Genomic DNA, 288,358 nt, shown 5'->3' with positions numbered 1-288,358 from the left:
TCTTCTTGACTCTAGGTCCAACACTCTATCCACTCATAGATCATTATAAACACAGCTCAATGAGACTTGGATAAGGGGATCTCTGAGGGCCCTTGCAACACTGAGATTCTGAGAGAGGGGTGAGGAAGGAAATCCGTGTGACTGTAGGTAGTAGCTGAATCCTTGGGCTCTATGATAAATAGCAAGATGATAATGCTTTGTTTGTTATAAAATATGAGAGAGACAGACAGAGAGAGACAGAGAGGCAGAGACAGACACAGAGAGAGAGAGAGAGAGAGAGAGAGAGAGAGAGAGAGAGAGAGAGAGAGAGAGAGAGAGAGAGAGAGAGAGAGAGAGAGAGAGTTCATACAGGATCTTTGTGTCTTGGCCTGCTTTGCTAGTCAGTATGATGAAGCCTCTGGACCACTTTTAAAAATCATGCTTTTAAATAATTGAAAGAAATATTACATTCCAGTTAGAGGTCAGTGAAAGTAAAGATGTTATTTTTTCCCCTTCTAAATTCATGGATCCCCTGAAATCTATCCACAGGGTAGAGGGTCCATGGACCCCAGGCTAAGAACCTTGATCTAGTACAGCCACTTGTCTATATAGTAAGACATGTGGGCCCAAGGAGACCAAGTGATTTGTTTGAGGTCACACAGGTAATGAGTGGTCAAAACAGGATTCAGGTCGTTGTCCCTTGACTCTGGATTGAGTTCTTTTCAGAGTGCCCTGATGCCTCTTCTTTCATAGGCTCACAGTCATTCAGGGAGGTGGTCAGGGGCTGGGATTCTTATACCCATTTGGCAGATAAGAATATGGAGACACAGCAAAGTCAAAGAATTGCTCCAAGGTCACACAGCCAAACCAGAAGTGAGGCCAGAATTCAGATCCCCTGACTCCTTCATGCCTTCCACTGAGGCAGAGTCTAAATTGGAGAGTTATTAATGGCTTAAGCACAGAGCCGGTGGCTTATTCATATTCCCAAGTGGACTTTCGTTCAAAACATCTTGTCTTTGCACCAGATAAGCTGCTGCCCAGGGAGCGGAGGAAGATGTCATTATGTAACTAGCCTATGGTTAAAAAGTAACCGAGGTTAGGACGAATGAAGGAACTTTCACTTTCTTTATTGCTTCCCCCCACCCCCACCCCTTCCAAATTAAGCTAATGGAGTCTCAGGGCACAGGGAGGCTCAGTTTTGTCCTATCGGAAGCCAGAGCTGGTGACGGAGGACTGGCATTGCTGTTGTAATTATGTTGATCCTGCCACTGTCTTAGGTAGATGTGTTCTCTGCTTCTCTGGAACAGTCCTCATTTGCTAACTGACATTTAAACATCACGCACCCACTCATTTTTAGCCTCACAACCAGGTTGGGATTCTATGAATAATCCTGGCCCCATTTTACAGATGAGGAAATTTACATGCAGAAAAGGAAACTGACTTTCCCAGGGTCACACAGCTAGAAAATAGTAAGGGTGGACGTGAACCCAGATTAACCATCATTCCAAGTCAAGTGCTCTAACCATTGTACACCACTGCCCCTAAGAGGAGGAAGTGCTCCCCTTTCTGTAGTTTTCTGTGGTTTACAAAGGACTTTTCTTGTAGTGGTAATCATGGAATGTAGAAGTAATCCAAAAATCATAGCTAGTATTTATAAAGCACTTTAAAGTTTGCAAGGGCTTCCCATGTGCTTGATTTGATCTTCATTGCCATCCTGGGAGGAAGGGGCTATAATTATCCTCATTTGACAGAGGAGGAAACTGAGGCTCAGGGCTGTTTAGTGACTTACCCAGGATCACTCGGTGAACAGCTAAGGGGTGACCCGATTCTCCCCATCCAATGCATAAAGGTTTTTAGTAGGATGCTGGCACAATTGGTGATTGTGGCCATGGATGACTGAACACAAAGAAATGGCCTTAATGCAGAAAAGGGGTTACGTTGGATCATGGATTTTGAGTTGGAAGAATCCTCAGTGGAATCTAGTCCAGTCCCCTCATTTGGCAGATGAGAAAAAAGAAGCTCATTTGCACCCAGGTCTTCCTGACTCCAAAGTCCAATGCTTCTAGTCACCAGTCTACAAAATGGCAGAACTAACTCCTCCAACCCACGTTTCCATCAGGCTGTTGTGGGAAAATTACCCGATTTAGAGTCGGAATGTCATAGGAATGTAGCTTCAGAGCCAGAGGGTACTTCAGAGGCCTCTCATTTTATAGATGATGAAAGTGAGGTATGGGTATCTTTGCTTAAGGTCACAAAGGTTAAAAGTGTCTGAGGTGGGATTTCATTTTAGAGCCAGTGCTTTCTTCTACAAGCTGTGTGACCTTGAAGAAAACATTTGACCTGAATCTCACTTCCCTTATCTGTATAATGAGAGGTTTGGACCAGGTGAACTTCCAGCTCTAAATGTAATCTGTGATTTCCAGCTTTGTGCAATCTCCTTATCAACAAAGAAACTGAGGCTGAGAGGAGAAGGGACTCGCACTAGGGTCTTCTAATGCCAAAAATAATGTATTATATTCTACTCATATAAATGCTTCAGCTTTTTGTGGGAAATAGTATAGAAAGGCGGCATAACGCTTCTGCCCATGAATCACAGCTCTGGACAAGTCACTGGGGCCTCAGTCTCCACATCCTTTATAAGATCAGGACGTGGGACTAGCTAGCCTGAGTGATCCTGGGATCTGGGGACTCAGATGAAGAGGTGAACTGAGAGAATGGGCACTTCCCCAACCTCTTACTCAAAGGCCCATCTGCTTTTAAGTGCCAAGCCCTCACTTTCAGCTAATCCGCCTGTCAGTGGTGTCTACATTTGTCAGATCTGCAAAGAGATTCACAGGAGGACACATAAAATTAGGCTCATTTCAGCTTCCTGAGGGACAGCGGAAGACAGTCTTGTGATCCTCCTCCTCCCCCCTCCTCCTCCTCCTCCTCCTCCCCTTCCTCCTCCCCCTCCTCCTCCTCCTTCCTGTCCTCTTCTTTGTCCTCTTCCTCCTTTCTCTCCTCCACCTCCTCCTCCACCACTTTCTCCTCCACCTCTTCCTCCTCCTTTTCCTTCTCCCCCTCCCACTCTCCCCTCCCCCTACTCCTCCTCTTCCTCCTCCTCCACCCTCCTCCTTCCTTCAGGGCCTTTATTGATTGAAAGGATGAGGGTTTGGGGAAGAGGTTCTAGGAAGGGAGAAGTCTCCAGGCCTTCTCCCACAACCAGAAAGAGCACAGACAATGGTTCTCGGGTTTATTCTAGGGGATGGCTAATTGCTTAGTCAATTTCCCTGAAGGAAGACTTGCCCGCAGCCTATAACAGTATAGACTGATCACCATATATAATACTGGTTCTGTGCATCTCGCCAGAGAGACAGCTAACGATGGTGAATTAAGCCAGTTTCAGAGTCAGGAAGACCTGGGTTCAAGTCTGCTAGTATGATCCTGGGCAAGTCACCTAACTTCTCATGCCTTCTGGCAATCCCCCAACACTTTTAGCTACAGAAAAGCTCACTTGCATTGGTCAAAGGGGTTTCCTCCACCAAAGAAATCACAGAGATCAGAAATCCCCCCCCCCAAAAAAAAAACCCCACCATAATATACTGGCACTGCATATTGCAATAAAACATTAAACAGCAGGATATTTGTATATCAGCAAATTACATTCTAATATTTTATGCAAAACATCAGTTTCATAAACATTTTCCCAGCTGGAGCCAGTAGACCTTGGTTGGAATGAGTCAGGACTCACACGTTACCTGTGTGATATGGGGGTATCCCCAAGCCTCCATTTTCTAGAAAATGAAAGGATTGTTCCCCATAACCATCCATCCATCCATCCACCCTACAACCTATGAGATGGATAGATTCCGACCTGTGACTTCAGCCACAGAAGGAACTCTCTCAGGAAGGAAGTTCCCTCCCGAGATGCAATTTGGTCATTCACCTGTGACACAGTGGCTTAGAGTATGGTCTGAGGCATGTTCCCCCTTTGTTTTATCCTTACAACAGCCCTGGGAAAGCGATGATGTTGTGATCCCCATTGATCAGGTGAAGTTAAGGTGAAGTGACTTGCTCAGGTATCCAAGAGAAGAAGTGAACCCAGGCCCTCCTCCCTCTGTTTAGGCTGCCTGGACTTCCTTGAGACTCAGAGGAATGGTCATTAGCTTAAACTCTGGCCTGGGCAAAGCACTTACACTTTCTGGACCTCCAGGAGTCACTTTCCCTTTCTGGGCTCAGTCACCTCGGTGCCTTCATCAAGATTCCTCAAAGAAGGGAGGCCTGAAAGTAAGAAGTGGGTCTATTACAGTCTTCATTTTACGGAACAAGAAGCTGAGGCTCAGAATTGAAGTGATTTGCGCAGGGCTACCAAGCTAATCCTGAAGTCAAATCTAGATCCCATTCAAAGGCCATTCTTTAACTTCCCACCAGTACCCAGCATGCATTTGGCTCTAGGGGCTTTCAGAAACTTATCCAGGTTAGTTTGCTTGGTCCTCCTACACCTCGGAGAGGTAGGGCCTACAGGCATTCCTATTCATCCCATTTGATAGATAAATCGACTGAGATTCCGAGGGATTTGACCTACAGGCATTCCTATTCATCCCATTTGATAGATAAGTCAACTGAGATTCGAGGGATTTGACCTACAGGCATTCCTATTCATCCCATTTGATAGATAAATCAACTGAGATTCAGAGGGATTTGACCAGAGTCACAACACTGGGCCTGAATGTTTTCTGAATCTAGTACTGAGCATCTTTCTATCAACCTATCAATCAATCAATAAGTGTTTAAAGCAATCAGGTCCTACTATATTATCAATGCTGAGCACACTTACTGGCACACAGTAGGTCCTTAATAAATGCTTACTCACTACTCTGGGCCAGGTACTTTGCTCGGCACTGGAAGATACAAGACAAAACAGAAACAGGTCCTTGCCTTAAGCAGCTTACAATCTATGGGGGAAGACAACACATACTCATAGAAGGAAAGGGAAGGGAATGAGCATTTACTAATATTTTCTCATTTGATCTCAGCTGGACGAGACCTTAGAGACCAACCACTTAATTTTCCAGATGAGAAAATCAAGTTAAGTGACTTGCCCAGCATCACACAGTAGGATCTGAAGCAAGATTTGAATTGGGGGCTTCCTGACCCCAAGCCCAGCACTTGTCCCATTATGGTTCTAGTTCTAGCCGCCTTGTATAAAACACATAGAAAGTAATTACAGAGGGGCAGCTAGGTGTCTCAGTGGATACAGCGCCAGCCCTTGGAGTCAGGAGGACCTGAGTTCAAATCTGGCCTCAGACACTTGACACTTACTAGCTGTGTGACCCTGGGCAAGTCACCAAAATTTAAAAAAATTAATTAAAAGAAAATAATTACAGAGATATTTGAGGGGACAAAAAGTATGTGAATGTTTTCATGGTGGAATGTGGTGGCTGAGCTGAATCTTGAAAGGAAGTAGGGGATCTAAGAGGCAGAAGGGAGAGCATTCTTCCAATGGGATATCCATGAGGCAGGCAATGGAGTATTGAATATGAGAAACCTCAGGAAGGACAGTTTGGCTGGATTGTAGAGTGTGTGAAGGGGAGTAACAGGCAATTGGCCTAGAAAGATAGGTTGAGGCTAGGTTGTGCAGAGGTCTAAATGCCAAACTGAGGAGCCTTATTTGATCCTATAGGCTATAGGGAGCTACTACTAACATTCATTGAATGCAGAAAAAGGCAAAACATTGTCAACCTCCCTATCAACTCCACTCAGATCCAGCTGACATCTACCAAGACCTTACTTTCCTTTGACATTAGCCTTGTCTGTGTATTCTGAATATTCTGCTCAACTGTAGCCCGGTTTCTTGAAAAGAGGATATTATCTAATGGCCAGCTACTCACTGTCTGTTTCTAGAGAGGAAGAATTCTTTGTCTGTTTCCTTAGACGAATCCATCAATTCCCCAAGAAAACCTACTTGCTTGTGCCTAGAGATTGGTGACTAATAGATTCTTGTTGACCTGAAGGGAGCTATCCACTGATGTGCCACAAGACTCTTGCCTTGGTCTTGTTCTATAGCACAAAGCTTGATGGGCTAGTTTATGTGTTGGAGGACACAATCAGAATCCAAAAGGATTTCGACAGCCTGGGATAATGGGATGAATATAAAACAATGAGATTTTAAAGGGATAAATGTAAAGTTGTGTGCTTAGGTAAAAAAAACCCCACAATTATATCAGTATAGAATGGGGGAAACATAGCTGTGTGAAAACAAAGTCGAATGAGTTGAGTGAAATAGAACTTCAGTGTAAGTCAGGAGTACAATATGGGAACCAAAAAGTATGGATTCTTTTTAAGGTTACATCAGCAGAAATTTTGCATTAGAAGTGGGGTTGTGGAGGGCAGCTAGGTGGCAAAGGGGATAAAGCACGAACCCTGGATTCAGGAGGACCTGAGTTCAAATCCGGCCTCAGATACTTGACACTCACTAGCTGTGTGACCTTGGGCAAGTCATTTAACCCTCACTGACCTGCCAAAAAAGAAGTAGGGGTGTGATAGTTCCCCTACTCCACCCCCCACCCCACCCTCAGCCCTGCTCTCTGCCCTGCCCAGGCTATGTCTAGAATACTGTGATCAGTTCAGGACACCACATTCTAGGACCAGCAATGAGAAATAAGAGTATGTCCAATAGAGTATGAGTGGGACAGCCTGTCTTGGACCTATAATTCATGTAAATTGGTTAAATGAACTGGGGAGTATTTATCCTGGAAAAGATTTGGGGAAGAAACGATCACTGTAACCATAATTTCCACCCACTCAATCTCATTCTGGCCTCTGGAGACTCCATGATGAGAAATCCCCAAGATAATGATTGTAAGCTTCTTGAAGGCAGGGACTATTCAATTCAAAGCAATTCAGTGCAATACTGGCTTATTAAGTTCATCTATATCTTTGCCAAGAAAATCCCAAATGGTGTCACAAGAGTCAGAAACAATATATGTGTGTGTGTGTACAGTTCTGAAGACAGTGCCTTGGACATAGTAGAAGCTTCAATTCAATTCAGCAAGGTCTCCCTCATGTAGCCCATTGTGCTAGGTCCTGACCCTCAGGGAAAGGGATTTGATTTGTATACCAAGGACAATCACACAAAACAATACACAAATGCATTCTAGAAGTCAATCCAATTTGAGTTATAGGATCATAAAATGTTGAGCTTCCAAAGATCTCTGAAGCTTATTTAGATCAAACCTCTTATTTTTCAGTTGAAGAAACTGTGATCCAGGGAAATCAAATGAGGTCATACAGATAGGAAGGATGAGATCTGTGATTGGAATCCAGGTCCTCAGACCTGAGAATCAGTAATAGTTCCACTCTACCACACTCAATAAGCATTTTTTTTTTGTGGGGCAATGAGGGTTAAGTGACTTGCCCAGGGTCACACAGCTAGTAAGTGCCAAGTGTTGAACTCAGGTCTTCCTGAATCCAGGGCCAGTGCTTTATCCACTGTACCACCTAGCTGCCCCTCAATAAGCATTTATTAAGCACCTACTATATGCTAGGCATTGTGCTAGGTATTAGGAAGATATATAAAGTAAAATTGCACCTGCCTTCAAATAGGTTATATTCTATTGGAGAAAAAATGTGGCTAAATGTCCCAGGATAGACAGTAACATAGCCTACATTTACATATGCTATAAAGGACATTGAGATACATTCCATCAGTTCCAAAGGGAATGCTAACCTGGCCTTCCAAATGAAATGTGATGGGAGGGATGAATGTATGTTGCCAATGCGCACAGCAGACAACAAAGGCTTCCTGGAGGAGGTGCCATTTGAGTAAGGTTTTCAAGCATAAGGGGCATGTCAGCAGATGGAGAGGAGGTGAGAAGATAAAGGGAAAAATGTGATCAAAGGTATGGAGGTAGGAAGTGGAAGTAGGGTGGATAAGGGAACGGTGATTGCTTCAGTTTGGCTAAGAGTTATGGACTGCATTGAGGAAAACATTAGGAGATGAGAGGGCTCGGACCTGGGAGGGACTCCGGAGACCCTCCAGAGACTAATCCAACCCTTTCATTCTACAGACAAGGAAAACTAAGGCTCAGAAAGGAATCATGCGGGGCAGCTAGGTGGCGCAGTAGATAAAGCACTGGCCCTAGATTCAGGAGGACTCGAGTTCAAAGCCAGCCTCAGACACTTAATACTTACTAGCTGTGTGACCCTGGACAAGTCACTTAACCCCCATTGCCCCACCAAAAAAAAAAAAAAAAGGAATCATGGAATCAAAGTTGAAAAGATCAGAGGCCCAGAGCTAGAAAGGACATCCCCTCATAGGCCATCTCGTCTGAGTTTTTCATTTTACACTTGAGGAAACTGAGGTCCAGAGAGAGAGAGAAAAGTGATTTGCCCACTATCATATATGATCACAGATGGAGATATGGAAAAGCCCTCAGGACCCAACTAGTTCAACCTCTTCACTTTACAGATGAGGAAATTTAGGCCAAGAGAAGTCCAACTTGCCCATACTAATGAGGTCACAATGGTTAGACCTGACATGCATACGGATGCACAAATGGGAGGGGATGACATTGCTGCGGGGGAGGAGCACGAAAGGGAAGAGACCGAAAAAGAGAAACTCACCTTAAGAGAGTGGGGAAGAGACTCAGAGCCATTTCAGGTCATAGAAGGAGGGATTAGAGAGAGGAGAGGACTATGAAGTATGATGTCTCTGAAACCAAGGGAGGGACCCAGAAAGGACGAAAGGGGGAAGGGAATCACCAATGGCAGATGCTGCAGAGGGCTTAAGAAGGATGAGCAGATTTTTAAGGCCAATGGATTTGGTGATTGGGAAGTCATTGGTGATCTTAGAGCAGACCTGGGAGAGAATGGGGACAGCGTCAGGGGAGTATGGTACAAAGTGTGTTGGCTCTAGGGATAGAGGACCCGGGTTTGAATCCTACCTATGCCTTTTACTCCCTGTGTGACCTTGCCTCTATAGATCCCAGTTACCTCATCTGAAATAAATGAAAAGGGAAACTCGATGCCCTCAAAGGTCCCCTCCAGCCCTCAGCCCTTAACTTCAGGCTCGGAATGACTGTGCAGTGTAGTGGACTTGAGTTAGGAAGAAAGAGAAGCTCAGGGGAAAACAGAGTTGGCAAGAGGGTTCCATTAATCAGTGCATTAATTGGATGCCAGTGGGTGCCCAGCCTGTGCCAGGCACTGGGAAGAAGGCAAAGAAATATAAGGCCTGGTCTTTGCCCTCAAGGAATGTGTAATCTGACTTGGGAGTCATGAAGTAAATGCAGGAAAAATCAAATAGCAAGTTAAGAGTTAAAAGGCCAGGCAACACGACAGTATCAGAGACGTCATGATGCAGCAGATGTCTGCTACGTGCCAAGTGAACGGGACAGGCGATCATTGCTATGCACCCAGAGGAGAGAGAGGGCACAAGGTACAGAATGGTCAAGGATGGCTTTCTGGAGGAGGGGGGCTGTGGAGTTGCAAAGGGGAGAAGAGAGCTCAGAGCTCACCAGGATCAAACTCCTCATGTTGCAAATGGGGAAACTGATTGAAAGATGTCAAACCATCTTCCCAAGGTCACACAGTAGTTAGTGGTTAAAAGCAAGGTCTCCTGGCCCATACCAGAATGCTTTCCATCATTCCAGACTAAACACTAGATACGCCCCCATAGACTACCTAGCACAACCCTTTCATTTTGTAGATGAGAAAATGGAGACCCACCCAGATTGGTGAACTAATTTGCCCACAGTTACACGGATTGTAAGCGGCAGAACTAAGATTTGTTAAAGAATCATGTTTGTTGTCCAGTCGTGTCTGACCCTTCAGGGCCCCATTTGAGGTTTTCTGGGCTGAGATACTGGAGTTGTTTGCCATTTCCTTCTCCAGCTCATTGTAGAGATGAGGAAACTGAGGCAAATAGGGTTGTGACTTGCCCACAATCACACAGCTAGTAAGTGTCTGAGGCCAGACTTGAGTCTTCAAACATGAGTCTTCCTGACTCAAGACCCACTGCTCTATCCATTGTACCATCTAGAGCTGGAAGAGATCAGTCCTGCTAGTCCAACCCCCTCATTTTGCAGGACCCACCTGAGGTCACAGGGGTCGTATGCAACAGAGCCCAGGTTTATCAGTGGATCATTAACAGCTCTAGCTCAAAAGGACCTCAGAGACCCTTCAGTCCAACCCCCTCAAAACAATCTCAGAGAGGTTAAGTTATTTGCCCAAGGTCACACAGGCACGAAGAAGTAGAATTGGTATCTGCACTCAGTTCTTCTGACTCCCAACCCAGTGCTGTTTCCCCATGTCACTAGAACAATTCCTGAGCTGGACCTGAAGGTTTGACATGATGCTTGGGAATGACCCCTTCCCCCCTCCCCAGTTTGGTTTTTTGGTTTTTTGGTTTAGTTTGTTTGGGTGTTGCTGTTGTTTTGAAGCAGACAGGAGCCTACCAGAGCTGTGGCCTCCAGGATGGAGCCAGGGGCAGCAGTATCCCAGTGCAGTTTGCTTCAGGGGGCTAGGACCTCACCGCCTGCCCTGCCCTGCCTCCTCCCGCCCCACCAAGGTTCCTCAGATTAATTTCCCCTCATCTCACCTCCGCCCGCTCCCCACTGTCTGTCCTTGTTGCTTCTTGCAGAATTCACAAGTATGGTGGCTGAATCATAAACGGCTCTGACCGCCCCAGGCCCTTCGACTGCCCCTGAACAACCGGATTCCAGTCGCCTCCTGCCGACCTCCTTGGTTTCTCTCCTTTTTATTTATGCTATTTTTTACTCCAACTGTTCCCTGCAGCCCTGTAACTCTATCACTACTCTGGAAAACGCTGGTAGAAACAATAAAGGTCAAATCCACCTGACTCCTGATACTCTGATGAGCCAGACCTCTCTTGCTTGACATAGGGTTTGGAGAGGGAAGGGTTTGGGGGGTGAGGGTGGATGGTGAGGGGTGGTCTGGGAAAGGCAAGACTCACCATCAAAACAACTCAGGCTTTGCAAGATCCTGTCTTATTTGGCCCTCACAACACCCCTGCAGGGTAAATAGTATAAATGGGCTATCCCAATTTTACAGGTGAGTAAACTGAGGCACAAAAAGGTGAAGTGATTTCTCAAGGTCACAGAGTTGTGAGTGGCAAATTGGGACCGTGAGCCTCATCTCCTCACTTAAGGATGTTCATCTGAAATAAATCTTAGATCTCATCCGAGCCCGTGGTAAAGTGGAAGGACCTCTAGATTTGGAATCAAAAGACATGGGTTCGAATTCTTATTGGACCTTCAGTCAGTTCCTTCACCTCCCTGTGTCTCAGTCTTCTCATCTGTCAAATAAAAGGGTTGGACTTACGGCCTCCAAGGACCTTCCAGCTCAAAATCTGACCCAAGAGAATGTTAGAGCTGGAGGTGACCTCAGAGCTCACCTGATCCGAACTGCCTTTACAAAATGGTAAACTGAGGCCCAGAAGGGGGAGGTGACCTCAGAGCTCACCTGATCCGAACTGCCTTTACAAAATGGTAAACTGAGGCCCAGAAGGGGGAGGTGACCTCAGAGCTCACCTGATCCAAACTGCCTTTACAAAATGGTAAACTGAGGCTCAGAAGGGGAGGTGACCTCAGAGCTCACCTGATCCGAACTGCCTTTACAAAATGGTAAACTGAGGCCCAGAAGGGTGAGGTGACCTCAGAGCTCACCTGATCCGAACTGCCTTTACAAAATGGTAAACTGAGGCTCAGAAGGGGGAGGTGACCTGTCCGTGCTCACATAAATGGTCATTGTGCACAATGACAATGAGTTTGCAAACTCAGCACTTTGCCCATTTCCCATTCTTGGGGTATTGCAGTATTATTATCATCCTCGTATTTCAGATGAAGAAGCCAAGACCCAGAGAGATTAAGTCACCTCCAGGGTCACAGAGCTAGTAAGAACAGAAGACACGGTTTTTGTTGCTATTTGATATTTTTTTGCAGGGCAATGAGGGCTAAGTGACTTGCCCAGGATCACACAGCTAGTAAGTATCAAGTGTCTGAGGCTGGATTTGAACTCAGGTCCTCCTGAATTCAAGGCCGGTGCTTTATCCACTATGCCACCTAGCTGCCCCTGTTGCTATTAGATTTTGACACAACCATCCACACTTCTTGGGACACATTCCAGAATTCCTTTGAGAATGTGCTTTTAGCTCTAAAGGATTATCTGTCTTGCCTCTTCTTTTTTTTTTCAGGAGAAATGATTTCTTTTATTATCTTGCGTATTTTATTCTATTCCTTTAAAAGCATTCTTTCAAGAAAAGGGCCAGTTGTATCAAAAAGGTTAAACACCTTTATCCTAGAGGTGATAAGCAGCCAACCAGTCACTTCCTCCTCCACAGGAAATACTGAAAAAGGAACAGCCGCCCCCAACATGCTGGGACAAAAACCAGACCCAACAACTAGGTGAGGGCATCACCATCTACAACCTGCCCACCCCAACTATCATGACCACATTAGCCTCCTAACCACAGGAGCAAAAGTTATAGGTCATAGGTTACCCCTAGTGCTTCTTCTGTTTCTCATTGTACTCTGTACTGATAAATCACAAGCACCTCAGGAGAAAACCATCTCCTATTGTTTCCTTCTTATTTTCATCACATCCTCCTAAACCTTAGCCCAGCTATGTTACAAAGCAATCCTGCCCGTGCCCTCCAGAATTATCCGTGTGATAATTCTCACATCTCCTCAACCTGGATTTTTTTCATTCTGCATTTTTACTACTTATTAGTTTTCATTGAGACTGGCTCCCTTCTGATGATGCTACAACCTCCACTACTATAGAAAACCTCACCTCTTCTTAATCAACCTATGGCTTTTGACTGGTCACCTGTCCTCAGTACCACAGAGGAGGCAAGAGAAGACAGTCCCTGTCCTCCAGGGGCCTACACTCAATGTAGGACACAGGTGCACACAAACCAGAAAGAGGCAGATGAGAAGTCTTAACACTTAGAAAGAACCCCATCATACCAATAGACATTGATGCTCCCTGTTGCTGTCACATTGACCAGGAAGGTCAAGATCCCTTGACTTCTGAAATAGGCACACACAAGCAAAGGTTTCCCCAAAACAATGTGATGAGTGGCCTACTGAGCTTACAACACAAATTCATCGTCCCCCAAAACATTAGGTATTTTCTGTTCCCAAGACCTCAGGTAGCTCATAACAGAGCCTGACACATATGACTTCCCCAGGGACATAAACAATTCAAACACCTGGGGAAGCAACCCAGGAAAACCAAATCTCTAGAACAGAACTTCACTGCTGAAATATAAGCATATAAAACCAAATTCCAGGAACTAAACTTCACCCACCTCACATTGAGACTATATCTGAAGCCACAATACAGGGACAGATGAATAAACACCAGCCCAGATATTTTGGGTTTCTGTTTTCATCTACTGCAGGCAGCCTCAGCACAGGCAAAACACTGGTGCCCTCATTAGAGGTATTGATTGCTACCATCTAGTTCCCACAGCTTAGCTGTCCTGATTCCAGGTTGGATTTGGGGTTTTTTGGTCACAGGAGATAATGACCTCTTTCTAGTTCAGCTCTTAAAGCCCAAGTCCCTCTCCACAGTAACCGGAGCCTAGCCCACATGTGATTGTTCATAAGTTCCTCCATCCTTTTCCTCTGCCTTTGTAGGATGGTGGCCAGTAAGAGGAATAGGGGGAGCCCCTATGGAGTAAGGGGACAATGTCATTTTTTCCTGTAATCTTCTGTCACAACTTGGAATCCATCTATCCCATCCTTGATGGGAGGTGAAGTCACCAAGCTTCCATGAGGAGTGTCAGACTCAAGGATAGAAAGAAGTGGGGGAGGGGCCTCTCAAGATGGTAACGGAGAGCCAGAAGCAAAGATCCATCACAGCCACAGGTTAAAACAGCCAGAGATCGACCAGTCTCTGGAACAGCCAGAGAGATCAATTTATCCATTAGGTGAAGTAGCCACAAAACAGAGAATTTCAGAGAAATTGGAAGAGATGTCCGAAAACTTGCAGTCCATTCCATCAGTGAAAAGGTCTGGGGGCAGCTAGGTGGCTTGGGGCAGCTAGGTGGCCCAGTGGATAGAGCACCGGCCCTGGAGTCAGGAGTACCTGAGTTCAAATCCGGCCTCAGACACTTAACACTTATTAGCTGTGTGACCCTGGGCAAGTCACTTAACCCCAATTGCCTCACTAAAAAAAAAAAAAAGAAAAAAAGAAAAGGTCTGTCTTCGGCCATATGCCCTCCAACTGGTCATGGAGCCTCCAAGCAAAGATTCCACAGTGATGGAGAGATCACCACTTTCCCCAAACATTCTTCCCCACTTTTGGATGGCCCTAATTGTTAGGAAGATCCCTTCCCCCCTGTGTTGAGCATAAAACTGCCTCTCTTTGTCTACAATTTAATGCAACAAACACTTAAGTACCTACTATGTGTTGGTACTGTGCTAGGTGCTGGAAAATATAAAGACAAAAATGAAATTGCTTCCCCCCCACAAGGAGATTATATTCTACTGGGGGGAGAGGGAGGGGCTAGACTGTGCACACAAAGAGGCAAATAGAAGATCACTGGAGTGGGGAGAGAGCACTAGTTACTGGAGCAATCAGGCTTCCTGTAGGAGGTGCTGCCAGGGCAGAGCCTTGAAGAAAGAGGAGGATTCTAAGAGGTAAGAGTGAAGAGGAAATGCATCCCAGGCTAAGAGAAGGCCCATTCAGAGGCACAGGAATGGGACACGGAATGCCAAGTTCAGAGAACAGTTTGGCTGAATCACAGAATAAGTGACAGTGAGTGACATGGAATGAAATCTAGAAAGGAAAGTTAGGGCTGGATTGTAGAGCACTTTCAAGGTCAGAGAAAGAAGTCTGTATGCCATCCAAGAGGAAACAGCAGCCATTAAGTGTTTGAGCCTGAGAGCACTGTGACTATTAGAAGAGTAGAGACAAGAGGATGAGGGTATTAAGAAGGGCAGGAGTCTTGTGAGTAGAAAGGAGGAGGGAGATGTTTGGCCCTGTAAGCTCAAAGTAAACACCTGATTAATTGAATTATGCAGAATAAATCTGAGAAGACTTGGAAATACATTGGAAACAGAGGATGAGGAGTAGTAAAGAATGCCATGACTGCAAAGATGGTAATGTATTCAATAGAAATAATGATCTTTAAAGGAGAGGTGAGCTTAGGATGGCAGAGCAAATCAGAGCTGGAATTAGGGTAGGGCAATTAGGGCTTAGTTCCCAGGGTGCTGAATTAAAAGGGCACTGAATTTAGGGGTTCTAATAGCACTTACTGATCTTCAGCAATGTAGAAATAATAGATCTTAGCACCGACTTAGCAAGAATTAGTTAAAACAAAAAGCTATCAGATGAGTGGATAAAGTACTGGCCCTGGATTCAGGAGGACCTGATTTCAAATCTAGCTTCAGACTCTTAACTCTTACTAGCTGTGTGACCCTGGGTAAGTCACTTAATCCTCATTGCCCCACAAAAAAGCTATCAGATGGTGAGCATTTCTCCCAACCACCCTTGCAGTGATCTCCTTTCAGTACCCTGAACTGTCCTGAGATGCCCACCAAGGTGTATAATCCCTGAAAATCATGTGCTTTAATATCACTTGACCCAGTCAGAGTTTGCACTGCTTACCTAGAGATGAAAGAGTCCTAGTTATGGCCCTGAAGAAAATGAGTTCACTTTATGAAATGTTTTGTTTGATATATCAATGCAACATCTAGGTGGAGAAGAGCTTGGACTCATCCTTGAAAAGAGATATTATCTACTGGCCAGCAGGTGACTGAGAAGCAGGAGAGTGTCATCAAGCCATTGGCAATAGGGGTTGGAATTCAGGAGAGAGATTTGTTGTTATTCAGTCATTTCAATTGTGTCTGACTCTTTGTGAACCCATTTGGGGTTTTCTTGTCAGAGATACTGGAATGGTTTACCATTTCCTTCTCCAACTCATTTTACAGATGAGGAAACTGATGCAAATAGGGTGAAGTGACTTGCACAGGGTCATGCAGCTAGTAAGTGTCTGAGGCTATATTTGAACTCAGGAAGATGAATATAATTGACTCCAGGCCCCTCACTCTATCCACTTCAACAGTTAGGACTGAATATATAGAGTTGGGGGAAATATGAATAGAGATCATAATTGAACTCCTGAGAGGTGAGATCACTAAGACAGAGGGGAAAGAGCTTAGGGAAGAAGGATCAGGATAAAACCTTTGGGCTATCCACTGTTAGGGGGTGGGAGATGGATGACGGTTTTAGGAAGTGTCAGAGAAGTAGAAAAAACAGGAAGTAATGGTGTCCTTGAAACCAAGGCAGGGGAGAGCATTCTATCGATTGAGTATTAACAGAATCAACAACTACAGAGATGTCAAGACTACTGAGAAAAAAATGAATTCACCAGATTGCTAAGGGTTACATAATGACTGGAAGGAGAAGCAAAAAGTGCATGTGTGTGTACATGTGTGTATGTATGTATAAACAAGTAGGTGTCATGTTGCATTGTTGCCACATGCTGACTTTGCAATTCTTTTTCACATGAGTCTCCCAGTAGCCATCCCCTTCACTTTCTCCTGTACTTAGAAGGCAGATTGATCGATCCTAAAAGTATGTAGTGGGCATGATCAAAGAGAAAAGTCCCTAGGACTTCATTTCCCACAATGCTTGGGGTCAAGAGAGCATTGGTCCTTGGGAGAAATCTCTATACTACATTTCCCGGAAAGCTGCACATCTGGCTATCCAGAAGAGATGTCACAAAGTAAAGACTGATTGGTGGAGAATGTTCTACAAGGTTTAAAAACTGGGAGTGCTAGTGCTATATGGGGAAAGGGTGAAAACTGGGAAAGGGAAGAAGAGAGGAAGAAGACACATGGAAAAAGAAAAGGAGGTAGCAGGGTGAAGAGATGGAAATGCAGCTGGGCTCAGCACAAGCAGACTCCCTAGCTTGGAGACAAAACAGCATCTACAAGAATCTAAGGAATAAATGGTGATGCTATAGCATCCCAGAGCCCTGGACCTCAGTACTAAGCCAAAAGGCTTCAGCAGACCAAGAGATGTTGGCAAATTTTTATGCTGCTCGATAAGCACCTGCCGAGAAGAGACAGGAACCATGTGATGTCTCCCTTTATCCTATTTGCCCTCATATGCTAAGGGAAAGTTGTTGCACCCTACCTCCCTTCTGCAGAAGCTTTCTATCCCATCCCCCACATCTGAGGAGGGATAAGAGAATTTTGTTTGTGAGGTGGAGAATAACTCTGCACCCTGATGTCTTTTCTGTTATTTGCATTGATTTCCTTTATTAATTAACTGTTTTTGCCATTGAATTTGTGTTTCCCTTGTAAGGTCCAGCAGTAAAGAATGGGCTGGACACAGACTCAGGCCATGAGTTGTAGAACTGATTTCCCAAAACAGACACACTGAACCTTGGACATGGAAGTGTTCTAGACTTATAAGGGACCTGTGCTACACATAGAATATTACATTTATTCTTGTTAAATTTCATCTTATTCTGGGGCAGTGAGGTGGCACAGTGGATAAAGTGGATAAAGCACAGGCCCTGGATTCAGGAGGTCCTGAGTTCAAATCCGGCCTCAGACACTTGACATTTACTAGCTGTGTGACTCTAGGCAAGTCACAACCCCAATTGCCTCACCAAAAGAAAAATTCATCTTATTCTATTTGTCCCAACACTCTAACTTGGAGGGAACTTTTTTTTATTGTGACTGTCACCTAGTATGTCAACTGTTTCTCCCAACCTCCAAACTTCTGAACCTTTAATAAGAATTGCTATCTGTGACTTCCTCCAAATCATCTTCTACCATGTTGGACAGCTTGGGACCAATGAGCAGCAGGACGTTCCACTAGGAAACTCCCCTCTCTGACTCACCATTGACCTAATTAGGACAATATTTTGGATCTGATTACACTTGATTAGTTATTCAACCAATTCCAAGCCCACTAACTGCACAATTGTCTAACCAAAATCTCTCCATCTTAGCCACAAGAATAGCATGGATGACTTGGCCAAATATTTGGCAGAAATCGATAATATTTTCTCTACTAAGTCTTTTGCCAGTCTGGTAATAATATAAGACAGTGAGATTTGTCTAGTATGGTCTCTTTTTTATGAAGGCATGCTTACCCCTTGTAATCATTGCTTCATTTGTTAGATGTCTACAGTTTCTTTAATAAAACTTCATAATCAAAGTCAAGAGCAAGAGCAAGTGGTCTACAGCTTGAAGAATCCACTCATTTCTCTTTGTTGGAAATTGGGACACCACCTGCCCTTCTCCAAGCCTGTGGCACCTCGCCCACTCTCCAAGATTTTTCCAAGATAATGGCCTCAGCAATCACACCTGCCAGCTCTTTTAGAACTCTGGGGTGCATTTTATCCAGGCCTGGTGACCTGAATTCATTGAGGTCAATGGGGTACTCTTTTACCATCTCCTCAACTTATCTTGAGTTTCAACTTCCTGTTAATCACTTTGTTCTATCTTTCCCAAACCAAAGATCATTCTCCTTGGAAGAGAAAACCTACAGGAGTAGGGCTGCAAGTATTCATTGAATGAAATGCATGAACTCATCCTGACACAGGCAGTCTGGTACAAAGTGGGAGGCAAAGCGGGTACCAGGCTCCCCTTAGTTCGTGTGAAGGGGGAAGTATCCACATGCTGCCTCTAATCTCTCCACCATTATCACCATCCTCATTAGCTCTCCCTTGGTCACATACCCTAACCCTAACCCTTCACCATCAACCCTATCTCCTTCTTCCTTTTTTTTTCCTTTTTTTCTGACCAAGACACTACTCCTTACCAAGGCTAAACTTCCTACTTGATTCCTTATTTGCAAAATCCTATGGCCTTTTCTCAGTCTTCATCTTTCTTGATCTCTCTACTGATTTTGACACTGATGGCCACTCCCTACCTTTTGTTTATTTTTTAAATAAAATTTTATTTTAGTTTTTAATTACATGTAAAGATAGTTTTCAGCATTCATTGTTGTAAAATTTTGAGTTCCAAATTTTCTTCCCTCCCTTCTGTCCCTCCCCCCTCCTGAAACTAGCAAGCAATATGATATAGTTTATACTACAATCATGTTAAACATATTTCCACATTAGTTATGTTGTGAGAGATGAATCCGAACAAAAGGAAAAAAAAACATAAGAAAGAAGAAACAAAAAAAACCCCAATAACAACAATAAAAGTGAAAATAGTATGCTTTAATCTGCATTCAGACTCCATAGTTCCTTTTCAGGATGTGGAGAGCATTTTCTATCATAAGTCTTTTGGCACTGTCTTGAATCATTGTATTTTTTTTCTTTTTTAAATTAATAAAGTATTTTATTTTTTTCCCCGTTACATGTAAAGATAGTTCTCAACTTTTGTTTATACAAGCTTTACAATTTCAGATTTTTCTCCCTCCCTCCCCTCCCTCCTCCCTCCCCTAGACAGCAGGGAAACTGATATAGGTTTTATATATATATATATATATATATATACACACACACACACACACACACACACACACACACACACACACACACACACATAATAACATTAATCCTATTTCTGCATTAGTCATGTTATAAGAGAAAAAATCAGAGCAATGATGAAAAACCTCAGAATAGAAAAAAACAACAGCACCAAAAACAAAAGAAATAGTATGGTTCATTCAGCATCTATACTCCACAGTTCTTTTTTTTTTTCTCGGATTTGGAGATCCTCTTCTATCATGAGTTCCCTGGAACTCTTCTGTACCATTGCATTGGTGAGAAGAATATAGTCCATCACAGTAGGTCAACACTCAATGTTGATGATACTGTGTACAACGTTCTTCTGGTTCTGCTCATCTCACTCATCATCAGCCCATGCAAGACCCTCCAGGTTTCTCTGAACTCCTCCTGCTCATCGTTTCTTACAGCACAATAGTATTCCATTGTTTGAATCGTATTGCTGAGAAGAGCTGATCATCACACACTGTTGCTGCTACTGTGTACAATGTTCTCCTGGTTCTGTTCACTTCAGTTGGCATCAGGTCATGTAAATCCTTCCAGGTTTTTCTGAAGTCTGCCTGTTCATCATTTCTTATCGCACAGTAGTATTCCAGTATATTCATATACCACAACTTGTTCAGCCATTCCCCAATTGATGGACATCCCCTCAATTTCCAATTCTTTGCCACCACAAAAAAGTTGCTATAAATATTTTTGTATATATGGATCCTTTCCCCTTTTTTATGATCTCTTTGGGATATAGACCTAATAGTTGATCACTCCCTTCTACCTGAATCCTCTCTCCTCCCTTGTTTTTTGGGATACTCCTTTCTCTTGGTACTTCTCTCATCTGTCTAATTCTTCTCAGTCTCTTCTATGGAATCATCGTCTTTCCCCTTTTCTTCTCTTCCCTCTATACTCTATTTACTTCATTTACCTCTTCATTTACTCTTTTGGTGATCTTTGCTTCAAGTATCATCTCTGTACAGATAGTGCCATAATCTACACCTCCAACTTCCAACTCTTTACTGAGCTCCATCTTCAGCTGCCTGCTGAACATCTCCACTTGAATGTTCCATATGTATCCCAAACCCAATATATCAAATTCAAACATCTTTCCTAGAACAATTCAAGTTCCTTTAGAGTGGGTAATGTCTCACTTTGGTGTCTGTATCCCTGGTTTGTGATATAGAGTAGTAACTTAATAAATGTTTGTTGATTCATTTACACTTTAACCTACCCCCTCCTTGAGCCTTCATTATTTCCGTGAAAACTACCACTGTCCTTACAATCATTTTGGTGCAGGGGTGTGCTGGAACCAGCTCTAACCAGCTGGAAGAAGCCAACTGTTGAATTTTCAGTGTGAGCATTTACACCTTAGAAATAGGGAAATGATACAGATTAGTGCTTGATTTATTGTTTTATTGATTGCCTTAAGAAAATAATGGAGAAAATTTTAATAATTTAGCTTAAACTTAAACATGTATAGCACTTACTTTTTTTCAGAGAACAAGTTGTTAAACATTTGCCAGCTTCCTCCTGCCCAGGTTTGTCAAGTCAGCCATACTCCACAACATTTCTTGGATCCATCTCCTTTTCTCCAATCATGCAGTCACCACCCTAATTCAGGGCAGCATCACCTCCTCACCTATATCACCTGTCTATTGCAACAGCCTTTTAATTGTTTTCCCTGACTCATCTCTCAGCACTCCAATTCATTCTCCACAAAACTGCCAAAAGAATCTTCCTAATGTCAGAGTACAACACTCCCCTGCTCAAGATGATTTAGTGGCTCCCCATTGCCTCTAGGATAAAATTCTAATTCTTCTTTAATATTTAAAGTCCTTCATAGTCTGGGATCAGGCTAATCTTATAGATATACTTCACATGTAGTATGTGTGCATTTCCTATGCAGGATATATGTGTGTGTGTGCGCACGCGCACATGGATTTATTTAAATGTGGCTCACAGGGATTCATTAATAGATATCTGGAATTTCACCCACCCCTTTCCAAGAGGGATTTTAATTCCTGCCTTTGGGGAAGCAGTATACTGGGCCACTCTGCTCTCCTCAGAGAGTAAATACAAGACTAGAGTTATAGCCTGGATAACCATAACTCTGAACCCCAAATATTTCTAGGCTAGGGGAAATTATTTTTAAGATCAAACCACTTTCTTGCTCACTCTCCCTTCACAATCAATCAATCGATAAAAATTTATTAAGCACCTACTATGTGCCAGACTCTGTGCTAAGTGCTGGAAATAAGGCAAAAAGACAGTCACTGCCTTTGAGAGGCTCACAAATTAATGAGGGAGATAATATGAAAATAAATATGTACAAAGCAAACTATGAAGGAAAAACAGAAAACAATGAGAATTAAGAGGAACTGGGAGAAACTTCCAAAAAAAGATGCCTGAGACACATGAATCAAGGTGATCTGAAAAGGCCGTTTGCCATAGACAGGTGAGGTAAGTTAGGAGGTGATATGGACCTGAATTGGGGGGGAGGGGGCTGGGTGAGTGGAGAAAAGGAGAGAGATGAAAGAAATTCCAGTAAATACATGTTATTTGGGGCTTTAAGGGAGTCTGGAAGGCCAGTTCTTGAAGCAGAGGAAGAACATTCCATGCAGGAGGACAGCCAGAGAAAATGGCCAGAACCAAGAGGTGGAGTGTCTTGCTCATGAAACAGCCAGGAGGCTAGTGTCACTGGACTAATGATGACTTGTGGGGGATTAAGGTGTAAGAAAACTGTAAAGGTAGGAAGGGGCTATGTTATGAAAGGTTTTAAATGTCAAACAAAGGATTCTGTATTTGCTCCTGGAGGCAACAGGGAGCCACTGGATTTGGGAGGGGTGGGTGTGGAAGGGAGAGGAGTGCTGGGATCATACCTGTGCTATAGGAAATCACATTAGTGACTAAACAGAGAATGGGTTGGAGTAGGGATAGGGTTGAGACAGGCAGACCTACCAGCAAGCTATTGTAATAATCCAGGTATGAGATGATGAAGGACTACCACTGGGTTGGTAGAACCAGAGGAGAGAAGGGAGCATCTTTGAGAGATGTTACAAAGGGGAAATTGACAGGCCTTGGTGACAGATTGCACATGAGGGGTGAGAGATAGTGAGGGGTCCAGGTTGACTTCTAACTTGTGATTCTGAAGGATGGAAGGGTAGTGTTGTCATACACAGTATTAGGGAAGGAAAATGTGCACCAAGTTATATCAAAGATTTAACTCCATTTTTTTCTTCCTTCTCTCCCTCTCTTCCCTTACCATAGAAGGGACACTTTTTAAAAGTTTTTAAAAATTAAATTAAATTTAAAAATAATTAAAAAAAAATTTTAAATAAAAAATTAGCATTTAAATTTTTTATTAATTTTAAACTTAAATACAAAATGAGAAAAAACTTTCCATATCCACAGCAGAACATAAGAGTGGATTCAATGTAAACAATAAATTTCCATTTTAAGGCAACCTATGTAATAAATACTACACATTGTTTTCAAAGCTACCTGGCTTTTCTGTGCTTCTTTCTAGATTTTCTTTTGTTCTCTGCTGTGTACTTTTTATTTTAGTTGCCCCACCCATCCCAGAGAAGGCTATAATTAAACACACACATATGTATGTATATACATATATACAAACTTACACACATATCTATAAACATACATATACATACACACATATACATGTATGTAAGATCCACCGTACGCATGTTTTTATTTGTCGATTCTTTTTCTGGAGGTGCATAACATCTTTCTTCATGGTCCATGTCTTTCCATGTTTTTCTAAATCAACCAGCTCATCATGTCTTATATCATAGTGGTATTCTCTTACAATCACATACACACAACATTCTCTGACTGAAGAGTATCTATCATTTTAGCCACTGACCCCATTTTCAACAAATGCTATTTACACAAAGATCATCACAAATAGTGATTAGCAGACGCTTTTATCCAAGCCAACAGCAAACAGAAATCAGAAAGGTCACACAGATCAGAATATACCAAACAAGACAGTACAGAAAGTCAATGAGTTCTCCCACTGGTAGCATGATAACTCAACCAAGAGAAGTATTCCTGATCTTACCCAAGAGGAAGATTCCCAAAGGCTCTAGTGAAATTGGGGATCTGTTTAGAGTGCTGGCTCTTCTCTGTTGGCTTGTCCTCAAAGTCTTTCTCCCCCGACCTCCACCTAAAGAGAACCAGGAACCACATTTGTCCTCTCAGAGTTAGAGGCTAGAAGATAGTTCTTTTCCAAACTCTCAAGCCTACTCTGCTCCTCATGCAAGAACACAGATTTGAGTAACCATTCTTTCCAACAATGGGGAGCAACTTGAGTGAATATGCCAGACTTGAACCCCAGTTTACCAACATTACACCTTTCAACATGCTCTATTTTCTAGTCAGAACATAGACTCTCCAGAAAAGTCTATGCGGTACAACTCATAATTAATTTTGACCATTAACATTCTTCCATCCTTCCAAACTCATGGTGATATAATTTGACAACCAAGCATTATTTTACAAAGTTCTCATAAGTCTTGAAAATCCTTTCCTTACCACCACCAGCCCACAAGAAAGAAATGAAGAAAAAAGAAAATCAAGCCTCCCTTTCCAGAGGCAAGCTTGGTTACCTTGTTCCCCAAATTCAGAATTCTATTTCCTCCCTCCATTCCTTTGCATAGGCTGTCCTCCATGCCTAATACACTTTCATTCCTCACCTCTGGCTCTTAAAATTCTGAGTTCCCTTCAAGACTCAGGTCAATGCCATCGCCAAGGTGCTTCTCCTGATAACTCTGGTTATCTGACTAGAGTATTTTCCCTCCCATGAAATGGCTTTGTTTTTTACTTGGTACAACTTTGTATTTATTTTCTAGGTATATACTGTGTCCAGTAGAGCATAAGTCCTTAGAGGGTAAGGATTAATTTGAGGGGTGGGAGGGCCTTCTTTTTATTGCCAGTGCCTAGCCTCCTGGCCATCATATTGTGGGTGCTTAGTGTTTGTTGAATTTAATGGATTAGAAACCTGTGGGATATGTTACCATTTTGCAGATGAGAAAACAGGCAGAGAGGGTAAGTAATTTGCCCAGCTAGTAAGAACCAGGGCTGGGATTCCTTCGAATCAGGTGTTCTCCAATTCTAAGACCAGGCATCTCTCTACTGTGCCCCACCATCCCCCACTATCCCCAAAGGATTTCTAGAATTTGAAGAGCAACCAGACTACCTCCAGACAGGAATAATTTTGACAATCAGAATGAGTATGACAGGCACATGCTTATGAAATCATAAGGACATTTATGAGATGAAATGCTTTTGAATGAAAAGGCATTTCTAACCGAGTTAAAGTAGCAATAATGGAAACCACAGAATGAAGCATCCTTGACATTTCCATGCTATTACTTAATCCATTCCTCCTTTAAACCTATAAAGATGTAAAGTTGGGCCACTTGGAATTGAAATAGACATCTGATTCAACAAAGCTACACTTGTTAGAAAGTAAAATCTCTTTTGGCTTTAAGTGACTATTTTCTCTTGGTCTGGTTTTTAACAAATATAAAACATGAGATCATGGCATCATAGACCTAAAGTTGGAAGGGGATTTAGAAGCTGTTGGGTCAAACATCTTCAACTGAGACATAAAGAAACTACAACAGGAAGAGATTAAGTGATTTGCCCAAGGTCATATAACCAGGAGTTATCAGAGGTGGGACTGGAATTCAGCTCTTCCTGATTCAAATTACAGTGTTGTAAATGGTGCTGCCCCCTACAGCTCATTTGGATCAATTCCACTATTTTCTATGTGAGGAGAGTAAGGCCCACAGAAGGGAAATTACTTGGTGCAGTGAACAATAAGAAGCATTTATTGAGTACCTACTGTATGTATGCCAGGCAGAGTACATAGCAATGGGGATGGTGAAAACACAGTCCCTGCCCTCAAGGAGTTCACATTCTAATGGGGGAGACAACATACACTTATGTACATGTAAGATATGTACAGCATCCATAGGAGATTATGTCAGAGGGGAAGTACTAGCAGTGAGGATAGAGGAAGGGGAGTAAACTGGGAAAGGCCTTCAAGATCTGGGATCAGAATGGAGCCTTGAAAAAAAGCCAAAAGTTGGGGGTGATGAGAGCATTCCAGTGATAGGGAACTTTTAAGGCAAAGTCATGGAATTGGAAAATGGAGTAACATGTTCAAGGAACATCAGAAAAGCAGATATTACCCTTGCAAAGCTTCTAATCTAATGCAGGGGGAAGAGGGGTAGAGGGAACCACATTTTTAGATAACCATGATATACAATAGCTATACAATAATATGATGACTGCGTTATAAAGGTACAAAATGCTATTTCAATCTTACGGGGGAAAGCTATATATAACTGAGGGAAAAAGATGAAGGATGGCTTCCTGGTAGAGGTGGTCATTGAGACTGGTTTTAATAGATAGAAATTCAAGTGTGAAGGGGAGGAAAGAAGAAGAAAAATAGCTCTAACATTTACTTCTGTTACGTATTGTTGTTGTTGAGTTGTTTTAGTCATATCTGACTTTCTGTGACCCCATTTGGGGTTCTATTAGCAAAGATACTGAAGTGGTTTTCTATTTCCTTCTCCAGCTCATTTTACAGCTGAGGAAAATGAGACAAATAGGGTTAAGTGACTTGCCCAGGGTCACACTGCTAGCAAGTATCTAAGATTAGATTTGAACTCCAGTCCTGACTCCAGGGCTGGCACACTATCTACTGCACCACCTAGCTATACATTTTAAAATGTAAATTTTTTCCAATTACATGTAAAGATAGTTTTTAACATTCATTTTTTATAAGATTTTGCATTCCAAAATTTTCTTCCTCCCTTTCTCTACTCTTCCCCTTCCTCCTCCCCAAGACAGCAAGCAATAAGATATAGGTTATTCATGTGCAATCATATTAAACATATTTCCACATTAATTTCACGTTGTGAAAGAAGAAACAGAACAAAAGGAAAAAACATGGGAAAAAAGAAAATGGAAATAATATACTTTGATCTGCATTCAGACTCCATTAGTTTTCTCCAGATGTAGAGTACATTTTCCATCATAAGTCTTTTGGAAATGTCATAGAATGTTGCTTTGCTGAGAAGAGCTAAGTCAGTCATAGTTGATCATCACACAATGTTGCTGTTACTTTGTACAACATTCTCCTGGTTCTACTCACTTCACTCAGCATCCGTTCATGTGAGTCTTTCCAGGTTTTTCTGAAATCTACCTGCTCATGATTTCTTATAGCAAGCATTCCATCACAATCATATACCACAACTTGTTCAGCCATTCCCCAATGGATGGGCATACCCTCAATTTCCAATTCTTTGCCACAACAAAAAGAACTACTAGAAATATTTTTGTACATGGGGTTCCTTTTCCCTTTTTTGTGATCTCTCAGACCTAGTAGTGATATTGCTGGATTAAATTGTATGCCTAGTTTGATTGCCCTTTGGGCATAATTCCAAATTCCAGCTGCCCTTTTCTATAAAATGTTAAGGTTTTATAAAAAGCACATCTTCATGGCTCCGTGGAAGAGAGAGTTATTTCAGATATTATCAGCCCCATTTTGCAGATAAGAAAACTAAGGCTCAGAGGGATGAAGCCAAATCAATCAATAAGCATTTACTAAGTACCAACTCTGTGTCAGTTACTGGACCAAAAATGAAAACAATCTCCAAGTCTCTATCATCAAGAAGTTAGCAGTCTAGTCAAGAAAGGAAATGTGCACAAGTATGCAAGAATCAGATAAGCTCTAAAGGTATATGTTGAAATATGGACAATAGACATTCTTCATCCATTTGGTCTCTCCTGGGTGGCTGGCCAGGCCAAACCCCTTTGAGTAAGTAGAGCACTCTTCCAGGTGACTCTGCAAAATCTTGGAGTTTGATGTAATTAACAATGCCATCTACAAACAAGAGCATCTACAGGACCACACCATACACATAGAATCTCCCCAACCCAGATTCTACTCCTCCATCACAGCAGTAAATAATTTCTGCAAGTATGCATCCCCTTATTTTATGCTTTGCTTGATAGTTATTATCAATAGGGTATTTAACAAAGTTAATTCTGTTATTCCATTAGTACAATAAGATCTTACATTTTCAAAATCTTTCAGTCTGTTTTAGGATGGTAAATATGTGGTCTGTTGTTGAATATCACTTGTGAAATCCTGTTGGTTCCCTACTAATACCCTCATGGAGGATGTCCTCAATTAATATATAGTTTTAAAATATTTTGGACAGATGGGAGAGTAGACATATGAGGCAGTAGCTGTTAATATTTTCTTATCTTGTTTGGGAGTCAACAAGGTCTGAGGTTTTTTTACATGCCTTTGGTACCTTACCATCCTTTAGAGATCTTGCAAATCAGCACTTTAATACTCTCACAATTTTATCACCTCCAGCCTAGCTCTCCTCTATATATAATTGATCCATTCTGGCTGGTTTTTCTATCTTTATTCTCTTTTTTGACATTTCTGCTCCCCCTGAAGCACTTCAGAGACTATGATGTTAGGGCCCAAGTTTAGTGCTTTCCCTATTTTTGATTGAGAAAACAATCTGCTACAAAATTTTTTGCAGATTTGAATGTTAAATATTTGACAACTAAAGCCTTTTCTGGTTTTTTTTTCTTTTGACTCTTTGCTATTGTATAATAATTAAGTGGGTATTAGTTCTAGATGAAATTGTTTTTGTTAGTATTGATGTCATTTCTGTTGTCCATTTCCCATTTTTTATTTCAAATAACTTGTTTAAATAATTTAGGGATAATTTTTAATATACTTTCCTCATTACTATTCTTGTTATACATACATACATACATATATATATATATATATATTCTGATCTTAGCTCTAATGAGTCAACAATCTGCAGAGACAGCTGACTCCAAGCTAATTCTCATGCCCATACTAAGTCTTTTTGTGTCTATTAAGAGAGTAAGTTTCATTCCTTGTGATGTAATTTGGTGCTTGCCACATCCAGTAACTATCAATTCCTTTTTGAAGAACATGTTCTTGACATTGCAGAGTGAGATTTCTCTTCTGAAAGTTTTTACCCTTTCTTGTTTCTTTCTCCTGAATTCCATAGGTCCAAATCTCCCTGCTAATTCTTATATTTTCCCACTCTTCCATCAATGTCACCAAGTATCAGAGTGTGGGTTGATTTGATATGGAAAGTCTTACTGAATTTTTCATAGAATTTCTTCATCCTAAGCAGCCAGTGTTGATGCCTAAGTTGCAATTATTTTCATCATACTCTTTTTGCAACTGCTTATCATTAGTATTAGTTTATAGCCCTAACCCTAATCTAACTCTGCCTCCAGCTCTGCCTCTAACCCTAACCCTAATTCAGACCAAACCTCTTTAATTGCCTTTTTTGGCTTCCATGTCACAAGGTTAACTCCCAATGATTTTGAAATAAGCTAGACTCCCCACCCACCCCAGCTTTTTTCATGAGTTATTTTCTTGGTCATGCCTGCTCTCATCTTCTACCTTGTTCCCAATTAATAACCACAAAAATTCCTGTGGTTGCTTTTTTTAATCCAAGTGTTCACATTTATCTCTATTCAATTCCATTATTCTAACCAATTACAATATTTTTGCATTCTGATTCTGTCAGTGAATGCATTCATCATCTGCAAATTTAAGTATGGTTGTCACTTAATGTCTCTGGGGCCCAGTTCCTCATTTATTAAATATGAGGGTTGTACTAGGTATCTACAATCCCTCACAGCGCTAAATCTATCATTTTATGATCCTTTTATGCCTTTATCCAAATCGCTGATAATATTCCAGTACCAGTAATGGAATATTATGGTGTTGTAAGAAACATTAAATATGAAAAGTAGAGGCATGCATTGGAAGACTTATATGAACTGATGCAAAGTGAATTAAGAACCAGGAAAACAATATGCATAATGATTTCAACAATGTAAATGAAGAGATTGACAATAACAACAACAAAATCGAAAAATAGGGAATTAGTCTGGCATGGTCTGTTTTTGATGAAGCCATGCTGGCTCTTTGTTATTTGTGAAGGAAGAGGAGCCATTAGTTTCTGGAAGTGAAGCAGAACAGAATGGTTCCATTCTGACTCTCAGGGTGAAACTTCTGAGGTTATTTTCATGGCCCAAGACAATAAGTAGGGGAATATAGTACCAAGAGGTAATTGAACAGCCTACAACTAAAAGAGCAAATAGAGTGGAAGGAGCAAGAGCTTGAAGTCAGAAACACAGGTCAAAGAAAAGCTAAAGCTAAGCCTTGGAATGGGCTAGCTGGGTGCAGCTGTGTGTTTGACTCACAAATAGAGGCCGCTGAAGCTATAGCTAAAAGAATGGAGGGGCGGCAAGGTGGCGCAGTGGATAGAGCACCGGCCCTGGAGTCAGGAGTACCTGAGTTCAAATCCGGCCTCAGACAATTAATACTTACTAGCTGCGTGACCCTGGGCAAGTCACTTAACCCCAATTGCCTCACTAAAACAAACAAACAAACAAAAAAACCAAAACAATAAAAGAATGGAGTCTTCTTTCTTTGAGGGGCAGATAACAGAAGCTGCCATTTAATAGGAGATGAACAGATGGCAGCAGAGAGCAGCATGTGACCAAAGAGAAACCCAGAAGAAATACCATAGATGACTGCACTGTGGAAGCCCAGGAGGCAGCAGGGTAACAGAATGGTTTGGCAGCTGTGTTGGAGGTGGGCAGGAAGCAACAGTTCTGGAGGTAGGAAGGGTACTTCAGCTGACACTAAGCCCGGGAAATATGAGTTGCTCTGCCTATGCATATTGCCGTGCATTCTCTTGCCATTGAGGATTAGTTCCCAAGTGTTCTTCCACCAGTGATCTATAGAAGAGAAGATATCTGTGGGGGAAGAAGGGTTAGGATTTTCCTTGTCATTTGTTTTGCTGCACTAGTAAGCAAATGTCTTTTCTACTCAAACCAATGTACTTTGGCCTGGTAAAAGAAAAATAGATGGCAGCTCGTAAGCTCTGCTTTTGAGTTGTTGTTCAGTCATTTTTTCAGTCACGTCAGACTCTCATTTGGGGTTTTCTTAGCCAAGATACTAGAGTGGCTTGCCATCTTCTCTAGCTCATTTACAGATGAAGAAAATGAGGCAAATAGGGTTAAGTGGCTTGCCCAGGGTCAAAAGTATCTGAGGCCAGATTTGAACTCAGGAAAATGAGTCTTCCTGACTCCAAACACAACACTCGATTCACTAAGCCACCTAGCTGCCCATCTTGAATGGAGGGTGACCCCCAAAATGCCTTGACCCTTGAGTAGCCTTCAGAGGTCCAGGACTGATGGGCCCTGAACAACACTTAATTATGGCTACGTGAACATGGGCTCAAAATCATTTTCAGATTAGATTGGCTGGTATGTGAGAGGAAGAAAGAACTCATTTAAGGTTTCCAGGGTTTCAGTTTTTACAGTCTCCCATCCTTGTAATTCTGTTTCATAATGAATTTACCACATAAATGTGTTAAGGGGATTGATTAAAGCTACCATTCACGCAACTGACTTTCAGCATTGCTCCCATAAATTTGAGTATAAGACTCTTACAATATTTGTGGATTGTGATTTTCAGGAAAGAGTTTCATTAAAAAGAGGTCCTTGAAATTACCCGAATGGGGGTCGAGCCCTGCCAATCAATACTCCTTGGTGCCAGTTAAAGCAGGCTCCTTCTTCCATTAAGTGATCCTAGTCACCATTGATCTCTGTCCTTTAATGAATTTGTCAACATTCATTGCTCTTCCCTGTCACGATTCCTTTCCCCTCAGCCAAGCAGGACCTGCTGTCTTAACCTTCCCCAATAGTCCTCCTTCATTATTATGCATTGAGAGGCTAGACTCATTATCTGAAGACCCTTTCTGTCTGGGAGAGGCAGGAAGCAGGCTGAAGGGTGAGACAGTCTTTGGAAAGATGAGATGGCAAATCTGTCCCTGAGTGGCTTTTGGTAAACAAGGTTGGCAGCTTAAAGGAGGCAATTAATGAGTCCACAATTGATAAATTGGCATAGTGCTTTTAGGATCAGCCAACAGACATACATTGAACACATACTGTGTAGGGGGTGGGGAAAGCTTCAAATGAGAAGAGAGTAGGAGATAGGGGCATTATAGACAGAATCATGGTGCCAGAGCATAGAACTATAGAATGTCACAACTAAGGGAGAGAAGAGAACATAGTCTCAGAGCTGGGAGGAGCAGCAAAATGTTAGAAGTGGGAGAGGCCTTGGAACATAGAATGTCAGACTAGGAAGAAACTTAAAGTGTTACAGCCAGAAAAGATCTCAGAACATAGGATTTTAAAGTTGGGGAGGACCTCAGAAATAATGTAACCCAACCTCCTCATCTTACAGATTGGGGAAATGAGGCCTACAATAGTATAGAAAAATTTCCTAAGGTTCACATAGCTATAGAGTCCATCTCTGAGCTACAGAGTACATGAAGGGAAGTGATGGGAGCTAGGGGTGAAAAAGTAGGTTAGGGCCAGGGCACTGGGTCCAGAACATTAAATGCCTGGCCAAAGTACTTAGCTTTTTTTATTAAGTAGGCAAATGGGAAGCATCAAAGGTTTACAAGCCCCAAACTGACATGATCTGACCTAGGAAGATTAATTTTAAAGTTTATGTGAAATCAATAAGAGCTAAGAGACTAGAAGCAAAGAAATGATGGTGGCAATTGAAATGGGGAAGGAGAGATTCAAAGTAGTTGGGTTACTTTGTGATAGCAAAGGAAAAGGAGTCAACAATAACAGAAAATTGTAGCAAGCATAACAGTACCATAAGAGAAATTTGTATCCATTAACATTCATTAATCATTAATACCATGTTCAAAGCACTGCACTAAATTCTGGGAGAAACAGAAAGCTGGGGTAAGACACAGAAATGGGGAAAATGAAGAGGCTCAGGTTGAGAAAGATGGTAAGTTCGGTTTTGGAGCTGTTGAGTTTGAATGCTCTATAGGACAGGTAAGGCAGGAAGTGGAGGCCAGAGATGTAGATTTAGAGGTGATAACAACCCATGAAAAATGGAAGAGATCCCCAAATTAAAAGCAAAAGAAGGTAAAAGGACTGACAGAGCCAGAAATATTAACTAGCTCTCCTAACTCCTAGCCCCACCCACCCACCCAAGAGTTACACTAGGTTCAAGGAATTCTTTTGGTTAACATCTCATCAAAACTGCAGCTTATGAGTTCCTTCCAATGTTCTTTAGCCAAACCAATCTGAGTATACACTAGTTCAAAGCTAAACACACACACACACACACACACACACATATGTCTAACCAGCATAAACAAAAGATGACAATGAATGTTACCCCACACATGTGGGAAGATACTTTCCTAAAGGTTACCACCCCAATAGTAAGAAAGGAAACACATGTATAAGAAACATGGCCAGGGAATATGCATAGGGTTGTTACATGTATGTCCATAATAACATAGAAGAAAGCACACATCCAAAGAACACACACAACCAAGGTAATTCATACTCCTAGACTGGCATCCCAACCTACTTGTCTCCAGTGCGGGAGCGCTGCTGATGTTATTGAACTAATCCCAGCAGGCTACTGGGATGTTGGGTTACCGGGCTTGGCTATTCATTCTCTCTACTTACTCCGCCATCACTAGTCTTTTATAACTTGGTTGCTCTCTGCTGCCACCTGCTGGTCTTCTCTAGCTGGACTAGTCTCTTCCTGTTTCTTGTTCCTCTCTGCTGCCATCTTCTGCTAAATTTCTACTTTGACTTTCTAAATAGTGAGTTTTCAGTGCTGTTACCATATAGTCTTGGGATTATCTTGCCCTTTTGTGATTCAAACTCCACAGCTACAGTGGGTCAATCAATCTGCAACTATCTTCAGGTTTATTATTATTTTAAAAAGTTTTTACCTCCTTAAAGTCTACCCAATGGAACACTCTGTGAGTTCAGTTCTTGTTCAACTTAGAATGGGAAAAATCTTTCCAATATTGGTCCATAAGGAGTTTCACTTGGAAAAACTGGAGGAGCAGGGAACAATGTCCTACACTTGCCTTGCATTACTGCCAGCAACAAAACCACTGCTCTACCTCCATGCATGTGTTTGAGGCTGCAGGGTGAAATGGATAAAATGATGCCTCAAATACTTACTATCTATGTGACCACGGGTAAGTCACTGAACCCATAAGAGACTCTGTTTCCCCAACTGGATACTAGAGATAATAATAATACTTAGAGTACTTATCTCATAGAGTGTGGGTGAGGGAACTGCTTCCAGCAAACTTTAAAGTACTACAGGCCGATGCTCAATTATTATTATTAATGTCTTAATCTCTCTAATTAGGTTAAGAGCTCCCCTGTGTTAGATACCCTGTCTCCATCTCTTGTCATTCCCATGACATCCAGGCATGTGCTAGAATCTCAATAAATACTTTTTAGTTCAACGTTGTGGTTTGACAAAGTGCAGACGATATAGTTTAATGGAAAAAACATGGGCTTTGGACTCAGAGCATGTGGAATCCTCTCTTGGCTCTGCTGCTTTCTCCCTGTGTGACCTTGAACAAGACCCTTCCCACCTCTGGGTTTCCTCATCCAATGGAAGGTTTCGCTCTCTATAAAATGCAAGAACTGAACTGGATTCTCTCTGAAGATCCCCCTAGCTCTCAAGTCTATGTGGCTGTGAGACACCAAAGGACTCTGGACGCAGATCATTTGATCATTTTAGAGCTGGAAGGAGCTTTCTTGATCTTCAAGTCCAACCCATTCATTATATGGGGGAGTGAGGGGAGGTTGGGACCTGAGGTCTGAAAAGGACATGTGACTAGACCAAGGTCATGGGGATTAGGAGAGTAATATGTTGAGCCCAAGATTTGAACTGACTCCAAATACAGCATCCTTTCTACTATCCCTCACTACCAGAGTGGTAGAGTGGGCAGAGTGCTGAAAGTGGAGTTTGGAAGACCTGAATTCTAATCCTGTCTCTGTCACTTGCTAGCTATATGACCATGAGCAAGCCACTTTACCTCTTAACCTTAAGCTTTCACCATTTGTAAAATGAAATTGATAAGGTCTCTAGTCTAAGGGTTCTAAACCACTTTTGTTTCATGGATCCCTTTGGCAGGTTGGTGAACCCTTTCTCAGAACAATGTCTTTAAATGCATTTAAAAATACATAGGATTACAAAGGAAATCAATTGTACTGACTTGATTTTCTTTTTAAAAATCTAGTTCCTTAGGCCCCAGGTTAAGAATGCCGGTTCAAGTACCTATGGGGGGGGGGAGGCGGGGTTTCAAGATAATGCTTGAAAAGCATTCTATACATTTTTAATTACTTGCTCTGGGCTGGGTGCTTGGGGACCATCTAACAATTAACAAAAGGTCAACCTCCTTGGCCATAGTATGGAAAGGACGTTCAGCAAGGACCCAACATTGATTTAGTTGGGTTTTGTTGTTGCTGCATTTTTTTACAAAGAATGTTTATTGCCAAGATTACATCATGCACTTGTGGTCTTTTGTTTTGTTTTAATTTCTGAAAACCATTTATTAAGCACTTCTTATCTGCCAGGCACTGAACTAAGGGCTAGAGGTAAATTAAAAAAAAAAAAAGATTTAAAAAGAGACAGTGGGGGCAGCTAGGTGGCACAGTGGATAGAGCACCAGCCCTGAAGTCAGGAGTACCTGAGTTCAAATCCGACCTCAGACACTTAGCACTTACTAGCTGTGTGACCCTGGGCAAGTCACTTAACCCCAATTGCCTCACTAAAAAAAAAAAAAAAGAGAGAGAGACAGTGCCTGCTCTCAGGAAGCATCCATTTATCAAGTCACTTGGAAGCAGCTTCCCTGCCTCAGTTTTTTTCCCATGGCAACTTGCCAGTCAAGCATCCGAGTCAAACCTGAGGAACCCTCAGCTCTTCCTGTGAAGGCTTTGGTACTCAAGCAACCATGAAGCTGCAACAGCAAATAGTTGGAGCCTTAGTCCCCTGGACCAATTAAGCCTTCAGGACACTTTAACTACCTTTTTTTTTTTTTTTGGTGGGGCAATGGGGGTTAAGTGACTTGCTCAGGGTCACACAGCTAGTAAGTGTCAAGTGTCTGAGGCCAGATTTGAACTCAGGTACTCCTGTATCCAGGGCCGGTGCTTTAACCACTGCGCCATCTAGCTGCCCCCGCTTTAACTATGTTTTAAGACAAAACTAACTTAGTTTTCATGGGGTAGGTGTTTTACCTACAGTAGCAGCATAGTGATGTCATTTATCACTAGGGGCAACTAGGTGGTGTAGTGGATAGAGCACCGGCCCTAGATTCAGGAGTACCTGAATTCAAATCTGACCTCAGACACTTAACACTTACTAGCTGTGTGACCTTGGGCAAGTCATTTAACCCCAATTGCCTCACCAAAAAAAAGTATACACTTTACCTCTTAAGAGACATCCAGGAGACGCAGTAGATGGAGCCCTGGATTTACAGTCAAGAAAACCTGAGTTCAAATCCTACCTAGGACACCATACAAAAAAACTTCACCTCAGTTTCTGCCTCAGTTTCCAATTCTGTAAAGTGGAGATAATAATAGCACCTACCAGAGGCAGCTAGGTGGTTCAGTGGATAAAGCACTGGCCCTGGATTTAGGAGGACCTGAGTTCAAATCCGGCCTCAGACACTTGACACTTACTAGCTGTATGACCCTGGGCAAGTCACTTAACCCTCATTGCCCTGCAAAAAATAATAAAATAAAATAATAATAGCACCTACCTCCTGAGGATATCATGAGGATAAAATGAAACAATACACATAAAGCATTTTACAAACCTTAAAGTTATATTATAATATTATAATAGGTCAGCTGTTATTATTATTATTGTTGTTGTTGTTGTTGTTACCTTTATTACTTAGAATAATATCAGGTACTCATTCATAGAGCACTTTATTAAAATTTGGATCCATGATTTTATTTGAGCCTCACATCAACAGTATTAAGAGCATCCTCATTTCAGAGAGAAGAATGATGTTCAGAGAGAGTGACCTTGTCCTGGCTGACTGATGCAATTAGCAAGTCAGGATTTGAATCCACGTTTTGGTCCTAGAAGTGAAGTCCTAGGCTTTTCCCACTAACCCACACTGAGTAGGCTGAATTTAGTTCTTTATTTTGTCACTCATCAATTTCCCAACCTATGTGAATCTTGGAGATGCTCATGTCACTGTGAATTCAGATGAGATTTATTTTCCTTTAACTTCCCTCCTGCTGCAGAACAGGCTTCTCTCTAGTCCCTGTGGCGTGATAAGCATCTCATCACTCTGGACTGACTCTTTCAGCAGCCACGAAGCCTGGCTCCCTGGCCTGTTGACAACACATTGGCTAATTCAAATTCAGGGCCTGTCAGCTCTCACTGAACTCACCTTAACTCCCAGACCGTTGCCAGCCCTGCTGTGTCACTCACACTAACCCTCAGTTAGGCCAGTACAATGGACAGAGCCTAGATGTAGCATCGGAGAACCTAGACTTGAGTCTCAGCTCTACTGTCCACTGGTGTGATGGTGAACAAGCATGTTCCTGGATAAAATGGAGCTGGTGGACTAGATGAATTCTCTGCACCCTCCCAGTTCTAAATGTTGTGCTCCCGATAACTAACATTTACATGGGGCTTTGCGATGAACTCTGTAGACATTATCTCATTTGATCCCCACAATAATTCTGAGAAATAGGTGCTGTAGTTGTCTTCTTTTCAGATAAGGAAACTAAGCTCCAAGGGGGCAAAGGATTTAGAGTGGTCGAACTAATAGTCAAAATCAAAACCCAGGTCTTTCTGATTCTAAGCTCTGCACTCAATTCACTGCCCCATCTGTATAACTAAATACAAATGCAAAGAGAGGGGGGAGGAGAGAAAGAGAGGGGTGGGAGAGACAGAGAGAGACTGAGAGACAAAGAGAGGGAGGAGGAGGATGGGGAGTCAAGCTGAAGGAGTCTTATTTGGGTATCTAGAATTATGATCCTTGCTGTGCTCATTTTACACAGAAGGAACAGAGATACAGAGAGAAGTAGGTTGCCCAATGTCACAAGCTGGCTGATAATAAAGAAAACACCAGAACCCTGCTTTCTGGCCTCCCAAGCCAGTGCTCTCTCCACTTTGAATTCAATACACACTTACAGTTACCCTTTTACAGGTGGAGATGAAGCCCTGCCCTGTGGACCTCCAACCTTCTCCAGCCCTCTTTGGAACTCATCAAGTTTCCAGTTCCTTCAGGGACTCCTGGTTTCCAGCTTTGAGATGGAAGCTGGAAGAGGCCAACCCCACTTCAGGCTGCTGAAGGTAAAAGATTCCAGAAAAACCTGAAAGAAACTACCCCCTCCTCTAGAGAATTTGGGTAGTTCCCTCTTGGGTGAGATCTATGTCTCTCTCTGTATCTCTGTCTCTGTCTCCTTCCCTCCCTCCTTCCCTCCCCACTCCCTTCATCCTGTATTGTCTAGTATATATTCTCCTATACCTTCTCTGATTTCTGTTTTGCTGTGATTTGAAGGAAAAGGGTTTTTGGCCATTCACTCCATGTGTTCATTGTAGTGAACACTACGTTATGTTCATTGTATTTGGTGGGAAGGGTCAAGACTTGGATATAACACTTGGGGTCCTCCTCCCTGAACACGGCAAAGTGATCAGAAGTTATGTTGAACCCAATCATATCCCCTAGACTAACAATATTTAAGGGGTCAAATAGAATACTAGTCTGCTACCCTCTCTTTCTGGGGAGCCCCAACTTGCAGATCTTCTTCCTGACAGGAATTAAAGTCTCCCTTGGAGTATGTGGGAAGGGGAGGGGAGAAGAGATTGGAGACGTCTATTCTGACTCTCTTTGAAGCACTTGATAGCCCTCTCCAGACATGGGACCTCTCTACATATGGAACTTTCATTATATAAGTTTTCTAGAGAATTCCATCTATGAGGATACTTGTATTTCTGCAATTCATTTGACAAAATCATTCATGATTTCCTTGTCAACAAGATGGGGAGATACAAGTTGGATAGTGGTACATAAGGTGAATTGGGAGCTGATTTGATGACGACTCAAAGAATAAGTAATGGATTGCAATTACTTTTGTTTTCTTGTTTGTATTCCCCAACAGAATGGAAGCTCTTTGAAGGCAAGGACCATTTTTAATCTCTGTTCTCTGTATTGCTTGGAACAAAGGAGACACTCAACAAATGCTTGTTAAATTAAACAGAATTAAACTGGAGTTAACTGAACCTAGACACTGGTTTCCAGTGGAGTGCCTCAAGGAGTTGTCCCTGGTTCTGTTCTCAGCTGCACTTTTATCAATGACTTGGATTCAAGCAGGAGTTCTTAAACTGGGGTGCATATATTTGTGGGTTTCTATATTGATAACCCATTACAATTTGGCTGGTTTCCTTTGTAACCCTGTGTGTTTTCTTTTATTCATTTAAAAATATCATCCTGAGAAAAAGTCCATAGGCCTCACCAGAGCAATAGGGATCTATGAGACACACCCGGGAGGTTAACCTGGATGAAAGCATAGAATGAGACAGTTTTCAATTTTGAGATGACATGAAGCTGGAAATCTGAACTGGCATTTTGGAAGAGAGAATCTAAAAACATCTTGACAAGCTGGTGCAGTGGGTTGAAGCTACCAAGATAAAATTTAAGTGGAAAGAATGTAAAGTCCTTCATCTGAGTTGACAAAATCAACCAGACAAATGTGAGGTAAAGGAAATGGGAGAAGAAGTTAAGCCTTAAGCTTAACAGGAAGTAGAAATGGGAACAAAGGAAATGAGCATTAATAGAGAGCCTACTATGTGCTGGGCACTGGGCTAAGTGCTTTCCAAATGTGATCACCTAGGATCCTTCCAACAACTCTAAGAGATAGGTGCTGTTACTCTCCCTATCTTTCAGTTGAGGAAGCTGAGACAAACAAAGGTTAAGTGACCTGCCCAGGGTTTATAGCAAGTATGTGTCTGAGGTTAGATTTTCCAGTTGCAGACCTAGCATTCTATTTCACCACCTAGCTGCCTAACATGAGTCAGCTGTAGGAGTAGGTGTCAGGTATAGAAACCAAATGAGCTAATAGAATCCTCTTTTGTTCTCTGTCCCAATCTGTGACTTTGTTGGTGGAGGGAGCTCCCCAGTCAGAAAACTCCCTGTGCCAATGGAGATCATAAGCATTTATAGCCTAGGAGGGGGACAGTCCCAAGCTTGATTGTGTCCAGAAGAAGGCGACAAGGGTGCTGGGGCTGCTGGAGATGGCTACATGAGGCTCAGATAGAGGAACTGAAGGTGTTTGCTTTGGAGAAGGGAGAGAAATGGACAAAGGAAGAGAACCTTGGCAGGACATAGAAGCTGTCCTCAAGTATTCGAATGGTTGTCCTGTGGAGGAGAAGGCAGAGCTAGTATTGCCATCAAGTTAACAAGCATTTACTAAATGCCTTCTATGTGCCAGGAAAGGAACAGATTTCAGCTTGATGGGGGGAATTCCTAAGAATTAGAGCTGTCCAAAAGTGGATGGGCTGCCTCTAGAGGGAGCAGTTGCCTCTCACTGGGGGATTTTTGGTCAGAGACTGAATGGAACACTCTTGAAAGGGTATGTTTGGACCAGATCACCCCCTAGGTCTTTTCTACCCCTGAAAGCCTAGATAGAGCTGGATAGAGCGCTGGCCCTGAAGTTGGGAGGACCTGAGTTCAAACCTCATCTCAGACACTAGCTATGCAACCCTGGGCAAGTCACTTAACCCCAACTACCTTAAACACCTGGGACCATCTTCAGTCATCCTGATATATATCTTGTCACTGGACCCAGATGGCTCTGGAGGAAACTGAGGTTGATGAACTTGCACAGCCCTCCCTCACTTCAATCCAATTCATGACAAGTCATGACAATACCCTGAAGTCATGGTCCTCTTCAATAATGAAGAACAAACATACAACAACAACAACCCCTGAAAGCCTGTGATTCAGTGCATCCATAATGCCTGCAATGGGGCTAATCCTTCCACCAGTGAAGATCAAAATCCATTCCTTGTGTTTGGATCCAACATGGCTTCTGTTTTTCTACACACCCTATGTAAAGGATTTGTTGTTGTTGTTGTTGTTTGTCCTTCGTTCTTGAAAAGGACCATGACATCAGGAGGTGATGTCATGACTTGCAGTGAATTGGATTCAAGTGAAGCAGGGCTGTGCAAAGTCACCAGCCTCACTCTCAATTCCAGAGTCATCTGGGTCCAGTGGCAAGATATACATCAGGATGGGGGCAGCTAGGTGGTGCAGTGGATAAAGCATTGGCCCTGGATTCAGGAGGATCTGAGTTCAAATCTGACCTCAAACACCTGACACTAGCTGTGTGACCCTGGGCAAGTCACTTATCTGTCAATGCCCCCCACATACACACACAGACAAATAAATAAATAAATACACACACACATACACACATATACATATGCTTATACATACATATATACATATATTTACAAAGACATACACACATCAGGATGCTGGAGATGGTCCCAGATGTTTGAGGCAATCTGGGTTGGGTGACTTGCCCAGGGTCAAGTGTCTGAGGCTAGATTTGAACTTGGGTCCTCCTGACTCTAGGGCCAGTGTTCTATCTGCTGTGCCATCTAGCTGCCTGGGAGGATTTGTAAGTACCTATGGAAGACCACAGCATGTCACAGTGGATCCAGCACTCATGTTTGGGGTGGGGGTGGGGGGAGTTGTCAGGAAGACCTGAGTTCCAATCCTGCATCAGACACTGACCAAGACATTTCACTTTTCTCAGCTTCAGTTTCATCATCTGTAAAATGGGAATAATGATAGCACCTACCCACCAGAATTGTGAGAATCCAATGAGATAACATATATATAGCACTTTGCAGACCGTAAAACTCTACATCACAGGTCAGCAACCTAGGGGCTGTCAGCCAAGTCCAACTCACCACCCATTTTTGTATGGCCCAAAAGCTAAGAATTGGGGGGGGGTGTACACACACACATACACACATGTACACATACACACACTTTAATGGATACAAACTTTATTTAAATGTTGATGTAACCTTGATGCCATTGCTGTTGGGATACAGAAAGAAAATAAATTCCCTTCCCTTATCCCTCCTAAGACGTTCAAGAAAGAGCTATCAGAGTTCCAAGTCACACATCCAAAAGACAGAAATACAGAAGTAAGAGCAGAAGTTGTCCCTCCCTTTAATGTCTCCTGAGTGGGCAGCTCTTCCTGATCCACAAGTCAATTCCCCTGATGCAGCTCCCTTCCCCTGCTGTTGTCACAGAGACCAAAGGGATTGCTGTGTCATCCCAAATTCCTTCAGTGCTCAACCCATTTAGCCCCAGAGGTAGCCAGGGGAAACTCAGCTCAGCTCCGCTCGTTCATGCTCCATGAGACATGCTTGACCCCTGTTACACAAGTATTATCAGTCCCATTTTACAGAGAGAGGAACTGAGGCTCAGAGAAATCAAATGACTTTTCCAGGGTCATAAAGCTAATACTCAGCAGGGTCATGACTCATGATTCCAAGCCTAATATCCTTTTCCTATTCCAGGAGGATGACTGGAGAAAGAACAATCTCCCAGACAGCACTGGGTAGGAAAATGGGGCTATGTGTCATCATATAAGGAAGCCCTGGGCTTCTAGCCAACTAGGTGCCAAAGCGGCTAAGAGCGCTGGATCTGGGAATCAAGAAGATCCAAGCTCAAATCATGCCTTACTCACTAGCTGTGCCATGCTGGCCTTTCTTTCAGCCTCAGTTGCCTAATCTGTAAAATGGAGATAATCATGGAACCCACCTACCAGGGATTGAGGATCAAATGAGATAACATATGTATAGCACTTTGCAATAAGTGCTAGCTATTATTAAAATACGTCCTGAAGGCAGTAAAGATAGTACCACAGTGGAAGTTCAAAGACCTGGGTTCAAGTCTTGGCTTGGACACTTACAGGTTATGTGACTTTGGGCAAATGATCACTTATCTGAACCTCAGTTTCCCCCTCTGCAAAGTAAAGATATCAATACTTGTCCTCCCTGGCTAATGGGCTTGTCCTGAGGGAAGTGCGTTAGAGACAGCAAAGTAGCATATAAATGTGAGTTGTTGAAGCTACCCCAGGGAAGGAGGCCACAAGGGAAGCCTTCCTGCGCATGTAGGGACCTAAGAGCCAGCTGGCATGGCACCCAAGGAGCCAGCTGGGAAGAGCCCAGACACAGTCTGTTCCAGATGAGCTGCCAACTGGTGATCCCCACTTAACAGATGGGGAGGCAGACCAGAAAAAAGAAGCAACCCGAACAGTTTCAAACTCAGGCCCTAGATTCACCCACCAAGACAAGGATGTCCTACCTTGGAGAAGAAAGCAGAGTATTTCGGATCTGTAGGTATTAAGCATTTGGGGTCTGCCTTGGGGGTGGAAATAGGGCACTGAAGTCCAAGATCCAAAGACAGTCTGGGCTTTGCTGCAATGAAGTTTCCCCTGATGTTCAAGGCCACCCAGCCAAGATCTCTATCATGGGTGAGGAGAGAGGACCACAGATTTAGAACTGGGAGGGACTTCAGAAGACATCTGGTCCAACCCTCTTACTTTACAGAAGAGGAAACTGGGATTCAGGAACGTTTTAAGTGGTTTGTCCAAGATAATTAAGATGTGGGATTTGAACCCAGGTAAAGTGGGCAGGGGAAGGACTGAACTATAGGATCTTCGATCTGGAGTTAGAAGCCATGAGAATTCTCAGCCCTTAACTGGAAGAGGCTTTAAAGGGAATTTAATCAAACCCCATCACTTTACAGATGAGAAAATTGAGGCCCAGAAAATATTCTATCCTCATAAGATACAGAGACAGAAAGGACCTCTGAGGCTGTCGAATGTACTCCCCCTCATTTGGCAGGGCCCACTTTGAAGAAAGATGCAGTCGTTTGGTAGACTGACTAAAGAGGAAGGGGAGGCGGCTGGGTCAAACATCAGCCTGCAGCTGCTGCTTTGATGAGAACCAAGCTGCTAAGAAAGCTGTGCCAGCCATTGACGGTCAGATGGGGAGGGGGCAGTTAGAATGGCGTTCCATATTGGTGTTCCGTGACAGAACAATTCTGCGCTCTGTCAATTTATGGTAGCATGGAAAGAGCATTGTCTTTGGAGTCAGAATTAATTAGCCAATCAATGAATGAGCATTTATTTGGCACTATGCTAGGTGCAGATACAAAAACAACAATGAAATAATCCCTGCCCTTGTTGGGTTTATAATCTACTGAAGACCTGAATCCAAAGTCCTAAATTTAAACCTCAGTTATTATGCACTTTCTCTGTGACCTCGGACAAGTCTCTTACTTTCTCTGAAAAACAATTTCCTCTTCTGAAAAATGACAACATTGGACTAGAGCAGGGATTCTTAAACTGGGGTCCATGAACTTTGAAAAAGTTTCTTGATAACTGTAATTCAAGAAAATTGGTTTCCCGTGTAATCCTCCATATTTTATTTGGTGCGTTCAACAATGTGGTTCTGGGATGGGGTCCTTGGGCTTCGCCAGACTGACTGCCAAGACACACCAAAAGGGCGAGATTATATTCAAGGTCTTTTCTAGATCTAACTCCTATGATCCCATCATAGATCTAACTCCTATGGTCTCCCTCACGTCCTATGAGATCCACCCAGACCAAATCCAAGCACACGCCAGAGCTCCCTTTAGACATTACTACTCCTGAGCTGTCACGGGGTTAACTGTTCCCTCAAGATGTCCGTCCAGGCTCTGGTATAAATGCTCAATCTGGCCTTGGGCAAGTCCATTCTCCTCTCTGGGCCTCAGCTTCCCAATGTAGAAAAGGAAGGAGTCGACCTAGATCGTATGTGTCAAGTACAAAGACTGCAGGTAACATGTGGCCCGCATTTCAGAGTACCACCCCAACTAGATGAAAATACGGTTGGAAAATATTTAGCAAAATGAATAAAATACAATAAAACCTAGATAACATAGGTTTTCTAAGCCAATTTGTGGCCTGCAGGTTTAGTGGTTCCCATTTCTACTTAAGTTTGACAACACTGGTCTAGATGACCGCTAAGGTCTCTTTTAGTTCTAGAACCTATGACTTTCACATAAATTCCAGTTTGGGGGGTATGGGATCAATAAAAATTTATAGAACAGTCAAAAACATTTATTAGGCACCTACTATGTGCCGAGCACTATGCTAAGGCCTGGAGATACACAGAGGCAATAGATTCTCCTTTTTCTCAGGGAACTCACAATCTAATTGGGGGAAGGGGGTCCATAGATAGGACTGAGGCTTTAAGATGTAACCTTCCCTTGGAGTAAAGAGACTTGTGTGTATGGGGGCGGGGTGAGTCTGGGAATCAAGGTTCCAAAATCTCTCTACCCCAAAGCTAGACTACAAAGAGCTGGTCCCTTTCTTGCTTATGTTCTGAATGAATGAGTGACTGGATGAAGGAGCAAATGAGAAAGCAGCTATTAAGCGCCTACTATGTGGCAGACACTATATTAGGTGTTGGGGATACAAATACCAAAAGTGAGACAGTCCCTGCTCTCAAGAACTTAAACCCTAATAGAGGAAGGAAGGAATGCATGGAGGAAGTGGTGACCGGGGAAGGGGGTTTCATGGTGAGCAGCCATGGTGATAACTCATGAGTGGAGCCAGAGGTCAGTTACTTGTCATGTTTTTCCAGGAGCAATGGCCATATTGATTTGTTTACTGTCTTCAGAGTAAGAGGAAAGAAGGAGGGGGTAGGAAAGATTGGGAGGCAAGGGAGGCTGAAAACAGTGGCAGGCAAGGTGTCTCAGGTTTCCTTGTGGACAGCAGGACAGGATGTGAAGCATGGTCTAGGGTGGGCTAGATAAAGTCCTTCCTCTCCCTAATGGTGCTCCCTCTTCTCCTTAGCTGACTTAGCAAAATGATAATCCTCTGAGAGACTGAGGGGTAGAGGGAAATGGGAGTGGGAGGGGGCAAGTGTCTTGTAGGGAATAGCAAGAGGAAAGGGAAAAAAACCCAAAGAACATAGTGGGGACCAGGCAGAGACTGTAGGGCACCGAGCAACTGAGAACTTTGAGGAACTGTGTTATCGTACAAAGGATTTTAGCTTTAGAGTCAGAGGATTTGGGCTCATATCCCAAGGCTGCCACTTACTTCCTCTATGACCTTGCTCAATGTCTCTTGGCCTAAGTCACCATAGCTGCAGAATGAGGGGGTTGGGCTGGATGAACTCTGAATTCCTTTTCAGTTCTTCCTCCTACCATCCCCCCAACTCCCCGCCCTGATCCCCCTTAAACCTTCAGGAGCACCCTCTAAGAGTCCTCTACATTGTCTCCAATGCAATGTCTTCAGGGAAGCCTTGCAAGGCAGAAGGGCAGGGAGCATGCTGCTATCCTGAGGTCAGGGCAGGCAAAGGACTGCAAGCAGAATGTGGTCCTGGAGGAGCCCCTGAATCCAAGATTTAGAGATACTGGGGAATCTTAGAGGGCGTCACATCCAACCGAGTCACAAGGGCCATAGGACCTCAGAATTCAGAGCTGGAAGGAACCTCGCTAGCCGTCCGGTCTAACTTCTTTACAGAGGAGGCTATGACCTACCCCAAGTCACATGGATGGCAGAGCTGAGATTTGAACCCAGGTCATCTGTCTACAAACACAGTGCTCTTTTGGCTAGACCAAATGCTAGATCGATGATATGCCCAAGGCAACCCAAGGAGGGAGCATTAGAACCAGTACTGGACCCCAGGTCCTCTGGCCCCTATTCCAGGATTTTTCATGATGTCACAATTCCCAGCTATATCTGTGCATAAAGAAAATGATTGGGGTGGGGGTGAGTAGAGATTAGAGGCAGGAAAGGAGTAGAGGCAGGACAACCTTTATGGATGCTGTTTAGCACCAGGTGGGTGTTGCCACATACCTGACTTCTCTACCAGTGGGACTAGGCAGATACAGGAGTTGTTTTGTTGGTGAACTTGTCAGGAGCTGGTCCTTGCTTGGGCCTGAGAGGGGAGAGAAAAGGAGGAGTCAAAGATCATGCCTGATTTTTCTAGGGTGATTTGTCTGCATGTTTCCTTTGCCCCATCATAGCCTACCTCAGTTGTATTTGTCTGATAACATGTATCCCACCCTAAGTAGACAATAACGCTATTTTAATGCTGCAACTATGGAAGTTTACACTGGTGGGTTGGGTACTGGTTTCTATACATGGTTAAAGGTCAAAGGATTATAGATTTAACATTGGAAAGCTCCTTCCCACCCTTTGCCAACCTCAAGTTCTGACATTTCATATTCTCAAATTCTTCCCAGCTCTTTACATCCCCTGTTCTAAGGGCCCTCCCAACTCTGACATTGCATATTCTAAGGATCTTTCTAGCTCTGACATTCTGATACTGTATTCAACCACGTTCTTTAAAGGTCAGTTTTTTTTTAAAAGCCCTGCATTGGGCCCCAAGAAGGTCTGTGTCCAGGAGCTGCTTTCCATTTCATGAGTCTGTAATGGCCTCTGCAGTGCTGACTTTGGCCGGCTCTCCCCAAACGCCTCCCTCCCTCCTCAATTTCAATTCCCATTCTCTCCGGTCTTGCACCAGTTGTCACACTTTCCATAACATCCAGGCCCGGGAAGTCCTGAGGAATGAGTCCAGGCAAATCAGTTCTGCAGAGCAGCTGAAAGGCTGCTCCCTCCAGGTCTTTCACAAAGAGTGTTGAGCCAGCCAAAGGCCAGCCTGGAAACCACCTCAACCCAGACAATTTGCAAAATATTCCCTGCTGAAGAAGGCAGGTATGTGTGTGACAGAGAGCTCAGGAGCCAATGACCTTGTTTCGTATCCTGCCTCTGGCACCATTTACCTGACATTGGACGAGTCTGCCCTCCCAGGAATCAGTTTCCTTCCCTGAGAAATGAGGGGGCTGGACTCAATGGCTTGCGAGGGCCTAACTCTCACACTCCTTTCCGAGAAGGTGACTCCCTAGAAAGGTTCTCACCTGAGCACCCCCAAACCAGGCCAGCCCTGGCTTATCAGGGTCATCTTAGGGATTCCCATGGCCCCCTTTTATCTGGAATGATAATGGATAATCCCAGAGAATGCAGCCGACAAAAGAGTTAGTGCTCAACTCATTCCTGTGCTTTAAGGTTTATCTTTGCCAATGAAATCCCAAGGATGGCATTGGATGCTGTCTCCCATGGGGTGGTGAAGGGTCAGACATGAGTGAAAGATGGAACAATGACAAGGTTTATAAAACACCCTCCCACAACAACATTGCTAGGGAGGGAAAAAACACCAAATCTCAGAGGATGAACATCAAGGTTCATCCAGTCCAGACTATGCTTGGAGAGGGGGCTTCTCTCCTCTATAACTCCTTAACAAGTAGTAAGCTTGACTTCTCTCGTTTTGTTCCAATTCAACAAATATTTATTGTAAAATAAAACAAAGATGTGAAAGTGCTTACAATCAAACAGTGGGAAATCAGCAGAGCTGTAACTAAGGTTTGGCCATCAAGCCAACGCCCTAGGGCTTCAAAAATTAGAGGGTGCAGATGGCATTTGCACTAGCTCAGCAGATAGAAACAACTGGCCGGTTTCTGCTTAAAGACTCCAATGACAGTAATTGGAGAGGTGAGGAGTCTTACTCAAATTCCCACAAGGAGTAAGAATCAAACATCTATGCGTGCAATGACTTCAAACCTCTGCTTTGGGGATGGGGGTGGGGAATCTAAGTTTGGCCTACTCTAGACCTTTGAAATCTGACTTGAAGAAGGATTTAGAGAATAAGGTCCAGATAGCTGGGATCAGCCGTACCTGCCAAAACTGCAGATACTCTCATTTTTACTGTAATACTTGGGGAGGGCTTCTCATAATGTGACAGAAAGAGAACTAGAGGATCTAGGTTTAAGTTCTTGGCTAAGTCATAAACTACCTGGGTCGACCTTGATCAAGTCCTTTCTCCTGCTGGGGCTCCCTGTTTCCACAATTGTAAAATTCAGGAGGCAGGGTGCTATGGCAGAAAGAACTCTGAACTCAAAGTCATGGGGCCTGAATTTGAATAACGGCTCGGACTCTTACTGCCTATATGACCTTGGTCAAGTCATTTCACCTCCATAGCCCTCAGTTTCCTAAAATGATGGGGTTAAGGGGCAGCTAGGAGGCACAGTAGATAGAGCACCAGCCCTGGATTCAGGAGGACCTGAGTTCAAATCCAGCCTCAAACCCTTGACACTTACTAACTGTGTGACCCTGGGTAAGTCACTTAACCCCAATTGCCTCACCAAAAAAAAAAAAATGAGGGGGTTAGATTATACCTCTGAGGTCCCTTCCATCACTCAATCATCAGTCCTAGGTGACTGGTTGATCCCTAAGGATCCCTTATGATCCTATGTTGGGGATTGTACTAATTGTCGGCCTGTTTCCCCATCTGAAAATGAGGTCATTGGCCAGGGTCCCCATATCCTTACTATCAGTCAGATTTAGAATTTCAAAGGACTAGGGGGCAGCTAGATGGCGCAGTGGTTAAAAGCACCGGTCCTGAATTCAGGAGTACCTGAGTTCAAATCCGGCCTCAGACACTTGACACTTACTAGCTGTGTGACCCTGGGCAAGTCACTTAACCCCCATTGCCTGCAAACAAAAAAACAAAAGCAAAAAAAAAAAAAAAAAAAAAAGGAATTTCAAAGGACTTCAGAGGCCATCTAGTATAATCCCTTCATTTTACATAGGAGGAAATAAGCCCAGAGAATTGGAGGGACTTGCCCATAGTCATATAGACTGCAAGAGACAGAATCAAGATTTGAACTTGGCACCTTTCCCTACCAATCCAACACATTTCTACTCACCATTCTGCCTCCCTACCAGACAGCCATGTGTTTTTTTTGTTGTTGTTGTTTTTTTTTTTTTAGTGAGGCAATTGGGGTTAAGTGACTTGCCCAGGGTCACACAGCGAGTAAGTGTTAAGTGTCTGAGGCCGGATTTGAACTCAGGTACTCCTGACTCCAGGGCCGGTGTTCTATCTACTGCGCCATCTAGCTGCCCCCAGACAGCCATGTTTTAATGGGTGATCTGAGGGAAGAAAGAGTTAAGTCTATGCCAAAGGACTCTTGCCCAGAGAGGGTATTGGGAATAGGGTAAAAAGAACTGAGAAGGGGTAAAGAAAAGGAGATGAGGAGGTCACCAAGCAAAATATACCTTTGTCGAGTTTGCTTGGTCCCGGGTGTGACCATCCCATATTGTTTGGATCTCTCTTATGGTCCATTTGTTCCATAGGGGAGGACAGAAATATGTAGACAGTTGGAAGAGCAAAGACTCATGAGGAGAAAACATGACCCTCTGTGTCTATGAAGCAGGAACCAGGGGCCCGAGGAGCGGTCAACTACATGATCAGTATGGCTTCCTATGGCCCACCTCATGTACACTGAATGTCCTCGAGATCTCCCTGAGAACCTGGAAGGCAGAACACAGTAAAAGTCAACATTTCTAAGAAAGAGGCTCTTGGAACTTTGCTGAAGAACTGAAGTGGGTTGTTAAAGTGGCTGACAGATGGCTCTAGAAAGATTATTTGTTCAACTGTAAATAATGGAAATTTTTTTTAAAAAGACAGATTTAGCAGAACTTGTCTGGAAGATGGATTTTCCTCAGCTGCTGCTGACCTCTTGTGGCAGCCCCAGGAATTGCGCATCAAATGAAATTCTGAAACTATCACCTAGGATTTTAGAGCTTGAAGGGAATTTGGATATCTTGTGGATTCTGGTCCTACTCCCTCCTTCTGGTGAGGAGAAAACTGAGGCTGAGAGTGGAAGACACCTGCCCGAGGTCACCCAGAACTGGGATTTAAACCTATGTCTTTGATTTGCAACTCCCATGCTTTTCTTGTTTGTTTGGGGGGGTTGGTTTGTTTTGTGGGTGTGGGTGTGAAACAGGATGTGTGCCACCAATTAAGGGATGGCTGGACAAATTGGGGCATATATGTGCAATGGAATATTATTGTACTGCAAAGAAATGACGACTATGGGAATCTGGAGAAAGATGAAGAGATTGTAGGAGCCAAGGCAAAGATAGTAGAACTGAGACTATAAACTTCATAGTGTAAAAGCTGCTCCCAACAGAGGTTGTCAAAGGGATGTGGGTTTTTTGTTTGTTTGTTTGTTTGTTTTGTTGTTGTTTTTTTTTTTTAGTGAGGCAATTGGGGTTAAGTGACTTGCCCAGGGTCACACAGCTAGTATATTTCAAGTGTCTGAGGCTGGATTTGAACTCAGGTCCTCTTGACCCCAGAGCTGGTGCTCTATCCACTGCAGCACCTAGCTGCCCCCATTTAATAATTTATTAAAGCATATTAGGGTTTAGTAAAGAGAACACGTTGAGTTCAGAAATTTTAAGAAAAAGCCTTATCTACCCTGGCCTGCTTCTTCTGCCACACCAAACTTGTCCCAGCAACCAAAAAAAGAAAGTTCCTATGCCTCCCCAGCAGAAGCTCCCTGTGGGACCAGAAGAGGGGCGCCCCCACACACATACACATACACACACAGCTCCAAGTTAATTTGGTTGGTAGCATTCAAGTCCATTGACTGACATGACTTGAAGGCGGTCCATGAATTGTGGGGTGGCTTCCAGATGCTGGCCTCATGCTTTCACACCTGAGCCTCCAGCAAAGCACAGGACCAGGAGCCCAGAAGAAGGAACTGCCTCCAAAGGCAGGATGGGGAAGTGGAAACAGCCCTGATTTGAAGTCAGGAGAACTGGGTTCAAATCTTCTACTTCACATGACCCAGGAGACAACTCATAGGATCTTAGATTGAAATCTAAAAGGACCTTTAGGGATCAGTCTGATTTTTTCCCATCTAATTTCAGGGACCCCTAAAATATTCACATGAGCAATGGATCCCAGGGTAAGAACCCCTGCCTTATAATAAATAAGAAAAGAAAAGGCCAGTTTGGCAAAACTAACCAGTATATCAAAAAGCTCTGGTAATGCAGTGTCCTGCACCCACAGGCCCTCCCACCAACCTACCCCTGCAAAGAAGTTAGGGAGGTGTCTTCTATCTCTTCTATCACATTAACCTTTTTTGTGGGGCAATGAGGGTTAAGTGACTTGCCCAGGGTCACACGGCTAGTAAGTGTCAAGTGTCTGAGGCCAGATTTGAACTCAGGTCCTCCTGAATCCAGCCCGGCGCTTTGTCCACTGAGCCACCTAGCTGCCCCCCACATTAACTTTTTTAAAAATGTCTCCATCATCTCTTACAAGCCATAAAGAAAAAGGAACAGCAACAGTGACCAGGCTAGTAAAAGCTGGTCAGGGTACTATCTTTGGCATAAAGGCAAAGAATGGTTACTTTGGGTTTGTGGGCATCCAACTGTTATCTGAGACTTTGTGCCCAACTATCGTATCCTGTGGCCCATGCTAAAAGGCCCGGTGTAGAGGAGGCAACACAAGACCAGGAATTAGGGGATTTGAGTTCTGCCCTTGGCTCTGCCGATGACCAGCAAGGTGACCTTGGACAAGGCATTTTTCCCCTCTCCAGGCACAGGCTTCCATATTGATAAAATGAGAGGTCAGATTAAATCATCTTCAAAGTTCCTTTCTAGCTTTGACTTTCTATGTCCTAAGCTTCCTTCCCAGGTCTAATATTCCATGTTCTAAGGACCCTCCCAGGTCTAATATTTTGTGTTCTAATGTCCCTTATATTCTGACATTCTATATTCTGAAGTCTTTCCAGGTCTGACATCCCCAGTTCTAAGGTCCCTCCCAGCTCTGACATTCCCTGTTCTAAGGCCCCTTCAGCTCTGACATCCCCTGTCCTAAGACCCCTTCAGCTCTGACATCCACTGTTCTAAGGTCCCTCCCAGCTCTGACATCCCCTGTTCTAAGGACCCTCCAGCTCTGACATCCCCTGTTCTAAGGACCCTCCAGCTCTGACATGCCCTGTTCTAAGGTCCCTCCCAGCTCTGACATTCCCTGTTCTAAGGCCCCTTCAGCTCTGACATCCCCTGTCCTAAGACCCCTTCAGCTCTGACATCCACTGTTCTAAGGTCCCTCCCAGCTCTGACATCCCCTGTTCTAAGGACCCTCCAGCTCTGACATCCCCTGTTCTAAGGACCCTCCAGCTCTGACATGCCCTGTTCTAAGGTCCCTCCCAGCTCTGACATTCCCTGTTCTAAGGCCCCTTCAGCTCTGACATCCCCTGTCCTAAGACCCCTTCAGCTCTGACATCCCCTGTTCTAAGGACCCTCCAGCTTTGCCATTTCCTCTTCCAAGGCCTATCTGTCTACATGCCCATGAGATAAGGGCCTATATTTATTCCCAAGTGCCAGGTTTGGCTACAGCCAATTCACAGAGACACTTTCAAACTTGTTTTTAGCTTTGACAACGCACCACCATCTGTCTTGACTCTGTGTGATGCAAAATGCTTCCTGGAGAGACTAAACTAAGGAGAATGGGAAAGTTTTACGGGCGGAATGAAAAATGGACCTCAGCTGGGCATGATTAAGACGAGCCCTGCATGTGAAATATTGGTGCTGTCACTAGGAGGAAGCTGCAGTGAATATGCAGGCAGTTTGTCGCTGGTGAGAAGTGATTCAGCGCCTCTCAAGGGCTCCACACTCAATGAAAACAACCAGTAACGACCACTTCAGCATCTCCCCCCTTTGACTGGCTAGTGTGCATCCTTGGGTGAGGCTATCTCCAGGACTCATTTTCTTTTTCTGTCAAAAAGAGGGGGTTGAATTAAATTATATCTAAAGTCCTTCTCTAGCTGACATTGTGGCTTCCTTCCCAGCTCTGACCTCCCCTGTTCTAAGCTGCCTCCCAGCTCTGACCTTCCCTGTTCTAAGATGCCTCCCATCCCTGACTTTTCCTGTTTTAAGGCCTCTCCTAGCTCTGACCTTCCCTGTGCTAAGGTCCTTTCCAGCTCTGCCATCCCCCGTTCTAAGGCCTTTCCCAGCTCTGACACTCCCTGTTCTAGGGCCCCTCCCAGCCCTGGTAATTTCTGTTCTAAGGCCCCTCTCAGATCTGACATTCTTTTCTTAATGGTCCCTTCTATCTGTAATATTCTATATATCTGTCAGACTTTGTCCTCAGTCTCCCCTCCTTCTTCAACCACTTCCCCCACCCACCCACCTCCCCACCACTGATTCTTTCTCTGCTTATACAAATCTGCTTAGCCTTGGCCTAGCTCCATGATTTTCCCAGGCCCACAGGGCTTTAACAATCTCCTCACCCAATAGGAACAGATTTACTATGCAATATTACTACAATTCACTCAATGGTTTTCTGGGACTTTTTTCAATTAGTCTAAAGCAGTGGTGATTCTTAACTTTTTTTGTGTCATGGATCCTTTGGGTAGTCAGTCTAGCAAAGCATGGATCCCTTCGTTGAATCATGCTTTTAATGACATAGCATAAAGGAAGGAAGGAAACCTCCAAAGGCATCAAGATCTGTGGAATACAGGGTGGTCAACCAGCTAAGTGACACCCAGAAACATTAAGCCTATTAACCAATACTTCTGGCTCATTAAGACCTACCTACGCTTCTGACCAAAGCCTCTATATGACTTAAGTTTAGAAATTTCTTATAACTTCCTACTTAATAGCCAATTGCTTAACTCTACCTATTCCACATAATTTTAGAGGATTCTCTACCACCAGTCTACTGTGGTTTTCATGGACATACAGTGATTTTTTAAAAGGCAGGATAAAGGACCAACTGCAGAATCAGGAAGAACTGGGTACAAGTCCTACCTCTGACAAATACCCACTACCTAAACTGTGAGACCAAAGAAAAATCACTTAGCCTCTCAGTGATGCTACTGCCCCGACTCCTTAAGACTAAAAACTAGAGATGAGCAGGCATGTTGGTGATGAGGGGAAGTCCACAACATGGAATTCCATACACTGATGAAATTACTAGTATTGACTAAAAACAAGGAATGATTTATGAAAAGTCACATTCTTGATTCTTTCTACCATCAAGCCCCTATTCTTTGCTCAGCAAGGCATTAAATCCTCTGAGGGACACAGAGGTAAAAGGAGACAGAGATCAATTAAGCATGATGTAGAGAGCAATGGGTTTAGAGTCAAAGTCCCTGGCTTTGTCCCAGCTCTGTAAAATTAAGGCATGGGGGGGGGCAGCTAGGTGGCACAGTGGATAAAGCACCGGCCCTGAATTTAGGAGGACCTGAGTTCAAATCCGGCCTCAGACACTTGACACATACTAGCTGTGTGACCCTGGACAAGTCACTTAACCCCCAATGCCCCACGAAAAAAAAAATTAAGGCATTGATTGGACTAAATGATCCCTAGAACTCTTTCCAGCTTGAAATCCTATAATAGAGCTTTAAGATTTACAAATCACTTACCCTGAATTACTCCAAGGGCCCTGGGTAGTACCAGTATCATCACCCCCTTTTTGTAGATGCAGAAACCGAAGCTGAGGCAAGTGAGATGATATGTCCAAGGACCCAGGGCTAGTTATGGAGGATGGCCCCTGCCAATTCAGATCCACTGACTCCATTCAAATGCCTCCTTCTTTCCTTTCCAATAGGGCCTCAACTATTTTTGTGTCCTGGACCCCTTGGGCAGTCTGGGGAATCCTGTGGATGGATCCCATCTAAGAATCATATTTTTAGATCTAGGAAAAAAAATAATAATAGCAAGTAGTTTGTATGGAGCTTTAAGGTTTTCAGAGCACTTTATACATTTAACTCATTTTGATCCCCATCCTCCTGATAGATCAATGTTATTATTAGCTCCATTTTCCAGATGACAAAACCAATGCAGAGAGATGTTAAGTGACTAAAAAGTGTCTTCAGCAGGTCCCAGAGCTGCCTACTGACAGATAGTGATAGGTAAATAGGTACCTAGGTGGGTAGGTGGATTGATGGATACATAGATACATACACATAGATATATAGACAAACACAGGTAACAGTTTTATATAGTTATAAATTATTCTCTATATATGCATACACACACGTTGTGGACCCTAGATTACAAAGCAGCCCAGCCTGGCACTGCCGGAGAATATAGACCTGCGTACAAATCCTGTCTCATATACTTGTTTGACCTAGAGCCAATCTCTTGGCCTATCTGAGCCTCAGTTTCCTCACCTGAGAGAAAGACCAGGTGCGGACCAGGTGAGTTTCTAAATCTATAATTTTATGTACTGTCTTCCAGAGATCTTAACAGATTCTCATTAACTGGTAGGATTTGGGAAGAAAGGAGGTGGAGTTTGTGTTTCTCTGCAGCAGGTAAACACACACACACACACACACACACACACACCCCTGTTCTCTCTATGGCCAGACCGGGGGGGGGGGGGGGGAGGGTTAGGAAGGGCAAAAAAAACCCCAACAAAATAACTTGTGGAAAAAGGGGGGGGGCGGTTCCCACCGTTGTTCCCTTCTTTTCAATGTGAGCTAGAGATGCTGCACCACTGGCATCAGTGGCCTCTAAAACGTGGTCAATTGGGGGCTGACATAGAGCGCAACACACCCATAGGCTACTTTCTCCACATCTGTCTAAGAAAGTAACATCAGGACCCGCGCAGCCGCCCGCTCTTTGCGCAGGCGCAGCTTTGGTGCTACATCACCTATAGGGTAAGCCAATTTCCAAAGGTAGGAAGGGATGACATACTATTCTTATTCTCCCCTGTTTTCTCGATTTGGTAGAGCCGAGACTCTAGCCAATCAGAAAAGATTTCGTCACCAATTGCTAGGGTGGCTCATAAAAGGTTGGCAATCCGGTGGGGGTGGGTTCCCGGTCCCGAAAGGGGTGGGAACTTGCAATGATTGATGTAAACTATTGACCATTCGGTTAATGGAATGACTTTGATGAGCAGGCTCATGGTCGAATCGAAATGAAGCAGAAAGGTTCCCGCCTCTCGTTGCGCACAGTTCCCTGCCCCATCACGCTTACCGGCCCACACGAAGGGCGGGCGATCTGGCCAATGGGGTGCGAGCATCACGCGACGGTGGGCGGCCGGGAGTTGTTGTTAGGAAGGCGTCGTTGCTAAGGAAGCAACCGTGGAGGAGGGGGAACGGCGATCGAGACGCGGCTCGGAGTCCTGCTGAAACTGACTGGACACAGGGTCCGGCCCGGCCTCCCGGGCTCCCGCCGCAAGTATGGTCAAGTTGGCGGCCAAGTGCATCTTGGCGGGTGAGCCTGAGATCACGAGGTCATGGCGAGGCCGAGGGGGAAACTGAGGCACAGAGAAGGTCTGGGATCTAGAGCGGGAGGGGCCTCAGAGACCAAGGCGCTCGGCCGCCTCCCTATAGAGGGGGGAAACTGAGGCACGGAGAGGGTCCTGGGTCTAAGCTGGAGGGGCTTTAGTGACCATGGCGCCAGGAACCGCCCCCCAGGACAGAAGGGAAAACTGAGTCACGGAAAAGGTCTGGGATCTAGAGCGGGAGGGGCCTCAGAAGCTAAGCTGCCCTTCCACAGCGAGTGGCAGGGAGGGTGTGACTCGCCCCTGGTCACTCAAGAAAGCGTCTTGGGTGTGACGTCAAAGGGCCCACCCTTTGGGGGTTTCGGATCCCAGCTCTGTTATTTCCTCACTGTGTGGCTCTGGGCCAGTCCCTTTGCCTCCCTGGGCCACGGTTTCCCCAAACGCGGGTGGGCTAGAGGAGCCCAGTGGTCCCTGGTCCCCCAGATGCAGCTGGGACCCCAGGATGCTGACTCGCTTCCCTCTGCTTCCCCAGTGTAGAATGAGGCGGTTCCCACGTCCTGGGAGGTCTCCCATGGGCTCAGCTCCTTCTAGGTCATTTTGCCCTCTGGGCCTCAACTTCCCCCTGTGTAAAAAAAACAAAAGGAGGGGGTTGGACTGGAAGGCACCAAAGTCCCTTCCAGCTCTAGAGCCATGATTCCAAGTGGCAGAGCCGGGATCAGAATCCCGTTCTTTGACTTTGGGAGGACCACACCACAGCTGCCCCTCTAGTCTGACCGAGAGGCCCCAGCCTGCTGCACCTTTTGTCCTTTGATTCTGGTCCTTGGTTAGATAAGGAAGAGAGAAAAGGTTGTCCAGGAAGGGGGGGAGAGGGGAGGAAGAGGCATGGAGAGGTAGAAGAAGAGACAGGGATCAGAGTGGACCTGGGATCAAATGCTGCCTTAGAGACTTAATAACTGTGTCCCCCTGGGCAAATCCCTTAACTTTGCTCAGCCTCAGTTTCCTCAACTGTAAGATGAGGAGGTTGGGCTAGACAATCCTTAAGTCCCTTCTATCTCTGAATCTGTGATCCTTTAGAAAGCAAAAGCAGAGGAGTGGGCAAGATGTCTTTGGAGGATGCTGAAAAGACTCCAGCAGGGGGTTTATGGAAAGAGGAAGAAGAGACAGGACTGGCCGAAGAGTTTATGGACACATCAGAGAGGGTCTCAGACGCCAGGGGAAGAAGTCATAGAGACGATTGGGAGGATTTTGAGCAGGAAGCTGAGTCTGGCGGAGGCGTGCGGGGCGGGTGGGAGGACCGATCCGGTAATGAGGCGCTAAGGCCCGAACCAGAGTGTTGGCGCTGCTAATAGGAAAGAAGGGATACATGTGAGATCTTGTGAAGACAGATTTGACAGGGACTGGGACCTAATGAGGTTTGGGGGAATGCGGGCAGGGAGAATCAAAGATGACTGGAGTTCTGAGCTGCGGTCATTAACACAAATGGGCAAGTCAGCAGAAAATGGCCTTTTGGGGGGAGGGACACAATGGCATTGGGTGATGGGGATGTAGATGTATGGCAGTGCAGAGGGGACGGGCAGACAGCTAAGTGGAAATGACCAGCAGGCTGTTGGAAATGGGGCTAAAGAGAAAGATTTGAGAGTCCTCCAGTAAGTGGGACCTGAGGGAGGAGACAAGAGCTCAGGACGGGGAGGCTGAGAGGGAAGAGTGTCAAGTCCAGGACCTAACCTTGGCCAATCCAGGTGGCAGGAAGGTGGCCCTCAAAGGAATGTAATGAGCTGCCTGTCACAGGCGCAGGGAAAGACTCTAGATCACAGGATCATGGGTGTCTAGCCTCAGAGGCCATGTGCCCCAGCCCCCTCCCTTCTTACAGATGAGGCCTGAAGAGGTCAGGCAGCTTGTTCAAGGTCACAAAGGCAAGTATCAGGTGAGATTCGAACTCAGGTCCTATGTCATCAAAACCAAGCAAAGAGTTTCAAGGAATGTCAAGTATTAGGAGGGTGAGGATTGAGAAAGGGTATTTGGCGACGAGGAGGCCGCCAGCGCCCTCTTGCTGTCCTGTCTCTGAACACTGTCACCAGAGCTGGTCACTGTGTGGGGTGGGGCGCGGTGATGGGGTTTGACCCTCTTCCCCAAGAACTACTGAGAAGGTCTGAGAGCAGCTCCTTAGCAAGAGTAATTTGTTAATATAGGAAGCTTTCTGATGGCGACTCCAGCCTCTGGGTCCCAGGGGGCTCTAGCCTTTCTCCAGCTACCCCCCTTTCCCCCATCCTGGCTTCTCAGGTCTGTAACCCCTTCCCCACCAACCGAATTTACCTTTAAAAGTGGATTTAAGGATGTAATTCATGCTTTGCCACAGACACCAACATTGCCCATCGTGGCGGATTGTCAGTCTCTCCTCCCTCGCCGTGTCATTCAGTGCCCCTCTCCTGCGTCATAACCTACCTCACAACTCCTGAGTCTCTGATGAGCCTGGAAGACTAGATTCTTACAGTTGGAGGGGACCTTACAAATCTAAGCCAGCTTCTGGGCACAATGATGAAATTCCACCTACAACGTATCTAATAAGAGCGTCTGCTCGCATACCTACAGTGATGGGGAACTCACTACCCCCCCCCCCCAGCAATCCATTCCACTTTTCCCCAACTCTTTTAGGACATTTCTCCTTTTGCTTCACCCGAGTCAGCCTTTCTTCTGCTCCTAATTATGCCCTCCAAGGCTTAGCCCCAGAGCATAATCCCTCTGCCACGTGAAGAACTACAGTCTTCAAAGGTTTGAAGGCTGAAATGTCCTCCCTTTTCTTGTTTCAACACGGAGCCATACAGTATTCATCTTAGATGGGGCCCAGATCATCTGTTCTGCTCCTCACTTTGCACATGGAGAAACAGAGGCCCAGAGGGAATGTGATCTGCCCAGTCACACGAGGAAGAAAGGGCAGAGCCTTGGGACCTCAAGCTGGGGCCCTTCCTGTCCTCTCTGCCACACTGCCCCCCAGGTCCTGCTGCTGATCCCGTGGCATCATTTACAGGCTCTCTCCTTCCTCTTCACCCTCCTCTACATGCACTCCAGCTTGCCAATGGGCCTTCTAAGGTGTGGGGCCCGCAGCTGGACCCAGTACTCGAGACGTGGTTTCACCAGAGCAGAAAACAGTGGGGCGGCTTTGCCTTCAACATAGGCATAACATCTCTAACCGACCTGGTGGGTGAGAATCCCAGGGCATTTTGCTAGAGAATTCCATCCATTCTCATAGGATCACAGATATAGAGATGAAAATGCCTTCAGAGGCTATCTAAATACACCTTCCTCATTTTACAAATGAGGAAACCGAGGCCCAGAGAAGCAGTTTGCCCAAGATCACCTAGGCAGGGGGCAGCTAGGAGGCACAGTGGATAAAAGCACCAGCCCTGGATTCAGGAGGACCTGAGTTCAAATCTGGCCTCAGACACTTACTTAATAGCTGTGTGACCCTGTGCAAGTCACTTAACCCTCATTGCCGCACCCAAAAGAAAAAAAAGATCACCTAGGCAGAGGAAGAGAGGCATCTCCCTAACTTTCTTGTCCAGATGACAGCCAATTCCTTTTACTATAAACTGGACGGCTCCTGATCACTGAGATGGGAACATCTCATCCAACCTGAACCTGAGCAAGAAGCCCTGATTCATGCAGTCACCAACCCTCGCTGCATCCCCATTTCACTTCCCATTAGCCCTCCCCGGAAGAAGCTTTATACTACACGTCTACCAACTGTTCTTAGTTCTGCCCCAGTAGGCAGTGAACTCCTTGAGGACATGAGTCTGCCTGCCACCTGATTGCTGGGCCTTCCTTAAGATGTTGGACTGGTTTTTCATGTGGAAGAAATACCCATCTTGAGTGCCTCCAAACGATTCCTTCTTTGCCATAGGAAGAATTGGAGGTGGAAGAAATCCTGCAATCTGCCCGGCCGGGTGGTTAGAAGCTTCTCTTGGTCAGCTAGCTCCAATCCCACCCATGTCTACTAGCATCTAATCTATACCCCCTCTTATAAATGGGAATGTCATGAAATATTTTATTAAATGTCTTGTTGAAATTAAAATATATTTGACTTAATATTCAAGGCTAGTAACTGTGATGATAAAGAAAACAAAGTTACACTGGCCTAACTTGATCTTAGTGAACCCATGCTGGCTCCTAGTGATCGCCCCTTCCTTTCAAAGTGCCCATAAACCATCCCTTCATAACCTGGTCTGGAATGTTATAAGGAAATTGTATTAGTCTTTCTCGACCATGGTTCTCTTTTTTCCAAATCGGGAAAATGTCTTCCTTCCCACAGCACCCCTTCTATCAGCAGTAATTCCTCAACGCTCATGATTGATTTTGTGTGTGTGTGAGGCAATTGGGTTAAGTGACTTGCCCAGGGTCACACAGCTAGTAAGTGTCAAGTGTTTGATGCTGGATTTGAACTCAGGTCCTCCTGAATCCAGGACTGGTGCTTTATCCACTGCACTGCCTAGCTGCCCCTCATGATTGATTTTTTAACCATTTGCAAGCTCTTTGGGTTATTGTGGAGCATAGTTGTACCAGACTGGGTAACTCAGCCTCCTCGAGGGGCAGTACAATGCTTTCTCCCCTCCTTACTTTTCCTGAATTTCAATTCTCTACTAACCACCTTGGTTCTGACTTTCTCTCCTTAGAGAAACCACAGAGAAAATAGGATTTGAGTTTTGTATGTCTCTGTCATTTGTCATCAACTTCCTGTTCCCACTGAATGGGGGATAAGGGGAATGGGAGGCCTAGTTCTTCCTTAAGCTTCTTCTTAGTCCAAAAATAGCCCTGTTTTGTTGTCTTTGGCATTTATTGTATTCATGTGCTTATGCCCGGCTTTAGCCTTCCCGACACTGTTCTTACAGGAGGGCCTTGCCGCTTTTTCAATATTTGTCCTCGGGTGCTAGCTCTCACTTCCCTCTGTTTTATGAGGCCTTTTAAAAATTCAAGTGTATTTAATGAGCTCCCTCTTTAGCGACATCCTTCTCTTTAGACACCTTCCCCTCCTGTTGATTGGAATGAAGACTGGCATCAGTGAGAAGTGTCTAGGCAGAACTTTATTCTCGTGAATCCCCATCCCTCTTGTATTGACTTCCTTTCATCGATTCTACCCACGGACCCCAGGGACCTGTCTTATCTCTGAATTTTCCAAAGAGTGCAACACTTGAGTTTGGGCCAGGGGCCAGAGCCCACTCTGCCCAGCATTCCCCACCTTCTTCATCCCAAGCTCACACATGCTCCTTCCCCAGGATCCATTGCTTTTCTTTCCCCAGATGAGCAGTGCCCATGTCACTCTCTCCGCCTTCTGAGCAAAGAAAGCGTTTTCACCAAGACCTTCACCGTGACCCTCAGGTCACCAAGCGCATCCGTCATCTTCTTCCTTCAGCTGGCATGGCGGTCTCCGCTATCCCCACCCACATCTGTGGGCTCCTCCTTTCATCTGCCCCCGACGCTCTGCCCTGGCCCCTGTGCTTGGTCGGCCTGACCACTCGCTTTCCCAAATAGCTTAGAGTCTCTGTCCCAGCTCAGTTTGCACGCGTCTTGTTCCTCCACAAATGTGCTTCCCAGTCGTTTTTGACTTTGGATTTGACTCCCTCCACTGGACTAAACAGTGTTACACACTCACACACACACTCACACACACACAGTCAGTTCTCTGTGAGCACTGGTGAACTCTTAGGGAGTGACTGAAAAAGCAGGATCCCTGCAGGAAGCCAGCTGGAACAGAAACACTGTAGGGGTCCTCACACCCAAGAAAAGCCCGGTTCTGGTTGGGAATAAGTTGGAAGTCACAAGGCACATGGGAAGGCACCGCGAGGCGTCACTGACTGTGATGAAAGGCGGCTGCTGGGTCTCAATCCCTGACTCTTTTAGAGCTGCTTTTGACCAAATGGACGCTTGAGAAGCGCCTGCACCCTCTAGGGCGGCCCACGGGACTCTTGCTATGACTCGTTCCACTTCGGCACAGTACCGAGTGAGCTCTGTCCAATCTACCCCAGAACCTCCCGTCTAAAAGGGATTGGAAAGTCATCTCACCCAATGTCCTTTCCTGGCACAGCCAACAAAGGGTCAGCTAGCCTCTACTTGAACACCCTCCGTGGAGGGCCGCTCACTACCTTACCAGGAAGGCCTTTCCTTTTGGACAGCTCTAATTGCTAGGATGTCGATGGTGGTGTTGTGGCTCTTTTTTCTTTTTTTTGTTTTTTTGGCAGGGCAGTGAGGGTGAAGTGACTTGCCCAGGGTCACACAGCTAGTAAGTGTCAAGTGTCTGAGGCCGGATTTGAACTCAGGTCCTCCTGAATCCAGGGCCAGTGCTTTATCCACTGTGCCATCTAGATGCCCCCAGCATTGTGGCTTTTGAGCCGGAACCTATGCTTCCTTACCATTGTCCTCCATCAGGCCTGATTCTAGACTCTGAAGTCATACAATAAATACATCCCTCTCCCCTTTGACAGCTCTTTAGATATGTGAAAACAAAAGTCACGTTCCTGACCCATGCCAAGTCACTTCTTGTCCAAGTGAAACATCCCCATTTCCTTAAAAGTTAATTCGCTTTATAAAGTGACCAAAGGCTTAGAAGCTGCTTTCTTCACAGTGGTGTCAGGTAGAGAGTCTAGCTATAACCGTTCCCATTTCATAGATGAGGAAATAGAGGCTCAGATGGGTTCAGTACAATCACTAAGCTTCAGTTAGGGCTCAGTCGAGGTGCTTTTTGCACCGGCAGAGACACAGAGTTTAAGGAAGACGTGATCCTCATGGAATTTACAGTCTAGTAGAGAAAACACACAGAAATACCACAATCCAAACCCTGTGAGGGAAGATCTTCGTTGACTGGGAACATCAGGGCAGGCTTCATGGAGGGGATGACAGTTGTGTTGGGCATTAAGTGGTGGCTAGAGATTCAGGAGACAGAGAGAGGAAGGGAGTCTGTGTGAGGCAGAGACGACAGTGTGAGCAGGGGCACCCAGATTGGGGAAGGAGATTACCAGAGGCTCCGCCTGGCTTCTCCAGACTCCAGAGCGGCCCAAGATTCTGGCTCAGGTTCCCTCGGGCTGACGGGGAGAGTGTCGGGTAGTACTTGTGTCCCAGGAAGTGGAGGCAAGGCCAGAACTGCACTAGTTCAGTCTGAAGCCCTGGGCCCCAGCACCTGTTTGCAAAGAGGAAGGAGGTCAGGAGTGAGCCCAGGCCGGAGAGTGGCTGGGGGATCTCAGAGTAACCAGGGTGAAGAGAGGGCCCCGATGTGGCGAGCCAGAGAGAAGCTGATTGGGTCACAGATCCAGGGGCTGAGGAAGCAGGGGGTTTGTCCGAGAGCCAGGTGTGGCCGGTGGGAATCGGTGAGCAGGCTCTCAGAGAGCAAGAGATTGCATGAGAGCAGCCGGGGCACCCCAGGAAGGCCAGCAGCCCATAGCACAGGTGGGGAGGGTAGAGGGAAATAAACGCTGGGCCCAGACACCAGCACCCTCCAGGCTGGCGGGCGGAGAGGAATGCCAGTCCTCCGAGGCTCGCCTGCATCGATCTGCCGCTCCCAGGGTGAACTTGCTGCCTTCTCGTTCTGAGGCACCAATTCATGGTGCTGTCGAGTAATAAGGAAAGCTGAGAAACTCAGTCTCAGCAGGTGTAAGATGAGTTTAGTGACACAAACTGAGCAGCTGCCAGGGAGCCAGAGGAATGAACCGTGGTGCTAATAGACCGGCAGCGAGCAGACCTGGAGACCACTGCAGGGCAGTCAGACGGATCCTGGTCACCCTCTCGCTTCCCATAACTGTGGGGCTGCTTTTTAATTTTGAAAGGCCACTCACCTCCCTCCCCAGGCCAAGTTAATTTAGAGGATCATTTCTATAGATGCTTTGAAGTTACACTGCACTTTCCCCAGTAGAACCCTGCAGGGTATTATTATCTCCGTGTGACAGATGGGGAAGCTGAGTCTGGAGAGATTGTGTGACTTGCCCTAGGTCACACGGACAGTAAATGGTAGAGCTGGAGTTTGAATCGGGTTCTGTCAGTGAATTCGGCGTTCCCTCTGCCATGGCACTAAGTCATCTCGTCCCGCCCTCTCGTCCTAGAGCTCCCGAAATGAGGCCCTCCAAAAAAGGTGAAGACACCCGAGGCCCCAGACACCTGAAATGGGATTTGAACTCCGTCATTGGGATGGAAACTCCTTGCCTGAAATATTCCAGTTAGTCACATGGGTCCGGTGTGGTAGGTGTCTCACCATAGCGGTGACATCTTTGTCACTGGATGGTCGCTGGCTTCCTTTTCAGTTAGCCGTTCCTGCCACCGGGTCTGCACGGTCAGCCCTGGCTGCCGCCTACTCTAAGCCCAGGCCCTGAGGGGCTGGAGAAAGACAAAAGTGGAAGTGCCTGCCCTTGGGGGACTTCCCTTCTGCGTGGTTTTCCCCGGCAACCCCTCTGTTGTGGGCGTGTCAAAAGAACTGGTGGTCTGCAAAACCGGGAGCGAAGGTGGGGAGAGGCCCTCCCCTGCACCCTGCCGAGAGCTCCTCGAGGGCAGGCCTGTCTTTCGCTTTTCTCTGCATCTTCAGGGCTTAGCACGGAGCCTGACACACAGTAGGTGCTCAGTAAAGGCTGGTTGTAGACCAGCAGGAAGTGAGCCCACGCAGACATTGTGAGTTTCGAGGCTGCTCTGGTCCTGTGAACATGGGCTGTCTTATGAACATGACCTTTTCCCTTTTAGGAAGCCGCCCTGGCCGTTGGCAGCGCCCCTCTGCTGAGCCACGGGGGGGGGGGGTGCTGGCTTCCCGGCTGAGGGCAGGGTCTGAGCAGGCCTTAAAGCTTTCTTGTGCTCCTTCCTAGGCGATGCCACGGTGGGCAAGAGCGCCCTGGCTCAGATGTTCCGGAGCGACGGGGCTCATTTCCAGAAGAACTACACCTTGGTGAGTGTCTGTTCCAGGGCAGCACATGACCTGTGATAGAAAGTGATGATTGGCTAAGCGTGATGTGAAGAAAGACGGGCAAGAAGCAGGCCTGTGGGAGAATGAGTAGCCATATACGTAAGCCCAGTGGAGATCATGTTCCCCAAAGGTCTCGAGGCCTTGGTCTTGGTGGACAGCTGCTCCCTCATATGAAGCGTCATGAAAGGAGGCCCATGCAGTCTGCCTTTGGCACGTGCCCACTGGGTGCCCAGCCCCTGCCCTCAAGGAGCTGACTGTCTCAGGAGGATAGGGAACATACTCAAATAACTCATAAAGTTAGAACATTTAGTGCCTGGAAGGGGCAAACAGTTACCAGTCAGCTGAAGGAATGACCTCAGACTAGACAGGAAATCAGGAGAGGCTAGACCCTGCCTGGGGAAGGGGCAGTGGGTCAGTTTGCCTGGAGCCAAGAAAAGAATGCGGGAGGCATGGATTGGAACTGGGAGGAAAGGTGGCGGGGGACCAGACTGTGGGGGCCCTTGCGCCCTGGGCCAAGGAGAGGGTGGTTCATCCCGAGGCAGTGGGGAGCCACCAGAAGCTTATGAGCAGGGCAGGGGCACGGCCACAAACAGCACAGACATGGAAGGGTTTGGTGACACATCAATTGTGGGAGAGAGGGAGGAATGATGGAGGACTCCAGAATTTCTCAGCTGGGTGGTCAGCAGGGATAGTGGTGTCCTCAGTGGAGTTAGCAAAGCCAGGGAGGGGAGAGCACGGAGAGACAGAGTCATAGAGAGTGGGGGGGGGGGGGCAGGCAGTAGAGAGACAAAAAATGAGAGAAAGAACATCACTGGAGCAAAGGTTTGGCGGAGCCTGGGCGGGGGGGGGGGGGGTCGTGGGCCACCTCATCCTCCAAGATGGGAGGGAAGGAGGAATGGTCTGAGGTGTGAAGGAAGGAAGAGAAAGCAGCTTTGCCCAGGTGACCTCGGCCTCAGGGAAATGAGAGAGCCTGGGGCTGGAAGTGATGCCAACAGCCTTTCTCTGCTGGGCTCTAGATGTCCTTCTGAAAGTGAGGTCCGCAAGGATAAATGTCTCTTTACGGTTTGCCATAAGATCTCCCTTGGTTGTCCTAAGAACCCTGGGAGGGAGGTGAGATTATCCCCATTCTACAGATGAGAAGCCCTGGGGGGGGAGGGGGGGGAGACACACAACTGGCAAATAACTGAGACCAGACTTGGCCCCAGGCCCTGCACTCTACCCACCGCATAGGCCTTCCCCTTTAATCTGAGGCACAGCCATCTCCTAGATTTAGCTTTGTCCCCTCATTATAATAATAAGCACTTGTATAGCTCTGTATAGTTTTCTTTTTTTTTTTTTGAGGCAATTGGGGTTAAGTGACTTGCCCAGGGTCACACAGCTAGTGTCAAGTGTCTGAGGCCGGATTTGAACTCAGGTCCTCCTGACTCCAGGGCCGGTGCTCTATCCACTGCGCCACCTAGCCACCCCATCTGTATAGTTTTTAAAGGAAAAACCCCGTGAGGTGGGGAGGGGCATTTCTGACCCCATTTTACAGATGAGGAAATGGATGGCCAGAGGTCACCTCTCCAAAGGACCTTGTAGGTGGCAGAGATCCTGTGTCTTCTAATCCCTTCTCTGGTTCTCTTGTCACCCCCTTCAAGTTAGTTGTGCTCCTTCCAAACTAAAAAACAAGGAGAGAGGCCTAAAAGGAGGGTCCCTAGGGAGCGGCTGAGGTCCCATGGCCAGTGGGCGTCCGCACTCTGTGTTACCCACCCACCGTTGTTGTCAGTCCCAGGGATCACGGCGGCGATGCTTTCCTTGAAGGTGTGAAAGTCTCCATGACCCCTTGTCTCCCAGAACTAGGGCAAGGTCCTTCTGAATCCCTTTCTGCAGGAGAACAGGACGCTTGGAGCTTTGGAGAGGAAGAGCATCCCCTCTCATTCACTCATTCGTTGGTTCATTCGTTGGTTCGTAGCCTCTCCTTCTCCCTCAGAGATCAGAGATTGAGAGATCGGTCCCCCTCCCAGTCCCCGCTGCATCGGGGCACCACAGATGGGCCTCGGAAGCCGTCCCCTGCTAATCCTTGGTTTTCATTGGCAGACGACGGGGGTGGATTTGCTGGTGAAGCACTTGGCAGTCCCTGACACGAACGACAGCGTGGTGAGTCCTCCCTGCTCGAGCTGCCCATGAACCTCGGTTGGTAGCTGACTTCCTCCTCCTTGGCCTGGATATTTGCCGGTTTTAGGAAATCAAATCAAAGTTGTAGGTCCAGCACACGGCCTGTCTGACCCGCAGCCTCCACCTGCCTGAGATCCGGACTAAAAACAATCTCCCTCATTAGTGAACATCGGCGCACTAGTAGGGCAGGAGGGCCTGACCCTCGCCGGCTGTACCAGGTGTGACGCTAGCAGGCTGGGGTTAATTAGTCACTGTAGTTGTCGAACATACACGCAGCCTGCACACGTCCACATTTCTGATCAGGCGCCTCGGTGCTGACCGGGCTGACCAGCCTCTGGGCTGAGCCTCGGTGCCCCAGAGACGGGCAGGCTCATTTGCGGGGTCACAGCAATCCTCCCTTTGAGAAGGAGCTGGGTCAGGCCACGGGGATTTCCTTGGGAACAAGGCACAAAATGACCTTTAAAGAAGTGCTTTGTTAATGATGCGTGTGAGCGTTTAGATACAGGGCCTCACTTCTTAACTCGAGACTTACAAGGGCCTTGATTTCCTCTGCACGTGTCCTCCCTCCACTCTGTGTTCTGGGGCCCAGCCTCCCCACCTCGCTGGGCTGCCCATCAGATGGGGGGCACAGGGCCCCCAAGGCCTCGCCGCTTTGGGGCTTGTCCTCCCAGAGCCACCCACCTCCTGATGAGGCAGCCTAGAATGGGGAGTGAAGAGGTCTTAGTGACCCCCCGGTCCAGCCCCCTGTCTTATAGACAAGAAGACCTGAGGCCCCGAGAGACGGCTCAGCGTGAGCAGGCCCAGCCTGGGATCCTGCCACTGCGATGTCACCTCGGGACAGTCACGTCCCTGCTCTTGGCCTCATCTGTCCCATGGGCTGGATCGGGCTTCCTCACCTCCCTGTGTGCCAGCCGCGCCCCGGCAGTCAGACTGGGGAAGCCCATGGATCCCTCCTCACAGTCCCGTTCTTAAACGCACAAAACAAAGTGAAGGAAGCCAGTGCTACTGAACTGCTGCGGTCTCTGGCTCCTCTCCTTTGCCCAGGGAGGAAGCATCAGCCTTTCCCGATGCCACCTGGGGGTCCATAGGCAGGACACGTTTTATTCCCGGGTTGGTGACTTCAGTGACTGACCCATGGTGGAGGAGGGGCTGGACCCAGGGTTTCTGACCCTAACACCATTTGGCTCCTTTTAGTGAGGGCGGTGCCTGCCCAGGGAGTGCTGATTCTGGCTCTTTGATATTTAGGGTCCAGCACCATGCCAGAGTCCTGAGCTCATCCCCCTCCATTCCTCCATCCAACCTCACGCCCCCAGACCCAGGGCAGCCCAGGTAGTGGGCGCTCCCCCTCCTCATGACCTTGGTTTCTCTTCCTAGGAGCTCTTCATCTTTGATTCTGCGGGCAAGGAGCTGTTTTCAGAAATGCTGGAGAAGCTGGTAAGCCCCAAGGCTCGCCCCAAGCAGCCCCCACTGACCGTGCAGAGCTCACGTTGTAGCAGCCCGGCCTAGAGCAGCCTTGTGGCCCGGTCCCTTCTCGGACTGGGCCGAGCAGTGTAGGAAGCAGGAGGCCTGGCCTCCCCTCCGCCCCCAGATGCCCTGGTGTAGCTGCTCTTGCACCATCGGCTGCCTCTCTCAGTAGCCAGTCATTCAACACTGACAGTCCCTGCCCTCAAGAAGCTTGTAAGCTAACAGGGAAATAGCCAGTGGGTCTCCACAGATGAGCTCTTCACAGGACAAATGGGAAACGGTCAGCTGAGAAGGTGGGGTTTTAGCTGGGAAGCCAGGAGGCTGCCGTCAGGGTCAGGGGAGGTCATCGCTGACCTCCCTGGGGCACTCTGCCCTGCCCACGGGGGTCATAGGCAAGGCCGCCCTCCATCCCTGGACTCTCCTTTGAAGTAGAGCTGCTCCCTTTCTCCCCTTGGTGTGTCGGCTTCTCTACAACAGGGTCTGTGTCCTTTCTGGCCCTGAATCCGCAGCATTTAGGACAAACTGAGCCGCTTGTTTGCAAGCCCCTTGTAAATGGGTGGGGGGAGGGTGGGGGCTTATGGTTTGTGAGTGTCCCGGGATAAGGGCTAGCCCTACTCCCCAGAAATGACCCTGGCTCCTCTGGTGCGGCCAGGCTTGCCCAGAACCTGTTGTGTTCCAGACTGTAGGGGGCCAGCCCAGCCTGGGAAGGGGGCAGGCAGCTGCCTGTGCAATAGAAGCTGGCATTGATACAGTGCTTTAGGGGCAAGGACAGCCTCGGTTGGGCTGATGTAGGGCCCTCCCTCCAGCTGAACAGGTTAGCCCCCTGGCCAGTATGGAGACACCCCCAGAGCTCTAAGACAGCTGCCGCCTGTAGGAGAAACCTCTGCTCCCACGACGTGTCCACTCTTAGCCATTGTTTCCTTCGATGTGGGCAGGGCCTTGGTCATGGTTATGCAGCTTAGCTGGGAGGACTCTGGCCGAGGCCATCAGAGCTGCGGTCACCCCAGGGACAGTGAGGGAGACCTTGTCCTCTGGCCCTAGCCCCCAGCTCCAAAGGCTTCTGCCTGTGGTCCTGCTCAGGGTCTCTCAGCAGGAAGCCCACAGGCCAGGGCTCTGTCACTGAAGGATCTCGTGTTTCAGACTGGGGTTCAGTGGCCTAATTATGGGGTCCTGGCGCATTTCATTATGGATCCCGTGGCTGCTTTCCTTTTGCCCTTGCTGCTCATGCAGCCTCCTCCCCCGGGGATGCCTAGTACTCAGCTGCACTGCTGCTGACTTTGTATTTGTCCAGGAGACACGATAAATGACCACCCTCTGCTGCTGCACCAAGGCCCCTGGGCCTTGCCCATTAGAATGTGAGTCCCGCCAGGAAAGGGGCTGCCACGGTTCTCCATGTGCCAGCAGAGCCCCTCACCGGAACCGTGCTTTACACATCACCAATGCTCAACCTTTCTCATTCCTTCCTTCCCAGTGGGAACATCCCAACCTCTTATGCCTTGTGTTTGACGTGACCAACGAACAGTCTTTCAGTAACTGTGCCAAGTGGCTGGAGAGGGTGCGGGCCCAGATTCAAGGCTCTTCTCTTCCAGGTAGGGAATGGTGTCCTGAGCAGCAGAGGAATGGGGACCCTGGCTGCCAGCAAAGAAAAAGGGGTCATGGGCTGTGTTCATGGGTGAGGGCATAGGCCGACCGTCTGCAGCCCTGGCGCCCCCTGTCTGCTCAAGGAGCACCCACTACGTGCCAGCACCTGGCACTCAAAGGCAAAGAATGAGGCCGCGCCCACCCTCCTGGTGCTTATATTCTGCCAGGGAAGTAGCAAGTCCCATGAGAAGTCTATGGAAAAGAAATGCAGGGACCCCAGCAGCTGCAGGGATTGGGTCAGGCCTCTGCTCTGGGCTTAGCTCATGGAGCTGAAAGAGAAAACAGGATAAAAGCAGAACAGGCTTGGCTCCAGCCCTTTGGGGCCAGCGAGAGAATCTGCTGGGTTTGCATTTTTGTATTCTCTGCCTCTTATAAAAGCAGCCTTGCTCAGAGTAGTCAGAGCCCACTTCTCTATTGCTTTCTGCTCCCTGAGGCAGTCGGATACCCATTGTAGAGATGAAGAGACTGAGGCTGAGTGCAGGGAGGGGACTTCTTCGGGCTGTGTAGCTAGCGGGTGGCCAGGCTGGGCGTCATAGGGAAGGTTTTCCCTTCCGTCTCTTGACCCGTGCTGCTCGGCCACCATGTTGAATTGGTTTTGTTCCTCTCTCCCGGGCAGGTGTTTTAGTCGGGAACAAGACTGACCTGGCTGGCCGGCGAGTGGTGGAGGCGAGTCGAGCCCGAGAATGGGCCGGGAGCCACGGCCTGGAGTATTTCGAAACGTCCGCTGTGAGTGTCTCTTGAAGCTGCTTGGCTGCAGGCCTCTGTTAGGAGCCCCTGCTTTCAGCAGTGTGGCTGAGGGAGCCTCGTGGTGGGGGCTTTTCACTTGAAAACACAGAAGGGACCCCGGGGAGCAGGAGCCCTTTCCCGTCCCACCCCACCCCCGGGGAGGCCTTCTGGGCCAGGAGCTCCCGGCCTCCAGAGGCCTCTGTCTCTGAAGACACGCTCTTCTCAGACTAAAGCCAACGTCTGCCTCCCTCCTGCTCCTCCTCGGCCCTCCTGGGGCTGCCCCATGGAGCACGCCGGCAGGGACAGGAGCAGAAATAAGAGCTACTCCCATTGTAAAACTGCTATTTTCATTGACAACCCACATCATGCATCTGCTGTGGCCCTCACCCCCTCTCCTTGATTGAGGCCAGGAGCCCCCATCGGCGGGGTCTTACTACAGTAGGGACGTAGGGGCAGGAGGCTCCCTGGGCCAGAATTGGGCTGGCACCTTTTATAAGCTTCGTGGAAACTTAGCTCATGCAACCCAGCAGCCTCGTTTTATAGATGAGGAAACAGACTCAGAGAGCTGAAATCGTTTATCCAATCAGACCAGAGAAGCCCATCAGAATGCATAGAAAGTATGAATGGTGATGAAAAATCCAGTGCCTGGTGACTCTCTGGGTCCAAGAGGCTGGCGTTTAGGAGACCGGTTCAAATCCTGCCTCTGACTCTTACTCCCTGTGTTAACAGAGGACATTCACTGCTCCTATGGAAGTTGAGACTAATAATGCTTGTCCGGGCTCCCTCCCTGGGAGTGTGTTCCCTATAATAAACACTCCCTTTGTAGTCTTATTTATACAGTGCCATCTCCTTAGGAAATCATTCTTTCCCCCCAGGGTGGCCCAATGACCAGCCCATAGCCCATTCATATCACAAGTCACACATCCCCAGAGTGAGTTACAAGTTGTGTGGCCTAGTGGTCAGGGCCCAGTGGATTCTGAGTCCACGAGATCTGGGTTCAGATCTAGCCTCAGACATTTCCTCACTGTGTGACCCAGTGCCTCAGTTTCCTCGTCTGTAAAATGACAGAGTTGGACTCTGGCCTCTCAGGTCCCATTCAGCCCTCGATCCAGGCTCACACGAATAAATGAAGGTGTCCTCCCCCTTCGTCTGGCCTGCCTTTATTTGCAGGACACTAGACTTCACTTCACCAGCCACGCATCCCTCTTCCTCAGGATCCTCAGCAGTTAAAATAGCCCTGGACCACACGTGGTCACGTTCTTCAGGGGTTGCCCCTCTTATTAAAATTGGTGCTAATGAAGATAGTTTGGGGGGGAGCATGATCTCTTAAGTGTACGGGAGTCACCTACATTGGTGAGGTCAGAAGCCTTTCAAAAAACCCTGATCCACAGGAAATAGAACCCAGGGCAGCTGGAGACAGGGCTGGATCTAGGCGTCAGAGCCATTCTCGGTCAGGCAGGCTATCTGTTATCCGATGCTCAGCCCCAGAGGAGAACCGGGAACACGGAGCGGGGCTTGATGGTTAAAAATGCCCAACAGGGGGGCGGCTAGGTGGCGCAGTGATAGAGCACCGGCCCTGGAGTCAGGAGTACCTGAGTTCAAATTCAGCCTCAGACACTTAACACTTACTAGCTGTGTGACCCTAGGCAAGTCACTTCACCCTAATTGCCTCACTAAAAAAAAAAAAATGCCCAACAGGGGGTGGGCTGGCCCATCCCTGGAGTATGGGAGAAGAGCAGGAGAGCGCCAGTTCTCCTTACAGATGGGGAAACTGAGGCCTAGCTCGTCCGCAGCAGCACCAGGCCCTCCAAGTCCTCAGCGTTCTTTCCTATAGACCCTGGAGGCCTCCTTGGCAGGACGAGGGAGCCTTCTTGTAAGGACCCTTCGGCTCCAGGCTTCCTCAACGCTCTAGGGCATGTGCTCACTAGGGTTTTAGTCAAAGGAGACTTGCAATTTGAAGCCAAATCAAAGGAACCATTTATTTGCAGGAAGGGGAATAATTGGGGGACTTCACCACCCAGAGAGCTTGTAAATGTCAACATGCCAGTAGATTCAAGAAAGAATTTGATAAGTTTAGGGACAAAGAATTCAAATCCTTCCTGTTAAAGGGAAGTTCTGAGTGTTTAAAGGGAATGAGTGACCTCTGAGACAGGTGTTCTGGAGGCTCTCACAAAGCACCTGACAGACATCTGAGCTACGAGATGCAATGATCGGCTCCCCTACCCCGGACTCATGGGATGGCAGAGTCAAGGGCGCCCGCAGCCGCCTCATCTTATCCGGCCTCAGCCTCACACACACATCCCTTGTGCCCTATGGGGCGCCACGTGTTGGCAGAGACACCGCTTCAGGGTCTCCCGGGATGGAGAGGATGTTCCCCACTGCACAAAGCCCAGTCATCACATAGTTCTTTGCTTTACCAGAGAGCTCACCCTAGACACCCTCTGAAGAGAAGCCCCCTTCCTCCTTCCCCAACATGGAAAACCCCATTCCGTTCACACGGCTTTCACGAGCCCCTCCGTGGGCTGTATCACGCGTGTGTGCACGTCCATTCCCCAAACAAGCATCTCCCCAGGGCTTCTGTGTCAGAGGGGAGACGGTCTGCGGTGGAGAGCGCTCTGCTCCAAGGTTGTCTTGGGCTTCAGATTCTTGGAGAAAGAGGGGACAGGGGAGGGGAGGAGGGGAGGGGAAAGGGAGGGAGGAAGGACAAGTGAGAAGGAGGGAGGATTGAGCTCAGATGATGTGCCCGGCTAAGGGCTGAGAATATAAACAGAAAAGGGAAAGTGCATGCCCTAGAGGAGCTTACACTGGGGGCGGGGTGGGGGGGGTGGGGGGGTGCCGGCTAGTTGGTTCATAGGGCTGCCCACTGAACTGCCCTGCCCTGCCCTGGTGGGGCTGCTTTGGCTTCTGTGGCCAGACCAGGAGGCTAAAGTGTGGAGAGGGGAGGGGGGTACAGTCCAAGGCAGACAGGTGACAGATCTTCTGCTCACTTACCCCTCAAAATAGCTCAGGACTGGAGGCCCAGGGTCACACTTTCTGGAGGTGCGGCCAAGGAGAGGCGGGGCTGCCGTGTGTGTCCGGCGGGGCGGGATGGGGCGGGCATTCCAGACTCCTGACACCTGGGTTACCCCACACTGGTGGCCAGGGCGGCGATTTGCTGAGTAATCACCTGCACCTCCGCCATGACTGGTAGACAAGCCTCTAATGCGAGTGGGCAGCGCAGTCCGTTCTCCGTGGGTTCCTGCAAACACTGCATTAGCACAGCTGTGACTTCAGCTCACAGGGAATTGTTTGCCTTTGTCCTACAAGTTCCCTTGCCAGTGTCCCGCACCAGTCCTTCCCTAAAGTCCATTTCCTTCTCTCTTCCTGAAATGGATCAGTAGAAAGACTTCTGGACGTGGACGCGAGACAGCTGCATTCTAGACCAGAGCTGGAGCTCAGCCACTTTTTGTGTGAACGTGGACAAGTCACTCAATTTGAATTTACTTACTTGTGTAAGCTCTCTGGGCCTCCATTTCCCATCTATAAAGTGAAAGGCTTGTTGTGTATAGTGGTTTCTAAGGTCTCTCCCAGTTCAGAGGCATGTAGGTGTGTGCACAGAGCACCGGGCCAAGAGTCAGAAAGACCCGAGTTCAAATCCAGCCTCAGCTATTTACAAGCCCTTAACTCTGTGCCTGGCATGTAGTAGGTGCTGTATAAACACTTCTTCTCTTCCCCTTCATCCCCTTTCCCCATCGCCTGGGCATTCTAAGGTCTAAATTACTTGCCCATTTGGGGATTTTTTTGGGGGGGGGAGTTATCTCTAAGGAAAGAACACTGAGTTAGGAGTCATGGCTTGAGAGGATTTAGAGCAGAAAGGGCTTTGGATCGTCTGCCCCAGGCCTGCCATCTTCCAGATGAGCCCCCTGGGGTTTGGCCTCCAATCCGAGGGCTTGCCTTCCAACTCTTAACATGGTGGTCCTGGGAGAGAGCCTCATGTTCGCAGAGCCCCCTGTTTCATTGGAAGCGTCTTGTCCCTCCCCGGGGCTCTGCAAACCCCCCCTATCCCCACCCCTGCCTGGGAGGTGGCTGCTCACAGGCTGCTCCAGCTGCTGCCCCCTGCCTGACTGACATCTCCACCTTCTTTCTGCAGAAGGAGATGGAGAACTTCGAAGCCCCGTTCCGCTGTTTGGCCAAACAGTTCCACCAGCTGTACCGGGAGAGGCTGGAGCTGTTTCACTCGCTGGTGTGAGCGTCCCCCACGCCGTGTATGTCGTGCCGTCGCGCTTCGGAGAAATAGTGTTAGGAAAATAAATTGCAGAGCTGTGCTTTCTTGCAATCGCAGCTCGTGGAGCCACAGTGTCTTCTAGTTAGTGATGAGGGCGACAGCTCGTTTGGGAAGGCTGTGACCATCCTTACAGCGCTCTGTAAGGTGGACCGTTGGAGGGTTGTTCCCATTTCACAGATGAGCCTCCGATGCTCGGCCTTGCCCATCCTCTTCTCCCCTCTGCCCTAGGCCGTGCTTGCTCCCAGTTTAGCGGTTTCCTGGCAGAGAATCACAGGGTCACAGAGTTAGAAGGGACCTCATTTTCCAGAAGAATTTGATGCTTAGAAAGTGAAGGACTTGCCCAAGGTCACTCTGCTGGGCAGTGTCAGAGCAGGACTTGGACCTTAGTCACTGAGAGACCTCAGGACTCTCCCCAAAGTCCCTGAGCCCGGGCTTCACCATTTGGGCATCACCATCTCCAAGGGCAGTAGTAATACGTACACCCATCTGTGTAGCTGCACACATTCCCCCAGTGCCACATTAATCTTCCTAAAACCCCACTTGAATCATGTCCCTCTTCCACTCCATGGTTCAGGGTTGTGGAGCCATTTGGGGGGATCTGGAGTCAGGCTCTGTGCTTGAACCCCAGTCCTGTCCCTACCTGTGTGACCTTGGGAGAGTCACTGGTCCTCTACAGAAAAGGCTGTTGGACTAGGCAGCCTCTGAGGTCTCTTCCAGCAACAGACTCAGGAACCTACAGAAAGTAGCCTGGCACAGTCAACAGAAGACCTCGGTTTGAGTCCTGACTCTGACACTCAGTGAGACCTTGGACGAGTCCCCCTCCATAAAATGCAGGAGCTGGACTAGGTGGCCTGCACCTGTGCTCCATGTTCCTGAGGCCAGCCTTGGCATCCTTCCATCACCCTTTGTTAGGCATTAATCACGGTCCCAGATCCAGAGGCCACCTAGCCCTACCCTCCTCATCGTGAAGGGGAGGTGACTTCCCCAAATTGGGGAATCCCAAAGTTGGGATTTGAACCCGGGTCCTCTTGAGTCCCGAGTGCACCACACTGCCTCCTGTTATGTTCTGTTCATCATGGCAGATTTAAGCTTCCAACTTGTGCCTTCACTTAAAACTGTACGAGGAGTTCTGGACCCCCCTGCATAAGTGCGTGCCATCCTCACCGTCATTATTAGGACCACTACTCTCTCATCTCCTGTCCATCGTCCTTGCTTAGCTCACCCGTTAAGGGAGAGGCCACACGAAGTTCAGAGCCAACCACATCTTGTGAGTGGGTCTATGAAGAGTCAGATCCCTCCCCCAGCTAAAGAGAAGAAGAAGAAAGAAGACATCTCTGCACGGCCGCCCCTTCCCTGCTGAGCCGTGCTGACCAGAGAAGGTGCACGAGGAGGCCCCCCCACCTCCCCCCAGGAGGCTGCATGGGGGAGAGGCGCCCCGCTCCTTTGGCTGCTGGCATCGCCCTGTAGTTTTCCATGGCTCCTAATGTACCCAGTGCGTGGGAGCTGTGGGGGCATGCACCCACCTGCCCCACCTGCTAGGAATAAAAGACATTTATTTTGAGTGTTGAAATGGTGTGGGTTGGGAAGGTTTTGTTTTTGGCAAACGGGAACCTGGAGACGGGGAGCCCACTTGCACGGGCTGTGGGTTTCCAGCTCCGCTGGCTGGCTCTTGAGGGCCGATTGCAGCTGAGATGGGCGTTGAGTGGCTTGCCAGCCCAGGCCTGCTAGGAGGCCTTCCACTCCTGGCAGGGACGCCTCTCTGGAGTCAGCCACTTGTATATAAAAACCCTTCCTCCTTTAATGGGGGTTCCCTCTCCATCCAGATCTATCCACAGCTTTGCCAGAGAGACTGGAAAACATTTTTTCCCCTCTCTCAGCATTACTTAGCACCTTTCCTCTGCAGAGCATCAATTGCTTTCAAAATGCATTATCCTCAATTTGCCTTAGAGAGAGAGGGAGAGAGGGAGAGGGAGAGGGGGAGGGGGAGGGGGAGAGGGAGAGGGGGAGAGGGGGAGAGGGGGAGAGGGAGAGGAAGAGGGAGGGGGGGAGAGGGAGAGGGGGAGGGAGGGAGCGCAGTATCTTCAGGTTCCACAGGTAGAACCAGCATCTGAACCCAGGTTTGCTGATGCCCCAAAAAGTGGATGCTATTTATTTGTGTAGGGTAAACACTGGGGATGCCCACATTTCACAAATACAGGGGCTGGGAAGAGGATGCTTCCCTCTTAAAAAGCAATTAAATTGAACCACTCCGAGGAAAAGATCGATGGGCTCTTTCCCAGTTTCACCTCTAATATGGAAATGAAATCATAATGGTTCACAGGGAGATGGTGCTTCCCGGTTCTATAAAGTGGTGCAGTGGACAGAGCCTTGGCCTGGAGTCAGAAAGAACTGGGTTCAAATCCTACCTCAGAGGCTACCTGTACAAGTCATGTACCTTCTGTCTGCCTCAGTTTCCTCATCTATAAAATGAGGGGTTTGGCCTCTGTGGCTCCCTTCCATCTCTACATCAATGATCCTGCCCCTCCTGCCTGGAAAGCTCTTCATCCTTATTACACCTCTTAAAATCCCTCACCTTTTCTGAAGCTTCATCTGAATTTTGTTTTTGCCCAGGTCCTAATTTCTTCTGGAAAAGAGGATCCGCATCCTCCCCGGAGCTCCCTCGGGGTTGCCAAAAACACTTTGTAAAACCACAGGCCCCCAAGGATGGAAGGCACTTATTGGAATCAGTCTCCGTGTTTTCTAGTTAAGGAAACTGAGGCAGAAAGAATCGCCTTGCCCTGTCCTGGGTTGAGCGAATGGTGGGCAGCAGAGCCAAGATGAGATTCCAGATCTTAGGACTCTAAACCCAGCCCCCAAGAGCGGGGAATTGTCAACGGAGGCTTTGGGAAGCTGGCACCAAGAGAACCACAGTGACAATGTGGGTGGGGTAAGGGGAGAAAACGAATCAGAGCCGGCGGCCACCATCTTTATGGTTACAAAGCACGTTGCATGAGCAGCAGCCACCTTGACCTGTGGGACAAGAAGGCAGTCATCAAAATAACTAATGCATTCATTTATTCATCCTTTTGTTTGTTTGTCTATTGGGGTCTGGGCCCGTAATTTGGACAGTGTAGCAAACTCCACGTTTGGAAAATTTCTCTAACAACACAGATGAACAGTTGTATAATTCATAGTCAGCAAGCATTAAGCACCAACTGTTTGCCAGGCCCTGTGCTCAGTGGATACAAGGACAAAACAAAGGCAGGTCCTACCTTCAAGAAGCTTACATGCTATCCAAGGAGGTGATAAAAGAAGGACAAGGCGGTAACGTGTGGAGGGGAGGCCCTAGCGGCTGAGGGGGCCACCATAGATTTAGAGCTAGAAGGAACCTCACAGGCCATGCGTCTCAACCCCTTCTCGCTTCTGAGGCCCAGAAAGGTTAAAGACTTTCCCAGGATTACACATCTAGTGAGTGGCTGAGGCAGGATTTGAACCTACATCTTACTGACTCCCAAGTTCACTAGCCATAGTCCATACTGCCCCTCAAGTAACCCCATGAGAAGCACTAGAGCACTTTTAAGAGATAGATGAAAGGAAAGACTGTGCCTGGCATTGGGAATACAAAGACAAACAAACACATACAAGATAATAGGCCCTGCCTTCAAATAGCTTATAGTCTCATGGATGGCTGTTTATGAGAGGTAAAGTAATTTGCCCAGAGTCGCACAGCAAGTAAGTGCCAGGGGCAGAATTTGAACCCAGGTCCTCCTGACTTCAACTAGTCTGGTAGTTATGGTAGTCAAAAGCTGGCAAAATACCTTATATATGGGAGCAGCTAGGTGGTGCAGTGGATAAAAGCACTGGCCCTGAATTCAGGAGGACCTGAGTTCAAATGTGGCCTCAAACACTTGACACTTGCTAGCTGTGTGACCCTGGGCAAGTCACTTAACCCTCATTGCTCCACAAAAAAAAAACAAAAACAAAACCCATATGTGTGTGTGTGTGTGTGTGTGTGTGTATAGTATCTTCTTCTAGTCTTATAATAACCAGGCCCTAGAGGTCTTATTATCCCCCCATTTGACAGATACATCTAAGAAAGTTTACTGTAGCTTAGAAGGTCAGAGCAGGAAGGGACCTTAGGAATCACCTGGCTCAGTCTCCTCACTTTATACAGGAGGAATTGACCATGTTATGAACATGTGAACTTTAAAATGTCAGAAGGCCTCCCATCCAAATCAAGAGCTAAAAGATTCACTGAGGATAAGACGTTCCAGGGCTATATAAGGTACCGACCCTTGGAAGCCAAAGGAACCTTATTAGGACCCCACGAAGGGAGAAATCAGGAGGTTCCCTACACATTTGCCTCACTCTCATTTTACCCTAAGTTTGAAGCACTCTCCCTAGAGATTGTACACAAGGGGAGAAGGCACCCCCAGTTTGGAGTGGATTGTTTTTATAACAACTATCTTTGCTATACCTGCCTAGTAAATACTTTTCCTGAAAAACTAATTAAGTCTGGGTGATTATCCCTCCTTTTATTTTAAATGGGGCAGTGAGGGTTAAGTGACTTGCCCAGGGTCACACAGCTAGTAAGTGTCAAGTGTCTGAGGCTTGATTTGAACTCATGTCCTTCTGAATCCAGGGCCAGTGCCTTATCTACTACGCCACCTAGCTGCCCCAAGTCTGGGTGATTATCAATGTGAAACACATTGGAGGGGGCTCTTCAGCAACAATACTAGAAATTCATCCCTCTCAGAGCTGTCCCTAGACCCTTGAGGAGAGTGTCAGTTGACTTCTGGGGACCAGGGCTGCTAAGATGAGTAGGAGTTAAGAAAGATCCCAGTGAAGGTGCTAAGAAAGATGTCCATGGTATCCTGTAGTCAGTCTTTTTAGCAGTAAGAAGTACAAGGGGGGAACTTAATGTGTGTGTGGTGTTTCTCATTGACCCTGTAGACATAAAGCAAAGGGACAGGAAGGAGAGAGGAAACGTGATAGAGAAAGTTAAAGGCAAAAGCGGTTCTAATCCCATCTCTGCCACTCGCAATAATTACATTTCTGCATCTCTCTGAGATTGTCAAAGTGATGTGCTCACACCAACTTCGGGAAGTTTCTGGTACAAACATTAATCTCTTGAATAGAGAGATGAGGAAGATGAGATAACAGAAAGTGATTTGCCCAGAACTGCGCTATTAACAACTTCCAGAGCCAGTCGAGGAGCAGTGACCTTTCCACCAACCACCCCATCCCAGCTGATTGTGTAAGCTGAGGTAAGACCTGCCTCATTCTCAGCTTCTCATCTCTTTGGAGAGGTTAGACTCAATGACTGCTATAGCATCACAGTTAGGAATTTATAACCCAGTACTTCTGGCTCATCTGCTCATTAGCTGTGTGACTTGGACTGGATCTCTTTTCCTCTAGGGGCCTCAGTTCCCCTATCTGTAAAATTAAGGGGTTGGGGGGCAGCTAGGTGGTGCAGTGGATAGAGCACCAGCCCTGAAGTCAGGAGGACCTGAGTTCAAATCCAGCCTCAGATACTTAACATGTACTAGCTGTGTGACCCTAGGCAAGTCACTTAACCCAAATTGCTTCACACACACAAAAAAAAAAATTAAGGGGTTGGTCTACAATGAGGCTTGATGGCCAGTCAGAGCTGCTTGAGAGGGGAATCATTTCCACTTCTCAGTTGGATTAAACAGGCTCCAAGATCCCTTCCAAATGTGAGATTCTGTAGAACTATTAAATAAAAATTAGAGCTATTTTGATGTGTTGATCAGTTTAATGATTTTCCCTCTTGTTCTTTTTTTTTTTTTTAAAGTATTCATTTTAAAGGATGATTATCTGGAAGAGGAAGTGGGGGAGAAACAATGGGTGATGTTTAAAAACACTTAGTCCTAGATCAGCCATCAAATAGCTTTATGACCTTGGATAGGTCAGATGACTTCTCTGAACCTCAGTTTCCCACATAGTATGAGAGGGATGAACCAGCTCCAGCCTTCTCTTTTTTAACAATGTTCTCTGCCATTCTCTGTTCTAGGGCCCCTCTCATTTATAACATCCCCTGTTCTAAGATCCTTCCCAGTTCTGACTTTCCCTGTTCTAAGGCCCCTCCCAGCCCTGAGCTTCCCTGTTCTAAGGTTGTTCCCCAGCTCTGCCATTCTCTGTTCTAAGAACCCTCCCAGCTCTGACATTCCCAGTTCCAAGGTGCCTCCCAACTCTAACACTCCTTGTTCTAGGGTCCCCCAGCTCTGACTTTCTCTGTTCTAAGGCCCCTCCTATCTCTGATATTATACAACTCTATAAACCTCCCCATGTCAGTGCCTATAACAGGGATGACAAAGTGCCAGTCACCTCACATGCCATCCAGTAACGCCGGGTCTGTGGGCTGTGTGTGCAACCTGATTTAACCTGTAGTGAATGGGGGCGGGAAGGCAGGAGGCGACCGTGACTACAGTCGAAAGGTCAGGTCCTCTTGCAATCATGTGTTTGGCAAAGTTCCCTGTAAGACTCTTCTATCCTTCCCAATTAGGAGCTAGCCGCTTTTCAAAGGAAGAAGCCGGGAAGGGACTGGAGCACCAGAGGCATTAGCAGAGAAAACAGCTGCATCCTCATTGTTTGGGGAGAGCCCAGAGCGCGCTGGCTTCCCTCTCCTGCCGTCATCATCAGCGCTCTTCACACAGAGAGGAAGTAAATGGCAGCTTACGGCCAGGTTGCCTGGGTTTGGGGCCTGGCTCTGCCCCCTCCTCACTGGGGTAAAAGCCTCCGTTACTTCCCCAGTGGAACACGTCCTCTCCTTCTCCCAACGTCATTGCGAGACAAGTGCTTTGCAAACCAAAATCCGAATCATTCATTATTCCTGCCCATCAGCCACAGCTCGGTACCTTGGAAAGGCTCCTAACCTTGCCCACTGAACTTGGAACGATAGGACCTGGGTTCGAATCGAAGCTATGCTTTTCTCCATCTGTTTGACTTTGGACTAGTCATTGAATCTCTTTGGACCTCAGTTTCTTCATCTGTAGCATGAGGAGGTTAAAGTCCCTTCTTGCTCTCAATCTGTGATTCTGTGAACCTGTTGTCAGCTTCGTCAACTTTCCCCCTCCTCTGTGGACCCAGAAGAGAGATCCCTACCATTCACTAAGACAGATCCCTCTATGAGCCAAAATCTCATCCTCTGCCAGAGGCCTTCCCTCTGAGATCACCTCCGATTTGTCCCGTAGAGATGCTAGCTGTACATAGTTGATTGCTCCCTGATTAGATTGCAAGCTCCTTAAAGACAGGGATCTTGTTTTGGTCTTTCTTTATATCCCCCAGAGCTTAGCCCAGGACTTTGTATACAGCAGGTGCTTAATAAGAGCTTGTTGTTGATGGTGATAACTTCGCCCTTGATCCCATTCCCTCCTTCCCCCTCCAGCAGCCAAACAAATGTATCTTCAAGTTCTCCCTCACCCCCAACTCATTCCAATACAGCTTTCCTACGTGCTCAAGTGCCTCCAATCCTAAATAAGATAAAAATCTGCCCCTGACCTTCTTATCACATCCTGTTACTGTCTCATCTCTCACCTCTTTTTTCATTACTGAACCTCTGGAAAAAGTTAAATCTTTTTTTTTCACCCAGGGCTTCCATTCTCTCTTGCATCCTTCAAAGCGTGGCTTCTGCCCCACCACTTCTCTGAAATTATTCTCTCTACGGCTCTCAAGGACCTACCTCCCTGTCAAAGGCACGGGCTTTTTTCAAAATCCTATTTGATCTTTGTGCAGGTTCCCCTTCCTCTCACCCTACTACCAGACTTCTCTCCTGCCTTGGTTTCTGAGTCACCATAGCGGCTGAGTTGTCCTTCAGCTCACCAAAAGTCTCTTCCCTCAAGTGCCTTACATTTTCTCCAGGAAACCATGTCCATAGACAAGCCAATACAACATAGATACAGAATAATTTCTCGGGGGAAGGACTCTGGCCAGTGGGAGGATCAGAATAGGCTTTCTATAAGAGGGAGCATTCAAACTGAGCTTTGGAAAAAAACAGTCAACTAACCAAGAAATCAATCAACAAGCATTCAATTAGGCACTGGGGCTATGAAGAAGGATGAAGCCATCCCTGTCCTGAAAGAACCTCCATTCTATTGGGGAAAATTATGTATACAGGGGCAGCTAGGTGGCGCAGTGGGTAAAGCACCAGCCCTGGATTCAGGAGGACCTGAGTTCAAATCTAGCCTCAGACACTTGACACTTACTAGCTGTGTGACCCTGGGCAAGTCACTTAAACCCCATTGCCCTGCAAAAAAAAATAATAATAATGTATACATATAGAAATACATATAAAATATACGTGTGTGTGTGTGTGTGTGTGTGTTGTTGAGTTGTCTCAGTCATGTCCAACTCTTTGTGACCTCATCTGGGGTTTCCTTGGCAGAGATCTTGGTTTACCATTTCCTTCTCCAGCTCATTTTCCAGATGAGGAAACTGAGGCAAACAGGGATAAAGTGACTTGCTCAGGGTCACATAGCTAGTAAGCGTCTGAATCCAGATTTGAATTCGGGTCTTCTTGACTCTGAGCTTGGTGCTCTATCCACGGAGCCATCTAGCTGTCGTTTGGAAGAGGAAGACATCAGTAGCTGGGGAGATAGATGGAAAAAGACTTTATGCAGAAGGTGGCCCTGGAGCTGAGTTTTAAAAGGAAACCAGGGTTTGTAACTCAAGGAGGTAAGAGGGAGAGAGCCTTCCAATAAGGATGGCCCGCAGAGAGGCACAGAGATAGGAGAGGGAGGGCCGGGTGTGAGGAGCCGAGAGAAGATCAGTTTCTTTGACTTGATGAGAAGTAGCATTCAACAAGCCTGGGAAGACTGGCTGGAACCAGGTCGAGAAGGGCTTCAAATGACCCACAGAGGAATTTGTCGTTGCTCCTACGAGGCTCTCCGGGTCTGCCTCTGTGATTCCCTTGGCCTCCATGGGGATCCGGCAGAGTGTAAGCCCCCTGAAGGCAGGGGGCTGTGTCTCAGTCCACCTTTGTCTCACCCTGGGCTCCCAGCACAGGGCTCTGTACACACTGTTCAATGAATGAATAAATGAGTAGAGTGAGTGAATGAATCCAGGCCCGGTGCGGTCTGGAGACATGAAGCTGATGAGCCGGCCTGAGTATGTTCTGTTAGCGGGTCCCTGGGGGAGTCTCGCAAATCCACTCCTGACTCGGCCGAGGTCGCCGCTGTACCATCCACCTCAGATCCTCGGCTGCCTTGGAATTTTCATCCCCTCCTGGGACTTTCTCACACATCTCCTCCCCTCGAGCCAGATGTCAGAGCTTGACCTGAATGTGCTCCTTTCCGGGCCCCAAGATCACATCCAAGCGGCGAGCCAGGAACATGACGGCCCCTGCGTGACAACCCGGCTTTAGTGAGGGAGGCGGCTCAGTGACATTGTTCTCCCTCAAGCCAAGAAGCTTCGGTGAGAGCCTGTACTCCCTCAGACGGAGGCCTGGAAAACAGGCATTTGTCGGGAAATTCAGAGAGGCTTTTAGGGAAAGTAGGGAAGAAAGGAAGAGAGGATGCCACACTGGAGCACCAGAGACCAAGTCGGCCTCTCCCTGGGGACATTACACGAATCACTGGGCCTCAGTTTCCTCCTTTTTTAATATAAGGAGTTTAGACCAAGATTCAGTCTGACTCCAGGGTTCTAGATTACATAAACAAAGGACTCGGACGACCCTGCCTCTCAAATGCTAGAAAGTCAGACAGCCAAGAAATAGTTAATAAGCACCTTACTGTGTGCAGAGACAGGTGGGACTCTAGCAAGAAAGGTTTGTGCTGCTTAGATGGAGTTCTAATTCTTTCTGAGAAAGGGCACTGCACGAACAAAGAACCTAAATGTGCCTTTCTCTGGGTTATTTTTTTTTCCTTTTTCTTGGTCCAGATCTATCATTTTATTAAGTATAACAACTCCCAGTATGGAGACTTCCTCCATCCGTATACATCTGGTAGCTCATCTATAGTGAATGGTCTAAGACAGTTGCCTAAAGGCACTGAGAGGTTAAATGACTTCTCTAGGACCACCTAGCTCATAAATGTCTGAGGCAGGATTCGAACCCAGATCTTCCTGACTTCAAAGTCGGCACTCTATCCATTAAGCTGCACAGGTTTTTTTGGGGGGGTGGGGTGGGGCTCTTGGATAGGGAAGGGACCCTTGCGGCCATCGAATCCAACCCCCTCATTTTACAGTTCAGGAAACTGAGGTCCAGAGAAAGTAAGCAACTTGCCCAAGGTCCCAGGGCTAGTAAGCACCTGGGGTAGGATTTGAACCCAGATCATATGGCTCCAGAGCCTGCTCTTTCCACTATACAAAGCTGCTTCCCTTATTCCTATGTGTTGAGTAGATAGGAGCAGGTCTCAGACCGCATCTGGAAAAAAATACACAATGACTCTAACGAAAATGGAAATAATAAGGAGGTAATACAAAATCCTAGATGAATTAAAATTTAAACCTGAAAGAAGGAAAGAAAGAAATCCATGGGGTCTGAGAAATAAAACTCACTGGCTGGAGCAGTTTGGGCAAGACAGGGCTCCGAGAAGAGGGAGCATTCAGCAGGGAAAGCTGCCGACCCAGGAGAGAGACACTGAAAGCACAGTGGGCGGGTGCCCAGTTTGGCCAGGACGGGTATGGACAGTAGTGTGCATGGACAGGAGTAATATGAGAAGAGTCTCGATGAGTAGAGTGAGGCCGGGTTATGTCTGACCCATGTCTGGGCATTTCCCCTGACTTAGTAACTCTGTCAAAACAGAAAATGAGATCCATTTGGTATGACCTTTAACATAAGTGAACCTATGCTGGCTCTGTGATTGCTCATAAACCATCCCTTCATAATATACTCCAAAATGTCACCTGGATTCAAGTGGGAAAATCTCTCCCAGTAGAGTGGCTTACAAATAGCCATCCCTTAATATAGTGTGAACTGATCTGAATTGACCTGAACAGAGGTAGTCGATGTGGCAGGCTCAAGTTGGATTCATGAAGTGGGTGTAGTGAGGCCAGAGGTCAGGCAGGTGAAGAGATCGGTATGAAGATCTTTGGGGGAGACGGAGGGCCAATGGCCAGAGCCTTTTTCTTAGCACAAACTCTCCTCTGCCCTGAACTCTGTATTTTTATAGAGATACAGATCAAAGTACTCTGGAAACTTTAAACACAACATAAATGTCAGTTCTTGATGACTAAGACTGTGCTCTGAAGGGAAAATTCTTGGAATGTTTGATCTGTGCTAGACACTAGAGAGCAGCAAGTCCGACCCTAGTGTTTAATGCATGAGAAAACTCAATCCAGGAGAGCCAAAGTGACAGACCTAAGGTCACACAGCCATTCAGGGGCAGGACCTGAGTGGCCTGGCTCCTAGTTCAGTCCCCTCCCCTTAAAGGATTAAAGGATGCTTAAAGGATGGCAAGGTTTGAGGGAAGCCCAAGAGAGAAGACACTGGGAGAACTGGGACCAGCCAGAAAATATGGAGATCGTGGGGGATCACTAAGAGATGGGTAGGATAGAAAAATCCATGAAGGGAGTGCTTGCAGGCAAAGGGTGGGAGGGCAGCTTCTGATCCACCATCTGTCAGCCATTGAAACTTGGGGGAATTTGTTCACCCATCAGAGCCTGCATCCACCTCTATAAAATGAGAGATTTGTAACCAACTAGATGGTCTCTTAAGAGCCTTCACAGCTCTGACATCCCCTGTTCCAATGACCCTCCCAGCTCTGACATTTTCTGTTCTAGGGTCCTTCCAAGCTCTGACATCCCCTGTTGTAAGGCCCCTCCTATCTCTGACATTACCTGTTCTAAGGCCTCTCCAAGCTCTGACATTCCCTGGTTTTGTTTTTTTTGTTGTTGTTTTGCTGACTTTTTTTTTGAGGCAATTGGGGTTAAGTGACTTGCCTAGAGTCACACAGCTAGTAAGTGTAAAGTGTCTGAGGCCAGATTTGAACTCAGGTCCTCCTGAATCCAGGGCCAGTGCTCTATCCACTGATCCACATAGCTGCCCCGACATTCCCTGTTTTAACCCCATGCCAGCTTTGACATTCCCTGTTCTAAGACTCCTCCCAGCTCTGACATTCCTTTTCTAAACTCCCTCCCAGCTCTGACATTCTCTGATCTAAGGCCCCTCCCAGCTCTGGCATCCCCTGTGCTAAGGGCCCTCCCAACACTGACATTCCATGTTCTAAGGCCCTCTCATCTCTGACATCCCCTGTGCTAAGGGCCCTCCCATGTGAGCAGGAATCCCAGCCCCAGAAATACTACCACTCCCTAAAGCAAAAACCCTTAGAAAGTTCCTTTATTGTCTCTATCCTCCAAGCCAGAGAAGATCCTTTAGAACACAGGGAAGGGATGCCCTAATCCCTGATCCTTCAGTTTATGTCATCCCCACAATCCACTGTGTGGCTTCACCTTGTACATCACAAAGACATCTAGAACCAAGGGTGTTTTTTTTTTGTTTTGGTGGGGCAGTGAGGGTTAAGTGACTTGCCCAAGGTCACACAGCTAGTGTCAAGTGTCTGCGGCTGGATTTGAACTCAGGTCCTCCTGAATCCAAGACCAATGCTTTATCCACTGTGCCACTTAGTTCCATCCCCCCCCCCAAACCAAGTTTTAAGAAGATTGTGAAGAATGGAGCTCCAGGACTCAGGCCTCACTGACTCTAAGCACATTCACTCCTCCTTTGGCCCTGGACACCTCTGCCTTGGACCTCAGGTGATTTCACCATCTGCCGTATTCTGTACCTTCTCCGATCACAGAAGAATGGGTCCCACCTACCCACCTCCTTAGTTCTGGGGCCTGTTGGGCTCTCTGACATCTGTCTGATAGCCCAGCAACTATGTGGTTATATATATATATATATATATATATATATATATCTCAGACTCCATAGTCATTCACTATTTAACCACCTCCTTTTCTCTGCTTAAAGTGGGAAGGTGGTAGAGATGATGATAATAATGAGTATTTCTCTAGAGAATTGTTGGGTTATTGGATTTCATTATTTTACCCCCAAAAGAGAGTTTAACAATATAGAACCACAGGTCTCAGAGCAGGAGACCAACCTTAAGAATCATCTCAATAATAAAAAAAAAAAAAGAATCATCTCAGGGGGCAGCTAGGTGGCACCGGCCCTGGATTCAGGAGGACCTGAGTTCAAATCCAGCCTCAGACACTTGACATTTACTAGCTGTGTGACCCTGGGTAAGTCACTTAACCCTCATTGCTCCACCAAAAAAAAAAAAACTTGAAAGAATCATCTCATCCAAAACCCTTCTTTTACTGAACAGGAAACTGAGGCACAGGGAGGTTCAAGTGATTTGCCCAAGGCCTCTGGGAGCACGCCCTGCCCACACTGCCCCAGTTTCTAATTCTGGATTCCAAACCAAATCAATACTGTGATTGTTACTAGAAAGGGTGGGTCAATCTACCCTCCGTGGCTCCCCTCACTATCCCTGTAACTTCCCAAACCAGTGTGGGAAAGGTGGGGCTAAAAGAATGACCCCACATAATTAAATTTTATGCATCATCTTAAAAATAGACTCTGATGCCCCTGGCAAAATACCCAAAGATGAGCCTTTGTACTCTAGGGATATGAGGAGATTGTATCTCCCCTTCCCCCACTCCTGGCAATGCCCAGACATTTAACAGACTCAGGCTCTCCTGCTGCCAGCCACCCACCTCCTAGGCACTGACTAAGCCCCTCAGTGCCCCTTCCCAGAGTCCTCCCCCATGCCATCCTTGGAGCCTTGTCAGGAGCTGCGCTGGGTCCCAGGAGATGGAGGCAGGAGGATTTAGCCCACCAATGGGTCTGGATCCCATGCAGATGGGGAAGAAGAGAGGAGGAGGGGGTAGGGAGCTAGGCGAGCCCCTTCCTGACCCCTTCAGACGGCACTCATTTATTAGACCATCTGCTCTGCCCTCGCCAGAGCTGATGCTGGGGCTATGTGAGTCAGGGCACTCAGGCGGAAGCCGGCCCGCACACGGCTGGCCATGTGTTTGCCTCCTAGCGATGCAATGGTCAGCTGGAGCAATACTCTGCTGTCCTCCCTGTGTGAGAGAGAGAAACAATGTGAGCTCTGGAGCATCAGGGAAACCCGGGAATAAGACGGGTTAGAGATGTGATCACCAACAACAGCAGCAGCAAAAGTCATAATCTCTCACGGTTTTGTCAACCTCCATTGTTGACAAAACTCTTTCCTAGAAAAAAATCCAAAGAGGAAGGGAGGAAGACAAGTCCAATTTCTCCCCTATTCCAGATCAGGAAATTGAGGCTCAGGAAAATTAAGTGACTTGCCCAAGGTCACGAAGTTCCTAAGTGAGAAATGTGGGACTTAAGCCAAGGCACTTCTGACTCAAGGTCCAAGACTATTTCCATTATACCAGGCATCTCAGAAATAAACATCAGAGCAAGAATGAGGATTACAAAGAAAAGGTGTTTGTTGAGGCAATGAATTAAATGTACATATTGTTCAGAGAGAAAGATGGGGTGTGGAAGGCAGCAGCATAGTAGCATATAAAAATGGCATTTGACCAAGGTCCCTGGGTTTTAGCCCAGTCTCAGTCACTGCCTAAATATGCAAGAGTAGTTCAATCTAAGTCTCAGTTTTCCCCTCCGTAAGATATAGGGGTTGGACTAAGTGATTTCTAAGATCCCTCCCAGCACTAAATTCTATGATTCTGTTATCTGTGAAACTCTTAAGTTAGAATGTCTCATGAAGTAGAAGAAAGGGGTAGTATCCTGGTATAAGCATACCAAAGTAGATAGAGTTTTGGACTTGGTAGGGGCAGTTAGGTGGCACAGTGGATAGAGCACAGGCCCTGGAGTCAGGAGGACCTGAGTTCAAATCTGGCCTCAGACACTTAACACTTATCAGCTGTGTGACCCTGGGCAAGTCACTTAACCCCAATTGCCTTAACAAACAAACAAACAAAAAAGAGTTTTGGACTTGGTGTTAGGAAACCCATATTCAAACCCCTGACCCTCTACTTGCTAGGTGTGTATCCTCAGGAAGTCCTTCTGATACTTTGAGCCTCAGTATCTTTATCCATATAATGGGGGCAATAATCTTTGCACTACTCATCTTGAAGAGCGGTTGTGGGAAAGTACTTTGTCAGTTTTAAAGCTCAGTAGAAATTTGTATTATTGAGAGACAGACAGAGAGACAGACAGAGAGAGAGACAGAGAAATTAAACTGTCAACAGATTGAAAGAGGTCTGTCCTGGGCAGAATAAAGTAGAATCATCACTCGATCCAAATCCTGTGCGTCTCTGAAGGTAGTGTGAGATCTCATTGGGAAGAATCCTGCAGCCTTGCATTAGGTCTTCTGGCTACCTTCATGTTACACTATTGACCCATTGTGCACTTAAAGTCTACTCAAAACACCAGATAGTTTTTCACATCAACTCTTGTCCCATAGAGTCCCCATCCTATCCCTTTGCAATTGATTTTTTGAACCCAAATGCAGGGCTTTACATTTGTCCTCACCAAATGTCACCTTTTTGTTACATCTATTCCATTGTTCTGGTCCGTTGATATATTCTTTCTTTAATTCCAATTCTGCCATTCAAAATGTTCACTATTCCTCCCAGCTTTATGTCATCAGAACATTTGATAAGCATGCTTTCTAAATTTAGCCAGTAGGTGGCATGAATTGATAACGACTCACTGGGTCATCAGAAGCTTACTCTACCGGTTTATCAGTCCTCAACTAGAGCTGAAGCACTGAGTGCCATGCTCCCTAGACTTACCAGAGAGTCAGGGACCTTCTGTCCCTTAGCTCCACCCCTTTTTCCAGGGAAGCCCCACTCATTGTCTAGGAGGAATATGGATTTGTGAATCTACCAATTAGAACTTAGCTGTGAACCCCCACCCACTGGCTAACTTGTCTCTTTTTGGACTCGATGTATTTAATGAGCACTCATCACATGGCCTTGGCATAATGGAATTAGTTTGCTGCAAAAGCAGACACGCGTGTTAGAATGCTGCCTACAGCATTTTTACTCAGCATAGAATCAATAAGTAAATAAACAGTACTTAATAAAAAGGAGACAATGCATAATACTAAACAATAAAGTACTAAGGCCATGTAAGCCCTCTGCTCTGCTGGATTCTGGAAATCCTCTCCCTACCCCACCACCCGAAACCGAGGATCGATCAAGACCTGAGAGTTATGGGTAAAAACTGTTTGTCTCCCTTGAACAGACCAAGAAGGATGACCACACATTTCCTCTAAGATGATCAACTCATGAACTGGTCGTAAAGTGTAGGTGCAAACAGTCAACAAAAGTATTTCTCTATTACACACTTACTGCCAGCACTGGTCTATGTACTCTTGAGAAACAAAGAAAGGCAAAAATGAGAAGGAAGATCCTGGAAAGGGGGACCCAAGAAAGCTTCCTGTAGAATGTGGGATATGAGCTGAGTCTTAAAGGGTGCTAAGAGGTAAACGAACAGAGCATTTCAGACAGGAGGGGCAGCCATTTCAAAGGGAAGTAAGGAACAGTTGAGTAGACCAATGTAACTAGATCTGAGAGACTGTGGAGGGAAATTAAAAGTTTGAGAAGACTGGAAAGATAGAAAGAGACCAAGTTATGAAGAGCTTTAAATACCAAGAAAAGATCTTTGTAATTTATCCCAGAGGTCATTGGGAGCCACTAGATTTTTTTTTTGAGCAAGGGGAATGATATGGTCAGACCAACACTTTGACAACCGAGTGATGGATTGGAATTTGAAGAGTCTTGAGACCAGGAGACCAACCAGAAGAAAAGTGATGAGAGCTTGGGTGAAGGTGGTCACTATGTGAGTGGAGAAAAGAAAACGTATAAGAAAGGTGTGGTGAAGGTAGAAATGACAAGATCTAGCAATGGATTTGATCCAGAGTAAGAGTGAAGAGTTAAAGACCACACTGAGGTTGGAAGCCTGAGTGACCAGGAAGATGATAAGGTTTTCAATGGTGATGGAGAAGTTTGGAAAAGGATCTGGGGGAAATGAGTTTGGCTTTGGATGTGTTCATTCTGAGATGCCCCAGGGTATCCAATGAAGATATCCAAACGAGAGTCAATAGGGGCACCTAGGTGGCACAGTGGATAAAGCACCGGCCCTGGATTCAGGAGGACCTGAATTCAAATCCAACCTCAGACACTTGACATTTACTAGCTGTGTGACCCTGGGCAACTCATTTAACCCTCATTGCCCTGCAAGAGAGACAGACAGACAGACAGACAGACAGACAGACAGACAGACAGACAGACAAGACAGGACTGAAGTTCAGGAGAGATGTTAGGGCTACATAGATAGCTCTGGGAGTCAGCTGCAAAGAGATGCTAGCTGTAGCTGTAGTCATAGGTGTTCATGAGATTGCCAAGAGAGGTCAAGAAACGGAAGAGAAGAGGGCCCTGGACAGAGCCACTGTTCTCAGCCAGGCCTGACTCAGGCCAGCATCCTGGTGGTGTAAGTCCAATATCGGAACTAAATGAGACCCTCACAGGTCAATCAGAAGTTAATAAAAGGAGGTTTAGTTAACCATAGCAAGAGAAGGCTAGTCAACAAGGATGCTGCTGAGCAAACTCCTCTGCCTCTGAGTTGCCCACTGTGGTCCACCAACCAAGCATCACAGCACATGGAATTCTTCCTAGCTGCTTTATACTTAAAACCCGATGTTGACAGCCTGAGTCTTTGGTCAATTGAGCCCATCACATCCTAAGGACCATTTCAATTCCATTTGAGGAAAAATGGCCATGAACAAACCTATGTCTATTGTCATATATCTCTGCAAGACCTTCACCCATATTCCAGGTGCTCCCATATCTTGAGTGAGTAAAATCTAATTCTCAGGAACTCGAGTCTCTGATCCATGCTCCAAAAAAGGAAGCAGGAGACGAAAGCAGCGAAGAACCTGAGGTCCGGGGACCTCAGGCTACCTGGCCAAGTACATACAGCTCCCTCCCTATTTCCGCCATTCCTTGGATCCTGTGTTTATTCCAGTGGCTGGCACACATTTAATAAATTTGTGTGGACTAACCGACCCATGGACTTCTCTTTTAATCCACTATTCTCTGCTCCTGCAGCTGGAGGCAGGTGAGGAGAAATTGCTGCATTCTGTTCCAGACATCCAAGGGAGAAAGAGCTTGCCCCCAAGGGGTCAAGCCATTTCACAGCTCAATTTCTTCCCACTCTTCCAAGGAGAGACGGCCCCTCTGCTCCTTGGTCCTGCATCAGGAAGCAGCCCTAGACTCTGACACCCCATAAGTGAGGCACCTTTAGGCATGCCTGATCAGTGCCCTCTTACAGGTCCATTAATCAACACTCTTTGGTTCTAGGCATTCAACCAGTTCTGAAACCATCCAACCATACTGCTGTCCAACCCACATCATTCCAGCCTGTCCCCAGGAATGTCCCGAGGCGCTTTGTCAGGTGCCTTGCTTTGTCTATGGCATTTCTAGATCCACCAGTCTGGTAACCCTGTCAAAAAAAAAAAAAAAAGGAAATGAGGTTAGTCCAATATGACTTTGGGCAAGATGAACCCATTTGCTGGCTCTTGCGATCATCACTGCCCTTTCTACATGCTCCAAAATCATCCCTTTAATAACATATTCTTAGAATTTTGCTGGGAACAATCAATGAATGGTTCAGCAAACACTCACTGAGTTCCTGCTGAATTCTGGGCACTGGGGGAGATGCAAAGTGTAGCTAATAAATGGTCTGGCCATAATGGGGCCCCCAGCCTAACAGAATCCAAGTCAGGCTCACCAGCCTCTAGTTGGAAAAACCAGATGCCTTCCTTCCCATTTTTGAAAATAGGAACATTTCCCCATCACTAGACTTGTGGCACCTCTCCCATTCCTTGGCATGTAGCTTGTCTGCAATTGCATCTCACCTCACACACTCTCCATGAGTGTTTTATTCAGAACTGAACAAATGCCAAGTTTAATAAGCATCTCCAGGTACTTAGTGTCTCAAAAGTCTTTGCTCAATTTTAGCCTTCAAAACCCAGTTCAAACTTCACTTCCCCCATGAAGCCTTCATCCCAGATGATGTAATGAACTTCTATGAATTCCTATCTTATTCATTTTCCATGCCATCCTTGTAACTGTTGACTTCCTTGTATTGTTAGCTGCCTTATTGGGAGCGTGAGAAGTGGTACTGGATATGAAGCAGGCATCTCAGTCAGGAAGACCTGGGTTCAAATCCTACCTTTGATACATACAGGCTGTGTGACCCTGGGCAGGTCACTTGACTTTCTAAGGCTACCAGTTGCAGAGCAGGTGCCATCCTGCATTGATGGAGGGGTGGTTCCTTGTCAGGACTTTACTCCATCCACTCAACCACAAATGTACACTTAAATGTAAACTTAAATCCAGGTCTAGGTCACTCTCTATTCCCTCTTCTATTCTGTCTCTTTCTATGGGTATATCGTCTAGAGAAGTAGTGAGCTTCCCATCCCTGCAGAAGAGACTCTTCAAGTAGAGGCTGAATGAGTACTTGTTGGGGACCCTATCGAGGAGATGCCATGTGTGGAGACTGGACTGACCTCCAGCTCCCAGATTCTGTGTTTCAAAAGCAGAAATGTTTTGTGCCGACAAGACCACAGACATGTGAGAGCTCGGAGAAATGGGAAACTCCTCCTTGGAACAAGGACGCCATGCTCCTGACAGTCTGCAGGGCATCATTCTCTGGAACATCAGATTACAGCCTTCAGAAGAGTGTACAGAATTGGGCACATTCTTCTGATTTGATTAAATGCTTGTTTTAGAGACTCGGTCCTTTGGTTTTCTTTCCATCCTATTCCCTTTTCAATCATTGTCAGGCCCTATGTGAATAACCTCTCAGAATCAGGAAATGTCAGAGCTTGGAGGGGCCTGAAAACAGGGAAGGTCAGAGCAGGGAGGAGCCTGAGAACAGGGGATATCAAAGCTGGGTGGGGCCTGAGAACAGGGGATGTGAGAGCTGGGAGGGGCCTTAGAACAGGGATGTCAGAGCTGGAAAGGGCCTGAGAACAGGGGATGTCAAAGCTGGGAGAGGGATTCCTGAGAACGGAGAAAGTCAGAGCTGGGGGAGACCTTAAAACATGGAATGTCAGAGCAGGAGAATTTAGAACATAAGATGTCAGACCTAAGGGTAACATTAGACACTCTTAGAGTTCAACTCCCCCATTTTCTAAATGGGGAAGCCAAGGTCCTACAAAGGAAAGTATGGGGCCTTCCTTTCATTCTTCTGTCTATTTAATCCCATGAGGTAGGTAGTCCTAGTATTCACAGAATCTCAAAGCTGGAGTAGATCTGAGAGGTCCCCTCAATCTCTGTCCTTCCAATGTGTTGTTAGATTGGCTAGATGCCAAAGTGGTTAGAAATCTGGCCTGGAGTTCAAATCTGACCTCAGACACTTACTGGCTGTTTAACCGTAGGTAAGTCACTTTTTTCTTCTTTTGCCTCAGTTTCCCCATCTGTAAAATGAGATAATAATAGCCCCTACCTTTCTGGGGTTGTGGCAAAGATCAAATGAGATATTTATAAAGCTCTTAGCACAATGCCTAGTGCAGAGTCAGTGCTCAATAAATGCTAGTGAATATTATTGGGGGAGGGGGGTTGGTTGTCAGTCTCTGTTTTCATCAAATCATCCAGCAACTGTAGTTTATCCTGCCAACATTTCGTCTGTTTTCTCCCATGTTTTCCCATTGCCACATTCTTCTCCTTCACCCATTTTGTCCTTTTCTTCTCGTCCCTACTCTGTTTCCATCTGTTTACCTTGACTAGTAAACGTCTCCATTCATTTCTGCTTTGGGGAATTAGAATCCTTTCTGTCTTGTCATGTACATACGCCCCTCTCCCCATCTCGGCTCTGCCATGAACTCCCTATGGAACCCAGGGTGAGTCAGTTAACCCCTCAGAGCCTCCCTTTCCTCAGCCAGAAAATGAGGGGTAGAATTGATTGTCTCTACGGTCCCTTCTAGCCATGGCGGACAGCCTAAGCTTCCAACACCAGCCACTCGTGCAGTGCCTCTCTGCTTCAGTCCTGGAAAGATCATAGGTGCATACATCTCTGGCCATCAAGACCAATCCCTCGATTCAAAATGAGGAAACTGAGGCCCAGAGAGCTTGAGTGAGCTGCCCAGGGTCATGAAGAGGCAGGATCTGAACCCAGGTCAAAGGCTCCTGGTTCTAGAGCTGTAAGGGGCCTCAGGAGTCATCTAATCCAACCCCTTTATTTTACAGATGAGGAAAGTAAAGTCCAAGTTGTTGCTTCACCTGCCTAAGCTCACATAGATAGTAAACCTCAGAGTTAAGATTTGAACCCTGGTTCTCTTACCCCATGGAGTCTTTCTTTTTTTTTTTTTCCTTTTTTTTTAAGGGAGTCTTTCAATCTATGTAATACTAATCTGGACCTCATATTACCTTCTATAAAATGGGGAAGGAAGGGGGCTAAAAGACTCCATTCAATTCAAATCCATAAACAATTTTTAACACACCTACTATGTGCCAGGTGCTATGCTAGGTGCTGGGAGTGCAAAGGCAAAATAAAGCAATCCCTACCCTCAAAAAACTTACATTGCATGAGATCTCTATGGTCCCTACCAATTAGGATATTCTGTGATTTCTCCTGTTTAATTCCTAGAAGATGGAGCTCAAAGGATGTTTGGGGTCATCCTTCCCTTAGCTCTCATTTTACAGATGCGGAAACTGGCACTCAGAAAGGAAAGGATTCATCCAAGGTCACCTAGGTAGTCAGTAGAAGAATTCAAACTCTAAGCCTAACTCTAGACTCCTATGCCTCACTCCAAAGCAACAAGCCCCACTGTCCCTCTGTCACTGTTACCTGGTTCCTTTTTCTTTCTTTCTTTTCTAATCCCCCGCCCCCCCCACACACACCAAGTTCCTTGCCCATATCTCTCCCTTCCTTGGGCTCCACCACCCGCTTCAGTTTTTCCTTCCCTTCTTCTCTTCCTCTTTCTGTCAATCTTCCTCAAACTGGGTTGTGCCTTCTTTCCTCCAGCCCAAAGCAGGATACACTGTCAAACTGCAGTTCCCAGAGGAGTGGGTTGTGATCATTTTATTTTTACAACGTCCTTGGATGTTACAAAGGTGTTTTGCAGGGGAAGGCTGGGGGCTGGGGGAGAGCGGGAGGGAGGAAAGGATGGAGGAAGGAGGGATGCAGGCCAGAATAAATGGAGCTTTCAACTAATATAGGTCAGGCGCCAGGAAGAGTCCCCAGTGGTCCCTATGTAAAACAGGAGCACGTTGTCATTTGGGGCTGGAGTTGGAGAAGATGTCAGCTGTGTCATTCTCTGGGACCCCTGGGCAGATGGGCTGGACACAGAACTACTAGAGAGGGGAAAGAAAGGGGATGCTTAGGAAGCTCCAGGCTAGCCCAAGGTGGTGGGGACCTTCATAATAACACTGATAAACAGTATTAACTCCCATTAAATACTTTACTCCCATAGTCAGGCTATGCCCCACATGTAGCAGGGGTGTGTCGTACAGCTCGAAGGGAGGCAAAATAGACCTCTAGTGTCTCCTCCTCTGATCCTTCTCCACGGGAAAATTATTTCCTATCACAAGGGGAAGCAGGAGGTTGGGGCCAAAATCTTGACCACTCTGCTCTTTTCAGAGCTAGAATTATATGTATCTGGTCCCTTAAATATTGCTACTCTAGGAGATGGGATTTTCAGGTTGAAATAGGCTCCTGATCATTGTCCATTCTTGTGTGTGTGTGTGTGTGTGTGTGTGTGTGTGTGTGTGTGTGTGTGTGGCAACTGGGGTTAAATGACTTGCCCAGGGTCACACAGCTAATAAGTGTCAAGTGTCTGAGGCCTGATTTGAACTCAGGTCCTCCTGACTCCAGAGATGGTGCCCTATCCACTGTGCCACCTACCTGCCCCGATCATTATCCATTAATGGGGAAAGGAGGAACCAAGTTTTCTATTGAAGGCTCAACTCTATTCCCACAGAATACCAGTTCCACAATGAACACACATAGCAATTAGGAAAGAATATCATTTATCCAAGTCGGTAGAAAAAAGGAAATCAGAGAAGGTATATATAGAATGATATATGCTGCACAGTAGAGTGAAAGAACTCTCCCATTAAAAGAGAGATAACTCAGCTCAAACCAACAGGGTCCCAGATCTCAACCAAGGGGAAATTCCTTGAAGCTTCTGGTGTGACAAGCTGGAGATCAGGACATGATGGGGACTGCTTGCTCCCCTCATCTTGGCTTCTTCCTAAAGGCTTATTTTCCCCGCACTATTCTGAAGTGGGGATGACATAATTTATCTTTTCTCTCAAGAACTCAGAGTGACCACAGAGCCCACAGAGGCTGAAGAAGCATGATAGAAAGTTGGAAGAGAGCGGAGCTGTCCTCTCTCCCACTCTGGACAGCTCTGCCCTGCCCCTCACACAGGTTTGGGGTATTGTTCTCCACATACCAATGGGCTTTGGGTCTTGGGACTATAGTCCTACTCCTAGATTCCTCAAATTTACAATCCTGAAAGGGAGGGAGTACAAGGAGTATTCTCTACATTTTACAGATGGGGAAACTGAGTCTCGGGGCTGCTGAAATTACTCTTAACAGACACTTTGATTCAATCCAGTTCCATCAGCATTGAGGTGAGGTGGTGTGGTTCAGTGGAAAGAATATTGACTCTAGAAGAGGGTTCTTAACCAGGGATCTGTGAACTTGAACCTTTTGATATTTTGATTTGTTAGGTAGTCGATTTCCAGCAAAATTCTAGAACATGTTATTAAAGAGAGGGCTATTGAACATCTGAAAAGGAAGCAGCCATCACAAAGAGCCAACCTGATTTTGTCAAGAAGAGGCAATCTTGCTGGTGTGAGCACTCCCTCTACCAATGCAGATAGCAACCCCTTCAGGCCTCCTCAGCCTGTGCCAAGCTTTTCCATGTCCCATAATAAGTCCTCCAGAGGGGAAACATACTTTCTAGAGCCCAGGATAATACAGCTAGTCAAAATAAGAACCAAGATCTGAACCCTGAGTTCCCAATTCAAAGGCAATGCTCACTTCACTACCTCAGTATCTCCAAAGTGGGGGCCATGCCCTAACTCCAGGTGGTCTGCAATCATCCAAATGGAGGGTGGGGATATGGGTCACATCCTACCTTTCCCCGACCCACCCACCTACAATCAGTCACAGGTCTTGTCTCTAGACTTGTCTCAGGCAAGAGCCGATTCAGTGATTGAAAAATATGAAAGGCCCACACCAATACTGCTTTGGAAAGATTTTGAGTAGCATCCTGTAATCCCTCCCCACTCTCCGATGAGACCCACCCTACTCGGAGACACAGACCACCCTCTAACTTACAGTGTTATCTATAGCTGAGATCCCCTACCTATAGGTTGGTAACAGTGAACTCTGGACACATGTAAAGAAATGCATGTGAGAGACAAACAAACAGACGCAGACCGAGAGACAGAAAGGAGAGAAGTGAAAGGCTTCATGTAACAACAGAAAGAATATTGGATTTGGACTCAGATGACCTGGGTTTGAATTCCAGCCCTGCTACTTGCTATATATGTGACTTTGAGCAAGTCTCTCCCATCTCCCTGGGACTCAGTTTCCTAATCTGTAAAATGAGGGAGTTGTTGACTAGTTGACTAGTTGACCCCTGAAGTTCCTTCCAGTTTTAAATCAATGGCCCTATAAAACTAAAATGGCCAAAACTAAGGGCAGCTAGGTGGTGCAGTGGATAGAGCACCAGCCCTGGATTCAGGAGGACCTGAGTTCAAATCCGGCCTCAGACACTTAACACTTACTAGCTGTGTGACCCTGGGCAAGTCACTTAACCCCAATGGCCTCACCAAAAAAAAAAATGGCCAAAACTATAGCTGGAGATGGCACTGGATCTGAGGAATACAGAAAGGACAGGTTCCTTTCTGTTCTGGGGTCTTGTTTCCTCCCTGACAAGCTTATAGCAACAAGTATTTCCTACTCATCTGGCTTCCAAGTGCTAGAAACATATACACATTGTCGTGCCATTGACTAGGGAAGATGGATGAGGCAAATAATTTATGCTACACCTCAGGAAGCCCATCCCAGAAGGCTGAGTCAGTTCCTTGTGAGTTCACTTGATAAATCCTTGGATTTATGGAGTTGGATCAGGTTACTGGTCCAGCACTCAGGCCAAAATGTCATGCTACTGTCTTCTATCAGCTGTGTGTTTGAGGGGGAAGGTGACAGGGAATGGATACCAATTCTTCCCATTGGACCCTAAGTTGCCATGTTACAAGAAAATCCCTCCCAATATGGATGAGAGGAGGTGGTCAACGAACCTAAAATTCTATGAAAGCCCATGGCAGAATTGAGGAAGAAGGGGCCCTGAAAATCATCAGGTCAAATTCCCACCTAAAGCATAGAGGTCCCCAACACAAGATCATCCAGCCTCTTCTTGAACATGTCCAAATGTAGGGACCATCAAATCATCCCATTTCTTGGGGTAAAGGGGAAATGGGACTGGGGACTAGAGTCTGTGGAGGCAAAGAGAGAGGAACCCTTGAATCTTCCCTTTTCTTGATGTCACTGACACCATCTTCAACCTAGCACCCATTTCAATGTATGATCAGCAAATAATGAAAAAGATGGTTTCCTTGAAAGCTGAGTCTTGTATGAACTGATGCAGAGTGAAGCAAGAAGAACCAGGAGAATAGTGTAGACGATGACAATCACATTGTAAAGACAAGATTTTGAAAGACTTGAGAACTCTGGTCAATGACATGATATACCAGAAAACAGATGATGAGGCGTTCTACCCACCCCCTGAGGGAGAGTATGGATTCAAGGACACAGAATGGGGCATACATTTTGGGCACATGGCCAATACCATATTTCTTTTTTAGCTTAACTTTGCAGCTTCTGACTTTGCAATGCTCTTTATTCCTTTGTGACATTATATTTCCCCTATGCACCAAATCCAAACAAAATGGTATAGTAAAAACAACAAAACCATGCTGAATGACAAGCCAGGACCCTGGGTTAGAACTTCAGTGCTGTCACTTCTAAGCTGGGGAAAGCTATTTCTCATGTCTTTGAACCTCAGCTTCTTCATCTGTGAAATGAGGACATAACAATTCACGAATGACCTCCCCCACAGGATTACTGGGAGAAAAATGCTCTGTTAACGTTAGGGGGGCAGCCAGATGTGAGCACTTGCTATTTGGGGGAGTAGAGAAAGCATAATTCTTCAATAGAGATAGAACACAAAAAGTTATCTCCATTTTACAGATAAGAAAACTGAGCATCAGAGGAATGAAATGAATTGCCCAAGGTCACACAGCCAACAATGAGGGACAACAATGGGAGTTTCTATAGCCCATTAAAGTTTACCAAGTCATCTGTGTACAACAATCTTGTTTGAGCTTCACAATAACCCTGTGGGGATAAGTCCTGCAGGGCTTATTATCTGTTTTTATAGATGGAGAAAATAAGGCTCAGAAGTGCTTCAGTGACTTGCTAATAGTCACATGGCTAACAATTGTCCAGGGGAGGATTTGAACCAAGGTCTCCTTTCCCCACTTCTTCCTCCTTCTTCCTTCCTTTCCTCTCTTTCTCTGTCTCTGTCTGTCTGTCTCTGTCTGTCTTTGTCTCTCTCTCTCTCTCTCTCTCTCTCTCTCTCTCTCTCTCTCTCTCACCACGTGGTCACTACAATCCATATAATAACATTTTAATTCTGATGGCTCTGACCCTAAAACACAATGATGAAGAGTTAGGATAGAGGACCAAAAAGAAAAAAAAAAGATCCAGGTGCTAAAGTCACTTAGGAGGTAGGCGATGAGGCATGCCAATGCACTACTGGTAAAGCAGTGAAGTAGATTTTTTTTGGACCTGGTCCCAATGTGTTCAGCTGATAAGAACAGGCAGGATTACCGCCATCCAGGGTGAGATTCCAGATTATGACCATGGATGGTGCAGGCATTGGTCCAGCAGCAAATATCCCCCTTACCCACTGGGGCCACTGCCCATGATATGGTCAATTAGTGTCAGCTGTGGGGATGAGTCTACAGGATGTAATGGAAACATCTGCCTGGCAGGAACTGGACCAAGACCTTTCAACCCACCACACAGGAGTCACCAAGTAATGGCAGATAGCAGAAGTCTTGGTGAGGCAGTAGAGGCTACAAGATGCCTTTCTGACCCTTGGTAAGCATCCAGATTCCTGAAAGAGAATGAAAGTGGAGGCTGGCTCAGGGAAGGAGCCAGATTCTCATCTGATATGGAGAACCAAAGCACAGGAGCAGAGGTCTATTTCTGAAAGGCATCATCACTCCCACCATCATTTTACAGATGAAGAAACTGAGACCTAAAAGAGGAAGGGACTTGCTATGGTCACACAGTGGGGATCAGAGGGAGGATTTCAACCCAGTCTTTCTTGACATCAACATCAGGACTCTGTCCACTACACATTCATCAGCCAGCAAAAATCGACTATTGGAATACCTGTACAATTTCTTAAAATGAGACACATTTTGTCAATGCTCAACCAACCATGGAGTTGATCAGGCATCTTCAAGGCTCATGAGGATCTGTCTTTATGGCCCCCAGCTCAGCTAGGCTCTCAAAGATGACAAGAGCTTGTAAATAAATTCAGTAGTCAGCTGCCAGATTCTCTTAGGAACTAATCTTGAATCTGGTCTCCATATATAATGGTATCTGGTCATACAAAGAGCTCACTTCTTACATGTGTTGGGTTCACATGCTCATTGGTCCTTGGGCACCCCAAAGGACCATCATGGGGCAGGAGAAAGAACACAAGACAGACTCCACATTAGATGTGTGGGATTGCATAAAAGTCATCTCACCTCTTTGGCTGTTCATTTCCCTGGCTATAAAATGGAGCTGAGATCCAGGGTAGAGATCGGGCCTTGGAGCCAGGAAGACCTGGTTTCAAGTTTGACCTCTGACACATACTGACTGTGTGACCCTGGACAACTCACTGAAACTCTCAGTGACCCTAGGAAACCTACTAAGACCATAAATTACCGGACAGTTTCATTGGTGGAAGGGGTTTCTCCCACAGCATTCTCTACCCCAGCATTCACTTGTCCCAGGTCACATAGACAGTAAATGACAGAGCTGGGATTAGAGAGACATCTTGTGTAGACTGCTGGATTGGAAAGTTAGGCATCTTATATTTTAACTCTGTCATGAGTTTTTGGCGCAACTTCCAGACTGGAAGCATGTGCTGCTATCGGACTTGGTGGAGAGAGGGGAGAACAAAAATCTCTTGGTGATTTCCATGGAACAAATGAGGCGATATTTCTCAATGTGCTTTTAAATTGCCATTATATTAGGTAAGGGATTCGTGGTTAGGAGGAGGTGGATTCTGAAGACCTCTGTGATGGTTAAAATCTAAATTGTGGTCGCCTTAAATTAGAAGCTTTAGCACCAGTCTTTGGGCATTAAACATTTATTAAAGCATACAGGTATTAACATGGAGTTCAGAAAGTTAAAAAAAAAGAAAGCCTACCTAGTCTAGAGTTCCAGCCTTGTCTGGTTCCTCCTCAAGTCCTCCATCACCAGCCTGCTTTAATCAGGAACTCACTAGCAAGCTGATTGTGGAAGCTTTTTATAGGTCTGGAACAGAGGTGGTCCTTACACACTGCTTCAAGCTGATTGGTTGGCTTCATCCAAATCCATTGGTTTTGAAGGTGCTCTCAAGTTGAGTTCACAGTCTAGCTTCTGAGAACAATACCTTCTTAAGGGATAGTCAGGTGTGATTACAATCCAATTAACTTGAAGTAGGCTAATCGGCAGTCAATCACTCTCACTTGATTCAATCAGTCTAGATTAATCTCCAGGTGGGTCTTTGAGTATCTGCGAAATCCCATTATTTCATCACACCTCCAAGGTGCTTTCCAACTCTGAGATTCCAGGATTCCTTAATATGCCGCGCGCGAGTGTGTGTGTGTGTGTGTGTGTGTGTGTGTGTGTCTCCCTCCCTCTCTCTCCCTCTCTCCCTCTCTCTCTCTCTCTCTCTCTCTCTCTCTCTCTCTCTCTCTCTCTCTCTCTCTCCCTCTCTCCCTCTCTCTCTCTCTCTCTCTCTCTCTCTCTCTCTCTCTCTCTCTCTCTCTCTCTCTCTCTCTCTCTCTCTCTCTCTCTCTCCCTCCTTCCCCCCCCATACATATCATGAGTGTGGAGTAACAGAAAGGGGGATGTCAGTGACAGGAAGGAGGATGTGAAAGTTAGAGGACTTTGGCTTTAATCCTAAGCAGGTGATTGACAAGTCCTGTGGGCTCTTGGATGAAACTTTGCCCTCTCAGAGCCTCAGTTTACTCCTCTATAAAATGAGGAGGAGGTTGAACTGGTAGGTGTCTAAGGTCCCTTACAGATCTCTATTCTATGATCCTGATAGGGTTGGATGAGATGCCAAAGGCCTCTTCCAGCTATAGAAATATATAACTCTAAGAGCTGAGTATACGTAGAGTCCTTTGGGACATGGGCTCTGTGTGTTTGTGTGTGTGTGTGTGTGTGTGTGTGTGTGTGTGCACGAGAGAGAGAGAGAGAGAGAGAGAGAGAGAGAGAGAGAGAGAGGGGGGGGAGGAGGGAGGGAGGAGAGAAGGGAGAGGAGAGGGGAAGAGAAAAAAGAGAAAAGAGGGGAGGGGCAGGGGGAGAAAGTAAGTGAAGGTAGAAAGTACAGAGGAAAGGAGAATAAATAGGGAGGAGTGAGGAAAGAGGGAGGAGAGGAATAAGGATAAAGAGAAGAAAAGAAAGAGAAATCAGAATAAAGAAGGAAAGACAGAATGAGAAGAAAATGAAGGCGAGATGAAGGGAAGAGAAAGGGAAGAGAAAGAAACAAACAAGAAAAGAAGGAAAGAGAGACAGGGAAGAGTGTGTGTGAAAAAGAAAGGGAGGGGGAGAGGAGAATAGGAAAGAGGGCTAAAAGGAAGTATCATTCATAATCCAGAGCAGGTGTCCACAGCCTTGTTCTGAACACATTCCTCTTTCATCCATGATCAGTTTTTTTGGTGCACCTCTCTCCCTCAATTCTGTGATCCAATCCATTGGAGAGTGGCAGTTGGTGGCTGCCCTCTATTAGAACTAATGGGTTGCATGCATTGATTTCTCCCCAACCCTCATTGATCACGCTGTTGCTATACATGTAAACACCACCACAACAGGGGCAGAGAGAGAAGTGAAGCAGTGAATGTGCTGAAAACCCATCACAGTGAAGGACCCCCACTACCATTATGGCCTGAGTTTCCTATGGGAAAAAACTCCACTTCCCAGGGATCTGGCCTTAATGACAATAGCTCACATTTCTATCGTGCTCTAAGATTTGCAAAACCCTTTTTCTCACATCAACCCTCTGAGGTAAGGAATGAACATCTTATTCTTTCTAATATACAGATGAGGAAACCTCCATGACAGAGTAGATTAAAGGGCTCTATTTGGAGTCGGAAAGGAATCCAGCCTCTAATACTGGCTATTTGATGTGAAAGATGTCCTTATTTCTGTGCATAGCACCACCATATTTTCAGGCAAGGTGGGGCAGCAGATAGAGCACAGGTCCTGGAGTCAGGAAGACCTGAATTCAAATCCAGCCTCAGACATGTACTAGCTATGATAATGTCACTAAGCCCTGTTTGCCTCAGTTTCCTCATCTGTAAAATAAGCAGGAAAAGGAAATGGCAAACCACTCCAGTATCTCTGACAAGAAAACCCCCAAATGGACTCATGAAGACTTGGGCATGACTGAAATGACCAAATGCACACATCTCCCAACCTCTAGGGCCACATTTCAAATGGGATGTCCCAAAGACATCTCAAGCTCAATGTGCCCAAAATGGAACCATTACCTTTCCCACTCCCCTCCCCTTTCCACCCCAAACTCTCCTCTCTCCTCAACTTCCCTATTTCTGCCAAAGATGCCACCATCTTTCTAGTCCCCTAAGTGGCCAACCTGGACGTCATCCTGACCTCCCCGCTCTCACTCACCGTGCATAGTCCAGCAGTTGCAAATCTTGTTCCGTCTAGCTCAGTGACATTTCTCACATTCAACTCTTTCTCTCCATCCACACAGCCACCACCTTTTGCCTAGACTGTTGTGTTGACCTTCTAATTGGTCTCCCTGCCTCAAGTCTCCCAAAGTCCAACTCATCCTCTGCACAACTGCCAAAGTGATATTACTGACATTGTCTTCTCTCTGTGTCTCTCTGTCTCTGTCTCTGTCTCACACACACATACACACACACACACACACACACACACACACACACACACATTCAATAATCTCCAGTGCTCTCTATTGCCTCCGTGGTCAAACACAACCTCCTGTATTTGCCATCTGCTTGCAAACTACCTTTCCAGCCTTATTGTACACGACTCTCTTCCATGCATACTATGTGAAGCCAGGCTGGTGTTACTCCACATCTCATGGATGATCCTCTACACCTGTACCTTTGCACAGGCTTTCCTCATGACTGGAATGCATTTCTTCCTCATCTCCATGTCTCAGAATTCCTTGTTGCCTTCAAGGCTTAGCTCATGCACCATCTTCTGCATGATACCTTTCCTTATCCCCTCCCCCAGCTGCTGGTGTCCTGCTCCCAAATCACCTTGTATCTATTTTTTATGTACAGTAGATACATATATATGGGAAAGGGGGAGAGAACAAGCTCCTACTGTGTGCTGGGTACTGCACTTGGTGCTTTTCATACATTATCGCATTTGATGTATGTATATATAGTCTCCCCTAGGGAGACTGTAAGCTCCTTGAAGGCAGGGACTACTGTACTTTTGTATCCTCAGCACCTAGCACAAAGGTCCTGTTGCATAGCAGATGTTTCATAAATACTTTTTTTGTTTGTTTGTTTTTGGGGGGGGGTTTGCTGGGTAATAAGGGTTAAGTGACTTGCCCAGGGTCACACACCTAGCTAATGTCAAGTGTCTGAGGTCGGATTTGAACTCAGGTCCTCCCGGATCCAGGGCCGGTGCTTTAGCCACTCACTGCACCACCTAGCTGTCCCCTCATGAATACTTTTTAAATGACTTATGTTGTCTTCCCCCAACTTGACAAAAGCTCTTTAAAAGGAGAGACTGTCTCATCCAGAGTTTTACACAATGCCTGGCGCATAGTAGGTGCTTAATAGATGTTTATTGACTGATTGATTTTTTACTTTGTATTTCCAGCACCCAGTACGGTGACCAAGTGCATAGTGGAGGCTTAATAAATGCTTGGTGGTTCATTAATTGATTCTTCCAGCCCAGAGCTGCAAAACCCTGGGGAAATAGCAAAGATTTAACCAATGTGTTTTACCTGGATGCAGTTGGATGTGATGGTGTGAAGATGAAGGGCCGAACGCCTCCCCATAGGAGCTTACATTGTACTTCAGTGACGCACTATGCAGACTGTTCTGTTTTAGACAGGTTAGGGAGTAACAGGGGCAAAGGAGAAATCCAGATGCTGCACACCAGGAAAATTTTAGAAAGGGGGGACACACATCTGGGAGATATCTTTGAAGGATGTGACCCCTGAGCTGAACATTGAGGGAAGACCAAGGCTTGGTCCAGTGAAAACAAGGGGGAAGTATATTCAAGGCATGGAGGAGAGGCTGCAAGAAAGGTAAATTGGATCTGGATTGTAGAAAGCCTTCACTGGGAAGGAAGGAAAAAGGGAGGGCAAGAGGGAGGAAGGAAGGGAGGGAGGGAGGAAGGAAGGAAGGAAGGAAGGAAGGAAGGAAGGAAGGAAGGAAGGAAGGAAGGAAGGAAGGAAGGAAGGAAGGAAGGAAGGAAGGAAGGGAGGGAGGGAGGAAGGAAGGAAGGGAGGGAGGAAGGAAGGAGAGAGGGAAGGAGGAAAGGAAAATGGGAGAAAAGGAAGGAGAAAAGGGAAGTAAATAAAGAGAAAAATGGAAGGAAGGAAGGAAGGAAAAGGGGAGGGAGAGGAAGGGAAGGAAGGAAGGAAGGAAAAAGGACAGAAAAGAAGGAAATAAGCATTGAGTGTCTAATGTATGCTAGGCACTGAGCTAAGTACTTTATAAATGTGTCTCATCCTATCCTCAAAACAATTCTGAGAGGTAGGTTCTGTTACTATTCCTATTTTACGGTTGAGGAAACTGAGACAAACAGGTTACATGTCTTGGTAAGGGTCACACAGCTTGTAAGTGTCTGAGATCAGATTTGAACTTGGTTTTTCTGACTCCAGGACCAGTGCTCTATCCCCTATTGTGCCACCTAAATGCCTCCAACAGGAAACAATGAAAGTGTCTGAGTAGGTCATATTGGCAGTTATATAATGGGTGGGTAAGAGATGGTATTGTGTATTGGTACAAAAGCCAAGGAGAAATCCCTCCAAAGGCGGGGTAGGACTTGCAGCAGAATCATTTAAAAGTAGTTTGAAATGTAAGAGCATCTTCCTGATTATTATTAATTAACGCTCATTGAACGCCCACTTCGCCCTGTGCTTGTCTCCCTGATGAAGAGGCGATGAGGGAAGAGTGAATGAGGAAGGAATGAGCAGGCTAGGGCATCAGAGAATATTTGTCTTCAGCTACATGAAGGACTGTAATGAGTAAGAGGGATTTGGCTCATTCTGCTTGGCCCCAAAGGCCAAAAGAAAGAACCAGTGGGTGGAAAGCAGGTTTCAACTGCAATTAATGAGGAAATTCCTAATAATCAGAACTGCCCCAAAGTGGAAAAGGCGACCTCAGCCATTGTGAATGATCTCACAAAATAAATACCTCACTGCAACAAAGAGTAGAATGGGGTGGGGTGGGGGGCATTCACAATCCTAAATATCTCTGGTTCTCTCTAGCGCTCATAAGGTTTTAAAGCATTTTCCTAGTGCGCTAAAGAATTACCCCCATTTTATAGATTCAGGAACTGAGGCTCAGAGAAATTAAGAGATTTGACCTGAGCTACATTGCTAGTGAAAAATTGGAATTTTAATCCATGTCTCGACTCCTCATGCAGAGTTCTGTCCATTCATCAAGCAATAAACATGCTTTTGTTAAGCAGCTGCAATATGCTAGGCTGGGGCAGCTAGGTGGCGCCATGGTGCACAGAGCACTGGACCTGGAGTCAGGAAGACTCATCTTCACGAGTTCAAATCTAGCCTCAGACCCTGACTAGTCATCTAACCCTGAGCAAGTCACTTAACCCTGTTTGCCTCAGTTTCCTCATCTGGAAAAATGAGCTAGAGAAGAAAATGGCAAACCAATCCACTATCTTTGCCAAGATAATCCCAAATGGGGTCACCAAGAGTCAGACATGACTGAAACTGAATAACAACAAATGTGGCACATGGGAAGACAGAATGGGATAGTGGGTGAAGAAGTGGCTTCAGAAGCAGGAACACCAGGGCTCAAGACCCACCTCTAACACACACTCACTGAGTGACCCTTGGCCAGTCACTTGAATTCCCAGTGTTCTAGGCAACTCTCTGAGACTCTAAGTTGAAGACAAGGTCCTGGCCCACATTGGTGGAAGGAGTTTAATCACATGGGAATTCCCTGTCCCAATGAAATCACAGGTCCCATCCCTATTCCTAGGTGCTCAGCCCTGGGGATCCAAAGACAATAATAGTCTTGCCCTCAAAGAGGTCCCCTTCTATTGGGGATGACTACACATGCACCTGTTAGTGTACACAAAAATAAATATTGGGTTGTTTTGGGAGGTGGAGGCACTGACAGCTCCAGGGATCAGGTGTGCTTCATGCTGCACTGGAGCTGAGTAATGAAGGCGATTAAGGATTTAATGAGGAAGTCGTTCAAAAGGGGTGGATTCCAGGCAAGGGAGTGAGCCTCAGACTCATGCCCGGATACAATGATGCCTCCTGTTTTCTATGAGAGTGAGAGATTCACAAAGAGGCTTCTTCTCCACCACCTCCCACTTCCCCTAGAAGGGGAGTTAAGCAGCTGTGATGTCCATTTTATATCCATTGAAGCTTCTGCCCAAAGCTAGTAAGTGACTGGCTTAAGGTCACACAGTCCATAATTGGCCACAGGCTGACCCTAAGCTTTTTCCTTTTCCTTTATGTCTTTATAGCCCTAGTAACCAAAAGAAAGACAGAGACAGAGACGGAAAGATGAAGAGACAAAGAGAGACAGAGGCAGAGGCAGAGACAGAGACAGAAAGAGACAGTCAGAAAAAGACAGTGAAAGGAAGAGAGAGAGAGAGAGAGAGAGAGAGAGAGAGAGAGAGAGAGAGAGAGAGAGAGAGAGAGAGAAAGAAAGAAAGAAACAGCAACCACTAACATTTCTGACAGTGTATGCAATATTCTATACCTAGTCCCCTACCTCGGCAAAGAAAAGGAGACATGTTTTCTCAATTCTAGGGACAAACTTGGTTAATACTATTTTAATTTGTTGTTTAGTCATTTTCAAATTGTGTCGGACTCTTCATGACCTCATTTGGGGTTTTTTTGGCAAGGATACTGGTTTGTCATTTCCTTCTCCAGCTCATGTGACAAATGAGGAAACTGAGGCAAGCAGGGTTAAGTAATGTAAGTGCCTGAGGCAATTTTAATGGTTAGCATTTAAGGATTACAAGTGCTTTGCATATGTTATCTCATTTGATACTCACAATGATCCCATAAAGTAGATACTGTTATTATCCCCATTTTACAGATAAGAAAGCTGAGGCTGAGAGAGGGTAAGTGATTTGCTCAGTCACCCAGCTAGTAAATGTGTAAGGTAGAATCTCCCTAATTCCAAGTCTCATGCTCCCTCAACTGTGTCAACTAGCTGCCTCTTACAAAGCCTAATTTGTTTCTAGTTTGCTTTTTCAGTTTACATCATTTTAGTCATTGTGTATGTTTTTCTGATTCTATTAGTCATGTTTTGCATTAATTCATATAAGTCTTCCCTTGCCTCTCTGAATTCTTTCTTTTTTAGATTTCTTAGATTATGGTAAATTTCCATAATTTTCAGGTAGCATAGTTTCATTCCGCAATCAATGAGCACCTACTTTGTTTCCAGATCTTTGCTATCACAAAAGCACTATTATCACTCACTCACTCAATCAAACATGACTAAATATCTGCCATACATCAGATATTGGTGATAAAAAGACAAAAGTGAGACAATCCCTGCCCTCAAAGGGCTTAGATTCTATCAGGGAGATTAATACATTCACATACAAAAATACACTGTGGATATTTTGGCACATATAGGACTTCTCTGTCAGTGACCTCAAGGCTTTTGCCTAGCAGTGGAAAATCAAGATCAAAGGGTATGAACATTTTAGGCACTTTCTTAGCATAATTATAAATTACTTCCAGAATGGTTGGACCAATCCACAGCTCCACCAACAATGTACCAGTACACCAGTCTTCCAGCAGCCCCTATGACATTGACTATTCCCATCTTTTGTCATCTTTGGGGCACTTGCCTTTGATCAAAGGATCATTAGCATTAAGTACCTGTTTTGTCCTTCTCTCCAAAGATTTGTTCTATTTCTATGTTTGTTTCTCTCTCTCTCTCTCTCTCTCTCTCTCTCACACACACACACACACACACACCCCTACAAAGGAACTAAAAGATTCAAACTTGTACCTGAAACATAAATCCATTCTACAACTTCCCCAACCATTGACCATCCAGTCAGTGCTTAAAGATCTCTAATAAAGGAAGCCTCTTTAAACAGCCAAATCCCCATTTCTACAACCAATTGGCAGAAAGGTCTTCCAACTATTGGGCTGAAATCTACCTCCATGTGATTTCCACTAACTGAATTTGGAGTCAGAGGACCTGAGTTTGAATCTAACTCTGCCACTAGCTTCCCTCCTGTGACTTTGGCCAAGTCACTTAACCCCTGTGGGCCTCGGATTCTTCACCTGTAAAATGAGACCTTTGGACTAGATGACCTCGAAGGAACATCATAGATTTAAAACTTGAAGGGATCTCAGAGACCAATCCAGTTCAATTCACTCATTCTACAGATGAAACGAAGACCCATAGGGGTTAAGTGACTCCCCAGCAGAGCAAAGCCATTATTCAAACTCAGATCATCAAGGTTCAAGGATTAGATACATGTTTCCCATTGTACCACTCTGCCTTTAATCCCCATTTTTCATATGAGAAAACTGAGATGAAGTGGATTAGCTTAGCTTCATGCAACTGACAGCTGTCAGAGCTGGATGTTAACAGGACTTAAGAGGCCACTCTCATATTTCCCCTATCGTCCTTTCTCTAAAAAAAAAACTTAAATCTATATAGACCTTTAAGCATTTTTCCTTCCTTTTATTTATTGGGGTGGGGCTAAAGAATGGGTAGGGTTTGGTTCCTTTTTCAGTTATAAATTCTTTCCTACTCCCTCCCCCATCAAATGAGGAGGCAAGAAAAATAAAAACTATTACAAATGTGTGTAATCATGAAAAAAAATTTCCACATTAGCCATGTCCCCCTGCCCCCCCAAAAAAGGTACAAAAAAGAAAGAGGGGGGAAATGTTTCTGTCTACATTGAGTCTATTGGCTCTCTGTTTCAAGGTGGAGAGTATGTCTAATCATGAGTCCTTTAGGATTGTGGTATATTATTGTGCTGAACAAAGTTGCTAAGTCTTTTATTTTCATTACAATATTTGGGGAGTGGGGCAATGAGGGTTAACTGACTTCCCCAGGGTCACACAGCTAGTAAGTGTCAAGTGTCTGAGGCCAGATTTGAACTCAGGTCCTCTTGAATCCAGGGCCAGTGCTTTATCCACTGTGCCACCTAACTGCACCCCTATCATGACAATATTGCAGCTACTTTGTAGGTTCTGTTCACTTCACTTTGTATCTGTTCCTGCAAATCTTCCCAAATTTTTCTGAAACCATCCCCTTGATCACTTTTTACAGCACAATAGCATTCCATCACATTCATAGACCATATCTTATTTAGCCATTTCCCTTTACAAAGTACTTTTCTCACAACTGTGAGTCATTTACAGATGAGGAATCTAAGGTTGTCATAGGAAAATGACAATGATTCAATGTCGCATAGCGAGTACATTGTAGATATGATTCAAACCCAGCTCTCCGGACATCATGCTCAGCCATTTTAATGTCTGAATAAATATCTCTAGTTCTTCAACCAGTTCTTGTATGATGTGAATATCATTATCTCTTTATTATGCATGGAAAGAGCCCAAGTAAGAAGACCTGTGCTAGAGTCTTGTGTGATGTTTAAAATCTAAATTGTGGTCACCTTAAATTAGAAGCTTCAGCACCAGTCTTTGGGCATTAAACATTTATTAAAGCATAGAGGTATTCACAAGGAGTTCAGAAAGTTAAGAAAAAGAAGTCCTACCTAGCCTAGAGTTCCAGCCTGGTTGGGTTCTTCCTGAAGTCCTCCTCCACGAGCCTGCTTTAATCAGGAACTCTCCAGTAAGCATATTGTGGAAGCTTTTTATAGGTCTGGAACAGAGGCGGTCCTTACACACTGCTTCAAGCTGATTGGTTGGCGTCATCCAAATCCATTGGCTTTGAAGGTGTTCTCAAGGTGTGATTACAATCCAGTTAACTTGAAGTAGGCTAATCAGCAGTTAATCACTCTCACTTGATTCAATCAGTCTAGATTAATCTTCAGGTGGGTCTTTGAGTATCTGCTAAATCTCATTATTTCATCACACTTGGCTCTTGGGGAATTAGTAATAAATGCCCACTGATTGGGGAATAGGCACACTATTGCATCATTGGTGGAACTATAAATTAAATCAATCATTCTGTAAAACAATTTGTAACTATACCCCAAAAGTCACTTAATTTTGCAGACCATTTGCCCAGAGACATTCATCTCAATATGTCCAAGGACATAGGGAAAGGACTCACATGTAGAGGAATATTTGTAGCTGTACTTTTCGTTGTAGCAAAGAACTAGAAGAAATTAGGTACCCATCAAAGGCTAGTCAAATAGTGGCATATAAACGTAATGGAATATTATTGTCCCATAAAAATATAAGATGGGTTCAGAGAAATCTAAGAATACCTGTGTGAACTGATGCAGTGACATGAACAGATCCACAATAACAATTCAAAGGAAAACTTTGAAAAACCTCAGAACTCTAAATAAAATAGATATTGGTCTTGACTAGAGAAGATGCCATGATGCTGAGACATAACTTCTACTTCTTGGCAGATAGTGGAAAGACTAGAGGCACAGAAGGAGCTGTGCATTCTCAAGCATGGCAAATGTGTGGATTTGCTTTGCTGGAGTATATATATTTGCCTTCTATGGTGGGGGAAGGAAGCTGGTAATAGATATGTCCAAAAAGTGGCATCAATAAAACATTTTATAATTCACGGAGAAAAACTGAAAAATAGGGGAAAGATAAAGCAATTTGTTATATATATATAGTTTTATCTATACATTTTATATTATACATTATATATTTATACATTTCTTCTATAAAAACAAAGTGCATGTAACAAGTTCATGGTTTTGTCTACAATCCTCTTGCTTGGCTCTTGTATATTCCATTGTTTAGGTTTGTTGATAGCCATTAAGTTCACCATAAGAATGGTGAAAAACCAACCTTGGCTCTGTTGTTTGTTCCCTGCGTGACCTTGGGCAAAACATGTCTCTCTCTGGGCTTCATTTTCCTCCTCTGTAAAATGAGGAGTTTGGATTCGATAAGGTCCCTTCCAGCTCCATGGCCAAGATCTTGGTGCCTCTTAAGAATAACACACCTCATCCACTGACTCCTTGTTTACTTTCAGAAACAAATGGGAAAAAAATTTTAAAATCTGGTTTTCGGGGGGCCCATTCTACTTTAAACATCCTGATTCTCTGCCTTCCTTTCTCTGCTTATCTTGTCTGTCTGTTCCTTCTCTCTCACTCAGCAATTTTGCCTTTTGGGAGAAAAAGCCTTTTCACTTCCCATCTCTTGTTCTTGAAAATAGGCTACCTGTGTCTACCTTTCCATCAAAAATCGAATGATATCGATTCCCCAAAGTCAGGCAAAACCATTGCTGTCCTCAGTTACTCAGTGGTCCCTACCCATATTCTGCCCCTCTCCCTCTCTCTCTCTCTCTCTCTCTCTCTCTCTCTCTCTCTCTCTCTCTCTCTCTCTCTCTCTCTCTTTCTCTCTCTCTCCCTCCCTCCCTCCCTCCCTCCTTCTCCCCTTCTCTCTGTCTCCGTTTCTCTGTATGTCTCTCTCTCATCTCTGTCTCTTTGTGTATCACTCTCTCCCTTTTTCTCTCACTTTCTCTATGTCTATCTCTATCATCTCTGTCTCTTTGTATATAACTCTCTCCATTTTTCTGTGTGTCTCTCTCTGTCTTTTGTCTCTTTGTGTGTCACTCTCTTTCTCCCTTTTTTCTCTCTGTCTCTCTCCCTCTGTGTGTCTCTGTCTCTCTTGCTCTCTCTCAAACTATAAAATACACATTACTTGTGTGAGTTGCACTGGAAACAACATGAGATGCAGAGCCAGAGGACCTGAGTTCAGATTACCTTGGGCAGTCACTTAACCTCTCTGGCTCACCTGGAAAATGATCAAGAAGAGTGAGGTAATCTGAAGTCCCTTACAACTCTAAATCCAACAATATCTTAAACTTCTTTAGGTCAGAAAAAATAGTAGGAGTCATTTGGGGCTTTTTTTACACATGCCTCCACTCCTTACTCCCTGAGTGACTTTGAGTCAGTCACTTTCCCCAGTCTTAGTTTCCTCATCCCTAAAATGAGGGATTGGACTAGATCACCTCTAAAGTCCCTTATTGCTTCTAATATTTTATGATTCATATGCCTTTGATAATGAGAATGCCTCACAATAAAGTCCTCTCCTCTCTAGAAGGCCATGTGACATAGTGGGCAAAGTTCTGGTCTGAGATTTAAGAAGGCCCAGGTTTGGATCCTACATGAAATACTTCCTGACTTTGTCATCCTGAACAAGTCACTTTGAGCCTCCATTTCTTTGTCTGTAAAATGTAAATATTAAGAGCACCTACCTCATGGCGATGTCAGGAAGATCAAATGAAAGAATGCATTGGCAAATGTGAGCCATGCCTCTACTCTGAAGCATTTTAAAGAGGATGAGGCTGAGGCTGAGTAAGGGTTAGAGACTTGGCCGTGGTCACACATGCCCAGTTAGTTATGGACAGAGCAGGGACATGAGTGCAAATCATCTGACTCCCAGTGCAATGCTTTTTTGCATCACACTAGAGATGGCTGCCCATCATAACTCCATTCCTTTGATGGAGACAGAGAAAGACAGGAGAGAGAGACAGACAGACAGAGAGACAGAGAGAGACAGAGATGGAGGGAGAAAGAGAGAGAAGGAGAAATAGAGACACAAAAAGAGACAGAGGGAGACAGACAGAAAGACACAGAGACAGAGACAGAGGGAGACAGAAAGAAAGACAGAGAGAGGAGACAGAGGGAGACAGAGACAGGGAAACAGAGAGAAAGATGACAGAGACAGAGAGAGAAGGAGAAAGACAGAGACAGAGGGAGACAGAGAGAGAGACAGAGAAAGACACCCATTCATTCAACAAGCCTTCAGTAAGCTCTTGCTACAGGGGCAATCACTACATTAATCAATGAGGGAAAAGAAAAAGATTCATTTCCTCAAAGAACTGATAGTCTATAGGGAGGATGGGACACAAATAGTTTTTAGACACATAACACTTGATAAAGTCATTAGTGATTTGTGAGGTCCAAGCAGTGAAAGTGTCAATGAGGATTGTAAGGTGCTAAAATTCTAGCTGTACTATCTAATGAGTGGTCGCCAATAAATTACAAGCTTTAGCAAGAGTTAGACTTTTAAGCATTTATTAAAGAGAATAAAAATTTGGTGAAGAGAAAAGAAAGGCCTAGATTCATCTATCTATTAAAGGGAGAATGCATTTCTAGCTCCATTCTCCACCAGAGTCCTCATGAAAGAGGGCGAGAGTGCCAGTCTCACGCCCTCTTCCTCCCACAAGCCAACGTCACATCCTGACACAAAAGAAAAGCCACATGTCTTGCCCTCACACACCTTCTCCTCATGTCAGAGCTTTCCTACAGTGAGTCTCCAGCAGGTGCTATCATTCCAACAATTACAGTCCCTCCTTTGTTTCTTCAAGAAACATGGGGTGTTTCATTGATGAAACAGTCAAAAATAACAGAATATAATACCCTATGCTAACAAACAATATGTTAATAACAATATAGAAAAAAGAGAAAGAGGAAATTTTGTCCAGCGGGGCGGTCCCTCATGAACCAGCGCTTTGACACAGGCCTGCAGTGGGAAGGCCTCTGCAGAGAATACATGTTACAAATGGTGTATATAACAACAGAAGGGAAAAAGAAAAATAACAAAACAAAACTGTTAATTTAAAGTCTTTGAAAGTCTTTGAAAGTCTTTTCTCAGATGATTCTTGGGATGTCCTCTGGGTGTAGTCATGGAATGGAAATCTTTTCAGGGGTTGATGTGTGGATGCTGGTAATCAGCCAAGAAAATTTCCTACAAAATTGAGCTTAACGCAACTTTAAAATAGCTTTGTCAATAATCAAATCAAACAATGAGAATTCTCAAAAATATGTCTAAAGGAATTCATAATCTTAGTTGTTATAATATTACTGCAGTCCCCCCTTGTGGAGGGTAAATTGAGAAGACAATTGCTTCGATATTAATTCAAAAAAATTTTTATCTTTGTTTTATCACTTTTTGCATCATCTGCCTAATTATCCTCATGCCATTATGAGAAATTAAAGAATCTACTACTCCCTTGGCCAAGCCCCTTAATCCTTCTGCCAGGGAAGTCCAGAGATCTAAGCATCTTCAGCTTTCTCTACCTGCATTTGCAGCTTCTACTCAGTTACCAGAGCAGTCAGGCTCATCCCTTCCCCAGCCTGGCTAGGATTCTGACTTGACCTGCTGTGGTTCTCTGAAACCAACTTTGGAAAACACTTTAAATCCCAGATATGCTCGTTTTGTTCATAATTTTGTTAACCTGATTTTGTCTTTAATTAGTAACTTTATAAAGCATTTATATTATGAGAGGACTGACAGAGAAAATAGAGGGGTTAAAGAAGACAAACTTAAGCTGAATAAAAATGACAATCATCATATTTCAAGAAGACATATTTTGCAAAAATGTAGAAGTAAGCAGCAAGCTATTGATATGAGTATTGGGGATTTTAGATATCAGAATCAAAAGTGTTCTAAATTCACTCAGAGAAATAATGTCAGTTTAGAGGTTACATAGGATTTCTATACTATTACATCTATATTTTGAAATTAACAGTATGGGTTTATTTTCATAGAGATTTTCATGCTTTTAAGATTGTGTTTTATACTTAGCTTAAAAAGGGGGGGGAGAATATTTGTAAAAGCTTTTTATAGTCATGTGATCAAATTTATATTTTATAATACTCTTATTAATATTAAATTCATATTCATTTAGATTTCCCTAGTTTGAATTTCATTGTCTTTTATTCTTCCATGTGTATTTTCTTCTATTCATTCATCTATCTAATTTTGAAACAATGCAAGATGGTTTTGATTTCATAACACAATGTTAATTCTGGGAGTATTGCAACCACACTGATTTGTATAATCTTGGGCAAGTTACTTTGACCAAGAGAGAGCTAGGCCATGTTCCCAAGACCTCAACTTGCCAGGAACATGAGTTTGAATCCTGTTTCAGTCAGACACTGTGTGACCCTTGACATGTCATATAACCTCTTTCACCCTCAGTTTCTTCATCTGTAAAATGTGGGTGATGTATCACTTACCTTATAAGGATGTTGTGAAGATCAAATTAAATAATATGTAGAATGCTTTGCAAACATCCAACTATCAAAATATTAGCTATTATTATTGTAACTCAAGCAACTCTCAAAAAATTTGAAATTAAAAACAATTCACTGTCATGCAAAGGTAAGTAAAAGAAGTTTCTACACCAGGAGGTACCTCACACTTATGAAATTACAAATTGGGACCACACATGCACATGAATGAATGAATGAATGAATGAATGAATGAATGAATGAATGAATGCAAATAAGTAAATACATAAAAAGAAAAGTCTTTTAACAGATTAAGCTGGAGAGGAAGGATGTTCTAGCTTTGGGCATAGGAAACAGCATGGCATAGGAAGGGAGATGGAAAAGTTCAGTGTGTGTTTGGGAGACAGACCCTAGTCTGACTTAAGGCAAGGGTGAGACATCTTTAAATCTCCTCCAATCTGCTTCCAGTTCAAACCTCATCCACCCTTTGACCTCCCCATTTGCTAACTCTCAATTCCAGACCCCTCTTCCCCCAACCACGTCAAAGTGCTATCATGGGGATATCCCAGCCCAAAAGTTTTTTTAGCTTTTCCTGTTTGAATTCCTGTTCTCTCCCATCCTGACTTCTTTATGGGAGCCTTTTTATCCTCTGGCTTCTCCATCCTGCCTCATAGTATCTTTGGAGAATGCTTAGCATTCCAGAAATAGTGGATGCTAGGACAGACTGGAAATCCCCTAGTCAACAAATGGGAATTTGGGTGGATATAGGGTTAGCTTACCCAAAAGCAGAGATATCACCTTACTAACAAAGGTTCATATAGTCAAAGCTATGGTTTTTCCAATAACGATGTATGCCTGTGACTATAAGGACCATAAGGAAAGCTAAGCTCTGCAGAATTGACCCTTTCAAATTGTGGGGCTGGAGAAGACTTTGGAAAGTCCCTTGGAGAGCAAGGAGATCAAATCAGTCAGTACCTAAAGAAATTAATTCAGGCTATTCACTGGGAGGTCAAACACTGAAGCTGGAGCTTAAATACTTTGTCCACATGAGAAGATGGGACTCAATGGAAAAGACCCTGATGTTAGAAATGATCGAAGGCAAAAGGAAAAGGGGTCATCAGAGGGTGAGATGGAGAGATGGTGTCAGGGAAGCAATGAACATGAGCTTGGACAGACCTCAGGATAGAGTAGAGGACAGAATGGCCTGGCATGTTGTGGTCCATGGGGTCACAAAGAGTCAAACAACGACAACAACAACAATAACAATGATGGTTGGGCCAGAGCACTTTCCACCCTTCTCTAGCCATACCAAGGCTAGGGGTCAGGGGAAGGTCTTGAAGGACTGGTGATAACTTCTGCTTCTTGCGGCATCTCCAGAGAATCCCATTCAATATCTTTGCCTACTTCTACCCTTTCTTCTGGGTCCTAGAATCCTAGAACCATAGGATCTGGAAGAGACCTTAGCCTCAAAGACTCATAGAACTTTGTGGCTAGTAAAGAACCATAGAGATAGTCTTGTTTAAAGAAACTAAATCCCATGGATGGAATCATAGAATCATAAATATGGAGCTAGAAGTTGGCCCCAAGGTCAACTTGTCCAAACTCCTCATTTCTCAGATGAGGAAACTGAGGCCCAGAAATGTGAAGTAACTTACCCAAGTTCACACACTACTAGGAAGTGGCAGAAGTGGGATTTTAACCCAAGTCCCCTGACTCCAAATGGATTTCTCTTTCCATTATACCAGGATACATGCATGAATCGGGACTAAAACCCTAGACTTCAGAACTTGTGGCTTCTCTAGTTCTCCTTCAACAACCTTTGGTGGGTTACCTGTCATATAATTTGCCTTTTGAGTTTGTCATCCTGGTCCCTGTCTGACCTAGGTACAAGGATCATGAATTCAGAGCTGAAAGGGACCATCCAAGGAGTTCATCTAGTCCAACCACCTCATCTTACAACTAAGGAAACTAAGGCCCAGAAAGAAGTAACTTGGCCAATATTGGCCATAGATATTAAGCCAGGATTTGAACCTCTCCATACAAATCCAAAGTTCTCTCTGTCCACTGTAGAACCCTTTCTTCTGGCTCTGTGGCCAGTGGTCAGTCTCTCTAGCCCTCAGGCCACAACAATGGATTCTCTTGCCTGTGACCATACCCAGGACCTTTTGTCCTCGACTTCAGTGACATTCTTCTCAAAGAGATTGGCAAGGTACAGTAATCTGGGAAGAATTCTGTATTAGACATGAGAGGACCTGGGTTTGAATCCCTGGACCACTCTTGCTATCCATGTGTCTGTGTATGACACCTCAACTCTGAGCATCAGTTTCCTCATATACAAAATAAGAATACTGGACCAGAAGATCTAAAATTTCTTCCAGGCTTAAATCTATACTTCTATGACCCACCTGCTCCTTTTTCCTTCAGTGGTTAGGGGTGAGAAATACAACTGTCTGAAGGCTAGATACTTTGTTGTGTAAGGATGACCTTGCCTTGAAACTTGCAAGATCTTCCTTAAGATAAACATGGCAGGTTAGGTCAACAAGGATGCCCTCCTGGTTGGAAAGACATTAATCTATGGTTAGTACTGTTAGAGACCCTTTGGTCATAGCAGACAGAAAAATAGTCTTTCCAATCCCCTGGATGCCAGTCAGTGACTGCTACAGGACCAAGAGCAAGTCATTCCAACTCTTCAAACCTGTTTCCTCTTCCCTATAATGAAGAGCATAGGGTTCTAGATCTATAGCTGAAAGGAACCTCAGCATGTGAGATGACTGAGGCCCTGAAAAGCTAAGTTATTTGACTAAGATTACAGAGGTAATAAATATAATAATCCTTGCACTCTTAGGATTGTGGTGAGGAAGGCACCGTTTATACCCACAGTGCTTCATATGTGTCATCTGTTCTCATTGTTACTTAAAGATGCTGAAGTCTAGAACCTTAAAGCCCACACATCTAGAGCTGGAAAGAACCCCAGCAGTCATCTAATCCAACCTCCTCCCTCCCCCCCCTACCCCCGCCCACCCTCATCATCTCTGATTTACCACATAAAGAAAGCATGGTCTGTGAAAGGAAGGGGATTTACCCAATATCATGCAACTAATAAGTAGCAGACACAATATTTGAATACAAGCCCTCTGACTATATATCCAGGACTCTTTCCAACAGTATATTTGGAGAACCCCTATTTGTGAACCTCTGAAAAAGACTGAGGAAGTCTCTCGTTTCTATTGGTGTTGAGCTTCAGAGAATGGGGAAACAAGTGTGGCTGAGAATATATTAGGTAGAGTGTAGAAACAAGTAGTCAGTTAAGAAGGAGCTAGAGAGGCAGTTAAAACTCCATGCAAAACCATCCAAGAACCTTTGCAGATTAACACAAAACTAGACTGGAGATAGGCAAAATCTCATAGGGAAAAAATATTATACCTCAGAAAGATTGCCTTGTACACATGACCTCAAGAGATAGCAAAGGTGGGGTGGGGGGTGAGGAGAAGGAAATGAGAGAAGCAAGATTTGAAAGAGTTATGAAATTGCAATTGTCCTAAACCCTCCAACTGTTCTAGTACATTCACAACCTTCTCTAGTCAAAACAACCACAACAGTGACCCTTCTGCTTGTTTGTCCTCTTAGCTGTGGAACTGATCAAAGAAATATTAATTGAGCAGCAGCAGGAACTAAGTGCTCTCTCAATGTCTCTCTCTGTGTGTCTGTGTCTGTCTCTCTGCCTCTCTCTGTCTGTCTCTCTGTGTCTCTGTCTCTCTGTGTGTCTCTGTCTCTGTCTCTCTTCCCTTCCCTTCCTTTCCCTTCCCTTCCCTTCTCTTCTCTTCTCTTCTTTTTTCTTCTCTTCTCTCCTCTCCTCTTCTCTTCCTCCTCCCTCCCCTGGGGTTACATTAATGAAAAGTTGCACATAGAGGAAGAACAGGGGACTTTTGTAATTAGCCCAGCCTAATGATCCTGCTGAGGAGAGAAAGTACTGTGACATGCCTGGGGGTTTGGACTGCAAAGATTTTCTCTACTCTTGAATCTGGATTATGAATGACATGGGAAACTTAGAATACTCTTAATGACTGTGGAGTCAGATTCCCAACCAACTTCCTACGAGCATATTTGTGCTTAAAATAAAAATACATTTTCTTTTAAAGAGCCTTTCTCCCCCAACCCTCTTCATGAATAATCTTTCCAAAATGTCTGCTTTTGGGAGCAAGATTTGGGATTTCACAGAAAGCTACAAAGACAGACACACAGCCAGAGATGAACACACCATGGCCAGAAAGAGACAAAGAAACAAGAGAGGAGCCAGGCGGGGGGTGGGGGGGGGCGACTAAATTGCAATTTTTTTTGAAAACTGAAAATAGTGATGTGGAATATTCACTATGTTTAAGTCATGTTTGTAATTACCCGTCCGTGTTATGTTTTCAACACCTACTGGGCAGAGAAGCAACTGATTGAAGTTTGTTGTGGGTTTGTTTTGGTTTTTTTTAGTGCCGTTCTGACTCTGATGTGAGGGTAGTTATCTGGAGCTCAGGGCACGTATGGTTGGGATAAGAAGAAGGCTGGGCTGAAGAAAGACTGGGGTGGGGGAGGGGATAGAGAAATTGTGTGTGTGTGTGTGTGTGTGAGAGAGAGAGAGAGAGAGAGAGAGAGAGAGAGAGAGAGAGAGAGAGCCATCTCTAGCTACGCCTTTCTCTAAGCCTCTGGAGCCTAAGGGCGCAATCATTCCAGGATTTGGAAAGGGGGTAAAAACTGGAAAGGATAAGGAGGAAGGCTTAATCGCCCTCTCCCCCTCCCTTCCTCCTCCTTGGAGCAGAGGAGGGTTACTATCGTACTGGAGGTACTGGAAGGAAGGGATCTAAGCAGGAAAGCTCTTGTCCCCCCCCCCTCCCTTCCCGTCCCCCCTCCCCCTCCCCTCCCCCTCCCCACCCCCCCCCCCCCCCAGCCCGGTTTCCCAGCAGCATCCCGGGCAAGAGGCAAAGGAGCTGTTCTCCAGCACCGCGGAGTAATCGGCGCAGGGGAGCTGTCCAGTTCAGCACCACCACGTTAATGCAGTAGGTGGGAGAACCACGAAGAAGGGGAGCCAGAGAGCCAGAGTAGGGGGGTGGGGAGGGGGAGCCCAGAGAAAGAAAAAAAGCCGGGTAGCAAATCCTGCAGCAGCGAGACAGTCGTCCCCTTATTTCCAGGAGGTTCGTGGATCTGGGGAGGGAAATCCGTCTCGATTCTCCAGGAGACCCCCCCCCCTCTTTTCCCTCCCCCACTTTAAACAAGATTTACCGACCGCTACGAAGAAAAATCGCTCTCGGGGCTGCCCCCGCTGCCGCGGCTGCTGCTGCTTCCGTCCGCTGCTGCTGCTACTGCTGCTGCCGCCACCATCGCCGCCGCTGCCGCCGCCGCCGCCGCTGCCGCCCGGGGGACAGCCATGGAAGGCGAGAGCTCCGCACCTGTTCAGCTGAAATCAAGGGCTTACCGTATACTAGGCAGTCTGGTTTGAAAAAGCGAGAGCCAAGCGACCCCCAAGAAAGATAACTGGATTTTCATGGCGCAGGCGGCAGAGCTTAGCACGAAGACGGAAGGTTGCATCCCAGCTCTAACCATCTCTAACTGTCTAGGTCCTGGTCATGAGAGATTGTGTTAAGGATGAACCTGTGGAAGCCATCTCCAAATTAGCTATCACATATGGAAACTGGAGACCAGAATTTTAGGAAAAGGGATTAAGGCATCTCTTTTTGGGGGGGTGGGGGGTGTCTTTTTTATTTTTCCTTTTCTTTCTTTTTTTCTTTTTCTTTTCTTTTTCTTTTTGATACTGCAACTGGAACAGTCTCTGATCTCAAAAGGCAAGCCTCTCCTCCCGTGTGGTCTTTATAATTTACAGTTTTCCCTTGGGCTTTCTTACCTCCTTTTTTTTATATTCTATATAATACATATATATACACATGTACCCATTATATTCTTAGTGGAGTTATTATTCTTTGATTTGATACACACACTCTCTCTCACACACACACACTCACTCCCAAGAATCCGAAGTCAGTTTGGGGTATTTATATAATGAAGAATTATGGGGCTGTTTGACAGAGGTGTTCAGATGCTTTTAACCACCGTTGGTGCTTTCGCTGCCTTCAGCCTGATGACCATAGCTGTGGGGACCGACTACTGGCTGTACTCCAGAGGGGTTTGCAAGACTAAAAGCGTCAGTGAGAATGAAACCAGCAAAAAGAACGAAGAAGTCATGACCCATTCTGGATTATGGAGAACCTGCTGCCTGGAAGGTATTGGAATCCGGATCTCCTCCCACCCTCCTCCTCCCCACCCTTCACCCCACCCCCGGTTTTTTTTTTCCTCTCTCTCATTCCCACCCCTCCCTACCCTCCAAATAAATCCCTCCACATTCCACCATTTTCTTACTTCATTCCTTCCGCCTGCCTTGGATCAAGGTTGGCTGGGTTAGTTAGAAGGAAAGCGCTCAGAGAAAGCCATACTCTACTCTCTTTCCTCCGCTCCCTACCCCCCCCCCCACCTCCTCATTGGAATAATCTATGTATAGTGAAAACAACAAGAGAGCCGCTAAAAAGCGTCTGGGAGAGCCGCCGCTCTGGGTTCTGGGTTTTTACTGTCTAGGGAAGCAAGAAAAGGAAAAAATCCCTTTGGTTTTTAGCTTCCTATAATATAGAAACAATTCCTTCTCTCCTCGTTGGTCCTGTTTCCATGAAAAGAGGTCCAAAAGCAGTCTGCTTCCCCTTTCTTTACCTCTGTCCTCTCCTTCCCCCCCCCCATAAAATAATAAAGTCCCGAGCACGTCTTCACTCGCAAACCTTCCCTCTTTCTTCTTTCATTCTGTCGTTTCTAAGAAGCCTTGCTCGGCAGACCCTCAAGATTCCCCTCATCTTAGAGTTCGAGAGAATTTCGTAATGTCTATGAACGGGCCCGTTTGTTGGAGGTGGCTGAGTGTGTGTGTGTATGTGTGTGTGTGTGTGTGTGTGTGTGTGTGTGTGTGTGTGTGTGTGGCCGCGCTAACGCTGACAAAAACCTAAAAATAAATAAGTCTCTCGCAGAAAATAAGCCCAAGTTCTGTTGAGCAGTAATTCACCTCCGGCTCGGTTCGAGAGAGCAGAGATTCACTTCCACCGATAGTGACATGTCTGATAGCTAGAAACAAGGCGAGATTCAGCACTGCAGCCACATCCTGAAATCAGACATTGTGGAAGGGGGCGGGGGCAAAGGGAGGTGGGGGGAGGTGAAGGACTGGGGGCGGGAGTGTCAGCAGTTTGCCTTTCAATGTGTTATTTTGTAGTGCCATTGGAGTGCGTGCGTGTGTGTGTGTGTGTGTGTGTGTGTGTGTGTGTTGTGAAGTCTGGTGGTCTGTGGCCATCAGGACTGCAAGTACAGGACATGGATGCAAGCCTGTGCACTGTGGTAGGCACACACTTGCACACGGAAAACACTCCTGCAGGTCATACAGTCTGCATTGAGAAATAGACGGGGAAGGGGGGGGGAAGGGGGGGGGGGTCTGAGCATCTGTGTGTGTGCAAGCTACAGCTATGTGCCCAGAGAGATCCACACCTCTGTATGTGTGCTCAAAAACCTAAGCACTGTTTTGCTGATCTGAGGACAGGATGGAGGGGAGGGAGAGAAGGGGGCTGCTTGAAGAGAGAAGTGTTGAGTGGTCACTGCTGCAGAATAGCTTTTTCCAAATCAGCCCTGGGCTGGTGATGCGGGGAGCTGAGAGGCAGCGGGTGTGGGGGTGCGGGTGCGGGGTCCGCAAGCAGGCAATGGGGTGTAAAAGACGAGAGAAGTGGGAGGATAAAGGCCGCTCTGGACCTATCGTCTCAAAACTGCTGTTTGGAAATGGTCTTGTCCGGGAAGCAGCGCGAATCCACCCCCACCCCCTTCTCGGTGCCCCTCCCCCGCCCCCACCCCCTTCCCCTTCTTGGTGCAAACGGTTGAGTGATGGCTGAACATGTTTGAATAGCTAAGTGACTTCATTGAGCGATGGTCTGTTTGACGCATACTGCATTCGGCGCCCTTTCTCAGTCCAAGCCACTGCCTGTTCCCGTTTTCTGCAGCGGAGTTCTCTCCTGCATACTATATGCCAGCCCCAAGCCAGAAAATCAATATCAGGAAATTAATCGGGGAGCTTTGAAAGCCGCATGCACACACACCCCTTGGGGGGGGGAAGCTTTTCATGCAGCTAGTCATTAACAGGGGACAGACTTCTCCTTAATTAAGCATCCATGGCACCCTTAGCTACCAAAAGAGAAGGCTAGCAGAAGGAATTTGGGTCGCTTTAGGGAAAGTAGTATATCTGTAGTTTGTTTGCCTTGGATTGAAGTTAGATGGATGGAGACAGGTAGGCTAGGTTGGGGGGAGGGAAGAAATGACATAATCTGAGGGGGGCGATGCTCTAAAATGAGTCTGTCTGCACAAATTGATGATACTCTAAGGGTTCCAGTTGCCAAAGCTAAGTACTGCATCTTTAAAGTATTTTATAGTTCCCCAAAGACCCAGGGACCTGAGGGTAACTTAGGCTTATTATTTGTTTATTAAAAAGAGAAAATGATATTTTAATTAAACATTTTCCCTTCTTGTTGCCCCCATCCCAAAATGTATTGGCTTAAACTCTCTCCCAAGTCATCCACACTCCCTCTGAATCATCCGCAAAGAGGTTCTGACTTGCAACACTGCAAAAGGGGCGTGAGATGCAGACAGAAGCAATGGGCTTGGCCCCTGCAAGACCCCCCTCTTCCTAGCACTGGGAGGGGGGAGACTCAAGCACCACTGCCTTAGGGAAGCTGTGCTCCGCCTTGCATCCAGTCACAGTGCCTTGGAGCAGCCATCATCCTCATCCCACTTGTGGCCAAATGCAGAGGCAGGAAGGGTGGGGTGCACAGGGCCAAGGCCGTGCTAGTAATTGCCCAGGCCTCTGATCCAACAGGGCTTCTCGGGGTGGTAGGCCACACTCTGAACATTGGAGAGGTGGCTGAGGAACAAGAAGGTAGCATTGGAACCAAGGAATTACCTTGATCACAGAGGCTGGAGTGAAGGGTGAATATGGCATTTTTCTTGGTTGGTTGGTAGTTGTTTATTTTGGACCATTTTAAATAGAGCCACTCTTTGCCAAAAATCAGTGTTACTCCCTTCCCAGTACTGAACATTCCTGAACCAAATTGCACATCCAAAAATCCCATTTTCTTCTCCCCTCCCCAAGGAATTATGAATATATTTCAAAATCCTCTCCACCATTTCACAAAAGGCTCTAAGAGAAAGACAACTTTATGCTATTTCTAATGTCTTCCACCCTCTGTTTTTTTTTTTAGTCCAGCTAGTGGGTTCCAGAGATTTTTCTTCTTTCCTTTCTGATGCAGAAGCTCAGGAGAACCTCCTTGTCTCTGTTACTACCTCTGAAATTAATGGGTCGGCTGATGAATTGTAAGGGATGAAGCCACCTGTTCAGGTCTGCTATCAAAGGGAAACAAGAGATAGAGGGAGCCAAGAACTTCAGACTTTAACACAAAAAGCATACCTCACAGTGACTTCAGTTGGAGAGTCTCCTTTGGGGTCCCCAAGTCAGTGTGTGTGTGTGTGTGTGTGTGTGTGTGTGTGTGTGTGTGTGTGTGTGTGTGTGTGTGTACTGCATTACATGAGTCTGATCGGAGGGAAGAGGATGGCTTGGGTCAGGAATATGGGCCATAGGTGGCATACATACATCAGACAAGAGGACTCTTGAACTTTTCAAGAAACCTTCGTGAGGGGCCTTAGGATAAAGAGATGATCTTAGAATACTTTCAGGGAAGAAGGCAATGAAAGGGATCGCATTCCCGATCCAAGCCAGGATGCCTTTCTCTTCCCCCACCCCAGCCTCTTTTCTGCTCAGTGTAGTAACCTGGTGATCACCTAAGAAAATGTCCTCTCCAGTCCAGGAAAAAGCTCTTTGTTGGTTCTTTTCTGAGATTTACCTTCTCTCTTTGTGGATTGCAGTATTCTTCCCAGAGATACTCTTTACCAGTAAAGAGAAAGGGTTACTCTTTAAATGAGATAAGTATGACATGGAATTTTCAGTCATTTCCTTTCTGTCTCTTCCTTTCTCTCCCTCTCCCTTTCTGTCTCCCTCTGCTCTCTGTATCCTCTGTCCCATTTATCTCTTTCTCTCTTCATCTCTGTGCCCAAAGCCCTGTCTCTATCTCTATTTATCTTTCTCAATCTCTCTGTCACTCTCTTCTCACAGCCTCACTCTGGGGCAAAAGAAGGCATTTTCTCTCTATCAGTGCTGTTAAATTCCACTCTGTTGAAGATTGTGAGCATTTAGTGCAACAGCTGCTTCTCTTTCCATGCCCCCCTCACATAAACATACACTTGTCCCTCTGTCGAAGCATCCCTGCCAACCTTTCAAAGGCTTTGCTCCCTTTGAAGTGGAACATGGCTATCTTCACGGTTTTTACTGAATTTCTTTCCCTGAGTTCCTTTGGGCCCATGCTCTGCTCTACCTGCTCTGAAGACCAATGAACTCAGTTCACTCTCACCTCTGGAGGAGGAAGCCATGGAGCTAATTCCATTTCAGTGAAACTGATAGCTTTCCCCAACCATTTTCCTCTGTAGGTAGAGATAATAACAATCATTATTATGAAGCACAGCTACTGAGATTACTCACTGGCTTCAAAGCATATTAGGTATTTTCATCACAATTAGAGGGTAATTTAACTCTCCTTTCAGTGCCTCAAACATAGTAGGACCTCAATAAATATTTGTTGACTGATTGATTCAGAAGTTCAGAAGGGTAATGAATGCTGGCTGGCCCACCATGATATAGAAAAATGAACAGGGCCAGTGAGAGGTAAAGTTATAGGGAATGGAGGGATAGAAATGTCATGGTCTTAAATCTGCTTTTTTTCTCCCTTTAAACAAAATTAAAACTGGTTAAGAAACAGCACATCAAGGTAGCAAGAGGTGGTTTTAGATTCAGAAAGGCCTAGGTACATATACTTTCTCTAACACACCTTAGCTGTGTAACCCTGGGCAAATCATGGTGGTTCAGTGGATAGAGCAATGGGCCTGGAGTCAGGAATACCTGAGCTCCAATTAGGTCTTGCACATTTAGGGGCTAGATGAGCCTGAGAAAGTCACTTCACCTTTGTTCACCTCAGTTTCCTCAATGGTAAAATGAGGATAATAATAGTACCTACAATACTATTTGTAAAGCATTGACTATGATGCATGACTAAGGCACATAGTAAGTGCCTTATAAATGCTAGTTATCATCATCGTCATTGTTTGTTATTATTCTCAATGACCCAACTGACTAGCTAAGACTAAAAATTGAGTTGATCTATATTAGTGAAATCACAAGTCAAAGCCAAAATGAAAAAAAAGGAAAGAAAGAAAATTTGGTGGTTGTGAATACATTCTTACACCATGCAAGAACCATGTAGCATAAGGAGATAGAAGGCTCAGAACTGGATGGTGTGAAGAGACGTAACCCAAGGAAAAATAGCACAGAAAAATACCCATATTCACTGCCCCTGAGAAGAAGTGTCCATCTCATCTGCTTCCCTTTACATCGGCCTGAGGAATTCCATAGGATCTCAGTTTTCAAAAAGACAAACAATAATAACTTAAACTCAGCATTTTCTAGAATGTTTTCTGGTTTACAAAGAACTGACCTTAGAGCAATCTACAGGAAGGAAGCTTCAAGTATCATGACTTCTCCTTTCCAGAAGAAGAAACTGAGGTCCAGAGAAATTTAGTCACTTGCCCAAGGTCACTTAATGAGAAATTATTGGAGCGAAGACTTAGATCCAGGTCTTTTGGCTTCGAGTTCAGTTCTCTCTCCAACATGACTTGTTCTCTCTCCCAATAAAGAACAGAAAGTTCAGGATAGGATGGCAATGTTGTGAACAGTGAAATCTTCCTTCATATAAGTCTTGAATTTAAAGTTGAAAGGAGATGAGAAATCATCTAGTCCAATCCTAGATTTTTTTATTGTATTTTTATTTTCAGTTCCAGATTCTTCCTCTTCCTCCACCCCATCTCCATCCATTGAGAAGGCAAGAAATATGATACCCATTATACATATGAAAATATGCAAAACATATTTCCTTATTAGCCATGTCCCAAAAAAGGCAAGAAAAGAGTCCATCAGTTCTCTATCTGTAGGTGGCTAGCATTTTACATCCTTTGGAGTTATGGTGAATCATTGTATTAATTGACATTACTAAGTCTTGCACGATTGATTATCTTTACAATATTGCTATTATTGTGTAAAGTGTTCTCCTGGTTCTTCTCACTTCACTCAGCATCAGTTCATATATCTTCCCAGATTTTTCTGAAACCATTCCCTTCATTTCTTATACACAATAGTATTGCATCACATTCATATACTATAACTTGTTCAGTCATTTCCTAGTTGATGGGCATCCCCCCAATTTCCAATTCTTTGTTTCTACAAAGAGAGCTGCTATAAATATTTTTCTACATATGGGTCCTTTTCCTTTTTAATTGATCTCCTTGGAGTATAGACCTAGTAGTGGTATTTCTGGGTCATATGGTATTCACAGTTTTATAGCCCTTTAGGCATAGTTCTGCATTATTCTCTGGACTAGTTCATAGCTCCACCAACAGTGCATTAATGTACTTATTTTCCCACATCCCCTCCCTGTAACATTTGTCATTTTCTTTTTCTGTCATGTTAGCCAAACTAATGAGTATGAAGTAACACTTCAGAGTTCTTTTAATTTGCATTTCTCTAATTATTATTGATTTAAAGCATGTTTTCATATTATTATTGATAGCTTTAACTTCTGCCAAAAACTACCTATTCAGATCCTTTGAACATTTATCAATTGAGGAATGGCTATTTTTATAAATTTGGCTCAGTTCTCCATACATTTGAAAAATGAGATATTTATTGGAGAAACTTGCTATAAATTTTTCCCAGTTTCTTGCTTTTCTTCTAATGTTGGCTGTATTGATTTTGTTTGTGCAAAAAGTTTAATTTTATATAATCAAAATTATCCATTTTACCTATAAATCTTTATATCTCTTGTTTAATCATGAACTTTTCCCCTGCGCATAGATCTGACAGATAATTTCCATATGAGGAAACTGAGGCCCAGGGAGTTTATGATTTGTCTAATATCACTTGCCGGAAATAGTAGAGTCTGACCCCAATCTAATATTCCCCCATGCTACCATTCAATACAACTAAAATCTCAAACTCCCTTTTTTTTCCTTCCAACCCATCAAGAAACTTTTCCCAAGAGTTTTGGAGCTGACCTATCTATAGCTTATCCTTCACTCAAGTCCTAGTGGCCCCGACCAGTCATTCCAGGCAGAGCTTACTTGTAACAATGAAGACCAAAGCCTGTGCCAACAGGGGTCTTTACTAATGCCTTCTTTTAGGATCCTATACTCACCACTGAGCTTCACCAAGGTCTCTCTGGTCTGCAGAGCTCTGCTGCTGTAGTTTTGACTCTTCCTCTCTTGAGATGGGCCAGTGAACGAACATCAGTCTCAACCTGACACAGGTCATCCTGTTTCATGGTTCTATCTAAGTGAGCATCCTTCCAGCTAATATCACCAGCTGCTCCATTCCATGCTTTAGAGTCAAATGGATAGAAGGGATCATCTCATCCAATCCTGAACTGATAATTTGTGAAAATGGGAGCAGGCATGCCTGGTTCTTTGCATACTTACTGGGGAAAGACCATAACTGGCAATGGGAAATGGGGAGACAATCACATTTGGATTAAACACAGAGGGTATGGAAGCAAAAAGTCCTTACAGTCAGAAATGTGGCCAAAGAGGTACAGAGACAGATGGCATGTGAAAAGGGGATGGGGTGGTGGAGGAAGGCAGGTAGCATAGGGGAAAGAATGGAGAGGGGGGAAAGGCAGAGAGTTTCACATGACCATTAATTATAGTTGGGAGCACTAGGCAGCATGGGCCTGATGGAGATGGAAGAGGGCTGGGGTAGGGAGAGGGGGACAGGAGTTTGAAGTTTCAATCTTATATGAGGGTTTGGGAAAACAAACTAACTCTTATCTGTGCCACCTTGGGATATTAATAGATCCAAATCATCTCAAAGTTATTGATAAAACTTTTAGGGTACCAGCACCTTTTTGATATTCTGCTCTGGAGGTCTGAAATTTGTTTGACATTTACACATCATAGGACCAGGAGGTCCTGACAGCAGTGCCTAGGGGGTTTCTCCTGATTCAGCACATATGACCAGGATGTGAATTTTGGTTAATATATGATACCGTTTGTGAATGTGGCTCCTTTGATCTTTGGAATGGTTTGTACGTGACTTTCAAGTTCCCCTTTGCAATCTTATTTCCTGCTATTCCCCCCTTTATACTGGCTACTGATAAACTTACTATAAACATATATACTTAAAATAAGTTTATATGCTTATAAACTTACTCTACTGGTTAGAAGGGGAAGGTGTCAGGTGGACCCAAACAAGATACAATTTTAACACAAATCCCTTCATTTGACATAAGCTCAGAGGGGAGAAGAGACTTGTTCTAAGTCACACAGTTAGTAAATGGCAGGGCTGAGAAATGACTTTAAATCCTTTGACCCCAGAGCCTGTCCCAAACACCATGCCACACATGCAGTCACAGTTCTTCTAGTGCCCCACTTTATTCCCTGTCAGCAATAGAACCAAAACCTTCTAGCTGGGTTTGTACTCACAGTTCTTCACAATGAACCTCAAACCTTGCTTGTAACTGTCATCCTTCATAGTTCTCTGATCAACCACATGGAAAACTTTGTCAATCTAAGATAACTCCATGAAAATCAGCCTTGATCTGTCCCAGACACTTATGGTTCATAGATTCAAAGCAAGAAGGGGGTTTGGAGATCACCCAATTCCCTGAAATTACTTTGCCTTCATTTTGTATGTCTCTTGTATGACAGGAGAGGCAAGGAGGCATAGTGAATAGAGAACTGGCTGAAAAGTAGGAAGATATGGGATCCTAGCACTGTCTCTGACACAGGCGGTGTGACCCTGAGGAGCAAAGTACTTGACCTCTCAGTGCTTGACAACTCTAAAATATTAAGGAGCTGAGAAGGTGCCAGCTTGCTTTGGTACAAGGAGGTTTTTTTTTATTGAGAGCTCCCCATACCAATGAAATCACAGTTCCTGTCCCTATCTCTATATTTGTTATATACTTGTCTCCCCTAATAGAATGTAAACTCCTTGACAACAAGGAGTGTTTCCTTTTGTCCAGTGCCTAGCCCAGCACCTGGTACATAGTAAGTCTTTATTAAGTGCTTGATGATTGATTGAATTTTCTTCAAATGCCATCTCTCTCTGGAAATCCATCCTGATCAGTTGCTAGAGCCTTTCTCCCCACAACTAACTTTGTATTCACTTACTTGTAAACATCCCTTCCCCACCCCCAAGAATGGAAGCTTTTTGAGGGTAGGCATTGCTTCACATCTATGCCTAACCTATAATCTTCTTGTTGTTCATTTGTTTTCAGTCATGCCCAACTCTTTCATGAGCCATGTTTGAGGGTTTTTTTGGCGAAAGATATTACATTTGCCATTTCCTTATCCAGCTCATTTTTACATAAGAGGAACCAAAACAAAAAAGGGTTAAGAGACTTGTCCAGGGCCACACAGCTAGTAAATGTCTGAGGCTAGATTTGAACCCATGAAGATGAGTCTTTCTGATTTCCAGCCCAGTGCAACACCTAGCTGATCCTGGTCTATATGTGCTTGTTGATTGATCTAGCACAGGATATAGAAAGGGTACTATTGGCCTTAGAGTCAAAAGATGCAAGTTTTTACTGTGTGACCTTGGGGAGGTCACTTGAAGCCTTGAGCCTTGAATGCTCTCTGTAAAATGGAAGTATAATTATTGCCTTAATATAATACAAAAATATGAGTGGTTGCCTGCTCCATGAGCCAGAAGGTACTATAGATATGGGACTTATCATGTGACACTATAATTTCATTTGTATAGGGAATACCCAGATGAAGAAAACTTCTTCCAAGTCAGGGTGGCACCTCTGCAGTTTAGAGTCTTAAACAGTGTCCCTGGTACACTGAGAGGTGAGGCCAATGTGTATTCCAGATGGAAACTCAGTCCTTCTGGCTCTGAGGCCACCTCCACACCAAGCTGCCTCCCAATTGGTATCCCTCCCTTTTCCTAAAGTCTGATGTCTCTGCTCCAACCCAGATTCTGAGGCAGCACTCATCCAATGCCCCACCTTACTCACAGGGCACTGTAAATCCCAAGTGCCACTTCTCTCTGATTTTCCCCTTCTGTTTTCCAACATCCGACATTACAGGGTGCAGCCCCTTTCTAATCCCTTAACCTTCCTCACACAAAGAACTCAGTCAGCTGCCTCTTCATTCCACCACAAAATATCACGTGTCTATCTGGAAATACCCCTAAATTCAAAGAGCACTGGACCAAGGTCAGGAAATCAAGGTTCTGCTTCCACCTAGCTGTGTGTCCTAGAGTAAATTACTTTCTCTCTCTGGGCCTGAATTTCTCAGGCATAAAATGAGAAGTTTGGGATTTGATTCATCCCAAGGTCTAATGTAAATCAAAAGAATCAGATTGACTTGGAGGGGTCGGGTGTTGGAGGGTAGAGTGAACATTGGTTTAAAGATCAGCCTATCCAGCTGAACTCCTAGCACTTCCTTTTGATACTGGGCAAATCATAGAACTTTTCTGGCCCACTTCCTTTGTAAAATGAGAAGACATTATATGATCTTTCAAGGTCCCTCCTGCTATAAATTCATCCTCTTGTGTTTTGGAACCTATCTATACTATTTGGTCATCAACAGGCAGCATGGTATAGTGGACAAGGGGCTGGATTTGAAGTCAGGAAGACCTTGGTCTGAAGCTTGTCTTTAGAGGTCTGACCCTGAGCAAAGTACTTAACCACTCTGAGCTTCAAGTGCCTTATCTGCAAAATAGGACTAATAAGGTCTGTAATACCTACCTCACAGGGCTGTTGAAGGGTTCAAATGAAAAAAAGGGCTTGTGAAGTGCTTCGTAAACCTTAACTTGCTATTTAAAGACTTTTAACACTATTACTTTTAATTTGTGAAACTTTAGGCACATCACTCATTTCCCTGGGTCTTAGTTTTCTCATCTGTCAAATGAGGGGATTGGATTGGGGCATCTCTGAGGTTCCCTCCAACTCTAAATCTGTGCTCCTCCATGACACTGGAAGTCATTATTGATCTCTGAGCCTCAGTTTCCCAATCTGTAAAAGAAGGGGGCTGGATTAGGTAGACTCTGTCTCTTCCATCTCTAAAGCTAGGATCATTGATATCACAACCTGGGTTTGAATCTGAGCACCACTGCTTAATGACTTGTTTAACCTGGGCAAAGTCACTTGCTCTCCTAGAGCCTCAGTTTCCTCCTCTGTAAAATGAGGGAGTTAGACTAGATGAACTCCAAGTCACATCTCTGATTCTAGATGCAAACCATCCAAAGTTATTGCATTTTTCAAGCAGAACATTGGATCGAGATAAGCAAAATGATTTCCCCTGTGCCACAAGACAGCTTTCAGTTTGTGTCATCAGAGAATTTGACACTGAATTAGACAAAGGAAGCAAGTGTGGTGAAAACATCATTTTTTAAACTTTCTAATAAAATAACAAAGACAGTGTGAGGAGGAGGGGCGGACTTACATTGTAATATGTTAGGGAATGAAAAGACTGAGAAAAATTCAGCCTCTAGCTGAATGTTCCATAGGCACAATCTAAACCAAAGATTATAGAGAAGGTGCATAGAATAAGGATGACAAAGCTTTGCAAATGCTTCTAAATAGATACCATATCAGTCATCTTGGTCTCAGTTTGCTGTAGTCTAATTGCAGAAATGTTCAGGGTGGTTCGTTGGTTTGAATTTAAGAAAAGGCAGGAAAGAAGGGGGAAGGAAGGAAGAAAGGCAGGAAGGAAGAATAAATGGAAAGGAGGATAGATGAAAAGAAGGAAGTATAGATGGAAGGAAGGGAAGAAGAAAGGGAAGGGGAAAGAGGGGTTGGGAGAGAAAGAGGAAGGAGATAACAGAAGAGGAAAAGGGGAAGGAAGTAGCAAAGACATGAAAGAAAGAGGAAGGGAGAGAGAGAAACTTGGAGGAAAGGAAAGGAAGGAGAGAAGAGAAGGGAGAAATAAAAAGAGGGAAGATGGAAGAGAAATAAATGGAAAGAAAAGGGGGAAAGAACAGATGAAGGAAGAGAAATAAGGATGAAAACATAAAAGGAAAGGTCAGAAAGGCAGATAAAACAGGAGTGAAACAAGAGAGGTATAAAAAAGAAAAAGATGAAAAAAGAGAAGCGAAGGAGGGAATAGCAATGGAGAGAGCAGAGGAAAAGAGAAAGGAAGAGAGAAAAGAAGGGAAAGGGGTAGAAAAATATAGGAAGGAAAGGAAAAATGTGTCCGAGTTGATATAAAGGAGAAAGCAGAGTTTGAGTTCAAGTTCTGGCATTACCACTTAATGACACTTTCGATTACACTTATTACTAGTGAGATATGTATGATAATGAGTAGTCACTTCCTATTTCTAGGCTTCAGTCTTCCCATCTGAGACAATGGGAGTGTTGGAGCTAGATGTCTCTGAAGTATCTTCCTTTCTAATATTTCATGTACTACTCCCCCTCAACTTTGACAGTCTATGTCAAAGGAGGGAGGTCCCTCCCTCCCCTGAAATTCCATGTTGTGAGGCCCCTCCCTTCTTTGACATTCTCTCTTCTAAGGTCTCTCCCAGCTTTGAGACCTTTTACTCCTCTGTGAATAATTAATCATCAGAGGTCCCTAATTTCTTTTTTAATTTTCTTTATTAATATGTCCCTCTCATTACTCTCCCATTGAGCAAATAAAACTTAAAAAAAATAAACAAAACCCTCAATACATACACAAAAACAAATCGCCACGTTGGCCATATCCGAAAAAGGATGTTTCATCTCCATTCTTTAGAAACTTTCTGATTTATCATTGTACACAGTGAAGTTCTAAATTTTTTCAAGTAATCTTTCTCTATAATGTTATCATTGTAAAAGTTGTTCTCATTTGAACTCACTTCATTCTTCATCAGGTTATCTAGGTCTTCTCAATTCCCCCTGAAATGATCTATTTCATATGGCAGGATAATATTCCATTATGTTCACACATCACAATTTGTTATAAAACATTCAATGACGAATGGTGATGTGGATGATTTATAGAATGCTTTAAGCCTTGCAAAGTACTTAAAGTTGAGCTCATTTGATCATCAAAACAACCCTTATCAGTCAGGTGCTACTCTTAGCCCCTATTTACAGTGAGGAAACTGAGGCAGATGGTGGTTAAGTGACTTGCCAAGGATCACACAGTATCTGAGCAGGATTTTGAACTCAGGTCTTCCTGACTCCAAGTCCACTATTCCACCTAGCTAGTACCACTTAGTTTCCACATATTTGGCTACCATGAAAAAGAGCTGCTATAAGTATTTTTGCATATGTGAATCCTTTTCCTCTTTCTTGATTTCTTTGGCAGTATAGAGAGACTTCTGTCTTCCTCATCCTACCGCAGCCCTCCTCCATACTAGCCTCTACTTTCATCCCCCTGTTAGTCTGAGCAGCCAAGTCCTCTTCCAACCCATATGCTGTGCTGGTTCTGACCTCCCAGTTCCACAAGCTGATAAGAAAAGACACCATATTATTGAGCACTTTATATACATTATTTCATTTGATCCAATGCCAAGAGGGGGAAGAAGGGGAACCTAAGTAACTCAGGAAGGAATTCAAAAGGAAAACCACCACCCCACCCCCATCACCACCTCAAGTCATTAAAAAGATCTGATCCAGGCACAACTATTTTAATCTCCTCACTGCTCCTACTCCCTAATCCCTGCCCTCTCATGAAATAACAGATACTTGCTAGAGCATCTATCAGGGCCACATCAACTTTCTTATCTGGCTTCTTGAGACATAAAGACATGGGTTTAATACGTGTGACACAACACATGAATGCATTTGTAGTGTGTGGTGCATTTTTTTATGATCATAACACCCACAAGAGCCAGACGTATCCTGAGAATTTGCTGACAAATTGGAGCTAAAATAAACAGATCTTAAGGCTCTTAGTCAATGTCTAGTGGCCAGAGAAAAAACAGTCTGTGGGTTTAATGATGGACTCAAAGGAGATGTCTCCATCTTTATCTTTGGGGCAGAAAAGACATGACTTTTTCCATGCATGGAGAGAAGAGAAGAGGAGTTAAATATGCAAGGGCTGCTTATGCATAGGACCACCACCAACCAAGCACTGGGAGACCCTGGGCAACTGTAAGGTCCTGAGTGACTTGGGAAGGTGGTGGGTTCTACTCCAATGATGGAGGTTTCCAACTGAAGGATAGTGAACAACTGATGAGGGGTGATATGTTGGGTGGAGCAGGAGGAGGTATGCATGTAAAGATTGGACTAGATGCCCTCTGAGTCCCTTCCATCTTAGAGATCCTTTAGTTCCACCCTCACCTTTTCTAGCCAGGATTTGGTGGTTCAGATTCTAAGCAAGGTGCACCCCCATTCTTCTGTAAGGTAATCAATTAGCAGCCAATTACAAAGCTGCCTCTATGTGCCAAACACTGTGCTAAGGACTGATGATACAAAGACAAAAAAAACCTGTGACAATCCTTCCCTTCAAGGAACTTATATCTATTGGTTGAGGATGGAGATGAGGAACAGGAAATGGCATGTACACAGATTCATTCATTTATTTAACCTGACAATATGAAATGCCTATGATATACCAGGTGTAATGAAGACAAAAAAAATTAAATATTCCTGATCTCAGGGACAGAGTTGGTCCTGAGATTTCATTGATATAAGTCAGCACCTTCTCTAAAAACATATTCTTAGAAGCTGATTGGAGGAGTAAAATGACTTGTCCAGAGTCACATAGCAAGCGTGAGTCAGAGACGAGATTTTACTCAGTCTTAGCTTCAAGACCCCCTCACCATTCCCACACCACAACCTGTTATCAGGAAGTTTACTATAAGATGAAGAGGTCACCACGTAATTAGAGAAGAGAAGGACACTAGAACCAGGAAGCCTGGGTCGCCACAGACTAGCAGGGAGAAAAGCTCTTAGCATCTGAGTCTCAGTTTCCTCACTGATAAAATGGGATAGCGGAATTGCAAGACCCCCAAGATGCATTTCGGCTACATCATTTTATAATGGTTGCAGAAACGTTATGGTCCCAGGTACTGGAGATGCCCAAGTGGAGGCTAGGTAACCACTTTGTCAGGGATGCCTGAGAAGGGTTTAATGTTTCCAAGCTGGGGAAGGGGGAGTTGGACTAGATAAATTCTGAAGTCCCTTCCACCTTTGAAATACCATCATGCCCATCAGGTTACCAAACCTGCCACTTAGCCCAAGAATCAAGGCAAATCAGTGGGGCTGCCTCTTCCCACAATGACCTCCTTTCAGGCTACTTGTTCTCATTTTTTATTCTCATTCCCCCTTTTGACTCTAACCTTAATGACCTTTGAACTTGATTCCTCTTGATGGTGACAGAGACAGAATAAGCATGAGATTGGTCGATCTCCATTCCCTTGGGGTGTTACTAATGTCATGGAATATCAGAACTTGAAGGATGAACCTTAGGGTTCATCTTGGGGCATCAAGGGTATCATAGGAGTGTTTACCTTTGGTCACTCACTACCTATGTGATTCTTGGGGGAAATTATTTAACCTTGGCTGGGATTCCGATTTTCTCATCTGTAAAATGAGAGAATAATGATTTTTAAATATAATAAATCACTGGGTTTTATACATAGCTTTAAAGTTCTCTTGCATTTGATCAGCACAGATGGGGAAATTGAGTCTAAGAGAAGTTAAATGACTTATCCAAAGTCCTCAGGCAGTAAGTGACAGATCTTAAAGGACCATACATCTAGAGATGAAAGGTGCCTTAGAAGTTATCTAGGCATTCCCATTTTACAGATGAGGAAACTGAGTCCAAGAGAAGTTAAGTGAGTAGCCCAATGTCACACTGGTGGTAAACATCAAAGGTGGGATTTGAAACCAGTTCTAACTGGCAGTGTTCTTTCCCCAGGGGTAGACTGCCTCGATGTCTAGCTGAATATATTGTAACATAATAAAGTTGTTGGGTTTTTTAAGCCACTGATAAGGGGTAAGTGGTAGTAGCACAACTCTACCCCTGTGTAATCTGAGGAAAGCCACTCAACCCCCCTGGATCTCAGTTTCCTTCTCTGTAAAATGAGAGAATTGGACTAGATGTTTTTGAGGTCCCTTTCAGATATATACCCAGGATTTTGAGCCTATAATTCTAGTCTTTACAAAGTACTTCTCAATCCCTGTTTCGAGGCATAATGCCAATAAACAGTCAAGGCCACACTCACACACAAACACATACATACACACACTCCCGCACACCACGTGTGAACTTGTCCCCGTTCCTGTTGCTATGCCCTTCAGGTACTTATGCATGATTCCAATTTCCCTCCACTCCCTCTCTGGAAGAAATCCCTTTGTACCTCCATTTCTATGCCTATTAATGATCATTTGGCTTAGATGGACAGACAGACAGGTTTAGTAACCCTATCTCTTCATCAGAGGCTCACGGGATCCTAGATATAGAGTTCAACCTTGTCATTTTACAGAGGAGGAAACTGAGGCACAGTGAGATCAAGCAACTGATTGCTCAAGGGTAGGAATGGGCAGCATCTGATTTAGACATGGGTCCTTTAACTCTTAATCCACTGCTCTTTTCACTGTACCATGCCCCCCTCCTCATAAAAAAGCCCTTATTGATGCTCCATTCACTAGTTTCTGAACTCCTTTGACCTTGTTTGCAGCCTGTCAGCTGCTAACCAGAGTGCCAAGAATTATGCCCAGAACCCAGGTGCACTGGCTGAGCCCTCAGTGTGGGGGGGAATTATCACCTCCCTTAGCCACGATGCAGTTTCTCTTTACAGGCTGGCTAAATAACCATTGACCCCTTTTCCTGTGTACAGCCACACCACGTGCCAAGCGCCTTTGTTCTCCTTCTCATATATCTCCAGAGTGGGATGTCTTCCCTCCAGAACTATAACGAGCCTGGGGTGAATAGGACTTTGCCCCAGGGTGCTCACATGATGTGTATTGGGGGAGGGAGGGGCGCTTTGCTACTATGCTTTCTCACTGCAGTCCAAGTCCCTATATCTAACCTTACAGTCCTCAGGAGGGCTGGGTACAACTTCCTTTGGCTGCCAGCTACAGTATCCTACTGCCGTGGCATCTTTCCCTTGGGTCTGGCTTTCCTCTGAAACCCCTTTCTGAGGGTCGGGTTGAGGGCAAAGACTCTCCAGGGAATGGGCCATCTCCTCTTGGAGAGACTTCATACACCTCAAGTGGCATTGTGTACTGAGATACATCCCTTGCCCCAACCCATCTTTGTCAGACAGTCTCTACCAACTGAATTTGCCCCAGATGAGGTTACAACTATCCATCAATCAACAAGCATCTATTAAATTCTCATTATGGACTAGACGCTATGCTAGTAATAGAAAGAAAAACAAATACACATATATACAAATATGCAAAAATAGTGAGGCTTCATTTTAATCTGATTCCGATGCATGTTCGCAGATCAGTAAAAACATGTTATAAACAAAATAAGTACACAATGATTGGGGAGGGTATTAACTATTTGGGAAATCAGACTAATTATGGCTCTGCTAATCTCTTCATTTTCTCAGCTTTATAACTATCCCCAAACTCCTCCTCTACCCCTTTTAAAGTTCTCCTAGTTTTGTTGTTGTTGCTGTTTGCTTTTCTTCTTCCCCCATCCCAAGTTTTCTACTAGTTCTTGACTAGATTTTTCATTGACTATTCAATGCCAGGTACATAGTCAGTCCATCAACAAGCATTTCTTAATCACCTACTATGTGCCTGGCACTAGAGATCCAAAGACAAAAATGAAATCGTCTCTTACCGTCAGTAGCTTCAGTCGGGGGTAGCTAGGTGGTGCAGTGGATAAGCACCAGCCCTGGATTCAGGAGGACCTGAGTTCAAATCTGCCTCAGACACTTGATACTACTAACTGTGTGACCCTGGGCAAGTCACTTAACCCTCATTGCCCGCAAAACAAACAAAAAAAATCAAGTACTCAGTCTATCAGCTTTATGACAAAATCAATACACAAGGCAATTGAAGGGTTGGGGAGGGAGAGGGCTTAACAGTTTTGGAGCTTGGGAAAGTCTCCATGTGGAAGGTAAGACTCAAGTTGAGCCTTCTGGGAAATTAGGGGTTCTAAGAGGTGAGGAGCAAAGGTGTGCTGGAGAGCTGATTGTTCAATTTTCATTGTGAGAGTTTAGACCTTGGAAATCAGCAAACACTGCAAATCAGGGCTTGCTTCATGTTGTTGTTGATTGTCTAGGCTTAAGAAAGTGATGTTGGGGCAGCTAGGTGGTGAAGCAGATAAAGTACTGGCCCTGGATTCAGGAGGATCTGAGTTCACATTCAGCCTCAGACACTTGACACTTACTAGCTGTGTGACCCTGGGCAAGTCACTTACTCCTCATTGCCCCGCAAAAAACAAACAACACACACACACACACACACACACATATACCCCAAAACAAACAAAAAAAAATAAAAAAAGAAAGTGATATTAATAATGCATTTTGAGAGTCTGTTAACACTGACCAGCACAAACCCCGGGAGGCAGGGAGGCATTTAGATGTTTTTTGGATTGAATTGAACTGAATTTCCCTCAAAGTTCAAGGTTCTATCTCTCCACTTTTAAAATAAAGTTGTATAAGGCAGGGCTTCTTAGACTTGTTTCACTTTAACCCCTTTCCCCCCCGAGAGAGTTTTACTCGACCCTGAGTATTTAGGTATATAAAATAGGGAGACATAACTTTTAACTGCCACCGAATTTTTCGTGACTCCCACATTCATTTACTCAACCCCATATGGGGTTGTGACCCACAGTTTAAGAAGCTTTGGTGTAAGGAATACAAGAGTGTGAAAACAGGCACTTTCTAACTCTTGTTTCAATAGTACTCTCAGAGTCAGGCAATATGGCAGAATAGAGAGGGGGCTGGATTTACAGTCAGAAGGCCTGGGTGTAAGTAACAAAACCACTGGGGGAGAAGGACTGGGTTCTAATCCAGCTCTACCAATGACTGACTAATGTAACCGTAACAAGCCTGATGGGCAGTTAGGAGGCAACAGTGGATACAGCACCAACCCTAGAGTCAGGAGTACCTGAGTTCAAATCTGGCCTCAGACACTTAATACTTACTAGCTGTGTGAGCCTGGGCAAGTCACTTAACCCCAATTGCTTCACACACACACAAAAAACAACAAACAAACAAACAAAAAAACCCAAGCCTGGTAACCTCCATCTGCCTGATGTGGAACTTTTTAAAAAATCTTTATAATGAATAAGAAACTAAGAGAAACATTTCTTGGGGGGGGGAGGGTTGATAGTAAAAATAACTATTATTTGAAAAAATGGAAAGAATTTCTTTCAGCCAAAATCCTAGTTTTAGTTCTTAGCAAACTTCTGCTTACTTGCTGTGTGACCTTGGGCAAGTCTTTTACTTCTTAGGTCTCAGATTCGCGCCTTTGTAAAATGGAAGGGGTTGTACTAGACAGTCTGTCAGGTCCCTTCCACTTCTAGAGTCTATGACTTTCCTTACCCCCAAATCTATAAATACATTTCTTTGAGAAGTCCCTGGAGTGGCTACATACAGCCAAGCTAGAGGCAATGAGTGTTTGTATTCACAGAGAAGATGCAGGAGCCTCGTGATTTGGGTGATGTGGGTGGAGTTAAATGATTTCAGCCCCAGCTCAGTCTCTACCAGAGACTGTGTGCCCTTGGGTAAGTCACTTTCCTGCTCTGAATCTTAGTTTCTTCATGTGTAAAAGGAGGGAATTGGACTCAGTGCTTTTAGGGTTTCTTTCTGCTCTAAATCCTAGAGAGTTTAAAGCCACAGACTACAATTTCATGCAAAATATCGTCAATAAAACCACCAGTGTTTGCATACATTACGTCATCTGAGGGGGCTATTGCAGGTATTCCCCATTTCAAAAAGGAGTAAAACTGAGGCTAGAAAAGGCTTCCTACATAGGTCCTTTCTGATCCCTCCAATTATCAGTGCTTTACCCCCAAATCATCTTGTACACATTCTGTATTTGTCAGAGGCAAGTTGACCCTACAGCTTCCTGACTATGAGGACAGGTCTCTCCACTGAGTCACACTGTTGTGTGACTGTGGGCAAGTCATTGTAGCTCCCTGACTATCAATTACAGGACAAGTGTCAGAACTACATTGGTAGAGAAAAACTTTTTACCCAGAGCTCCCTATAGTGATAAAAATAATAGGTGTAGCCAGACGAGATATACTGACTGATGATGGATGATAATAGATAATAGATAATAGAGACAGACAGAGATAGACTGACAGAGAGAAAGGAGAGACAGACAGATAGATGATTGACCAAGGCAGAGGTAGATAGATAGATAGATAGATAGATAGATAGATAGATAGATAGATAGATAGATAGATGGATGGATAGATAGATAGATAAATAGGTAGATAATAGATAGATAGATGATTAGCTAGCTACCTAGAGAGAGAGAGAAAGATGGAGGGAGAGATAGATAGATAGACAGATAGATAAATAGATGATTGATTGAATGAGGCAGAAGGCAGAGAGATACACAGAGAGACAGATGGATGGATGGGGTGGGTGGGTGGATGGATAGAAGCATGATTGACTGAGACAGACAGATGAAGGCAAGTATAAAGTCGATAGGGAGAAAATAGGAGAAATGAGAGAAGAGGGAGGGAAAGAAAGAGCCTAAAAGAGAGACATTGGCTATAGAACATACATAGACATACATATAGGCATAGTGTGTCACCAGATATTGACTCCCTGGGTATACATGCTATTTCCCCAGCAGCGGACAATTGCCATTTTGTGCTCATATCCTCAGTCCCTGGCACAGTACCTGATATACAGTAGGGTTTTTCATAAATACTTTGGGAATGGATGTGAACACAGGGCTCCCAGCACAGAAGGTAGCAAAGGGTGGTGAAAGGGCAAAGGTGATGGAGTCAAAGAAACTGGGTTCAAATCCTACCTCTGGCCCTTAACCACTGATATGGGGGAGAAACCGATAGGAGAAAGCACGTGGGTCCTTAGGATTCTCTGTAAAGAATTACACTCTTGCACAAGACCTAATTAGGAATAGAAAGAACAGGTTTATTGGGGTACAAGAGAAACCGCCGGAAGGAAGGTTTTGCCTGAAAAAAATGCTTTCCTCCCTGACTAGGCTCGAGGGAGCACAATTTTATAGGGTTTAAATGGGGTGGGTAAGAGTCTCTTATTGGGGAGGGGCTGGTGGTCTTCCTGCATTGTGCTGGGGTAGGAGGAATCCCTCGTGAGCGATCTGGTGGGTGGGTGTCAACTTTGTCCTGATGGGTCGAATCAGTCTGCTGATGGGTGGTTCCAAGTGGTCTTCTCCTGGATTACCTCATCCATATGCTTAGGAGGACTGGAATGGAGGGTGGTGGTCCTGGAGCATGCTTATTTCGATCTGGTGCCACTTATCTCCGTTGGGTGTGTGTGTGTGTCCTTGATTGAGTTCAAGGAGAGGCCTGCTTGATTTCAAGGAAAAACCCCTGAGGTTTCAAGGAAAAAGTTCCTTGAACTCCCCAGAGAACTGTTGGAGTAACCGGGGCCCATAATCCTCCCATGACACCACCTTGTGACCTTTGACAGACCTTCACCTTCCTGGAGTTTGAGTTCCTTCATGTGTAAAATGAAAGGAGTGACCTGGATGGCCAATTACTCTCTAGATCAAGGTTTTTAATCTGGGATCTGTGAACCTTTTTCAAAGAACTTTGATCATTGCATTTCAATATATTTTTGTTTCCTTTGAAATCTCCTTATTTTATTTTACGCATTTGAAAACATGATTCTGAAATAAGATCCTTGGGCTTCATCAGTCAGACTTGTCCAAAGGAGTCCAGGAGACACACACAAAAGGTTAAGGACCACTGCTCTAGAACTTTGAGCCTCTAAAGTGTCAGATTCAGGATTTAAAAACCCAGGCCTCCCAGATGTAGCTCTTTCTGGCATGCTACCTCTTAGACAAAAAAAAAAAAAAAAAGACAGTGTGACAAAACAATTTTTCAGTTACATTGAAAAAAGATGCCTCTTTTTTTCTGCAAGGACACCGTTCATGGAAGAGATTCAGCATGGGGCGTCTAGAGCTAAGTTTTGCACTTTTGACCAGGAAGCAGCTCTCAGCACATCAGATCATCATACAGTTCAATCTTCCCACCATCTGCTGTGAAACCCAAGGGCTGAAAAGGAAGAGTGCCGGCATCTAAGGATCAGGTCATAGTCCCTCAGGAAGCCTGCATTTTAACAGTTAGGCAAGAAGCATTTATTTATCACCCACTGCGTGTGTCAGGCATTTATTTATCACCCACTGTGTGCCCGAGGCACTTATTTATCACCCACTGTGTGCCAGGCATTTATTTAATCCCACTGTGTGCCAGGGCACTACCCTAAGTGCTAAGAAAACAAAGACAAAGACTAAAACAATCCCTATTCAAAAATAATTTACATTCTATCAGGAGCAAGTACGAAGATACGTATCTATACAAAATGACTATAAATGAATCATGAGGGAAAGGGAGAGAGATCCAAGCAGTTGATTGGAGCTTTCCAGGCATGGCGGGGTGACCATTGCAAAGGGCAACAAGTGGGAGATGTCATAAAATAGATGTGGACACAAATACAGATGAACTAAAAAGTGATTATGCCTAAGACTGCAGAGAACAATGAGGATTCAGGGGGGAGAGGGGAGGCAACAAGCATTTTAGAGCACCTACATGTGTGAAGTACTTTTTATTATTGTCTCAGTTGATCTTCATGATAACTGTGGGGAGTTATTTGATCATATGGATGCAGATTACAGAAGATGTCTGGGAGGGGGGTCACCTTTGACCTGAGCCTAAAGAATGAGTATGTGGCTATGTGACCCTGGGCAAGTCACTTAACCCTCATTGCCCCACAAAAAAAAAAAAAAAAAAAAGAATGAGTATGTTGGAATTCCAATAGGAGTTGTGGTGAGGGAAGGAAGGCATAAACAGCTTCTGGCAAAGGGATGGATAGAGGTGGAAAAGATTGGACCAACTCAGAGAACAAGTAAATTGGTTTGGCTTAAGTGTAGGGTACCAGTAAGGAGAATATTGGATAAGATAAAGCTTGAAGTTGGAGCCCAGTCATTGAGCCTTTAAATGAAGGAATTTGTCATTAAAGAATTTAAGAGCTCCTAGAGGGGAAGTTCCGGTCTCAATTTTGTGTCCCAAGTACCTAGCATGGTACATGTTTGTTGTTCATTAATTATACCCATCCTTATCATACATACATATAGGATAGATAGATAGAGTAAGATTACAGCCAAAGCTTGTCTGACATTGTGCTAGAGCTCTCAATTAGCAGGAAATGAGCAGACATACTGTTTGTTCTTAAGGCGACACTAGCAAAGGGCAGCACGTCACCCACTGAACAAACATCGAAGGATTCCTGAACACAAATTCAATCCACAAAAATATGTGTATTTAATTCAATAACTGACAAGAACATGCTATCACATACTGAGAATGTAGTTAATTCATAATGTGGGTCAGTGAATGGTAAGTCAATGTCATGTAATGTCAGAGCTGGGAGGAAGCTTAGAACAGGGAAGGTCAGAGGGCAGGAGGAAACTTAGAACATGGAATGTTCAGAGCTGGAGGAGCTTAGAATATGGAATGTCAGAGCTGGAGGGAGCTTAGAACATGAAATATCAGAGCTGGGGAAGGAGTTCAGATCATGGAATGTGAAAGCTTCATGAGACATTCCATGCGAGAGACCAAAGTTCTGACCCCTTCATTTTACAGATTAGAAAACTAGATCCAGATTTGGGATGTGATTTGCCAAGGGCTTATACAACTAGTTAGTGAAAGAGTCAGGTCTAGAATCCCAGACTCCTGACTCGCAAGTCACACTAGTCTTCCCCTAGGATCTGAAAGTTTGGATAGAGTGAAGATGATTTTTCTTGGGGAGGGAGAAGGAGGCAAAATGGGACTGCTATGGTGGAACTTAGAATGGAAAGGGCACTCATTCAACGAGCTTATTGTGCATTCCCTCCATTTTGGAGGGGAGAAAACTGGAGCCCAGAGTGTAAAATAACTTGTCCGTGGTCACAGAGCTAGACCCAGGGTGCAAACAAGGGTGTTCTGATCCAGATCACAGAGCATATATCTTACAGGAGGAAGGAACCTTGGATATTAGCCAGTCCATCTCCCTCACTTTGAAGATAAGAATACTGACTGTGTAGGGATGGAGGGGCATGGGTTGAACTGAGACCACCTTGTCAGTGGAGTTTCTTGGCTTGAATGTGCATGCCAAGAGGAGTGGTGTGTCCATAGGGACTCTTGGATTAAGAGTTAGGGAGTGTGGGGCTATAGTGGGCTGAGGAATCTGAGCAGGGGGGTGGCAGGAGGTGGTAGGAGGACTGCTGAGCAGCTCAGTCTTTGACATCGGAGTTCAAAGACAGCATCCATTTCAGCTGCTTTTGCTACTGTGCCCCATCTGCAAGGTGGCAAAGAGAAATCATGTTTTATCTGTTAGCCCCGGTGACACAAAAAACCCACTAGAGTAGCTGACACAAAGGATCAGAAAGGACTCAAGTTCTTCTGACCCCAGTATGGAAGTCCAGAAACTCCCTGTCAAACTGGAGAGAGCTTTATACAAGAGAATACCCCTCCCCAAAAAAAACTGCATTCAATCTATTGTAAGAATCCCTCATGGCGGGGGACAGGGTCCCTTTGACATGACTGCCGCACTTTCCGAGATATTGAAGAAGGGATTCGAGGTCAGGTTTAGGTTTGATTTGGGGTCTTCTGAGGCTCCTTCCAACTCTGTGGTTTGGTGAAGCTCAGTGCCAGGTGACCGATATAGTGCAGGGGGAAGGAATGTTGGCTTTAGGGTCAGAGAGCATAGGTTCAAATTCCAGCTTTTGCACTTACAACCAGAGGTCTGTGTGTCCTATAGCAAGCCAGAACCTCTCAGGGTCTTGGTTTCCCTCCTGGGATATAGATTCAGAGCTAGAAGGAAGTTCAGATGTCAGAGATCTATAGTCAGATTTCAGAGGTCACCCTTTACACATCAGGAGGCCCTGCGAAGGAGTTTGCCCAGTATCACCAGATAGGAAGGAAGGGAGAAACACTGTGCTAAGTAAGCACTTTGCAAATATTATCTCATTGGATCCTCACAAAGAACCTGGAAGGTGGGTGCTCTATTATCCCCATTTTATAGTTGAGGAAACTGAGACAGACAGAGGTGAAGTGACTTGCCCAGGGCTACACAGCTAGCAAGTGTCTGAAGTCAGGGTTTTTCTGACTCTAGGCCCAGAACTCTTTCCACTGAACCATCTAGAGGTCTCTAGAACAATCTTTGATCTAGAAACAAGGTTCTTAACCTGAGCTCTATGGTTAGATACAACACACACAGATAAAGATTTATATAGAGACCAAATGTGCATATACCTGACAGATATCAAATACAGGGCAGGTTTGATATGTGTGTATATATCATATCTATTTATATATCCACATATGATGCATATCATATATGATTTTAGGTATCATAGTTGATAACCACTTCAATATAACTGGTGTTCTTTAGAATCTTGTGTGTCTCATCTTATGCATTTAAAAATAGTATTCTAAAAAGGATACCATCGACTTAACCAGACTGACTGCCGAAGGGGTCCAAAACACACAAAAAAAGTCAGGAATTTCTGGTCCAGCAGTTCCTTAGTGGGCCGGGACTCCAACCGCCTCATTTTCAAGGAAAGAAACGTAAGCACAGTGCAGAGAAATAACTTAACCAAGATTACAAAACTAGTGTCTGAGGGAGGATTTGAACACAAACGTCCCTTGCTGCCAAATCCATCAACCCATCCCACAGTACCACACTTCTTGCTTCTGTAAATGATGTGGCTGGATTAGTGACATCTGTTGCCCCTTTTAGCTCAAAATTGGTGACCCATGACCAAGCCACCCAAAGGGCTCCTAGTCATAAAAGAAAGTGACCAGAAATAGAACAGGTGAAACCAACAAGGAGAAGGAAGGACAGATGCAAGCCAGGACTGGAGGTGGGGACAAGCCATGAGGAAACATCACAGCTTCTCAGTCTTTGAGAGGATGGGAGTCAGAGGTGGGCAGCGCTCGCTTGGAATAAGAATGAGGTAGAAAAGAGAGAAGTGGAAGAGAATATCCAAGGGATCCAGAGAAACAGGTGTACAGGGCGGCCCCTTCCCAAAGCAGATGGAGGACTGGAGCCCCGAGGCACTGTGACATTTGGGCTGAGAAAAGGAATGGAGTGGCAGAACGCAGGGAGGTGCCTGTCCCTTCCCTAGGCAGGAGAGATAGCACGCCCCCACACCCACGTCTCCCCAAATACCGAAAGATAAATCACGAAGAAAATAGAGCACAGCGCGGGAAGGCAGGGCTGGAGAAACAAGAAGCCCTGTGGCCAGCAAAGAAGGTGGGGGAGGAATTGCAGGGCTAGGGCCAAAGAGAAATAAATAGACCATGAAACCACAGTGGCCCTAGAGACCAATGGACTTTCCCTAGAATCTGCTACTTCTCCTAGCTACTAATGAGTTTAAACCACCATCCAATACTGGCCAGAGACAGGAGATTGGAACTTATTCACCCATCACATCTTGCCTTTTTCCTAGCTATCAGAGTTTGAGGGATGGAGAGGATATATTGTGGGAACAGGAGAGAAATGTTCATTCTGCAGAAAAGGATAAAAGGAAGCTAGAGAAACATTCTGAGACAGAGAATCATGTTCCCTATTGAGAAAGGAACAAAAGATTTGCCAGAGATCGATTTAATTCTTTATAAGAGATCCAGGATTTGAGCTGGAGGGACCTCTAAGACCATTCAGCCCAAACCCACCTAATTTACAAATGGGGAAACTAAGGCCCAGAGATACTCAGGGATGTATCACACAGGTAATAAACTATCAGAGAAGGATCTGAACCCAGTCTTTGCAATTCTAGAGATGTCTCTTCTTCCACTGGATCTATCACACAGCCTATTTCTTACCTATACACAATCAGTTTGAGCTAGAGAAATTCACCCTTTCTCTTCCTTAGGATTTTGGAGAGATATCCCATCTCCAATAGACCCCTAGAAGATCTGGTTGAAACCTAACTCTTCTACTTATCATATGGGTAAACTTAGCCCAATCGACTTCAAGTCCTCCATTGCCTCACCTGTGAAATAAGAGAATTAGATGGTCCTCTGAGGTCCTTTCCTCAATGATGATCACAGGTTAGGGGAGAACTGCTTCTTTCTTCTCCAGTCTCCTGGAGGTTCCTGCCCCAGCACACATACCCGGAGCCTTCAAATGGGGGAGGATAGGCCCCTCTCAGATGAAGAGACGCTTCCCAGGAGCAGCTCTCTGCTTTCCAAGTAAAGACCATTCTTTCGTCAAAGAACAAGTGATGGAGGGAAAATAAACACAATAATGACTGAGATGAGAAGGATCTGGAATATGGGATACTCAGGCCTGAGAGAGATTATCTCAGGCCTGAGTTATAGAGGTGGCCAGAGAGGGGCATAAGAGCTTTCATCTCTCTATTTGGTCTTCCCTCTACCACTCAGACAAGCCGCTTGCTAGTTCTTCACTCAGGCCATCACTGAAGGAAGGAGGCTACTTACTCTGAGGGTTGTTTATGCTCAAGATCCAGAGGTAAAGTCAGAAGAAGATAGAGGAGGAATTTGTTAGATGGAGAGACTCAGGAGATGACTAGTCTGTTGCTAAAATAGTAAAGAAACTCCAGGCCTTCTCAAGGAGGGATGCTAATTCTAGGTGTGAGTAGCTTTACAATGAAAATTATAGACTTTTCTCTTCACATGGGCCCAGTGAACGGGGACAACTGTTACTCATTCCCAGAGCAAGAAAGGGAAGGATGATCAATGGGAAGGAGAAGGTGAAGACTGTAATAAGGCATCTCTCAGAAGAGACCCTGAGCTTTCTGAAGTCAATGAGCCTAAAGCAGTCCCCCAAATCCCATGATAAGGCCAGTGGAATGCAGGAAGCCACCAGTGGATCCCAGAAGGGAAAAAACAAAATAAAACAGAAGAATGATGTTATGACCCCAAGACAGCCAGGCATAGCACCTCGAGCTCGGCCCCAACTCCAAGAAAAGGGAAATGACCTCCCAGAGCTGGAATATTTGTCGTCATTAGCATTATTGTCTTTGTTGTGTTTGAAATAACTGGGTTATTGAGTATCAATAATAAGCTAATGCACTCTCCCAACCCAATTAGCCCCTGGAACTGCCCACTGACTTATAATGCAATTACAGCAACATTATTATGGTCCTCCAATTTGATTTTATATATTTGGCAATTATTTGTCCAAAATAATCATGTTGTTATCATTAGCATCAGAGCGATCAATCAAGCATTTGTTATTTTATTGAATTCATCTAATGTTCTTCCTCCCAGCAAGGCTTAAGGCTCCACACCAGCAAAGAGCCCTCAAACAGCGGTGGAGTAAGGGCAGGAATTGGGCTTGGCATCAACAGGACCTGGCCCGCTGAAGTTCTTTTGATATATCTAGTTATCTCTATTCTAGTTGTCATCACCTCGTAGAATGCCCTCTCCTTAAGAGAAGCTGTAGTTTGAGAGGCAGCTAGGTGGCGCAGTGGATAGAGCACCAGGCCTGGAGTCAGGAGGACCTGAGTTCAAATCTGACCTCAGACGATTGATACTTACTAGCTGTGTGACCCTGGGCAAGTCACTTAACCCCAATTGCCTCACCAAAAGAGAGAGAGAGAGAGAGAGAGAGAGAGAGAGAGAGAGAGAGAGAGAGAGAGAGAGAGAAAGAGAAGCTGTAGTTTGGGTTTTATCTTTGATATACAGTAGACATTTAATAAATGCTTTGAATTGAATTGAAGCCCTAGGTCTTTTCTTAACTATTTAAAATTGAAGTCCCATCTCCTTTCTTTGTTCCTAGTGCCTTGGACAGTGCTTGCACATACTATTTGTTTGGGTTCAGTCATTTTTTCAGTCACATCTGACTCTTTCTGACACCATTTGGGCTTTCTGGCAAAGATACTGGAATGGTTTACCATTTCCTTCTCCAGCTCATTTAACAGATGAAGAAACTGAGGCAAATAGGGTTAAGTGACTTGTATAGGGTCACACAGCTAAGTTAATGTCTGAGGTGGGATTCAAACTAAGATCTTCCTGACTTTGGACCCAGGACTCTACCCCCTGGGCCACCTGGGTTCCCCTTTGCATAATATAGTAAATGCTTAATAAATGTTTGTTTAATTGTAGTCTCTGATTCAACACTTATAATCTGTGTGACCTTGGCTAAAACAGTTCATCTAAGTCTTACTTTCCCTCTCTGGAGAATGGAGATAATGCTACTTGGGCTGCCCACCCTACAAAGGTATGGTGAGGCAAGGTCTTTGTAAACCTTAGCATGTAATACCAAGCAAAGTTCTTATCACCAATATTTTCTGAACCCATAGAATGTTGATCTTTTGTATGAAGGATAGAAAGAGAAGGAGGGGAAAGTAATAAAGAAAGAGGAATTTCAGAAAGAATGGAGGGTTAGGAGGCAGGCAGAGGGCAAATGTCTTCTCAGTCAAACTAACCACCTTCCAGAAAGATCCACATCATGACATCTTAGATTTAGAGCTTGAAGGGACCTTGAAGGTCATCCCAAGCAAAACCCAAACTTGAAACCTCTTCTCCCAGGGACCCTGAAGAGAACAGAGGGAAGGTGAAGCAACAAGGGGTCTTGTTCTCTATTCCATCTGTCCTCAGTGGCTCTACTGCCTTTTCCTAACCCAGATCCTTTCCTGGTGTCTGATAATAGCCAAGAGACAGATGTAGGAAAGAGAGAGGTGATGGCACCCATGCAATCAAGGCACAGGGTGGTTACTCCAGGGATGGTCTCAGTGGATAAGAGTTGGAGGGAACCAACAATTCATAATTACCAAAACAATGCACTGGATAATATAAATTCTCATAACAGAGAAAGGGACAGATAAAGAGTCAATTACAGAGCCTTAGAATTTGGAATGGACCTCAGAGGTCAAGTCCCACCCCCCAGACTATGCAGGGATCAATATTCTACATCAATGGTGTCAACCTCAAATAGAAATTTTTTGTCAGTCATTTTTCAGTCATGTCTGACTCTTTGCGACCCCACTTGGGGTTTTCTTGACAAAGATACTGGAATGGTTTGCCATTTCCTTCTCCAGCTCATTTGATGGATGAGGAAACAGAAGCAAACAGGGTTAAATGACTTGCCCAAGGTCACACAGCTAGTCAGTGTCAGGCTGGATTTGAACTCAGGAATGGCTCTCTATCTACTTTGTTGCTTAACTGCCCTCAAATAAAAACAGGGACCACTAACCCATATATAAGTATCCATGTGGGCCATACTGACTTAGCTTTAAAAAGTAATATTATTGATGTTTTATTTTATTTTATTTTCACTCATTTTGTTACATATTTCCCTATTACAATTTAATCTGGCTCAAGCTGCAGTGGGGAGTGTCATGGGCCCATGGACCAAGTGGTTAATATGTGTTGTACAGCATCCCTAAATGGCTAGCCACCCTCTGCTTGAGTATCTCCCATGACTGAGCACTCCCAAGCTAGCCATGGCCATCATTAGTCAGCTGCATTATTAGGAAGCTTCCTGGATAGAATGGAAGCTCCCTATAGGCAGGGATTGTTTCACTGTGTTGTTTTTTTCTTTGTGCCTCCAAAGCTATGTATAGTGTAGAGCACAGAGTAAATGGTCAATAAATGCTTGTTTGGTGGATTTTTTGGTGTGCTGATGTCAAGTCAAACTCTACTTTGTGCAATTTTTCACCTATTGCTCCTCACCCTTCCTATGGCAAATCAACCAACCAATTAGTAAGCATTTATTAAGTACCTACCTAAAGTTAAAATAATTTAGCTGCTCTTCCTAACAGAGGTGCCAGATAAAAATAGGTGGTTTTGACCACTAGATTAAAGCAGTGGGCCTGGAGTCAGGAAGACCTGAATTCAAATCTAGCCTCAGACAAATGTCTGTGTGACCCTGAGCAAGTCACTTAACCCTGTTTGCCTCAGTTTCCTCATTTGTAAAAATGGGCTGGAGGAGGAAATGGCAAACCATTCCAGATACTCTAGTATCTTTGTCAAGAAAATCCCAAATGGGGTCACAAAGAGTCGAAAATAACTGAACGACAACAAAAATTTGACATCTCTCCATTATTCTGCAGCTATACATTACAATACTATATGAGATGGGTCTTTCAAAATTGTCTTTCAGGGAGGACTTTCTGAAACAGAGATATTGAGGTTACTGATAGGCCTTACCCAGAAAAACAAAGGCATGTGAATTGGGGAAATTGTGAGTTTATAGATTTCAAGGAGGAGGGGACATAAGAGATTTTTGACTCCAATCCCTTCATTTTACACTTGAGAGGCTAAGAGACTGGTCCAAGTTCACACATATAGTAATTAGCAGAGCTGAAAATAGCACCCAGGTCCTCTGCTTCCCATTGTTCCAAGCTGCAGATGGGCAAGAGGAAGCAATAAAAGTACCAGAGTCAGAAAAAAGATATACAAAAAAGAAAGAGTACAAAACAATTTTTAATCATAAGCATATCTTGCCACAAGCTTTTTTCTTGGAAATAGGTAAAGCACCAAGATAAAAATAGCTTATACTCACCTGGTACTTTATACACACCTCATTCACTCTCAGTGATACATTTCCAACAGAGATATTACTCTCCCAATTTTACAAATGAGAAAACGAAGTTTCAGAGAAGAGAAATGACTCATCCAGGGTCACACAGGTCAGTAGCTATCACAACCACCACACAGACACTGACTGCAAAGCCACTTTTGGGGGAGCTAAGAATTGGATTTTCTATTCTTTATCTTCTTTGTTTACAAAGGGAAAGTCTATAAATGAATGGGTGAGAGGGAGAAAAAAGAAATCGGGAATCAAAAGGTAAATGCTGTAACTAGCATTATTTAAGGAAGAGAGGGCCATTGGGCATAAAGGCATATTTGAGGGAGAAAAAAGGATTACTTAGAAAGCAAGGGAGGGAACTCTGAACTGTCACCTAATGGCCATCCAGGCACCTTCCTCAGGTTTATCTTTTAAGTGCTGGATGGATGGCAATCTCTATGAGTGAATGACCTCTCTACTACCAAAATCACAGCTTCCCTCTGCATTCCAATAACTTCCTAACCATGAGAGTGGTCCCCGAATAGAATGCATTTAGCCTCAGAAGGTGTGAGGCCCCCAGTACTTCAAAGAAAGACTGCATGGCCATCTGTTAGGGACATTTGAGGGGATTCTGGTTCATCTAGCATCGGCCTAGATGCCTGCTGAGGTCTCTTCCAGTTGTGAGGTTCCATGCTCCTATCATCCATTTGGTGATCATTTAGTGGAATAGATGAAATGAGTTGATGGCTGCAGTCTGCTTCCTCATGGACAAATAAAACCATTTGTGGTAATTGAAACTAATTCATCCTCTAAATAGGGAGAGACCAAGAACAAACAGTCCACAGAGCAGTCTCCTCTGACCTTCTAAGGAGTTGCATTGACCCAGGAAGGGAAATACTGTGTTCCCATGACTTGTATTTTTATTACTGATATCTTTTTTTTTTAATTCACCTTCATTTCTAAATATATCTGTCCCCCTCTCCTATGCAGAGAAATATGCCTTGCTACAAAAACTAAAAGAGAAAGTGGAAAAGGAGGAAGCAGTTCAGCAAAAACAGCCACTACATCACCTCAGTCTGGTAGCACATGCAATGCTCCACACCCATAGTTTCCCCACTCTGTGAAGAAGGCAAGGAAGTGAGCCTTCCAGCTTGGTCCTGACAATTACACGATACTCCTGTTTCCATAGTTTTTGTTTCCAGCTACACCATTGCAATTAAATACACAATTAAACTAAATACACAACACACAATTAAACACCCCCTGCTCCTGCCCATACATATGGACCTGATTTCAATTCTTTCTCTCTCTACCAATAATTCATACCAATTCCCCCTATTTTTTCATCATTGAAGAGCAGCATTCTCCTGTCACTGTTTCTGATGCTGCTTCCCTCACTTTGTATCCATTCACAGAAGTCTTCCCAAGCTTCTCTGTATTCATCATTCTCATATTTTTCTTATAACACAATGATACCCCATTCCATTCGTGCACCTAATTTGTTTAGCCATCCCCCTTCTCAGTGGATGTCCCCTTTATTTCCGGTTCTTTCCTCCTACAAAAAGTATTGATGTTTTGGGACATGAGACTTTTTTTCTGGCTTTGACCTCTGGAGTGTATGCCCAGAAGTAAGGTCCCTCCTTCTACCTTTTTCTCTGATAGAAAACTTCAGTGACACCACCACCACACCCAATTCTGAAGGTTTGCCCAGAGCTTCACATACATTATCCTATTGGAGTCTCACAGTAATCCTATGAGGTCTGATCTGTCCTCATCCCTACTTTAGAGATGAAGAAATTGTTTTGTTTTTGTTTTTGTTTTTGTTTTTGTTTTTTGCGGGGCAATGGGGGTTAAGTGACTTGCCCAGGGTCACACAGCTAGTAAGTGTTAAGTGTCTGAGGCTGGATTTGAACTCAGGTCTTCCTATCTCCCAGGCCGGAGATCCTTCTGCCATATCCCACTGTTGTGCCTCACATGAGTGAAAGAATCTGCCACCAGCAAAGTTATTTCCTAAGTAATAATTTTTAAAATGACCCTCTGATCAAGGCATGGACAGCTGGACAGTTTCCTTGGGCCATGCCAGGTGCCACAGCCAATTGCCCGATCTTGATGGCACCAATAATACTAATTGAGAATGTTGGCGCAGGTGGTGGAGGTGGGTGCTACAGTTATGACAGCTTCCTGTATCCTTGGGGAAGGTGGGGTTGGGGAGGGGGACCAACGATTGTGCTTGGCTTGTGAAGTAGGAGAAGCAGGTCAGGTCAACTCGTTGTACTTGGGAGGAAAAAGAAGCTGTGTCCAGGTTGATCTGGTTGTTCACACACACACACACACACACACACACACACACACACACACACACACACACACCCACACCCTGTATTTCTAAAGAGAGGGATTGCATCATCACAGTGATAGGAGAATGGAGGCTCACTGACTCCTCTGGTCTGTGGTGATGAAAAAAAGGAGGGGAAATCGGTGTGAATGATTGGGGGAGAGAGAATGAATTTAGGTCAGCCCCGTATGTGTGGGCAAGAGCAGGGGGAATTTTATTGTGAGTTCAGGGGGAAGGATGAAGGCAAATTGGGTCAAGCCTTTGTGGAAAGGATGAGAGAATTGGGTCAGAACTGTGGGGGAGAAGACAAGGGAATTGGGTCGAGCCTTGGGATAGGAGGGGAAATTGGGTCAAATGTGAATGTGTAAGGAAGGACAGAAGGCGAAGGGGAGGTGAAGACAGTTCCCTAAGAACAGAGGGGAAGGGTCAAGGGGGATGAAGACAAGTCAACATGTAGATTAAAAATTATTGGATGATTGCATCCTGATGATTCTCTTGGGATCGTCATTGGATTGTTGGATTCTCGTGCTGTATTTTAATAGGCTAGCATCAATAGCTATTAGCTTGCAAGTCAATTTTCCTACTTCTATCTAATGTTAATAATTAATAGGTGATCTTATATTCACATATGATGCATATACTTATCTATGCAAATGTACACTTTTATTTTATCGCCAATTGCTAGCATAGTACCTGGCAAATAGTAAGCACTTAATAAGTACTTGCGATCTATTGTTTCATCGTATTCATTCTGCATGTACTTGTATATGTACATGTTGTCTCTACTTATTCCCCTCCTGCAGAATGTAAGTTCCTTTCTTTCATAGTTGTATCTCCAGTGCGTGGTGCTTAATAAATGCTGATTGATCGATTGATGTTGTCTCCCTCAATAGAACATAAAACTACTTAATTTGAGTTTTTCTATCTCCAGCACCCCCATGGGGAATAGCACATAGTAGGTGCTTAATGAATCCTTATTGACAGAAGGATTAGGCAGAATGAGTTTATTCTCCATCCTCAGGCAATTTGAAAGTCAAGCCAAGCTGGCATTTGGAGAGGTGACAGTTCAATAGCTCTGTGGCCTAATGACATTTTCCATGAACACCTGCCTAGGTCAGTCCATTATGTAGGTTACCATATATTGACAAACCAAACCCCAGGTGGTCTCCTTTCAGATTGTTGAGACTGATAGACAGACAGACGGGTCACTGAAAACCTCAAAATCCACCTCCTAATGAAAAACGTGTAAGAGTTAGTCAATTTTAACAATGGCAGACAAATCTTGTTCAGTTTTGTGTAACTCCACCACAAATAGTGGACTGAAATTTTATTGGCCAGTTTCTTGACAATCCCTGTTCCCTAAGCTAAACGATATATAATTCCTTTCCCTATTTACTATGAAATTCTACTAATAGAATTATTAGGTCTATATAACTTTATCATAGTTAAATTGTGTCATAGGGTCAACATATAGTATTTCCCATTACTTGAATAAGGACTAATTGTGAATTTATTTGGGTTTACTATCTACTGAATTGGGTCATCCACACTCTTCTTTTGGGTCATGTAGAATTATGGTGGGTCATGACAGATAAGGATGCCCTTGTCATGCCCTTATATCTGTGCTGTGATTCTGTTTGAGAATTTCCTGGAAATTCAATTCAGTTAAAGCACTTATTATATGCTAGCCACTGTGCTGGGCAATGGGAGGGAACACAGAAAAAGAACATAGCTGCCCTCAAGGAGTTGTAATCTTTGGAGAAATTTTTCCTGATCCTTATCGTTAGTCTTCCTCCCTCCCCCAAACTATTAACTATTTAGTGTAATATCCCTATCTGTTCACATATTTTATCTCCCAGATAGAATGTCAATTTCTTGAGTACAGGGACTAGGGTGTTGGGGTTTGTTTGGGTTTGGGTTTTGGGTTTTGGTTTTGGTTTGTTTGTTTATTTGTTTGCTTCTTTTTGCCTTTGTTTTTGCTCTCCAAGGTGCCTACAGATCCTTTTGCAAGGTTCCTTGACAATCGTGTTGTTGTTGTTGTTGAGGTCATTCCTGTCTCATCCAATACTTAGTGATCTCTTTTGGGTTTCTTGGAAAAGATACTGAATGGTTGGCCATTTCCCTTCTCCAGCTCATTTTACAGATAGGAAACTGAAAGAAACATGCTGAAGTGACTTCCCCAAGATCACACAGCTGATAAGTTCCTGAGGCCAGATGTGGTTTTTTGGTTTGTTTTTTTTTTTTTTGTGAGGCATTGGGGTTAGCGACTTGCCTAGGGTCACACAGCTAGTAAGTGTCAAGTGTCTGAGGCTAACTTGAACTCAGACCTTCTGAATCCAGGGCCAGTGCTCTATCCACTGCGCCACCTAGCTGCCCCTCTGAGCCAGATTTGAACTCAGGAAGAGAGTCTTCCTGATTCCAGGCCTGACACTCTATCCACTGCCACCACCTCACTGCCCTACTTGCAAATAGTAGGCACTTAATTAATATACTTTGGATTGAATTGGACTGGACTGGACTGGATTGGACTGGATTGAAGTGGCTTGGACTGGACTGAACAGGCTTTGATTGTATCAGGCTCTGTCAAGCTGGCTTTCCTCTCTGTTCCTCCCACACAACACCACATTTCTTGTCTCCCAGCCTTTGCAAAGGCTGTATCTCAGGCCTGAAACACATTCCTTCCTTACTATATCTTCTTGGAATTCCTAGTTTCCCTCATAGCTGAGCTCACATACTGCTTTCTCCATAAAGCCTTCCTGATCCCCCTCCCTCAGTAGTGCCTTCTTCCACACAAAGAGGCTCATATTTTTTTATATCTGTAGATTTCTTTCTTTTTTTCTTTTCAGAACAATGAGGGTTAAGTGACTTGCCCAGGGTCACACAGCTAGTAAGTGTCTGAGGCCGGATTTGAACTCAGGTCCTCCTGAATCCAGGGCTGGTGTTTTATCACTGTGCCACCTAGCTGCCCCATGTAAATTTATTTCTAAACCAGTCCTATTAGCAAGCACTTATTAGGTATTTGTTATGTGCCCAAGAACTATATTAGGGTTTCTTGTAAGCTCTTCAAGGACAAAGATTATTTCATTTACAAGAATAATAAATTTAAAGCTGGAAGAGAAATCAGAGGCCACGTAGTCCACCCCATCATTTTACAAGTGAGGAAACCGGTGCCCAAGAAGGTTAAGTCACTTGCACAGGTTATGTCAGAGGGAGGATTTGAATTCAGATCCCTCAACCTGAGCAAGTGCTCTTTCTCCTGTAATATGCCACTTCCTCTTTTCTGTTGCTGTCTCCCCAATGCCCAACACAGCATCTGACATATGATAGATGTCCTATAACGTTTGTGGATTGATTGGATCAAATTCACAAGACCGCTGCTAGAGAGAACAATTGAAGTGGGCAATCTTTGTGGTGTTTGGGTCTACTCCAGTCCTCCTGGGAGGCTGATGCATTTCCATACAATAATCATTATAGGAAAAACCGATCTCATTGTCTGAGGTCTGTGGAAATGATGGAAAGGACAGTAGAAACAGGAAGCTCTGGGGATTACGATCCTCAAGGTGATTATTTTTCAGGTGCCCCGGAGTAGGATAATGAGAGGTGTCTGACACATCTACAGGTAGATAAATGATTTCACTTTAGTTATTCTAAATTCTTGCTGCTTTGAAACATTGACGGATTCAGCAGAGTTGATAGCCTTCTCCAGGAAATGAAGAAAGATCGGAAAAGAAGTCATTCCCTCTGCAATTCAAATCAAACCTTCATTTTCTCCAGCAGGGTTATTTTAAGTCATTCATTATTATTCTTCTCCGAAGCAAAGGCTGTTTGATGTGGTGAGATGTTAGAACCAAAGAGAGAAAGAGGACATTGAAGAATTATTCTCACTGCCATCGTCAGAAGTATTGGGTGCTGATGAAACATTTTAAAACACACACACACACACACACACACACACACACACACATCACTCCATGTTCAAGAGATGGAAGAGGGAGAAAAATCCTACTTCAGAAAGCTTGGTGAAACAAGGCCTCTGACATTATCCAGGGCAAGCAGAGAAATTGAGCTAACATTTATCCAAAGGGAGAATGGGTCTAAATTCTTAAGAATATCATGAGGCCAAATATAGACATTAGGTATTTCTATGTGCCTAAAGCCTGATGTTAACTCTGTGTGCATGTGTGTGTATTGAAGAAGTACAAATAGTCCAGGCTTATACCTATACATACATACATACGAGTATAATAGGCATAGATATTAACCTAGATCTCAGCCTAGCCAGTGACACAGACTTTGGGCAAATCACCTCACCTCTCTCCGTGGGTCTTAGTTCCTTATTTGCAAAATGAGTTGTATTGAACTACAATGTATAATCTTCTAAATCTATAATCTGAGGCAGCTAAACCGCACAATAGATAGAGCACTGGGCCTAGAGTCAAGAAGACCTGAGTTCAAGTCCAACCTCAGACACTCACTAGCTGTGTGACCCTGGGGCAAGTCACTTAACTTCTGCTTGCCTCAGTTTCCTCAATGTAAAACGGGGATAATAACAGCACTTAATATTTCCCAGGGTTGTTTATAAGGATTGAATGAAATAATATTTGTAAAGCACTTAGCACAATACCCAGCACATGGAAGGCCGTATTTTATTTTATTTTATTTTGTGAGGTAACAGGTTAAGTGACTTGCCCAGGGTCACACACCTAGTAAATGTCAAGTGTCTGAGACTGGATTTGAACTCAGGTCCTCCTGACTCCAGGGCTAGTGCTCTATCCACTGCACTACCAGGCTGCCCCCAGCAGGCCTTATTTTAAATGCTTATTCCCTTCCCCTTTTTTGACATAGGCATGGACAAAAACATAGGCAGAGATATAGATACAGAGTTATAAGTATGTGAATGAATGGTTATAGATATAAGTGAAATAGGTGTTGATATGACCATAGATAAAGATCTATATTTGAAGACTTCATAGTATAGTAAAGAGAGAGTCCATGTTGGAATCAGGAAGACATGGGTGCAAATCCCATCTCTGACACATACTGTCTGTGTGATCTTAGGCAAGTCACTTAATGTCTAATGCTGAGGGGCTGCGGGGAACTCATTAAGTAAATTAGGTTGAAGAGGAGGTAGAGATCTGCATTGGTAAAGGGAGTGTCTCATTAAAAGTTTCCTATATCAATGAAATCACAGGCCTGGTCCCTCCGAGAGAGAGAGAGAGAGAGAGAGAGAGAGAGAGAGAGAGAGAGAGAGAGAGAGATTGCATGGGGAGGGGAAGAAAGACAGAGAGAGGCAGAGAGACAGAAACAGACACAGAGAGACAGAGAAAGAGTATTCCAGGCATGGTAACCAGTTACTGCAAAGGCAGGGAGATGAGAGGTAGTGTCAAGAATAAGGAACAGTAAAGCATCCAGTTTCCACAGCAGCACTATGGCTTAGGAAGGACAGTATCATTGAAAGACTGAGTGAAACACTGTTTCCTGACAACCCGTCCATGCCTTCCCATCCCATGTGACTTCAGTCTACTTCCTCCTATAATGTGTAACCCAGTGGTCCCTCCAAAATGTTGGGAACTTTTCTTTCTTCTAATATCATAAAGGTATCAAAGGAGAACCCTACCTGTCTACTGATAATACTTCACCTTCCCCATGGGACCAACCCATCTTCTTTGGCTTCCTACTTTTTTTTTTTTTTGGTGGGGCAGTGAGGGTTAAGTGACTTGCCTAGGGTCACACAGCTAGAAAGTGTCAAGTGTTTGAGGCTGAATTTGAACTCAGGTCCTCCTGAATCCAAGACCAGTGCTTTATCCACTGCGCCCCCTAGCTGTCCCGGCTTCATACTTTTCCTGGATGAGACGTACTCTACTGCACTTCCTCTTGATGGTTCCTAGTTTATAACATACACCAATCTGTTCACTTCCACCATGAGTCTCTCCATTGCGCTTTGGGCGGAATTCATTTTCAGTTCTTTGGAGATTGGAAGCCATACATAATTGGGTGCACTTACAGCTCAAAGGGCTGGGGACCAAAAAGAAAAAAAAAAGAAACACTACTTGCCCACAGGAAGCTTATACTATATTCTCTGTCTTCCCTCTCACTTCTTATCATGAGTGTCCAGGAAACAGTGCCCACCTCAGAAATCAAAAGATGTTGGCAAGGCAGTGGATGCAGTGTTAGGACTTGGAGTTAGGAAGACCTGAGTTCAAATGCTGTCTCAGATATTTCCCAAGAAAAGAAAACATTTTTCAAATACACAGAAGAGAATAAAAGGAAGTTCAGAATGTGACACCGCTAAGCAGGGCAGTGTTGGTGCTATTTAACCTCTAATGTACTTTACAAACAACAAACTGTATGTAATAGAGATTCACAGTTTCTCGTTGCAGACGCCTTTTCTCTTCCTCTTTGCATATGGAAACATTCGTGTTTGTTGATGTTGGTCAAATTCAAAATAGAAAAAGAAACCATTTAAAAAATGATGCTCTCTGTTGTCATAGCGCTTTTAAGTTTGCAAAACACTTTGCATATACTGTCTGATCTGAGTCACATAGCAACCCTATGGTGAAAGTCCCATTGGAATCCTTGACTTCATTTTACACATAAAGAAACTGTGCTTCAGAAGGGGAAAATAACCTTCCCATGGACACACAGCTACTCACTGGCAGCAGCAGGCAGAGGTTGAGAACCTGTTGTTAGTCATTTCAGCCCTGCCTGACTCTTCATAACTTCATTTGGGGTTTTCTTGGCAAAGATACTGGAGTGGTTTGCCATTTCTCCTTCTCCAGCTCATTTTACAGATAAGGAAACTGAGGCAACACGGGGTCAGGTGACTAGTCCAGGGTTACACAGCTAGTAAGTGTCTGAGGCCAGATTTGAACTCAGGAAGATGAGTCGTCCCAACTCCAGGCCCAGCACTCTATCCACTGTGCCACCTGACTACCCCAGGAACCTTCAAACCACAAGATAAAAGATAGATAACAGGCAAAGGGACCTTCATGCTGTTCTTTTCAAGGTTTTGATGCAGCTCAGCCAGCTGCGTTGTGCTGGTAGGGTAGCCTTGGAAAGTATACCTCTTGGTTACCTGGATACCTCATTTGAAAAATAGGACTGCGTCATAAGTCAGCAGAATGTTATACAGGGAAAATTGATCACTGCCTTTGAAATGCTTGCAGCACTTTGCAAAGGGGAAAAATCAATATTCAAAAATATAGTTGTTGTTGGAGGGAATTCTTCTCGCTTGGCCTTAGAAATAGATTTAGCTTGGCTCTCATGCATCATACTGTAATGCTTCAGTAAATCCAAGAACTTGTCCTTGTGCGTACCCCATCCACTGGTGTGGGTCCCAACCCAGCCACACCTTCTCATCCTGTTCACATTAGTCTTCCCCAGATGACCTAACAGTCTTCCGTTAATAAGAATGTTGATGATAATAATAACAATTCTAATAATAACATTTCTATAATGCCTAGTATGTGCCAGACGTTGTGCTAAGTTCTTTACAAATATTATCTCATTTGATCCTCACAACAGCTCTAGGAGAAAGGTGCTATTATTATCTCATTTTACAGTTGAGGAAACTGAGGCAAACAGGTTAAGCAATTTGTCCATGGATATATAGCTAATAAGGGTCTGGGGCTGGACTTAAACTCGGGTCTTCCTGACTCCAGGTCCAGTGCTCTATCTCTTGCAACTACATTTTAGAGCCTTTCTATTACCTCTTATTCTTGGTCCATAACCTGCCTACCTCCCTTTCTGACCAATACGTCCCTAGATAATGTCTTTGTCTCTGGTTCTCAAACCCAAGCTGTCCTTAATGATGCATTTCAGGGCAGCTAGGTGGCACAGTGGATAGAGCACCGGCCCTAGAGTCAGGAGTACCTGAGTTCAAATCCAGCCTCAGACACTTAACACTAGCTGTGTGACCCTGGGCAAGTCACTTAACCCCAATTGCCTCACTTAAAAAAAAAAATGATGCATTTCAGCCTACTTGCACCTGTGAGTGCAAGTTTCCATGGACATACCCTCTCAGTCATCAGCAATTGGGATCCTTTGGAGACTGAGGTCTGTTGTGCCTTCCCAGCAGTACAGTGTCTCCAGGAAAATATTCGGGTTAACAAGATGGGGTTCAGGCTCTCTCAGGGAGCAGCCTGAAGTAGGTCCTCAGTTCTGCTGGCAATGGGCTAGAGCAGAGAGAGGCTCTCTCACAGCTGATGGAAATGTTACGGCAGCAAAGGGCCACCTTCACACCTCAGTTCTCACAGTCAAAGAGTATATCTGACAGCTAGCGACCCTGAGATCATAGACCTAGAAGTCATCGAGTCTAAACCCCTCATTTTACAGATGAGGAAATCAAGGCTGACAGTGGGTAAGCGACTCACCCAGGAAGCCACAGCTAACTAGTATCAGCAGTCAGGTTTGAAGTCAGTCTTCCTGATTCCCAGTCCAGCCGGCACTGCAGAAGCTTCCGTATTAGTGCACATGGGCTGGAGAGAAGGGCAGGGTTGCCAGCAGCCCAAAAGTGTAAAGATAGAAAAACAGAGAAAAAGAATCAGATGCTGGTCTGGTCCGTGGTCAAACTCTTCTTGAGTGGCTTTAGCTGCACTTTTGGGGGGCTCTTTGAGCAGCAGCCCGGATAGTCAAAGGGCGGTTGTCTTTGATTTCCTCTCTTCCTTGAACACATGGCCCAGTTTCCCCTTTGAAGTTCTCCAGCCTCATCTGCTGCACCATCTGTTACCGGGGATGCTCCAGGGGGCTTGCCACTAGTGCCTTCCATGAGAACAGCATCTTCATGGACAAGCCATTCCCATCTCATTGAGCCTGAGAGCACTGAAGGGTTCATAACAGATCGATGGGGCTGTTCTCCCAGAGCCATCCTGACCCTCTTTAGAGGCAATCAGCTGCACCCCCCCCCCCCAAAGCTTTACTCCTGGTTCCAGTGTTGTTGGAAGTTGTAGCTGGTCTTCTTTTCCTCTCGGTCATTTCCAGTCCACCCATAATGTATTACATTCTTTACATTCAGTGTGTCATGATGATGCTGCACTTGGAGTCAGGAAAAACAGGGTTCATATTCTACCCCAGACACGCACTAGCTCTGTGACCTTAGGCAAGTCACTTGCCTACAAGGGCCTTAATTTCTTCCTCTATAAAAGGAGGGATTTGTACCCCATGGTCTCTGAGGTCCCTTCATGCTCTAGATCTACAATTTCATGGCCTCCCCAAACACCTTTGGGTTTGTTGTCCCATCCATAACAGATACAGGGGAAGTGGGGACACGGAGAGAAACCTTAGAGAATATCTAGTCCCCACCTTCCTATTTAACAAAATGGGAAATTAAGGCCCTCCAGTGGGTAAGTGATTTACCCAAGAGCACACTACCACCAAAAAAAAAAATGTTGCTTATGACTATTTTGGTATGGATGGAGCCTTTCTTCCTGCCTTTGACCTCCTGAGAGATGGTGCCTAGCAGCAGGATACTGAATCAAAGGAAAAGAACAGTTTAGTCATTTGGGGCAAGACAGAACTTTGCAAGAAGCAACAAAGCTTATCCCTTTGCAGAGAACCTAGTGTCCTATGCTGACTGCAAGTGATAATGCTGGGCTTCTTTCTACGGTGAATTTCAAAGTACAGGTATATTCTAACCCTGTTAAAAAGGAACATGGAATAGGAGAGTGCTGCACTTGGAGTGAGGAAAATCTGGATTGGAATGCTGACAGATACCTACTCGCTGGGTTACCCTGGGCAAGGGTAACCTCTGCCAGCAGCAGTTTCTTCATCTATAACATGGGGCTGAAAATCCTTGCCCTGGCTCCCCCACAGGGCTATAATGGGGGAAAGGCTTAGCAAACCTTAAAAGTGTGTTTCTATTATTTTAAAAACATCGATGACTCAGCGCTCCAGAGTAGGGAGAGCAAATAGTCAAAAGGGAAATTTTCATGAGTCATCGGCAAAAATGCTGGTGAATTGGCATGAATGCTTGCCTGCCTGCTACAGCGGAACCCTCCGGGGAGCCAGTTATGGAGCTGCGGGGGGAAGGTCACGAGATCCTGTCAGTTACAAGCCTGGATTAAGCAGATGTCAATTTGCAGACTTTAAGGAAATATATGGATGGTTTCGACTCTTCTTGGAATTGCTGGCTCTGTTTAAAGCTTAGCTCATTCTGACAGGAGGTCTTTTCCTCCTGGAAGTCAGCGTTCTCTCCCTGCTCAAACAATCCCCTACATGCTGATCTGTGCATAGGCTAGATCTCCCCGACCCATCCCCAACCCCAGTAAAATGCTATTTTGAGGGGTTTGTTTTTGTATCCCCAGTGCCTTTGTATTTATCCCCAGAGAGGCAGCATGGCATTCGAACTATATCCCAGGGCTTCTGTGAGAATGAATTAGGTCATGATAACTTTAGAACCTTTAAAATTCCTAATTTTCCAACCAGTTTTGCCCACAGGGGAAAAGGTGCCAAATCTGAACTCATGAATACTCAGATACTTCCTAGCTACATGGGCAAGTCACTCAACCTAAACTTTTCTGTGCCTCAGTTTCTTCATCTGTACAATGAGGGGGTTGGACTCAGTGGTGCCTAAAGTCTCTCCCAGCTCTAAGTGTGTGATCCTATGCCAAAACTTGGGGTTAGGTCACTCTCAATTACACCGTAGTACCGTGTAATCGGGGGACCAGGTTTCAGATCCCACGACTCATTCTTGCTACCTGGGTAACTTCTGACAAGTCATTTACCCAACCTGGGCTTCACTTTCTGCCACCGTCAGATGAAAACTATATGATCTCTGAGGTCTCTCTGCCAAAGAAATCATGGATCCAAGTACAAAAATTCCCATAGGGATCATAGTAGCTCCTTCCTCCCAGGGTGGTTGGGAGGATCCAACTGCTTAGCACAGTGCCTGGCACATGGTAAGCATTTAAGAAACGTTTGTTCCTGCCCTGCTTTGCACGTGACATGTGCTTATGAAATGCTCATTGGGTTGGATTGGAGAGTTAAAAATCGGGGGTCACCTGATGAAAAAAATGCACAGTATTTTTTTCCTGATACAAGGCTAAACCAATCTGGGACAGAGCAGGGCTGGATTTTGAATGGAAAGATTGGGGTTTGCTTCCCATGTGGCCTTGGGTGAGTCACCTGAGGGACCTTAGTTTTCTCCTCTGCAAAATGAGGGGGTTGAACTCTAAAACGCCTTCTGGCCCTGTGAACATGTGAAATTAATGTTCATTTCCTTACAATTGGCCTTATTGGTGAATTCCATGATAGTCTTAGTCTGATAGGTCCCTAGCTCTGGAGGGGGAGGAGACCTCAGAGGCCACATGGTACCACCCCCTCATTTTAAAGAGGAGGAGACTGGGGCTCTCAGAAAGTAACACAACGTTTGATCCAGAGCAAGAAGGAATCTCAGGGCTTCTCTTGTCCAATCCCCTCATTTTACAGTTGAGAAAACTGAGGCCCAAGGAGGGCCATAGATTTTTAGATTGAGAGCTGGAGGCCATGTAGTCTCACCCTTTCATTTTCTAGCTAAAGAAACCAAAGACCACCCAGAGAATTAAGTCAACTCACCCCAGGTCATAAAGGCGGCCTCAGAGACAAGATTTGAACTCAGGTCCTCTGACCCCGAAGCCAGGGCTCTTTTCACTGGGGTCAAAATAGTTTGAGGGGGTGGCTAGGTGGCACAGGGGATAAAGAACCAGCCCTGGATTCAGGAGGACCTGAGTTCAAATCCGACCTAAGACACTTGACACTTATTAGCTGTGTGACCCTGGGCAAGTCACTTAACCCTCTTTTGCCCCACACCCCCAAAAAGAAAAAAAAATAGTTTGACAAATTTAGAATTTAAAAATCTCTAAAGTATAACTTTATTGAGTCTGACCCTTCCTTCTCCACAGCAGCCTTGGAGACAGCGAAGGATCCACATTACTAACCCTCATCATCAATCATTACACCCCTTACCCATGCAGCCACTCACCCCCAAAAAACCACCCATAGAAGAATTTGGTTAGTAAAGAGAAAATCTCTTCATGAAGCTTTAGTGATGATTCAGCATGACCAGACATTGTGGGACAGACCAACATTGGGACTGTGGATTTTAAATAAATCCTGGTGGTCCAATTAACTTTATTTCCCTCTCTCCCTAATTCTCTGGATGAGTCTATATAACCATCAGTCAGAGTCAGCTGAAGACTGCCTCCTCCAAGCAGTCTTCCCTGATTCCACCCACCCACCTAGCTGAAAGTATTCTCTCTCTCATTATATTTTACTAAATCACTTTATCTGAATCCTCCCTTTGATCCCAATCTCTCTACTTTGTATCATGTTTATCTGTATACATGGAATATCCCATGCCCCCCTCCCCTGTCCTAGCATAATAGTGTGGACAGTCTACAAAGCTATGACCTTGAGCAAGTCAACTTTCTTCCCCAGGACCTCAGTTTCCTCATCTGTAAAATAAACAGGTTGGACAAGCTGACTTCCAAGGCCCCTCCTGACTCTAGGTGATGATCCAACTTCCCAACCACCACCACCACCCCCCATGACTCAGGTAATATGGAAATCATTCTACCTGTTTTCAAATAAGGAAGCTAGGGTTTACAGAGGGACTTTGCCAGGAAATGTCTTGGCAGGATTCAAACCCAGGTCTCTCCAGATTCTCCAGTCTGGCATTCTTGTCATCCTGCCTCTAAAGTAATCACAGGTCTATTGTGAGATTTGAACTCTGTTCTCATAGAATCCCAGAGTCATAGGATCAAGATTTAGAAATGCATGAGAGCTTCTAGACCATCTAACCCAATTCCCTTACTTTGCAGTTGAGGAAAGTAAAGCCCAGAGAAGCTCCCCATAATGATGCTAGGCTGGCTACAAAAGAAGCATGGGGGGCAGGGTAGCTAGGTGGCGCAGTGGATAGAGCACCGGTCCTGGATTCAGGAAGACCTGAGTTCAAATTCAGCCTCAGACACTTAACACTTACTAGCTGTGTGACCCTGGGCAAGTCACTTAACCCCAATTGCCTCACCAAAAAAAAAAAAAAAAAAAAAAAAAAAAAGCATGGGAAAGATTTCCTTTGTTCCAGGAGCTATTATGGGGACAAAACCTGAGCCCATGAGACAGTCAGAGAAACAGAGAGCCCTACAACCCTGGAGGTTCTTTCTTCAAGAAATACAAGGAAAATGAGACTCAGAAGGGAAAGGACTTGTCCAGTGTCACACAGTGAGTGTCAGAAAAGAAAAAGGAGCTTTTGTGGAGGGAAAATGGAGATCAACCAATGAGAGAAGAAGCCATGAAGGTTCCGGGAGAGCTTGATTAAGGCTATAGAGTAAGGAATAAGCTGGGAGACTGGAGAGGAAATGAGGACCCTTCCTATCAATTGGAAAAGAGTGCGAGACAAAAGTGAGTAGTTAGCACAGGGCGCTGAAAACCAGGTACAGGGGTCTTGACTCAAGAGGTAATAGTGAACCATTGAAGGTTCTTGAGCAGAAAATAGCAAGATCCCCAAAAGGATAGTGACAGTGTGATGGTAGAAGGAAAACTGTTTTGAGAGTCAGGGATTTTAGGTTCAGATTCCTACAAATGAACTGTGCCCAATGACCTTGGGCAAGTCATTTGCTCTCTTTGAGCCTCAGTTTCTTCCTCTGTAAAAATAAATTATAAGGGTTGGATCAAATGCCTCTGAGGCCTATTCCCACTCTGACAATTCTGATCCTAGTATTTCAGGAAATCTGAGGAAGTGGGAAATTATCTAGATAATGTGTATGCGAGGCAGCTAGGTGGTACAGTGGATAGAGCACTGGCCCTGGAGTCAAGAGGACCTGAGTTCAAATCTGACCTCAGACCCTTGACACTTACTAGCTTTGTGACCTTGGGAAAGTCACTTATTGCCCAAACAAAAAACAATGTGGACCCAGAAAAAACTGAGGATCTCTGTACTAAAAGTATGATTCAGAATTATGGATTATTAGAACTGTACTAGGTCTTAGAAATCAGATGGTCTATTTCCCTCTTTCTACAAAGGAGGAAACTGAGGGCCAGAGAAGTTACACAAAGCAAATAAAGAGAACTTAGATTGTTGACAAGTAGAATATAGAAGATCAAAGCCAGGAGGAATCTTAGATCAGAGGATGTCAGAACTGGGAGGGACCTTAGAACAGAGCTTCTGAGCTGTAAAGAGAGAGAGAGAGAGAGAGAGAGAGAGAGAGAGAGAGAGAGAGAGAGAGAGAGAGAGGATGAAGGAAGAAGGGAGGAAGGCAAGGAAGGAGGGAGGAAGGAAGGAAGGAAGGAAGGAAGGAAGGAAGGAAGGAAGGAAGGAAGGAAGGAAGGAAGGAAGGAAGGAAGGAAGGAAGGAAGGAAGGAAGGAAGGAAGGAAGGAAAGGAGAAATTAAGAACAAAAAAGAACAAAAAACATCTGAGTTGGAAGGGGCCTTAGAACAAGGACTATCTGAGCTAGGAGGGAGCTTAGAACATGGAATATCAGAGCTGTGAGGGACCTACAAAATGGGATATTTGAGCTAGAAGAGCCTCTTGAAATTATCTCATCCAATTCATTAATTATCCAGAATTCAAAACTGAGGCCCAGAAAGATAAGTTTCTTGATCGAGGTCACATTAGGCATGTTAGAAGAACTTAAAATGTTAACACAGAGAACATGAAATGTCAGAGCTGGGAAGGACCTTAGACACCATTTAGTCCAATCTCTGCATTATGCAGAAGAAGAAACTGGGGTCCAGAGAGACCCTTATTTAATACATACTAACATCATTTCTCTGAGGAGAAATTTCAGCTTTAGCTTTCTACCTGCCCATTCTGGAGCAACTGTAAAAGAAAACTCCCTCCCTTGGAGGCTTTTTAAATGAAGTTAGACAACTATCCATCTTACTCAGCTTTTAGAGGGGGAGATAGACTAAATGACCTTCCCAGATCCCTCACAGACTTATTATTCCGCCATTGGTTCCCCGTTTGCTTAGCTTATAATAATAACAGGGCACTTGGGGTCCTTCACTGCTGAGCTGGGTCTTTTTGTTATTGTTGTTTATTATGCCTCAGGTTTGTAAATAATGGCAGCTACAATGTCTGGAATGTTTCACAGTTTACAAAGCACTTTTCTCCCTACTACCCCATAAAGGCGGAAAAGCAACTATAATTCTACCCATTACCAAGATAAAGCAACCAAGGCTCAGAGAGGGTAAATTTAAAGCTAGTAAGTTACCTGAGTCAGAATTGGAGCCCAGGGTCTTCATCCTTCAAGCCTCTGGAAAAGAGTCAGGAAGAGGAGCATTTCCTGACTGGAGAGGATGGTGTGTTTAAGGGAGCAGAAGGAAGTTGGGTTGGATGGTGAGTGTGGGATCTTTCAAGCCAGGCAGAGGAGTTTGGGTTTGGTTCATCATCAATAGGAAACCAGCTGAACAGAAGGGTGATGTGTATGGTAGTATAGAATGAGCACTGGCTTTGGGATCAGGGACACTGGATTCTAATGTCCTCAGAGAAAAAGCTTCATTAGGAAAAACCATCCATTTTTTCCATCTACCTTAAAAATATTTTCAAAATTGCCTTTCTTCCGACATGCCACCAGGAATGTGCTGTAGCTGGCCCACAGGAAGCCATCAGATATGCAGCTGGGGCTCCTCTCCCCGATGGAACTGTAGCTTCCTGAGAACTGAGACTATTTCCTTGTCTTCTTTACATGTTCAGCACCTGACCCCCCTCTGCTCTCTGTGATGCATCCAAATTGGTCCCTTCTCTCTGCTTCTCACCCATGACATTCCATCACCCAACCTGGAGCCTGAACAGTGGCCATTCCCCACACCTGGAAGGCTCAGCTGCTTCACCTCCGCCTCAGAGTTCCTCCTTTCCTCCAAGATTCACTGCAAGCAACACCTTCTGTCTGAAGCCTTTCTTGATCTGCCCCAACTGCTTGTGCTCTCTGTGCTAAACACCTTATATATTCTACATATATACATATATGTACTTGTATTTATCAACTTTCTGTTTAAGAGATATATTAGATAGATAGATAGATAGATAGATAGATAGATAGATAGATAGATAGAGATAGATAGATAGATAGATAGATAGATAGAAAGATATAGATATCTATATATAGATATGTAGGCATCTAGAGAGAAGTATCTTGATGGATACTTTTATGTATATAAATACATATATAGTTATTATAGCTAGATATAAATAGGGATCTATAGGTATAAATAGATTGCTAAATATAACTATATAGGTATCTATAGATAAAGATTTATCTATATCTTATCTATAGAAATGTAGGTATCATATAGAGAGGTATGATAGATAAGATATATCTATAGATACATTTATATCTATATAAGTATCTATAGATAGGTATAGATAAATGTATTGATTGATATATAGACATATCTGTAGTTATATCCATCTATAGATACATAGGTATCTACAGATAGAGATATATAGGTGTCTCTATAGAGATTGATGGATACTAGGTATGTGTAGATATAGATATAGATATATCTATCTATAGATATATAGGTTATCTACAGATATATAGGTGTCTATAGATGGATGGATAGATGGATGGATGGATGGATGGATGGATGGATGGATGGATGGATGGATGGATGGATGGCGAGAGAGATGATGGATGGAGGGAGATGGATGGATGGATGACGATAGAGATAGATGACACTTTCATATGTACGTGTTGTCTCCCCCATTAGTAAGTAAACTCCTTGTTAGTAAGAACTGTTTTCTTTGTGCTTGTATCTCCAACACCCCAGCCTGCACACTGCACACGGGTACTGTTTAATAAATGCCTTTTGATCGGTTAATCTGCCTCCTCAGACCCGGCTTTCTCCCCGTCTTTTCATAGAACCTCCGCCGATGGTCGATGAGCCCAGCCCTAGCCCTGGGCAAAGCTGTAAACTAAGAATTGTTAAGTCCCAGGGCAGGCAGCAGATAAAGAGGTCGTATTTGAGAGGGAGAAAAGGATGGAGAACGACTCCTTCAGTAGCGAGCACTTACTTACGTGCTTATTTTGTGTGGGGACTGCGCTAAGACCAAGTATGCCAAGAAAAAATGAAAACACGTGCCCCAAAGGAGCTGACCATCCTACAGACCTCCTAAGTGCCAGGCTCCGTACTGGGCACCATCCCGGTGGTCAGGCAGCTCTTGAAAGGGAAACATCCTATTAAACTAATTATCCCCCCTAACTAGGCGCTAAACCCCGTTGGTTCTAAATAGCTAAAGGACTCATAAACGCCATTAAAATGTACGTTAAAATGTAGTGCCTCTAAATCCAGTGGCCCAGGGCGGAGCTCTAAGGACTCCGCCCTGGTTATTTCTCTAGCCTGCATCCTTCCGCCTGAAATTCCTGTTTTCTGTGTCTAGCCACTGTTTATTTTTCAATTTCAACTGAGCACATGTGCTCCTTCCCTTGGGGACATTGTTTGTGAGGACTGCCTTTATTACATTACATTGTCCCGAGTATAGATGGATTAAGTGATGTCTTATTCCATCTCTTATTCAAGCTAATTTCTCTCCCGATGCTCTTATTTTCATCACAATGGCTCACATTTCTATAGCTATAGTGCTAAGTCTCCAAAGCACACCCCTCCCTGAGACCCCCAGCGGCAGATGGTAACTAGGATTATTATCAGTACTTGATGGATTCTAATTTGATTCAACCTGACAAGCTTTTATTGAGTGCCTGTTGTATGCAGGGTACTATGTTTTAGCACTGGAAGACAGATGAATGTGGGACAGCCAAATGAACAGTGGATTGAGAGTTACTGGATATTGTTTATTCAGTTGTTTTTTCAGTCATGTCTCTGACTCTTCATGACCCCATTTGGGATTTCTTGGCAAAGATACTGGGACTGGTTTGCCATTTCTTTTCTCCAGCTCATTTTACAGATGAAGGAAATTGTGGCAAATACGTTAAAAGTGACTTCCAGGGTCACACAGCTAGTAAGTGTCTGAGGCTGAATTTGGACTCAGATCTTCCAGACTTCAGGCCTGGCCATCTTGCTGGAGTCACAGGACCTGGGTTCTAATCCCTCCTCAGCCACTCACCCATGAAAACTTAAACAATCAATCAACAAACATTGATTAAAGGTCTCTTCTGTACCAAACACCTTGCATAAGTCTTGTCACCTCTCTGGGCCTCAGTTTCCCCTTCAGTAAAATGAGTAGTGGGGAGTTTGTCCTTTGTTCTTGAAGAGGGACCATGACATTGGGGTGATGTCATGACTTGTACTGAATTGGATTTAAGTGAGGGAAGGCTGTGCAAAATCACCAGCTTCATTCTCTTCTACAGAGTTATCTGGGTCCAGTGGCAAAAATATACATCAGTATGACTGGAGATGGACTCCAAATGTCTAAGGCAAATTAGAGTTAAATGACTTGCCAGGGTCACACAGCTCGTAAGTGTCTGAGGTAAGATTTGAACTCAGTCCTCTCCCAACTTCAGAACCAGTGCTCTATCACTGTTCCACCTAAGTTGCCCCAATAGGGTGGAGTAAATAGCCCCTGTAGCCCTTTCAGATCTAGAGATAATGGTTGCCTGCACTAATTCCTGATTCCTCTTCTACAAAAACAAAAAACAAACAAACAAGCAAACAAAAAATAAAAACAACAGTAGAGTCCCTACCTTCCAGGAGCCTGACTCTTCCTAAAAAATTCAGAGGGATCAAGGAATTTGCTCAAGGTCAAACAGCTAGGAAAGGAAGAGCTGGGATCAAACCCAGATGCCACTGATGAGAAGTCCGAGACTCTTCCTCCTGTGCCTGTGTCCTGGTGAGCCTCTTAAGGACAGGGTTGTTTCAGTTTTATCCTTCTTTTTCCTTGTATTTGTATGCCAGCAGCTAGTACAGAGACAGCTTACTACAATGTCTGTTAGCACAGTGCCTGGCTCATCGTAGGCACTATATAAATGCTTATTCATGTTTCTTCCCCTCCCCCCAGGGGAACAGCAAGAATGTATAAGGGTGAAAGGAGCTTGACAACTACAGAGGTCCCCAGCTCTCTGATGTGGTTTCTTAGCAGCAACATGGTGTGATGAACAGAAAGGTAGACATAAGAATTTGGAGAGATCTGAATCTGAACCCTGACTGACATTGGACAAATAAATCACTTCAACCTTCTGACCCTCAGTTTCCTCATCTGAAAAATGAAGATAAAATGATATCTGCTTAACCGGGTTGTCATGGGCATTAAATTACACTAGGTATTGGGGGGCAGCTAGGTGGCACAGTGGATAAGGCACTGGCCCTGGATTCAGGAGGACCTGAGTTCAAATTCGGTTTCAGACACTTTGAAACTTACCAGTTCGTGTGACCCTGGACAAGTCACTTAACCCTCATTACCCTACCAAAAACAAAACAAACAAAAAATTACATAGGTATATGAAGCACTCTGTTAACCCTTTAAGGCAGGGAGTCTGAGCCTCGATAGTGTCCTGGACCCTTTTGTCAGACAATCTGGTGAAGCCCTAGGCACCCCCTTCTCAGAATCATATTTTTAAACGCATTAAGTAACATACAGGGGATTGCAAAGGAAATCGATATACTGAAACGTAATCGTCAAAAATATTTTTAAAAAAATATCCATGGACCAATGGTTAAGAAGGTTTGTCACAATCATTGCCTCTCATTATGGTTAGCATCATCATCTTAGGTGGGCCCTCCTCATCACTCTTTGTGCCTGTCACTGCAGTTGGGGCTTCATGTCCCCCAGGCCCTCTGGGTTAGACACGGGCACATGTGACCGAGGCCAGTGTCCTGGATTTCCCTCTCCCTCTTCCAGCCCCCCACCAACGGGAGCTGTGTCACTGCCACAGTGTACTTGTCCAGGAAACAGCAGGCCCCGTGACGTGGTCTGCTAGACTCCAAACAGGATCAGACAGGAATCTGAGGAGCCCCCAGGGAAGCTGAGCCGAAGAGCTGATCGAACCTTTGCATGTTCAGCTTCCCGCAGCTAGCCAGGAGAGACCCCCTGAAGGAACACATTAATAAAGATTAACGATCTCGCCAATCCCTGTGATCCTCCTCATGTCAAAGGGAAGGAAGTTGTTGTTGTTTTTTCCTCCTGCTCAGCTCTGTCATTTATTAATATTATAGGTTTCCACTCAGATTTGGAAGATTTGGGGTGGCTGCAGAAATAAGTAGCCTGAGGGGCTGACTTCCGTATGCTTGGAGTGAGGGAGGGGGCAGAAGAGAGGGGCAGAAAGGGGAGGGAGACCTTGGCCATGTACAGACTAGATGACAAAGCAGAAATTTCATGGAATTGGAGAATGAGATTGTCCCCTCACCCCCACACACATATATACACACATACATAAAACTCCTCCCCTTTGGAATAAAACCTTTGAGATTTGGGTGTCATGAGAATATGAATTATAACCATAAAATGCTTTACGATCCACAAAGCACTTAACACATTATTTCTTTTGCTCCTTCCAACACCTGGGATGTAGGAGTTTTTGCTGTCTCTGTTTGATTATTGGAAACTGAGGCAAATAGACTTGCCAGGGTCACATAGCTAGTCAGTGTCAAGTCAGGCCTGGATTCTAGGCCTAAGGCGACCATATGCCTCTCAACTGCTCAGCCCCATAGTGCACTTCCTTCATTTGGAAGTATTCAAGCCAAAGGTGGAATGGTCACTTGTCAGGAATGGATTCCTATGGTATGGATTCCTGCTTTGGGTCAGGATTGGACTACTTGATTCTATTGTATGTTAATAATGATAATCATAGCTCACAATTATATAGCCCTTCAGCTAGGTGTGCACAGTAGATAAAGCACCAGTCCTGATTCAGGAGGACTGAGTTCAAATCCACTTTCAGACACTTGACATTTACTAGCTATGCAACCCTTGGGCAAGTCACTTAACCCCCCATTGCCCCGCAAAAAATAAAGTAAAATATACTATATATAGCTTAGCTGATCATTTACATTCATCAGTTCCTTTGAACCTCCTAATAGAAAGATTAAAAGAAAGAAAAAAAAAAGGCATTTATTAAGCACCCTTATGTGCAAGGCATTGTTTTAAGTGCTTCACAAATACCTCGTTTTACTCTCCAACAACTCTGAGAGGTAGGCATGATCTATTAGTATCCTCAGACAGAAGTTAGTGACTTACCAGGGACACACAACTATTAAGCATCTGAATCCAGATTTGAACTCAGGTCTTCCTGACTCCAGGAACCCCAACTGCATTAGCCCTTGTGAAAGGAGGTATGTACCAGTATTATGATCCCATTTCCAGATAAGAGTCAGGTAGATGAAAGGAAACTTTAAAATTGTATAAATTAGGTTTAAATTAGGGTCCTCATGGACCCTTTAATAATTACTCCTCTTATTTATTCCTAGAGCTGAGGTATTCAAGGCATCTCTAGTTCATGAGCCCCCATTCCATGGGATTTGCCACAACCCAACCAAAAGAAGTCATGTAACATCATAGTAAAGCAAAAGACATTTACTTAAACCTAAATGCAAAGTAAACAGTGAATTAAACAGGGAGCATTCTCACCCACCAGTTCCATAAAGCTACTCTACACAATCTCCCAGAAAGCACCAATCTTCACTTCTGTTTTAACCACTCAGGGATCCATCTTCTTCCTCCACAGCCCAGGGGTAGCAACATATATTGTCGCTCAAGTCAAGGTGCTAAATATCGTGTACCAACAGTAGGACTGGGTATACTATACTTCTCTTTTAGAGCTATAGGCTGAGAGTAATTATCATAGGGTATCTGCCAGTGCAGAAAACTATGGAGTACTATATAGAGAGCATTGTTACTTCCCAGTGCAACCACTGAAGGGGCCAGCTAGATGGTGCTGCAGCAGATAGGGCGCCGGGGTCTGGAGTCAGGAAGACCTGAGTTCAAATCTGACCTCAGACACTTACTAGCTGTGTGACCCTAGGCAAGTCATTTCATCCTGTTTGCCTCAGTTGTTCATCTGTAAAATGAGCTGGAAAATATAATAGGGAACCCACTCCAGTATCTTTGCCAAGAAAATCCCAAATGGGGTCACAAAGTGTCTGGAATGACTGAACAACAGCAACTGAGCATTAGGATTTCAAAGCCAGGGTCCCAGTTTCCACTTCTTTTCCCTCTCTTCCCATTTTGTCACTTAGACTTGAGATCACCTCTCACTGTGAGATTCCCATCCTTCTTTCCCACTATGTATACCAAAAGTTGGAGAGCTCTCCAAAGGCTTCTAGGAGATGTAGTCCCCAAAGAAAACAGGAGGCAGAGATCCCTACCCTTAATACTAGTTGGTTGTATTCTAGCAAGAAATCCTATAAACACAGAACAGTGAGTTTAGGTCACTGAGGCCTGTTTTCCCTTTCTGAGAGTTGGACTGATGTTCTGGATAAATAATGCCTTTACCAAATGCAGAGAAGCTGGCATCTCAGGTAACCATGTTCTATGCAAAGAGTTGTTCTAGCCCCAGTGTCTGAGAATAGGGCTGAGACCCCCAGTGTGTCCATGGACACAGGATGGCAGACTGAGGGGCCCAGAAAGCTGATACACCAAAGAAAATAACCAAAAGGTTGACTGCAAATTTCCAATAAACAGAGCATTTAGCAACCTACTCTGCATTTGATTTATCCCACTCTTTCATTTATCAGTGTTATCTCTGGCCTGCAGCAAATCCGCTCTGTCTTAATCTCTTCAGAAGAGTCCTAAGAATTTCTGTGATAGTGATGACAGTGGGAATGGCAGTTCCAGAAGAATAGACATCTCTGTGCCCCTCTGGTATCAGCGGAAGGGGAACCCTCCTGAGCTATCTGACTATTTCCGTGCCCCAGAGTGGTATGAGCAATTGTAATGACTCCTCAACCACCTCACTGGGAATCTCAGGCTGGACTTCCAGATTTATGGGGGAATCTAAGTAGCCTGGGGAAGCAAAGAACCCCGCCCCCAGCATGGTCTTGGAGTTCAGAGAGACAGGGGTTCAAGTGCAGACTTGGCCACTCACCAGGCAAGTGACCTTGAGCAAGTCACTCCCATCTATTTAAGCCTCATCTATAAATGGAATAATAACACTTACCTATACCTACCTTATAGGGGTGTCTTCATGAGGTTTAAATGAGATAAAGGATGTAAAGTGCTTTTTTATAAAGCTGAAATCATGGCATAAATGTCAGCTTGTGCTATTGTTTTCTGAATCACGTAAGTCTGTGCTCAACGCCACCCTCATTGTATCAACATAGTTACATGGCTGCTACTGATGCTCAAATCAATTCAAATCTACAAGCATTTATTAAGCTCATTTTGTATGTTGGGTCACATGTCCTAGGTGCTGGGTATATAAAGACCTTATACTGTCACTGCAGTGACAGGCCCCATATAAAGACAAATAGTCCCTGCCCTCAGGGAGCTTAAAACTCTACAGAGAGAATGGTGCCTAGCACAGCAGCTGGTGCATAGCAGGTACTTTTAAAATGCTTATTGATTGAATGGTCGTGAATACAATGTGTACAGATATATGCAAGATCCTTTGGAAAGGGAGAAAACACAAAAGCTAGAAATATAAGGAGATGATCTCCATCGGAAATATTACCTGATTTGAGTCTTTAAAAAAAGCCAAGGAATCAAAAAAGGAAAGGAGAGATAAGAACTGCATTCCAGACTATAGTGCAGCACAAAGGGGAATTGGAAATTTGCAGTGGACCTCACTGACATGTGGTGTGACTTCAGCAGAATGGGAATAGGAGATGATAGGATCTTGGTTTTAAATTTGGAAGGGACCTCAGAAGCCACCATCCTTTTACACATGAGGAAACTGAAAACCCCTGGGACATTCAGCAAGTCAACCCAAGGTCACAGAGGTATTAAGTGTCAGAGGTAAGATTTGAACCCAGATCTTTGGACTCTAGACTCAGGGCTTTTTCCACTATACCACGAAAGGAAGATAATAAGGGTCACTCAGAACTGAGGTTTGTTAAGATCTGAGAAATGATAAGGTGCAGGGGTAAGGGAGTCAAGAGTAGTGCAGGAATATTGCACTGGAAAGGGCACTGGGTTTAGAGTCAAGGAACAGAGTTCAAATTCTGACTCGGCCACTTCCCTAGTGATGTGGCCTTGGAAAATAATTTCATTATCTATAAAATGAAGGGGTTGGACTAGCTGATGTCTGAGGGCCATCAGTTCTAAATTTCTGATTCTATGATGCTAAGAGACCAGAGCATTGTTCAAGAGTAGAGGTAGCAATGGGAAGAAAGTGAGGCCAGGCAGAGATGATGGACTGGGAGATCAGGGAAGGGAGAAGGAACTGGGAAGTAGTGAGAAAGACACAGGTGGGGGTATAGAAGTAAGGGAGAAGGAAGAAATGAAAGGACAGGAGGCTGGGGTCAGGGAGGAAGTTCAGAGTTCTGGATCATGAAGAGAGAAGAGTAATGAGTAAGGTGAAGTCAAGAGTATGATCTCTGTCTGAGCTGAGTTGGAGCAGAAACTGGAAGAGTTTGGAGATACTGAGAGATGGGGGTGAACAGGCTAAAGCTGGAAGTCAGTATGTTTGGAGGGATATCCCCAAGGTGTAGAAAGAATGGGAGCCAAGGATGAACTTCTCTAAGAAAGAGGGAGAATTACCCAGAGTCCAATAGATGGCCAGCAATAAGAATGGGCAAGGTGATAATCATTAATCAACAAGTGTCTATTAACTTGCCTCCTTTGTGCCAGACATTGTACTAAGAATGGGGGATACAAAGGAAGGCAGAAAACACAGTGCTTACTTCAAGAAGTTCACCATATAGATGGGAAAGACAATGTACAAACAAGTTTATATGCAGAATAAATCAGAGTTACCTCAACAGATGGAAGGTGCTGGCACTAAGAAATTGGGAAAGCTTCTTGTAGAAGATGGGGTTTTAGGTGACACATGAGGAAGTCACGAGATGGATTTGAGTAAGGAGAACCTTCTAGCCATGAAAGGGACAGACACTGGAAATGCCCAGAATAAGGAGATAAGAATTTTGAGCTCCCAAACAGAGGGTCTTATGTTTGAGGTTGGAGGGTCATAGGGAACCACTGAGTTGACTGAATAGTGAGGAGGTGATAGAATCAGACTTGTGCTTTAGGAAGATCAGTTTGGCCCCTGAGTGGAGACGGATGAGGCAGGACGACCAACCAGTGGGCTATTGCAGTAGTCTAGGCATGAGATTATGAGGGTATGAGATGATACTGACTAGAGTAAACTTCTTAAAGAAGGGGAAGCGTCTAAGCAAGAGTGGTAACAGACCTGGAGATGACAGGACTGAATATAGGAGGGAGGAAGGAAAGGTGAGTACAAGAGACTGGGTGGTGAGAGAAGGCACACATAGTACCGGCTGGGGGTGGAGAGAAAAAAGAGACAGTTCACACAAGTCCAGGGCAGAGGGCTGATGGTGCCTGAGCAGGGACGCGCTGGCATTAGGTGGCTGATGTTTTCAGTGATGGAACATATGGCTGAATGCTCCAGTCTCGTCTCCAAAAAGAGACAGCAGCCAGTGGTCATGACCTAGCAGGATGCCCATGTGTGTAGGGGGAGGGATGGGGGCGGGGTGTGATCTGAAGCAGCAGGGGGCTTTGGAAAGCACTAGAAATGCAGGGTCTGTTCCCATGGGAGCAGATCTGCTTGTGTTCTTTTTCTCTCTGTATTTCCCAACCTCAGAGCATCCCCACCTCCTTCTCACTCCTACCACGAGGCATGTAAAAGGCTTAAACCCAGATCTTCCTGACTCCAGGTCTAGCTCCCTATTCACTGTTTTTCATTATTGGAATCATCGACCACACTGGGCCCAGAGCCCTGTGTTCAAGTCCTGACTCTTCTGAGATACTGTCTGTATGATCTTGGCCAAGTCACCTCTCCTCTCTCAGTCACAATTTGGAGGAGCATTTTTTGGACCTGACCTGTGATTATGATTTCATTCTCATAGGGAGCATCCTTCTACCAAGGAAGATCTATCTGCAGCTGAGCTGAGACTTACTCTTTCTTAAATCTAAACATCCACCGATTTGAAGCTGGAGAGGACCTTAAAGGCGATCAAATTTCATTTCTCAGATGGCTGGCACCTCACCTAAAATATAGGTCAACATCACAGGAGTCTGTTTCAACCAGCTACAATTTTATAGATGAGGGAACTGAGGCACAGAGAGATCTGGTGATTGCCCAGGGTCACATAGCCAGTTAATAATAGAAGTGAGATCTGAAGTAATAATAATAACTAGTATTTATATAGCACTTTAAGGTTTACACAGCACTTTACAATCATTATCTCACTGGATCCTCACAGCAACCCTGGGAGATAGGTGCTATTGTGATATTTTATAGATAAGGAAACTAAAGCAAACAGAGGTTAAATGACTTAACCAGGGTCACACAGCTAGTAAGGGTTGAATGGAGGATTTGCACTCAGGTCTTCATGTTCCAAGTCTAGCATTCTATTCACCTATACCCTTAGCTGCCTAAGAACTTATGTCTTTCTAACACCAAATTCCTTTCTATACCCACTATGCCAGGTGATTTCTCAAGAGAATTTCCCAGTGGGGGGCAGCTAAGTGGCACAGTGGATAGAGCACTGGCCCTGGATTCAGGAGGACCTGAGTTCAAATCCGGCCTCAGACACTTGACACTGACCTAGCTGTGTGACCCTGGGCAAGTCACTTAACTCTCATTGCCCCACAAAAAAATAAAAGAAAAATTAAAAAATAAAAGAAATTTTAAAAAAGAGAATTTCCAGGCAGCACGGGAGAGGGGTAAGGTGAATGAAAGGTTAATTGACTTGCCCAGGGTCCCACCACCAGCAAGTCAGAGGGGAGACTTGAAAGCAAGCCATCTCTCTATACATTGTATAACACTGCCTCAGTTTACACATTTGTAAAATTGGATAATATTTGTACTACCGATCTTTCAAATACGGTGTCCGTATAAGCTCAAATAAGATAACTTGTGTAAAGCACTATGGAAATAACAACCATATTTCATGTGTGTGATGATCCCCAAATAGAAGGAATGCTCCTTGAGAATAGAGTCTATTTTATTTTTAGCTTTGTCCCCTAGCACAGGGGGAGGCATGAAAGTGAGCACTTAAACAGGCATTTTTGGAATGGAATATTCTCATTTTTTAAGTTAGACGACCTCTGAGGTCTTTAAGCTCTAAATGGCTATAGGGCCATAAAGCTAGATTGGAAGAGAGCTCAGAGGCCATCGAACTACCCCACCCCATTTTGTTTTTGTTTTGTTTTTGGGGGGGCAATGGGGGTTAAGTGACTTGCCTAGGGTCACACAGCTAGTATGTGTCCAAGTGTCTGAGGCCGGATTTGAACTCAGGTACTCCTAAATCCAGGGCCGGTGCTTTATCCACTGCGCCACCTGGCTGCCCCCCTCCACCCTATTTTACAGATGAGGAAACAGACGCTTAAGAGGGTTAAGCAACTCTCCATAGCCCTCACAGGTAGCACGGAAGAGAACTGAGCCCTTACATATGGCAGAAATGTTTATCCATGTTGAAAAAGGTCCGCGATGAGTAGAACTCCCTCGGGCTACAGTGACAACACACGAGGATGAGATAACGATATCTTTGTTTGAGTAGAACTCACCGGCACTCTCTCCATTCAGCTCGACTCCCACCAGCTTGGATTACAGGAGGGGAAGTGGCGCAACTTAGAGGTTTCTCAGACAAGAAGAGGGAGATGTTTCCTAGAATAAGAGGGGGGACCGACCACAGAGAGTGGAAGGAGAAAAACAAAGGTCGACTGTGACTCATTCTTGTCATTAGCCGGAGGTTGCACCTGTGTGAGCACAACGGACCTCGCCAAAATATAGGTCACTATATGGGAGGCTGTCTCAATCACCGGGCAGAGCCACAGTTAGTGAGGTTGGTCCTAGCAGGGAACTCACCGAGATTCATGTGCCATCATTCATCAGCAGGCATTTATTAAGCCCCTGCTGTGGGCCAGGAAACGGTGCTAGTCATTGGCAAAAACAAAGAGTTAGCCAAAACCATCCTTTCCCTCGAGAAGCATACATTTGATAGGGGAAAATGACGTATACAAAAAGGGAGAGGGATGAGACCTGGGATTTTACTGCTCTAGGAAATTCCCAGGTGAAGAAGTTCCCTCTACCAATGCAGGCTCACACCTTCCCTGATGAGTCACCCCAGGGCACTGAGAGGTTAGGTTACTTCCCCTGGGTCACTCAGACAATAAGGGTCAGGTGCAAGACTTGACCCAGGTCTTCCTAACCTTGAGGCTAGTTCTCTATATCATCACTATGCTATGCCACCTCTATATAAGATGCAAATATATATAAAATAAATATAAGATACTATCAGGATGTGGGGGGATGCACTAAGATCTGGGAATATCAGAAAGGCATCATTTAGGAGATGACACTCAGTCTGAGCTTTGGAGGATGGTAGGGATGCTAAAAGGGCAGGCATGAGGGATTATGTTCTAAGCATAAGGTACAGCCTGGGCAAAGGTGTGGAGATGGGAGATGAAATGCTTTGAGGAATAGCAAGTAAAGTTCTAAAGTTCTTTCAGGTTCTAAACTTATGATCCTAGAAGTCCTCAAGAGAGGTTCTACCACTGACCTCAAGGGCTTCCTCTAGATCCCATCACATTTTGTAGGGACTGGTAGAAACCATAGCAGCAGTGTGGCTTAATGGATGGAGAGCCAGCTTTGGAGTGAAGAAGATCTATATTCACATCTCATCTCAGGTACATATAAATGCTTGTTGATTGATTGATTGATTGATTGATTGATTGATTGATTGATTGATTGATTAATAATAAGTGGATAAATTGAGATAAGGATGAATCAAGAACAGTGCCAGATTCTGGTAGGCATTGAATGACAGGCTGAGGAGACTGCATTTTATGTGTAGGTAACTGGGAGCCATTGAAGGGTTTGAGCAAAGGAGCATCCTGATCAGATCTGTGCATGAGGAAGATCAATCTGTCAATGGTGTAATGGACAGATGAGAGAAAGAGAGAGAGAGAGAGAGAGAGAGAGAGAGAGAGAGAGAGAGAGAGAGAGAGAGAGAGAGATGGGAGGCACTATTCATACAATTGGAAACCAAGTGAGATGATGAACCAGTGAGTCCTTCCAGCCCAGAGCCCAGCCAGGCTTGGACAGCTAGTTCTTTTTCTAGAGAAGGTCTGGAATCTCTGGCTGAGCCCCAGGTCAGTGTGGTCATCTCTGTGTTAGAGTTGGTCTGGGTGTTCCGGTCTGCGGCAGTATAGACTGTGAATTCAAGTTGATCCAGTTCCCCAGGATGCTTCCAGAACAAACCTCTCCTTGGGGCTTGGCCCTGGTGTGACCCAGGCTGGACCAAAGTCTGACAAGCCCCTACAGAGAAGCCCAAGGTGCACATTCCCCTTGTGTGTTTGTGGCTATAACTTCAGGGAAAGCCCCAACCAGAGAATAGTGACAAATCTTAGTGCATCTCCCTACATCCTGACATTATCTCACTCTCCTGAGCTACTCCTCAGCCAGATGCTTAAAGGGATTATCATCACCTGTATCCCTTCCACCTTGGCTCACTTGACATTGGGTCTGGCCAGTGTGGGAAGGAAGGAAAGACAGGTGAGGGTAGAAGAGCAAGCTTTCTCAAGCTCCTCTCTTCCTCTCTTTGAGAGGCATTGATTCTCACGGCTGGTTCGCCCCCTCCATCCGCCTTTCCTGCAGAACTCTCATAGGCTGTGTTCCTGGGTCTTTGACTGATCACCTTGCAGAATCCTGCAGTTCAGTTCCTTTAGCTCTACAATTTGGGACAGGAAGTACTTTTGCCATCATTATTTTGGACTTCTTACATTCCTTGGTCTATATTCTCTTGATTGTTGCTTGCTTATCTGGCCTCTGACCTCACTGCTCCCCTTGGACACTGAGACTTAGAGAGGGTTAGAAGGGACTAGGATGATAAATGGGGTATAGTTGGGAAAAAAGATCCTGGATTCAAATCTTGCTTCTCTTGTTTACTACCAGTGTGATTTTGTATAAGTTATTGAACTTGCCTGAGCCTCAGTTTCCTCATCTTTGGAAAATGGAGGGGTTAGACTAGGCTTCTGGGGTCCTTTCTAGCTCTAAGCCTGTGGTCTTATGGTTGAAGCAGGAGATAAGGCATATAATAGTTCCCCATTAATGCAAACTAAAAATGCCCACAAATAGTCTAATTATTCAAATTCACACAGCATATTTCCATTGGATTGGAACCAATTTCCACATTTTATAGAATTATAACTTTGAATAATGATAATTTTGAATACTTCAGGGGATTTCATTGAGTGCTGGGCTTTGAATCAGGAAGACTTGAGTTCAAATCTGGCCTCAGACACTTACTAGCTATGTGACCCTGGGCAAGTCACAACCCCTGTTTGCCTCAGTTTCTTCATCTGTAAAATGGGGATAATAATAGCACCTGCCTCCCAGGGTTCTTGCAAGATAATAATTGTAAAACATTCAGCACAGTGTCTGGCACACTGTAAGTGCTATATATAAATGCTAGCTACTATTGTTATCGTGATGAAGATGATGATGATTGGTGATGGTGTGTATGTGTATGTGTGTTTATGTATATATGACTTTGGAGTCAAGAAGGTGTATATTCACAGACCATCTCTGGTACACATAAATGCTTGTTGACTGATCAATTTATTGATTGAATAAGTGAATAAATATAAGATAAGGATGAAATCAAAGGACAGTGCCGGATTTTGGTAGGCATTGAATGGCAGGCTGAGGAGACTTTATTTTATGTGTTAGATAATTGGGAGCCATTGAAGGGTTTTGAGCAGAGGAGCATCTTGATCAGATCTGTGCATGGACAAAGATCAATCTGTCAATGATGCAATGAGCAGATGAGATGTACACAGATGGACAGATACATGTGCACATATATAAATGTCAGTTCTTATTAAAATTAACCCCTGAAACATCCTAATAATTGATAATTCATTATATGGTGATCACCTAGAATTTCTCTCAACCTTCCAAAAGAAATCTGATTCTCTCTTTTCCAGCTCTGCCACCCCTTGGGTTAATAGACTGCATAAATTTCCTGTGTCCTTTGTGGAGAGGAGCATTTTCTCTATTTATTCCGAATTTGTCTCTTTCGAGCTCGGGGTTTAGTATTCTGGGATTTGGCTAACGTATCTCTTTGTCAGGCTCCAAAGCCCTAGCAATCATGCCCCGCAGCCAAGGCAGGGGTCTCTGAGGGTGCTACCAGGAACAAAGCTGCGGCTGATTCTGAGAAAGCAAATCATCACAGACCAAATCCCCAGTGGTGGGCTGCCTTTTTGGCCGTGAAGCAGCCTGACAACTTGGTCCTGGATACATGAGCTACCTTGGGGGCAGGAAGGGGGCAGTGTGGGGTGGGAATATACAAATATGTTCTCCCTGTGGCCATCTGGGGATTGTTGTTCATCCTTTGTTCTCAAAACATTTCGCATCAGGAAGACGCACTGACACACACCCAAGGGAAACCTTGGGAGACCAAGGGAAACCAATACAGCCACACGGTTAGTGCAACAAAAGTCTTAGCTGGGTTCCTTCTCTCTCTGCAGGATGCTAGGACATATGATGTCCTCAGGAAGGATCATATAATCTGGGGCTTATTAACCTCAGGCTCACAGACCCTCAAGGAGTCCATGGGTAGACTTGGATGGGTTAAAAAATTGTCCTTATTTCCACTAACCTCTAACTTAAATTTAGCTTCTTTTTCCATTAAGGATTTTTTAAAAGCATTATTCTGAGAAGGGGTCCCTAACCAGTCTGCCATAGAAGCCCATGACACAAAAAGAATAAGGAACCCTGGTGTAGTCCAACCACATCATTTTACAAAGGAGGGAAATAAAGCACAGCATGGAGGGTAATTCACTTTCTCAGAGTGTGGATCGTAGGTCATAGTCACAGAAGGGACTTCAAAGACTGTCTAGTCAAACTCAATCATTTTACAAATGAGGAAACTGAGGCCCAGACAAGTGATATGCCCAAGTAGTGAGTAACCAAGTCAAGATTCCACAGACCCTACATTCTTTCTTTTTTTTCTTTTCTTTTTTTTTTTTAGTGAGGCAATTGGGGTTAAGTGACTTGCCCAGGGTCACACAGCCAGTAAGTGTTAAGTATCTGAGGCCGGATTTGAACTCAGGTACTCCTGATTCCAGGGCCGGTGCTCTATCCACTGCACCATCTAGCTGCCCCCCTACATTCTTTCTAATGCACCAAACTGCGAACCACCTCTACTTTCTTCCCAACCTGTATCTTCTCCCTAGCTTGAGCTAACAGTGTTCACTCTATATTTACCATAATGTTATACACTTGAATTATATACCCATTTCTCTGCATATGGCAGCACCCTAATGTTTTAGGGTTTTTTAAGTATGGCCTCATATTAACAAATAAAGGCAGAAATAAATGGACAAAGAGAAGAAAGAGGTCACAGAGGAAGTGTATAGCTGAGTTCAAATCATTCTTCTAATGCTTACTACCTGTTTGTCCTTGAGAAAGTTAATCCTAAGTGGGGTAAGAGAGTTCTGGATGCTTACTAGCTTTATGACCCTGGACAAGTGACTTAGCCTCTCCAAGTCTGTTTCCTTACCTGTAAAATAGGAGTGATCATAACATCTACCTCCCAGGATTGTCGTGATGATTAAAAACTTAAAGTGCTATAGAAAAGTATATAAAACCATGTGCATAATTATATATAGTTATATAACTATATTATATAGACTATAAAAGCTGTTGTTATTATCATTAGTCAAACATGACTGGCTTTTCCTTCCTGAGGTAACCTTACCTTTGTCTAAACTGGAACTTATCTATCACTTTTCTGTCCATTTCCATTTTTCTCTGCTTGTAACCCATTCTCCTGACTCCTTGAAACAAAAAACAAAATACAAAAAAACACCACCAACAACAACAGCAACAAAACATTGACTGAATTCAACCAAGTAAACTATAGTGGGAATCATTTTTATTTTTAAAGTGGCCAGAGCTTACATTTAAAGACACACACACACACACACACACACACACACACACGTACAAGCTCCTTAAGAATAGGGATTCTGTCTTTGTTCTGTATCCCCAGACTCTATACAGTGTCTAGTACATAGTAGGTGCTTAATAAATACTTGTTGACTGATTAGGAGATGTCATTTGAAGAACTCTCATGGGGAAAAAAGGATTTGGAATTAGCTGCCCTGGCAGTCAGTGATGATCCCTATAGTCCCAACCTCCCAAGGATATTGTGAGAGTCAAATGAGACAATGTTTGTAAAGTACTCTGTAAACTTTTCAACACTATATAAATGTCAGCTATTATCATTGTGTCTGTAAACATATGGGGACCTTCTAGACAATGCCCTACAAATAATATTGTGTTAAGCATTAGAGAAAAGGATGGTTTAGACCAGTCATCTTTGTTACTGATGATTATGTCTAGCTCTGCCAGCAGCTCAGACAGTCATTCCAAGACTATAAAAATTTGGAGGTAGATGATTCTAGGTCTCAAAGCACCAGAATCATCATAGGCTTTAACACCCAACTGGATCCACTTCAAGACACACAGCCCTGCAGGACCTTCTCCCAGAAATTACATCCAAGAGTTTCCAACCCACTTGATCACACACAGAGGATACAAATCAACCCATCCACTTAAGGATATTACTCTACAACAATCTTCCTCTAAGACCCAATTTGGGGGTTCCCAAAGGTCATACCAGAAGAGGACAAGCTATGGAGAGTTTGCCCATGTTAGTAAGGATTCAAACCCAGCCACAGCAATGAACCAAGTCTTCTTCTTGAGTCTTCAGCCTGGAGAAGTACAGGGTGGCTCATCACCAATAGACTGGCCATTTGGCAATGGAATCTTTCATCATAGCAACCCATGATGAAAAGAAAAAAATTACAAAATGGCGCATCATCCTCTATGGCCCCCTTCCATTTTTCAATGGTGATTTTAGATTGGTGAAAAAGGGGCCAGCTTTTAGACCATCCATTAACATTACTTTAATTAGGGGTGCTCTAAATGTGAGATTTTTATCTAATGACCGATGAGTCAACATATAGCTAGAGAAACTGGATCCCATCCTTAATAGTGGCAGACAAGCTGGAAGAAGGCTTCCAAGCTGTTGGGGGAACCTACTGTGGGGGGTTATGAGAGTCCTAGGATCCCTAGCATGAAAGGGAATGGATTGGTTGTCACTCTCCTTTTTTGTATCACACTGGTGATCTCCCAAGGTAAATGGAGTATAAAAGTGTTACGAGCCCTCAGTTAACATCCTCCTCCAATGCCTCCCTGTGACGTGAGGCTGACACAGAGTTCTCAAAGAATATGCCAGCTGAGCTCAAGCTCTGGCAGGCCATCCTTAGATGGAAAGGTACAGAATGCTTGCAACAAATTATTCTGCATCTCCTGAATGATGAGAGTGAGTGGAAGCAAATGCCAGGGGTGGCTGCATCATTTCCCTCTGTCTGAATTTGACCTGGGGGAGCAGGGAGGTCAGGGTAGTGAATGCTCCCAAGCAAGGGCTGCCACTGTCTTCCTTCCTGCCTTCAGCAATGGACTTTACATTCAGCATCCAGGGGGGTATAGTGGATAGTGCACTGGGCTTGGAATGGGGAAGACCTGAATTCAAATGGTGTTTTGGATGTTTCATAACTGAACGACCCTGGGCAAGCCTTTTAACCTCAGCTTCTGTTTCCTCATATGTAAAAAGAGAACTGGATGAACCTTAAGATCTCTTCCAGCTCTTTATCGCTGGTCCTAGGATAAGTGTGGAGGGGCTCAGCAACAAAGACCTGGCTTCCCCAAACCCAATTTTTACTTTCAATCAATAGCATTCTGCATGGAGTCAGGAAGACCTGAGTTCAAATGTGGCTTCAGATACTTACCAGCTGTATGAACTTGGGCCAGTCACTTTACCTGCTTCAATTTCCTCAACTATAAAATGAGAATCACAGTAGCACTTATCTCTTAGGGTTATTGTGAAGATCAAACAAGATACTATCACTAAAGTGTTACCTTGGGCAGTTTTCTTTCATAACTTCTTGAAATACATTAAGGCTCATTTTCTGATAGATTTCAAGGACTACTGTAATTTTTAAATTATCTGTCCTTGTCTTTTTGCAATCTTTTGATTTTGTTTTAATATTTCTTTTTGTCTCATGAGGCCATTAACTTCTTTTTGGTATATTCTGACTTTTCAGAGTCTGTTATTTGAACACCATTTTGTACCTCCTGTGTTAACCTGATAATTCTCTTTCCAAGTCTCTTTTTCCTAATTCACATTTCTTTTCCAATTCTTTCCTCTGGTCTAATTTATAATGTTATTTTAAACTCATTTTGACTCTTACTTTATTTCTTCTAGGAGTTCTAATTAATCTTGTGCCCAAACTATATGTTTCTTTGGTATTTGATATTTGACTTCATGTTTTTGAGTTATTCTCTTTTTTTGTTTTTGTTTTTTTGTTTTGTTTTTGGTGAGGCAACTGGAGTTAAGTGACTTGCCCAGGGTCACACAGCTGGTAAGTGTCAAGTGTCAAGTGTCTGAGGCTGGATTTGAACTCGGGTCCTCCTGACTCCAGGGCCAGTGCTCTATCCACTGCACCACCTAGCCGCCCCTGAGTTATTCTCTTTTGGATGTATATCTTGATCATCCATGACCTCATAATAGGTTTTGTTTGTTTGTTTGTTTGTTTGTTTACTCATTCTTCCAGTGATCTGCTTTAGGCAGCCTGGCATATCTGGCCTATTTGGGAGCTCTGAGGGCTGAGTTTGTGACCCTAGACTCTCTGGAAAACCCTTCCTTTGAGCAAAACCATCCTCTGGGTAGAGTCCATGTGACAAGCCCCTCACTGCTTAACTGGAGTGGCATCAGGCAACGGCTGAGTTCAATATCAGTTCTCAGAATGTTCATGCCACTGGCCTGGATCAGAGCTCCAGAAGTTGAGTCCATGCTCTTGGCCACTCAAGGAAAACTTTTGTTTTTAGCTCATATATGAAGCTGAGTCCATGATCTACTCCAGGTATATACTGCTGGTCTAGCTTGGAGCCCATCCCTGTTCTACAGTTACTAGCATGGTCACTTATTTGTAGGTCAAATTTGTGATCTTCTACTGGAAATAGGATCCACTGTAATTTCTCCTTCAATTTCCTAATCCTTAATTGATCTGGAATTCTTATATTATTGTTGGAGCAGGTATGGGGGGAACTGGACTGTATTGCTTCCACCTACTCTACCATATTGGCTGCTATCCCTCAGGATTCTTATTTTGCAGCTATGTGGAGGATGGGCTGAACAGTGGAGAGACTGGGAGCAGTCTAATGAGGAACCTGTTATAATAGTCCATGTGACCAGAACTAAGGGCTGGGGAAAGAAGAGATGGATCTAAAGGATGTTGTGGAGGAAGCAATGGCAATTGGAAGGATTGGCAATGACTTGAATGGATGGGGTGAATGAGAGTGAGGAGTTCTGAATGACACCAAGCTTCCTGGGTAACTGGAAGATGGTGATGTACTTGATAGTAATATAAATATATTGAAGATGGGTGGGTTTGGGGGGAAAACCATGATGAGTTCTGCTTTAGATATGTTGAGTGTGAGTTGGAGTGTAAGTGGGACATGCCATTGGAAATGTCCAGTAAGCAGTTTATGACATAAGACTGGACCTCAGGAGACAGGCTAAAGTGGGGATGTATGGATCTGGGAGTCATCAACATAGAGATTTTAATTGAAAATCCTAATCCAGCTAGGTGGTACAGTAGATAGAGTGTTGGTCATGGAGTCAGGAAGACCTAAGTTCAAATATGGCCTCAAACCCTTACTAGCTGTGTGACTCTGGGTAAGTCACTTAACCCTATTTGCCTCAGTTCTTCCTTTGGAAAATAAGCTGGAGAAGGAAACGGCAAATCACTCCAGTATATTTGCCAAGAAAACTTCAAATAGGGTCAAGAAGAGTTTGACATGACTGAAAAATGATGGAACAAAAATCCAATTCCACATATAAATTACACCAATACATTTTCCCTTTTAGTTTATATGTTTGGAGTTAGGAGAGAGAAAAAAACTAACAGTATCCAACAGGAAAAGAAATAGGAAAAGGCCATAGAGAAGCAACATGGTGGTAAGGATAAAGGATTGGATTGGGAGTCGGGAAAACTTGGGTTTAAATCCTGCTTCACACACTCATTAGCTGTGCAACTTTGGACAAGTCACTTATCTTCTCTCAGCCTCAGTTTCCTCATCTGTAAAATGAGGAGTTTGGACTCAATGTCCCCTAAGCACCCTTTTGGCTCTAAGTCTGTGATCCTATGTTCCCATGGCTTAGGAATAGAAATAGAGGAAAAGAACCCATTCTAGCACAAACAGGCAAAAATTTCAAGATTCAGAAGAAAGCTGATTTTAGCTTAGTATGAGGAAGAATTTCTTAATAATGGAACTTGTCTAAAAGTGGAAAAGGCTGCTACAGTAGCAAGTGACCTGCCTTTCATTAGACGTATTCCTGCTGGCCTGAATGCCTACTTGTTGTTGATAGAACTGGTGCTTCCAGTAGGGGTGAGTCTAAATGACCATTGAGGTCCTTTCTGAGCCTCCATTTCCATTATCCCAAAGGCCACATTTCCCAGTGGAAAGCACATGAGCTGTGGGTAGGTGATTGAACTCCTCTCTGGGGCTTTTCTGAGACCCAGTGACCTCACCTGTAAAAGAAAGATAATGAGAATCATTGTATTCTCCTCACCTCACAAGATGATTGTGAGAAAGGTGCTCTGTGAGCCTTAAAATGGGAGTAGTCATTATGTGGCTTTCAATGGAATGAGGGCAGGGATTTCTTCTCCTGCATATCCCTTGGTTTCTGAGCCCAGTTCTTTGCACAACGCAGGTGCTTAATAAGTGTTGATGGATTGAATCATAGAACCTACAGATCTAAACCTCTCATTTGTTCAGTGATAATGAAGACAATATGTTTGTTTCTCTATTCAAATAGAGGTAATTCTTGATTATCCCAGTAATGGAGAAGAGCAGTGGGCTTGAAAGTCCAACATGGCAGCCAATCAAAAAATCCTCCCAATGTTGACTTGGAAGCAATTTTGATGCTCGTATTTAAATATGGATCTATCAGACACCCATATGCAATCAGACTCTGTCACCGTCTCTATCAGTTTTGTTTTTCTAGTTTTCTAGTTTAAAAAGGACTGAACTGGGAAAGGAGAAAGGGGTCCTGTAGATCAGGCAATGACTCTAAGCACTCATTGATAAATCTCATTTTTGAAGAAAAATGCAGGAGTTGGAGTAAGTGATCTCTCCAGTTTCTTCCAGCTGCCAATTCTATGCTCCTATTTTTTTTAAGGCTAGGGTCCTTCTATAAACTTGCCAAGTCACATCTTCCCCAGGGTTTGAAAAGTCTTTATGTTGGCTTAAAAGTCTTTCCCTACTAGGTCCTCCTAGGCTAGAGTAAATACAAATCTTGCTTGTGTCAACAGAGGACTTAGTCAAGCAAGGTGAGTGACAGCTCTCAATAGGAATGTGAAATCCAGACCTGCCAAGGGATAATCCGACAAGGGAATAATCTGCTTTATGGAGATATATAGTAGCTGAAATTTGCATAGGGTTTCAGATTTGCAAGGAATTTGACTTACTCTGTCTCAATTGATCCCTGAAAGAACCCAGTGAGGTAAGTGGCCGTGGGTGTCTATGGCTATCCCCATTTTACAGATGAGGAAACTGAAGATGAGAAAGGTAAAGTGATTTATCTGTGGTCACAGGACTAAACATCAGAGGCCAGACTCGGAGAATCACTGAATCTCATATTTTAAGAGGCAGTGAAGAATAGATAGTGGATAGAGAGCCCATAACCAACACATGTCATTTCCGTGACCCTGGGCAAGTCACACCTGGCCAGTACCGCTTCCTTTTTGTATTTGTATTCCAATTGCTTAATACAGCATTTGGCACATTTACCTGTGCTACCTTGGACAAGTCACTTCCCACCCCCCATCCCAGGCCTTTATTTCTTTCTCTATAAAATAAGAGCAGCTATAGAAATGCTCTAGTCCAATCACTTCTTTTTACAAATGAAACCTGAGGCACAGAGAGGTTGTGACTTGCCCAAGGTCACACAAGTAATAAATGAAAAAAAGGGGAATGATAATTGCACCTTCCTCACTGGGTTGTTTTAGAGCTTAAATGATAGAACATTAGCCAGTGTGAAAGGGCTCTAAAATGCTATCATCGTCATTTCCAACTGCCTCTCATCATGAATGAGTGCTCATTAATTGACTAAGGTATCTGAAATTCAGGTAGAGAGGGAGGAAGGGACATGCACTGGATGCACCTCCAGGGACAAGCAGGATGCCTTGGGTATCTTTAAGACTTGGAGGAAGGGGGAAGAGAGATGATAGTCATCTTTAAGTATCTGATGGCCTGTCTTATGGAAGACGGGTTAGGCTTTTTCTCCAGCCCCCCAGAAGAGATCAGTGGGGCTGGAACGAGGGGATGGGGGTGGAGAAAGGTAGATTTCAATTTGATATAAGCAGAGCTTCAAAATGATTGGAGCTGTCCAAAAAAGGAATGTGCTGTCTCCGGAATCAGTGGGTTTCCACTTATTATAAACTGTCAAGTAAAGATTTAGCTCATCCACATGATGGGAGTTGAGGCAAAGTTTCATTGTCAAAAGAATGCTGAACCTGAAGCTTGGAGGTCCTAGGTCCAAGTGCTTGGACCAGACACTTCTTGTGTGACCCTTTTGTTATTGTGGGTAGTGGTGGTGGTTCTTTTTCTGGAAGAGGATTGTGACATTGGGGTGATATCATGGCTTGCAGTGAATTGAATTTAAGTGAGGGAGGGCTGTGCAAGGTCACCAACCTCACTCTCTCCTCCAGAGCCATCTGGGTCCAGGGGCAAAGATATATATCAGGACCACTGAAGATGGCCCTGGATGTTTTAAGTCAATTGGGGTTAAGTGACTTGCCCAGGGTCACATAGCTGCCGAGTGTCTGAGGTAAGATTTTAACTCAGGTCCTCCCAACTTCAGGGCCATTGTTCTGTGCCACTAGCTACCCCTAAGTGACCCTGAATAGGTCCATTAATCAACAAGCATTTATTAAGGTCCCACTCTGTGCCAAACACTGGTGCTACACTCCAGACACACAAAGATCAGTGAGACAGACCCTGTACTCACAGAGCTTATAGGCCAAAGACTGTAGATACGAAATACACACCAAAGTGATGTGGGTAATGGCAGAGGAAATCTGGAAAGGTAATCCTTGAAACTTCTCTGAATCTCAGTTAAACCCTGTATTAAATGGAGATAATTAACATCTGTAGGTTAAGAGAATCAAATTAAATGATGAATATAAAGTGCTCTTTAAATGTCAGTTTGATCACAGATCTGGAACTGGAAGAAACTTTAGAGCCATGAAATCTCAGCCTTCTCATTTTACAGATGAGGAAACTGAGGCACAGAAAGGTACTTCAGAGGCCATCCAGTCTGGACCTTTTATTTTACAGAGGAGAAAACTGAGGCACTTTGTTGTTGTTCAGTCATTTCAGTCACATACAACTTCGTTTGGGGTTTTCTTGGCAGAGATGCTGGAGTGCTTGGCCATTTCCTTCTCCAGCTCGTTTTGCACATGAGGAAACTGAGGCAAATAAGGTGAAGTGACTCAGTTAGTGTCTGAGGCCACTGCAAGTGAGGAAACTGAAAACCACAATAAATTACCTAGAACCACAGATCTAGAGATGAAAGGGACTTCAAAGGCCATCAAGTCCAGACTTTTTATTTTACAGGTGAGGAAACAGAGGCACAGAGGGCAGTTGACTGTCTTGTTCAAGGTCACACAGTTTGTGAGAGTCAGAAGTAGGATTTGAACCCAGCTCTTCCTCACCCACAATGCCATACTGATTCCCAGTCATTGATGCTATGGAGTGAGTGCCTAGTCAGTTACAGATTGCAATAAAAGGCTTTAACAGTCAGTAAACATGCATATATTAAATGCTATGTGTCATGCACTGCGCTAAGTGCTGGGAATACACGCAAATAAAAAACAGTCCCTGTCTTCAAAGAGCTTACATTCCAAGAAGGGAGCAGATACCACAGAAAAGGAAGCTGAAAGGGGGGGGGCGGGGTGCAGATACTTGGGATGAGGACATGGCAGAGAAAGCCAAAGCACATGCAGCCTGGTGAGAAATGAAGACTTGGCTGGCCTCAGCATCCTCCTCAAATGTGGAGGCTCTGGGAGGAGCCATGCAATCAGAGGCAACAGCCACCAGACAAAGGACACTTCCCAGGTGAGAACTGTCCAGGGCTACAGTCCTCTTCCAGGAGGAAGAGGTTTCTGGGGCAAGGCAGAGAAATCTGGAGTACATCCAGCCTGTTCAGAAACGAAGGCTTCAGGGGTCTTTTTCAAGTCAGACCCCCTGTGAACAAAAGCTTATTTAATAGCTCGGTTTGTAGGCACTACACTCAGTGCTAGGGCTACAAGGGTGGAAATGGCAGCTCCTCAGGGAGCTTCTAATCTAATAGAGAAGTTTGAGCATGTGCACCTATATTGGTGATGTAAGTGAGAATATGTTACACACAGCAGAGAGATCCAGGCCAAAGGCTGCTTCTCAGAAAGCTCAGAATTAGTATCGGTGTCTAGAACTGGAAAACTAATAGGATCAGCACAGGCTTAACTGCTTCCATCTAAGGAAGGGCTGAGACTGGGTTGTTTCTCAGCCTGGGAGCATCAGCCAAGCACTGACTGAGGTCCATACAGAGCAGGAACTCTTTCTGTTCACATTTGAGACAAAAGGAAAGAAAGGGAAGGGAAGGGAAGACAAGAGAAAGCAAGGCAAGGGAAAGGAAAGGGAAAGATAGCGAATGAAAGAGAAGGAAGAGAAGACAGATCAGGGTATGAAACTAGACTTTCAGAACAACAAACCATGGATGTGGACAGGCTGAGGGCACTGCTGCAAGAAGTAACTATCTTATGCCGATTCTGTCTATCCTCTCCTTCCCCCCATCAAATCTGGTCAACCATTTTCATGTCTGTACTTTTGGTGAAAGAAACAAAAGAGTTAGTTTGGTATTTTGGTTCCCTGAGTTGTAACCCTTCTGTCTTAACATCCCTTAGACACTGCTCCAAGCGAGACGATGAGCTCATGCTACTCTATCCTGTTTCATTTTTGTCTTCATAAACCCAGTGTCTAGCACAGTGCCTGGCAAATAGTAGGTGCTTCCTAAATGCTCAGTGATTACCTGATACCACTTTCTTTGATATAACCCTCCAGACTAGGAAGCATAAGCATTAATATTCCCATTTGGCAGATGATGAAACTAAGACTCAGGGAGCTTCAGTGATTTATTTCAGTCAATGGCATGATGTGGCAGGAAAAAAAAAAAACAACATCTCCCAGCCAGGATGTGAGTTAGGTGGTTAGAGAACACTTTGTCTAAAAAAGATCCAGGGGTTAAGAGGAGACATCAAGCTTCATTCACTGTTGGACTGATGAGCCAGCAGTCTATGACATGCCAGCCCAAAAAGCTAAATTTGAGCTTGAGTTCCATTAAGAGAGAATGGGCATTCAGGAAACAGTGAGGTAATAACCCTGCAATCCTCTGCCCCGTGAGTCTCTATCTGGAGTATTGGCTTCAGTTTCCAAACCACAGTTTAGAAAAAGCATTGATAAGGTGGAGAGTATCCAGAGGGGGTGACCTATATGATGAAAGACCTTGAGTTCATGCCATAGGAGGCTTACAGCTTTTAACCTGAGGAAGAGAAGGCTCGTCATAGCTGCTCTATAAGTATCAGACCTGTCTTAGGGAAGAATAAAACAGTCCATTTGTCCCCAAAGGGCACAATTCTGATCAATGGGTGGAAGTTACCAAGTAGCCATGGAATTGGACCCAGGTTTTACCCTAATTTTAGATCAGAAGCCACTACGTGGCTTAGTAGATAGAATTCTGGGCTTGGATTCAGGAAGATCTGAGTTCAAATCAAGCTTCAGACACTTATTCACTATGTGACCTTAGGCAAAGCACTTGCACTGTCAGCCTCATCTATAAAATGGGAACAACATTATTATCTGGAATCCACTAAAGAGGGAATTGATTCTAATTCTCTCATTTTACAGATGAGGAAATTAAGACCCTCTAAATCTCCCTTTCCACTGCTCCATGCTGCCTAATTTCTCTGGCAGCCAAGCTCTTTCTTATACCATGATGCCTCAGACATTTTACCTGAGGTTGGTAGAACTTCAAATGAACCATATGGGAAGACTCCCTTATTTAAAAAAAAAATAGAATCTGTGCTGGAAATTCTAAGCAGAAATATGTATTTTGGTTTTTACCCATCATTGATTTAAATATTTACCACTTCTCTTTTCATGCAGCAGATATAAGTCTAATGTTCATTTAGCCTGAGTAGGTGGGATCCTATTTTGGGGTGGGGGGGAGGGGTCCATCGAGTACCAGTTTCCCCATTCAGCTTGAACATAAGTCTGTGGTAGCATCCCAGCAATTTCTAAATGCCAAATCACAAAGGCTTCTCCCATACTGTCACACAAAAGTATTCCCCTGTCACAGGAGTCTTTGGAAACAAACTCCATACATCCGTAACAATAACACAGCAGTTGGCGTTTCTATGGGGCCTTTCACTTAAGGATTTCTAAGTGCTTTGCAAACAGTCATTAATTAGGCCGCCCACAGTCCTTTAAGGGAGTTAAGGGACAAGGAAATGCAGGGAACAGCACCAGCCTCTGACTTGCTGTCACCTCTGTGGTGGCAGCAACAGCCGTTGTTTAATTCCTGTGTAGCAAATAGTACTCAGCACAGGGGCTGGGGAGCCATGAATGGGGGATGGACAAGTAGATGGGCGACTGCCTTTGGCACTGCCTATCCAAGGGTCACACCATGGGGCAGTCGGTCAATCAAGCATTTATTAAGCATGTGCTGAGTGCCCAGCACTGGGCTGTGTTATTTCATGGTTCTCCCATGGGGCACATCTCCCTAAGACTGGATTTATTTAACCCAGGGTAAGTGCCCCCAATCTGGCCAACCATCCCAAAGATGTACACTCCTTCTTTCATGCTGCCAAAAATCATCTTGAAATTGTACGAGTCTAAAGTAAATACTCATCTCCTTCTGACGCTTACTAGCTATGTGGTGCTTGTCGCTTCACTAGCCTTTTCCTCATTTGTGAAACAAGGGGCTTGGATGAGCTGGCCCCAGCCTTTCTGCCTCAGTGGATTTGAGACTACCTTCAGACAATGGAACTTTGTGGTTTTCTGCCTTCTAGAACCCCAGTTGCCCTCAAAGCACAGCTCAGGATGTGCCTCCTACTCAAGTCCTTTCCCTATATTCTCTCGATCTTGAAATGACTTGGCATTATTGAGCAGTTACTCATCTGTGCACAGTGATATCTCTCCTCCCACCCCCACACCTCACCCACCCAGCCGAATGTAAGCTCTTTGAGGTCAGGGACTCTTGGTTTTGTCTTTGTACCAATCCCCAGTGACTGACCCATAAAAGGCACTTGATAACCATTTGTCGTTGAATTGCCCTAAACTGGAGCTGGAGTGCGGTGATGCTTAAGGAGTGAGTCAGGGACCCGAGTCCCATTTAACCAGCTGCCTCGGAGCAGCGGTCCAAGCACTTAGCCCCGCAATGCAGCAGCCTTCTGAGAAATCCAGTGAGGCGCTGGTCTAAACCGGAAGCCGAGGGACACCTGTGACTCACACTCATCCTCCCTCTGCCCAAGCTAACGCAGATAGAGCTGTTCGCTGCCTTTCCCTTGCCCTGCTCTTCTTCTGTGGCCTCCTCGAGGCATGGAGATGGCTCCGGCAGATCCTTCCTGGCTCAAGAGACATCCAGCATGGCCCAGTGATGGACGCAGTGTCCCTCCCCCAGAGCCAGCTTCGCTAGGGTCTGAGAGCCACATCAGGACAGGCTGGCCAGCCAGCATCCATGTCCCTTCTGCTGCCCACATCTAACCATAAAAAAGAAACATTTGGGTTAGTTTTAGTACAAGCACTCCTAGCCTGAGTGCTCGTAGTAAACTCAACAACTGGGATGCCCCAGCGCATAAAAATAACAGTGACAGGCTGCTTTGGCCACACTTGGCAGACAGGGTGATGGCAAAAGGGTTAGTTGTTTCTTGGTTTTAAAAGAAAACTGATGTTCCTGGAGTACTTTGAACTTTTCTGGACACATCCCATCCACTGCCTCACTTAAGCCCATAGAACAACCCTACAAGTCAGGTGTTACATGTATTATTCTCATTTAGGGATGAAGTGACTGGCCCATGGTCACACATTATTATCCTTGCCTTACAGATGAGGAAACCGAGGATAAAAGTGAATGAAGTGTGGGGGCAGCGAGGTGGTACAATGGATAAAGCACTGGCCCTGGATTCAGGAGGACCTGAGTTCAAATCTGACCTCAGATACTTGACACTTACTAGCTGTGTGACCCTGGGCAAGTCACTTAACCTTCATTGCCCTGCAAAAAAAAAAATTAAAAAATAAAATAAAATAAATAAAAAGTGAATGAAGTGACCTTCCCATGGACAAATATACAATCACCATTTTACAGATAGGAAAACTGAGGCTCAGAGGACATGCCCTGAGTCACACAACCAGTAATTGTCAGAGGTTGAGATTTAAATCCAGAGCTTTTGGAGTCCGACACATTGTCTCTTCCACTCTCCCTCTAGGCAAGTATGGATGGAGTCACTGAGATAGCTGGGTGGCTCATATAGGCACCTCTCATGTGCTTTGCAATCCAGTGACACTGGTCTCCTTGCTGCTTCTCACACTAGAACCTCCATCTTCCAACTCTAGGCTGTCCCCCATGCCTGGAATGCTCTCTCTCCTCATCTTCATGCTAGTGCCTGCCCTATGATGATCATCTGCTGTTTACCCCATACATAGTTTATCCATAGTTTTTTCCATGTTTTCTTCCCCCATTAGATTGTAGGCTCCTTGAGGGCAGGGAATATATTTTTGCCTTTCTTCATATCCCAGTTGCTTAATAAATGCTTATTGAGTGACTGACTGACTGACTGGCCCATGCCTTTAGAGAATCAGGAGTGATAACACCAGCGGCAGAAGCCTCCTCCCGTCTGACCCAACACCCTCCAGCATGTGGGTCAGGCTGGGGAGATTCCCCTGAGATAGACTTGGCTCTCCAGCTCCACACAAGTGACAGCGCTAACCCCGGCTGTTGGTGACAGATTATTAGCTAATCAGAGGGCACCAGGGAGATGAGGCTGTACCAGTCCAGAGATGGAACCCAGAAGCAGCCCATGCCTTTGGCACCAAGGAATCCCAGGCTTTCCCCAAGCAGGGGAAGCGGGAGCTAGGAAAGGCCCTCCTGGCTCTCCTTCCCTGGCTGCCCCCTCCTCTCCCCTCTCCCCTCCTCTCCCTCTGGCTGCTTCATTCTCAAAGACTTTAACACCCTCCACGGCTGGACTGGGGTTTTGCCTCCACACTTTGGAAAGGATCCAGTCTCTTCTCTCCATCCCTGTGGGCAATCCGTGTGCCCTCGCTCACTCTCTGTCTGCCTCAGCAGGGCTTAGACACAGCCATTCCAAGCAAGCAGCAGTTGTCCCATCCTTGCCTCCTCCCTTCCCCCTCCCCCACACCCTCCCCAGCCCCATCTCAGGAAATCTTCCAGGACTGAGATTGTTACTAGACTCTGGGAGCTGGACTCCTCCTGGGCAAGACTCACAGTTTTCTGATAACTCTAAGGAAGAAACCAACGAAGTCGCATTTCATTTTGGAGACATAAACTCTAAATGACTCAGATTTCCTGTCCGGATACTGGCACTTGGGTGACCTCTAAGGAGCCCTAGGGCTAAAAATGATTGGGCCCTGTGTGCCAGACAGTCTTGAGTTGGGTCGGCACAAGGGATAGCTGTTGCACCAGAGCCCAGTCTGGATCGGATCGTTAGACTAAAACGGGGAAGTGCAACCCAGTAGTTAGAGATAAGTCTGCGTCCTTCATCAGCATCTTGATGTTTAGAGCTAGAAAGGGCTTTATATTCCATCATGTCTAAGCCCTTTCATTTTACAGATGAAGAACCAGAGAGGTTAACACGACCCAGGTCACGCTGCTACAAAGCAGGAGAGGCAATTTTGAGGCTGGGTCGTCTTCGCCCAGGCCCAGGCTTCTCACGAAATGCCATACAGTCGATCGGCGCCAAAGGCATGCAGGCCTCTCATTCTTGACAGGTGGCCCTTCAAGAATTCCACTCACATCCCTTGACAATAACGTGCCCTTCAAACTACAAAGCAAGCGTTTAGGTCAGATCACTCACCCTGAGCCTTGGTCGATGATGCCCTTTCTAGACTATTGGCTCAGGGTATGGGAAGATTGACAGCTGGCTCCCTAAGCTGGCTTCTTAAGGGGGAAGGGAGGGGAGAACTGCTACACACACACACACACACACACACACACACACACACACACACACACCATTTTGTATTTCCAGGCAGCCCTCTTTCTTGCAAAGCCAATGGTTTCTTTCAATGCAAAGCCAGCGGTTCTTTTCAGCCTCAGCCTGGAGTATGATCGGGCGACCACCCCACCATAAGCTGAAGCTGAACCGGTTTCCTTGGGGTGGTGTTACAGCTTCCTCAGTTAGGAAGCAGAGGAACGCCATTACCTAGGAAGTCCCCACATGATTGGGGGCCAGGAATATCTATCAATCAATCAATCAGCATCTATTAAGCATCTACTATATGGCAGACACAGTGGAATACAGAAAGAGGCAAAAGACACTCCTTGCTCTCAAGGAGCATACAGTCTAATGGGAGGGACAACATGCAAACAAACACAAAGCAAGCTACACGCAAGATCAATAGGAAATGACTAAGAGAGGGAAGGCACTAGAATTAGGAGAGGTCTGAAAAGGCTTCCTGTAGAAGGTGGGATTTTATCTGGAACTTAAAGGAAGTCAAGAGGTGGAGATGAGGAGGGGTAGTGTTCGGAGCGTGGGGCACAGTCAGTGGAAACGCCCAGAGCTGAGAGATGAGGGGTCTTTGGGAAGAAGCAGTCAGGAGATCAGTGTCAATAGACACTGTGGGGAATGTAAAGAGTAAGAAGACTGGAAATATAGGAAGGGGCCAGGTTATGGAAAGTTTTGAATGTCAAACAGAATGTTAGATTTGATCCTGTAAGTGATTGGGAACCCCTGGAGTTTTATTGAATAGGAGGTGCACGATTAGCCTTTAGGAAGATCACTTTGCTTGGAGCTTGGATCAGAGTGGAAAGAAACTTAAGGCAGAGATCAGCCAGCAGGCTACCACATTTGTCCAGGTGTGACCAGGGCAGTGAGAGAGAAAGGAAGGGCACATACACAGAGATGTGATCGAGGTAGAAATCAGCAGTTCTTGGCAACAGACTGAATATGGTGAGGAGTGAAAGAGGGTGAGGAGTCTAGAAAGACACCCAAGTTTCAAGCCTGGGTGACTGGGAGGGTGGTGTCGCCCTCAACAATAATAGGGAGGTTTGGAAGGAAGGACGATTTGAAGAGAAAAGAATAAATATTATACTGATCTCTGTATGTACACGGTGCCTTCTCCATTAAAATGGAGGTTCCTTAAAGGGTCACAACTATTTCTTCTTTATCCCAGGACTTATCACAGGGTCTCATACACTAAGCACTTAACAAATACTTGTTGATTAATCATATTATTGACTGAGATGGTAACTATCAAGATTTGCTTCAAAAAGAAAAAAAAATTAAGCCAAAAGATTTGCTTCAAGGTCAGGCATCAGAGCTTTGTGCACGAGTTAGACAAAGAGGGTCAGGATTTGAAGGAACGGCTTTCTCCATTTGCTTTGCTCATCTTCCTTTGGGCACAGGCATGTCTTTGTGCCTAGCGGTGTGTGACCCGCCCCATCCTCTGGCTCTTTCTAAATTGGATGCAGCTGGCCGGCTCAAAGTGCTCTCCATGGCAACAGCCATCGCTAAGCAGGACGCCCGGTGGCTGTGATCTTGCTTCACACACCCTTGAGACCACACTGGGGAGTGTGACAGCTGGGTATCACTGACCAGGGCCTTGCTGGATTCCCTCCTGGGGACCCTAAAAATTAAACCATGAAGCCCTGCCCACATAGCCCCGACATGGTGAATAATTCCATCTATTTTCCAATTAGAAAAATATGCGTGTGTGTGTGTGTATATGATTGTCCCACTGCCCTCTACCTCAGTCAGACCACTTCTGCAATACTGTGGTTAGTTTGGGGGTGTCACATTTTAGTTAGGACATTAATTAGAGATCGGCCAAGGGAGGGCAATGGGGGTGGCAAAGGACCTCAATTTCATGCCATATGAGAGTCGAGCAAAGGACATTGGGCTTGGAGAGAAAAGAATACTTGGGGAAGAGGGGCAGAATTCAATGCATGCCTGAAATATTTGAATGACTGTCACACAAGAAAAAGAATTAGACTTCAGGTCAAAGCTATAAACCAGAGCTGGGAGATAAAAGTGGCAGATTTAGCCTTGACCTCAAGAAAAACTCCCTCAGTCTGTTCCCCAGTGGAGTAAGCTGCCCGGGAAGTAATGGGTCCCCCCCCTTCACTGTGGGTCTGCTGACCACTTGTCAAGCATGCTCTAGAACAAACCTTTGCACAGGCACAGATTGGAGTCAGGGACCTCTCAAATTTCTTGGCTTGACAAGATTCTATGAAAGTCACCAAGTAGGGCCATGCTGAAGCTCTTGCTTGGGGGACCCAGAATTTAAACCAAAAAAAAAAAAATGATTGTAAGACAATCCTTTCAAAGACTCCTGGGTTTATCTTCAACCCTAGGTATGAGTCATGTACCGGCTTTTTTCGTAAACCATCATATCATTTCCCAGGCTGGGAATATCATAGGACTGAGCACCCAGAGCTGGACAGCCCCTCAGGGTCCAGAAACTGAGACCCAAAGAGCCTTAGAATCACTTGTTCGGTGTTATACAAGTAGTATCATAGGAGAGATTTGAACCCAGCTCTCCTGGACAGGGCTCTTTCCATTGCTCAAGATCTGAAGAAGAGTGGTGGAGTCTCAAAGACCAGAGTCATAGGACTCCTCAAAGTTGGTTCATCCGGGGCTTCAGTTTCCTCAACTATAAAATGATTTCGTGCTCAGTGATCTCTCAAGCGTTTCCCAGAAATTCCAAAGGCCAGAGCTTCAGGCTTCCGTGAGGATGTTTGGCCAGCCTGGCCTCCACACTCTCCCCCACACGAACCCCTGCTTTCTTCCTCCCATCCCCATGAATTTATTCAGACTATTCCTTGAGGCTGAAATGCCTATCTTCCCACAATTCCCATCCCTGCCTATGGAATTCCTCTTCCTCCTTTAAAGGTCAACTCAAATGCCAAACCCTTCAGGAAGCCTTCCCTGATCCCCCTGTGGGTAATGACCTTTCTCTCCCTTAGACTTCTCCTAATGCTTTGTTTGCACATTTCTAACGTGCTTAATCTTATATTTCATACTGAATTTTTATTCCTCTCTGGGCCTCAGTTTCCATATAAATAAAATTAAGGGGTTGAATTAGATGCTCTCTTGAGGACCTAGCTGGGATGTTCCACATTCTAAGCTCCTTCCCAGCTCCCAATACTAGAAGCTTGAATATGGGGGTGTTAATACTTAACAGATTAGAGAGAATGACACAAGCATAACTTATTCATGTCAACAAATACCCACATGACTAGCAAAGGTTTGCTCTGGACACCTCCTCTATCACTAACTGGGCTAGCTCTAGGGTCACGCCTGTGAGCAATTATCAGCAATGGGGTCCTGGAGCGAGGGCTTGAGTGTCCTCCTGTCTCCCATTAACACTCCTTACAAGTCAGATGTGCAACCAGGCTCAAGACAGATTTGAGGAACGCTTCAGCCACACCATGTTGCCTTTGCCAGTGTGGTTTCTGCCAGAATGGTGTTAGTACATTAGAACTTCACTCCACCATAAAATCGGAAAACCCTGGGGTAACTGATGCTCCAGCCCAGCCCAAGGCTCTCAGCCCCGGCCATCCCCCCTAAGCTTCCAAGCCTGCCTTCCATCCATGTATTAGACCCTATGCTCTTTGTCCAGCCCAGCCCAGCCCTCAGCCCCTGGATTCCTCACCTGCTTCAAGGTTCAGCTCTAGTGTCACCATCTGCATGAGCTTTTTTCTCATCTTCCCATATGAGTTGCTAGCTCTAGTGCTCCTCCGGAATCTTTTTACTCATTTTCTGAGCATTTTCTTTAAAAATATATAAGAATGGGGACAGCTAGGTGGCAAACTGGATAAAGCACCAGCCCTGGATTCAGGAGGGCCCTCCCCTTCTCCTCCAGCTTAGGGCAAGAAATGTTTCATTTTGGTCCATGTATTCCCAGCCCCAAGGCCGCCACTTTTAGTACATGCTTAATAAGTGTCTGCTGAAGGACTGTTTCAGCCCTGAGCATAAAAGGACCTCTATCATCTCAGGGGCAAGTAAAGAGGCTCTTGGAAAGAGCCTTGGGATGTAGAGTCAGAGGACATCGGTCAAAACTGCCATTGGCTCGCTGTGTTGGTAACCTTAGGGGTGGGTCCCATCCCTCAGCTGTAAAGTGCAGACATTGGACTATGTCATCTCCGAGGGCTTTCCTGCTCCAAATCCTATGATCCTGTGAACTGTGGCCACCCGGGAGCATCTCTCTCTCATGTTTAACATTGTCTCAGAAGCAACTGCCCCCATGTAATGTTTTGAGAAGAAAGGAAAGGAAAGGAAAGGAAAGGAAAGGAAAGGAAAGGAAAGGAAAGGAAAGGAAAGGAAAGGAAAGGAAAGGAAAGGAAAGGAAAGGAAAGGAAAGGAAAGGAAAGGAAAGGAAAGGAAAGGAAAGGAAAGGAAAGGAAAGGAAAGGAAAGGAAAGGAAAGGAAAGGAAAGGAAAGGAAAGGAAAGGAAAGGAAAGGAAAGGAAAGGAAGGAAAAATGAGAAGAGGGAAAGAGACAAAGGAAGAGAAAAAGGAAGGAATAAAGGAAGGAAAGGGAAGGAAGGAAAGAAGGAAGGAAAAGATAGAGGGAGAGGAAAAAATGACTGGAGTGACTATTGAATGCAAAACTTGAATTATTGAGACAAGGAAGTTCTATATCCTACTTTAAAGTATGAATGAAAGATACCCCTTAGAGCAAAAACTCTCAAATTGGGGTCCATGAACTTGTTGAGGTTTTTTTTTAATAACTATTTCAGTAGAAATGGTTTTCTTTGCAATTCATATTCCATTTTATCCATTTGTAAACACTATTCTCAGAAGAGATCTGCCCATAGGCTTCACCAGACTGACTGCCCAAGGGGTCCAGGTCACAACAAAGATGAAAGGACACTCTCCTTCTGAGAGGAAGCCACAAAGTTGACCTGTCACTATTTAATTCAGTTCAGCAAATGTTTATTAAGCACTCCTACTGTTGGCTAGTTATGTGACCTTCTTCAGTCAGCCTTGCAGAGCCTCGGTGCCCTCACTTGTATGACAAGAATGTTGCAAATACCCTCAAAGGCTGGCCCTAGAGTTCTGATCCTAAGTCACTTTCCCTCCCCGGGCCTCAGTTTCTTGCTCTGTAAAATGAGGAGGTTGGACTAGATGATCTCTGACCCATTTCCCACTTCAGCGCTAGGATCCCTGGACTTAGCAAAATGAAGGGGTGGGGCTAGAAGGGATGGCAGCCTGGAGCCATGGATACCAGCTCTTAATTTAGAAGATCTGGGTTCAGATCCTGACTCTTCCACTTCCTATCTGTGCATTCTTGGGGCAGGTCACGGTGCAGGGGACAGAACATGGAATTTGGAGTCAGAGCACTTTTCTCTGTCACTTATTGTCTGTGTGACTGAGCCAAGTCACTTCCCCACCCTCTGGGTCTCCATTTCCTGTAAAATGAAGGAGGTGAATGAAACAGCCTTTGTTGTTTTTCCCCTAGATCTTACGCTTTGGTAAATTGGTGTCTTTAGGGACAGTGACCGCAAAAGGGATTCATCCCTTTGGCCAGCAGAGCCTGTTCACAAGGCAGCACCTAACTCTGAGAAGAAATAGAGAGGGTCTAGATATTACAGTTCAACCACAGGAAGGTCTGCAGAACAAGATGAAAGGGCAGGGTTACGGAATTCATCGGCCTCTGCCTCTCTGACTCTCTCATCTCCTGCCTGGCTGCCCAGGTCACCCCTTTGAGCAGCCAAGAGTGGCGATGGCTATGCCTCAGTGCCCAGCTTGATGAGTCCCAGCTGCTGCTGCTGCTGCTGCTGCTGCTGGCGACTGAGGAGGGGAGGGGAGGGAGAGGAACGAGTCAGAGACTACTCCAAGGTTTGAACCTGGGCAGTTGGGAAACTGAGGAGAGGGAAGGCAGGGAGAACGTGACCGGTTTAGTTTGGGACATGCTGTTCATCCCCTTGTATTTGTGACTGATCATCCGGGACCCTTCCTCATTTCAACTCTATTCATTCTCTTCACACTGACCAAGGCTTCACCCAACATTCAATCCCTATAGCCAAAGCAGGCTGATTGGGTCAGGCACCTGTTCATGGAGGAAAGAGAAAGAGAAAGGAGAAAGAGCCAGATGAGCTGTCTCCTGATTCCAAAGTTCTACCAGCCCCTGGAGAGTCTTCTCCCATACCCTGAGCACTGGAGCATTTTTAAGAGGACCCAGCCCCTTTGTCCATCTCTTCATCAAAACTAACAGTCTCTGACACCTGGGACCAATAAGAGGTGGATCTACTGCCCACTTAGAGCCAGTTTCATAGGATCATATATTTAGAGCAGAAGGGCACTTCAAATGCCATCTAGCCCAACCTCTGCATCTAAATGAATAGGAAGCTGAAGTACAGGGGGCTTCTAGTCACACTGCTAGTGTCAAGGGCAGGATTTGAACCTGGATCTTAGCATTAAAAGGGTTAGGGAAAAGCTTCCTGTGGAGGATGTGATGAGCCCAGTTTGGCTAAAGTATAGAATGTGTGGCAAAAAAATAGCAAGGTTGGAAAGAAGGTTGGCTCCAATCGGAGGTCTACGACTTCTTAAAAAGAAGCTGATACATTAAAGGGAATCCAGGTTATGCCCTGATGCCGAGGATGCATAAAAAAACAGAACTGCAGTGTGAGTGTGTTTGTAAGTGTGAGTTGTGTGAGTGTGAGTGTATATAAGTATGTGTGTGATTGTGAATGTGTGATTGTATGTATGTATTAGTATGTGTGAATGTGAGTGTGCGAGTGTGTTGGAGTATGTGTATGTGTGAGTGTAAGTGTGTGTATGTAAGTGTGTGAGTATGTTGAGAGTGTGTGAGAGTATGTCTGTAAGTATGAGATTGTATTCGTGAGTGAGTGTACATGAGTGTATGTATGTGTGTGAATGTGTGAGTGTGTGTAAGTGTGTGGGTGATCGTGAGTGTGTGTGTGTGTAAGTATGTGAATATGTATAAGCCTGTGAGTGTGTAAGTGTGAATGTGTGTGAGAGTGTGTCTGTGAGTATGAGAGTGTATGTGGCATCAATGTCTACCTCAAGGATGCTACTGCCTTTAATCCAAGGAGGAATTTTGATGTTCAGACCCTTATTCTCCACCAGTAGCAGACCTGCTGCACCCACTGGCGGCAGGGTGCTGATCTCCTGGGTGGGAACCAAGGAAGGAACATTCTTGAGTCTATAACTGATCACATACAAAACCATATTCATTTTCTGAATGAATCAGAATGAAGGACTGGGAAACTGACGGAGTAACAAACCCTTTCAGATGTCTCATAAGAAGAGGACCCAGGATTCTGTGGAACGTCTCAGAATTTCCCATTCATGTCATTCATTCAAAAAAAACTTTTTATTAAGCCTCTACTAGGTACAAGGTTTTGAGTTGGTCTCTGTGAGAGGTTCGAATATCTCTTTCAAGTGCCTGAAGGGCTGTGATGTGGAAAAGGCATGAGCTTTGTTCTCTTTGACCCCAGAAAGCAGAACTAGAAACACCGGGGTTAAATTTCACAAAGAGGCAGAGTTAGGTTCTATGAAAAAAAAATTTAAGAACCATCTTCCTTAAAGGTTTTGGGAAATGGGATGAACTCTCAAAAGATAGTGGTTTCTTCCTCCTCTTCAGAAGTCTTCAAGTAAAGATTGGATGGTTGCTTGTCATGCATAATGTAAAAGGGATTCTCAGTCATGTATGGGTTGAACAAGGGCAGCTAGGTTGTAAGGTGAACTATGAGAATTTAGGTCTTTCTACCTGCCCTCCGGGCAGCTATGTGGCACAGTGGAGAGAGTGCCTGGCCTGGAGTCAGGAAGACCTGAGTTCAAATCCAACCTCAGACACTAGCTGTGTAACCCTGGAAAGTCACTTAACCCTGCTTGCCTCAGTTTCCTCATCTGTAAAGTGAACTGGAGAAAGAAATGGCAAACCCCTCCAGGATCTTTGCCAAGAAAACCCCAAATGAGGATCATAAAGAATCTGACACAGCTAAAATGACCAAGCAGCAACATGGGTTGAACTAGATAGACTTTGAGATCCTTTTCAGCTCTAAGATTCCATAATTATTTGAAAATTTCTTGAGTTGCTACACACATGATCCTGGACTAGATACAATCTCTTTATGAGGGCACAGAGCTAAACAAGACATGCTTTTCGAATGTAGTTACTGAGATCATCATGAGAAGCAGGTGATATGATTGACAGAAAGTGACCTCCAAACAGGAGGACCTGGGTTCAAATCCTGCCTCTGACATACACTGGCTCTGTGACCCCAGGACAAATCATTTCATCTTTCCTTGCCTTGGGCTACTCTCTAGATGATGAGTTGCAGAGAGGGTGGCAACACACACACACACACACACACACACCAAATTTTCTCACCTGAGAGTGCCCTTTAGCACTGAAATCACAGGTACAGGGCCTCTGCTATTTAGAAATGGAGTAGAAGATGTAAGTTTGAGGCCCCAGTCTCAATGGTGAGTCCCCACTGCTGACCAACTCATGTTCTAGCAGCAGGAGGGAAGAAGTTGGACATCAAAAAGATACAAGGCAGCAGGCAGACCCTTGGGGGGGGGGGGAGTTGCAGTCTAGCGTTGGACACCAGACAAATGCAAATGAAAAAAACACCTGGTGGCACGATGCAAATGAGATCAAGTTACCATAATAGGGTTATTAATTACCATAGAGTAGATTACTTAGCTAGCTGAGTCTGGGATGCAGAATGCCAGGAAAACTGGCTAACAGCAGCTCTCTCCCTAGAGAAGCTGCTGGCTGAAATCATTGCTCCCAGCAGCTCCAGCCAGCCGGGGCCAGAATCGGAGGTTGGGAGCAGAGCAGCGGCCGTTGCTTCTGTAATATAGGAATGTTTGCAAAGTGCTTTCTCCCAATAACCCTCAGAGAGACGGTTTGAGGATTACTAACTCTCCCCCAATTTTCCAAAGGAACCCATGAGCCACAGTGGGAAAGACTATTGGAGTCAAAGGGAGAGGAGAAAGAAAAACAGCATTTAAGCGACTACTATGTGCCAGGCAGTATGTGTCTTTAGGGATATCATCTCATTTGGGCAGATAGGTGGCACAGTTAGAGCACTGGCCCTGAAGTTGGGAGGATCTGAGTTCAAATCTCACCTCAGCACTTACTAGCTGTGTGACCTCAGGTAAGTCACTTAATCCCAATTGCTTTAAACATCCAAGGCCATCTCTAGTTGTTCTGATTTATATCTTGCTACTGGACCCCTGTGGCTATGGAGGAGAGAGTGAGGTTGGTGATCTTGCACAGTCCTCCCTCACTCAAATCCAATTCACTGCAAGTCATGACATCACCCTTGAGAATGAAGGACAAACAACATTTGATCTTCACAACAACCCTTGGAAGTAGGTCCTATTATTATCCCCATTTAACAGTTGAGGAACTGAGGCAAGTAGAGGTTACATGACTTGCCCAGGGTTACACAGCTAGTGATTGATTTGAGCTCAGGTCTTCCTGACTCCAGGCAGATAGATGCTCTATCCATTTTGCCACCTGGCTGCCTCAAATCAAAGGACCTAATACTTGCATGACCCTGGACAATCCACTTCCCTGAGAAAGGAGAGGAGTTGTTCTAGATAGCGTCTATGAGCTCTTCCAGCTTTAAATCTGTCTATTATAAGTCTTTCACGGGGCAGCTAGGTGGTGCAGTGGATAGAGCACCGGCCCTGGATTCAGGAGAACCTGAGTTCAAATCCAGCCTCAGACACTGGACACTTACTAGCTGTGTGACCCTGGGCAAGTCACTTAACCCTCATTGTCCCACAGAAAAAAGTCTTCAATTAGTGCCCCACTAATGAAGATGGCGCTGGGTTCTAGAAGAAGGTGATCCTTTATAGGCTCATAGATTTAGAAATCACGTAGGGAAGCAACCCAATACCCCGCCCTTTTTTTTCCTAGATGAAAGTGAGGCTCTTCCCACTACACTTCCCTAGGAAGACTATTAGCTAAATGACACGGTGAGAATTGTGGAGACAAAAAGAAAAAGAAAAAAAACACCATCAACCCTAGCTAATCCAACCTCCTCTCCCACTGGCAAAGCCTTTGTTTGTATCTTAAGTGGGAGGAATTTTTCTCGAGTTACCTGGATAATGATTTCAATTGTCCACCGTCAAGAAGAGGAGTAAATAGAGCTGTTCCGGGACAGGCAGAGACCCAAGTGCACACAAAAGCATCGATTCTATCAGTCTAGTACGGGAGTCCATAAAGGGGGAGGGAAACGTTGGCCAGAAGTGGAGAGGGGGAGGGGCGTCAGCTTCCTTCTAATAGAGCCAGCTCAGTGACACCGCGGCAAAGAGAGCCGGGCGGGCGGCATCATTAAAGGCTTATAGCTAGCTGCATTTAGACTTCATCCCCTCCGACTCCCCTGGTTTACAAAGGAAGGGAAAAGGCATTTATTAAGCGCCCGCTGCATATCAGAGACCGTGTGGAGGGTATTAGCTCACTTCATCCTTGTGACAGCTTGATGTATTGTGATCCCCATTTCATAGTTGAGGAAATTGAGGCGAACAGATAGTAGGCGACTTTTCCAGGGTCACAACAGTAAGTGTTTTTGAGCAGATTTCGACTCAGTCTTCTTGACTCCAGCAGACAAGCCTCAGATTCCCCGGAGAGTAAGTTACTTGTCTACGATCCCACAGTGATGAAGCAGTCCCCTAATCCAGGACTTCTTAAACTTTTCCCACTTGCGACCCCTCTTCGCCTGAGAAACTTTTAGGCGACCCCGGAGTATACACGTATGTAAAATAAGAATACATAACCTTTTACTGTTGCCAAATTTTTCAAGACCCCCACATTTAGTTACATAGTCTCATATGGAGTCGAAACCCACAGTTTAAGAAGCTAGGATCTAGGACGTGAATCTAAGGGGTATCTAGGTGGCACAGTGCATAGAGCACCAGCCCTAGAGTCAAATCCAGCCTCTGGCACTTACTAAGTGTATGACCCTGAGCAAGGCGCTTAACCCCAAATGCAAAAAGCAAGCAAGAAACGAAAGGAAAAACAAAACAAACACACAAACAACAACAACAAAAAAAAGGACGTGAATCCAAGTCAAAGGATCAGAGATTTTGAGCTGGATCTCAGAGGTATCTAGTCCAATTTCATTGGAACCTAGAGAAATGGAGTTACTTGCTACTTATAAAAGCAAATACTGTAACGCTTTTTTTCCTTTATATTCCTACTGTCTAGGCCAGCATCTTACATACCATAGTTGCTTAATAACTGTTTAACACTTTAAAAATGTTAAACACTGGATCTGCACAATGTTGGGAGGACTGAAAGAAGGCTGCCAGCATATTGGCTGGAGTCTCTGCAGTTGATTTCTAGGAGGACATGGTCAGGATTCACATAGGACAAGCAGGCATAAATGCATCCAGATTTGCATCTTTTTGGAGGAGGAGGGGGCATTGAGGGTTAAGTGATTTGCCCAGGGTCACACAGATAATAACTGTCAAGTGTCTGGATTCTGGATTTGAACTCAGGTCCTCCTGAATCCAGAGTTAATGCTTTGTCCACTGCACCACCTAGCTGCCCCCAGATTTGTATCTTCAAGAGAGTAGCCACACCTCTACCTGGCAGTGTTGGGAAACCGAACTGACTCGTATTGATTAGCAAAGCTAGGATTTGAACACAGGTCATCTGTCTCCAAATTCAGTGTTATTTCCACTACATCTCACATAAAGATAGACTGTCCACATTTCACCGATGCTGATGATTTTGCAGACTGGCCCCACAGCTCTGAGAGTGCCAGGCCACATATGACATATATATTTAGAAATGATGAATTAAGACAGAGCTGAGAGCTCAAAGCAGCTTCCACATCCATGGTGGTGTTAGGTTACTTTCCTTCCTCTCAGAAATTCAAACCATTGTGGAGTAAAGAGTAATGAACTGAGATTGTTATCTCACTCTAACACTTCATCTAAGGCTCAGTTTCTTCCTCTATAAAATGGGAATAACACCTTCCTGGCTGCCTCTCATTACTGAGAAGAAAGCACTTTGTAAACGTGTTAAGTGTTCTAGAATCTTAACTCTTTTTATCGTTGTGTGAGTTTGAATGGCTCGATGTGGATTCTTTCTAAAGAAATCAAAATACAGAGGAAGAGCCCTCTATATGCAAGATGAATGGAACTCTCTGGGGGAGGGGTCCACTGGTCTCCATCAATGAGTTGTAACATGAGCTAGGAACACAACCTTAGTTGGTGATGATCACTGTAAGAATTGCCCAAGATAATATCCAACCCTAACCTTTGCTGACTAGCATATACTTGAAGTGTCTTTCTGATGCGCCTCTTCCCTCAAGTCTAGAATGCAATAACAGGAAAAGGTACCCCTAGCCAAACACCATGTTCCAGGGGAGAAGCAGAGGACCCCAGCTCTAGAGGGATTCCAGAAGTCATTGAGTTCAACCCTGTCATTTTAACAAAGGAGGAAAGTGGGGGCTCCTTAATGAGGTTAAGTGACTTGCCAAAGGTCACACAGAAAGCAAGCATCAGAGGTGGGATTTGAACCCAGTTCCTCTGAATCCAGAGGCAGTAGGGCTCTTTCTACTCTACTGCTGGAAGGGACCTCAGTGCCCATCCAGTCCAGGTGTTCTTAACCCGAGATAGATTTAGAGAGGTCCGTGGACATGGATGAGGAAAAACTGACATCTTTATTTTCATTAACCTTTAACAAAAATTGAGCATTTCCTTCCATTTTTATTTGTTAAGAACTATGTGATTCTAAGAAGGGTTTAATGGGCTTCATTGACCTCAAAAGGGAATGCCATTAAAAAGTGAAAGAAGCCATGATAAAACCCAACCCTCTAGTTTTATAGATAATGAAAATGAGGTCCACCAAAACTGAGACTAGTCAGTCAGTCAGCAAGCATTTATTAAATGCCTACTCTGTGTGCCAGGCTCTGTGTGACAAGCCCTGGGATACTAAGAAAGGCCAAAGAGTGCCCCTGCCCTCAAAGAACTTAATTCTAATAATGGTGGAGACAACATGAAAATCACTACGTACATGTATGATACAGACAGGCTAAATTGGACATGATCTCAGAGGGAGATGGGAAAAAGCATCTTGCAGAAGGTAAGATTTTAGCTGGAACTTGAAGGAAGCCAGGGATGTCAGGAGAAGGTGATGAGGATTCCAAGTGTGAGGGACAACAGCCAGTGAAACTACCTGGAGTCAGGTGGTGAGGCCAGTGTCTCTAGACCACCGAGTACACTGGGGGCCAGGCTATGGGGGCTTTAAAAGCCAAACAGAGGGGCAGCTAGGTGGCGCAGTGGATAGAGCACCGGCACCCTGGAGTCAGGAGTACCTGAGTTCAAATCCGGCCTCAAACACTTAACACTTACTAGCTGTGTGACCCTGGGCAAGTCACTTAACCCCACTTGCCTCACTAAAAAAAAAAAAAGCCAAACAGAGGATTTTATATTTGATCCCAGAGGCAATACAAGCCCATGGAATTGATTGAGAAAGATGATATAATCAGATTTGGACATTTAGAAGATCACTTTAACAGCTGAGTAGAGGATTGTCTGACGTGGGGAGAGCTTGAGGCAAGGAAACCACCAAGAAGATGACTGCAACAGCCCAGGCAAAAGGTGATGGAGACCTGCATCAGGGTGCTGGCATCTCACACATTCCAAAAGCAAATAGAAATTACTGGGCACCGAGGAAAGAGGAGTTGTAACATACCTGGAGAACTTGATTTAAGGCAATATCTGTGTTTTCAAAGCAGTGGGTTTGGTAGTAATACCACAAAGCCTGGAAAGGACACGGCTCTGCCAACTTGTTACCAATGTGACCACAGATCACCTCCGCCCTGTTCCTCAGTTTCCTCCTCTGTAAAATGAGGAGGTTGAACCATAGGACCACATGGGTTGCTTTAGACTCTCAATCTATGATTTAATTTTTTCAGTGTCCACTATTCTAGCATTTCTATACTAGGGCCCCACCCCATTGGTGAGGTTTCTATGGAGTACATGGCCTTGCACATTTTGGGGATCAGTCCAATGATTTCTTTGGTGTAGGAAAACTCCCAGTGAGGAATTTTCCTTTCCCAACGAATCTGCTCAGCAACTCAGAATGACAAAGGAGACGGAGCAAGCCAAGTTCCCAGGTGGCCTACAACATCTCTTTCCTTGGTACTGAATAATTTCGACTTGTCAGTGCCTGGGGCACTGAAGAAATTAGGTGAATTGCCCAGTGTCAGTTAATCAATCAATAAGCATTTATCAAGAACCTACTGTGTGCCAGGGATTGTGTGCTAAGAGAAGGAGATGTTACAGAGGTAGAAATGATAGGACTTTGGGGGCGGCTAGGTGGCGCAGTGGATAAAGCACCGGCCCTGGATTCAGGAGTACCTCAGTTCAAATCTGGCCTCAGACACTTGACACTTATTAGCTGTGTGACCCTGGGCAAGTCACTTAACCCCCATTGCCCCACAAAAAAAAAAAAAAAGATAGGACTTGGTAACAGATTGGATATGGAGATTGAGAGAGATTGAGGAGCCTAGGATGGCACCTGGGTAACTGGGAGGATGGCAAGAGCATAACTAGAGAAGTTGGGAAGAGGGGAGAGCTTATGAGGAAAGAGGATGAGTTAAGTTTTGGACTGTCTATGGGACTTTTAGTTCAAGAGGTTTAATAGACAGTTGGAGGTGTAAGGTAAGGACTGGATAAAGAGACCTGAGGATTGGCTGCATAGAGATAACTGAATCAATAAGAGCTGATGAGATCACTGAGAGAGATAGTATAGAAGGAGAGAGGAGAGAAAAGGACAGACCCTTGAGGAACAGATCCTTGATGGGTAGCGGGTGTGATCTGGAAGAAAATTCAGCAAAGGAGCAGCCAGTTAAGATGGGAACCGCGAGAAAGCAGGAAAGGAAAGATTATTCCAAAGACGAGAGTGATTCACAGGATCACAGGCTGCAGAGACATCAAGAACAATGGGAAAAGGCCATTGGATTGAACAACGGGGAAAGCATAAAGAAATGTAGAGAGCTGTTTTGGTTGAATGATGAGGTCTAAAATCAGACTACAGAGGGTTAAAGGAGAAAAGGACGTTGAGGCACCAATTATAGGCAGCCCTCCGAAGGATTCTGGCTCCAAAAGGAAAGAGATAGAGGGTGATAGTCACTGGAGCTGGTCAGATCAAGTGAGGGTGCTTGGGAGATAGGGGAGACATGGTCATGTTTGCAGATAGCAGGGAAGCAGCCAGTAGCCAAGCAGAGATTGATGACAAGAGAGAGGAGTGGGGATGACTTCAAGAACAACCTGCTGGAGAAGACAGAATCAAATGGAATCGTTGGTTTATGTAGAGAGGGGTGAGCCCAGGGAAAGAGCAGGACCACCTCAGCATCCCAACCCGTAATCTCATGGCCCTGGTGAAAGCCTGCTGGGGCCTGATCACTTCACTGAGGGGGACAAAGCTCTTTGCTCTAGCTCAGCTCCTTTGATCTGTTTGACACCTGCCTGTTGCAGACCCTCCTAGGGCTCGAGGCTGCTGCTTCCTTCGGTTCCCACGGACTCCGCTTCTCTCACCGATGCCTCCCACCTCACTCTCCCTGACTCCACACTCACTTCAGAGAATTAAGCATTCCTTGTTCTTGCCTCCCACTGAGCCCTCGGATTTGGTGACCCCCTGAACTCTGGCTCGACTCAGCGGGGCATCCTGCCTTTTCTCTCAGATCCCAATGGCTGCCTGGCATCTTTCTCTGGGAGGGCTCTTTCCCTCAGGTCCTATTGATTGAACTTCTCATCACTAGCATGCACTGCTCACCCCCTCCTCTTTCCCCAGCAAGGCAAGGACTGGAAAGCAGAGGCAGACAGTCTCATAGAATTCTTCTGGAGCCCATAGAGAGTCAGAGGAAAGGGTGGGGTGTACAAGCAAGCGGATCTGGAGTCTAGAGAGGAAGCCAGAAATAAGAGTCTGCACATCAGGAGGGCCTAGGTAGCATGGCATAACTGGGGAGGCTACATGACACAGGGACAAGCACTGGGTTCAAGTTCTGCCTCTAATGCTTACTACCTGGAAGACCTTGGGCAAGTCACGTAAACCTCCTGGGCCTCAGTTTCCTCATTTGTAAAATGAGAAGCTTTGCCTAGATGGTCTCTGAGGTCTCTTCCATCTCTGGGTCTCTGATCCCATGATCTTGGGATGCTATTTAAGCAGGTCTAAATGAGATGGTGTGCACAAAGTGCTTTGCAATGCTAGCTAATCATTTAGTGTGGCACAGCTAGGTGGCACAGTGAATAGAGCTCCTGGCCTGGCGTCAGGAAGCTTCATCTTCCTGAGTTCAAATCTGACCTCAGACCATTGCTAGCTGTGTGACCCAGGGCAAGTCACTTCACCCTGTTTGATTCAGTTTCCTCAACCGCAAAATGCTCTGGAGAAGGAAATGGCAGACCACTCCGGTATCTCTGCCAAGAAAACCCCAAATGGGGTCATGAAGAGTCAGACACAACTGAAAATCAACAACAAAGTTATTTAGTCACATCCCCCTCAAAATGGGCCTCCAATCACCACCACCCCATTGCCATCTGCAAAATGAAGGGGCAGGATCTGTTGAGCATTGCTGAAGTCGCTTCTAGCCCCAAATCCCACGAATAACTCTATGAATATTTTTCATCACAATCCAGATAGCTCACATTTTGCCTGGGGCTTCAGTTTACAAAGCACTTTCAACACACCCACCCTGAAAAGTGAAAGTATTAACATCCCCATTAGGCAAGTAAGGAAACTGAGGCTCAGGGTGGTTAGGAACTCGGTCAGGGCCACCAAGTAATGAATAGCAGGACCCAAGACCATAGCCCTGGCTTCAAAGGTTCACAGATCACCCATTTTACAGAAGGAGAAATTGAGGCCAAGAAAGAGGAGGCAACAGCCTCAAGGTAATAAGCGAGAAAATCAGATAAATTCTCCAATTCCAGAGTTCTTTTGACTGTCCTATAAGAGCCTAAATCAAAGGATTATATATCATATATTTAGACCTGAAAAGGAGTTCTGGGTTCATCTAGCCCAACCCCATCATTTTTTTTTGCGGGGCAATGGGGGTTAAGTGACTTGCCCAGGGTCACACAGCAGGTAAGTGCCAAGTGTCTGAGGCCGGATTTGAACTCAGGTACTCCTGAATCCAGGGCTGGTGCTTTATCCACTGCACCACCTAGCCGCCCCCCCAACCCCATCATTTTTAAATTGAGGAAACTGGGGTACAGAGAGAGCTAAAGGGGGGTTCACCCAAGGTCACACAGCATGTGGCATGATTTGAACACAGATCCTTTGACTAGAAATCCAGCCATTTTACCACGGCATCCTAAACCAGCTTCCCCAGGTATGTTACAACTCCTGCCAACATCTCCCTCAAGCATGCAAGCGAAGCCCGCTTTACCGAGGCAGCCACCTCGGCAATGTTCTCCCCACACTGTGCGCAGATGCTAGATCCAAAGGCTTTACTTTTTATACTTGACATATTCAGATTCAGTGGCTTTATCAGAGTAAATGAAGGCTCTTAAAATGTCAGAATGTTTTTGTTTCTTTTGACATTCTCTCCATAGGTCAAACTGCTTCTAAAGCAGACATGTTTAAAGAGCTGTCCAAACCCACGTCTCATTAAGGCTTTTTAGGAAGGCTCGAGCATCCAGGGCTGTGTCAATGCCAATATCATCTAGGTCCTTCAGCGTGGGGAGGCATGCTTGGAGTCATTCCCATTATTTACAGAGCCAACCCTCGAACCCCAACATCTACGACCAGGAGGGGTGCAAGGGGACCTTGAGGGGTCATCTGGTCCATCCCCTTAGATGCTGTGGCTTCTAAAGAATCCTTAAAGGCTCCGACTACTCGTAAGCCCTTCTGCCAAGAAGGTTGTCCTTCTATCTGCCCTTCCCGCCCCCCATCCTCATTTTTAGTTTTGTTCTTTTGTTTGGAATGTAGCTTTCTTAGGTATGTAACCTTGGTTGTGATAGTCTTGAAGGTCACAGATGACTAGAACAGGAGATGGTCTGGTCCTGTAGATGGAGTGAGGAATGGGAGGGGGGGTGGTTACAATGCTATGGACAAAAGTACAAGGGGAAGGCTTCCTAGGTGTTGGGTAGATGCATGATGGAGAATTTTAAAGAAAGGTGAAATGGAGTTGGGCTGCTATTTGCCCTTGTGGTAGGAACTAGAAAAGACATCAAAAGCCATATAGTCAACCTTTTGGTTTTACAGATGAGTAAACTGAGTCCCAGAATGGGGAAGTGACTTTCTCAAATTCACTAAGGTAGGAAGAGGACTCCAGGGGACATTTAGTCCCAAACCTCCCTCATTTTACAGAGGAGTAAACTGAGGCACAGAGAGGGGAAATGACTTCTCCAAGGTCAAATACTTGATCTAGAACTGAAAGGGATGTCAAAGACCAGTTAATCCAACCCCTCCCTACCTTTTTTTCTTTTTTTGGACAGACGAGGAAGCTGTGTCCCAAAGAATGCCCGTATCAATTAGATCAAATGTAGCGTTCTGGACTTGGAGTCAGGAAGGCTTCGGTTCCAAACCTACCTCTGAACTTTCTAGTTGTATGACCATGAGCGAGACACTCAGTGTATGCCTCTGCAAAAGGGGATTATAATACAACCTCACAGGATTACTTTGTAGTTCATATGAGTTCATGTCTATGAAGCACTTACCTTGTAAACCATTGGGTGCTACAGAAATGCAAACATTTATTATGTAAGTACCCACAGACTTCTGGCTATCTGATGCCCCTGAAGAGCCTATCAGAAACTTCCATGCTACCAGCTTCTACTCACGCTTTCCTTATCTATGAAATGAAGAGGTTGGATTAACTGACTAAGGCCCCTTCCAACTCTAAATCCTGGAATTCTATAACCTCAGCTGCTCTCCTCAGGAGTGGCGAGAAACCTCTCCCCTGCCTGCCTTTCATAAGTATAGCTGTGTTTGACCTCATATTTAGGTATGGTGGAAAGACCATGGGTTTTGGAATCAGAAAAGCCTGGTTCAAATCCTGCCTTTGTCACTAACTAGGCATGTAAATACATTTATTTATTCATTTATTCATCTATTCATTCATTCATTTATTTGCTTGTTTGTTTGTCGAGGCAATTGGGATTGAGTTACCCAGAGTCAAATAGCTAGTAACTGACTGAGGTTAGATTTGAAGTCAGGTCCTCCTGACTCCAGAGCCAGTACTCTATCCACTAACACCTAGGGACCCATAGAAATACATTTATTAAGCATTTAATATGTGCCAAGCACTCAAGTGCTAGGGATACAAAAGCAAAGAACTCACATTCTAATGAGGGGACAAAACACACTGAGGGATGTGGTGGCTGGAGGGGAGGAGGGGAATCCTTTGGGTGGATAGGAAAGTTACTTTGATACGGAGCGGGAATAATGAGAGTTGTTTTGGATCCTGGTTCCAGAACAGGAGGGAGAAGTCAATTGTACAGAAAATCATTGGTCAGGCTGTGGAAGAGAAGGGAGTATGGAAGAAAAAGGAGGAAGTGAAGCATAATCTTGGGTTTGTGATCTCACCTTTCTGCCAGCATCATTTTTCTCACCTGTAACAATTAGGCGTCTCTAAAGAACCTTCTACTTCTACATTCATGACTCTAATCATGAAGTTCTAAATGGCATGTTTTCCTTCACTAATTCCCAGTGTTACATTTCACAAACTGCTGTAATAATCTCTAGGTCATTCCCCATTTTGCCTTTTGTCTGGAAAATGGTCGATTGATGTAAGATACATGTCTATGTCTAAATTTCTGCCAGATTGTCTTTCAGATTCCCAAACATTTTCCAAAATAATGAATTCTTATCCCAAAACTTAAGTCTTTGCACTTGTCTCAATGCAAGGTTACTATAGTCGTTTGCTGCTGCTTGTTCCATGATAAAACTACTTCACTAACTTCTTATAGACTTTGTCCAAAGTCAAAATTCTGAGTTGGAGCATCCATTTGACTCAATTGGATTCTAAGTTTGAAGATCTTTTGTACTCTTAGATTTTCCTTCCCCACTACCTTTATCATCCCCCGTACCTTTAATTTTTGTTTTTGCCAGATGGGATCCCAGAGGCTTAGAATTGGAAGAGACCTCAGGGGTTATATAGTCTTAACGCCTCCCATCTTACAGAGGATGAGACTGAGGGTCAGAGAGAAACCGTGATTTAGGGTCATAGGAACATGGGTTTGTAACTCTAAGGGACTTTATAAGTCATCCAGTCCAATTTCTTATTTTATATACGAGCAAACTGAAATGTAGAGAGGTTAAGATCAGGATTTGAACCCAGAGCCTCAGATACTTAACCCTGGGCAAGTCACTTCCCTGTTTGCCTCAGTTTCCTCATCTGTGCAGTGAACTGGAGAAGAAAATGATAAAGCGCTCCAGTATCTTTTCCAAGAAGACCCCAAATGGGGTCGCAGAGAGTCAAACAAGACTCTGCCTCCAAAGCCAATGGTCTATCCATCATACAGGTTTCTCTTTCATGTTCCCTGAAAACTAAAACTGTCTCAACAACCTATTTTTCTGAACATTGGCTACTTATTTTTCAGGATGGGGATTTTTTTTTTTTTTGGAGAAACCAAGATCCCTCTGGAGTAGTTTAGTGGCAAAGACCCGTTTTATGCAGCACCTAGAAGAGCCCGTGACTTACCTCTCGTTATTCTTCACGGGAGCGACGCCCTTTGGCTCACTGCTCTCCTCGGAGAATTGGGGATTCCTGCTTTTTCCTGCCCCCTTTATCCACCTTTCATTTCCCAGGGAAAACACAGCTAGAGGTGGCCAAGGCTCATTAGTGTGGCCCAGCCAGGGCATTGTTAGATTGCACAATCTCCAGGGGGAGAGCGTTCCTGGGTGTTCTCACCTGCTGGATGGCAGGAGCGCCCGCTAACGGGTGGGAATCTATTACCCTCCACTCATGCATCCCCAGAGCCCAAATTGCAGGTCATTTTCTCCTACCTGTCCCATCTGTTTTATTTCTGGGCAGATTTTCATGGGCCAAACAACCAGTTATAGCTGAGAAAGAATAGGCCTAAATAAAAATGAGATAGAAATTCTGAGCTTCCCACAGAGAGCAACTTTCCCATTACCCAGAGCAATGCATGAACGCTGAGCGATTTCATTAAGGTCAGCCAGGCAAGGGACTGGAGCAGCTTGATGGCTTAGCCTCCTGACTGGCTGAACAGGGATGGATTTCAGGATGAGGTTGCATGAAAAGGCACGGAGTCCACAATGAAGAGGGGGAGAGTGTGCTACCCACTCTCCATGCCCTCGCCCTCCCCCTCCCCTCTCCTCTTCTTCCTCTTCCCCCTCCCCTCCTCATCCACCTCTCCTCTTCTTCCTCCTCCCCTTCACCTCCCCCTCCCCTCAAGTCACAGCTGGAGGCTTTGTGCTCAGAAAAACAGTTCTGCTGCATTTTGGAGTCAGAAAACTCTGGGTACAAATCCAGCAAAAGCACCAAAGTATAGTAGAAAGAGCACCTTGGTTCTGGAGTCAGAGGATATGGATTCAAATCCTTTCTCTGTCACTTTCTACATATGTAGCCTTGGGCAAGTCATTTTACCTCCCTCGGGCTTTGTTTCCTCATCTGTCAAATGAAGGGGCCTGAACTAGACTGTCTCTGAAATCCCTTCAAGTTCTAGAACCATCCAAGGATGGCCCAGAGTCAGCTGCAATCAACAAGTGAGAGCTGATTGTTAAATCTTAAGGGTGGGCATTTATACCTCGAAGGCTGCAACTCAGAAATTGATTTGTTCTGTTGGTTGTCTAGATTTTAAATGATGGAGAAAATGTTGATATTGCAGATTAAAATTAAAAGAACATCCTTCCATTCAGAGAGCCAGTTGTTAAAAATTAACCAGCATGTGGCAGCTAGGTGGCGCAGTGGATAGAGCACCGGCCCTGGAGTCAGGAGGACCTGAGTTCAAATCCGACCTCAGACACTTGACACTTACCAGCTGTGTGACCCTGGGCAAGTCACTTAACTCTAGTTGCCCCCCCCACAAAAAAATTAACCAGCACCCCCCCTGCTTACCATCCCTCCTCAGCTCTTTATTGGATTTGTGACCATGCCCAAACTCAGTCGCCCCTCTTGACCCTCAGTTTCCTCACTATAAATTGGGGATAATATTACTTTCTAGTTCTACTTGGAGGAAAGCAATTTGTAAATCTTAAAGCAATGTAGAAACATGATAGTATCCCTCTCCTCAGGAGAGACAAGCTTGAGAAGAAATAGTGAACGAAGACCAGGCTTGTATAAGGAGAAGAGAAGGGAAGGGAATAAACATGTCTGTAGTACCTGCTATGTGCCAGGCACTGTGCCAAGCAATTTAAGGATCATCTGAAAGAATTGAAGATGTTGAGCCTGGATGGGTGGGGCGGGAGGTAGAGGCAGAAGGGATATGCTAGTTCTCCTCAAATGTCTGGAGAACTGCCCTGTGGAAGAGAAATTAGACTTGGGGCTCTCTTTCTCAGGATACTGCTTCTGTCTAGGTTGCTCTCATCCTCCACTCACACAACTTCTCAACCTCAGAGTTATCCTCCATTGTTCAATTCCTCTTCCTCCTCCAGTCCTTTGCCAAGTCTTGTCTATTCTTCCTCCGCGATTTCTCTTGAATCTATCCCTTTACCTCTACTCACACCATCACCACCCTCTCACCTGGACTATTAGAACAGCCTCCCAGTTTGTTTCCATTCCTCCAGGTTCTCTTCTCTTCCATCCATCTGCATGGACCAAAGTTTCTTTTTTTTTTTTTTTTTTTGGACCAAAGTTTCTTAAACTGTGGGTCTAGACCCGACATGGTATCGGATAACTGAATTTGGAAACAGTAAAAGATTACATATACCTATTTTATATGCCTATATACCCAGTGTAGAAATTTCTTGGGTGAAATGTAGTCCATGAGCAGAAAAAGCTGAAGAAACCCTGGTATAGATGACAAATTGATTCAGGTACTCAAGAACCTGCCATGGTTCCCTCTTGCTGTCAGATAAAATTCAGATTCTTCTGTCATTGGAAGCCCTTCACAGTCTTACTCCCACTTATGTTTACACACTCCTTCTCACACTCTCAATTTCAGATTAAGTAACTTACTTGCTGTTCCCGATAAATGACCTTCTATCTCCCACAATCCATTTCTGTGCCTTTGCACAAATAGTCCCCCATGCCAAGAATGCTATCCCTCCTCAAACCTTCATTCCTTAGATCCTCCTCTTCATCTAAGCTACAGTTCATATGCCAAGTCCTTCAGAGGCCCTTCTGATCCCAGGAGATGTGAAAGCTCTCACCTCTCCTTCAAATCTATTTTGTGCAAGTATACATATATACAAATATTATATATAAATGTATAAATCAATATATTTACTTATCTGTATGAACATTACTTCCCCCCCAAAGAATATAAGCAGCTCATAGGCAAAGACTACTTCATTTTTGTCTTTAGTAACAAAGTGGATTGAGCATGTAATCAAGTCCTGAATGCAAATCCCTTCTCAGAAACTTAGTATCTGTGTGACCCTAGGTAAGTCACTTAGCCTCTCTGAGCCTCAGTTTCCCCATTTATATGGAGAGAGAACAATAGCACCAATCCTGTAGGAGGTTGTTGTAGTGATCAAATGAGGTGATTTTTATGCAGCTCTTTGAAAACCTTAAAGCACTATAGAAATGAGACCTATTAAGGGGCAGCTAGGTGGCGCAGTAAATAAAGCACCGGCCCTGGATTCAGGAGTACCTGAGTTCAAATCCGGCCTCAGACACTTGATACTTAACTAGCTGTGTGACCCTGGGCAAGTCACTTAACCTCCATTGCCCCGCAAAAAAAAAAGAAAAAAGAAAAAGAAATGAGACCTATTATTATCATTATGAATATCTCTAGCACCTAGCACAATGCCAGGCGTTGTGGACATGTAAGCATTCACTGAACTGAATTGAGTTGCTACACTGAAGAAAGCATAAGCTACAGAAGAAGCAGATTGAAATAATATAAGGCAATACTTCCCAATAGTTAGAGTGCATGGGTACTGCACTCCCCATGACCAACTAGAGATCTTTACTTGTGAGGGATGCTAGAGAAGGGATCGCTGTTGAGAGAGAGAGAGATCTTCTATCCAAGGATTTGGTGACTGCATGATTTTCTGGGCAGATTTTCAGGGGCAAAATAGTTGCAGCTGAAGTCAAAAGGGCAAATACTCCAAAGATATAAATAATGGTGATGATTATGAGAGAATTTATGTAGTGCTTTACATATGCTGTCTCAGTTGAACCTCACAACGACTTTGGAAGGTAGGTGCCATCATTATAATGCCCATTCTACAGATAAGGAGACTGAGGTTGAATGAGGTTAAGTGACTCTCCCAGGATTAGAGAGCTAATAAGTGCCTGAGGCAGGATTTGAACTCTGGTCTTCCTAATGCCAAGTATTTCATTCTACATACTACATCGCTGAGCAACCTCAGAAGGGTCCCTTGCATGTCAAAATGTTCATAGCAGTACTTTTTTTGTGGTAGCAAAGAATGGGAAGTACAGTGGAACCCTTGGTTGGGGAATAGCTGAGCATATTGTATGTAGCTACAATGGAATATTATTGCTCTATAAGAAGTGATAACTATAAGTAATTCCCAGCCTCAGAGAGGTGGAAAAACTGTTGGTATTTAGATCCCAAGGGCCCTGCTTAAAATGTCACTACCTGTTGACCTCTGTCAAGTCATTTAACCTCTCTCAGCCTCAGTTTCCTCATCTGTAAAATGAGAGAGTTGTACTTTGTCATAGGTATAAGAGATGTAAAAATGGAAGGAATCTTATTGGCTATTGAAAACAAGCCCCTCATCTTATAAACGAGCAAACTAAAGCCCAGAGAGGTTGGGACTTTGCCAGGGACACACAGCTAGTAAGTATCTGCTGCTGGATTTGAACTCAAGACTTCCTGACTCCAAGTTTTTTGCCCTGTGTCCTATATTGTACTCCAAAGTGCCTTCCAGCTCCAGATTCATGATCCTATAAACTGATGTGCAGTGAAGCAGTACCAGGAAGAAAAATATGTGTGTGTATGCGTGTGTGTGCATGTATGTGCATAATGATTAAAACAATGTAAATGAAAAAAACAATAAAATGAAGCTCAATGCTATGTAATTATAACTAATCTTGGCCTTAGGAAAGAGATGGAGAAAATAAACTTTCCTTTTTTATTGGAAAGATGGGGATTCTGGGTGGGGACTCGGGCAGACATGGTTGGTTTTGTCAGTTGGTTTTGCGTAGTCTTTACCTTAAGAAAGAGTTCATGGGATCAGATAGGAGAGTATTGATCTAGGAATGATTATGATGTAAAAAAAAAAAAAGCAACAATAAAACCCTTAATAAAAAGAGAGAGAAAGAAGAAAGCCTACAAGAAGTTTGGAATTCTATGCTTCTGAAGGAGTCACTGTGCCCCATTCCCTTTGCTGGTGCCCATAGAAACTGAGAGGGGATGTTGTAGAACTGAAGCATTTATGGGATCTAGATTTTTTCATGTTTTTTTTCTTTCTGTCCTGACATCTGAGGAGGTGAGTACATAGATTAAACTTGTGGGAGATTACTTCATTCTGCATTCATTTGGTAAATTTCACCAGTCACAGGCCATCTTTCAAAACCAAATTCCATCTTGAAAGAAGTTCACATAATACTAAGAGAAACTTGGTAAGAGCAATCAGTAGAAACTGGAGGATGACAAGAGGGTCTAGGGAGGTCTCTGTATGAGGGTCTCAACATCTTACAGTCAGTTCAAGCAAGATATTTTCTGATGAAATTGAAAAAAACCCACAAATGGAAAATCTGGTGTTTCCCATTTCATGTTATCATCTGATTTCTCGAAGAAAAATTGGGGAAAGAATGATAAGGGTCAACTCCTCCTCAAGGATAATAATTTAGAAAAAGAAACAACAGACCAGAAACTTTTCTACTTATAGGACAATCTTCCCAGTGAAGTAGGTCAATACTATTATCTTTTAAGAAGGAAAGAAAGTGAGCACCAGGGAAATAAAATGACTTGGTCCAAGAACAAAGCAAATCCATAGCAAACTTGGGGCACTCCAGAGTGTGAGTAAATCTGTCATTGTCACGGTATGGATATGCATTTGACAACAGAGCTAGTACAGACAAGCTAACTTGTTTTTGTTTATGCCTTTTAAGTTCTCCAACTACATTTCTCTGTGGTAATATCAATTCTCTCAAGTTCTTCTTTCCTTCCTTAAAGGATCATAGAAGTGGGGGCAGCTAGGTGGCCCAGTGGATAAAACACTGGTCCTGGATTCAGGAGGACCTGAGTTCAAATCTGTCCTCAGACACTTGTCACTTGCTAGCTGTATAATCCTGGGAAAGTCACTGAACCCTCATTGCCGCACACAAATAAAGAAAAGAAAAGAGAAAAAAAGGATAATAGAAGCATCAGATGTGGAAGGGACCTGGAGATGTAGTCCAAAAGCCTCATTTACAGTGGAGGAAAGTAAGGTCCAGAGATAGGGTGACACAAGTCCAAGGTCACACAGGCAGGGAGAGCTGGAGTCAGGATTCCAGCCCAGGTCTTCTGGATTCAGATTCAATGCTTTTCCCTTTATACTATAAAACCTTCTTCCTTATTTCCTTTCCTCCTTTCTTTCCTTCTTTCCTTTTGTCTTTTCTGTCTTTCTTCCTGTTTACCTGTCTCTCTCTCCTCTCTTTCCTTCTCTGTCTCCCTCTCCCTTTCTTTTTCCTTCTCTGCTCTCCCTTCTTTTTCTCTCTTCCCTCTTCTTTCCTCTCTCCCTCTCATTCTCCCCCTTTGCCCTTCCCCTCTCTTCTCCTCCCTCTTTCTCTCTCTCCCTCTTTCCCTCTCTCTCTACCTCTCTTCTGCCTTTCTCTCTCCCTCTCTCCTTCCATCTATGTTCCCTCTCTACCTCTCTGCCTTTTTCTCTCTCTTCCTCTGTGTGTGTGTGTGTGTGTGTGTCCCTCTCCTTCTCTTTCTTCCTTTCTCTTTCTCCCTCTTTCCTTGGCTCCATTAATTAAAAAACATTGGGGGAAAATACACAACTACATGGACTGAAGTGACTTGAGAAAAGTGTACCCAGACTTTACACTGCAGCAAAAGATAAAATAATATTTCCTAGAGAAATCCACAAGAGCTAAGCTATCTCATTAACCAACTTAGAAAGTCTCAGAAGCCATCCTGCTCTCCAGGTTGGCTAGAAATCTAACCTGCACTTGTGAGATGCAGATATTTAATCAATCATCCTGTGAGATGAAATTCATAGCAATTAAGACACTTGCCTGCAGTCCTATAGCTAGTAAATGTCAGAAGCTGGATGTGAACCCAGGTTTCTCCAGAGTTGGAGCCCAACCCACTATCCATTATGTAGCACCACCTTTCATAATAATCTTCTGTAGTAACAGCACCAACCAATGTCTTTTCCAGTGACAGTCCCTTGAATCCCGACCCCAGCCTGACTTCAGAATGTCCTCATGCCAAACTCTCTCTCAAAATGCAGATTGAATACTTTCCTCAATTCAATTCAACTCACAGTTATTGAACACCTACTATGTTCTAGGCATTGTTCTTGGTTCTAGGGATATACAGACATGTACAATGTATCACAAAACTAGCTAGCATTTCTTTCTTTCTTTTGCAGGGCAATTGGGGTTAAGTGACTTGCCCAGGGTCACACAGCTAGTAAGTGTCTGAGGCTGGATTTGCACTCACCTCCTCCTGAATCCAGGACTAGTGCTCTATCCACTGTGCCACCTAGCTGTCCCCTAGCTAGCATTTCTATGGCACTTAGAAATTTGTAGAGCTCTTTGCATAACTCATTTCATCTCCACATCAACCCTGAGACATAAATGCTATTATTATTCCAATTTTACAGATGAGAAAACTGGGATATAATGAATGACTTGCCCAAAATCACTTAGTGTCTGAAGCAGGATTCTAACTCAGGTCTTCCTGTCTTCAAGTCCACTGCTCTATGAGACTGAGAGACAGCTTGGTCCCAATATGTGATCTCATTGGTGTAGGGAACACCCAGTGAAGAAATTCCTCCCACCGATGCAGTTCAACACTGAAACTACAACACAATCTTAAGGAATTGCCCAGGGTCACATAGACAGTATGAGTCAAAGGTAGGACTTAAATCCAGATCTGTAATTTATAGCCTCAGAGACTCCCTGTGAAACTCAACTCAGATCTCATATTTCGGAGGCAGCACTGAAGTCAACTAATCCAACCCATATCCATACATTTTAACATCCAATCTATGATGGAAGGCCTCCAGTGATGGGGAATTCTCTCCTGCTGGCCTTTGGATAGCTCCATTTTTAGGAAGTTTTCCTTTACGAGTCTCAAGTTGCTTCTCTGCTGTTGTTCCTCCTAGTCCTGCCCTCTGGGACCATGCAGAATAGGGCCATGTTCTCTTCCATATAAATTCAAATTTACGAAGTTCCCATTGTGTGCAGAGCCCTGGAGAGAGGAGAAGGGAGAAGAAGAAAGAGAGGACCTGGTGCCTCCCTTGGAGTAGGAATAACCTGGATTTGATTCCCGCCCATTATACTCTATGACTAAGGGGAAGTCACTTCATCTCTTCTCTACAATGGAGACCCACTTCACAGGTCTCTGTAAGGCTCTGAGATAACAGACATAAAGAGCTTTGCAAACTTCAAAATGTTTGGTCATTTTGTTAGTGAGAAAGTTACCCAGTTCTGTTTATTCAGACACATTTCCTGCCCTTGTTAAGTTTACAATCTAATAGTGAAGGATAGCACACCAAGAGAAGGCTGTATTAAACATTCTACAGTAAGTAAGGATGCTAGAGAGGAGTGTGTCCTTGGAATCCCACCTCCCTGAGCATCAGGCTGTTTACCTTTGATATGACAGTCAAAGCATCATTCCTCATGGAACTCACTGTCTCCATTATCTCTAATGTCCTGTTTTCATGGAAACCATTGAGAACACCAGGCAGTTTATATCCACAGGTGATGGGTGACAGAAGTGCCTCAAGTGGTCATTTCCTGAGCGATCAAAACACTTCTGGCTCCATTGTTTCAACAGTATTTTGCAGACCTATTTAAGTAACTTTCTATACTCAGACAAATATGCATCTGAGTTGCATCTGACCTACATGGGACATATTTTTGAATCACTGAAATTCTGAACTAGAAGGACTCTAGGGATTAGCTAGTCTAGCTTCCCTCCTTTTACAACTGAGCCTTAAAAAAGTCAGGTGACTTGCCCAGGGTCACACTGAAAGTCAGTGGCAGAAGGAAGCTTCCTAATTCCCAATGTGCTACACTACATCTCATACCCAATGAGATACAATGGAAGAACTAGTTTTAGAGACAGAGGATCTAGATTCAAATCTTGCCTCTGTTGTTGGTGACCCATGTGAACTTGGGCAATTCATTTAACCTCTCTGAGACTCAGTTTCCTCAACTGTAAAATGAAAAAGTTGCTCTTGATGACTTCTAAGTTTCCCTTTTAGGTTTAAATCTATGGCCCCATGAATAATAGCTAATAGTTAACATTTACATAGTGTCTGCTCTGTGCCAGGCACAGTTTGCTTTGCAAACATTGTCTCATTTGATCTCACAACAACCCTGGGAGGTAGATGCTCTTATTATCCCATTTTACAGTTAAGGAAACTGAGGCAAACAGAGGTCAAGTGACTTGTCTGGGGTCACTCAACTAGTAAGTGTCTAAGACTAAATTTAAACTTAGATCTCCCTGACTCCAGATCCAGCACTCTATCCATTGTTTGCTGTTCCATCATTTCATGGAATGTGTAAGGATCTTCATGACCCCATTTGGGGTTTTCTTGGCAAAGATACAGGAATGGTTTGCCATTTCCTTTTCCAGCTCTCTTGTGTGTGTGTGTGTGTGTGTGTGTGTGTGTGTGTGTGTGTTTGGTGAGGCAATTGAGGTTAAGTGACTTGCCCAGGGTCACACAACTAGTAAGTGTTAAGTGTCTGAGTCCAGATTTGAACTCAGGTCCTCCTGACTCCAGGGCCGGTGCTCTATCTACTGCGCCACCTAACTGCCCTTCCAGCTCTTTTTACAGATGAGGAAACTGAGGCAAACAGGGTGACACACAACTAGTTAGTGTCTGCAGTCAGATTTAAACTCAGGAAGATGAGTCTTTCTGACTCCAGGCCTAGCACATCTACACAGCAAAACCTAGCTGGACCCAAAGATAACATAGGGAAGAAAAGAAAAAAATCACATTATGATTGAAAGCAATTGCTTTTATGGCATAGCACTCTGGTCCAAAAAAGGAATGTTAAAACATTTTCTGGAGAATGCTTAAGATGTTCTATAATCCAGACATTAAAGTACACTAGTTTGCATATAATAGGCATTTAATAAACTTTTTATTTCAATTTATTTTATTAAAAGAGCATACATTAATGCTTAGAGGGCAGTGATGACAGTTGCAATATACTTAGATCATAAAAACATCAGGCCTGGCAGAGACTTCAGGGCAGAGACCATCAGAAGACATCAGAGCTAGGAGGGACCTTTCATCATGAGATGCTAGAGATAGGAGGGGACTTTGAACAGAGCCTGTCTGATCTAAGAGAAGCCCTAGAAAGGGGGTTGTCAGAGCTGAGAGGGGTATTGCAAGGAAATGTTTGTAAGCATTTGTGAGCAGTCATCATCTTCCTCATGGTTGTCATTCCTTTGGGTTAAGTCATTGCCCCATTGGTTTCTGGGATAAATAACCCCAGAGTCACAAAAGCCCAGAGCTGAAAGGTAGTCCAGAGGTCATATACTCCAACCCATACCTAAACAAAACTCACCACTGCAGCCTTCCCAAGCAGTGATCCTTTGCTCAGAAACCATTAAACCAGGAGCTGTTTGAGGGCAGGGATTGTCTTTTGTCTTTATTTGTATCCCCCATAACCTGAAAGGTAGTAGACACATAACAAATCGCTTATTGATTAACTGATAGAAAACTTACTATAACCACTCATTCTACTTTGGGACAGTACTGATTGGGGGAGGGGTTAAGTTTATTATTTTTATTTTTCAAATAACAGTTTTTATATTAAATCCCCCTCTTTGAGCAATTTTTTTAAAAGAAAAGGAAAAGAAAAACAAATCCCTCAATCCATAGTTATATAATCTAACAAAACAAATTCCTACATTAGTCATTTCTGAAAATGTGTGTTTCTTTCTGCAATTTAAGTTCATCCCCTCTCTGCCAGAAAGGGAGTATAATGTTTCATCTTCATTCTTTTGGACTTGTGGTTTGTCAAAACATTTGATCATGGCTCTAAATAGACTTAGAGTTGCTCTTTCATGGTATAAATTGTTCTCCTGCTTCTGCTTACTTCTTTCTGCGTTGGTTCATAGACGTCTTACCAGTTTTCTCTGAAATGATCCACTTTTTCATTTCTTACAGCACAATAATATTCCATTACATTCTTAAATGCCAACTGGCTTAGCCATTACCCAATAAAAGGACACCTTAGTTTCCAGATTTGGGGCCACCAGAAAATAACAGCTCTGATTTGAAAGTTTTTCTTTATGGTAAACACAAATCTTCAGTTCTGTAATTTCTATCCCTTGGTCCTGGTTTTGCCCACCCCCAGGCCAAGCTTAGCAAGTCAACTTAACAGCCCTCCCAACACCTGAAGACACCACATCCGCCCCAAGTCTTGGCTAAGTATCCCAATTTCCTTCAACCTATCCTTATTTGGCCTACTTTCTACATCCTCACCATCCTAGCCTCTTTCCTTTGAATGCTCTCCAGCCTGTCAATGTCCTCCCTAAAATATGGCATCCCAAACTGAACACAGTCCTCCTGATGTAGTTTGAAGGCAAGGCAGTAAGACTACTGCTTCCTTATTCTACAGGAACTGTCCATTACCTACTGCTGGACATTCTGCCTCTTTCCAAGCAGCCATTTTGGCTGCCATCTCACATTATTGACTTATACTGAGCCCCCAGTCCTGTAAAACCCCCAGGTCTTTTAAGATAACATTTATCCTTATCAGCTATTAACACATTAGCATGAGAGAGTGTATTAGATCTTTCCCCTGAGACATCTAGCCAGTTCTGATAAGAAGAAAGTCCTGGTGCTTGAGAGGAAGGACATCAAAAGTGTGAAGAGGAAGGTGAAAGGGGACAATTTTGCCTTGAACCAAGCCTGACCTTCTCCCCTACTATCATCCTCTATCTGAGACCTCCACAGGCGGAGTCCCAGGTTAACAGATATTATTCCTAAATCCTCTGGAATTCTGAACAAAAATCTGAGAAAGCCTGAGAAGAGAAACCTCACCTCTGGGAAACATTAAAGGGTCAGAAAAAATGACTCACCTTCATAAATTGTCAATAAGTAGAATAGGAGAATAGGGAACACGAAAGAACCTTAAGAACACCAGGCTAGAGCATCTAACTCTTCAATAATGATCCACATAATCAGAAAACATGGGAGTCAGCCTTGATAAAGATAGTGTTCACTATTCAAAAATAGCAGCTGGGTGACGAAGTGGATAAAGTACCAGGTCTGGAGTCAGAAAGACCTGCGTTCAAATTTGGCCTTGGACACTAGCTGTGTAACTCTGAGCAAGTCACTTAACCCTATTTGCCTCAGTTTCCTCATCTGTAAAGTAAGCTGCAGAAGGAAATGGCAAACCATTCCAGTATCCAGCCAAGAAAATCCCACGTGGGGTCACAAAGAGTCGAACATGACTGAAAACAACTGAACAACAAAATCAAAAATATGGATTTTTTTTAGCAATTGTACAAAAGCAATCCAAAAAAACAATTTAATCATCTCTGTTCATACAAAAAGGAAGTTATCCATTTACAGCTAGTCATTGACTGATTTTGATCAAGTTTATGAGAAAGCTGGTATCTAATGAATTAAACTGTTCCTGAGCACAAGGTATTTGTGGGGCGGAGAAATTGACTAGAAATCTCAGCTGGGCAATAAATGGAGGCCATTTTTTGTTGGCCTTTGGATCACATATTGAATTCAAAACCCCATCAATTCCATCACTTTCCAGATGAAGGGCCCAGAGAGGTTAAGTAATTATGTGCCAGTAGCTCAGCAAATGAGTAAATAAGAATAGGTGATATGATCTTGGAAATAAATTTTATATTTATGTGTGTGTATGTATATATGCATACATATATAAATGCATGTATGTATATGCATATATGTGTATATACTTGTGTGTATAACCTTTTCTATATGTCTGTATGTGTATGTGTGTGTACATATGCATATACATATATAAATGTATGTATTGTATACATGTGTATATACTTGTGTATATATGTGTGTGAATAAACTTTTTATATATGTAATATACAGATACATACACACATCTATAAAATGTATAGATATGTATGTATATACTTGTATGTGTGAATATATGTATATATGTATAAGTATATGTATTGTGTATATTTGTGTACAGGTACATATACATATACATACATATATACATATAGTTTCCCAGCAGCTCTCTAACCCAATCCCATCTCTGTAGCTTAGTGGAGAGTGCTGACTTTGGAGTCCTAGGGCTTTTGTTCTACTTCTAGCATTCCCACTCATCTACATGACCTTGAGGGAGTCGTTTAACTATCTTGAGTCTCAGTTTCCTCATCTGTGAAATGGAGTTAGACACAATGACCTCAGAGGCCCCTTCCAGGTTTAAATCCCTTGATCTCCTGATTCTTTTGTGCCACATATCCCGCCCTGTCTCTTAACCTTTCCACTTTAAAGTGCCCTCTCCAGACCCCTTCTAGTGCCTTGCCAAGGTGTGGGCCTATACTTTCTCCTATGAGCCAATCCCTTCTGCCACAGATGCACTTAGGTACTTGCCTCCCCAGCTGCCCATTCTTTTTTTTGGGGGGGGGGGCAATTGGGGTTAAGTGACTTGCCCAGGGTCACACAACTAGTAAGTGTCAAGTGTCTGAGGCCGGATTTGAACTCAGGTCCTCCTGAATCCAGGGTCGGTGCTTTATCCACTGCGCCCCCCAGCTGCCCCCCAGCTGTCTATTCTTAATAAGTGTTGAGGTCACTCAAATTGAATTGAATTGGACTTCGGGTATTGATTTCCAATTTCTCTAACCTTTCTCTGAAGCAAGTCACCCTATCACCCCAGGACTCCATTTCCTCATCTGTAACAGCAAAATGGGGATATATGACCTCAACGATCCCTTGTGTCTCTAACTCTTCCAAGTCCTGTGATGGAGGGAAGAAGGAAGCTCTCCCTTTGTCTGAAGGTCATGGTGCTAAATCAGCCTATATTTATTAGGCACCAACTGTGCCAGATAGCAGGGCTATAAATGCATGATACAAAAACAAGGCAGGTGCAAGCCTCAGGAGCCTATTATTCATTCAGTCAATAAGCATTTACTAAGCACCCACTATGTGCCAGGATCTAAAAAGGACAAAAAAGAAAAAATACCTACCCTAGAGAAACTTACTTCATATTGGGGGAGAAGAAACAGCGTGTCCATATATAAGGGAAAGGAATTAGAACAGGACCCATGAATGCCCAGATGAGGAAATTCTCTTTACCATACCATCACCATCACCACCATTGCCATTGCCAGTGTTCTGTCCCTTCTCAAATTATCCTTGAGAGACTATGAGTCTCTCTTTCCCCTCCACTTTGCGCCATGTTTAGTGGCGTGTCAGTCTCAGCCCTCCTCCCCTCACCCCCAGAGACTGGAAGTTCCTTGTGGTCAAGGTTCATGTGGATTTTCATCTCTTTCTCCTCGATACCTCGATCTCCTACATTTGGTAATTGCTTAGAACAAGTGTTTATTGTTCCTTCCAAAAACAGACATGGAAAAGGTTGTCTTTGTAACATCAGGTCTTAGTTGGTAGGTCCAGAACTCCCCAGGTTTTGGTGATGGGTCTCTCTTAATCTGACTCCTCTCATCCCCTCTGAGCCTCCATCTTCTATTTTGTCTCAGTCCTGATCCTATCTTGCTTCCATGGCAAGCGCCTCCTTTGCAGCCACCAGGCAGGGGAAGAACAAAGAAGGGTGGGAACTTGAGTTCGTGGTTCTCTTTGTAGAAAGATAGCAGAATTCACCTGTCTTGTGTGGGGGTAGAAAAAGTGTCTGACATGGAGTGTGGGCAACCTTTGATGCCTGAGATGCTGCATTAGAGAGGGATGCCCACAGGTAGACTTGGCCAAATTCCCTGGAGTTTCACCTGGATTCCATTCCAGCTGAGATGTCACCATATGGTGACCGGAATCTTCTTGGAGGTCCTGTATTTTTAAGATATAAAAAACAAGGTCACATTTTAGTGCTTGGGAAATTTTTCTCAGTCCAAACTATGGGAAATCCCCTAAAACTGACCAAAGTTACCCCAAGAAAAGTTGGATTTCAGCAATGCTGCCTCCACCCTCTCCCCCTCCAACCCATCCATATCCTGTTCAGACTGATATTTGTATATAGATCTGGTCATTTCACTCTTCTCAAATGGCTCCCTATGACCTACTGAATAGAGTTCAAATTGCTTTGTCTGGAATTCAAGACTCTCCATGATCTGGCACTGTCATACCTTTTCAGCTTTTCTTTGCATTACTTCTCTCTAGGCACTCTACACTGCAGCTAACTATACTATTTATTTTCCCCTAAATTTAGTTTGAATTTTCCCACCTTCATGCCTTTGCTCATCTCTTTCCCTATGCTTGGCATGCCCTCCCTCCAGCTTTTGCCTTTTGAATTATGACCCTTTTTTAAAAGTCCAGATGAAACCCAACCTACAGAAAGCTTTTACTGATCCCCCAAGAAATAACAACCTTGCGCCTTAGACCTCACAAAACACTGTGCTCATCTCTCAGATACTTTTATATATTTTTCTATTATTACATATGATAGATTATTACATATTCTTGTTCTGGGTCTTATCCCTCCAGAGCTATAAGTAGGAGTATGTTTAATTGAGGCAAAAATAGTTTTGAGTAGATCAAGAACCCATTTTATCGTAGGATCTGGCTTTAGAGCCAGAAGAGACTTCAGAGGTCATCTACGCCAACTCCATTACATAGATGAGGAAACTGAGTACCAGGAAGTGAAGCAACTTACCCAAGGTCACATTAGTAGGAAGTAGCATAGCTAGGATTCGAGCATAGTGGATAGAGCACTAGTTGGAGTCAAGAAGATCTGGGTTCAAATTCTACCTCAAAAACTTAGCTGTGGGATCCCGTGAAAGTCACTTAACCTTTCCATGCCTCAATTTCCTCATGTGTAAAATGTGGTTTTGCTTCCAACTCTAGATTTACACTATCACTGTGTAACCTTGGGAAAGTCTCTTCTATTGTCTAATGTAACCTTAGTTTGCTCATCAATAAAATGGACATAATAATTCCTACCCCACATCCATCACAAGGACAAATAAGGTCTATTTCTTTTGGGGAAGTAGAATTATAGAATGGGAAGGGATATCAGGTGTCACCTAACCTGTACCTGACAACATCCCCAACAAACAATGATTTGCCTCTACTTGAAACATTCCATTGTCAGGGAGTTCACCATCCCCAGAAGCACCTGGTTCCACCATGGACAGCTCAAACTGTGAGCACATTTTTCTTCTCATTCTCCCAGTTCTACCTCTTTACTCCCTATGCCTTGGGGCTGCCAGAGGCTCCTGGCCCCAGTGGTCATTGCTGAGACCTAATGGTGGTCCTCAGGCTAAGAGAGCTGAAATCCCTTCTCTATGAAGATGAAGAAGAAAGGAAAAATTGTATTTCAGTTTTGTCTAAAAGCTCCCTTGAAAGCCCCTGAACAACCACTAGGGAGAATGACACACTTAAAATGGGACTGGGAGGGACTGTAGGAGAAAAGTTGTCAGAGCTGGGAAGGCCCTAAGAACAAGAAATGTCAGAACGTGGAATACCAAATCTGGAAAGAACCTTAGAACATAAAATAGCAAATCTGGAAGAGACCTCAAAACAGAGAATGTCTGCACTTGGAAGAACCTTAGACATCAACTAGCTCAGCCCCTTCAGTTTTCAGAAGGGCAAATTGAAGTCCAAAGTGAAGAAATTACTTGCCCAGAATCACAAAGCAAATTAGAAAGGGCTTGGGTTCAAATGATAGTTTTCATTGTGTAAATTGAAACATCACTTCACTTTATTATAGTACAAGGATAGTTGCTATCAGTCTCTTCACATGTAAAATGGGAATAACACTCCTTGTGCTGCCTGCCATACAGGGTCACTGTGAGGACAACATTTTGTAAATCTCAAAGCACCCCAAAAAATATGAATTAGCACTGTATTTGAGGGAGGAATGGGTGGATGGAAGGAAGGAAGGAAGGAAGGAAGGAAGGAAGGAAGGAAGGAAGGAAGGAAGGAAGGAAGGAAGGAAACCAGAGAGCCTGGAAGGATAGCCCACTTCTCTTTTTCTGTCTTCTCCTGCCCCTGCAATTTCCTGTATAAAGCAGTGCTGATTTATCCATAGTAAAAATGCAGTCACTGCAGCACCCGAATACCAGCCAGGGTTGATTATCAAGCTGGGGAAATGTGGGCATGGGCCTCTCTTTCGATGGCTAGAGACCTGCAATGGAGAAGGCCAATGATTCCATTCATTACCTGCTATGCTGTTTATACAACTGTTGTCAGCTCTCATCATTCATTTGTCTAAGGGGATGCAGGAGGGATTGAAGGAGACAGCCATGCCCTCCCTGCCCCCAGCTCTGAGATTGGATGATTAAATAAGAAACAGAGGAGGGAGGGAAGAGAGAAGCAAAGTAAGTAAAGAGGAAAAACAGAGGAGAAAAGGAAAGTTCCCCATTGCTTGGAGGGCATGGGGAAGGGGTATGAGGAACCCCAAGAGAGGCAGACAGCGTGACATAGTGAGTAGAGTGCCAGACTTTGAGTCAGGAAGCCTTAGGTTCAAATCCCATCTCTGACATATTAGCAGTGTGAATCTGGGCAGTTTATTCATTTCTCTGAGCCTGTTTCCTGAGCACTTACCACAGTGCCTGGCATATAGATGAGACTTAATAAACTCAGTTGACTGACTTACTGACCCTTGGATAACCTTGGAGAAGTCACTTCCCCTCTCTGGCCCTCAGTTTCCTCATCTGTAAAATGTGGGGATTGCACCAGATGGCCTCTATGATCCTTCCTAGATCCGTGACCCTACAACCCTGTATCAGGGATGTTATAGAAGAGATCACTGCTCACAAAGAGGTTGGTACCTGACGTTCCTTCTACCTCTGAGATCCTGGGATTCAGAAGGAAGGAGGGAGGAAAGGCAGAAATGAGCATCACCATCAGGAGCTGGTTCACTATCACAGGCCATTTACAGAGGCCAGCAGGTCCCTTGTGGGATATGGTGAAGGAGGGATTTTTGTTCAGGGAGGGGGTGGGCTAGATGCCTTTGATCTTCCCACCTGCTCTACATCTGTGAGCCTATGATTTCCCCATGCCTCAGTTTCCTCATCTGTAAAATGAGGGGTACAATTAGATCATCTTTGAGGTCCCTTCTCAGAGATTCTGAGGTCTCAGGGATTCTGTGATTCAGTGATTTGGAGAGAGAGAAGGAAGGGAAGAAAAAGGAAGAAAACAGATGAAGGGGAGAAGTAGTAGAGCTGCTTCAGGTGCCCAGAGGTACAGCCTGAGTAGAATAGAAACTCCTTGTGGTGAGTTTCTGTTTAAGAGGGGGAAGGAAAACCATGTCCCTGGCCTTCTATAGAGGTGAACTCCCAGTAGGAAAACTCTCTGTCCTATCCACCCATAGATCAGCAACACAGTCTAAGATGGAAAGGATCAGAATAATAACTGTCATCATTGTTATGAATAGTTAGCATTTATATAGCCCTGTAAGACTGCAAAGTGCTTTCAGTTATTACTTCATTGGATCTCTGAGGCCATCTAGCCTAACTCCATGATTTGAGATATGTAGAAACTCATATCCGGAGGGGCAAATGACTCCTCCAACGTCACACAGGTAGTAGGTAACAGAGCTGGGATTTGAACCCAGATCCTCTGGGTCCAAATTTCATGCTCTTTTCACTGAACCAGAGACTGAAGAGAGGTTATATGGCTTGCCCAAAGTAATGCAAGGGTCATTTCTCTTGCTGTACCCAAAGTCTCTCTCTTGAGATAGCGGAGATATGAGCCCCAACATTCTATTCTATTAGAGAATAGGTCATCACTTACATTTTGATGGAACTTTTGGTACTTGGTGGAGGGAGTTAAACTCAAGTGGTTTAAAACTCCATTTCCTGGAGCAGTCACTACATCAATGAGCATTTATTAAGTACTTACTGTGTGTTAGGTGCCAGGGATGCTGAAGACAAACAATGAAGGAGCTTGCATTCTATGGGATGGATTTCCTAATTGATTACATCAGTGCTTCATCAATCAGTAAGTCAATAAGCATTTATTAAGCATCTACTATGTGCCAGGAACTGTGCTAAGCACTAGAAATTTTTTTAAAAGAGGCAAAAGACAGTCCCTGCCCTCAAGGAGCTTACAATCCAATAAGAGACAATGAGCAGGGGCAGCTAGGTGGGACAGTGGTTAGAGCACTGGCCCTGGAGTCAGGAGTACCTGAGTTCAGATCCGGCCTCAGACACTTAGCACTTACTGGCTGTGTGACCCTGGGCAAGTCGCTTAACCTCAATTGCCTCACTAAAAAAAAAAAAAGAGAGACAATGAGCAAATAAATATGTACAAACAAGCTAGAGACAATATAAACAGAAAATAATTGAGAGGGAAGGCCCTAGAATTAAGAGGTATTAGGAAAACTTTTCTGAGGAAGATGGAATTTAGGTGTATTTAAAGGAAACCAGAGAAAGCAATATGGAGAGATGAGGAATCATAACATTCCAAGCAGAGAAAATGATCAGAGCCAAGAAATAGTGTCTCGTTCAAGCAGTAGCACAGAAACCAGGATTATTGGATCAAAGAATATGTAGTGGGGAATAAGATATAAGAAGATTGGGAATCTAATAGGGGGCAAGGTCATGAAGGGCTTGGAAGAGAAGGTTTTACAGTTGATCCTAGAGGCAGTAGGGAGCTGGTGAAGTTTATTGAGTGGAGGGGTGACATGGTCAGACCTACACTTTAGGAAAACCACTTTGATGCCTGAATGGAGGATGGATTGGATTAGGGAGAGACTTGAGGCAGACAGACCCACCAGCAGGTTATTCTAATAGTTCAGGCAAGAGATGATGAGGGTCTGCAGTAGGTTAGGGACAGTGTCAGAGGAGAGGGGGACATATTTGAGAGATGATGCAGAGGTAAAATGGATAGTTCTTGGCAACAGCTTGGATGGGGGGGGGGTGGAGTGAGAGAGAGTTAGAAGTTCAGGATGACTCCTAGGGGAAGCCTGAGGGATTGGAAGAATGGTGTTGACCTCTACAGTAACAGGAAAGAAAGGAAGGGGAAGTGTTTGGGGGGAAAGATAATAAGTTCAGTTTTATACATATTGAGTTTAAGACATCTACTGGACATTCAGTTTTGGAGATGTCTGAAAGACAGTTGGAGACGGGAGATTGGAGGTCAGCAGAGAGGTTGGGACAGGTTAGGTAGATTTGAGAATCATCAGAAGAGAAATGGTAATTAAATCCATGGGAGCTGATGAGATCCCCAAGTGAAGTAGTATAGAGGGAGGAGAGAAGAGGGCCCAGGCTAGAGCCCCAAGGGACACCTATGGTTAGAGGGTGTGGTCTGCATGACAATCCAGCAAAGCAGACTGAGAAGGAACAATCAAATAGGTAAGAGAACCAGGAGAGGGGTATCTCAAAATCCTAGAGAGAAGAGAATATCAAGGAGGAGAAAATGATCAAAAATGTCAAAGGCTACAGTGAGGTCAGGGAGAATGAGGTTTGAGAAAAGGCCATTGGGTCTAGCAACTAAGAGATCATTAGTAACTTTTGAGAGCAGCATCAATAGAATGATAACAGTGGAAGCCAGATTGTAAGGGGTTAAGAAGGGAGTGAGAAGACATAAAGGGCAGAAGAGAGAGAGGATGTAGAATGCTAGTTAGGGATGGAAGGAGGGTTGTTTTTTTTTTCAAAACGGGAAAGACATGGGCATCTTTGTAGGCAGTAGGGAATAAGCCAGTAGAGAGGGAAGAGAAACATCATGAAGATAAGCCCAATTCCCCCAGCTAAAGAGTTTTGCCTGAGTCTCTTATCTGTCCTTGTCTCATTCCCATCCTTCCTAGTTTGTCTGTCCTGTTCTCCTTGTTAGATTTGAAGTTCCTGCCTTTCTCTGGTCCCCAGCCACACCCCCTACCCCCAGCCCCAGCAGCAGATGAGTTAGTTTTCTGAACAGACCGAAAGCCATCTGGCCCACCCTCCCTCAGCTGCTCCCAGCTGTCCCTGGGAACTTCTCAACAACATCACCCACTCTCTCCTCTTTTTCCCTGGACACAGAAGACCATCCCCCCACCAGTCCTCATCAAGACCCATTCCCCCTTTCTCTGCTCTCAATCCCATCTACCCTGGTACTTTCTCAAGGAGTCTCCCCTCTCCTTCACACATTCTCACTTTTTTCCACTGCTTCCTACAATCAGATTCAGCTCTCCCCAAATTAAAGAAAACCTTCCTTTAATTGAGAGACAGCTTTGTATAATAGATAAACTTGAAGTCAGGAAAATCTGGCTTCCAATCACATTCAGATACTCACTAGGTGTAAGACTTTGAGCAAATCAGTTTGTGTTTCTTAACTTCCGTTTCCTCATCCATAAAATGAGGGAGTTGGGCTAGATGGCTTTCTGGGGGTCCCATGTTGCCAGTTCTAAATCTGCGATCCTAAATCCTGATTCATGAAAGGCCTCAAGAATCTGTTTCCATATTTAGAGGTGAATTACTGGGGGCAGCTAGGTGGCGCAATGGATAAGGCACTAGCCTTGGATTCAGGAGGACCTGAATTCAAACCCAGCCTCACTAGCTGTGTGACCCTGGGCAAGTCACTTAAACCCCATTGCCCTGCAAAAAAAAAAAAAAGAAGGGAATTACTGGGGGGCAGCTAGGTGGCACAGTGGATAAAGCACCAGCCCTGGATTCAGGAGGACATGAGTTCAAATCTGGTCTCAGACACTTGACACTTACTAGCTGTGTGACCCTGGGCAAGTCACTTAACCCCCATTGCCCTGCAAAAACAACAACAACAACAACAACAAAGAAAAAGAAGTGAATTACCTGGGTGGCCTTGGGCAAGTCACTTAACCCTCATTGCCCTGTCCAAAAAAAAAAAAAAGAATTACCTTCAAATATAACCTCAGATAGGATCCATTGATTAAAATATTTATGTCATGATCCCAAATTGTCACAACACCCTACTCAACAACAGACTTTGAGTAAAACAGTCTAAGAACACTGCCGACTGGAAGCAGCTTTTAATGTTCTCTTTTGCCTTGAACCATTTCTGGAGAGCAAATTATCAAACTGAAAAGTGTGAGCATTTATATCTTGAAAACTGGCAAATAATTCAAGTCAGGGCCAGGTTCATTGTCTTGTTGATCATCTGGACTTAAGAAAGGGATGGAGGAAATGTTAATGATGAAGATTCAACTGAAAAATGTATTATGTGTACATGTTTTAGAGAGCTGGTTGTTAATCATTTACCAGCACACCCCTGGCTATGGAATATTATTCAATTGTGTTAGACTTTTCATGGTCTCGTTTGGAGTGGGGTTGCCCTTTTCTTCTCCAGCTCATTTTACAGTTGAGAAAACTGAGGCAAACAGGCTTAAGTGACTTGCCCAGGGTCACAGAGCTAGGAAGTGTCTGAGGCCAGATTTGAACTCAGAAAGATGAGTCTTCCTGACTCCAGACCTAGTGCTCTGTGCACTATGGCACCACTTAGCTGCCCAGGCTATGGAATACCATCTGTGAAAGCCTGCCTGTACCCTTCTCATACCTTCATCAAGGATGCACCTAAATAGATGAGTCTCATAAAGATTGGAGAGGGATGTAGAAGTAGGCAAATGGGTCAATAGGTATTCCTATTCTCTCTCACCCTTTTTTTGGTAAAAAAAAAAAAAAAGTCCAAGAATATTTTCCCCCAGGCTGAAGCAACACTAATACCTTCTCACTCACTTTTTCTGGAATAATCCATAATAATCTCTTCTCCTCTGCCAGAAGAGAACTGGTAATGAGGAGCTCCCTCTTTTCATTCAATCAGTCATCCCATTGTTGGACTGCTCTAGGATTTCTTTGTACAGAGCCAAAATCTGGGTACCTGGAACCTCAAGGAAAGGTGGCATCATTTAGTGCAGAAAGCAGTGGGTCTGACTTCTATCACAAAGGGTGGCACTTCCATCAATTGATAAGATCAATTGAACAGCGATCATGTGCTTAGCATGGTGTCAGGTGCTGGATGTGGTGGGAGAGGAGTCTGTGGAGGGGGAGGTGACAGAGAAGTACATGATACAAGCAGAACAATCAGAAAATGCTGGTGAACCCTACTGTATGGTGCCATAAAGTTCAGAGGAGGAGCCAATCAGAAGGCCAGGGGCTGCAATAATCCCGAAAGGCTTCCTGGAGGAAGTGGTACTTGAAGAAGGTTTAGAGTCCAGAGCATCAGAGGACAAAATAGTCTCTCGTGAATCATTTTTTTTATTATTTTTTATTATTTTTTATTTTTTTTAGTGAGGCAATTAGGGTTAAGTGACTTGCCCAGGGTCACACAGCTAGGAAGTGTTAAGTGTCTGAGGCCGGATTTGAACTCAGGTCCTCCTGAATCCAGGGCCGGTGCTCTACCCACTGCGCCACCTAGCTGCCCCCTCTCGTGAATCATTTTTGTTGTTGTTCAATTGTGTCTGACTCTTCATGAGTCCATTTGGGATTTTCTTGGTAGAGATACCGGAGAGGTTTGCCATTTCCTTCTCCAGCTCATTTTACAGATGAGGAAATGGAGGAAAACAGGGGAAAGTGGCTTGCCCAGGGTCACAAGTGTCTGAGGCTGGATTTGAACTCAGGTCTTCTTGACTCCATGTAGAAGCCCCTTGTGAATTACAGGATTAGCAATTCACCCACTCCAATGATGGTGCAGCAAAATGAGCTCTGAACCTAGAGTCAGAAAGGACCTGGGTTCAAATTCAGACTCTGATACCTCCTGGCTGCATGACCCTTGACAAGTCACTTAACCTCTCCAATCCTCAGTCTCCTCATCCACAAAATGGTTGTCATTCAGAGGTCTGGCACACCTCCCCCTGCACCCTTTCAGCTTCCTTTTGCATATTATGTTTTGTCTTCATTCATTAGATTGTCCTTGAGAGCAGGAACTGTCTTTATTTGTATCTCCAAACCTTAGCACAGTGCCTGGCACATGGTAGGCACTTAATAAATGCTTATCTTATTATACTGTGTATGTTGGATAATAATAATTGTGTTTGGGGCAGCTAGGTGGTGTTGCAGTGGATAAAGCACTGGCCCTGGATTCAGGAGGACCCAAGTTCAAATGCAGCCTCAGACACTTGACACTTACTAGCTGTGTGACCTTGGGCAAGTCACTTAACCCTCACTGCCCCACCAAAATAAAATTTAAAAATAAAAAATAATAATAATTGCGCTCATAAGTAATGGGGCTGTTGTCAAGAAAGCATGCTGTGAACGTTAAAGATCTATGTAGAAATGCGAGTTGTGGTAAAAATCACCAAATAACCCCAGAGGCTTCTCCTCTGAAGCCCAGAGAGGACTCCAGCCCTGTATTCTGTAAGTAATCGAGTAGCCCAGAGTCAATCATCCAGCAGACTCAAGTCCTTGACTCACCCCAAAGCCGGTACTCTCCTTAATCAATCAATCAACCAGCCATCCTTTGTTAAGCACCTACTACTCGCCAAGCACTAGCTCAAATGCCCCACCAGAACAGGCTGTGAGATGCGGAGCAAGCCAACCAAATGAACCCCTTCATTTAGCCCCACTTAAAAAATTACTTGATTGCCTCCTAGGCCGGCCTCAGTGTGGGTTACACATACGTCCTCTGTGGGAGCTCATTTAGCAGCTCTTTCAGCTTTTCGTGAATATGGAGGAAATAAACCAACGTCTGGCACACTGCTAATGATCAGGTTTCCATGAGCAGCTCATTGTTCCACAAAGAAAGAAGGCAGCAGTTGGTGTTGTGGGATATTAACATGGTTTTTACAAAGCTGATGAAACCTCCTCTTAAGCTACTTAATACCTGCAAACTGAAATTTCCCGTCTTGAAATGGTTTGTCCCTGGCAGCAGGAACAACTAACTGGCTTGCCAAAGAAGCCTTCTCTGAGCTTTCCCCATCAGCTCAGCCTGTGCCCAGTTCTAGGAGGATGCTGGGAGTTGGAGGGTCTGTGGAAAGGGCCTTAGGGATTTTGTTTTCATTAGGTTTATTGGCTGATGGGTTGGTTGACTTAGAGACAAGCCTTGTATCTGTTTGCCTAGCCTAACAAAGCAAGCCAGGAAACCATCCCTGTGAGTCCCTGAGAAGGTCTGACCACCTCTTCCCTAGAGCCTGTGCCAACAAGAGAGACCAGGCTGTGTCTTAGAGAAATGGCTGGCCGGTGAAGGCCACTTTCTTACTGTCATTCTTTCCTGGACTTGAAAATTCCAAAGTCATTCTAATACATATTTGGTTGGAAGCACCAGCTGGGTGGTCACTGTAGGATTTTCTAAATTGTTCTCAACTCCTGAGACCAGCTCCATGTCAGCAGGAAGAATGGTTTGTATGGTATCTGGTAGGGGGCAGGGAAGCCTTCATGCTTCAGAGAACCACTGGTCTTAATAGCAAAAGCTCTGAATTCAAATCCTGACACTTATGTGTGATCCTCGACATTATCTAAACTTTTGAGTTTCCATATCTGTAAAATGGAGACAACCCAGTTATATCGCCTACCTCAAAAGTTGTTGGGAGGAAAGTATATTGTGCAAGCCTGTAAGTGCTTTGAAAATGTGAATTGACCTAGAAAGGGGTTCTTCTCTTTTTGTGTGGCCTGGACCCTTCTAGAAGTTGGTCTGGTGAAGCCTGTGGACCCCTTCTCAGAATCAAGGTTTTAGATGCATGTTTTTAGAGCTAGATTTGGAAAGAGAGGACCACAGATCAAATCTTGGTTAGCAGCCTGACCTTGGGTGAGTCACAACCTCTCTAGCCCCTCTACCTCACCAACAAAATGAGGGAAGCACATTTTTCATCTCTTCTCCAAAGCCAAGCCGAGTCATTATAATTACCCAGCATTGGGGCAAATCTTAATATACCTTCTCTTGACATCACTGTGGTCATTGAATACATCACTTTCCTGATTCAGTCTGCATCAGGTTATCTAAGTCTACCTGTGTTTGTCTGAATTATCCCTCTTGGTCATTCTTCAGCTTTGGTTTTTGGGGTTTTCTGGGTTTTGTTTTTGTTGTTTTTTTCAGGGCAATGAGGGTTAAGTGACTTGCCCAAGGTCACACAGCTAGTAAGTGTCACGTGTCTGAGGCTGGATTTGAACTCAGGTCCTCCTGAATCCAGGGCCAGTGCTTTATCCACTGAGCCACCTAGCTGCCCCCCCTTGGTCATTCTTTACCACCCAGTCATGTTGTATGGTTTTCATGTGACACAATGCTCAGCCATTCACCAATGGAGGGAAATCCACTTTGTTCCCAGAAAGTCAGGCCTTCAGCAAATAAACACAACTGAGCTTTGTACCTAGTTAGAGAGAATATTTAGCCCCGGGTGTCTTCAGGAAGTACCCTGGGCGAGTTCTTGCCCAACCTGCCTGTGAGAGACAGCAATATATGGTGGATAGAGCACCAGACAGGAAGGCCTGGGCTCATATCCTATCTCAGATACTTAATAGCTCTGTGATCCTGGGCAAATCTCTTAATGTCTCTGGGTATCAGTTTCCTCATCTCTAAAATGGGAGAGTCGTACTCTTTGTCTTCTGAGGTTCCCTTCAGCTCCAAATATAAGCTCCCTGAGTCCTGGTTTTATTCGTTCATTCATTCATTCATCCACTCATTCATTATGCTTCTCCACTTTCCTTCAGCCCCCACCCAACCCATTACCAAGACCTGTTGATTCTCTCTGGGAAGAATTTCTCATATCGATCTTCCCTCTCTAACATCCACCAAGCTAAGTCAGGCAAGAAGCCTTCATTATTATTTTATTAAATCGAAGTCCTATTGATGCGTCTTGGTTTTTTTACACTTCAGTCTATTTCAGGGGGATTTATTTCGGAATATGCCTACCCTATACACCTCATATAACAATCAAACAGCCCAGCTAACAGCACCTGTGCCAATCTGCCTCCATAATCCCTCGATTTTCCAAGGAAAGAAGGGAGGTGCATTTCTTTACCTCTGCCCCAAGGCCAAAATTGGTCATTTACATTTACATGATATTTTATAAGCATTATTATATTTGTGATGGATACTGTTTTGACCTAGTTACTTTTTTTTTTCAACTATTGCAACACTCTACTAAGCTGCCTCCCGGCCTCCGGTCTTTTCCCCCATTCCATCCATCTAGCCCACACTGCCAAATTAATCTTCCTATGACACAGATGTGAAGATGCTCCAAAATCTGTGATGCCTTCCTGTTTCCTACCAAATAAAGTCCAAATGCTTGGACCTGGTTTTCAAAGTCCTTCACAATCTGGATCCAACTGGCATTTGCAGTTTTAGCTACGCCCTTTCTGTACTATTTTGTCATTGTTAAGTCATTCTCAGTCGTGCCTGACTCTTTGTGACCCCATCTGGGTAAATAACGGTTTTATAGATAACGTATACATATAGGTAAATAACGGTTTTATAGATAACGTATACATGTCAATTTACATAAATATATATGACAAATTTGTTTAAATATAATTTCTATATAAATAAGACATAAATAACTCATATTTGCACAACATATCCATTTATGTGTATGTATAGAGATACAGTTACACATCCTGTACCCTCCCCCACCTTTTTTTTCAGGTTAAACATTTTTATTTTTCTGTTCCAATCTCTATCCCTCCTTCCCTCTGTCCCCTTATCCCTTCCTGAGGTGGCAAACAATTCTATATGGATTATACATATATGATCATGCAAAACATCACCATATTTATCACTTAATGAAAGATTGTGGAAAATAGCATCTGTTCCATCGATATCTGTTCTTTCTTTGGAGGTGGATAGTATGCTTCATCAATATTCTTTTGGGATTGTCTTGGATTATTGTATTGTTGACAATAGTCAAGTCATTCATGGTTCTTCATCAAACAATATTGCTGTCTCTGTACAGTGTTCTCTTTGGTTCTGCTCACTTCCCAATACATCATTTCATACATGTCTTTCCAAGCTTTTTTGAAGTCATCCTGCACAGTAATGTTCTATTACCATCATATACTACAGTTTTTTTAGCTATTCCCCAATTGATGGGCACTGGCAAGGATACTGAAGTGGTTTGCCATCGCCTTCTCCAGCTCATTTTATAGAGCTGGAGGCTCTATAGAAGGAGGCTTTATAGAAACTGAGGCACACAGGCTAAGCCACTAGTCCTGGGTTACAAAGCTAGTAAGTATCTGAGGTCTAATTTGAACTCAGGTCTTCCGGACTCCAGGCCCAGTGGTCTGCACAGTATGGTGACACCTAGCTGCCCCTTTATATACTCGGCCCCAGTCAAACCTGGTCTCTCACTGTTGCATAAACACATCTCCTATTTTGCTGACTCTAGCCCTCCTTTGCTGATGCTGTTCTCTGGGTCGGGAATGGCCTCCTCCCAGCCTAGACCTGTAGAAGTCTCACCCGACCTTCAAATGCCACCTCCTCCACAAAGCCTTCTCTGATTTCCTGTACGTCAGGATTCAAACCCAGGTCTTCCAGACTCTTAGGCCAGCTCTCTATCCACTATACCATGCTGCCTCTTGTGGCTTTTATTTTTTACATATGTGTGTATATATGTATATATGCATACATACACACATATACACACATACCTACACGTGCATACATATATATGCGCATATATTCATGTGTGCATATGTGTGTATATTTTAAAATATTTAAATATATCCTATATTTTTAAAATATATTTTATATGTAAATATATTTATATATGTAAAATATGTGTGTGCATCTATATAATATAGTTTAGCCTAGCCCAGTTAATAAAATATACACAATTATATATAATAATATATTTTTATTATTATATAAATGTTTGTATTATATTGGATTCATATACAAACTAAATCTTTATATCTGCAATTTGTTTTTAAAAGTTATTTGTGTGCCTTTCTTATCTCCCCTCCTCTTATCTCTTATCAGAATTTAGGCTCCTTGGAATCTAACACAGTATATTGCACATAGTAGCATCTGATATAACCACAGCCTACTTAACACTTCTGGTTGTTGTTGTTGTTGTTGTTGTTTATCCTTCTTCTGGAAGAGGACTGTGACATCGGGGTGATGTCATGACTTGCACTGAATTGGATTTCAGTGAGGGAGGGCTGTGCAAGGTCACCAACCTCATTCTCTTCCAGAGTAATCTGGGTCCAGTGGCAAGATATACATCAGGATGACTGGAGATGGCCCCGGATGTCTGGGGCAATTGGGGTTAAGTGACTTGCCCAAGGTCACACAGCTAATAAATGTCTGACGTCAAATTTGAACTCAAATCTTCTCAACTTCAGGGCCAGTGCTCTATCCACTGCGCCACCTAGCTGCCCCTAGTTACTTAACACTTCAAATTAGTCCCACAAAACACAGCTTTAGGTGAAACAGCCTATTGCAGGGGACAGTTAGTTCTATAGTTCGTCAAATTATCTCATTTGCATATAAGACAATCAACCCAATGACATTACAGCAGGATTCAGTTATACCATGGCAATGATATTATTGCTGAATGGCCTTTGTCTGAGCTAGGCTGGATATGGCTGTAAAATTTTGTTGACTGTTGAATGAGCATTCAGTGTAATTTCCATGTTAATATGTTTTGTTGTTATTCTAAGGTTTTTAATTATTCACGAATGTCTGTATGGTAATTCTCATAACTAGAGGATTTGAATACCCTCCACATCCCATTCCTCAATCATCATTAGGGTCCTCTAACCAGCACAACAGAGTAAGACAGGGCTCAGACAGTGTTGTCAAAGACTTTGTGCTGCCTCCAGATAGAACTGATGGGCTCAGAGTGCAGACTGAATCAGATTTTTCCCCTTTCTCTCTTTTTGTTTTTTTTTCCCCAAGAACATGGATAATGTGAAAATGTTTTGCATGACTTCATAACATTTTTCTTGCCTTCTTTATGGGTTGGGGAAGGGCACAGAGAGAAGGGGAGAATCTGGAACTGAAAATTTTTTTGAATGTTTTAAGACTTTGTGATAAGTCACAATCATCCAAACCCTCCGCTGGTTAATGCACCCGAGACTTCAGGCATTTTATAACACAGTCCATTGCACAAGACACATACGACACAGAAAAACACAAACAGACGACAAAGGGACGCGGCTCAGAGACATCATAGAGATCCACTGATCTTCCAGGAAAACATGTCACCAGCTTCTCTTGCCCTCCCTCCTCCCAACATAATCAGTTCTGCCGCCACCGCCGTGTAAAGGGCAGTTTGCAAACCCCTAGCCCGGGGGGCCTGCAGACAGTTTCATCTGTGGCCTGCAGACAGTTTCAGAGTGGAAGAAAGACTTCCTATTAGCCCCCCTCACCTCAGGACTCCTAGCAGCAGCTGATGCCCTTCCTGTTCTCCGGCTTAGCTGCCCTGCCTACCTTGCTATTCACAACCACAGAGAATTCACTGCCTCAGCTATAGACAGGTGACTGGTGTTTAATTGTCTCTTCAGTGACAGTCCTCAAACCGGAATAAAAACTCTTCCTGCTAGTTAAGACACAGATAACCCCCCGCAGGATAGCTCTAAGCATCGAACACTCACAGAAGCCAGGGCCTTAGATCCTCTCCCCAGTGCCCCGAGTCTGGGGCTGCCCGGTGCCCGCATGAGCCAAGGGAAAGGTTTGGGGATTGTTCTTGGAGGGGACGGGGGACGGGTTCTTAAGAGGCAACAAAGGCAGAAAGAGATGAGTGGGAGCTGGAGTCCCTGGGGCTCTGCTGTGCTCATTGGTTCTCTCCTCCCTTGTTTTCCAGGGAATTTTAAAGGTCTGTGTAAGCAAATCGATCACTTCCCTGAGGATGCAGATTATGAAGCCGACACAGCAGAGTATTTCCTCCGTAAGTGCACTGATTCTTCCTCTCAATAGTGGAGGGGTGCCGGGGGGGGGGGGGGGAAATCTGGTATTTCTGCAGGAGAACCTCACTTCCAAAAATAGAGGTCAGCTGTGACTAAAGGCTCTGGGCAAATCCAGTGGAGCCAACTTTCTGGTATATGGCAGTGCCAGGAGACCTTATAGGAGTGGGCAAGTCATCTAACTTCAGGAGGGCTCAGTGTTGTCATCTGTGAAATGAGAGAGTTGGGCTGGATTGACCTATGAAGCCCTTTCCATCTGTGAATCTGTGTGGTCACTGTGCCCATGTGGTCAGTTTCCTCATCGGTAAAATTTGATGGCCTCGTTCAGCCCATGATGTAGGATCCTAAGATCCTTGGACAAATCACTCAAATTCTCTGCCCTTCAGTTTCCTCATCTGAAATGGGGATGGTAACCCTTGCACTGACTGACTCAGTAAATGATTGTGGAGAAAGTGCTTTGTAAGCCTCAAATGAGGAATTTGAACAAGGAAAAGCCAGTCCTTCCTTCAACCAACAATCAAGTTATTAAGATACATTTATAAAAAAGATACATTTATTAAACACCTTCCATGTCCTAGGCACAGTAGGCCAATGCACCCATCTACCTCTCTAACAGGTCCACTGAAGAGCTGACAGGGTTGAGTCTCTCTTTACTTTTTGCACTGGGGGTAGGGGAGGAGTTGAGAGGGAGAGAAAATAAAGACTTAGTAATTGGGGCAAAAGGGACCTAAAATAAAAATGACATTGAAAAAGTAGATGAGGGGCAGCTAGGTGGTGCAGTGGATAAAGCACTGGCCCTGGATTCAGGAAGACCTGAGTTCAAATCTAGCCTCAGGCACTTGACACTTACTAGCTGTGTGACCCTGGGCAAGTCACTTAACCCTCATTGCCCCACAAAAAAAAAAAGGAAAAAGTAGATGAGAGTTTTAGGAGAAAAAACTATCAAATAAAGCCAAAATTAAATTTTGATATAATTTATAACCTGGGCCATCAATCAGCCATTGATTAATCAATCAATAAGCATTCATTAAGCTCTCATCATGTGCCAAGTACTGTGTCCCCCAAGGAACTTCCATTGAATCAGAGAGACAACATCTAGAGATGTAAGGTATGCAGACTAGACACAAGGTAACTTGGCTGGAGAAGTTGATGAGGCATGGCTTCATGTAGAAGATGGTTCTTGAATTGAGTTCAGAAGTAAGTGAAGAATTCTAAGAGAAATAAATGAGGAGGGAGGACATTCCGGGCAAAAGGGATGGACAGTGCATAGGCACAGAAATGGAAAATGAAGTCTCTCATATAAGAAACAGCAAGAAGGCTGGGTTGTTCATTATATGTGAAGAAGGTTAATATGTAATGTGACTGGAAAGGGTGGTTGGGGCCAGGTTGCAAAGAGCTTTAAATTACAAACAGAGGGTTTATATTTGTTTCTAGAGGTAATAGGGAGCTACTGGAGCTTATTGAGGAGGAGAGTAACGTGATCAGACTTGTACTTTAGGAAAAATCACTATGGCAGCTTTGAGAAATACATTTATCAAGAGGAAACATGTTGAGAACCCGAGGATAGTGTAGCGTGATAAAGAAAGCTTTGGATCTCCACTCATAAAACATATGCCGAGAGCTAGAGAGGCTATCGACTTCAACCTTCTCATTTTAGCAAAGAAAACTAAGACCTAATTCCATTTAACCAATATGCATTACCTACTATGCCCAGGCACTGTGTTAGGTTTTGCAGATACAAAAACAAAATGACATGGTCCCTGTCTTCAAGGATCTTATATTCCAAAGGATAAAATAAGAGGGGAAAGTGAGAAGAAAAAATATATTAAAGGCATTAACATTGGAAATAAGCCCATTATCTTTCCAAGTTCACATAACGAAGTTAATGGTAGAGTCAGAATTTAAACCCAGTTCCTCTGATTCAGGAAATAACACTACACTGTAACACACTAGGGATGTCCAACTTCATTCATTCCCATTATATTTGGTAATTAATGTCTTTTTCTGCCAATGTCAGATCATCTGGGGCATTTGGGACACACTTGCCCATATTCCCAACTCTGGATAGTTCAGAGGTTCTAGGGAAGCCCGAACATCCATTTATGTGTTTTACACAGTCCCTTGCACTAAAGAATCTCATCAGAGTCCATGTGGTACAATTCTTGATGGTCTCATGAATGCTATGCCAAGAGTTCCAGCAGTCTATTCAGCATCATTTTTAGAAAATCCCAAAATTGACACTCTTTTGTGAGGGCCAAAACCTATAATTTCTGGTGGGTCTGGAGATTACACTTAACCCCACATAGCAAATTACACAAATGTAATAAGCAAATGTTTTACCAGGTTCTCATAGATTACCTCCTGCCTATTGCTTTTAAATGCCTGTTCTGACCCAAAGTTGTTAGGAGAAAACAAAATTAAAATTACAAAAACAACTCTAGCCAAAGGAAAAAAAGAAAAGAAAAGCATACAAAATAGCTTCTCCTCTTGAAAGGAAAGTAATTTATAGTCCCAAATGAGGTGCCAGATCATGAAGGGTTATTCCTAACAAAACTAGAACTCATTCCCTTACCATCATGTGAGAAATCAGTCTATGGTGAAAATTCCTCCCATGGGTCCCTACAGCAGCCCATACATTTCTTCACTGGATCTCTTCCAATGCACAGGGAAATCCAGATGGAGGTCCTAACAAAATATTTCCAGTGGGTACCCGTGACACATAAGCTATCTTATTTCTATCACTGAAAAACATTGGAGCATTCCAAATGGAATCCTGAACTTACTCAAATCTGGGACAAAAAAGCTTACTTCAAAAGAAATAAGAAAAATATGGACCAGGTCACAAGATGTGGCCTCAGAAGGTCCTTTCCCACAAGGGCCCCATGTTATACACTCACACAGGGCCCAAATGAATCCCTTGAACACCAAAAAAAGAGAGTCAGGCTTTTCTCATCTCTGAATCTTTATGCACCTTCCCTAAAGTAGGACTCCCAGTGAAATTTCTAAACTAAGGATCAAAAAACTACAGTCCAACAGTCAAATCCAACCCATCTCCTGTTTTTGTGCAGCTAAGAATCTGGTGGGCTAAATTTGGCCCAAGGGCCATATTATGCCGACCCCCTACTCTAAACAATGCTTAGGACTGACTCAGATCTAGGACCTCCTCATAAACAGATTTACATGGCACTTTTTAGAAAAGATACTAAATATGCAAAATATTTATCAGGTATAGAAGAGCTTTTTTTATTCTCAACCACAAAAGATGCTTAAAGCAGAAAAAGATAAGGACTCATTAACAGATACCTAATTAAAACACAGAACCATAACCCATGCTCCCCATCATGATAATCTTTTCCCAAAGGTAAAGATGCTCTGTGGGACTGCTGAGCAGACATTCACCTCAGACCTCCACTCGGCAGAGCAATTCATAAGTTCCAAATCTGCTGGCCAGTCAGGTCTGGTTCTTGAGTCCTTTTAAGTTCAGGATGATCTGGTTGGCGGTCACCTTGCCCTCTAAGAAGCAGTGTAGTTTCAGGAAACACCTCCTGCTGGGTGGCCAGAATTAATTCAGCAACTCAGGAATTCACAAGGTAGTCACCACCAAGGCTGAGAATAGCCATTGCTCAGGATTGCTGGTTGCTGTTTGCAGACTTACACCTGGGGGGAAAAAAACAACAGAAATGTGGAAGAAAGCAGCCAGGATGCCTGTTTCACCTAGGCAAACAAGCACTGATCTCATTGCCATAAGCCTAAGTTGTGTGCCACCATTACCACTGGGAGAGAGGGAAGAAAAATTCTCTACCCCACAGCAGTAGAATCCAAAGGAAGAGGCTGGAAGAGGCCCAGAGTAAAAGAGAGAAGTAGAGCATTTTTTCCTCTTATAGCCTATTGAGTGGGCAGCTCCTACTGGCTGAGTCATCTTCAGTGTAACCCCAGGCCTGAGGACCAAGTGACCAATTATGAGTTGCTATGTCATACATTTCCCTTAGCAAGAGATCAGAACGTATGCCCACCTATAGGAGAAGTGCTCCAGTCCAACCCCATGACAGTAATAATAAAAAATGAATGTAATTTAATTTAAAAGCACCACTCAGATAACAGCCCCACTGCCTGTCAGAGTCAGCAAGCAATTATTAAATACTTACTGTATGCCAGGTACTGTGACAAGTCCTGAGATGCTGAGAAAGGCAAAACACAACCCCTGTCCTCGAGGAGTTGCCAGTCTAATGGAAGAGACAACAAAAACAAAAACAAAAACCAACTACATCCAAACAAGACGTAGGCAGGAGAAATTGGAGATAGTCACAGAGGGAAGGAGCAAGCATTAAGGAAAACCAGAAAAGGCTTCTTGCAGAAGGTGTGATTTTAGCAGAAACTGAAAGGAAGCCAGGGAAGCTTAAGAACCCCACATGAGGAGGAGAGAATTGCAGACATGGGGACAGCCAGTGAAAATGCATGGAAATGGTGGCTGGGGTGGGAAGCCAGTATCCCTGGAGCACACGGGCCTGAAGCTTTCCCTCTGGGGATAGCCATGGGGGAAAAGGAAAGAAGGCTCATTCTTTCCTGTTGGCAAGTCAGCCTTTCTGTCAAACCTTGGGTAAATAGCAGGAAAACTTCATCCCCTAAGCCATGGTTGGGGTTAGGCTTTAAGGGTTGTGTCCAACCCTCCGAGCTCATCTTATCTTTGAACGAGTTCACTGAACCTCTGAGTTCCCACAGCGAGCGAGTGAGCTTGGAGGTGGCATCCCAACCCACTGACTCCTAATCCAATGTGGCTGTTGCACTGGGCTACCTATCCCTATCATCAAATCCTAGGTTGGCAGAGCTGAAAGGGACCTTAGTTGACTGATGTGGAAGACATGACTCTAAGGTTCCTTGTTAATCTAAGTCTACAAACCTATGAAAGCAGAGAGAGAGTGTGGGGTCTGGAATCAAAACAGCAGGCATTGAACCCCAGCTCTGCCACTGACCAGCTGTATGCTCTTGGACAAGTCACTTCCCTCTCTGGGCCTCAGTTTACTCATCTACAAAACCAGGGGGTCACACTAGATGCCCTGGAACGTCCCTTCTGGCTCTGACAACCTAGGATTCCATGGCAGGAATGCCCAGGGGAGTGGGCAGCTTGGCACAGTGGATTTGCAGTCATAAAATGCAGGTTGGGATGCTACTTCCAACACTCCCTGGCTGTGTGACCTCAGACAAGTCAGTGTGCCCCTCGGTGTCAAATGATACAGTTGCATGAGATGGCTTATAAGGCCCCTTCCAATATTAAAACCATGGTCTTCTGGCCTCTGAAATCCCCTCCAACTCCAAAACTATGATCCTATGAGGCAAAGAGCTCTTGACCTCAGGGGACACAGAATCCAACCCAGAGCAGTAGCCGGTTTTAAAACAACTTGCAATGATCATAGAGATAAAGCCAGAAGGGATAGTAAAGATCATCTATCCCATTTTAAGGGCAGCTAGGTGGCTAAGTGGATAGAGCACTACACCTGGAGTTTGGAAGACCTGAGTTCAAATCTGGCCTCAGACACTTACTAGCTATGTGACCTTAGGCAAGTCAGTTCACCCTGTCTGCCTCAGTTTCCTCTTCTCTAAAATGAGGCTGGAGAAGGAAATGGCAAACCACCCCAGTATCTCTGCCACAAAAACCCCAAATGGGGTCTCAAAGAGTCAGACCAATTCAACAAGTCCTCTTTTATAGATGGAAAAACTGAGGCCATAAATGGGAAAGTGCTTTTTGCCTTAAAGTCCCACAGCTAAAAAGAAGTAGAGCTGGGATTCAACCCCATAAATTCTGTCTCAGATCCCGAAGTCGCAGCATCCTAGATTTCAACCTGGCAGGGACTTCAGAGGCCACGAAGCCCAGTCCCCTCATCTTAAAGAAAACCCAGGAGCTCAGGTAAATAATGACAATGTCAGAATCTGAACCCAAATCCTCTGACCCCAGATCCAGCCCTCCCTCCAGGATGCCGCATCTGTTGCTTCTTTCTGCTTCCCTTTTCCCATCCCACCCACCCAGAGACTTCAAGGATGGTGTCTTGAGGGAAGGTTCCTTCCTCTCACAGGGCCATCTGTCCCCAGCCTTACTCAGACCCCTTTCAGGCCACCGAGAGACTGTGCCCAGTCAGACCTCGTCTTTCCTCACCCAGGCAAAATTGGCTTCTGTTACACTCAGATCGATCATATTAAAAATTTAGGCAGTGTTTTATGATATGGATAGCTGCTGTCTCTTTAAGGGATGGCCTCTGCAATCAAAGCGACAAGATAGATCCATCCTGGCATCTCCGTTTCCCAGGAGGCATGAGGTCCATCCAGCAGCTACGGGGATTGGGGAAATGAAACAGGAGGCCTTGCAGATGTCTGGCCTCTTCCGCTGTGAGCTCCCCCAACGTGCCTTTCCCGGGACTCCCAGACACCCCTGTGCTCCCAGGATGCTCCGTTGTTTTTCTCAGAGAAGCTTCTGGTTGTGTTTGGCTTCTCTTGAGATTGTGCCCAAGCCCTCAGGCAGTGCCCAGGAGGTGCTGGCCGCCCTTAAAGGTTGATGGGCCAAGGACAGAGAGGCAGTGGAGGGTCAGGGAAAGAGCAGAGGACTTTGGGGCAGGGGAGGGGTAGTTGTCCTGGGCTCCAAGTACCAGCCAGCTGGGTCACTGCGCCTGATGCTCCCCCTCTAGGCCTCAGTTTCCTTTACATGTAGAATGAGGGAGTCGGCCTCGGTGGCCTCTAAGGGCCCTTCTGGCTCTGACGTCCTGCTTCTGTCGCTCTCACTTGGCTCCCAACCACCACTGCAGCTCACGGCCGCAGCGCCCTGGTCCAGGGAAGCGATAAAGGTGGAAAAAGATTCAGGCCCCCACAGGCCGGTTCTGGCAGCCTCCCCCTGACCATTTGGTGGCTGTTTGCCTCCGTGCCAGCTTCAGCTGCCCCGCTTCCACAGAGGGATTGTGGTGATAAGAGAAAATGCGTTTTAATGTCTTTTGGTGAAAGACCTGAAGTGGTAACTGCGTTATAGGATGAAGGTTATCTGCTGATTGTGTTAACGCGGCCAGCGTTGGGGGGTGGGCAGCACTTGACAAATATCATCTCACTTTCTTCTTCACAAGAACCCCAGGAGCTAGGGGTTATTATTATCCCTATTACAGGTAAGAAAACTGAGGCAGACAAGAGTTCAATGGCTTCCTAGGGTTCACCCAGCTAGCAAGTAGCTACGGATGGATTCCAAGTTGGGTGGGCACTGTGGCGCCACCTAGTGGCCTCTGTCATTCAATGTGATGCAGCCCGAGACAAAGTCCTCATTAAGATAAGGCCTCGGGAAAAGAACTGACCACCTCTGTGACTCAGTTTCCTCGCCTGAAACAAGAAGTCGTAGGACTAGTTGACCTCTAAGGTTTCTTCCAGTTTTAATATTCAATATTTTTAAATGCCTTCCAGTTCTAAAATTCTTTGTTCTAATATTCTCTGTTCTAAGGCCCCTCCCAGCTCTGACATCCCTCTTCTCAGGCCCCTCCCAGCTCTGATATCTTCTGTTTTGAGGCCCCTCCCAGCTCTGACATCCCCTCTTCTCAGGCCCCTCCCAGCCCTGACATTCTCTGTTCTGAGGCCCCTCTCGGCTCTGACATTCTGTCCTAAGTTCCCCCCTTCAAGTGACATATAGGAATTTAAAGACCCATCCATCTGTAACCAAAGGAGCTTACTGTGTGGTCTGGACAGGCCCATGAGCCATCCCAGGAGGGCAAGCAGTTTGCTCTCAGTACCCCGATGAGGGCTGCAGCCTGCCCAGGCACCAGACCTGCAGAGGAAGGGTCTATGGCAGGGGGCAGGGGCAGGCTGGATGTGAGTCTTCCAAGATGGGGCACCTTGGCTCAGCAGAGCAGAGGGGGAGGGGCACTCGAGACATCCCATCTGCTCCCTCTCAGAGGCTGCCTCTGAGCATCGGGGCCTTGGCGAGGCTGGGTTTTTTAAAGAAACTCTAGCGGAGCGTTAATCCTAAAGTTGGAAATAACCACACATCAGGAACGACAGACTAAAAATTTACACAAATGGATTAAAAGTAGGGCACTTTATTCGATCTATTAACCTTGAAAATGTTCTGTGTGAAGCAGCATCTCGGGGTGAATCCCCAAGGACAGGGAAGAGCTCAGTACATCCCAACACCAGCCCCGATGAGACAGTCCCTACCTAAAGCTGGACTAGAGGTGGGTTTGGCCCCGATTGGACAGTCTGTTCAGGCCATTCCCGCCTGTGTCCAGAGATAGGAGGCTGAATGTACAGGAACCAGGTGAATATACATAGAGGCAGCATGGAGGAGGGAGTGCTGAGCCAAGAGTCAGAAAGGCCTGGGTTCAAATACTCCTTCAAACATATATTAGCTATTGACCCCAAGCAAGTCAATCCACCTCTTTAAGGCCTCAGTTTCTTCTTCTGTAAAGTGAAAGGGTTGGATTCAATGACCTCTAAGCTCCCTTCTGGCTCTAAACCCATGACCCCACCTCTGACCTTTATGAGCTGTATAGCCCCTAATCAAGTGACTCAACCTTTCTGAGACTGCTTCCTCCGCTAGGGGACGACATAGAGTCAACTTGGAGTCAGGAAAACCTGAGTTCAAGTGTAACCTCAGACACTTGTGAGTTGGGTGACCCTGGGCAAGTCACCTAACCTCTACTGCCATCCATTTCCTCATCTGCAAAAATGGGGGTTGTATAAAAATTGTCTTTACTTGTAACTGGAGGAAAAGTAAAATATAATTTCTTTTTTAATTGGGGGTTATAATAGCACCTGTCTCACAGGGTTATTGTAAAGATCAAATGAGATATTTATAAAGAACTTGGCACATAGTAGTAGGATGATAAATGTCGGTTACTTTCCCCTTCCCATCTGCAAGATGGGCGTAATAACAGCATCCCTCTCCCAGGATTGTGAGGATCAAATGAGATAACAGGGCTTTGCAAATCTGAAGACACACTGTGAATTCTAGTTATTAAAAGCTATTCTTGGGCAGCTAGGTGGCGCAGTGGATAAAGCACGGGCCCTGGATTCAGGAATACCTGAGTTCAAATCCAGCCTCAGTCACTTGACACTTACTAGCTGTGTGACCCTGGGCAAGTCACTTAACCCTCATTACCCTGAAAAAAAAAAACTATTCTTAAAGCATCTTTAAGCACCTACTTACTGTGTGCCAGGTACTGTGGTAAGTGGTGGAAATATAGAGAAAAACAAAAACCATTCCTGTCCTCAAGTAGCTTCCAGTCTAACGAGGGAGACAATCTACAAATAATTATAAACAGACAGAAAGCATACAGGATAAGTGGGAGGTCATCTCCAAGAGAAGACACTAGAAGCTGAGACTTCCCAAATGCCAGGGAAACCAGGAGGCAGAGGGAAGTAGTGAGAACATTCCAGACCTGGCAGGCAGCCAGTACAAATGCCCAGAGGTGGGAAATGGAGTGTCATTCTCTTGGCCGTTATTCTTTCATATTTTATGTTCCACAGACTGTTTGCACAGGTGGGAAAAAATAGCCACTCTTTGTAATTGAATAAGTGCCTCAGGACGGAAGCTTATCCTCTGGAGGCTTGCTGCAAGCATCCTTGACAGCAGGCAGGACAAAGACCTCCGCCTGTTCCCATGTGGTTTTGATTTCTTCTTCGAGTTCTATGTTGAAAGCTTCTTGTTCCCCAGTGCTTGGAGGCTGCATTTGGTAGACTGACATCAATTGAAACTGCTGTTCTTAAATTAGTATCAATAAGTGTTCTATGCAGGTGATTACAGGCAACAGTTCCAACCAAGGCAATGGTCCAGGTTCCATAGAGTTTATTTGCTGGATTCTCAAGGACATTTTGAGGTCTCTGTTTGGCAAATGTACATTTGTCATCCATTAGGTTGTTTTGTTTTTAATAACAGGGAGCCTGGGATGTAGAATTCCAATAGGTATTCAGTAGGTGCTCAGTTTTTACAGCTTGAATTAGTGTGTTGCTCTGTAGCTACTAGTCCATTGCATTATTTTCTCCAACCAATAAGTTCAGGCTCCTTAAGAATAACCCATCTCTAAACTTCTGTCTTTCTGGTTGGTGTCATATAAACAAATCCATCCATTTGTTTGATTCTTCTTTGTCGGCATGTTGTTAGTTTAGCTTGTGTGACTATTACCCATGATAGGAAGTATTATCACCATCATAATTATTATTACTATTAATTATTTTTGTTGTTACTACTCTCTCCCCCATTCTGGTAAAGTACATGAAGGATAAATATAAAGTCTTACATGTGTGTTCCAAAAGTCCAAGTGTACAAGTAAAAGATGGGAGGGAGACATGGGTAGAGAGAGATTCATGGGAAAAAGATTGATGAATTTAGAAGACCATAAGCCCAATGGGAATCAACAGTGTGACACAGCAGCCAAAAGAATTTTTTTAATCTTTTAATTTGATCTTAAGCTACTCTAATGAAAGCATAATAGTCCGAGAGAAGTGATGACCCCATTGCACCCTGACCACTCAGACCCTATCCATAGTAAGGACAACTGAGGGGCATCTAGGTAGCTCAGTGGATAGAGTGCTGGGCACTCTGAGTCAGAGAGACCTGAGTTCAAATCTGGCCTCAGACACTTACTATCTGTGTGACCCCAGGCAAGCCACTTCACCCTGTTTTCCATGGTTTCCTCATCTGGAAAATAAGCTGGAGAAGAAAATGGCCAACCGCTGCAGGATCTCTGCCAAGATAACTCCAAAATGGGGTTAAGCAGAGTCAGACACTGGGGTAGCTAGGTGGCACAGTGGATAGAGCACCAGCCCTGGAGTCAGGAGGACCTGAGTTCAAATCTGGCCTCAGACACTTAACACTTATCAGCTGTGTGACCCTGGGCAAGTCACTTAACCCCAATTGCCTCACTAAAAAAAAAAAAAAAAAAAAGAGTCAAACACAACTGAAATGACTGAACAACAACCTCTGACTTCACATCTAGACCCTCTCTCTCTCTCTCTGTCTCTCTGTCTCTCTCTCTCTGTGTCTCTCTGTCTCTGTCTCTCTCTCATCTCTCTATTTGTCTCTTATCTTTCTCTCTGTCTCTTTGTGTGTGTCTCTATCTCTCTGTGTATCTCTCTATCTCTCCCTCCCTCTGTGTGTATCTCTGTCTCTGTGTGTATGTCTCTATCTCTTTCTCTGTCTCTGTTTCTGTCTTTCTCCCACACCCCTTTTTTTTCTCTTCCTCATCACTTCTCTGGGTGGCTCTGTATATGTCTGTCTCTTGTCTCTCTGTCTCTGTATGTCTTTATCTCTCTATGTGTATCTCTCTATCACTCTCCCTCCCTCTCTCTCTATCTGTCTATCTGTGTGTGTGTGTCTTTCTGTCTCTCTATCCCCCACCCCCTTTCTTCTCTTCCTCCTCACTTCTCTGGGTGGCGCTCTCTCTCGCTCTCTCTCCCTATCTTCTCTTTCCTTTGCCTCTCCTTTTCTGTCTTTTCATTGTATTTTCTGTTCTTTGCTTTATCTGTTTCTCTGTGTATCTCTCTCTTTCTGCCTGTGTCTGTCTCACACACACACACACACACACACACACCTCTGAGGCCTCAGATACCTGGGCAGAGGGGATCAGCCTTGGCCCTGGATCTTGCTGCAATCACTCAACAGATTAGACCCCAGTGTCTAGTGAGCCAAGTCACACCTGACCCTTAGACCCAGGACAGGGAAGCCTGAGGTGGCATCTGGGTTCAGTGCCATCCCCTCTCACTCTCTACCCATTGTCCAGTCTGAACGTGAGTGGTACAGCTTGGGGACCGGGGTGACTCAGCAGAATCGATGCTGAAAAGGCCCTTCCAGTGACTCACCACAGTTGAGTGGTAAGTCTGGGGAGCTGAGCTAGCCCAGGCAGAGCAAAGCAAACACATGGTCTGCGCTCTTGCCTCCTCCAGGATGTCCTCTCTGATTCCCTTGCCAGATGACATTCCTTCCTCCTGCAGGCGGCTACAGTATTTCTTTTCAGCTCCACTCTGGTCTCTGCCTTGTATTTCTTTTTTTTTTTTTTTTTGCAGGGCAATGGGGTTTAAGTGACTTGCCCAGGGTCACTGCCTTGTATTTCTGAAGTATTTGTAAGCTGCCTGTGGGCAGAGGCTTCTGTGGGGCCTAACGCAATGCCATTCACACCAAAGGCACACAAGAACTCCTCTTTGGAAGGGTATCTGCTAAGCACCAACCTGGAACAAGGCCCTTTTGAGCCTGAAGTCAGCTCTGAAAACTGCTTCCCCGAGTATCGCCTATTAACTGTCCACTATAGACTTCAAGCCTTCCCCGGAACACATACCCATGACTTGATTTATCACCCCCAACAATCCCTCAGGCTATTTGAAAGCTGAAAACCCTATCATTAAAAATATGGCCATTTATAAGATGTATTTTTTTAAATCATCCCTTGTTGAGAAACAGTATGGTACAGTAGAAAGAGGGGGCTTTGAAATCAGAAGGCATGAGTTCAAATCCTTCCCATCACTTGTGTCACCTTGGCCTCCCCAGGCCTCAGTTTCCTCATCTGTAAAATGAGGGGGTGAGGTGCAGCTAGGTGGCGCAGTGGATAGAGCACTGACCCTGGATTCAGGAGGACCTGAGTTCAAATCTGACCTCAGACACTTGAAACTTACTAGCTGTGTGACCCTGGGCAAGTCACCCCAATTGTCTCACCAAAAAAAAAAATTAAAATGAGGGGGTGAACTACATGGCTTCTGAGGTCTCTTCCAGCTCAAAATCTCTGAACATGTACCCCCACTGTGTGGGGCTGCCCACCTTGCCCCCTCCCCCAATCCCAGCTCTGGGTATAAGAATTGTAAACTTCCCATGATCTGTCCTAGGACTGCACTCTACACCTTGAAGGTAGCCTTGAAAACAAGACAATCCCCTGTCCTCTTCAGTCTGATTTTGCTTCTTAAGCCCTTGGCTCCCAGACCCAGCCAGGAACCCTCCCAAAAAGCACAATAGAAAGAGCAGAAACCCCCTTCTGGATCCTCTGCTATGACACTACCATCTGTATGACCTCAGGCAGGTCCACTCCCCTCTCCAAGCCTCAATTTTCTTAGCTGGAAAATGGGGTTAATGCCGCTTTCACAGACTGCCATCCCTATCTGGCTGAGAGGAAAACACTGTGATAGAGAAATGCGGGGGCAGCTAGGTGGTGCAGTGGATAAAGCACCAGCCCTGTATTCAGGAGGACCTGAGTTCAAATCCAGCCTCAGACACTTGACACTAGCTGTGTGACCCTGGGCAAGTCACTTAACCCACACTGCCCCGCAAAAAGAAAAAGGAAGGAAGGAAGGAAGGAAAACATGAGATCAATCAATCCACAAGTACCTATTAAGCACTGGAGAGACAAAGACAAAAGTGAAACAGCCACTTACATTCTGTCTTGTAAGTTTATACAGCAGAATGTTTACAAAACCAATGCCCCATAATTTTCAGGGGACAGCCCTAGCTGCAGGGAGGGTGGTGAGGGAATCAGGGAGCTTTCCTGAAGAATCCAGTGTTTGGGCTGACAAAACTATGGAATGCTGAGAGACAGAGGTGGCGAGAGAGAGAGACCTGGGAGACAGTCTGAGCCAAGGCTTGGGTGGTACAGAGAAGGCAAAGGGATGTTAAGGGAGAGGAGGGATGTTAGGGATGAGGTGGGGTGAGATGCATCAAGGCCATGCCTTCTCCCAGATCCGTATTTCCTAGACTCAGGGCTGTGGTGACATGGAAGACCTCTGGCTCAGAAGTCATGCAAAAAATCTGGGTTCAAATACTGTCCCTGCCATGTATGAACTGACTTTGTGCAAGACTTTTCCTCCTTGGGGCTCTGTTTCCACATCTGTAAAGTTCGGACCAGATGGCTTTGAAGGCTCCTTTCCTTTATGCCCATGAGCCCAGGGGCCTTCTTCCTTCCTGGGCAAAGAGGATATTTCCTAGTGGAAATGAAATGCCTTTGGCTGAACTGTCCTGGAATGAGTTTCTGCCCTTATCTTCCCACTGCTCTCTATAATTCACATTGTATCACAGGCTCTGCTAATACCTCCTATTTCTCACTGCTATGGCTCGGAAGTACTTGCTGTCTGCAACACAGTAGCTCTGTCTCTCTGTGTCTCTGTTTCTCTCAAGTTCTGTCTCTGTCTCTCACTATCTCTGTTTCTCTCTTTCTCTGTCTGTCTGTCTCTGTATCTATCACTCTCTGTTTCTCTTTGTGTGTCTCTCTCTGTCTCTCTCTGTCTCTGCCTCTCTCTGTCTCTATCTCTGTGTCTACGTCTCTATCTCTGTCTTTCTGTCTCTCTGTCTCTCTTTGTCTCTCTGTCTCTCTGTCTCTCTCTGTCTCTGTCTCTGTCTCTCTGTCTCTCCCTTTCTTTTCCTGCCCTCCTCTCTTCGTGTGTCTCTTTCACAGACACACACATACTCCCTTTCTCCTCAACTTCTCTGGTCTCAGTTTTGCTCCAGAGTCTGCCTGTGAGCCCGCTCTCATTTAGGACACCATTCTGTGTCTGCAGAACCAGGCTGAACCTGGGATCCTTGGAGTCCACAACTGAAAAAGCCCTTAGAGACCACTGAGTCCAGCTCCCCAGACAGGGTTGGTGACTTGCCCACAGTCAATGAGAAAGGGAGGCCCAGAATCAGGATTCCGACCCAGGGGCTCTTTGCCTGCGCCAAGCCCCCTGGAATTGGCATAGCTGTCCCTCCTGGGAAGAGGTAGCAAGAAGCCTCTGGGACCCTCCCTGCTGGGCGTCCAGCTTTCTGGGAAGGAAGACTGGGCTCCTTTTCCTCTTCTGCTCATCAGAAAAGCTGCTTCCTGGCCCTCAGAAAGCTCTCCTGTCTTCTCTTTATTTATAATGTAATTTCCCTTTTCTGAAGGGTTGGGGATAAGAGGCCTTGCTGCAGGGCCTGCTGGGGTTGCTGGGAATTAAGGCTGATCCAGAGGAAGGGGAGAAGAAAAGAAGTGGAGACCAGGGAAAAGGATTGGTTAGCCAAGCAAATCACTTACTGTTGAGGCATATTCTCCCTACTGGGGCCTGTGATGGACCACTGGGCATGGGCAAGAAGGGACCTACTAGTGGACATTGCTACCAGCCTTCTCTTCTCTTCTCTCAAAGGAGGAAATGATGCTGACTGAGTGTAGTGTTCAGTGGACCCGGGTTCAAATCCTGCCTCTTACAACTACTTCCCTCTCAGTCAAATGGGGGCAATAATGCTCGCACAATGTACTTCAGAGCCTGCTTGGGGGAAGAGCACTTTGTAAACCTTAAAGCTGTGTAGAAATATGGGTATCCCTGGGTCACCTCACCGTGCCTAGAATATGATGGGAACATCAGATCCACTGTAGACCTGGGAGGAGGTTATCTAGTCTGACTCTTTTGTTCTCCAGATAAAGGAAGGGAAGCCTGATGATGGGGAAGAGACTTACCCAAGGTCACACTGGTATTGAACAATGGAGCTGGGAACCAAACCCAGCAGGTGCTTAATAAATGCTTGCTGACAAATCAATGGAAATTAAATGATTCCAAATTATTTGGGACCAAACTTGGTGCCTCCCTGCAGTTCTTGGCAAACATGCCAAGGAGGACTATGGGTATGGAATGCTGTTTAGAACATCAGACCTAATCAATGCATTACTTGGGTTCACCCAACTTTTAATCCCTTTTTACAAATTGTTTATTATAAGAAATTATTTTCTGGGAAGGGCAGAAGGAAATGTAGGTTGTGTAAAAGCAAAGGATTTCAATGAAAAGTATGATCAGTAAGTAATAGCAAATATCTACTTTATAGTTTACAAAACACTTCGCATATGCCATCTTATTTGATCCTCACAAAAACCCTATGAAGAGATGACATTATTATCACTGTTTTATAGAAAAGAAAACTGAAGCCAAGAGAGGTTAAATGACTTGCCCAAAGGCCACATAGCAAGTAAATATTTGAGGCAAGATTCAAAACCCAGGTCTTGCTGACTCCAAACACAGTGCTCTATCCACTAGCCCACCAAGATGTCCATAAATAAATATATGACTAAAGCAGGGGCTCTGAATCTTTTGTGTGTTGTGGGCCCCTTCTTGTAAAAGTTGTGGGCTCTGTCTCAGAACCATGCTTTTGTTTTTCTTTTGTTGTGGTGGTTTTGGTTTTGGTTTTTTTGGTGAGGCAATTGGGGTTAAGTGACTTGCCCAGGGTCACACAGCTATAAGTGTTAAGTGTCTGAGGCCAGACCCAAACTCAGGTCCTCCTGACTCCTCTATCCACTGTGCCACCTAGCTGCCCCTCAGAACCATGCTTTTAAAAGCACAAAATAAAAAGTATACATAAAGTCTATTATGAGGGTAGCCAAACATACTGAATTACAGCTATCAAAATGCTTTAAAACAATTTCACAGACTTCAGAGTAAGAACCTCAGGAAGAAATGTTTGCTGAATGAATGAATGACCAGTATTGGAAAAGATCTAATTCTGAGCCTTTACTGGAGCCCCAAAGGATCAGCCTTTATTTATTTGACTATTCATGGAGGGAAATGTGGCCACAAGAGAGCTCTCTATGCCACTCTCCTTGGTTTTCCCCGTGCCTGCCCCAACCTGCTCCTCATCCACCCTCATATTTTCTCCCTGCTCAGTCCTGATTCCTTTCATGCCCATCTGGGGGTCTGCCTCCACTAGCCACCTCATGTGGAGGTGGGCAGAGATGGAGTCTGTCCTCTCCCTCCCACGGCAGCTGTTGCTGTTCCCTTACCCTTTCGTCATCTGCTCTTGTCTCCTTTTCTTCACTATCATTTCCTCTTTTCTCTCATGTCTTGTCCTTTTCCCCTCACGTCTTTCCTTTCTTCTGTCCCTGGTATGTTTGGCTCTCTTTCCTCCTGGCTTTTCTCCTCCCCCCTGAACTGTCACCCCTTCCTCTCCCCAGCTCCTTTTGTCTGTTCCCGTGTCCCTGTTTTCTCCCCCTATTCCCATGTACTCAGCATCTCCCACCAACTTTTTCTCTCTCCTCCCACCCCCTCTCTCTGCTTCACAGGGGCTGTGAGAGCCTCCAGTATCTTCCCCATCCTGAGTGTGATTCTTCTTTTCATGGGGGGACTCTGCATTGCAGCCAGTGAGTTCTACAAAACCCGACATAACATCATCCTGAGTGCCGGCATCTTCTTCGTGTCTGCAGGTAAAGGGAGGATGGCGGAATGGGCAGTTCTATGCCAGAGGGCTCTGGCTTCAGGGATAAAGAGGAGATGTACAGAGAAGACCAAGGCAGTGAGGGAGGGAAAGAGAGAGAGGAAATGGGACCCCGATAACAATGCTGGCTTCATCCCATGACTAGAAACAGCTGGTCCTCTTCCATTCTTCTTCCAATGAAGGGCAAGCTTTCTGAGAGAGGAAATTAGTGACTTCCTAGAGGAAGAGTCTCTCTAAGACAGAATTTAGTGGGAGAGGGAGAGCAGGGTGAAGATAGGTGTGCCTCATTTCATATCTAGGGAGCTGTGTGGAACAACAGCTTCCAGAAATCCGGGCAACTCTGTGACATCCAACCACTAGACAAACAAGCCATCACTCAGGTGTTGAAAGAGACAGACAGACAGACAGAGGCAGAGAAAGAAAGAAAGAGGGAGGGGGGGGAAAGGAAGGAAGGGAGGGAGGGAAGGAGGGAGGGAGGGAAAGAGGGAGAAAGAACATCAATAAAACATTTAAAAACAGTCAGGAAAACAAAACCCTTCAGGAAATGCTGCAAACAGCAATTTTGTTCAATTTAATCTACATGTAAAAAGAAGTGGTTCAGTTTGTGACACAAGTTCTTTTTTATTCTTTGAAATATTACAGTTTGTTATGATTACATCCATAATAAAAGAGAAATAATTTTAAATAAAAGGGCCTTACAGTTTATATTTATTCCCACTTTTCATTAGCCCTTTGAGAAGAGTTCTGCTATCTGAATTAATCAAATCAACTATAGGATCAAAGGATGTCAGAGCTGGGAGGAGCCTGAGACCGGGAAATGTCAGAGATGAAAGGGACCTTTAAAAACCATCTAGTGATAGAACTGAAAATGGCCTTAGTTTTCAAGTCCAATCCCCTCATTTTAGAAATGGAGAATCTGAGAGACTTGCCCCAGCTAGTAAGTAGATGGGGCAAGATTTGAACCCAGGTCTTTTGGTCTCCGGACTCAATGCTCTTTCCCCTGCATCCTGGTGCCTCTTCCAGTATTTGTGAATCATATGCTGTGTACACACCCTTGACCGCCATTACACTGTAATTTCCTTGAAAGCAGGGACGATTTTTTTTAAACTCTCGTTGTATCCCCAGCCCTGCCGCACAGTCAGTGCCTAGACCATAGTAGGCAGTTATGAGATGATGGCTTCCTTTAAGAGCTGGCACCTGAGCCTTGCTCTGAAGAGCCCTCGGGATTCCCAGAGACTGGAAGTGAGGAGGGAGAACCGGGACCTTCGGGGACTCATTTCTTCATTTGTAAAATGATGGGGTTGGACTAGGTGCCTTCGGAGGTCCCCTGCATCTCTAGAGTTGTGATCCAGCGATTGTATGATAGCAGTAAGTCACCTTTCTTTCTCTGAGCCTCAATTTCTCCATTTCCTGCAAAATAAAGGAGATGGGTCTGGATGCCCTTTGAGGTCCCTTCCAGCTCTAGACAGCGGATCTACACTGCCTGTATTACCTTGGAAACATTACTTAACCACTCCAGCCTCAGTTTCCTTCTTTGTAAAATGAGTTACCTACAAGAGACCCCCCCCTCCCCAATGCTTCCAATATGTACCAGCTGCCATCCATTGCTCCCTGGAAACTAATGAGTCTTCTTCCTCCCTCCTTTCTCCCCATCACCTTCCCCTTAGGTTTGAGTAATATAATCGGCATCATTGTGTACATATCAGCCAATGCTGGAGACCCTTCCAAGAGTGACTCCAAGAAAAATAGCTATTCTTACGGTTGGTCCTTCTACTTCGGGGCCCTATCCTTCATCATTGCCGAGATGGTGGGAGTGTTGGCCGTCCACATGTTTATCGACCGGCACAAACAGCTTCGAGCCAATGCCCGTGCCACGGACTACCTCCAGTCCTCCGCCATCACTCGCATCCCCAGCTACCGCTACCGCTACCAGAGACGAAGTCGCTCCAGCTCCCGTTCTACCGAGCCTTCCCACTCCAGGGATGCTTCCCCTGTGGGTATCAAAGGGTTCAACACTCTGCCCTCCACAGAGATCTCGATGTACACCCTTACCAGGGACCCCCTGAAGGCTGCCACCACCCCCACCGCCACGTACAACTCCGACAGGGATAATAGCTTCCTCCAAGTTCACAACTGTATCCAGAAAGAGAACAAGGATTCTATCCACACCAACACAGCCAACCGCCGGACCACCCCTGTATGAAGCCAAGGCCCAGAGCTCCAAGGAGGGGCCAGGGGAAAGAGGCCAGGGGAACAGGCCGGCCAGGCTAGGGTCAGTGGGGGTGGAAAAAGAGGGGTGGGGGGGGCTAGGGGGGGAACAAAACCAACAAGGGGGAACCTTCCAAAAGCAAAAAAGGAAAAAAAAGAAAAAAAGAAAAAATAAGTCAACAACAACAAAAAAATACAAAAACAAAATAAGAGAAATGAAGAGAAACAACAGGGAAAATGTGGAAAAAAGAGAAAAACACTTTAAAAGCAAGAGAGATTAAAAAGAGAAAAAATAGAAAATAAATTTAAAGAAAATGCATGATTTCCCATGTACCATTATTTTAACATTTAATAAAAACAAATAAAAAAAACCAAGGGAACCAAGAGAAATTTAAAAAATAAATAAACAAAGGCAAGGCCGAGGAGGGAGGCTTTTGGGAATTTTTCAGGGTTTATTTTTTTAATTTGATGAGATTTCTTTTCTGTTCACTTTTAACCCAAAGTGGGCTCTGATTCCCCTTAGGAGGTGTAAGGGAACAGAGTCCCGAGTCCTCAGGGCAATGAGAGGGCTGGGGGTAATTAGCAGTGACCACCAAGCCCTGGAGTCTCTGGGTTAATGTCCCCAAGCAAGGAGTTCCCAGTTCTCTGACCCAGTGCTAGCCTTTGAATTTGTAGTTCTTTAGGGAAATCAAGACTTCTTGGTTTCTTGTGGGTCCCTAAAGCATGGGAGGGAGGGGAAGTGGTGAGTTTCACATCAGCCACTGCCCCCTCTTCAAGTTCCCAGTGCTTAATGATGATCCACTGTGACCCCTCAGCCCCATAGTGATGGGCAGAGAAGAAAAGGCTGCCCATGACTTTCCAGGAGTCCTAGAAATCCCAGAAATTCATGAGGAGCCACTTCACAGATGCTCCTGCACTCAGGGTCAGTAGTGGTGAATGGGGAAATGGGTAGAGGGGTGGTTCATTTGCCTTGGGCAGATCCGACAGGGCCTAATTCAAAAGGAGGCCACTCTTCCTGGGGACTTAGAAAACAAAGCCACTCTCTCCCATTCCCATAGGGAAGAAGGGTGAAAGTGACCCAGTTAGACCCACCACCCCTCCCAGCCCCAGTCCCAGGGGTCAAATGGTTCCACTGGCCCAAGGCTTCCAACTGCTCTTCAGTTCCTTATTGAAGAGTAGCAGCTGCACCAAGGGGCCTATTGTTTCCCTGAGGCCAGGGATAAGAGGGGAGGGAACTCCAGGGAAGTAACTGATCTCAGTGACACTAAGACAAAAGGTTTCTTTAAAAAAAAAAGAACAAGAAAGAAAAGAAAGAAAGGGAAAGGCGAGAAAAGAATAAGTGGCTTTTTTTTACTCCAAAAACACTACAAACTACATACATGTAAATAGAATGTGAATTTCCTTGCAAGAGAAATCACATCATATTTTTATTTTAACTGTTTTGCAGCTTTAAACTGTGAAAAGGGGAGGGGAGGGTAAGAAGAGAAATCTAAATATTAGCAAGGAACGTGTAAAGAGAAAAACAGAAAATAAATCCATTTAAATGAAATAATTTAAAATTTTTTAAGAACAAGAAAAACTAACAAAATACCAGGATCAGGGCAGACAGGTGGGAGAAGGGGGTAATGGCTCTTTCCATGAGAAAAACATCTCTTTCTGCTAAGAGGAAGAAGAAACTATTACTGAGGGAGTATAACAGAGAACAAAGACCACACATCCCAAGGAGACTCACACTCACACACACAGACACTGACTCATGCCCGCTTGGACTCAATTATCCATCTAGATTCCCCCTCCCTGGCCCCACCCCCGTGCACAAACTTCCCCCCTCTTCCCCCTCCATGATCCAGCCTCATGAGCCCACATTCAGTTAATAATGACTCACACTCATGGAAGCCATAACACACACACACACACACACACACACACACACACACACACACACGAGAGGCATGCGTCACCTTGCTTACTGGCTCCTGCTTTCACAGATACTCCCATACATGAAAAGAGCCTCTGGTTTTGGAAGCCAAGAGAACTTGCTGTGAGACCTTGGACAAGTCACCTAATCTCTTCTGGCCTCAGTTTCCTCATCTGTCAAAATGCAATGGGAGCAGGTTGGGACTAGATGAGTGTTAGAGGCCCTTCCAGCTCGGGTATCCTAGGATTCTCACACTTGCAGTGCCCATCCACCCTCACCCACCACCATGGGCAGACTCTTAACCAATAATACCCCCAATGACCAACTCCCCCTAAGTCAAGGAGCCCCCACCCAGACACACACACACACATACACACACACACACACAGAAATCCCATAAACCTCCTCACTGTGCTCCCCCACTCCCTGACCCCCATCCGTGTCAAAGCCAGATTGTCCACTCTGTGAGCAATCTGACTTGGCATATTTGTGCTGCTGCTCTGGAAAAGAGGGAAGATGTTCCAGGGGTCCCTTTGAACACTATTAATTCCATTTCCCCTCTTTCAGTGCCATGACCAAGATCAAGAATAGCCAGGAGGCCCTGGTGGGCAGGAGAGAAAGTGTCGTCCAGACTCTCTGGCTACCTTGAGCTTCTGTTAGGAAAGCCAGCCTCCAGCTAGGAGCCTGGGGAACTGCCCCATATATGGAGGTCAGGAGAGATCTCCTGTTGGCAGCCTGGCTGGCAAAGAGTGAATGTCAGTCAAGCTCCCATTTGGTCCATGTCTAAGGGCTAGAAATGTCCTCTCCCCTAACCCAAAGAGGAATGGAGTGGTTCACTTCCATGGGACAGACCTTCATCAGCTCTCCCCAAACTGGAAATATCTATAATGGATGGTCCAGTGTAACAGGGTAGGTTAGTCCAGTGGGTTGAGTCATTGACTCTTCCAAAGGAGTCAAAGCCGACCTCATCCCTTTCCAGACACATGCCCAATCTGAAGTCTTGTCTGGTTGCCCAGTAATGATCCCTAGGCTATCTAAAACAGCCACCAAAGGGCCTGAATCCTTGAGTTCCTTGCTGCTCTCTCCAGTCCAGAAGGATCCTGTGGCTGGTGGGGAGGGACTAAAATTCAGCATGGAACATAAGACTGAATCTCCCTCTCCACCCCTCCAACCCCCAACCCCAGCACGGAAATATACTGGGCAACCTGCTGTGTGCATTCAAGTGAGCAAAATGGCCCTAGCAACACAGAAAGAGAAGAGCTATCAATGAGCATCTTAATGCTTTTGCTCGGTCTGGGCAGGACCTATGGAATGCCTTTTGAATCTCAGTCTATTTTTTCTCCCTCTCCCCCAGACTCCAGACCTTAAAAAGGAAGGCAAAAAAAATTTTAATTTAATTTAATTTAATTTAAAACTACCCCATCGGCCAATCAATGGACAATAGTGAAAAATGGCATCCCATGCTCTGACCCTGATGGAGCGCAATCAGGGTAGGACCACCAAGAGTCCTTCACAGAACTTGAGGCCCACAGAAGGCTAGGAGTTTGCCAAGAGGCCGAGGAAGCCAGAGAGTTCGAGCAAGCCATTCCTGTGCAAGAGAAAGGGCTGCAAGGGTTGGAGGGAGGAGAAACGGCTGGGACTGGAGAGGGTTATGGCTCGAATTCCAGCTCAGACCAGTTCAAGAAACCAACCTCCATTTTTCTTTACTTTGTGGGGTTTTTTTCAGACTGTTAAAAGAAAAAAATTTTAAAAAGACAAAAACTAAAAAAAAAAATTCCTGGTACATGAAATAAAGATTTTTTTTATAGTTTGGTCCTCAAGTAAGTGGATTTATTCAACCTCTCTTTCCAATAAATGCCAGGGACAACCATAAAATCACAGCATTGGGAGGGAGGTGAGAGATCATCTAGTCTCATCCACCAACACACATAGGAAGCCCCCTTCATAGCATCGCTGACAGATGGCCACTGAGCTTTCCCCTTGGACATTTCCAGTGGTGCAGAGCTCACTATTCATGGGGAATTTTTATATCAGCTCTATGTATTAGGAAGTTCCTCCTTATATGGAGACAAAATTAATTCCTAGTAATTATCCATAGTTCCTCATTATTCCCTCAGGACTTACACGGGACAAGTCTCCTCCTACTCCAATCGATCAATAAGCATTGATTCAATACTTACTGTATGCCAGAGACTGTACCAAGAGTCAGGGTTATTGAGGGAAAGCAAGGATAGTCTCTGCCCTCAAGGAGCTTACATTCTAATTGGGGGGAGGGGTACATAACACCTTCATCACGACATCCCTACAAGATAAATACAAAGTAGATGAAAGCCTTTGAAATACTTAAAGAGAGACCACCTAAGTCCCTCACCCTGCCTTAGTCTTCTCATGACACAAGTCCCATAACCTTCATCATCTTGACCACCCTCCCTGGGCCATGACCCAATTTGACCCTTTCATCCCTAAAATATGGGACCCAGAACTGAATCCAAAACTCCAGACATAGCCTGACCAGGGCCAAGGACCCCAGGACAATTCCCTACAGTCATAGAATCTCCAAATTGGAAGAGACTTCAGGACTTATCTGGACCACTCCTACCTTTTTATATTAGCCCTCATAAAGAGTTATCTAGCCTGGCTTAAAGAGCACCCAGGATGGGGAACTTACTCAATTAGAGCTAACAATAACTCACATTTACAGAGCATTTTAAAGCTTGCAAAGCACCTTGCTATAATACCTCATTTGATTCTAAGGCAGCTCATTCCCCACTTCAATCGTTCCACTTAAAGACAAAACTGGGCTCTCTAAAGCTTTCTTCTACTCTTATCCTCCTATTAACACAATCTAAGAACCCACCAGCTTTTTTGGCAAGCCACATCATCCTTCACATAGAGCTTGCAGACCACTAAAACACAGTGCCCAGAACTGAGCACACACACCATTCCAAATGTCATCAGAATTCCAGATGTGATCATAATACTGTGCCACAGAACACAAGTGGGTTCCCAGGACAATACGTAGATGAGGAGGAGCGGTGGGGAGGAGGAAGAGGCAGATACCAACCTGGGATGCTTCTTTCTCTCATTTATATTTAAATCCCTAGAGCCAACATGGAGAGAGCAGTTTGGGAAAAGAAGCTGTGTCTAGAATGAATTAAATCTTGTTGGGAGAAAAACTGACTGGACAGTAGCTACAATAGTAAGTTCTTTGATCCACAGAGAGGGTTTTACAAGGCTAAAGAGTATTAACAAGGGTCTCTGGGGCAAAGGGGGTTACAATCTTTCACCACATGGGCAACAGAATTTGGATAGGGATGGAGAAGAGAGTAAACCAATCATAAGCTCATAACCGGATAAGGTTGTGGATAACTGTGCTAATTACTACAAAAACATCCATTAGGTTAGTTAGATCCGAGTGACCTACTGGGAAGATCTAAGCCTTCTCAGGAATGAGGGAGGACCAGGCCAGATTCATAGGATCAATCATTCATAGTTTGTGAGCTAGAAGGGACCCTAGAGACCATGATGCTCAACTTCTCCCCATTTCGCAGATGAAAAATTAGAGAAGCCAAGTAACATGGATTTGCCTAGCGTCACATAGCTAATACCTGAGACTAGCCTTGAACCTAGTTCTTCCTGGTTTCAAGTCCCTGGACTCTATTCACTCCATCATGTTGCCCCTTAGGTTTGGGGAATGGAAGTACCCTGAAGGCAGGGGAAGTTTTGTTTTTGTCTTTGCAGAATTAAAAGGAGGAATTTTTTTTCACGTGAGCAAAAACAGTTGAATTGGGGCCAAATGTGGTACAGAGAGGACAGTAGAGAGAACAGCATTTAAACTGGGAGAGTTCATCCCCTGCCCCTCCAAAGAGTTAGGGGAACACAGAGCCCACAGAAGAAGAGCCCCACAATAGGCCCCCAAAGCATGACACTCTAGGAACAACTATACCACATGAAGGTATAGGCCAGCAGAGGACAGCATTTAGGGGGCTGGGCTTTTCACCCTAAATGTTAGCACCCTAGGGTAATGCTCCATTTGCCTTGTGCTAGTGAGGCACTGTATCCTTGAATCTTCATATGCCCAGGATATTTTTTTCTTTTTTGATCCTGATCTAAGATTCCATCCAGTGAAGAGAGTCCATTTCCCAACAAAGATTGACACTGCTGAGACAATTCTAGTCTTAAAGAATTGCCTGGCACACTGAGAAGTGAGGTTAGGTAACTTCTCTGGGGTAACATATGTGTTGTCAGAGGGACGACTTGAACCTGGCTCTTTCTGACTTTGAGTCTGGCTACCAATTTATTATAAAAGTGGTTTTCAGGGAGTGGTCTCTGACTCCCCTACCAGAGTCCCCAAGACCCTTTCAGGGGGTCTATGATGCTATAACTATCTACATAATAACACAAAGATGTTATTTGCCTATTAAAATACTCCTCCTTTTTCCCACTACATATCTGTGTGAGGCCAAATTTTCTTCATTTTATTTCAACCAAAACAACATATCATAATAGATGGGATGCAGAAGCAGAGAGAAGAATCCATTTGTCTTCTCTTAAGTCAGACATTAAAAGAGATTTGCAAAAAAATATGTAAAACAATGCCACTCTTCTCACTAAATTTTTTCTTTTGGAAAAAATAATTATTTTTCATTAAAAATGTTATGTATGTTAACATGTAATGGCTTTATTGTTATTTTTAATTGAATTAATAAATATTTTAAAATTTTTATCAGTCTTAATTTCTAACACGGTAAATATCAATAGATGTAACCCAAATATTCTAAGGCTCTTTGGAATTCCTCAATAATGTTTAATACTGTAAAAAGGTCCTGAGATCAAAAAGTTTGAGAACCTCTTCATTACACCAAAGGCCATCTCATAATAGATCTTTTTTTTGTTTTTTTGGTTTTGAGGGTTTTTTTGTTTTTTAGTGAGGCAGTTGGGGTTAAGTGACTTGCCCAGGGTCACACAGCTAGTAAGTGTTAAGTGTCTGAGGCCGCATTTGAACTCAGGTCCTCCTGACTCCAGGGCCGGTATTCTATTTAATAGATCTTTAATAAGTATTTTCTCAATTTAAACTAAGAAGTGACCCTATTGCAAAGTCCTTGAGACCAGTAGTCATGGTCCCAACCTTCAGAGTGACTCAATACTTCTGTTTCCATCAATGGAACAGACCCAGTAAATGGGAGGAATCTGTGTCTGAGGACCAAAATCATTCTTAAGAGAAGCAACCTTCCCAAAGGACAGTCAACAGACTCCTAATAGAGTTGACCTCAGGTCAAAAGAAAAAGAACAAAGAAATCTCAGTGCAAGGAAAATAGGGACCCAAGAACCTGTTCTGTCCCAGACCCTTAGCTCCAGATGAAGATGCTCCTTGAATCGCTGAATGAGCAAGCTTGACTCAAGTGGGCGCCAACCTTGCCCCTCTGTGTGAGGTCCAGGTCATCATCAACCCATGTCTAGGTTTCCCAGTGACCTCATAGCTCCTCTCTTCCTGCCTTTAGGACCTGGACTCCAAAGCTCACAGACCATTGAGCCTTTGAAATTGAGATCATAAAACATCAGAGATAGATGAGACCAGAAAGAGAAATTCATCCCGCTCAAACATCCCATTTTTACAGGTGAGGAAACTGAGACCCCAAGGGGTACGATGACTTAACCCATGTCACATGGTCAAAAAAAAGGGCCACAGCTACACAAAGCTATCTTCATATGTATATACACACATACACATATAGGTGTACATACATAGATAAATATACACATATACATATACACACTACCCAAAGCCATCTTCATATGTATATACACACATACACATATAGATGTACATACATAGATAAATATACACATATACATATACACACTACCCAAAGCCGTCTTCATATGTATATACACACATACACATACAGATATACATACATAGATAAATATACACATATACATATACACACTACCCAAAGCTGTCTTCACGTATATGTATATACACACATGCACATATAGATGTACATACATACATAAATATACACATATGCATATACACACATACATATATAGATGTACATACATACATAAATATACACTTACACATATACACGCTGCCCAAAGCTGTCTTCATATGTATATACACACATACATATATATGTGTGTGTACATACATACATAAATATATACATATGCATATGCACGCTACCCAAAGCTGTCTTCACATATATGTATATACACACATACACATATGGTTGTACATACATAGATAAATATACACACATACACATATAGGTGTGCATACATACATACATATACACATATGCATATACACACTACCCAAAGCTGTCTTCACATATATGTATATACACACATACACATATAGATGTACATACATAGATAAATATACACATATACATATATACACTACCCAAAGCTGTCTTCACATAAATGTATGTATGTTCATGTATAAATATGTATATACATACATATATCTATTTATATACACATGCATACGTATACATGCATGTATGTGAATGTATAGTGATATATGTGTAGATATAGATATAGATCACTTTGCAAACATCTCATTTGATCTGTATACAGCAACCTTGCAAGATAGATGTCATTATCCTCCCCATTTTGAAGATGAGGAAACTGAGGCAGACAGAAGATAATGGTTACCCAGCTGCTGGGCATCTGAGGCAGGATCCAACCTCAGGCATTCCTGACTCCAAGTCCAGTTCTCTATCCCCTTTGCTGCCTAGCTGGCCCTTCCTCCTTCTAAAGAGGTGGGTAACGGACCTGTTAACAAATCATTCATTCTCCTGGCCCTAGTGCTTCTTGGCTGGGAAAATGAAAAAAGAGCGTGTATTTTTCTGGAAAGAGGGAGTCCATCTCGTAGTGTCTGTGACCTTGCCAGAGTCTGGAAATACTAGAAGCATCTGGGGGAGAGGCGGCCGTCTCAGCAAGCGTCTAGACCTAGCTAACAAGGAGCATCCATTTGGATCGTCTTCCAAACAGCCGCCTGAGAAGTCTGGTGTCTTGCCAACCACTCCCTCCTCTGATGCGCAGACTTGGGAGAGAAGCATCTTCAGGCCAGCCTGCAAATCCTCCGGAGACCCACAGAACACTTCCCAGCCTTCCTCCAATTTACATACACGTCCACAAATAGACATAGATTTAGACGAATGCCTTCCTCTGCAGCCTCCTTACTCTTCTGTGAAAGGAGGATATGGGAGAAGATGGTCTATGAGGTCTCTGGGCATGTTGCTTACCTCTGCTGTGCCTCAGTTTCCTGTTCTGTAAAATTAGGGGATTGAAGTCTAAGGTCCCACCCACTCCTTAATTCCAGGAGGACCCTTTGATGTCCAGTTTCAATGAAAGTAACTCAATCCCCACAGTTTGAGTGGCTCTCTGCCCATCAGGACTATCTCTTGGTATCTCCGTTCCCAGACATGATAACAACAGTGTGTAATGACTTGCAAAGCACCTGACAAATACCAGCATGTTCAAACCTCACAACAACCCAGGAAAGTAGATGCTATAATTATTCCCATTCTACAGATGAGGAAACAGATGGAGAGAAGTCATTCAGCTAGTAAGGGTCTAGGTTAGGATTTGAACTCAGATCTCGACTCCAGGCCCCGCCCTCTACTTATCCAGTGTGCCACCTAGCTGTCTAAACATTGTGTACAATGCAAGACCAGAACATATGTAAATATGTTGTATGTATGGTCGAGAGTCAGAACACCACAGACTCAATTTTTCACTTCCATGCAATTCAAAGAGAACAATTTAACACCAGCTAGGTAGCATGGCAGATAGATTTCTGGACTTGGGGGGTCATCAAGACCTGAATTCAAATCCTGCTTCAAATACTTACCGGCTCTCTGATCCAGACTTGACTTCTCTCAGCCTCAGTTTCCTCATCTGTAAAGTAGGGATAATAAAAATACCTACCTCCCAGGGTTGTTTTAACAGGAGGAAATAAGATATTTGTAAAGTGTTTTACTCACCACTTTAAGAAGTGGTGAATAAATGCCATTTATTATTATTAGTCACCAGAGCTAACAAAACAAAAATTAAATAAACTCCACCTTTGGCTTCCATTCTATTCAAGGAAATGGTAGGTTCATAGAAAATTCAATTCAAAATATATGTAAAGCAATTTATGGGGGGAGAGCACGAGTCTAGCATCAACCAATCGATCAGGAAGCACTTATGAATGCCACTGTACATACAGTCTCTTCTAGACTCAGCCCACGGCCTCTATCTCCCCCTGCCCCCACTATAGCCAAGCTTTGGCCTCTCCTGCTGGGACCCTCTTTCTGGGCACCTCCATCCCCTTTTCCAATTATCCCCAATTAAACTATAAACTCCTCCAGGGCAGGAACTGTCTTGCTTATGTTTGTATCCCAGCACTTAGCACACTGTCTGTCACATACTAAGTGCTTAATAAACACTATATCTGTCAAATGCCTACTGTGTGCCAGGCCCCGGGCTAAGTGCTGGGATACAAAGAAAAAAAAAAGAAGAAAAATCTCTGCCCTCCAGGAGTTTCTATTCTATTGTAAGGAACCAACGAGCATATAGAAAATTCACTATCAAATACATGCAGAGTAATTCCTCAGGGGCAGGCCCAAGTCCATATCAAGGAATGGACAAGGATTTATGACGTTCCTGCAATGCATTAGGCAATTTGCAAAGCACTGTTGAAAATGAAAGAGGAGCCATTAGGTGGTGCAGTGGATAAAGCACTGGCCCTGGATTCAGGAGGACCTGAGTTCAAATACAGCCTCAGACACTTGATACTAACTGTGTGACCCTGGACAAGTCCCTTAACCCTCATTGCCTCGCCTCCTCCCCCCCCAAAAAAAGAAGAGAAAAAAAGAAAATGAAAGAAAAAGAATGAAGCAACCCCACCTCTCAAAGAGCTTACTTCTAATACAATGTGGTAACAATAGAGCAGGGGCTCCAGAGAGCACACAGGAGACTGGCCTAGAATGTGTGGTCAGAAAAAAAAAGTGGTTCTGGCGTATGGAAAATTCAAGGGACAGCCCACATACCACTAATGTGTCCACTTGATATCAATGTTAAGAGGAGGGGGGAAGAGAGAAGAGGGGCAAGCT

At 44.6% G+C, this 288,358-nt stretch overlaps 3 protein-coding genes across 5 annotated transcripts in view; all 3 read left to right on the top strand.

Moving 5' to 3' along the window:
* PVALB (parvalbumin) overlaps window positions 1–10,825 on the top strand; it is a 22,156-nt gene extending 11,331 nt beyond the window's left edge. Inside the window, exon 5 of the mRNA XM_043964947.1 lies at window positions 10,598–10,825. Coding sequence (XP_043820882.1) covers window positions 10,598–10,626 — 29 coding nt within the window. The 3' untranslated portion in view covers window positions 10,627–10,825. The remainder of the gene's footprint in view (window positions 1–10,597) is intronic.
* Window positions 10,826–56,353: 45,528 nt separating this feature from the next.
* IFT27 (intraflagellar transport 27) lies at window positions 56,354–75,801 on the top strand. Its single transcript, XM_043965141.1, has 7 exons — window positions 56,354–56,548; window positions 65,387–65,466; window positions 67,564–67,623; window positions 69,016–69,075; window positions 70,577–70,694; window positions 71,363–71,472; window positions 75,602–75,801. Exons 1-7 carry the CDS (start codon window positions 56,515–56,517, stop codon window positions 75,698–75,700), a joined length of 561 nt encoding a protein of 186 aa, XP_043821076.1. The 5' UTR covers window positions 56,354–56,514; the 3' UTR covers window positions 75,701–75,801.
* A 48,566-nt stretch (window positions 75,802–124,367) lies between these two features.
* CACNG2 (calcium voltage-gated channel auxiliary subunit gamma 2) lies at window positions 124,368–277,396 on the top strand. Of its 3 annotated transcripts, none has more exons than XM_043966913.1 (5): window positions 124,368–124,388; window positions 125,457–125,602; window positions 257,877–257,960; window positions 274,968–275,108; window positions 276,787–277,396. In XM_043966913.1, the coding sequence occupies exons 2-5, from the start codon at window positions 125,461–125,463 to the stop codon at window positions 277,320–277,322; spliced, it is 903 nt and encodes a 300-aa protein (XP_043822848.1). In that variant the 5' UTR covers window positions 124,368–124,388; window positions 125,457–125,460; the 3' UTR covers window positions 277,323–277,396. The 3 variants fall into 3 exon arrangements, with proteins under 3 accessions (XP_043822848.1, XP_043822847.1, XP_043822846.1); XM_043966912.1 differs by lacking the exon at window positions 124,368–124,388 and adding an exon at window positions 124,397–125,167; XM_043966911.1 differs by lacking the exon at window positions 124,368–124,388 and having other exon boundaries at window positions 124,397–125,602.
* Window positions 277,397–288,358: the final 10,962 nt, after the last annotated feature.

Source organism: Dromiciops gliroides, chromosome 5 (genome assembly GCF_019393635.1).
Source record: "Dromiciops gliroides isolate mDroGli1 chromosome 5, mDroGli1.pri, whole genome shotgun sequence".
Classification (NCBI taxonomy): domain Eukaryota; kingdom Metazoa; phylum Chordata; class Mammalia; order Microbiotheria; family Microbiotheriidae; genus Dromiciops; species Dromiciops gliroides.
This window is presented reverse-complemented; position numbering and strand designations above follow the sequence as displayed.

What these genes read in the sequence shown, in the direction of transcription:
- CACNG2 (XM_043966911.1), top strand. Translation starts at nt 125,392, where the DNA reads ATGGGGCTGTTTGACAGAGGTGTTCAGATGCTTTTAACCACCGTTGGT. An exon ending in GAGAACCTGCTGCCTGGAAG is followed by an intron (nt 125,603 to 257,876) that starts GTATTGGAATCC and finishes CTTGTTTTCCAG; the next exon opens with GGAATTTTAAAGGTCTGTGT. An exon ending in CATCTTCTTCGTGTCTGCAG is followed by an intron (nt 275,109 to 276,786) that starts GTAAAGGGAGGA and finishes CCTTCCCCTTAG; the next exon opens with GTTTGAGTAATATAATCGGC.
- IFT27 (XM_043965141.1), top strand. Translation starts at nt 56,515, where the DNA reads ATGGTCAAGTTGGCGGCCAAGTGCATCTTGGCGG. An exon ending in TCAAGGCTCTTCTCTTCCAG is followed by an intron (nt 70,695 to 71,362) that starts GTAGGGAATGGT and finishes TCTCCCGGGCAG; the next exon opens with GTGTTTTAGTCGGGAACAAG. An exon ending in AGTATTTCGAAACGTCCGCT is followed by an intron (nt 71,473 to 75,601) that starts GTGAGTGTCTCT and finishes TTCTTTCTGCAG; the next exon opens with AAGGAGATGGAGAACTTCGA.